Source organism: Panthera leo, chromosome D2, assembly GCF_018350215.1.
Source record: "Panthera leo isolate Ple1 chromosome D2, P.leo_Ple1_pat1.1, whole genome shotgun sequence".
Classification (NCBI taxonomy): Eukaryota; Metazoa; Chordata; class Mammalia; order Carnivora; family Felidae; genus Panthera; species Panthera leo.
In genome coordinates this window covers 72,898,856-73,187,213 of record NC_056689.1, presented here as the reverse complement: position 1 = coordinate 73,187,213, position 288,358 = coordinate 72,898,856, and the positions used below count along the sequence as shown (strand labels likewise).

At 43.3% G+C, this 288,358-nt stretch overlaps 3 protein-coding genes across 10 annotated transcripts in view; 2 read left to right on the top strand and 1 right to left on the bottom strand.

Moving 5' to 3' along the window:
- Positions 1–116, top strand: part of VAX1 (ventral anterior homeobox 1) — a 5,629-nt gene extending 5,513 nt beyond the window's left edge. Inside the window, exon 3 of the mRNA XM_042909287.1 lies at positions 76–116. Coding sequence (XP_042765221.1) covers positions 76–116 — 41 coding nt within the window. The remainder of the gene's footprint in view (positions 1–75) is intronic.
- A 92,144-nt stretch (positions 117–92,260) lies between these two features.
- Positions 92,261–192,486, top strand: SHTN1 (shootin 1). Of its 5 annotated transcripts, none has more exons than XM_042907630.1 (17): positions 92,261–92,529; positions 106,640–106,692; positions 117,660–117,720; positions 125,305–125,399; positions 131,253–131,421; positions 133,188–133,285; positions 135,253–135,334; positions 139,167–139,261; positions 145,649–145,795; positions 148,685–148,838; positions 150,542–150,641; positions 155,741–155,823; positions 162,049–162,158; positions 165,348–165,401; positions 171,173–171,293; positions 175,350–175,542; positions 190,710–192,486. In XM_042907630.1, the coding sequence occupies exons 1-17, from the start codon at positions 92,472–92,474 to the stop codon at positions 190,930–190,932; spliced, it is 1,896 nt and encodes a 631-aa protein (XP_042763564.1). In that variant the 5' UTR covers positions 92,261–92,471; the 3' UTR covers positions 190,933–192,486. The 5 variants fall into 5 exon arrangements, with proteins under 5 accessions (XP_042763564.1, XP_042763566.1, XP_042763565.1 ...); XM_042907632.1 differs by lacking the exon at positions 190,710–192,486 and adding an exon at positions 175,849–176,548; XM_042907631.1 differs by lacking the exon at positions 190,710–192,486 and adding an exon at positions 175,630–175,691.
- A 2,059-nt stretch (positions 192,487–194,545) lies between these two features.
- On the bottom strand, positions 194,546–223,180 carry ENO4 (enolase 4). Of its 4 annotated transcripts, none has more exons than XM_042907600.1 (14): positions 222,778–223,179; positions 215,945–216,073; positions 214,985–215,175; positions 212,938–213,071; positions 211,118–211,287; positions 210,897–211,028; positions 209,488–209,541; positions 208,210–208,266; positions 205,944–206,108; positions 202,992–203,117; positions 201,272–201,467; positions 198,931–198,998; positions 198,290–198,407; positions 194,546–195,805 (listed from the first exon to the last, which is right to left on the bottom strand). In XM_042907600.1, the coding sequence occupies exons 1-14, from the start codon at positions 222,940–222,942 to the stop codon at positions 195,675–195,677; spliced, it is 1,836 nt and encodes a 611-aa protein (XP_042763534.1). In that variant the 5' UTR covers positions 222,943–223,179; the 3' UTR covers positions 194,546–195,674. The 4 variants fall into 4 exon arrangements, with proteins under 4 accessions (XP_042763534.1, XP_042763533.1, XP_042763535.1 ...); XM_042907599.1 differs by having other exon boundaries at positions 205,944–206,111; positions 222,778–223,178; XM_042907601.1 differs by lacking the exon at positions 202,992–203,117 and having other exon boundaries at positions 205,944–206,111.
- Between the last annotated feature and the right edge of the window lie 65,178 nt (positions 223,181–288,358).

The window sequence follows — 288,358 nt, the reverse complement described above, 5'->3', positions numbered from 1 at the left end:
CATTTTTTAAAATAGTAATTTTATTGTAAATTATTTACGTCGGAAGCTCCCCCACCCCTCTTTTTTTTCTTTTAGGAACTAGTGAAGAAAATAATGAACGATTCAAACATGGGTAGGTGTCACTGAATCCTGGCTACTAACTTTGTTCTGAATGTTTTGGATATTTGGATGTTTTGTATTTATGTGGTGAGAGTGAAATATATATATCTAAGATGATAAATGAGGTGTATTTTTGTCTTGTGTTTGAAGGATAAAAAAAACAAATCAAAAAAGAAGAAGAAGAAGAAAAGGAAGAGAGACCCAGCAAATGATATGTCTCGGTGGCCTGGGGACTCCTGGGGCGGAGGGTGGCAGGCAGCCCCAGAGCTCCAGGCCCTGCAGCCGTACCTGCCATGAGCTCCTGGGAGGAGGTTTGGGGCGGACTTTGGTCCCTAGAGACACAGCCGCCTGGCTAAAATGTTGTTTCACTTCTTTGAGTGGGTCTCACTCTCTCTCTGTCCCAATGGGTTAGACCTTCAGGCCCTGCCCCCCACCCCCATTCTCCCCGCGTGGTGTTTCTGGGTTTATTTAGGAACTTGTGTCCTGACACCCTGAAGTTCCTGCCTCCTAACACTCCCAGTTTCTAGAGTTTTCCAGCCACATCTCCAGGCTGACCGGCAGTATTTTGGATTCATGCAGTCACAGGGCCCGGAACAGTTACGATTTTCCTTTCTTCTGATTTAGAGTCTCTCTGCCGCTAAGAGAAACTTGAAGGAGCAAGAGAATGGAAAAGATATTAATTCCTGCACAGACCTCTTCCTCCACCCCACCCCAGTATATACGCGGTGGTGAGCGGATGTAGACGGTGCAGAGAGAACGCAGGGGTTGAGGAGGATACATCTAGACACTTTCCTAAAGCATGAGGCCCCCGGGGGCGCAGGCGTACCGGTCCTAGCTCCCTCTTCCTGGTGCCCGAGCACCAGGGTGAGGCGGGGGCCCGCAGTTCCCTTGGGGCACCTGCACAGGCCGGTCCCCTCGAACCCTCACGAGGGTATTGTGCCCGCACCGCAAGTTTGAGGCACCCGAAATGAGGCGGCGGCACAGTGTGGTCCGCTGAGTTCATAAGCTGAGTGTAGATTGGAACTCTGCGTGGTTTAGGGCCTTTGCGGTGAGCTGGTTGTTTTCCTGAGAGCAGCCACCGCCCCCAGACAGTCTACTTTTGTTTCTGGAAGTCGCTGCACCCCCCTTGGCTTGCTACCTCTGGGCTCCTCCCCTCCCTGTCTTATTTTCTTTAGCTGGAACCTACTTTCTCCCTTCTGTCCCTCTAAGGGTCTCTCTCCCCTGCTGCTCTGGGTCTCCGTCCCCTTGTTTCTCCTTTCTTCCATTGCTTCTCCCCAGTCGCTCTCTGTCTCTCTGCTTCTCACTCACATTCATTCTCTCTCTCTGTCTCTCTCTCTCCCCAATTCCTGTGCCCTCTCCTGGTGGCCCCAGGACCAAGGCGTGGGTGGCTCTGATGCAGTTTTCTGGCTGGTGGTTTGGGGCCAGTGAAGGGGGAGAAGAGAGCGAGAAGGTGGCATACATTTATGGAACAAAAGAAAACACAAAATCCTAGCTCCAGGTTCCCCACCAAGCTTAGCCCCCTCTCCCAGGAGCATCAGCCTGGGGAGTCACCAAGCAGATCCCTTAGAAGCTTTCCCTCCTTTCTCTTTTCACTTCCTTATCCCTAAAAAGGGGAAAGAGCTGCCTACCCCGTTTCTCTGCTCTCACCTCCCTTCCCTCCCTGGCTTTGGGAAGAGCTGCTGAGCTCTTCTCCTGCCACTCAGGGAGTGCAATTGTTCTTAACAAGACTCTTCTGCATAGAACATGAATCACAATTTTAATTAAAAAACGTTTATAGACAATTCATTTAATTTTAGTGCCTGTCTTGTTCCCCCTCCTTCCCCAAGGGCCTCCAGCAAGCTGCCTGGATCCCTGGAGGGCTCTGGTGAGGCCTCTGTCCTCCCTCTAGTGACTCACAGGCCAGGGAGGAGGCAGGTGGCCTCTGTGACAACAGCTGGCCCTGCCTGGGAGAAGGTAGAAGGGGCTCCTAGAGGTCAAGGAGAACAGCTGGAGTTGGGGGAGCTGAAAGGAATCTCATGCTCAGGCCTGCACAAAGCAATGTCCAAGTTAGCTCAGAGCAAAAAAGAAAAAGAAAAAGAAAAAAAAACCTCTCACCAAGCTCCTGTGACTTTGGTGGTCAGGTGTGGGGAAGACGTGGGAAGTCACTTGGGGAGTTGAACTGGGACACAGGCTCAGATCCATACTTGCAGCTGGCCTGGCCCAGAGCAGAGTGTAGTCATAATAAATAGCATTTAGCAGCCCTTTATAGTTTACAAATAGCCTTTCACATATACCATATCGATTACTCCTTACTTGCAGAGTGCCAGCCTCATTTTAAAGAGCCACATGAGGCTTGGAGCAGTCAAATGACTCTTGCTGGAGGCTATGGCCCTTGTCAGAGCCACAAGACTATAAACTCCCCACACGGCCAGGACCCTCTTCTTCCTGCTTTTTTTTTTTCCTCCTTTTCTTCTGCCCCGCCTTCCTCCTTCCCTCCTTCCCTTCTTTTTTCTCTTCCCTTCTTTTATTCCTTCATACTTTCCTTCTGTGCCCAAAGTGTCTGGCTCATGGTACCTGAATTCTTTAGCCTGTTTACACCCACATCTGTGGACTTCCATTTCCAGCCCTCTTTTTTGCTTCACCAGCTGCTAAGGATTTACTTGGTGCCTTCATCAAGAGGTTTGAATTTTTCTCTTCTTCCTGTTTTCTTTCTTGCGGGTATCCAACTCCTGCCCCTACTCCTCTCCTGAGTGACATCTTTTTTTTTTTTAATTTTTTTTTAACGTTTATTTATTTTTGAGACAGAGAGAGACAGACCATGAACAGGGGATGAGCAGAGAGAGAGGGAGACACAGAATCTGAAACAGGCTCCAGGCTCTGAGCTGTCAGCACAGAGCCCGACGCGGGGCTCGAACTCACGGACCGTGAGATCATGACCTGAGCCGAAGTCGGACGCTTAACCGACCGAGCCACCCAGGCGCCCCCAGAGTGACATCTTTAAACACCTTACCATCTCTACCTCATACTTCTGTAAAAAAACAAACAAAATAAAACCAAAAAACTTCTTTACGATCTAATATTCATATGGTAAACATCTATACGGTAAAGTACACAAAGCTTAAGCATACAGTTGATGAATCTTTACACACGTGGGCGCACACACACACACACACACACACACACTTCTTGAATTGTTTCAGTGATATTCTTCCAACTTCTCCTCTTAGGCCACATGATGATACAATGTTTTTCTCCTGTTTGAAAAGAAATGGTGTCATCTTGGTGTCCTGCTAATTGCACAGAAAACCTTCCAGGAAGTCTCTCCAAGGCTTCTGGACAGAATTAGAAATCATGCATTTCTTCCAATCCCCTGTGGTGCTGAGTCTAAGTGACTTAAGTCAAACATCCGATCAGAACTTAAGGTCTACTAAGTCAGCGTTTCTCAAGAAACAACGGAAGACCACCTGCTTCTGAATCACCTGGAGACTGGTTAACATGCAGATTCTAGTACTTCAGCCCCCCACCCCCATATGAATCAGAAACTACGGGAGTGGGGCTCAGGAATGTGCATTATTAATAAGTTTCCCAAGTGATTTCCACACTAACATTTGAGAACTGTACTAAATGGCAAGTTCTCAAAACACTGCAACCTCCAGCATCTGGCCCAGGGCCTGCTGTTTGGTGGGAATACAAGGAATGTTTGTTAAACAAATTAATCCACATGTTCTGACACAATTTGGAGTTTCTTGGATCACATCATACCATTGTAACAACACTATGTCTACATTGGGAAATCTTTACATTTCAGAGTCTTTTTACTGGGATGGGTTTCATTTTGATGAAGCAGGAAAGGAAAGAGGGATAGAATTTGGTGATTCCTCAGGTCTCAGGGATGGTTTTTAATAAACCCAACTGGGGCCACCTCGCTGGACATGCTGCTCCCCTTCAGACCTGGGAGTTTGGGGAGGGTAGGAGGAGAGCCCTCCAGATTTGCTAAAAGCCCTCTACCTTTCTTGGCTGGAACTGAGGATTCTGCTGGAGAGATAGTAGAGAGCAATGGAAAGGAGCAAGCCCCCCAAGGGGGAGAGAAACTGGCATTAAAGGGACACAGAAGCTGAAAATTACTTCTGTATTCTCTGATTTATGCTTGAAGCCTATTTTCTATCTAGAAGCACATTTGCTTATCCTCTTACCCTGAAAACACAAAATAAATGTGGGCTTCACGTGGTAATGTTGGGTCCATTCTTAGAAATAACAGCAACACACACACAAACACACACACACTCCTATTCCTTGGTATCTCACAATGGCCACAATGATGGTTTGCTGCCTAAGAAAAAGTACTTCTTAGTGGTTACTAGTTATGGGCTCTAGAATCAGAGTGACTTAGGTTTGAATCCTAGAGCCACCACCTAATAGCTGGGTAGTCTCAGACAAGCTACTTGGCCAGCTGCCCTAAGCCTGTTTCCATATATGTCAAATGATGACAATAATGGTAGATGCCTTATAGAATTTTCATGAGTAGTTAATTGGATAAGGCTTATAAACTATCTGGTACAAACTAATACAAACATTCAAATATTAGCCATTTATTACAAGACTGTGTCATTGTGGTAACTGATGATCTGAGACTCGGGGCCTCAGTTTCCCCATCTGTAGAGTGTGGAGATTGGCATAAAGTCCTTTCATGAAGAAGGACCTGGAATTGTGGTTGAGCCAGTCATAATGGACTTTACTCTCTCTGCCTTTAGACTGGATACCATAGTCATCAGTAAGCACATTTTTACTCAAAATGATAAATTATTACTTTAGTGACATGGCAGACAGTCCTCAGCTGTCAGTGTCCTTTGGGAATTGCCTTAGCTGAGAGAGCCACCTTGCCCAAGGTCATGCCCCGCGTTTCCAATGACTGAGAGAGATATGGGGATAAGTCTGGTGCTCACACCCCAGCTTTGGGTAGCTTTGAAGGACCATTCCCTCTTCTCAACTCCCCGAATTGTTGGCCGCAGTTCTGTCAAGATTCCAATGCAGCTGGACTTCTCCTTCTGCCCGGTGCTGCTTCTTTCTTTTCTCTTCCACACTTGATGAACTTGGAGCATTCGCTAATATACCTCCTACATGCTAATCTCTCTGCTTCTTAGGGAACCCAGCTTGTATCAAATGTTGTGGGAAAGTGCATGGAAAGTGACAGAAACGCCGAGGAAGCACTGAGGACCTTCATTGTAGAATGACTGGAGGGCAAATCATGGGAGAAGAGGCAGGAATGCAGGCGGGACCTGGTATACTATATTTATAACATTTTCATTTTACCATCAGGGTGATGAGGAAAGGTTCTCCCAAGGAGATCATGAACTCAGTGTACATCTGTATTTTGAATTTTTTTTTTTTTTTTTTTTTTTTTTTGGCAGTAGGGGAGAATCCCAGGGGAGGTGGTGTGGAAAGAGAAGCACAAGGATTCTGAAGCGGAGAACAATTGGTGAGTTCACTCCAATAGGGACAGGAGAGGATGACGGTGGTGGTGGTGGTGTCATTCATTGGTGTAGTAGCAGCAGAAATGGAGGAGAGGGGATGGCCTCAAGACATCTTCCGCGATAAAATCAACAGATCTTAGTAACCAAGGGGAAGTGACTGGCGTTGACATGGATTTCAAGATGGGGCCCAAGTGGAACTTTGAAACCATTTCTCTTGAGCCAGAGAAGGACTCAGATGCTGAACCTGAACCCAAGAGGGGAGGGGGTGGGGCGAGGCAGCTCCAAGCCTGAGGAAGGAGAGGAGAGTTCTCGCAGACGCCTTGGACCTACAGGCAGGAGGGCCCACGGGTGGGAACATTCCCGGAGCATGCGCCCTCTGCGTGAGCCCGGCGCCTGCGCTCTGGGTCTCGTGTCAGTGGGCGGAGTCTGCGGCGAGGGCCCGAAGGCCTCGGAGGTTGCGTTCCTGGGGTCACTTGGCCTTGCCATCCCCGCGCCGGCACCCCGGGCCTCTCCAGGCCCACCCCACGCGGTGCTCCCTGGGGCCCCGGGCGGGGGTGCGTTCGCGTGAGGTGCCAGCCGCGACCACCACCAGGAAGGTGGACAGCTCGGCCTGGTGTGACGCTTTCGCCGCCTTCGCCTACGCTGAGCGCCGCCATGGCGCCCTCCTGCCCAGCAGGAGAAGGCGGCGCTGGAAAGTTCTTCCTCGCAGGCCTGGCTCTGAAGATGTCAGCGGTGACTCAGGTCTGTGGGGCAGCCCACCCCACCTCAGGAGGTGCGGCCACGGCCCCTGGAAGCCCCCTTCTCTACCCGTCCATGCTCGGCCGGGGTTCTCATCCCCGCTGCTCAGCTTGCGTAAAAGGCGAGAGGGGTCGGCCAGAGGCTCCTTCTCCATCCTCCAGACCAACGCTCGGGGCTCTGGAAAGCAACCCAGGCGGGGCCAGCTCTTGGAAGGAGAGAAGCAGAGATGAGGGATTTGTTAGGGATGCCCAATAGCGAGTACCCACGTTTTGTTTTGTTTCCCTGCTTTCTCATTTGTTAGATAAAATTGCCATCTGTTAGATAGGTGGTGGGTAAGTAAGTTCATCCTCATGCCCATTTTATTGAGGGTCAGGCTTCGTCCATTCCAGGGAAGAGCTAAATGCAAGTTTAATTTTCTGTCCCCGATGTCAGTTGATGCTATGGAGGGCAAGCACAGAGAGTTGAGAGGGTGTTGTTGGGTGGGATGGGCAGAGAGCCTGCAGGGAAGGACTGTAGGTTCTGAGACGATCAGGAAGGTATGTCCCATCTTGGCAAAAGCAGCCCAGGGAGGAGTGGGAGGGAAGAGGGAAAGAAAATGAAATGGAATGATGGGGGCACCCATTGAGGAGAGGTGAAAGAGAAGGCTGGAAAAGTACCCTGATCAAGAAAGGTCTTCAATACCAACCTAAAGATTGTTATTCTGTAGGTGAAGGGGAGGGTTTTGGTAGGCAGGGATGGGAGGAAAGCTGGGTTACTGGATCAGACAGGTGCAGGCAGGGGGAGAAAGAAAGGTTAGTGAACTTGAGGTTAGGTGTTAAGGTCTGAAATTAGGTTGTAGGTGAAGAGAATGGAAAGTAGGTACAGCGTGCATGCCTTTGACCTTGTCAGTCATGGAGGTTAGGGTGGCCTAACACACTGATGCCAACACTCCTTTTAAACATAAGCATCATTTCATTTTAACATTCTCTTCCTGAGCTTCCAGTGAACATCTCTATTCAGAGACGATTCACTTCCACGTAAATTGGATTGATTTGTGGTGGCTGCCTGGGGTACTAAGTTGTAGAGAATTCTGACGCCTCATCTAAGCTCTGTGGAGAAGTGTGCTGATCACTGGCGATGTCTGCCATAACCATAGGAGAGGTTTTTGCAATTCTGAGGGAAATATAAATGACTCTGCGGTTAGGTTGCTGCTCTAGGTTCTAAGTTAAGGAGCTGGGTCCAATTTTGGCTCAGTAGGTTGGCTTAGCCTGGAAAGGTTGGGGCAGATAGGAAAGCTGTGTCCACGCAACTAAGGGTAAGTTTCCTGCTGCAGGTAAATCCATCATCATGTAGATCCCCACACTAGGCCGTAGTGAGAAAATTGGGCTTTGAGTTCCATCTCTGCCTTTGATTAGCCATAGGGACATAGACAAACTACGCTTTTCAATCTGAACACTCTTCTGTTAAAATATTATCATAGTGATATGTAAAATATTACTTGATCGACCAAGATGTAATGTGCTTACTAGTGCCCAACTATGAATGTAACAAATGTTAGCCCCTTACTTTCCATTTTGAGCCCAACCTTATCTTTAAGGCCCTGAAGATCAATTTCTGACTAGGTTTTCACCTGGGCAAAATTATATTACAGCGATTTTTGTAAAAATGCGTTGAGACACTGGATGTGGAGTATATGACATAGAATAGGAAAAGAGGCCTCTTTGCAAGTTGGTAGAATGGAGGAGGCACACTTTCAACAGTGTGGTATCTCCAGGGCATTTTTTTTATTCATTTATACAAACACACACACTCAGTCATACATTTTGTTAACGTTCCCGTTTTCCCTTGACATAAATAGGTTTATATTATACATATTGTTTTACGACATCTTTTTCCTTTAACAGTATATCTTGGAGATCCTGTTATGTCACTGCACACACGTCTATTTTGTCAAACACTGTATATTTCATAGTTATTAATGCATCATAATTTGTTCAGCCATTCACTTACTGATGGAAAACTGTATTCTTTTTTTTTTTTGCCTTTATAAATATATTTCTAAGAACATTCTTTGCCCCTCTGCGCCTCTACTGATCTTCCTAAAAGTGGAATTCCTGAGTCAAACAATATGTATATTTACATCTTAATAGATACTGCCAAAGATTGAAGGGATTTATATTCGTACTCACAGTTTTTGAAAGTTAGGCTGGATTATTTAATGTTTGCCATTGGATATGATCCATCTGAGGCTCTTCTATATGCTAAGTTCTCAAATAATTGGTGTTGAAAATGCACACAACATAAACTCCCTGAAGCTACTGCAAAAACACAGTTTATTCATTCTCTTTCCTGGATTGATTATTAATCTTGTAGATAATTTGGGACCTCCTTTAAAATGAAACAGATTTATTTTCAAAGTGATGAAAAGTTAAAACCTCATGGCTTATTTCATAAAAGGGCAATCCTCTGCCCTGCTTCTCAAGTGGTAACCACCCTAAGTTCTTTGAAGGTTTTCCTTCACTTCTTTTTTTTTAATATTGCTTTTTAAAAAATTTACATCCAAGTTAGTTAGCGAGTGCAACAATGATTTTAGGAGTAGATTCTTTAATGCCCCTTACCCATTTAGCCCATCTGCCCTCCCATAACCCCTCCAGTAACCCTCTGTTTGTTCTCCATACTTAAGAGTCTCTTATGTTTTGTCCCCCTCCCTGTTTTTATATTATTTTTGCTTCCCTTCCCTTGTGTTCATCTGTTCTGGGTCTTAGAGTCCTCATATGAGTGAAGTCATATGATATTTGTCTTTCTCTGACTAATTTAGCTTAATATAATACCCTCTAATTCCGTCCATATAGTTGCAAATGGCAAGATTTCATTCTTTTTGATTGCCGAGTAATACTCCATTGTGTGTGTGTGTGTGTGTGTGTGTGTGTGTGTGCGCGTGCGCGCGCGCGCGCGCCACTTCTTTATCCATTCATCCATCGATGGACATTTGGCCTCTTTCCATACTTTGGCTATTGTTGATAGTGCTCCTGTAAACATTGGGGTGCATGTTCCCCTTTGAAACATTTTACCTGTATCCCTTGGATAAATACCTAGTAGTGAAATTGCTGGGTCGTAGGGTAGTTCTGTTTTTAATTTTTTGAGGAACCTGCATACTGTTTTCCAAAGTGGCTACATTAGCTTACATTCCCACCAACAATGCAAAAGAGATCCTCTTTCTCCGCATCCTTGCCAACATCTGTTGTTGCCTGAGTTGTTAATGTTAGCCATTCTGACAGGTGTAAGGTGGTATCTCATTGTGGTTTTGATTTGTATTTCCCTGATGATGAGTGATGAGCATTTTTTCATGTGTCGGTTGGCTATCTGGATGTCTTCTTTGGAGAAGTGTCTATTCATGTCTTTTTCCCATTTCTTCACTGGATTATTTGTTTTTTGGGTGTTGAGTTTGATAAGTTCTTTATAGATTTTGGATACTAACCCTTTATCTGACATGTCGTTTGCAAATATCTTCTCCCATTTTGTCAGTTGCCTTTTAGTTTTGCCGATTGTTTCCTTTGCTGTGTAGAAGCTTTTTATTTTGATGAAGTCCCAATATTCATTTTTGCTTTTGTTTCCTTTGCATATGGAGATGTGTTGAATAAGAAGTTGCTGCAGCCAAGATCAAAGCAGATTTTGCCTGCTTTCTCCTCAAGGATTTTGATGGCTTCCTATCTTATATTTAGGTCTTTCATCCATTTTGAGTTTTTGTGGTTCCTTTACTTCTTAATTCGTCTCATTCATTTCCTTTACCTCCCATAGTCCCTATCCTCCAGTATACACAGTTTAGTTTTAACATTTTGGGGAGGAGGTAGATCAACATTGAGCATTTACATTATTTTTTTAATGCTTATTTATTTTTGAGAGGGGGGAGGGGCAGGGAGAGAGGGAGACAGAGGATCAAAAGCAGGCTCCATTCTGAAGAGCTCTGCTCCTGTCAGAAGCAGGCTGCTTTCTGACAGCAGAAAGCCCGATGTGGGGCTTGAACTCATGAACAGTGAGTTCATGACCTGAGCTGAAGTCACACACTTAACTCACTAAGCCCCTGAGCATTTACATTGTTATGAGAATGCAACTCTGATTCACAGTTGAGCTGTGTACCATGTATGTTATGAATCCATTTATTTTCTTGGACAACTTTTGTTTTTCCTGGAGTTTATAGTTTTCTTATTTTTCTGTTTGGTTGGTACTCTGTGTAGTAACGATTAGTTCATTTCAAACTCTGCCATGAATGTGAATCTTTCGGGTAGTTCTTATACATGAGATATTCTCCAGGTTCCTTCTTTTGGAGACATCTGTTTTGGTATTGCTGTCCTGCTCTGATGGACTCTGCTGACTGTCTAGGCCTGTGACACACCTGTTTTTCTGAGATCTTTCTTCACTGTTATTCTTGGGAATCATCATCCTTTCCTGAGTTGGAAGCTCTGTTTCCTGGATTCTGTGTCTTTCTCTTTGATGATTTGCTCCCTGGTCTTTCTGGAACACTTCCGTCAGTGGCTCCTTGAGACATGGTGCATGAGGTTTGTTTGTTTGTTTGTTTGTTTGGAGAGTTTGGATGTCTGAAAGTGCCTCTGTGTACTCTTAAACTTACATGATTATTTATCTGAATATAAAATTACAGGTTAGAAATGCTTTTTCCTCAGAATTTTGAAGACATTCCTTTATTGTCTTCTAGCCCCCAGTATTGCTGTTAAATCCAATGCCCCTCTGATTTGTGATCCGTTATATGTGACTATTATTTCTCTCTGGAAGTTTTTGGGATCTTTTCTCTGTCCTGGTATTCTGAAGTTTCATAAAAATGTGCTTGGAGTAGGTCTTTTTATATCCATTGTGCTGGCACTCAGTGGGCCTTTTCATTCTGGAAACATATCTTTCATTGGCAAATTATCTTGAATTTTTCTTTGATAATTTCTTTTCCTCCTTTCCACTGCCCCCCCCCCTTTTTTTTGGAACTCTTATTATATGGATATTGGATCTCCTGGATTGATCTAATTTTCTTTTCTTTCCTATTTTCTATCACTTAATGTTTTGGATGAGGTAATATGTTATAAAGCACTTAGGACAGTGCCTGACCAACTTTATCTTCTAATATAACGATTGAAATTTTCATTTTGGGTATCATATTGTATTTTGTTTTTAAAAAATGTTTTTATCTATTATTTTGAGAGAGACAGAGATCATAAGTTGGGTGGGGGTGCAGAGAGAGAGAATCCCAAGCAGGCTCCACACTGTCCTGCAGAGCCCAACACAGGGCTCCATCTCTCAGGAACTGTGAGATCATGACCTGAGCCAAAGTCAAGAGCCAGAAACTCAACCACCTGAGCTGCCCAAGTGCCCTGCTGTCACATTTTAAATATCCAAGAGTTGTGTTTAATTTTCCAAATCTATGCTGTTTATATGGTAGTCACATGTGCTATTTGAATGAAAATGAAATATAATTAAAAGTCAGTTCTTAGTTGTATTAGCTACATCTCAACTGCTCTATGGCCAAATGTGACTAGTGGCTACCATATTAGATGGTGCAGATATAGAGCATTTCCATCATCACAGAAAGTTCTATTGGACAGTGTTGCTTAAAATTTGTTTTCTTTATAATAGCCTGTTATTGTTTCAAGAATGCATTATCTTCTCCTATCTCTGTGAGGATATTAATGAGAATTTGATGTTTCTTCTAAACTTCTAACTTTATTCTATTAGATCATTTGTACTTAATATTAGGACATAAAAAACCTGACTAGAAGCTTTCTGTGCTTGGTTGGGGGCTTACTGACTATTGAGATTTACCACATGGTGATCTGGTGGGGATTTTTTTTAGAGACCACTGAGTATCAGTATCGTTAGGTCCTTTCTTTTATATCAGGTTCTTCAGGGAAGAATTTTCCAGTCTCCTAACTAGAGAGTATAGATCTAGTTGCAGTTAAACATGAGAAGAGGGGTTGGAGTCTCACTGACCATATGTAGACTTTCACTTATTCTTTTTTGTCTTTAGCTGCATCTTGTGTCTTCCAGTTCAGAGTCTTTCTGGTTCACTATATTTAGAAGAAGAACAAAACAAAACAAAACAAAACAAAACGAAACCTCCAGTTTTATGGTCTACCTACTCAGGGTGGGTGATGGGATTGAACTGGGAGCCCAACTGTTTCTTTTGCATATTGATTTTGTAATCTGTAACCCCAGTGAACTCATTTATTAGTTCTGGTAGTTTTTTTGTGGGTTGGAAAGTCATTTCCTAGTTTTTCAAGATGAGTTGTGGCACCCAAAAACAGCATATTTGGACTTACTGAAGAATGAAATGAGCTTCCTCTCCTTCTCTGCAGTGTAGAGACACTTTTTTTTTTTGTAAAGTAGGATTCACACCCAGCACAGAGCCCAGTGTGGGGGGTGGGGTGGGGTGGAGGTTGAACTCATGACTCTGAAATCAAGACCTGAGCTGAGATCAAGAGTCAGATGCTTAACTGACTGAGCATCCAGGTGCCCCTGTAGAGACACTATTTTCAAATAGAGCGATAAGTACTACATTTTAATATGAAATGCTCCATTCTTCTGGTCATTTAGTGACAGCTGCTGACCTACCTTCTTTCCTAGCCCATGGGAACTTGGGCTAGAAACCGGTAGCCCCTAGCTCTGTGGTTACTGTATTGTGATTGTGGTCCAGGAGCCAGTCTCCCCCTGGATCAGGCAGCCAGCCCGTTCTCAGAAGGGACAGATGTTGGATGGCTAAAGGAAATTCTCCCTCCAGGAAGAGAAAAAGCAGAGAATTCAGTGAAAATAGGACAGTAATAGGTTTCACAATGTACCTTCTGAATCTCTTAGGAGAGGATAGTCACTTCCTATTCCCATTCTTTCCACTGTAGTCCAGGCCACCATCATCTCAGTGCTTCGATTATGGCAAAAGTCTCCTAATTTGTCTGTAGCTGCTTCCCCTATAACCTCTGCTCCATATTGTAGCCACAGTTGTATTTCTCAAATATGAATCTAATCTCAGTTGACTCCACTGTTTAAAATGGATTGCATGCAATTTCCTTAGCATTGCTTACAAGGCCACTCATGACCAGACCTTGTCTTTGCTCATGGTTTCTCTCCCTTTTACTTTATAGTTCCATCTATAAAATTTTTCGCATTATGCATAAACTGCTCCGTATGTCTACAGCATGTTTAACTATTAACTTATTCCTCCCTGACTCTCATCCATCCCATTCATCTATCTATATATATAAATAAATGAGGAGAAAGAGAAAATTCAATGAAGAAAGCAAAGTGAAGTCCATTTTAAAGATGTAGAACTTGAGGCCTGGAGAGTCTGTGTGTCAGTGAAAGAATTCTAAGTTAAACTTTGTTATTCTGAGTCCTGGAAGACCACTCTGAATATCAGGTTTAATCCTGGAGTTTTGTTTCATTGTCAAATGTGCTGCAGCCTCAAGTGCTTTCTCCCTGAGTTGGGGTCCTTTCTTTTCATTGCCTGAGGCCTAGTAACCACCAGGCTGGAGCCAGGACCATAACTCTGCTGCATCTGAAGCTTGGCGATTCTTTTTTTTTTCTTTTCTTTTTTCTTTTTTTTTTTTTTTTTTTAAATTTTAGAGAGAGTGAGCATGAGCGGGGGAGAGGGGCAGAGGGAGAGAGAAAGAATCTTAAGAAGGCTCCATGCTCAGCATGGAGCCCGACATGGGGCTCGATCTCATGATCCTGGAATCATGACCTGAGCTGAACTCAAAGAGTCAGATGCTCAACCGACCGAGCCACTCAGGCACCCCTTAGCGATTCTTTGATGTCCATATTCTGGTGGTGGGTACATTTGGAACAGCACACAGACATGAAGAATTGGGTAAGGAGAATTTGGAATGTAGGAAGGTTCTGGAGCCCTAAGTCCAGAGGTCATTTATGTCATTACTGGAGGTAACAAGTGCTAATCACTCACTACTCTTCCTTTCTTGTTCAAATCAACTGAAAATGAGATGCCAAATAGGGTTACAAATTTAAGTGGCAGCAAGGATTTCTCAAGGCTGTCTTCTCTCTCCCACCTGAAATTGAATTCATCCATCCACACGTGGACCAAGAAGGGGAGAAAAAGGTGGAGAGGGATAGTTTTCCTGCTTTGGAAGCACCCACACAGTGGCCCCATGAATATCAGTGCCTACCACTCAGGTTAACTTCACCCTTTTCCCTTGAGTTGTGAGTTAGAGGAACAACCACTTTTCCCAACCACTTCTCCCCACAAAGTGGGGAGAATTGCCCAGTTGGCCGAACTGCCTTTAAAAAATGTAATTAAGTGATTCATTTGTTATTGTTCTTAAATTTCACAATATGCCAGAAGGTTGAGAGTTCTTACTGTTCTCTTGAATTTGTTTTAAAGGTTTGCATTGCTGTTCCTAAGTCTGATACATAGTAGGTATGCACTTTAACATATGTTGATTGACTGGAATCACAAAATTAGTTCATGAAGGCCATGTATTTGAGTCCCTTTGATTTCATAAACTATCTCATGAAAAATCTACCTTAAAAAATTTTCTGACATGTTTTATTACTCTCACTTTTTCTGTATACTCCACTAGCCATAAGCCCTCCCCTGAGCCATTTGACACTGTGTTGCAGACATCATGACATTTCTTCCCCCAAATACTTTAGAATGTATTTCCTAAGGACATTCTGCTACACAACTACAACACCACTAGCATATCTAGGAAAACTGATAGTTTTGTAATATTACCTAGTATCCACTATGTATTAAAATTTCCCCACTTATTTGATTAATGTCTTATAGTTTTCTAATTTCTATTTATTTATTTATTTATTTATTTATTTATTTGAGAGAGAGAGAGAGAGAGAGAGCATGTGAGTGAGGAGGGGCAGAGAGAGAGAATCCCATGAGGTGCAGAGAGAGATGGAGGAGAGAGGGAGAGAGAGTGCAGAGCCTGGAGCAGGACTAGAGCTCACCTGATTCAGGGCTTGAACTTACAAACTGTAAGATCGTGACCTGAGCCAAAGTCAGAGGCTTAACTGGCTGAGTCACCCAGGTGCCCCAATGTCTTATAATTTTTTAAAATTCTATGTCAAATCTGGGTTATACGTTACGTTTGGTTATCATATCACGTTTGTTATCATATTACATTTGTTTCTTTGAATCTAGAACAGTTGTCTGATTTCATTTTCTCCCCCATGATACTGGCTTTGGGGAGGTCCAGGCCTGCTACCGTAGAATGAAATGCATTGTAGATTAGTCTGATTTTTTCCTTACGGTGTCGTTTAAATCGTTTCTCTGTCCCCCATATTTCCTGTCCACTGGAAATTACACGTATCTGGCTAGAATACTTCCTAGGCAATATTTTGTTGCCAATGCCTTTTCATGTGGTCCGAGGAGGAGAATGGGTCCATTTTGTAATCAGCACACATCTCCTGAGCTCCTAGTAGGTAGCATGTACTGTGTTAGATAAAATGGAAGACTATAAAGAAATAATGTTTAACGTAGTACCTGGCACATGATAGAGGCTCTATAAATATTTATTGGCTGCTGAAATATGTAAAAAAAAGATAATTGACATCGTAAGGCAATAAATGGTAAGAGCCAAATGAGTTGCTGAGTGGAACTGTATTTAGTTTAATTGATAAAGCTGCTTCTATATGGTCTGGAGCTAGGTTCTGTAGGCACTGCTAGGTACTGGTCGTAACATTGATGATCTAAATAGCCCCAGTCTCTGCCTTTAAGAAGTTGGAGGAAAAATTTAGGTGGGAAGGAAGAATTTGTTTAAGTGCCCAGCAATGTACGTTGGAATTCGATTCTGGAAGACTTTGAATGGAGGTCAGATCATTCAAACCAACATAGAAGATTGGTTTTCTTTTTTTCTTTTTTCTCCCCTCCCCTCCCCTCCCCTCCCCTCCCCTCCCCTCCCCTCCCCTCCCCTTCCCTTCCCTCCTTCCTTCCTTTTTGACATGGTTTTCTAATACACAGCATTTTGGAGGGCTTACATTTGGGCAGTGTTGCTTTATGACTTATGTGGGCCTGCCTTAGTTTCCTCATTTGTAAAATGAGAATAATAATAGCTCCTATAGTTCATATCTGTTTAACACTTGCCATGTGGCAGATACCGTTCTAAATTTCTTCACAAATTTAGAATTATATACACATATAATCTCCTTCGATCTTCATATCTCTGTAGGCTACTACCTAGAATTATGTCCATTCCACAGATGAGGAGACTGAGGGACACAGAGGTTAAATGATTTGTCCAAGATTGTATAGCTAGTAAATGGCGGAATCAGAGTTGAGCTCAAGCAAACTTTAGAGATTATACTCTTAGCTTTTCATACGCAAAATTGCCTATAGGGCTTTTGAGAGGATTAGAGGAAATAACATATTCACTTAATCAGTGCGTGGCATATAGAAGCGGTCCATAAAGTGAGCTGCCATTATTATTTTACTTGAAGAAATCCTTAGTGAAATGCTTCAAAACACAGTAGATCATTAGAAGTTTGTGAGCTGTTGAACTTGTCACAACTTGTGTCGATTTCTGGAAGATTAATGTGGCAGTGCTGAGTAGGACAGAATATAGAAGGAAAGTCCAACACAAAGAGATGTGTGGAGACTTGAATTAGTCCAGTTGAGCATGGGGGGAGATCCGCCATCATTAGAACAGCCTGACAGAGAAGGGAATTTTAAGATAACATTGAGAGCCAAGCAACAAGATTTATGGAATACCAGAAGTGCACATGTAACTGCTGGTTACTATGGGAAAGAAAGAAAACCAATGTTCTCTAAACACCCATGACAGGTGTCATCACCTTTTTTTTTTCTTTAGTTGCCATTTATTGAGCACTTTCTATAGGCAGACACTTGTCTGTATTTCTCATTCTCACAGCAATATTGCAAGATAGGTGTTACTGGTATCATTTTTCTAGATGAGGCTCAAAGATACGAGACTTGCTCATGGTGGTGGGGGGAGGGAGGGAGAGAGAGATAGGGAGAGAAAGGAAGGAAGGAAGAGGAAGGAAGGAAGGGAGGGAGGGAGGGAAGCTAGCTCTTTTGAGGGTTCAATCCCAGATCTGTCTGATTTCAAGGCCCATACTGGACTAAGAATATTAGTTTTAGCCATGAATTTTCTGAAATTGTAGGCACAGTTTTATGGGAGGTGGTCACTTAGAAAATTCTCAAAGGAATCTATGACCCGAAAAGCGAGAACAGTTGTCTTAGACTATCAGAATTGGAAGGAGCCTCAGAAATTATAGTCCCGCTGCCCTCTTTTCAAAGTTGAGCAAACTGGGGCGCCTGGGTGGCTCAGTCCGTTAAGCATCTGACCTTGGCTCAGGTCATGATCTCGTGGTTTGGGAGTTTGAGCCCTCCATAGGGCTCTGTGCTGACAGCTCAGAGCCTGGAGCCTGCTTCAGATTCTGTCCCCCCCCCCCCCCCCCCCCCCCCCCGTTTCCCCCGCCCCTCCCCTGCTCGCTCTCTGTCTCTCTCTCTCTCAAAAATAAACATTTAAAAAGAAAGTTGCGCAAACTGAGGCACAGAAAGGGGAGTGATTTGTTACAGAGGGACTCAAGTTTCAGAGTCAGCGCTAGAATCCAGTCCCCTTGTCCTTTGGGCCACTGCATCTCCTTTTTTGATAACTTCCACCAGGGCAGCAGAAGCCTTGGGCACTTGGAAGAACTGTGGTGTGCTGCACAGGTCCCCTTTTAGAGTGTCTTGCAAGGAGTCAGGCACCTGTGTAGGGAGGTGTGTTAACTCTTCAAGGACCAGGCTCTGAATTAGCACTGTTTGGTGAATTGCCACTTTATAGGGTACCATTAGTAAGAGACTGCTCGAAAGCAAGTTCTGGAGTGAAGGAGAGCGAACCCATCTATCAAGGGGCCTGCCTTTTGCCTTTGTATGGTTTTCTCCCCAGAGGAAACCCTGCCTGGTCTATGGCCCATCAGGCCTCCTTTGAGGAGGCTGTAGTAGCGGGGAGAAAGGCAGGGCAAGCTGCTCTCTGTGGCAGCAGAAACTTTTTCTGCACGCAGAAACAGCTTCAACACAAAGAAATGCAGCTGGTATTCATGTCCCCTCCTTGTTCTATCTTCCGTGAGGCCTTGCAGGCAGCCTTCAGCTCCTTCTGAGCCTGAAAGCACAGCCCCTTTCCCATTTCCTGACCACATTTTTAAGGGTCATTTAATTCTACCCATCACCTAGCTCAGTGCCTGGCACTAGGAAGGTTTTGAATGACTATTCATTGACTGCATAAATGAATGAGATCCTACTTGGGTTTGAATCTGGATTCTACCGTTTATAATCTGTTATAACAAGTAAGTTAAGCTCTGTGGGCAATAATGCCTGTGGTTACCAGGGAAGGTGTTAAACAGAAGAAATTCTCAATGATGGTCAAGACAGGTCCTCCTGGGACTGGCGACAAGGAATCGCAGGACCGTGATGCTCTCGGCGAGCCCAGAGGCAGCCTGGTAGTGGTGCTCCTGTCTGCTTCAGAGGCAGGTCAGAGTCCCTGAGCTCCAATCCCGAGTCAAAGCCTCAACTTTGCTTTTGTGAATATTAGGCTCATTCCTCACTCTTGGCCTGCCACAGTGACACTGAGGGAACTTTGAACACTTTCTACTCTTTGCACATAATGGTCCTTCAACTTTTCCCTCTCCAGGGCAAAACCAAATTTATGCCAGCGTTACTCAAGATGGATGGTATTTGGAGGGGATTCCTGCTCAGAGGGAGTTAGGAGTGGAAGGTTTGGGGTTTCTTGAAGAATAGCCCTTCCACCTCAGACAGGTTTCTGTTACTCAGTGGTGTCCAGAAAATGATTCTTGTTTCTAGATAAAGCCTCTGTGGTTTCAGACCTAATCGTGATAAATCTACCCAGAATTAATGCCTGTCTGACATTAGACCAATTGCCTAGAAATCATGACACTTATAAGAAATAGTCATCTCTTTATTTGAATGAAAACAAAGCATTCCAGGGAAGATTAAAAAATATATTATTTTAATTTTTAGAGGAAAAGAATTCTTTAAAGAGAATTGTCAACGATCAAAACTGGTTGATAAATCACACCTGTAACTATGTAATTAAACTTCTCCATTCTGTGAGCCCTGCAATTAGAGTTCTCTGTCTAGTTACCCATAATGATTCATTCTTGCTAATATGCTGAAAAAGAAGGGAGTCAGGAAGAGAAATTTGAACTTGAAATTTTCCCCTGATTTGGATCAGGAGGCAGTGAGTGGGAGTGCACCTAGGCTGGGAAGCAGGGGAGCTGGGTTCAAGTCCCAGTCTATTTCTCAATAACTGTGGGGCTTCAGCCAAATCGCTAAGCCTTATCTGAGCCTTTGTTTCCTCGGCTATAAAACAGGAAAATCATACTTTAGAGTATTGTTACGAAGCCTTTTTGAAACTATTGTTGTCCATGTGAAGGCAGTGTAAGGCCCCAACACATTTTAGTCTCGTGCTTTCCCTGTCTTGTCATAGCAGGCCGGGCCCTCTGTCGGTGGTGGGAGGAAAAGGCTTTAATGTACAATATCAGCCTTTGTGTAGTGTGAAAAGACAGACATTAATGAAGGGCTGGGCTGCTTTGTTGAATGTGGCTGTGATTGGTGGCCCTGCTTCTGATGATCAGGAATTTATTATTAAGAAAATTGCCAGGTGCCTGGGGAGCTGGGACTTGGTTTGTGCCTTCCCAACTGCCGGGGGTCACCACGAATGCCTCAGGTGCTGTTTCATCGACTGTACCGGATTCACATTTAAGGAGAAACCTCTCATTTAGAGTGCGTGGAGGTCGTGGGGGATTGTGACAAGGACATAGAGAATTTTCAGACTTCAGTTCTGAGTCTCAGTGTGGGGCCATCGGATAAGGACTGGGGTTTGAGTTCAAAGAGAATATCAGAGCTGGAAAGTACCCTGCAGATGATCTAATCCAGTGGTCCTCAAAGCGTGGGGGAGTTGTGGCTTCAGCATCACCAGGGAACTAGTTGGAAATGTTAATCCTTGGGTCCCATCCCAAACCCGCTGAAACAGAAACCGTGTGGCTGAGGTTTGGCAAGCCGTGTTAAACAAGCCCCTCCAGGTGGCTTTGATGCGCTCTGAAGTTTGAGAACCGCCGCTCTAAACTAAGCCCAGGTTGTAAATACTTGTGGAAATGCTGACCCTGGTGCCCGGCACATCGAAAGCGGTGCATATATGGTAGCTGTTGCTACATTGCTGTTCTTACCTTGCAGAGCTGGGATAGAACAAAAATCAGACTTCCTGGCTGTTGCTTTCTCCCTGATACCACATTTTGCAGTGGTCCGTAGGAATTCAGATGGCACTGCAGTGATGGCCTCATCAGTCACAGCAGCAACGCAGGGGTGTAGCGGGGATTGTTTTCGAATTGGGGGAGGGTTCACGTGGGTCAGTAGGGAAGTGGTACAGATGCAAGGTAGCTCTTCGGGAACAAGCGAACTGTGACAGTTTCAGCACTCAAGCCTTCAGCTCCCCATCTGCATCATACTTAGAGAAAAGACTTTTCTGAGGGAGTGTGAGAGATGTTCCAGAAAAGGGAAATTAGTTGTGATAATTGATATTAGCTGTTTTGACCTTAACTGTCATCAGAGTCTAGAATAAACTCAGGTAGGTTTCCCATCCATGAAATGAAAATAATGTGATTTTCCCATTGATTACTTGACAGAGAAAGGGTATAGTGTCAGTTTTATAAGAGCCTCAGAAGAAAGACTTTTTTTTTTTTTACTATTTTAGTTGCATTAATTTTGTGGTAATAAATGTAATACGTGTTAATGCCTTTGGAAAGTTTGGAAAAGTATTAAAAAAGTTTAAGAGTCACCTATAGTCCCATCATTCAGGGAAAACTGAATGTTTGTGTGTATTTCCTTCTGATCTGAAATTTTAACAAAAAGAATATGAAATCAAAAGATATTTTCTATGGGGGGAAACTTGCGCATACTGAGCGTTTGCTGTGTTCAAGGCATGTGCTAATTGCTGAAGGTATTTTAAATCAGTTAATCTTTATAACAACACTGTAAGGCAAAGGTTCCTCACCTTGACCACATATTAGAATCACCTGGAGCAGGTTGGGATGGTCGTTGGGAACCTGACCTCTGTACCACAGATTAATTATATCAAAAGCTCTGGGGAGTGGGGCCAAGGCATCAATACTTTTTTATGATTACACAACGCACATTCAAGACTAAAAAGTTGCTATAAGACGGACCTTTGGTTCTCAAATTTTAGTGTGCTTCAAGATCATCAGGAGAGCTCCTGTCAATAGATTGCTAGGCCTACCACCAGAGTATCGAGTTCTCATTTGATGGGTCTGCAGTGGGGCCTAAGAATTTGCATTTCTATCAAGTTCCCAGGTGATGTAGCTGCTGCTAGTCTGGGAGCCCCTCTGGAAATCTGAAGATTATGTATGCCCCGTTTTACAGGTGAGAAGAAAGATGCTCAGATTAAATAATTTGCCCAATGTGAAGGAGATTATGTACGCCCCGTTTTACAGGTGAGAAGAAAGATGCTCAGATTAAATAATTTGCCCAAGGTGTACAGAGAAAAATTGGTAGAGCCAGAGTATAAACCCACCTCTACACAAGGGCAAACTTTCCTTATGTCTCTGCTTCCCTCACCCTTTGTGAGTATCACTTAGCCAATGTCCATTAATTAAATAAATTTCATCCATGGTAATATATCATTTTTTTAACCTCCCAACTCACCCCCCCAAAATTGTAAGTAAGGGAGTAGTAGAAGGGAGGTTTGAAAGGTAGCTGGCAGCTTGATTTTTTTTTTTTTTTTTTTGGTTTTGAATGTCAGGCCAGGGAGTCCAAACTGTATCCTATAGTAGCTGTTTCTTCTGTTTCTACTTGCGGCTGTCTCTCTGGTCACTGGGAAGACTGCACCGAGATGGAGTCCTAGGGATGGCTGCGTTTCTCCTGTCCCTCAGTGTAGACCATCATTAGAACTGCTCTGTTATTCGGGGGCCTGGGTGGCTCAGGCAGTTAAGCAAATGACTCTGGATCTCGGCTCAGGTCATGATCTGGTGGTTCATAAGATCGAGCCCCATGTCGGGCTGCATGCTGGCAGAGGAGCTTGCTTGGGATTCCCTCTCTCTGTCCCTGCACCTCCCCCATTCACACTCACTCTCTCTCAAAATAAATGAATAAACTTGTTATTTGATCTGGAGTTTTTTAAAATCACATTTTTCAGTGATAAACTCAAGCCAAAAAGATTGAGAAACAATCCCATGTATTATTATTCTCAACCTGTTTAAAAATTATGGCATAATCGTGCTTAGTTTATCACTGGACTAAGTTGGACTAAGGTGCCGGGCTTATGAGAAACAGAACTAAAAGTCAAAAGACCAGGATTCTACAGAGAACAAACTAGTGGTTGCCTGGGTGGACGGGGGAAACAGGTGAATAGGATTAAGGGTACACTTACCGTGATGAGCACCAAGTAATGTGTAGAATTGAATCGCTGTGTTGTACACCTGAAACTAATATAACACTGTATGTTAATTATACTTGAATTTAAGAAAAGACCAGGTGTCGCCTGAGTGGCTCAGTCAGTTAAGGGAGCAACTCTTGATTTCAGCCTAGGTCATGATTGAGCCCTGCGGCGAGCTCTGTGCTGAGTGTGGATCCTGCTTGGGTTTCTCTCTCTCCTTCTCTCCCTGCCCCTCCCCTGCTCTCTCGCATTCACTCTCTTTCTCTCTCAAAAATCAACAAACTTAAAAAAAAAAAAAAAAGACCAGGATTCTAGCCCCAGTTCTGTCAAATGTTAGCCATGTGACTGTTGGCAGATCATTTGACCTTTCTGGACCGTGGTGACTTCATGTATTAATAAGAATAAGAATTCCTGATCTACTTACCTAATAGAATTTTTACCACATAAGTGTTACGGTTTTGGAGATCACCTTGGGTTCAGGTGGCCTTGGACAGCTTTCTGGGCAGGGACTCTGGATCCGGGCTGGGAGGGATGGGAGCATTGCTTGTGAGAGAGGACACACGTCTGAGGTAAGGAGAAGGGTGTGTGGTGATCAAGGGTGGTTGTGGTGGGGCTGGAACAGTGCGTGCTGAACGGAGGGGAGATTAGGCGGGCTGGTGTGGAATCCAGCTCGGATAATTCCCAGGGATAGTCAGGCCTATCAGACTTGTCCGATGGAGGCTATTAATGCCAAATAATTTGGAGGCTATTCAAAGCAAATAATTCTAATAGTAATAGTAACAAATTAATGGTTCATTAAGATTACCAGACTTAAGGCTGAGGCTTTCAGCAGATTCCATAATTGCCTCATTTTCTTTGCTCAACAGCCTTACAAAGTCAGTGTAATCATCCCCTCTTTATAGATAAGGCAACATGATGTGGTCACACAGCCAGTCAGAACCAGGAGGCCAACCTGGCTTTATCTGGCACGGAATCCACCTTCTTTACCGTTATTTTACGCCTCCTTGTTTTTCTTTGGAGTGTTTTCTGTATTCATCTCTGGTTGGTCCTAAGGTTGTATTTGTGGTTATTTCAGTTGGCCTTTAAGGTCCAATTCAAATGCCACCTCTTTTCTACATTCTTCCTTCATCCCCAGTATGGATTTTTTTTTCTTTCTCAGCATGTTTAGTTTGTCCTCACACCAGCAATATTCCACACTATCTGCTGTGTGTCTTAATTATTTGGGTACAAGCGTGTCTCCCCCATCAGGCTGTTATTCAGCAGTATATCGAGCGAAGAATTGTTTCTCAGGATAGGTTTGCCGCTAACTACATTCCAGGGCAGAACCAGGAACTCTTAAAACCACAACCCCTAAGGGAACTTTCTTGTAAAAAAACCCGTGTGGTGTATTAGGCTCTGTTTCCATCGGGTAAAATATGAAGAAGGGGAAAAAAATGAAATAAAGCCCTCAGTTTTCATAATCATTCTGCCTACATGGCTCAGAAGAGGCAGGTGACAGTAAATTGGTGGCCCGAAGTGTCACCTGGTTGTGGTGTGCAGAGCACGCGTCCCGTTGCCTTTTAACCAAATAATAGAAATGACTGAGAGAGTAAAGGTGCCAGGCCGATAGTTATGCTGAGTCCATTCTTCCCATTGATGCTTAAAGGATTTATGTAGGTAAGTCCCATTAATGTTAATGGAAGTTACATGTGTAATTCCCCTTTTTCATCACAGAGAGAATAGAGCTTTATACTCCTTGGGTAATTATGGTACCAGTGCTGTTAGTTTTTTCAGTTAACTTTTTCACCTCCCTTTCCTGCTTGGACTCTTAATAAAGGAACTGAATTCTTCTGTTCAAAAAAGAAAATTGCCAAAATATCTGAGAGGTGAAACAAATGTAACTAGATCCACTTGTTTGAGGGGGGAAGAAAAAAGGCAAGAAAACACGAGGACAGGAAGCTGGAGGGGAGCTCCTGCTAATTTTCAGATCCCAGGAAGCATGTCGTGGTTTGGATTTTCTAACAATGCAGGGCTTTTCACCGGCAGCCCATTTCCTCAGGTATTTGAGCTAAGAGGAAAATCACTCCCTGAACATTTTGACTGAATTAATTTTAGCGTGTTAAGATTTGAGTAGCGACACCTAAGTCCTCGTAGAGCCTAATAAAGAATTAATCTTGGTCTCTGCCTAACACTCAAAGAGGTATTTTAAATACCGTGGTCTCTGAGGTTTGGTCTACAGGAATCTAAAAGGACAGCTGTATTACCATCCTGTTAAATGTAAGCCCCCGGGTGTTTATCTGTCACACTAGGTGCTCTGATTAGTACGCACAGTAGGTCCTCCTATTCCTTAGATGATAGCTGTGCATGTTCCTTAGCTGGAGATGGGGAAGTCTGCATCCCAATCTTGCTACATAGATGGGCCACTTTTTGGAAAAGGTTTTCACAGTGTAAAAGGGGGGAAGTTTCAGCTTTCATTACTTCCATCATTTAAAAACAGTTGGGTTTATTTTTTGTAGTTGAGACTAGAAGAAAGGTCTACTTTGACACACGGACCCTTTCAAGTTTTGTGGCAGCCATCCAGTCTCATGCTGGAAGGGACTCTTATAGTTACCTAACTCAGCCAAGTGGTCCGAAAGCATTCAGTGAGCGGTAGGGACCTTAATCTTGTGCTTGATGTGGTGTCTGGAGTACAGCTGGCTAAGTAGTTGGAATCAACCTGTCAGAATCAGGCTGCTCTCTCTTTGGACGACTTTGTATAAGAAAGTCCTGCCTCACGGCCAGATAAAAATATGTCTCCCGCTAGTTTTCTTTTACCTTTCCATCCTGTTCCATTCTTTCACCCATTGGCTCCTGTCCTATCCCCTTGGGACCACAGAGAATAATGTAACTGTCTCTGCCTCTTGAAAATTCTTCACCTGTTTCTTAGAATTAAGAACTGAGGGGCATCTGGGTGGCTCCATCGGTTAAGCTTCTGACTTCGGCTCAGGTCATGATCTTGCAGTTCGTGACTTCAAGCCCCGCATTGGGCTCTGTGCTGACAGCTCGGAGCCTGGAGCCTGCTTCAGATTCTGTGTCTCTCTCTCACTCTCTTCCTCCCCCACTCACGCTCTGTCTCTGTCTCTCTCTCAAGAATAAATAAACATAAAAAAAAAAAGACTTGAGGTTTATTGACCTGCCTTTCTTGTCTTCGATACAATCATATTTTGGCTTCTCAAGCCCGGGTTCTGGCTATTCATTCTCTAGCTCAACTATATTTCTCCAATTTGGCACATTCCTTGACGCTTATGATAGACCTTTTGTCTGTCACCTTGTCCTTTAAACTGGTTCATAAACCAGATCCTGGTCCATGTGGCTGGCAGTCCCTGAAGCTCCTTTCAGATGAACTAATCAAATCTCGGAGAAGCCCCAGACGTGATGTTATGTGTATTGCTGTCTCCAGGACTGGCCCAGGATAGTGAAAAGAAAATTAACTGGGAATTAGGAGACTTGGATTTTAGCCTTTTCTCAGTCATGGACGCTCCCCATTTCAACTCCTTCCCATCTATGCATTTAATCATTAGGCAGCAAAGTGATCTTAAATTATAAATTGGACTCTGGCCTTAAAATCCTTCAATGGTTTCTCAGTCCACTTAGGTCTTAGCCTAAAATTCAGAATCTTCCCTGAGGCCTAAAAGGTCCACCATGGTGTGACTCCATCCTGACCACATCCCCAGACTCATCTGGACATTTCTTTACGTTATTTGTTATGCTTCAGCCACACTGGCCTTTTCATAAGATTTATCGAACCTCCGAATCCTTGCATAAGAGGCTTCCACTTCCTCAAATGCTTAGGCCCTCAGTTTTTGCCTAGCTGACTCTTAATCTCTAGATTGCAGCTCAGATAGCATTTCTCCAAGTAACTCTTCCAAAGCCTGGAAGAAATGCTCTAGCTAAATGAGTGGCAGCCAAATTGAATCCCACACTCTGGAGATAAGTATAGGCCAAGCCTTCAACCTGTGCTGTTGAGTCGTGCCCAGCTTTTCTTGGGGCTCTTTCCACTGACATGCATTGTATGTGGGTTCTATCATATGCAGGCTGGATAGGCAGGGATAGGTGGTGGCAGTATCGTACCAGGGTCTTAAACACATTTTTAAAAAATGTAGTTCCCTCAACTTGAGGTGACCATACTCAGTAAAGGAAAGAAAGGGAAAAGAAACATACGTTTATTGATGACCTACTTCGGGGTTGGACAAACCTTCACTGTAAAAGGCTGGATGGTAAATATTTTAGGCTCCATGGGGTGTGCGGTGTGCAGGGGAGTCGAGTCGGCTGTTACAGCCTGAAAGCAATCACAGACAGGCCATACCTGAATGAGCGTGGCAGTGTTCCAAAAAAAACTGTAGTTACAGAGACAGGTAGTATTGGACTGCTGGTCATTGGTTCCCAGGCCATGACCTAGTGTGTACCAGATGCTTTCCATGTATTTACTCTTTATGACAATGTGATAGGCAGTTGTTTTCCATTTTACAGGCACAGGTGAAATGAATTGTCTAGAGCCACCCGGCTTGGTACTGGGAGAGAACTAGGATTCTAACCTGGGCTTCAAATATAAGAGAAAGGAAATGGTCAATAAAGTTTAATTCAACATCCATTGGGTGCCCACCGTATGATTATGGCAGTGACAGACATTTGAAAACACCAGCCTCATCATACTTCTACCTGATTACACAGTAAGATTTAAAAATAATCTGGGGAAGGCATCACGATGTGATAAATATAAAGTCGGCTTTGGAATCGGACATGACTCAAATTTTAACTCTGTTGTTTAATGATACTGTGAACTTGGGTGAGTTATTTAAGTTCTGGGCTAAATATCCTGAGGCCAAAACAAATGAAGTGATAGCAGCAGATGATAGGCCACCATTAAATAATTTCTAAATGAGATTTTGTATTGGAAGGGACACTGCACTTTTTATTTGTACTATTTGAATTTTTATATCATAGGTACTGATAAGGCCTTCTTGATTCTAAGACTTTTATTTTTTTTAATTTTTAAAATATGTTTTATTTATTTTTGAGACAGGGAGAGACAGAGCATGAACAGGGGAGGGTCAGAGAGAGAGGGAGACACAGAGTCTGAAACAGGCCCCAGGCTCTGAGCTGTCAGCACAGAGCCCGACTTGGGGCTTGAACTCACGGACCGCGAGATCATGACCCGAGCCGAAGTCGGCTGCTTAACCGACTAAGCCACCCAGGCACCCCTCTAAGACATTTAACACTAGGGATGTAAAGGAGGCAGCCAGTCTTTACGTCTCCTTCAGGGCTGGTGTGGCTGGAAGAAGTTGGCTTCTGTGATGAAGCATGGCCTGTCTCCACAAGCAGCTTTTGGAGGAGATTCAGGGAACGTAGATACCGAGTTTGAAAGTGAGTAATTTTTCAAGTCCTGCATTCTTCTTTCTCCTCATTTGCTAAGTGACGCAGGAACGATCTGGGAGAGTGGCTTGGAAGGGCCACATTATGATCTCGTGTGATACTCACAGTGAGTGGACGGGGCACCGTCAGGGTACTTACAGTTGGCAAATATTTATTTTTTTTCCATGTTTTTTTCTTTCTTTTTCTTTAAAAAAAAATTTTTTTTAACATTCATTCATTTTTGAAAGGCAGAGAGAGACACAGAGCGCAAATGGGGGAGGGACAGAGAGAGAGGGAGACACAGAATCTGAAGCAGGCTCCAGGCTCTGAGCTGTCAGTACAGAGCCCGCCGCAGGGCTTGAACTCACGGACCACGAGATCATGACCTGAGCCTTAGCCGACTGAGCCACCCAGGCGCCCCACAGTTGGCAAATATTTAAAACAAAGATGTCGTGGGAGGAGTTAAGTGGCTTGTGGGGAAGGTGTTTATCCCCAAAATAGGGTGCTGCCGCTTTGAGGATGGTCTTTAGTATCTGACAGACAAACTCCATTTCGATGATGGGAATCTCTTATTCCACAAGTGAGATCATCTCAAATTTCACACCTTCAAAAGCACACCGGACTGCCTTCTTCTGTTCCTAGAATGACCATCCAGCACCAGAAAAACGTGCCGTTTTCTTTCTGTGCCTCTTCACTTGCTTTGAGGATCGTCTGCTCTATTTTACGTGATGCACCTTGCAGATGTTCTCATTCGAGGCAGCCCTCTGGCTCTCTTGCCCTTATCTGTGTTTGACGTGCTCATGGAGAAAAATCCAACCTTCAAAAATCAGTGTGGGAGATTAAAATACAAACGAGGCCATGGTTGAAAATCTGGCATTTGGTGCAATTTTAGTAATCCATAACCTTCATATCTTTCTGCTTTTATCAGATGAAAGGCACACTCCTTTGACCCATGAAGTTGATCTGTGAACTCTGTCAAAAAATTCAAAACCCCCACAGTTGTAGATCATGCATGCCATTAGCATAATTTGCCACCCAGGCTGTAAATGTATGTTCTCTAAATTGGTACATAGTACAGATAGTGTTTTACAGCGTGCTAAGAAAAGATCATTTGACATGTAGTGGAGTGAACTAGAAGTTTTCTGTAAGAATCAGTACTCTTTTTCTCTTCACTTTTTCTTCCAGGAACTGTGGGTTGTAATACAAATTTAAATGTAGCCATCGAGATAGATAACTACGCTTCAACCAAATAAAACCACATTCTAGCAGAGTCTTTGGGGGGATTGAACAGGGTGGGGATTTGGGGATTTGCTTTTCATCAATTTATCGGTGTGGGAGATTAGGATGGAAAAAATAAATGTCTCGACCCGTCCAACACAGTCTTTGAGTTTCGGAGCACCAGTGCAGAAGCTGAAGCAATAAAATGGAGAATTCGAGAATCTGAATTTCCCTTTGCCCCACTCTGGGGCTTCCTTCACTCCCTTTGTGTGTGTGTGTGTGTGTGTGTGTGTGTGTGTGTGTAGCTTGGGTGTTTGTAGGACTTACTTCACTGTTATTAAAGCTTTGTAAGATTTCTCGACGATCTCCATGATGATGTTCCCCTTTTCTAATTCCTGAAATTAAAATGTGTTGGAATGCTTGGCTGCCTTTCACTCCCTCCTCAATGGACCCTTTAGTTTTTCACACCAAGGTGTCCTTCTTCAGGGTGCCAGGTCAGGCTACCAAAACAGCTTCTAGGAGGGGATTAGGACCAATTAACATCTTTGTACACAAAAGCCACTGGCAGCTGAACAGGCAGCCTGGTGGCGGCTCTGGAGCTGCATTTTAAATAGGGGCCTTCTGTACTTGAGCTCAAGCAGGAAGAGGTGGAGAAAGTTTTTATTTATAATTGAAAATGCTGTTTTTGGATAAAGTCTAAATGAAAAGAAAAGTCGTGCTCACAAGTATCTAACAAATACCATTTGAATGTGGGTCTGTATTGTATGTGATCCTATCAAGGATGCTCTCTCCCTATAGCCTATTCCTTGGCACATATTGAGATGAAGTGATGTTTCTTCCCAGAACAATTTTGACCTTACGTATCTCTTGTTCTCTGTTTAAAAAAAGTTCAGCTGGATCCCTAGGCACAAAAAGGAGCTGCTCCAAAGGATATATGGTCTTAAAAGGCAGTAGCCTTTTCACCGGAAATCTATCGTATGGATACCTGTACCACAAAATCTTTGTTTAGGGCAAAATAAAGGGGAGAGAGCCATTGTACAAAGTTTTTTTTTTTTTTTTCCTTAACCCTTCGATTCGAGAGGGCTTGAGTAATTTTTGTTTTCATTTTAATCACGTTAATCAGATTCTTACACTTCTTTTTACCCTAAAAATGATACATATTCTATGAATCGATAGAGATATTGGAGTTAAAGACATTTTGTGACCCAGGTAATAAAAGAGGAGTCTTAAGTAGAGATCCCATTGGAATCTCTTAAGAATAATGTTGTTAAAGATGTGACGGAACCTGTTTCTACACTTGGATGCTGAGAGTTCTCAAACGCATTTCAAGGCTCCAGGGCAAAATAGGTATGTTTTCAATCCATTTAATATTGCACCTTTCCAGCTTCCTTATCTGCAAGGCAGCCTTCTCAGTGATTGAAAAATACTAGAAAATAAAATTCTGTGTTCAGAATTTACAGTAGGGACCTACGGGGGACCAACGGAAACCAGGAGAAGAAATTAATTAATGTGTGCCAGGTCAAAAGACTGATGGTGATCACCAATTTACTGAATCAGGGCGGAAAGTTAGAGGGGAAAAATGTGATAACCTGATACTCTATTTCCCGTCCTGTGATACATTTTTGTTTCGTGGAAGGAAACGATGAAGAAAATAGTATGCATTTCTCTTTCAATAGCTTGAATGGAAAATGTTTTTAAGAAGTCAGCCTCCTGGCCCCTAATCTAAATTATGGTCATTTTCAGTTTCCTGGGTTTTATGCATAACTCTAGATTCTTCTTAGTGTGATATTTTCGAAGCAAACCTTAATACAGTCTCAATGTGTGGCTTCCCCCCTGGGTTTTAGTTTCAGATACTGTATTGTGAGTCTTCAGACATGTTGAGTCCCCCTAATGTTAAATGGTAATTGCCAGAAGTATAGGTGGGGATGGAAACATTGTTATATTTTGTTCATTTTTCACACTTCAGCTGTTATCCCTTTTTCTCTCTTGCTGTATGCTTATTAGGGTATGAAATGCAGGTGTGTGGGAAATGGCTAGCGGACATTGACAGGTTATTTTGTTGGTCACTGCCTAATTAGTAGCATAGTGGATGCACCCTGCTAAGCTTTAGTGTGGGGCAGGAGAGCTGGTCTGTTCTAATTTCCTCGCGGCTTTGATATTCGCCAAAAGATTGACGGTTTACACAAAAAGCCAAGGCCCGAAGGAGGCCTGTGGAAACAATGAGCTTTCTTGCTTGTAGACACCACAGATGTGAGAGAAAGCTGGCTAAAAACAATTGGCTGACACTGTCTAATTGTCTCCGATGTCAGCGTCATTAATGTTTTCCCATGTAAAACGAGAAGGCCAAGGTTGTATCCTCCCTTTATTTTGAGTCACATGATTATGTAACTTATCGAGATTCAGATTAAGTGTTAATTGTATTTGTGCAATAAAGAAACAGAAGCTACCTTGGACTTAATGAGTATGTGCTTAATTAATTTGGACAGCTTTAATCTTTATTACCTCTGGAACAGTCCTGATCAGCATTAATAGCATTTTTCGGTAATTCAAATCACAACTCATTTAATAATAATAATATATATTTATATTTCTTTTTGAGTCCAAACCAGGGAAATGATTAGGGAAGTTTGCTTGCCTTTTGGGAAGCTTCGTGTGAGCATGTTAAGCAATAATTAGAATACTTTGGGGGTGTCTGCAGAGCCTTTCAAATTAGACAACTGACCCAAATACTCTAAGGAAACACATGGTAATAGGCAAGAAGCACAAAATTACAAGGTTACCCCTGTGAAACTCCAAACCTACTTTTATGGATGAAATGGTTTTAAAGATTTTTTTCTTGAGGAGGGGAAACCAGGGGAAGTTTTCACCCTAGGAAGAACTGACAGCTTGAGCTTTCTTTTTTTTTCTTTTTTTTTTTTTTTTGCAAGGTAAGACCCGTAGTTTCCCACTGTGCTGATGACACATCAGTCCAAACCCGACTAACTGTATTGTCACTACAATCAGCAAATGTTGTCATGCAGTTTGCACTGTGTGGCAGCATCTGTGACACCAACGTAAGTTAAGGCAGATTCTGTGGTTTCTGCTTTTAATATTTTCTGGATCTTTCCTGGGCAGTTCATTTTTTTTCTTTTTTCATCTGAACAATGTAATGCCTCCTAGTACCGGCAGTAGGATGGAGCTGTCCCCTGGAGAGAAGCTACTCTGTGACTTGTTTATTGTCTGTGAAGCTTTTAAATCAGGGAGACCCACGCATCTTGAGTTAACATGTATCTAATTTGATTCCCCAAAATAATCTCTTTAGAAAATCAGTCTCCCCAAAATAATTTTTCCAGAAAAGCCCCTCTGAACCTTTTATCATCTAGGTATGTTACTTGAGTACACAACTACCCTTGACAGGAAGCAGTAGTTTTTGAACTTGGAGTCATGCATAGAAAATTGTGTGCCTGAGGATCTGGCTTCCTGTATGTCTTCTTCACAAAAACACCCGCAACGTGTAATCCACACAGTGGATGCCCAGCATGTGGGGGCCCAATACAGCGCCCACAGTGGTCTCACAGGGGATGTGTCACAGCACAACTTATGACCCCAGGGCCTACTGTCACTGAAAAGTACATAGCCTTCAGGGTCAGGTAGATCTGAGTTTAAATCTGGCCTTTTATGAGCTGTGAGACTTTGGACGTGACCTTTCGGAGCCTCAATTTAAAAGGGGTAATAATGCCTTGCAGGGTTGGTGTGAGGTTTAAAGATAATTGTGAAGCGTTTAGCGCAGGATTTCCTGTTATTCTACGGTTGCACCTTCGTGTTCTAGGCTTTGTCTGCCTTGTGCTGTGCTCCCCTCTGTGTGCTCCCATGTGCTGTGTTTCCTAATTGTGTGGACCTGAGCTTGTCAGCTAACCTGTCCACACTTGGTCCCTCATAGGTAATGTGGGGATGATAATACTATGTGTTGTGGTGAGGAAGAAATGAGCCGATGAAGGTCATGTTCATAATCATAGACATAGTGACTATGACTGACTCTGAAGGGCGAGGACTCAGGTCCAGGCACGGTGCCGTGTGTGTGTGTGTGTGTGTGTGTGTGTGTGTAACACACTTTATCTCACTTAATACACATTGCACAGAGTGTGGAACACAGTAAACACTTCATCGATATTTGCTGCTATTGTGTTTATCGTGAAGCTCTGAGTTGTTGAGGGATTTCGAGTCTACTAGACTCTTCATGTTACCATTCTCGGGGGACCCTGGTGAAACAGTTCCTCACCCAGGCATTTCCCATCTGTGAGGTTAAGAAGGTATTACACGTGAACCCTTCCTCCTTTCGTTTACACCCTTTGGCCTCAGTTCCTTCCTTATCTACTCCCTCCCAACTTTTAGAAAAAGTTTTCTTCTCTAAAGACAGCAAGACAGTGTGAAGTAAGTCCAGTCTCCTCCATAAAATGCTATATGCTCATCTGGATTTATTCCAGAACATAAGCTGTTTGCATGCAGCCTTTCTCAATACCTATACCACCTGGGTCCTTTTGCCTCGCGGTCGACAGATCCTTATGCACTGGGTACAGCCAGATGGGCCTGGAAAATACCCTCTTCTTACCCTTTGTTTTTATTGGTTTAATTTGCCCCCCAGGGGGATAAAGTTTTACAGTTTCTAAATACTGTGCCTTCATTTGTGTGTTTGTTTATTTATTATTTAAGCCAATAGCTTCAAATCAGTTCAGCAAACATTTCTTAAACAGTTATTTGCAATCTATTGTATTGCATGTGTGGAATACAAACCTGAATATGGGAAGTACTGTGTGCCCCAGTGATTACACGTACAGGCTTTGGTATCACACTAGGTTAAACCTTTTATGTTTCCCTTGATAGGTTACAGAAGATGCCGGCTCTAAGACTTTTTCCTCGTTTGCAAAAAAAGGGGTTGAGAATATCAATGACATAGGATTGTTTTTAGGATTAAATGAAATGATATGTGTGAGGCAGTTGTCGCTCAATAAATGGTGGCCATTAACAAGACACAGTCTCTTCCCTAATGGGAGGAAACAGATAGAGAAAAAAGATAATTTCCATGGAATGTGGTTAGGCCTAGATTCATTCTGGCACGGTGGGAAGAAGGAGGCTTAGACAAGGTTGCCTGGAGACGATGGTAGTTGACTCTTAGTCTTGATGGCTAAGGCAGAGTCATTCAGGTAAAGTTGGGCAAGAGACTGTGTTTTCCCAGTGGAAGGGACAGCATGAGTAGATGCACAGTGAAGAAAACATGGTCTATTCCAGAAACTGCAAGAAATTCATTGCTATTAGCAACACAAAGTCCTTGGGTTGGACTTACCTGTAAGAGAGGCTGCTTGGGAGTGGGCTGGCCCTGTGTAGCCTTCCCTTTGTTTTCCTCCCCTCTGCCCACTTCGTAGATTCCAACTCCCTGTAGAAGGTGTTGGGGTCTAAAGAATGCCAGCTCTTATTTAATTTAACTTTTGTTCAAAAAGGAGAGGTCTTGTCTATCGTTTGAGGAAAAGTCAAACATGGATTTCCAGAGCTTTCCTTACCTTGTTCTATTATTTAGCCTGTGTCTCTGATTTGTCATCTACAAAATTAAGTTTGTATAATAATAGTATTTACCACCTCTTGGATATTTCAGGATTAAGTGATACAGCACATGTAAAGTGCTTAGAACAGTCCCTGAAACAAAGGAAGGGCTCAATAAATGTTAACATTAACATGTTAGCTAGTCCCAGAGAATTTCCATTCAGAAGAAGGCAGCATTTAACTGAGAGAAATGGTGAAATTTTCGGCATGATGTCAATTGCCATTTGGAAACAGAGGTCAGTGAGAGAAATTAAAAGGGGGATTCAGTTCTTTCAGTTTTATCTGTCAGAGGGGAATTCAGTGCTACTGCATCTACTATAGTTTGAAAGGGAAACACAGATCCGGAATAGTGGTTCCAAGCCACCCTGTGCTGTTCTCTCACAGAGTCATAGACTTTTAGAGCAAAAGTCCGGAGAACAAACTCGCCCTACTGGGCACAACCTTCCCTCCCACCCACCCCTTGCCTTACTGGCTCCTCTTTCTCTCTTCCTCCCTTCTGCCCCCTTCTTACTATAATTTCTCCCGACCTTCCTCCCTTCGCGCTCTCCTTCCCTAACCCTTTAACCTTCCTTCTTTAAAAATTAGGTTGCTTGGCTTGGAGAACAGTGTGGCCTCAATTTCAAACCCACAGCTAGGAGCCCTTGAGTGAAACAACTCATATCCCCATCTGAAATACATCTTCTCCCCCTCTGAATTCTTAACTACTATTTGAGCCACTCAACGGTGGTCGTTTTTATTTTATTTTTTATTGTAGTAAAATGCACAAAACATAAAATTTGCCATCTTAACTCTTTTTAAAAATATTTTACTATTATAATTTTAAAGTTTATTTTTGAAGGAGAGAGACAGAGCGTGAGAGGGGGAGGAGCAGAGATCGAGGGAGACACAGAGTCCAAAGCAGGCTCCAAGCTCTGAGCTGTCAGCACAGAGCCTGATGCAGGGCTCGAACTCACGCGCCATGAGATCATGACCTGAGCCCAAGTTGGATGCTTAACCAACTGAGCCACCCAGGTGCCCCAAGATTTCATTATTTTTAAGGAATCTGTACACCCAGTGTGAGTCTCTAGCCCACAACCCTGAGATTAAGAGTTGCACACTCCTCTGATCGAGCCAGCCAGGCACTCTGCATCTTAACTATTTTTAAGTGTACATGTCAGCGGTGTTAAGTGTATCCATATGGTTATACAGTTAATCTCCAGAACTTTTTCATCTTGCAAAACTGAAACTCTGTACCCATTAAATAACTCCTCATTGTCTCTTCCCCCAAGCCATGGCAACTATTATTCTGCTTTCTGTTTCAGTGAATTTGACTACTTCAGGTACTGCATGTGAGTGGAATCCTACAGTATTTGTCCTTTTGTGACTGGTATATTTCACTTAGCATCATGTCCTCAGGGTTCATCCATACTGTTGCATGTGTCAGAATTTCCTTTTTAAGACTGAATAATATTCCATTGTGTGTGTGTGTGTGTGGGGGGGACATTTTGTTTATTCATCCTTCAATAGATGTTTGGGTTGCTTCCACCTTTTGGTTATTGTGAATACCACTGCTATGAACATTGGTGTACAAATATCCCTTTGAGACCCTGCTTTCGATTCTTTTGGGTATCCACCCAGAATTAGAATTGCTGAATCATATAGTAATTCTACTTTTACCTTTTTGAGGAACTGTCATACTATTACCATTTGTAATGGAGAAATATCAGTTCAAGTCACTTAACCATCTTTGAATTGAGTTACTTTTTGTTTTGTTGTTGAGTTCTAGGTATTCTCTATATATTCTGTATGTGAATTCCTGATCACATACATGATTCACACATATTTCCTTCCATTCTGTGGGTTGTCTTTTTATACTCTTGATACTGTCCTTTGGTGCACAATTATTTTAAAATTTTCAGAAAGTCCAATTTGTCTGTTTTTATTTTGTTACCTGTGCCTTTGGTATCATATCCCAAAAGAATACTACCAAATCCAATGTCATGAAGCTTTTGTCGTATGTTTTCTTTCAAGAGTTTTATAGTTTCCGGTGTTACATTTAGGTCCTTGACCCATTTTGAGTTAATTTTTATATAGGATAGTAGGTAAGAGTTCAATTTCATTCTTTTGCTTGTAGATATGCAGGTTTCTGAACATCATTTGTTGGAAAGGTTATCCTTTCCACATTGAATTGAATTTTAGACCCTTGTCAAAAACCATTTGATCATATATGGAAGAATTTGTTTCTGGCCTTTCTATTCTATGCCATTGGTCTGCATGTCTGTATTTATGCCAGTACCACACTGGTTTGATTACTGTAGATTTGAGTAAATTTTGAAATCAGGAAGTGTGAATCCTGTAGTTTTATTGTTCTTGTTCAAGATTGTTTTGGCTATTCAGGTCACTTGAGATTCCATATGAATCTTATGATGGGATTTTTTGTATTTTTGCAAAAAAGTCATTGTGATTTTGATGGGATTGTATTGAACCTGTAAATTGTTCTGGGTAGTATTGACATTTTAACAATATTAAACCTTGCAATCCATAAAGATGGGATGTGTTTCCATTTATATATGTCTTATTTAATTTCTTTCAGCAATTTTTTTATAGTTTTCATTGTAAGCTGTATGGTTAAATTAACTTTTAGGTATTTTATTCTTTTGATACTATTATAAATGGAGTTGTTTTTGTAATTTCCTTCTCAGATTTTTCATTGTTAGTGTATAGACAGGCAATTGATGTTTGTGTGTTGACTTTGTATTTTGCTACTTTGCTGAATTCATTTATGAGTTCTAAACTTTTTTTGTGAAATCTTTAGGAGTTTTTACAAATAAGATCATATCATCTGCATACAGTGATAACTTTACTTCTTTTCTTGTTTGAAAGCCTTTTATTTCTTTTTCTTGCCTAATTGCTGTGGTTAGAACTTTCAGTACTGTGTTGACTAGAAGTGCTAAAAGCAGGCATCCTTGCATTGTTCCTGATATTAGAGGAAAAGCTGTCTTTTACCATTGGGTATAAAGTTTGCTGTGGATATTTCATATGTGACATTTATTTTGTTGAGGTAGTTTCCTTCTTTTCCTAGTTTTTAAATTGTTTTTATCATGAAAGCATATTGAATTTTACCAAATGCTTTTTCTACACCAATTGAGATGATCATATGGGTTTTTCCCCCTTAATTCTATTAATATGGCATTTTACATTCATTGATTTTTGTGTGTTGAACCATCCCTGCACTGGGAGAATAAATCCAACAGGGTCATTGTCCATGTGTTGAGAGGCAGGCTGTGTGCTAGCTGCTTCTGGGGCAGGGCTGCCTGCCATGTGGCTGGGTGGGGGATGGGTAGCTGCTATTGTGCTTAGAGCTGAAATTGACTGAAATTAACCTCCATTTACCACCAATCCTTCTGCTGAAATTTGCAAGCCTTTAAGAGACTCCAGAGAATCAGACAAATTCCACCCCTGTGATTATTGTCTTTACCTGGAGAAAGATTCCTGGTGCTTCCTAACTCTCCATCTTCCTAGAATCATTCTCATTTTCTTAATAGTCATTTGAAGAAGAATCACTTTCAATTTTAATGAAGTCCAATTTAACATTTTTTCTCTTTTGGTTTGTGCTCTTTGTGTTCTAACATTTTTGCCCATCCTAAGATCAGAAACATTTTGTGTTGTTTTCTTTTAGAAGTTTTATAGGTTCAGCTCTTAAGTTTAGGTCTGTTATCCATTTTGAGTGAATTTTGTTAAATGGTGTGAAGTAATCACTCCTCAGTGATTGTGATTATCCAGTTGTTCCAGCAACATTTCTTGAAAAGACTGTCTTTTACCCATTGAATTACCATCTTTGGTAATTCTTTCTTGAAAGTCTTTGTTGAAAATCAATTGACATATATATGGTATTTTTCTGAACTTTCTTCCATTCCGTTAGTCCTTGTATGTCTGTCCTTAAGCTAATACATGCTGGTTCCATAGCTGTAGCTCTGTACCAAGTCTTGATGTCAGGTAGCAAAAGTCTCTGCACTTTGTTATTTTTCAAAACTGTATTGGCTATTTTAGAGCCTTCGTATTTCTCTGTAAATTTTGGGACTATGAACTCTTTGGATACAGGAGTATGTCCAATCTTTAGTGTTATCCCATAGTGCCTAATGTGGTTCCTACTAAGGCACTTTTCCACGTTTGTAGACTGATCAGTTAGTGGGAACTGAGGGAATCAGTAGTTTCAACTAATTGAATCCTAGAATCTTAGAGCTGAAAGAAGACTTATAGGGACACTAAAATGAAGATGAGGCCTAACCATCTCATTAAAAAGATGGTGAAACTGAAGCCCAGAGAGATTGGGTGACGTGCTTAAGGTCACACAGTGAGTCAGAGATAGGATCAGAACTCAGGTCTTTGACCCGCGTACTCCTAAACAGGAGGTACTGGGCTTACCTGGGTGGGTGGTTGGTTCTGTGGAGCTCTATTTATGTGCAAGAGATAGGATTTTATTTTACTTTTACCACCAGGGTTTATCAATAATGTGTCAGGCCATCGGAGTACAGAGAGGAATAGGACATGGTACTTACGTGTGGTTTGTGGTCTATTGGGAGCTACTTTAGTATGTCTCACTGAAAGTGCCCCTAGACAAGGTCTTTGATTTGTGTGTGGTCTAGGAAATATGCCTAAAGGTAGACCTTAGGCATCTGCGTTTTAGTGACAGACTTAAGGCAAGTCAGTACCTGCATGAATTTGATCAAAGGGTCTTTGCAGAGGCACAAGCAGTAATGCCAAGGATAGAATCCTTGCAAAGCAAACAGCCTCCGCATTACAGGTGCTGCCATCTGCACACCTGTTTTGGAGGACTTGCTGAGCACAGACATTTTGACTTTTTAATGGATGACCATGAAATTGTCAAATTAGGGGGGAGGAAATTGCATCTCTGAAAGCTTCCAGTTCATCACTCTACTGGGAATGACTCAGCTCCTTCTTCCCTTCAAGCTGTAATTTCAGTTTCTTTCTCCAATGGACATATTGATATTTTGTTCTTATTTCTAACCTTCTGGCCTATGGAAAATTTCTTTAAAAGGAAATAGAGAAGTTAGAAAGTGTGATTTGAAAAGTAACTTTTATGTGAAGCAACTCTATCCGTATTAAGATTTAGTCATGTGTTATATTGGTACATTTCTAAACTTTAATCAGCTATGAATTAATGCTGCCATTTTGCCATGATAAAGGAAATTTTCATTCTTTTTAAGTACTTTTATTCATAATTATTAAACAGAGACAAATGCTAATTACATTGGAAAGCATTAAATTGTGCTATTTTCTTCATCAAAATGTTTTTCTAAAGTTTTATATTTAGACCTGAAGCAAACTAGATTGATAACATAATTAATGTCTTTGAAATATTTGGTGATTAAACAACACAGTTCTAAATAACATGTAAGTGAAAGAAGTCTCAAATGGTATTTTAAAATATTTTTAACAAAATGAAAATGAAAATACAAATTTATTAAAATTTGTGGGATACAATGCAAGCAGTGCTTAGAGGGAATATTATAGTAGTGAATGCATATATAAAAAAAGAAGAAAGATTTAAACTCAGTAATCTAATTTTTCACTTAGGAAAAGCAGAAAAAGAAGAGCAGATTAAATTTAATATAAGTGGAAAAAGGAAATAATAAAAATTAGAGCAGAAATCAATAACATTGAAAACAGAAAATCAGTAGAGAAAATACATGAAGCCAATAGCCGTTTTTTAAAAAAAATGATTATCATTAAAGTTGATAAATCTCTATCCAGGTTAACCAACAAAAAAAGAGAGCAGATACAAATTACTATGTCAGCAATGAAAGAGGGGCCCTCATTACTGATCCCATGAACATTAAAGGATACTTAAGTAGTGCATATTTGGAAGTTACCAAGAGAGTAAATCTTAAAAGTTCTCATCACACACAAAAAACTTTCTGGTAACTTTGTATGGTGCTGGGTGGGAACTAGACTGCTGTGATTTCACAGTATGTACAAATATTAAATCATATTGTACATCTGAAACTAATATAATGTTATATGTCAATTATATCTCAAAAAAAGCATACTTAAGGACTATTTTGAACAATTCCATGCCCACCAATTTAATAACTTGGATGAAATATACCACTTCCACGAAAGCTATAATCCATCAGAACTCACACAAGGAGAAATAGATATTGAACACACCTATATCTATTAAAGAAACATTCATTTATATTTAGCTGCATATTTTTACTCTTATGATTCTTTTCATTTCTTCCTGCGCTTTTTGGTTCCATCTGGGATCATTTTCCTTGTGCCTATCGAACTCTTACTAGAAGTACGTGTGCACATGTCCTGGAAACAATTCTAATAATTTTTACGTCAGCAAAGAACTTCAACCTTTTACGAGATAGCAAGCAAGCAAAACTCCATAGATACCAATAGTAGACAAGATTTAATGGATCACAGTGAGGCAGTTTATTACTTACAACACAGCAAACATTAGGAACATCAGTGTGGTACCACTTTTCCCCATATAATAGCAGATCTTGGTCTCCAATGTTATCACAGTTTGGCCAGAATCTGCTGTTCTCACAGGTATGGATTTCTATAGCTAGCATAAATGTCAAAGGCTTTTAGACACCGGTGGCAGCCACAGGCTTGTACTTGAGCCCTGATGTAGTCTATGTGCCAGGAACAGGCAGATACTCAGCTTTAGAAATTCAAGTCAAGTGCCGGCAGGTGCCATCATCTTTGTAGGCCATCTAGGCTTCATTGTCTTACAAATGGAGGCCTGTATATTGAGCCCATTGGGTTATTTTGGTAAGATTGCTGTGCCTAATCTCATGACAAATGCAAGAATGATGCTAGCCACCTGGGCTCTATTGTCCTGACTGGCCACATTATTTTATTTAGTTTTGTCTGGGTGTGGATTCTTATGGAGACCCATAGGTATCCAAGTGAATTCAGGTGGCAGTAATCCACTGTAAGCCTTTATCTCCTGTTAGACTTTTCGCTGGCCACACGGGGCTGTTGTGTTGAGGTACCGCATCTCTCAAAACTCCTGTTGCCTTTACATCCTTAATCAAGCCTTTGCTTTCTTTTTCCTTTTCTTGAAGTCTCTCTGTCTCTTTTTTTAGCATAGCATGGGAGGGAGCTGGAAGTGTGGTTGTTGGTCCTTTGAGCACTGGCTCCACTGTCACTCCTCGAGTGGCTCTCCCTGTTTGAGAAAACGCCCTTTGGACTTTATGAGAATTCACAGTGCAATCATGTAAAGTGTCACTACTAATGCTATGTTTAGCAGTGGGAGCAACAACATTGGTAGACAGCAGAGTTCTGACCAGCCTTACCTGGGTGCTTAAAGTTATTTCCCCTTGCCCATTTACTGTTTCCATATCTGGCCACTGGAATGCATGAACCTCACCCTTCAAGAGAGGCAGGTAATATAGTCATAAACAACCGTAAAAGTTCATATTGTCTCCCCCCATCCCATTGTTCTCTCATTGGAGCCCAAGACGTTCATTTCCCTCTAGGATGGAAAGATCTTGACCTCACCCATGTCTCCTCTGATCATTAGAGGCTATTGAATCCAAACATAGGGACGCAGGGGCAGGTTCAGATGTTTAAGGAGTAATTTGTTCAAACATAGCCTCCTAGTTTCTTAGTTCCTGCAGTAGAGAGAGATGGAGCTCCATGGAAGACACTAGTGCTAGAGGGGCACCTTTCAACCGGGACAGGTGTCAGCACGGGCCTCCCGTAGATTGAGATCTGGCTTGAATTTCTTCAGAGCTTACCCCATTAATCTCTTCTGTGGGAACTCTTGTTTTATCAGCTCTGTACATAGGTGAGGCCCTTTGGAGAGGTTTATTAGTCCTGTTCTTGGTTTTGTCTCAGACCGAAGAGACTCCAGCTGGATTAGGGGCTGTCTATCTTTATCCTGGGCATCTTTTGGTCCCAAATCATCACAGCCTCCTGTGTAAGCTTCAGGGTACTAACAACAAAGTTAGTGGACTCTTCCGCCCTGGGAGCCAGGTCCTAAAAATTTATCAGTCATCCTCTGGATAAGTGGTTTATCACTGAGCCCATAATTATGTCCCCCCTAGTCTGGAGAAGCTCCAGCCCTCACACTCTGACTAGCTTCTTCCATGAGAAGTCTCTCTGCATTGGCTTGATGTTAGTGGTTAATGTAGTCGTTGACAAAGGAATGCAAAAGGTCACATATGCAACAGCCCAGTTGTCTCACTCGCGTGTCACACAAATGCACCAGCCAATCTTTAACTGCTCCCTAGTGTGCTGATCAAAGTGGTCCCAGATTTCCCTCTCTTCCTTCTCACTGTGGTTCCGCTCTCTGTGCTCTGGACAGGGACATGTTAACCACCAAGAATGTCTTAACGTGGTTGCTAGAACAGGTTACAAGTGTGCTTCCCTCTGTGATGGGTGCCCCGGATACTCTTCTAGTTTCCTGTCCTGTAGGAGAGCAAGAAACAATCATGGCACCATTTGGGCAGCTCGTTTCAATCATATTTTCCACTGCTCAGCCTCTTCTGTTGACTCTGTTCATATATATTTACAGCGAGACACCCCTTTTTCATCTCTTTACCCACCACTTGGTTGAGAATATTTGCTTCTGGTTTCCAAAGAGGCTCCTCATATCCCTCAACCATGGGATTCTTGTTTTTTCTCTTCCCCAAAGTCATTGTCTATCTTGATACCCTACTGGCTACTCTCATTTTGTCAAGGAAGAGCTTCAAACCTGTCTCAACATTCTCATGCCAAAAATAGGTGACAAGATTCAGTGGATTCAAGAAAGATGGTTTATTTCTCATAGCAAAGTGAATGGCAGGATTATGAGCATGGCAGCTCTGCTTTCCCTTCCCTCAAGTCATCTGAGGCAACTCAGTGGATCCAGACGGTGGTTACACAGGCAGTGGGTGGTGCAGTTGAAGAACCACAGGCCAAAGGCTCAACATCTTTTGTGGTAAGCAAGCAGCAAGCCAGTCCCCATCTCCTAGGAAGTGATCAGTTACCTGGTAGACATGCTGTGGTCATGTGATCTACTTAATTGCTTATGTGCGTAGCTACAAAAATAGTGCGGGACCAGATGATGGTTAGATTTTGCAGTTTGGCATACAAAGCAAGGATGTGCTGAGATATGCAGGACCCACGGCAGAGTGCTTCTCCCAACATTTTGTTTGTCTGAAAATATCTGTATTTTAACTTTGGCTTTGAGGAGTATTTGTACTGGGTATAGAATTCCAAGATGGCACTGAACTTTCTTTCAGCACTTGAAAAATGTCATTTCATACTCTTCTGGCTTCCATTGTTTCAGTTAAGAATTTTTTTTAATGTTTATTTTTGAGAGAGAGCGAGTGGAGGAGGGGCAGAGGGTAGGGGGACAGAAGGTAAGGGGACAGAAGATCTGAAGTGCGCTCCGTGCTGACAGCAGAGATGCCGTATGAGTGGGGCTCAAACTCAGGAACCTTGAGATCATGACCTGAGCTGAAGTCGGACGCTTAACCGACTGAGCCACCCAGGCGCCCCTGGTTAAGAGTTTTTGAGACCTTCAGCAGTTGCTCTCTGCCCTGCAAATTCATAGCTTTTTGCCCTGTGCCCAGATACAGCAGGTGCCTCATAGGGGAAAAAAAAAAAAAGTCTGCAAAACATCAGTTGGCTTCTTCACAGTTCTCTCCTCTCTGGAATTTCAGTCCCTCAGTCCTTGCTTCTAATTTTTGCCCTTTTAGACCCTGGGATTGTAATGGCTTTTGACTGTTGCAAGTCCCAGGATGATTCCTTGTCCTTCATTGGTTTCCTAAACTCTGCCTAAATTTTGTAAATAGTCTTTCATTAAACTTTATTCAGTTACTCTTTTTACATGTGACATCTATTTCCTGCTGGGACATTTATAAAACAGGTTTCCTTAACGTGGAATTTCTGGCATCTTTAAAAAAAATTTTTTTTTTTTAATATTTTTTTAACGTTTATTTATTTTTGAGACAGAGAGAGGCAGAGCATGAACGGGGGAGGGTCAGAGAGAGAGGGAGACACAGAATCGGAAGCAGGCTCCAGGCTCTGGGCCATCATCAGCCCAGAGCCCGACACGGGGCTCGAACTTACGGACCGTGAGATCGTGACCTGAGCTGAAGTCGGACGCTTAACCGACTGAGCCACCCAGGCGCCCCAGAAAAAAAAAATTTTTTTTAAATGTTTATTTTTGAGAGAGAGCGAGAGCGAGAGCCAGTGCAGGGGAGGAGCAGAGTGAGAGGGAGACAGAGAATCCCAAGCAGGCTCCTCATGGGAAGCGCAGAGCCTGACATGGGGCTCAAACTCATGAACCGTGAGATCATGACCTGAGCCAAAATCAAGAGTTGGATGCTTAACCAACTGAGCCACCCATGCACCCCTCTGGTGTGTTTTAATATACCCATCTGTCTTATGAGTTTTCCAGAGGAGTCTTAGAGCACTGTGTTTCTGAGAATCTTATCTTTAGAAATAGTATTACATGAATGTGGACCTAAAGGGCCGGAAGGCTTCTTGGAGTCTGTAAACAAAGCTCAGTAAAAGGCTCCCAACCTGGTTAATGAGGGGCCTGATGCCTACCTTTTTACCTTTCTTGTCAGTTTTCCCTAGAGATGTGTTGCTTTAGTTAGAAGTCAAAGTATAGACTAGTGGTTAAGAACACAGACCTTGAGGGTGCCTGGGTGCCTCAGTCTGTTGAGCGTCCCACTTTGGCTCGGGTCCTGATCTCATGGTTCCTGGGTTTGAACCCTGCACCGGGCTCTGTGCTGACAGCTCAGAGTCTGGAGCCTGCATCAGATTCTGTGTCTCCCTCTCTCTCTGCCCCTTCCCCACTCGTGTTCTGTGTCTCTGTCTCTCAAAAATAAATAAATGTTAAAAATAAAAAAGAACACAGACTTTGGAAGCAGACTGAACTAAATTCGGGTCTTTGCTCTGGAATTACATAGTCTTTTTGAGCTTGTTTCCTCATCTGTAATATCGATATATACTTGCCTATATCATACGTATTTCAGAGAGTTTAGAGGAAATAATTCATTTCATTCATGGGACATAGTAGGTACTCAGTAAATCTCTCTCTTCTCTTTCTTCCTGCTTTGTTTCCTTCTAGTGCTGACCCAACTGAAGTCATGTAAGGAAGATGTACTTAATAAGTTCTTTTCTGCCTTCTCAAGTAGAACTCTAAAAGAAAAAATTGACGATAAAATTGTTGACCTTTGTATTTTAAAGCTCCATTTTATGTTTAGAAATTTACTCTTAAAATTCTGGCTTTTGGTTTATATTATAAACTATACTTCCACATACAACTTTTATACAACATGTACTTTTATTTAGTTAAAGGCAAACACCTATGGTGTCAATACTATTACAGCATAGTTAGTTTTTTTTTTTTTTTTTAAGTATTTTAAGTTTAGGGAGAAAATGATTTGGGCCTTAATTCTTTTGCAATTTGTTCTTTTCTCTTTTCGGGCATGTAGGAGATAGGGATCAAAATAAAACACACCTGATAGTTCCTCCAACGTGGAGCTTTGTCTATCTAAATCTGAATTTTCAAGATTTCCATGATTGCCCCAAGTATCTAGTTATCCTTTCTCCCGAGGGCAAACTTGCTAGAGAAAAGCCCATTTTCCTTAAGTACCAAGGTAGAGTTGTTCACGCACATGCACCACTGACAAAGTCAGAGCTTCCATAACATTCTAAGTGTTCCCATCTTGGCCCCACTGTCTTCTGTTCAAATGCAAACTCTTTAGAATCTAAGTTCCTTCAATATCTCTTTCTGATCAGTTATTGGGAAAATCTGATGTACAACCACACTTTCTGCTCCGGGAAAATCTTTATGAAACTCATGACTGACTTTGCCAATTAAGGAAAGTTATTCCTAGAGGCGAGGCGTTTTTATCTTTGTAACTGTACATTCCTTCTTCAATTATGAGGGCTTTTGTGCTGTAGGTGCTTAAAAATCTCATGAAAAAATAAAATGAGAGGCACTGAAGTGTGAATATACCAATGAAAGCACTTAGAACTTCCTTCCACTAAAACACACGCACTTTAGTCAGCATACTAAACACAACACCAATGAAATTTTATACATCTTAAGTGAATAATAATGGATACCGTGCAGTGCAGTTACTTTCCATTTACCACCTTTTTTTCCAGAACTTGTAAATCAATTTCACTCTAAAGCAGATAGCACGCAGTCACAAACTTCTATATGGTCTTGGACAAATTAGCAGGAGGCATTTTTTCCTCCTGATCTCTTTGCACAAGTGAAATGTTCTTCAGATTTTATACATCATAATTAATGCTGCCAACTTTGAGTCAGAGATTCAGAATTACTTTGGATGCTTGGAATGATAAAAGTCTTTTGGTGACTCTTCTTTATCCGCAGTAATTTGTCACCTTATATGAAATTCTGATATGCATATATTTATTTGTGCACATTGTTTTTGGGGGCAAGCTTGAGCATTTCTGTCCCAGTATATTGTAACTTGTGTTGTATTCTCAGTGGGTGGATTTGGGAATGAAACACAGAGAGAAGCAAATGATGGAGGAGGCATGGAGGGCTTTCCAGTGAATTCCTAGGAAAGGTGGAGAAAGTTGAAACAAAGAAAACTCGGGCCTTAGACCAGCCGTCTAACGGAAAGATCTGAGGACATAACTATATTGCAAATCACCTCCCTTCTTTATACCCCTGCTGTCACTAAATTAGACAGCCATAATTTCCCCTCAGACCTGGTTTCTCTTCCTTCTTCTTGGCTCATTCAATCTGTTTTCATGTAATGCCCAAAGTTATCTTTCTTTTTTTAATGTTTATTTTTGAGAGAGAGAGAAAGAGAGAGAGCAGGAAAGGGGCAGAGAGAGAGGGAGATACAGAATCTGAAGCGGGCTCCAGGCTCCAAGCTGTCAGCACAGAGCCTGACGTGGGGCTCAAACTCACAGACTGCAAAAATCATGACCTGACCAAAGTTATCTTTCTAAAATACAAATCATCCTGTCAGCCTCTTGATTCAGATCCTTCAGTCCTTCAACGTTTCTCCATTGGTCTCAGGAATAAGTCTTTTTGACATGACTTAACAGAGGCTTCTTGTTCTGGCCCCCTGCCTACCTTATCTCCAGCTACTCCCCTCACATGATTGTTCTGGTAGTACTAATGTTGTTTTGTCATATGTGCATTCAGTTCTTCCTTTGAGCCATTCTTTTCTGTTCTGATTAATTTTAATCCTTCCTTCAGGTCCCAGTTGAGCCATTACTACCTTGTGTTTTCCCCAACCATTCCCCACCAATTCCTTTCTAGATCCCCTTTTAATGTGACTTCCCTAGAACACTCCTATCACAGTGCACATCATAGTGTGTGATAATTGCCTCTAATGATTAGTGTGTGTCCCCCTTAGAATGGGAATCCCGCGAAGCCCCAGGCCATGCCTGTCTTGGTCACTGTCACATCTTCGATGCCCAGCAGAATGCCTGGCATGAAGAAGAGGCACAGAATTTATTTGGCTCGTTGAGTCTGAATCCTAGGGAGCCTCTAGGTGGCTGGAGAAACTGACTCAGGATACAGAGAATCTGCAACGAAGCAAAGCAGATTTCTAAATATTGTGTTGAAACTCTGAGGAAAGGAGATACTAGAACATTTCTACCGATCAGGGAAAAGGAAAGTGGAAAATAACACAACAGTTTCCATTTCTACTAATTTAAGATGTATGAAATCCAGTTAATCATGTCTTATATTGTTTTATTTTAGAAACTACAAATGGGTCTTTTCTTTCCATGAGACCTTAATTTTTTCAACCCCCAACTCCCCGGAGGTGTTGCGGAACTGAACCCCGGGGGGCTTCTGTATCTCTTAATTCCTCGGGTTGAGAGCTTTAGCTTTGGCCAGGATGACTCCGGGCTCTGGTAGCGTCGTCTGCCCATCCTCCCTGCAGACACGGGAGGGCAGTGCAAAAGCGGGTTTCTTTTCCCTGGACTCCTTCATCTCTCCCAAGGTGTCACAGAACCTCCCACTCCCGCCTCACCAGCTGTAACATTTCCTGTTCCTAGTGTCAGTTCCCTATTCTTTTAAGTATCCCCAGTAGAAATGGGATATGTTACGGAAACGAAATTGAAATCCTTCTAGTTCCCCAGAACACTACAGAAAAACATTTACACATACCAAAACTGTGCAAGGGGGGAACTATGATGTGTGGTGGTATCACTGAAATGCAGTGATTCTCAACCTTTGGGGAGTTACAGGTCCTTTGAGAATCTGATGAAAGTTAAGGATCCTTTCCCCAGAGAGATGTACATACGCCCTCACAATCTTGAATACAATTTCAGATCATTCAGGAACACGTTAAGGATCTCTCCTGGAATGTTTACTGAGGAACTCTACCAAGATTTGGGTACTGGGGAACGAGAAGTATGAGAGATGCTCCCACCTCTGAATTTGTTATTAAAAATGAAACAAGTTTCCAGAACGTGCACCCCATCACAGAGTTTGATTATATGCTTTGACATGTACTTTATTAATTTATGACACTAAGTCAGCACATAGGCTATTAGAGATTGCAAGATAGGATCATTCAGTATTTGCTGAGAGTGCTTTGAGGTCATTAGCTTTCTAATGAAAATATGTGGATGTACAGTTAGAAAAATGAGAAGTAGCTGAAGTTAGCTAAAAGGGGGCACACCATGGACTTTAAACCGATATTTCCAAAGTGCCATGACCATCTTTTTGAAATATAGCACTGCACCCCCCCACCCCCCAAATTTTGTGTGCAGCCTTCTCCCTTCCCCCCAACCCCCGAATTCTGATAGCATCTGCTGTGACTGGAGCGATCTTGGGCTGTGGGCAGCTGGAGTTCTATCTGTAGGAAGCTCAGGAGAGGGACAGGGCCTATGGGCTACCAGTGCTAATGACTGCCCCAGGGGCCATGACTCGGTAAAGAAGCCACACGTTAAACTGGCAGGGGCAGAGTGGATCTCCCGGTGTTCACCTGAAAGACACAGGATTGGGGGGCACACATTAGGGCCTGAGAGGATTTACTGAGTCATCTTCCAACCAGTGGCCTCCAGAGGCCACATTAGGCTCCTGGGGAAGGGAGCTAACATTTAAATGGAGCCGCGGCACTACTGAGACCTTGAACCTGCTGTTGGTAGGCTCTGCGTGTAAGGGTAACAATGAATGAGAGGCACCAGCGGGACTGCTTTCCTTCTCCTTACCTGCCATTTCTCTCCTCCCCTCTAGTCTGCGTGGCCAATTCTCTCCTCCCCTCTAATCCACGTGGCATCACAGAAATACACTTGAATGTGGTAGCCGAAAGGCTCAGGGCAAGTTAATCTAGCTGTTCAGCTTCTCGTCTATATGATGGAGACAATAATAATATATACGTCATAAGGTTATTGTAAAATTAAGTGAAATAATGCATGTAAGTAAGGGATTTACTACAGTGCTAATTGCCTGGGAAATATTATAAATGGTCACCATTTTTATAGTTATTTGGGCATTTATGTTTCCCTATCAGGCTGATGACAAACTTCCAAATGTCAGGATGCATCCTATTTTTTACCACAGAGCTTACATAAAATAGGCTTTTAGAAGTATTTTTGAATGAATAAATAAATAACTGCATTAGTGAATGAGGGAATGAGTGGAGATGGGTTGAAAAATCTATGTTTTGAATAAACTTGGATAGGTGTCCCAGGGCTTTTGTGTGTGTGTGTGTGTGTGTGTGTGTGTGTGTGTGTGCATACATATGTATATAAAATATGTACGTATATGTATGCTAGACTCTCTGAGTAGACTGTTGTTCCCTTTGACTTTGCCCGGCCACTGACTATTTCTTGCCTTTTAGCTATCACCTTAGCACAAGCTTTTAGAAAGACCTTCCATCTGGGGCACCTGGGTGGCTCAGTCATTTAAGCACCTGACTCTTGATTTCAGCTCAGGTCATGATCTCATGGCTCGTGGGATCGAGTCCCGAGCTGGGCTCTGCACTGATAGTGAAGAGCCTGCTTGGGATTCTCTCTCCCTCTCTCTCTGCCTCTCCCCTGCATTCTCTCTCTCTCTCTCTCTCTCTCTCTCTCAAAATAAATAAACATTTAAAAAAAAAAGGCCTTCTGTAATGACCCTTATCCAAATGAGCATCCTTGCCCCTGGCCCCACTTGTTATATTTTCTATCACTACCCTCTGTTTAGATCACTTATAATTATATGATTTATATATTATAAAGTTTGTAACTATATAGCTATTTGGTTTTGTAACCTTGTTTATTTCTCACTACATAATAAGCTCTGTTGCCACAGAGAACTGTTTTCTTCATGACTCCATGGAGAGGCAACACAGTCTAATGGGTAGAGCTAGGGATTTGAACCCATGCGGTCTGACTCCAGGGACTGCCTGCTTCCAAACCCTGGCTCCACCATTTATTAGCTGTGTGACCTAAGATGAGGTACTTAACTTCTCATCTTCGTTTTCTCATTTTCTAATAGGGTAAATAATAGTACCTTCCTCCCTGTTACTGCCCTTCCATCCCGGGCAACTGGGTTTTCTGCCCTGGGCCGTGTGTTTTAGAGGATGCTGCTCCAACACCACTGTGGCTAGATCCCACTCCTCATGCAAGCAGTCCCTAGGGCCAAGGGAACATGCCCGTACCTGCCTCTTTTAGACCACACTTCCGGTACCTGAGATCCCGGGACTCCCCTGCCCAGATGACTCCAAGCAAGCTTCCAGAGCCCTGTGGAGTCTTCCCCCCATGTCCCCAGTGTGCACACCCAGAAACCTTATGGTAACTGAAGATCTGCTATTTGCAGAATGGGAAGGTGGACACAGTTTAGATGTTTTGTCTGAGGTGTCCACACCCATTGATCCAAGGCTCGTTTTGTGGTACAAGATATGTTGCAGGTGGGAAAAGAAGGGAGGTAGGCTAGGGTCCTTTATTTTATTCTTGCTTTTAATCTGGCAGACGCTAGAGACAGGCCACTACCTCCTAGATTGTTGTGAGGATTAAATGAGATATTACATGTAAAGCCTTTAGAAAATGCTTGATATACTGTATAGTGCTCAATAAATATTAGCTATTTATTACATATCCAGTTAACTTAGCACAGGGTCTAGTGCATCGTAGGTGTTTAGTCATTTTTTGAATGAATGAATAGATGAATGATTGCTTGAACTTTTAGCTCATTAATTGGGGCCCATCTTGGTTCTGTTGCTAGGTAAAATCATCTGTGTATTTGAACGAAAGATTTCTTTCTTTGTTGTAGTCCTTGTTGGCTGAAAGTAAGAAATACTGGCTTGATATTCACAGTTAAGCATGAATAGCGAACTTCCTATCAGGAAAAAGGTCTTAGATGTTGATTTCACAGAATGACAGTGTTCAGAAAGGGTCTGTATCTTATTTAAGCGAATAAATTATTTTTCAAGAAATACCATAAGGGATTTGAATTTATATACTGTTAGATGCTCCCTGCTAGCCCAAATACATTTGCAGTGACATATACAATGGCAGGATTTACAACAGGCTTCTAAGCTTCAAGACAACTTTAATAGTTTTCTGGCAGCACAGAGGACCCTTATCATAAGCAGAGTAAGTGGGCTGCCTGTTAATATCATTGGAAGCCCCCAAAGCCCACTTCTGATGGCTGATCAGGGGCCATCAACCTCATGATTTAAATTCGTCTTTGGTTCATCAACAAATGTGAAAGGATCGTGGATATTAGTGACATACAGAGCAGTGGTCAGTCTCCCCTCTATTGCTTATCAGCTGTGTGATCTTAGGCCAATTTCTGAATTTCACTTTGCTCCAGTTTCCTCATCTGTATCAAGAGCTAACAGTAACACTGAGATGGGTTGTTGCACAATCCCATCAGAGAACCCGGCGGAGTGCCTGGCTGACAGTAGATCTCATTCCCTTCCCCACTAATTACCATGTATAGGGCCATGAAACAGAGAGTATATCCTGAGTTAAGCTTGTTTTGACAATATAGTTATACAGGAGGTACTACTGAACATACACTTACAAATCTGATGAATAACGTAGCTACCAATGCAAAGTATATGAGCAAACTTCATAATAACTGATAGCAGGAGAACATAGCAAATTACTCTTAAAAGATAATGCAAACATTCATTTTGCTTAAGTCTTCTAAAATGCCATTTGATTAAATCATATTTTTGTTCATATTAAGAACAAAATTGGTGTTTTATCATTAAAGAAGGTAGAAAAAAAATAAATGTTTTAAAAATAAAGCACAAGTCTATTTTAGTTCTAATTTCTCCAAAACATTCTTTTGGAAATGAAAAAAAAAATCACTAAGTCTATTTTGTATCCTTATTAAACCAACATCGGGGCTCCAGGGTGGTTCAGCCAGTTAAGCATCCAACTCTTGATTTCAGCTCACGGTTGTAGAATCTAGCCCCATGTCAGGCTCTGCACTGGGTGTGACGCCTGCTTGGGGTTCCCTCTCCCTCTCTTCTCTTCCCCACTTCTGCTCATGCACATGCTCTCTCTCTCTCTCTCTCTCTCTCTCTCAAAATAAATAAATAAACATTAAAAAATTTTTAAAAACCCAACATCTATGGAACTGCTTTAGAGCCCTTTTGCCACTGGTTGGTAAAGATTGTACACTCTTCTCTTCTGGGCTTACTGTCCCCTAAATAGCATTCCCCCTCACTTTATCTGCACTGAAGGCTGCTCTTGGGAAAAGGGAACTATCTGATACCCAATTTCCATAAGTCTGGAATAGTGAGCAGCCAAGATGGAAGTTCTACTCCCAGACTGATCTTTTGCATCTGCTCAGGGTGGTGCCCTGGGTGGGAGGTGACTTCAAGGACCTGAGCCTCTGATTTCTCCACAAAAGAGAATCTGGGTCTCATTTGCTTACCAGAATGTGGAGACTTCCTTTTTACCATGAGATAACTTGGAAATACAAATGCCTTTTTAGGGAACTAAAACTTGTGGTAAAAAATGAAATAACTGAACTTAGTTACATTCTTGACCGTAACTTGGTGGGGGAAAAGAGACTAGAGAGCATGATGTGAAAGGCCTATGGAGGAGGAGAAAAGCCTGGGGCAAGAGCCCGTCAGGAGCTCAACAGGAAATCTCCACTGGCTCTAGTTTTAGGTTTTTTTTTTTTCCCCCCAAGTTGATTGATTATTTATTTATTTATTTATTTATTTATTTTTAATTTATTTGTTTTTAAATTTATATCCTAGTTAGTTAGCATATAGTGCTGTAATGAAAACAGGAGTAGATTCCGGTGTTTCCTCCCCTATGTATAACACCTAGTGCTCATCCCAACAAGTTATCTTCCTTAATGTCTCTTACCCATTTAGCCCATCCTCTCTCCCACAACCCCTCCAGCAACCCTGTTTGTTCTCCGTAATTAAGGGTCTCTTATGTTTTGTGCCCCTCCTTGTTTTTATATTATTTTTGCTTCCCTTCCCTTCTGTTCATCTGTTTTGTATATTAAATTCCACATATGAGTGAAGTCATGTGGTATTTGTCTTTCTCTGACTAATTTCACTTAGCAGAATACCTTCCAGTTCCATCCACGTAGTTGCAAATGGCAAGATTTCATTCATTTTGATCGCTGAGTAACTGTTGATGGACATTTGGGCTTTTTGCATACTTTGGCTGTTGTTGATAGCACTGCTATAAACATTGGGGTGCATGTGCCCCTTTGAAACCACACACCTGTATCCCTTGGATAACTACCTGGTACAATTGCTGTGTCATAGGGTAATTCTATTTTTAATTTTTTGAGCAACCTCCATACAGTTTTCCATTCCACTGGCTGTAATTTTAAACTAGAATCTGAAATTTTGAAATTCTTTAGTGCTGGCAATGGGCTTTTCATTTAAACAAGAAAAAAAAAAAACCCACACACCAGAATAAACACACAAAATGGACCTTATATATCCACTTAGTGCTGGTTTGCAGCCATTTAATGAACATGCATGGTATTGACTTCAGGGTCCATTATGGACATCAACGCTGCCTGTATTTGTGTGTGTGTGTGGGGGGGGTTTGTGTGTGTGTGTGTGTGTGTGTGTGTGTGTGTGGTTTTTTTTTGACAGTCTGATTTTCAAGACTTTCTCATAGCTTTTAGTAGTATTTTTTGGACTTCTCTTCATTAAGGATTTTAAAAGCAAAGGTCTTTGCTTACATTGAAAGTGCTACTTTTCCTAGCATCAGAGTTCCTTGCTAATGGCTTTCTGAATACCATTTTCATTATTTAATTTTTATAGAACTCTACTTCCTTTATTATTACATTTGCCTTTGTAATATGCACAATCTGTTGGCTACATATTGCTAGGTTTTAAATATTTTTCCTGTTTACCATTAATAAAAAACAGTTGCTGATTCATCTGCCTTGCAGAATAAATCACTAACCTCATCCGTGCACAACAGAAAAATGGCAGGTATATCTTCTGATCATCCTCCCTAGCTATTTTGCTCTGATCTCTCTCTTTTCCTCTACACTAGTGAAGATACAATGTCCTCTGGTTATGGAGAGGAAATAAACATAAGGCTAAGGTTATTTGGATTTTATAAATGTAATAGTAATCAATAGTAATCCCAGGGCGCCTGGGTGGCTCAGTCGGTTGAGCATCCAACTTCAACTCAGGTCATGATCTCGAGGTTCGAAAGTTCGAACGCCATGTCTGGCTCTGTGCTGGCAGCTCAGAGGCTGGAGCCTGCTTCAGATTCTGTGTCTCCCTCTTCTCTCTCTCTCAAAAATAAATAAACATTAAAATTTTTTTTTAATGTAATAGTAATCCTTTGCCTAGTTAATAACAGGAGTGTATATAACACTTGACACTTTACCAAAGGACTTCACGTATGTTGTTTTATTGGACTCCTGAAGGGTTGTTCTAATTATTATCCCATTTGATAAATGTGACCTGCCCGAGTTCATGATTAATGAGTGACTGAGGCCACCCCTTCTTTCTTTTAATCAGGCTCATCTTAACGAAAATCTTAACCATCTTAACCAAAATCCCTTTTCCAGTCCCACAGGCTTTTGGCTACAAACCTTTTCTCTTGCCCTTCAGGGCTGTGGCCACTCGAGAGTGGGTTGTACCCTGTTGCCCATTTCCTCATGTTGAATTCATTCTTCAGTTCTCTGAAATCCAAGGTTGGTGTCCACCACCGTTCTGGACCGACTTACTAAGAGTAAGAGTCACAGTACCGTCTGGTTGTTACATGCCGTGAATATTTTTTTTTAATTTTTTTAAGTTTATTTATTTACATTGCCATGAGTCTTTAAAAATTTTTTTGTTTAAGTTTATTTATTTATTTATTTATTTATTTAGAGACAATGAGAGAGAGAGCATGAGTGAGTGAGAGGAAGAGAGAGAGAAAGAGAGAGAGAGAGAGAGAGAGAGAGAGAGAGAGAGAGAGAGAGAATCCCAAGCAGGCTCTACACGGGAAGCATGAAGCCCAATGTGGGGCTTGAACTCACAAACCACAAGATCATGACCTAAGCTGAAACCAAGAGTGGGACGCTCAACCGACTGAGCGACCCAAGGTCCACCCTGCCGTGAGTCCTGTTGCTTGTTTCTACTTCAGTTCTCCATACTCTCAACACCACTGGTCACGTCTGCCTTCTTACAGGCCCTCATTGGGTTTTTTCCTCCTCTTCAGGAGAGTCTGCAAGTCTCTTCAGTGACTCGTCTTCCTGCATTTTTCCTTAAATAATAAGACTTCTCACAGTGCTAGCCTCCACTCACCTCATTTTTCTTTTTCTTCCCATTTCTTCTCGTCCCAGAGAAATTTTATCCCCTTCTCACGGTTGCCTCTATAGGTAGATGACTTCATCAAAAAATATCACAGATGTTTTCAAACATAAACAGAAGTAGAAATAATAGTTTAATGCCTGTGGACCTCATCACTCAGCTGCAGTAGTTACTGACATTTTACAAATCTTGTCATTTCCCTTGTGAATACTTCAGTATGCACTTCATAAGGGCTTTCGAAAGTTATAGCCACCACGCCATATTTATTTTATTTATTTTAGCAGAATTAATAGTGTAATTACTTAATGTCATCTGACACTTTCTAAATTTCTATGATTTTCCTAAGGATACCTTTTTATAGTTGATTTGAATCCACATTTTAATGAATTGCTGTCTCTTTATTATTATTATTAATTTTATTTTTTTAATTAAAAAAATTCTTTTAATGTTTATTTATTTTTGATGAGAGAGAGAGACAGAGCGCAAGCAGGGGAGGGGCAAAGAGAGAGGGAGACACAGAATCCAAAGTAGGCTCCAGGCTCTGAGCTGTCAGCACAGAGCCTGACATGGGGCTCAAACCCACGGATCATAAGATCATGACCTGAGCCAAAGTTGGCTGTCCAACTGACTGAGCTACCCAGGTGCCCCTAAAGTTTATTTATTTGAGAGAGGTAGATAGAAACAGTGTGACTGGGGAAGGGGCAGAGGGAGAGGGAGAGAGAGAATCCCAAGCAGGCTCCGTGCTGCCTGCTGCAGAGCCTGATGTGGGGTGGGGCTCAAACTCACAAACCGTGAGATCATGACCTGAGCCCAAACCAAGAGCCGGTAGCTTAACCAACTGAGTCCCCCAGCCCCTGCTTTTTAAATGTTTATTTCTTTTGAGAGAGAGAAGGAGAGAGTGTGCACATGCACGAGAGTAGGGGAGGGGAAGAGAGAGAAGGAGACACAGAATCTGAAGCAGGCTCCGGGCTCCGAGCTGTCAGCACAGAGCCCACGTGGGGCTTGATGTCGTGAACCGTGAGATCATGACCTGAGCCACAATCAAGAGCTGGACGCCCAACTGACTGAGCCACCCGGGCATCCCTGATGTCTCTTAAGTGGATCTCCATTTCTAGTGCTGCCACACCAGGCCTTTCTCTCAGGCTCCAAACCCAAGAGCCCAGCCGACCCCTTTAGTTTCATTTGGAGGCCTCAAAGGTACTCCAGACTCTACATATTTCTATCTTAACTTCCTTTGTCCCTAAAAGCTTACTCTCATCTTGTGCTTCTTGTCTCAGGAAATGGCAGTACTGGTCCACCTGATTGTTCACGCCAAAAACCTGAGGCTCTTCTCTGATCCCCATCTCCACTCACTTCTCATATGTCACACGTTCCCAGGTACCGCTAATTCTAGCTCCTCCATATCTTTTCAGTCCATCTTTCCATCTTCCCTGCCATTATCTTCGTTCAGATCATCACTGTCCCCCTGGATTGCTGCAAATCCTAAATGGTCCCCTCCTTAAAGTTCTTCCACAGCTCCCGTTGTTTTCAGGATAAATTTTAACATCTGATAAGGCCTTAAAAACCCAGTGCATGCTGCCATCCCCAGCCCCATTCCCCTCTTCCTCTTCTGGTACTGTGCGCCATAGCTGGACGTGCCTCCGTTCCCTGCCCTTTCTCACCTCGGGCCTATGCTATGATGTTCCTTTCGCCCGGAATGCTCCTTTGTTTCCTCTCCCAACCCTTTCGTCACTGATTTCACTCCTTCTTGTCATTATATCTTTGCTGAACAACGCTTCAGGGAAGTCTTCCCTCACTCTCCAAACCTGAGTCAGGTCCTGCTGTCTGGGTGCTGAGGGGACCTGGAGGTACTCGGTTTCAACTCCTTTTGTAATATTAATTGCATGGATTTGTAACTGCTTATTTAGGTGTCTTCTGTCTTACTTGTGGTTGTAATCTGAGTAAGAATAGTGTCAGTTATTAGGCAAGCGCTCCATAAATATGAGTTGAATGGATGCAGTAATGATTCTTTTTTAAGATTTATTTATTTATTTGGAGAGAGAGCAAGTGGGGGAGGGGAGAGAGAGAGAGAGAGAGAGAGAGAGAGAGAGAGAGAGAGAAAAGAGAAAGAATCCCAAGCAGGCTCCACGCTGTCAGCCCAGAGCCCAATGCAGGGCTCGAACTCATGAACTGTGAGATCAAGACCTGAGCTGAAATCAAGAGTTGGATGCTCAACCGACTGAAGCCACCCAGGTGCCCTTTTAATTTAATTTTTTTTGAGAGAGAGAGAGAGTATGCATGAGTGTGAGAGAGGGGCAGAGAGAGAGAGAGAGAGAGAGAGGGAGGGAGAGAGTCTTAAGCAGGTTCCATGCTCAGCACAGAGCCTGATGTGGGCTTGATCCTACAACCGTGGGATCATGACCTGAGCCAAAACCAAGAGTTGGATGGTCGGTAGACTGAGCCACCCAGCATTTCTGAAGTAGTGATTCTCCTAAGTCCCAGGTTTCCAGTGTGTACCACTGTTGCTTAGCGTTGTAGGTACTGTGTGTGATAGGTATTGCTTGTAGCATCCAGGCCTTAGACAATTAAGTTGAATTTTCAGAGAATTGTTGAAACATGGCAATAAAGTAGTGTAGGGTAAATATCGTAAGCTTGTTCCTGTCTTAGGGCCTCTGTACTCGCTACTCACTCTCTTTGAAATATTTTCCCTCTGTCTTCACCCGTTTTGTTCCTTGTCCTTGAGACTTAGGTGTAAATGTCACTTGCTACTCTTTCTTTGTTGTTCTTTTCCCTCTCTCTCTCTCTCTCTCTCTCTCCCTCTCTCTCTCCCCCCCCCCCCCCCCCAAGGGAGACAAGGGGCTTCATCTTTCCTGTTCATTGCAGCATTGTAGGTATTCAACAAATATTTGTTGAATTAGTGGAAACACGAATGAATGAATGACTGCTACAGCAGTTGAGGTGATACACTTCCAGGAAAAATAAGGGGAAATGACAAGCTTATATGTTTTTCAAAAGTAAACAAACCCTCTGTAGGTCCTTTTATTAGGCATGTAATCTTGTGTGTAGCCTTTTTCTGTGCTATTCCTAATTGTCCCTTTCTTACAGGTTATGTGGGGAGCCGTTTGATGGACACTTTCCATTGGACCACCTTGCTTAAGTGAGGTGCGAAGCATGTGCTAACATTAGCAGAGAAGTGAGCTTTGCCAGAGGTGTAAATGAATAAGAAAAGTAACCAGGGGACCTACTGAAAGAGACCTTTTAACAAAAGAGGGAGGTACCAGTTTGTATATTTCAGCTTCAGAAAACCTGTTTCAGACAGAGGCTCATTGTAAGGCTAACTGATTTAGCCCAAAGAGCAACCAGGAGGGTTCAGTTTGGATCACTGGCAGTTGGGTGGGACTTTGGGCAATAGTGGGGGGAAGAGGAGAAAGGAGGTTTGGTTGGGAAGGCAGTGGGATGTGAAAGTGCGTTTCTAGTGAGCGGGCAGGAACTCTGCCCACAGAGATGTTCTAGTTTCATGGCTCCTTAATGCCCGTGTTCACTGAACTGGGTCTGGGAGCAGAACAGTGAGTTTAGTTCGAGACATTTGAGATTGAGGCATCAGTAATATTAATAAAAAGCTCAGGGATCTAGGTTGGATCTAAGAGATTTCGTAGATGCCAGCGGGAATACCAGCATCAAAAGGAGGAGAAGAGGGTATGGAACTCTTTGACAGAGACCTAACATTTCTTACTCAGAGGGGCTCAGGATCTTCTGAAGATCACATGCTATTGGTCATTCCTTTCTGAATTCTTGTAACACTTCCTATCTGTAACTTCTAGGCTTCTAAGCCTTTGGCAGAGTGTTGTGCAGTAGAAATACAATGGGAGCCACACATGTGAGCCACACATATAACTTAAAATTTTCTACCAGCAACATTTTAAAAAGTAAGACAAAAACCCTAGGTGAACATAATTGCTAAAATTTAGTTAATTTAACCCAATAAAATGAAAAATATTATTATTTCATCATGCAATCAATATAAAATTTAGTAATGAAATACTTTGTAATCTTTTTTTAAATACTAAGTCTTCAAAATCTATTGTGGATTTTACACTTAAAGCTCATCTAAATTCAGCCTAGCTACATTTCAGGTGCACATCACATGTGGCTAGTGACTACCATATTGGATAGTGCAGTATGTGTTGTACTTGTATTAATATGTATTCGGCAGGACAGTCATGTCCTGTCTTCCTGATGGATTTGTAAGGCCCCAATTCCTCTTTGGAGCCCCAGTGCTCCACGTAGGGCTCTGAGCAAAAATCAGCTCAAATGAGACCAATTTCCGGAAGCCTTCCTTGATCCTCCTCTTGTAAGGAACCATTTCTTCTTCTTTTGGGCTCCTATAACATGTGCCCTGTATGTCTGTGGTGCCGTTTCTCAGTTTTTACCTGGTATGACAGTTGTTGGTGTAAATGTCTTAGAATTGCTCTTTCTAGATGTGAGCCGAAGGAAGAATCTATCTTTGGAGTCCTCATGGGTGCCTAGCATATTAACTTTTTCTCAAAGGAAGAGTTCAGTAAATGTCTGTTGAATAACTATGTGCACATACTAAGCATTTATATCAGTTATTGAGTATTTTGGTAAGTGATAGGTAAGTCTGGACATTGAAGAGAAAGTGACAGGTTAGGTACAGTAAAGCGAATTGACTCAACATTTAAGACTATTTCTTGGTAGTCAGAAGAGACACAATAAAAAGGAAAAAAATAAAAGTTGGGATATTCATCCTTTGTCCTGGGGAGGACAAGCCACTCCTGTTGTTCACTTCTCTATTAATTTGGTCCTCCCTGCTCATTTATCTATTTTATGACTGTCTACTTTTACCTGCAATAAATTCAAGTTCCTATTTCATTTGCAGATCATCTTAAAGATACAGAGAAAAAAGAAAGCAAATGTCAGCCTGGGTAGGTAAATTTCTATAGCAGCGATACTCAAATTGTGGCCCATGGACTAGAGCTGTCTGTGAAGAGGTATGTTCAGAAATGAGATTAATCATTTTGGAACTTTGTAACACTACAGTAAATTTGTGCACTTGAATCAAATAAAAAAAGAATTAAGTTTGTATTTTATACTTGTTCTTATTTTTATTTTGTTTTTCCAATAAGTAACTTAGAAAACAATTTTACTGAGGCTATAATTGAGGTACAATGTGCTGCATATGTTAAAAGCGTATAATTTGATAAGTTTAGACACGTATATATCTGTGAGACCATCTCTACATCCAAGATAGTGAACATATTCTTCACCCCCCCAAATTTACTCATACTCCTATGTAATTGTCCATCTCACTTGGCCCTCTTCCCCCAAGTAACCATCAGTAGGCTTTCTGCACCATAGATTAGACTGCATTTTCTTTTTAAATTTTTTTTTTAATGTTTATTTGTTTCTGAGACAGAGAGAGACAGAGCATGAGCAGGGGAGGGGCAGAGAGAGAGAGGGAGACACAGAATCCGAAGCAGGCTCCAGGCTCTGAGCGGTCAGCACAGAGCCCGACGCGGGGCTTGAACTCACAAACCGTGAGACCATGACCTGAACTGAAGTCGGTCGCTCAACCGACTGAGCCGCCCAGGTGCCCCTAGACTGCATTTTCTATAGTTTTATACATAGAAGAATACAGTGTGTGCACTTTTTTTGTCTGCTTCTTTCACCCAGCATAATGATCTTGAGATTCATCCAAGTAGTTGTTCATATGAACAATTTGTTTCATTTTACTATTGAGTAGTAGTCCAATATATGGCTATATCACAATCTATTTATTATTGTTTGTCTGCTGGGGGACATTTGGGTTGTTTGATAATTTTTGGCTGTTACAAGCACAAATGTTGAGAACATTTGTGTACAAGACTTGGTATGGCTATATATTTCCTTGGGCAAATATCTAGGGGTAGAATGGTGGATAAAATGATCAAACCAAGTTAAGTCAGCTTGGGCTGCTATAACAAAATATCATAGATTGGGTGGCTTAAGCAATGGACATTTAGTTTCTCACAGTTCTGGAGGCTGGGAAGTCCAAGATCAACGTGCTGGTAGACTAGGTTCTTGGTGAGGTCATTCCTCCTGACTTGTCGACCGCTGCCTTCTCTTCATGAGCACTGTGTGCTCACATGGCCTTTCTTTGGTGCATGTGCATAGATACATCTGTCTCTCTTCATCTTCTTATAATGGGCACTAATCCCATTATAAGGAGCCCACCCTCATGACCTAATCTAAACCTAATTACCTTTCAAAGGCCTCATCTCCAAATACAATCACACTGGGGATTAGGGCTTCAACATACGAATTTTAGGGCGATACAAACATTCAGTCCGTACAAAATGGTAGGTGTTTAACTTCTCAAGAAACTGCATTTTATATCACCACCAGCAGTTCATGAGCATTTCACTTCCTCATATTTTTACAAACATCGGGTATCGTTTAGTCTTACTGATTTGAGTCATTCTGATAGGCGTGTAGTGCTGGCTCATTGTGGTTTTAATTTGCATTTCATCTACTGATGTTGAATACATTTTCATCTGCCTGGTTGACATCTGAGTATTTTCTTCGGTAAAGTGTCTTTCCAGATCTTTTGCCCATTAAAAAAAATTGGGTTGTTTTCTAGTTGAGTTTTGAGGGGCCTTTATACATTCTAGATACAAGTCCTTTATCAGGTAGGTGCTTGCAAGTATTTTCCCCCAGTCTGTGGCTTCTGTTTTCATCCTCTTAACGGTGTATTTTGAAGAGCGAAGGTTCTAAATTTTGATGAAGTCCAGTTTGTTTGTTTGTTTTAGTGGATTGTACTTTTGATGTCATATCTAAGAAATCTTTGCCTCACCCAAGGTCACAACGATTTTCTCTTATGTTTTCTCTAGGATTCTTATTGGTTTAGGTTTTATATTTAGGTCTATGATGCACTTTGAATTAATTTTTGTATATGGTGTGTACGGATCTAAGTTCTTTTATTTTTATTTTTATTTCTTTGGTGGTGCTGGGACATATGGATGGCCAATGTGCCAGTACCATTTATTGAAAAAGTGTATCCTTTGTTCTCTGCATTGCCTTTGTCAAACATCCATTGTCAGTATGTGTGTGGGTTTATTTCTGGACTCTATTCTGTTCCATTGGTTAATTTGTCTGTCTTTATGCCAATACCATGCTGTTTTAATTACTGTAGCTTTATAAGTATTGGGACAAAGTAGTGTTAGTCCTCCAACTTTGTTTTTCTTTTGATTATTCTAGACCTTTGCATTTCCATATGAATTTTAGAATCAGCTTGTCAATTTCTGCAACAAAAACATACTGAGATTTTGACTGAGATTATGTTGAACCTAAAGATCAACATACGGAGAAATGACATCTTAATGTTGAGTCACTTGACTTCTCTGTTTATTTAATTCTTTAATTTCTCTTGGCAATATTTAGCAGTTTTCAGTTTACAAGTCTTTTTCGTCTTTTGCCAGATGTATCCCTAAACCTTTTCATATTTTTTGATAACTATTGTAAATGGTATGTTTAAAATTTCAATTTCTGATGACTTAGTGCTAGTATGTAGAAATACATTTGATTTTTGTATATTGCCCTTGTATCTTGCGCCCTTGCTAAAAAATGAAGCAGTTGAAGCAATAATAATTAGATTCCCACTGTTCTGACTGGATCTTAGAAGGAAATGGGACAATGAAAGATAAGCCGATGGTTTTGATATAAGGATGCTGGGAGAGAAGAACCTGGAGAAGAGCTCCGTTTTAAAGATCCTTTCTGTTGTGAAAGGCTGGACACAGGGACTAAGTCCAGGGCTGTGTGGTTGTCATTCCAGGCATCCTGGCCCAGCAGTACCTCTGGGCTGGGTCCTCTTTCTGGCTTTTGCCAGAAAAGGCCATAGGAGGTGCTCAGCAGCTTGGCCATGGTGTAGGAAGGGTCATAGTCAATAACTGCACCATCCAGGGCGCCTGGTGGCCCAGTCAGTTAAGCTCCGACTCTTGATTTCAGCTCAGGTCATGATCTCACAGTTCGTCAGTTCGAGCCCCCATCGGGCTCTGTGCTGACAGTGTGGAGCCTGCCTGGGATTCTCTGTCTCCCTCTCTCTCTGTCCCTCCCCTGCTGGCTATCTCTCTGTTTCTGAAAAAAAGTAAATAAATATATAAAAAAATTGCACCATCCATCACCAGCTGCAAACTCATCCATTCGTGAGTTTTTCTCCTGGGACCTGAGGTAGAACAAAAGAGGAGTAGGCAACAGGCAGTTGCTACCACTTTTAGATTCTCAGCATTCACGAGCCTCCTTTCTTTTCTTCCTTCCTTGCTCACACTCGCTTTCTTCCTTCCCTCTTCTCTCCTCCCTACCCCTTCCCTCCCACCCACTCCTCTCCTCTCCCTTCCCCTCTCTTGTGTTCAAACTTGTACCAGAGGCCTCTATGTTGATTTCACTTGGGAATATACCACAGCCCTGTTTACCCCAATAGGGTCAGATTTAGGTCTTTGCAGGCTGAATGAGCTCCCAGTCGGCTTCTATCTTCTGGAAACTGGAGTTTATCCCTTTCTCGTAACTGCCTGATTTACTTCACAAAGCTTTTGTAAAGATCAAAGGAACAATGCCGTGAAAGTGTTTTGCTTACCACTTTCTAAGAGTAAGTAAAGGGTGTTTATTATTATTTGACAAATACTTATGGAGCATTTATTTTGTTTTATGCACACACTAAGGATAGAGCAGAGAACAGACCTGGTCTCTGTTCTTGTGTCCTGAAAAGTTGAGTAAGGCAAGACAAATATGGAGCACATAAGCACACAAGAGATTATATGAATACGATTGTGATGAGTGTTCTGAAGGAAAAGCATGAGTGCTGTGAGAATGTGAAATAGAACTTGATTTGGGGATCTCAAAAAAGACCTCTTTGAGAAAGTGACATTTAAGCCGAGACCTAATGGGTGAATAAAAATTGCCCAGGTGACTGGTGTAAGGAAGAAAATTTCAGGTAGAGGGGACCATGTATAAAGACAAGGAAGCAAGATGGAGATTGGAATATTGGAGGAAGTAAAAACACTTGGGAGAGTCAGGGACCGAGGGTCACTAGATGAGGCTTGGGAGGTAGGTAGGGATCAGATCATGCCGGATCTTGAAGCCACACTGAAGGTTTGGGACTTTTACAGATAGCTCTCTATATATTTCAACAGAGGGATTTAATATAGGAGATTGGTTACACACATACTAGGTGGCTGGGAAAGCAGTGGTGTCCGCTGAGATAACCTGATATTGGTAATTAGCAGTTTCCACTCTATGGAACTGGTGGTATTAATAGAATCCAGGAGTTTCCAGAAGGAGCCTGTTGCAGCTGGTGGGACCACAGAATAAGATGGAGTAGGGCCCTTGGTGTAGGAGTTAGGATTGCCAAAGGAAAGAGCCACTTGTAAAGTTGTCAGAATCAGGGAGAGACTGATAGCAAGAGAGAAACAGAGAGCTTTCCTCTCTCCTTCTGCTTCTGCTCTCTTGCCAATACCTCCTAGTAGTAGAAGCTAATAGAAACATGGAGTTTACAGCCGTCTAGCCACAACATTATAGAGCAGAGTAGAAAGGGTGGGTGTTGTACAGAATAGACAACAGTGGGTTAGAGACAACAATAGAGTATGAGTAAGTTTTATTTTTTTAATGTTTGTTTATTTTTGAGAGACAGAGACAGCATGAGTGGGGGAGGGGCAGAGAGAGAGGGAGACAGAATCCAAAGCAGGCTCCAGCTCCGAGCTGTAAGCGCAGAGCCTGACGCAGGGCTCGAACTCACAAGCTGTGAGATTATGACCTGAGCCAAAGTCGGACACTTGACCGACTGAGCCACTCAGGTGCTCTGAGTCAGTAAAAGTTTTAAATCCTTGAACTGCAGAAGAATTGATATCATGTTGGTGACAGCTTCCCTCCCGGTGTTCACCAAGTTATCTTTCTCTATGGGTGGTATTAGCTAGTGAATTCCCCAGGTGCTTAACTTAAAGTCTGTCAATCTTACATTCTTTTTCCCATAGATACTTACGAGTTACACAAGAGGATATAAGAATAGATATCATGTGTTCAATACCTGCTTGGTTATAGCATCTTACAATGTCTCATTTAATCCTTACAACAAACATCAATTGAGTGCTATTATTATCTCCATTTTATAAGAAGGTGATTGTGACTGGGGGGAGGGTAAGCTAATAAGTGACATTGCTGACATCTGAAGTAGGGCTTACTTTTATAAAACAATTTTTAATGTTTATTTATTTTGAGAGAGAGAGAGAGAGGAGCAGAGAGAGAGGGAGACACAGAATCTGAAGCAGGCTCCAGGCTCTGAGCTGCCAGCACAGAGTCTGACATGGGGCTTGAACTCATGAACCATGAGATCATGACCTGAGCTGAAGTCAGACACTTAACCGACTGAGCTGCCCAGGCTCCCCTGAAGTAGGGCTTTCTGACCCAAAGCCTGGCTCTGTCCTTGATAGCCCAGTACCTAGGCTAGAATTTGGGATGAAATCTCCGATACAAACCTCCAAATGTAAGTGATTTCTCTCATGTTCAATTTCTTCTGACTTGTGAGAGGATTCCCAGTGGGAATTCTGGGTCAGTTGAGCAGGGGACACAGCATTCAGGGTCTTTAGTGTGATGAGCTTTTTTTTTACTAATGACACTTAAAATTTATGGTCAAGAAAATTGTGGAGTTTGGTTTGCTTTTACTGTAGCATGAATGTTCTCACTTTTACCTGTAAATCATACAGTTTTATTCATAGCAGAAATGTCATATGGTTTATTTCCCCCCTCACTCTTTAGGTTTGTTCTGAGCATTAAATGAGATGCTGTGATGTGCTCTAACTTAGCTCTAATGAATTCTTTCTTCTTCTTCTTCTTCTTCTTCTTCTTCTTCTTCTTCTTCTTCTTCTTCTTCTTTTTCTTCCTCTCCTCCTTCTCCTTCTCCTTCTCCTTCTCCTTCTCCTTCTCCTTCTCCTTCTCCTTCTCCTTCTCCTTCTCCTTCTCCTTCTCCTTCTCCTTCTTCTTTTTTTAAAATTAAAAGCCAAGCTCTGAACCAGAATTATCCATGCAGAGATGTTCTGTTCAAAACATTGCACCACATTATGTTTTTGTTAGAGTTGCTACCATTTCTAAGGTTCCTTTTCTCTTACTTCTCATACCAGAGACCGTTTAAAATACCACAAGCTTTCCCTTACATGAATTACTGAAAGACCTGTTAGGCTAAGAAATTAACTTCAAGGCAGTATTGTTCTCATGAAAATAGTATTCTCTCGTGGAAATTTATTCTCTTTTGTATTCTTTGTTATCTACTCAAGGTGAGGTTCCTGTGTATAGTATATGCTTCTGGCATGGTGCCTTGGTTGACTTACTGCAGGCAGCTGCTCTATCGATAAACAAAGTTGGAAAGACTTTGCATGTCGCTTGCTCTCTGTATCTTAACTCTTCAAAGTCACTCAGGTTCCAAGTTAAATGCAGCCATTCATGCCTTGCCAGGAATGGGGAAGGAATTCTAAATCTGTTGGCCAAGGGCAGAAGAGCAGTTCTTACACTGTTCGATCCAAGGACCCCATTTTAAAAATTATTAAGGACCCCAAGCTTTTCTCTAAGTGTGTTATATTTATTAACATTTACTCTATTAGAAATTAAAACTGAGTGGCGCCTACGTGGTTCAGTCGGTTAAGCGTCTGACCCTTGATTTTGGCTCAGGTCATGATCTCATGGTTGGTGAGTTCAAGCCCCGAGTTGGGCTCTGCACTGACAGCACAGAGCCTGCTTGGGATTCTTTCTCTCCTCTCTCTGTGCCCCTCCCCTGCTCATGCTCTCTCTTTCTCTCTCAAATTAAATAAACATTTAAAAAAATTAAAACTGAAATTTAAACATTTTCTTCACTAAAAATAATACAAAACCCCTATATGTTAACGTGACTGACATTTTGTTTTTTAAATGTTTGTTTGTTTGTTTAGAGCACCCACGCAAGTGGAGGAGGGATAGAGAAAGAGAATGGCCAGCTGGCTCCGCACTGTCAGCACAGAGCCTGGATCCTGCTTCAGATTCTGTGTCTCCCTCTCTCTCTGCCCCACCCCTGCTTGCACTGTGTTTCCCTCTGTCTCTCAAAAATGAATAAACGTTAAAAAAAATTAAAAAGAAGAAACAGAAATTAAAAAAATAACTATATTTTTAATTATACTTTTTATTTAGTGATAAATGTAGACTCACGTGCAGTTGCAAAAAATTATACTGAGAGATCCCAGGTCTCCTTTACCCAGTTTCCCACAGTGGTACTGTCTTGCAAAACTATAGCATAATATCACAACCAGGATATTGCCATCCGTACAGTCAAGATGTAGGATGGTTCCCGCACAAGGACCTTTTCTGTTGCCCTTTCATAGCCACATCCCTCCTCCCCCCAACCACCAACCCCTTGCAACCATTAATCTATTCTCCATTTTTATAACTTTGTCATATGTATCCTTTTAGGATTTGCTTTTTTTTTTCACTTAGCATAATTCCCTGCAGATTCATCCAAGTTGGGTGTGTCAAGGGTTTGTTTCCGTTGCTGAACAGTGTTCCATGGTATGGATGTACCAACAGTGTATTTAATCATTCACTTGTCCAAGGATGTGTGGATGGTTTCCAGTTTGCAGCTGATATGAATATGGCTGCTGTGAACATTTGTATGCAGGTGTCTGTGGAAACATAAGGTTTCATTTCTCTGGGATAAAAATCCTCAAGAGGATGATTGTTGTGCTCTATGACAATTGCATGTTTAGTGTTATAAGAAACTGCCACACTGTTTTCCAGAGTCACTGTACCATTTTACATTTCCACCAGCAATGTATGGGTGATCTGGTTTTTCTGCATCCTTGCCAACAGTTAGCATTGTCATTATTATTTTTATTTGGGGGGCTGTTTGTTAATTCTGTAAAAATACACATAAAATGTATCATCTTAGTAATTTTTTTCCATCTTAATTTTCCAGGGTGCGGTTCAGTGGTATTAAAGACACTCATATTGTTGTGCAACCATCAGCACTATCCCCAGAACTCTTTTTATCTTATAAGATTGAAACTCTGTACCCATTAAACAACAACTCCCCACTGCTTCCTCCTCCAGTCCCTGGCAGGCACTATTCCACTTTCTGTCTCTATGAATTTGATCACCTAGGTACCTCAGACAAGTGGAACCATATGGTATTTATCTTTTTGTGACTGGCTTCTTTCAATTAGCATCATGTACCCCAGGTTCATCCATATTGTAGCTTTGTCAGGATTTTCTTCCTTTTTCAGGTTGAAGAATTCCATTGTATATGTATACCACATTTAGTTAATCCATGCATCAGTTGGTGGGTACTTGGTTTGCTTCTGCCTTTTAGTTATTGTGGATAATGCTGCTAAGAACAGCATTCTGAAATACAAATATTGCAGAAAGATGCTGCTTTCAATTCTTTTGGGTATACTCAGAAGTGGAATTGTTGGGTACTATGGTAATTCTCTCCCTGTCTCTCTTTTTTAGGGACCACCATACTGTTTTCCACAGCAGCTACACCATTTTACATGATCAGGAACAGTACACAAATTTCCAATTTATCCCCCACCTCACCAACACTTTTTTTTTTTAAGCAGCCATCCTTATGGGTGCGAGGTGATATTTTATTGTGGTTTTGATTTGCATTTCCCTAATAGTTAGTGATGTTGGGCTTCTTTTCTTGTACTTATCAGCTATTTGCTTATCTCCTTTGGCGAAATGCCTATTCAGATCCTTTCCCATTAGAAAAAAAAAGGTATTTATTTATTTTTTTATTTAATTTATTTATATTGAGCAAGTGAGCGAGCAGGGAAAGGGCAGAAAGAGAGAGGGAAAGAGAGAGAATTCCAAGGCTCCGCATTGTCAGTGTGGAGTTTGACATGGGGCTTGAACCCATGAACCGTGAGATCATGACCTGAACTGAAATCAAGAGTCAGATGCTCAACTGACTGAGCCACCCACATTCCCCAAATCCTTTCCCATTAAAATTAGGGTTTTTTTGTTGTTGTTGTCTTTGAGTTTTTAGAAGTTTTCTATATATTCTAGGTATTAATCCTTTATCAGACATATGATTTACACATATTTTCTCCCATTCTGCGGGTTGCCTTTTCACTTTATTGATAGTGTCTTTTGATGCACAAAAGTGTCTGATTTTCATAATTCTACTTTGTCTATTTTTACTTTTTTTGCCTGTTCCTTTGGTATCATATGCTAGAAATCATTGCCAAATCCAATGATATGAAGCTTGTGCCCTATGTTTTCTTCTAAGAGTTTTATAGTTGCAGGTCTTACATTTAGGTCTTTCATCCATTTTGAGATAATTTGTATATTATGTTAGATAAAGGTTCAACTTTGTTCTTGTGCAAGTAGATATCCTGTTGTCCTAGCACCATTTGTTGAAAAAGCTGTCCTTTTTCCATGGAATAATATTGGCTCCACTGTCAAAAATAATTTTTCCACATATGCAAGTGTTTATTTTTGGGTTCTCTAGTATATTCCATTGGTCTATATGTCTGTCTTTATACCAGTACCATATTTCTGATTACTGTAGCTCTGTGGTAAGTTTTGAAACCAAGAAGTGTGAGTCCTCTAGTTTTATTCCTCTTTTTCAAGGTGGTATTCATGGTCCCTTGAGATGCCAGGTAATTTTAGGATGGATTTTTTCTATTTCTGTAAAAAAATGGGATTTCAATAGACAGTAGTAATGAAATCTTAACAATAGTAAGTCTTCTAATCCATGAACATGGAATAGCTTTCAGTTGATTTATACCTTATTTAATTTCTTTCTGCTGTGTTTTGTAGTTTTTATTGTACAAGTCTTTCACCTCCTTGGTTAAGTTCATTCCTAAGTATCTTATCCTTTTTGATGCTATTGTAAATGGAATTATTTTCTTAATTTTCTTTAAAGATTGTTCATTATTAGTGCATAGACTTTTGATTGGACAGTTTTATCCACTTACACTTAAAATAATTATTGACTTCTCTCACTTTGCTATTTACTCTCCATATGCCTTATAGCTTTTTTGTCTCTCATTTCCTGTGTTAGTGTCTTCTTCTGTGTTTAGCTGAGTTTTTAATAGTAAAGTGTTTTCCTCTTTTCACTTTCTTTCATATACATTCCATAGCTATACTCTTTGTAGTTACCATGGGGCTTACATTTAACATCCTAAAGTTAACAATTTGAATTGATACCAGCTTAACTTCAATAACATATAAAAACTCGACTCCTATGTAGCTCATCCCCACTGCCTTTCAATGACTGATATCACAAAATTATATCTTTATACATTGTATGTCCAAAATCAAAATAATAATTTTTTAATGAATTAGTCTCTTCAATCATGTAGAAAACAGAACGCAGAGTTACAAACCAAAGTTACAATATTACCTTTTAGATTAATATATATGTATATATATAATTTTAGATTAATATATGTATGTATACATATAGATGTGTATATATATTTTAAAATATTTTTAAATAAATTTTAAAATGGATTAATTACATATATATTATATATAATATATTAAAATTGTCTTTTTTTGTCTGTTGTTTAGTTGTAAAAGTTGTATATAGTCTAGGTACTAGACCCTTATCTGACATATGATTTATAAAAATTCTTCCTCCATTTTGTGAGTTGTCTTTTCACTTTCTTGAAAGTGTCCTTCAAAGCACAAAATATTTTAATGTTGATGAAGTTCTGTTTATCTATTTTTTCTTTTGTTGTGTATGCTTTTGACATCATATCTAAGAAATCATTTCCAATGTTTTCTTTTTAAGAGTTTTAGCTCTATAACCTAGGTATTTGATCCATTTCGGTTAATTTTTGTATATAGTATGAGTTAAGGGTCCAACTTCATTCTTTTGCATGTGGCTATCCAATTTTCCCAGCACCATTTGTTGAAGAGAGTTTTCTTTCCTCACTGGGCGGTCTTGGCACCTTTTGAAAGTCAGTTGACTATAGTTGCGTGGTTTTATTTCTGGGCTCTTATTTTTATTTTATTGATCTGTATGTTTATCCTTATGCCAGTGCCATACTGATTACTGTCCTGATTACTGATTACTATATTACTTTAGCTTTATAGGAAGTTGGGAAGTGTGAGTTTTCTAAGTTTTCTTTTTCAAGATTGTTTTGGCTATTCAGGATCGCTTACAATTTAATATGAATTTTAGGATAGGCTTATCTATTTCTGCAAAAAAAAGGTATTTGAGATTTTGATAGGGGTTGAATAGAATATGTAGACATATTTGGGAAATATTACCATCTAACAATATTGATTCTTCTAATCCATGTACATGGGAGTTTTTCTATTTATTTGGGTCTTCTTTAAATTCTTTGAGCAATGTTTTGTCATTTTTAGTGTGTAAGTCTTATGTCTCCTTGGTTAAATTTATACCTAAATATTTCATTCTTTCTAATGCTATTATAAAAGGAATTGTTTTCTGTATTTCTTTTTCAACTGTTTATTGCTAGTGTATAGAAATACAACAGAACTGAATCTGTATTACAAAAGTTTGCTGAATTTATTGGCTCTAGTAGGTTTTTGTGGATCCCTAAGGGCTTTCTATATATATGACCATGTCAACTGGGAATAGATAATTTTATTTCTTCTTTTCTAATTTCTAATTTAGATGTCTTTTATTTATTTTTCTTGCTTAATTACTTTGGCTAGGACTTCCAGTGCAATATTGAATGGAAGTAGTGAGAGCTATCATCTTTGTTGTGTTTTTAAGGGAAGGATTTCAGTGTTTTACTATTGAGTATGATGTTAGTTGTGGTTTTTTCCATAAATGTCCTCTAACCTTTTAAGGAAGTTTTATTCTATTTCTAGTGTATTGAATGTTTTTATCATGAAACAATGTTGGATTTTGTCAGATGTCTTTTCTGTGCCTATTAAGATGATTAGGGTTGTTTTTCCCCCTTTATTCTATTAATATTGTGTCTTACATTGATGGGTTGTCATGTTGAGCCACACTTGCATTCCTGGGATAAATCTCATTACATCATGATGCATAATTCCTTTAATGTGCTGCTGAATTTGGTATCCTAGTAATTTGTTGAGAATTTTTGCTTCTGTATTCATGATGGATATTGGTTTATAGTTTTCCTGTGATGTCTTTGTAGGGCTTGGTATCAAGGTACTGTTGGCCTCATGGAATGGGTCAGGAGATAGTCATTATTCTCCTATTTAAGAGTTTGAGAAAAATGGATGTTAATTCACCTTTAAAAGTTTGATAGAATATACCAGTGAAGTTATATACTTCTGGGCATTTATTTATTGGATGATTTTTTAATTATTGATTGAGGTTTATTCAGATTTTCTATTTCTTCTTAAGTTAGTTTTGGTAGTTTGTGTTCTAAGAATTTGTCCATTTTATCCTGGTTACCTAATTTTTTGGCATACAATGTTCATTGTATAATCCTTTTTATTTCTGTAAGTTCAGTAATAATGTCTCCACTTTAGTTTCTGGTGTTAGTAATAGAGTCGTCTTTCCTTAGTTCTTCCAGCTAAACTTTGTCAATTTTGTTGATCTTTTCAAAGAATTAACTTTTTTTTGTTTCTTTCTATTTTTCTAATCATTTGTTTTTGTCTGCTATAATTTTTACTATTTCCTTCTATTTGCTAGTTCTGGGTTCCATTTGCTGTTCTTTTTGTAGTTCATTGAGATGTACAATAAGATTCTGATTTGAGATATTAAAAAAATTTTTTTAAGGTTTATTCATTTCTCAGAGACAGAGAGAGCATGAGTGGGGGAAGGGCAGAGACAGAGAGGGAGACACAGAATCTGAAACAGGCTCCAGGCTCTGAGCTGTCAGCACCGAGCCCAATGTGGGGGTGGAATTCATGGACCACGAGATCATGACCTGAGCCAAAGTTGGACGCTTAACTGACTGAGCCATCCAGGTGCCCCGAGATATTTTTTTATGAAGTAGCCTCCACATTGTGGAGCCCAAGAAGGGGCTTGAACTTACAACCCCGAGATCAAGACTTGAGCCAAGATCAATAGTCAGACACTTAACCAACAGAGCCACCCAGGTACCTCTGAGATCTTTTTCTAATGTAGGCATTGATAGCTGTAAATTTCACTCTGAGCACTGCTTTTGCTACTTCCCATATATTATCATATTGTATTTTCATTTCTATTTAATCAAAGTATTTGTAATTAACCTTTGACTTTTTCTTTATCCTATTGGTTGTTTAACTCCATATTATATACATTTTTAAAATTTTTTAACATTTATTTATTATTGAAAGACAGAGAGACTCAGAGAGTGAGCAGGGGAGGGGCAGAGGGAGAGGGAGACACAGAATCTGAAGCAGGCTCCAGGCTCTGAGCTGTCAGCACAGAGCCCGATGCAGGTCTCGAACTCATAAACCGTGAGATCATGACCTGAGCTGAAGTCAGATGCTTAACCGACTGAGCCACCCAGGCGCCCCAACTCCATATTATATTTTTAATGGCTGTAGTAATATCCTCTGTTTCATTCCTAATAATGGTGATTTATGTCTTCTCTCTTTTTATCTTTCTCAGTCGTGTTAGAAGGTTATCAATCTTACTGATTTTTTTAATGCAGCACCTTATTTTAATTGATATTCTCTATTGTTTTCCTGTTTTCAATTTCATTTATTTCTGCTTCTAATGTAATTATTTCCTTCCTTCAGCTTGCTTTGAATTTATCTTGCTCTTCTTTTTATGGTTTCTTGAGGTAGTTACTTAATTGATTTGAGATCTTTTTCCTAAGGTAAGCATTTAGCAGTATAAATGTCTTTCTTAGTACTACTTTAGCTGTGTCCCATATATTTTGACGTTATATTTTTATACTGAAAATATTTAAGATATATAATGTCATGAAATCTTTAGTACCTGCCTTAATGGTCCCTCATTTCCTTAACTGTAGACCCTCTCCTGTATCCCTATAAATCATGGCACCTAGAACACAGTATTCTGGACCTATCTGGCCATTGAAGAATAGAGCAGAAATGTCTGTTCATTCCTCTTCTGTTCATTCATTTGCTCATTTATTCATTCAACAAACATTTACTAAATTCCTATAGCATATTTTGTGCTCATGGGAATAGAGAGATGATTAAGACATATTCCCTCTTACCCTACTGTCTCCATCAGAGAAGAAAAATAATCAAAAAATTTCACGAGTGACCACTCTTTGCTATACTCTAGAAATTCTACTGCCATTAACACAAAGCTAGGTTAAAATGCCATTGGTTTCCTCCTCCCCAACAAATTGTCACTTTCTACCTTATTTTCATCTCTCTTTTTTTTCCCTATATTCATTTGTTTTGTTTCTTAAATTCCACATATGAGTGAAATCATATGGTATTTGTCTTTCTCTGATTTCTTTTGCTTAGCATAATAGTCTCTAGTCCCATCCACATCATTACAAATGGCAAGGTTTCATTCTTTTTTTTTATGGTTGAGTAATTTTCCATTACGCGCGCGCGTGCGCGCGCACACACACACACACACACACACACACACTCACACACACCCCATCTTCTTTATCCATTCATCAGTCAATGGACATTTGGGCTCTTTCCATAATTTGTCTATTGTTGATAATGCTGCTATAAACTTTGGGATGGATGTATCTCTCCACTCCAAATCAGTATTTTTATACCTTTTTTACACTATTTTCAAAATTCTCTGTTTGTCTTTAAGATAATCTAAAACTGGTCTGCATTCTACAGGTTATACCCATTGCTTAAAGCTGATTCCTTTCTGATTAATTCGGGCTGTGGCTAAATATTTTGAATATCATCCCTGGCCTGAATTATAACTGTATACATCTTTATCTGTCCCTTTCAATTGGCCATTCTTTCAGAATACAACCTGAGCCCATAATAGAGTAGCAACTTAGATATGATCAACTTTTTTAAAGAGCTCTCCTATTGGTTGAACCTTTTGGTCTTCACCGAAACCCAGGGCAGACATAAACTTCAACTGGCAGATGAGGAAATTGAGATTTAGAGAGGTTAAGTGACTTGCTAATTTGGGAAAATAAGAAACATATGTAAGTTTCTAGACTTCTACCTCAGCTTTTACTTTTGCCTCAAATTTATGCCCTCTTCACAGCTGACCACTAAATATGTCTTAAAGAGGGCAGAGTCCAATTGTATAATAGATCTGCCTGTCTGAAACATGATTATTAGTGGTAATGGCTGGGTATTAGCTGGCATGCATGCCTTGGGTTTACAGTAAAGAATAACTACTTTTTATTAACTGTCCTTTTAGATATATTAGCGACTGTCACACCTGAATTATAACAAAGAAGCACTAGAGAAAATTCAATGTGGGCGGCAAAATTCTTTGAAGAATAACTAGTTATAATTGGGGAGTCTGAACACATTTCAGAGTTGCACATTTAATATGCAGTATGGTTAATTGCACTGTAATTACAGTGTTTGAGAATGCCATGCTAAGTGTTTAATCCTTTTCAGGTTTGCCCTCCAATCAGTGGTCTGCCTTCATTTTCTAGATTGATGAAGTCTGTCTCAGAGAAGGGGGTAGGTAACAAGATGGTGCTGATGTGGCTAATCAACTAGGAAAGTTGTAAAATGAATCTTTCCTGTCTGGAATTTATATTTAATCATAGTTATGTACTCTTTATGAATGAGTGTTGATTAGTTAGTTGTCAGAATATGAAAACAATAAGAGCTTTTATTTACGCAGATAAGTTATTCTAGAGTCATTATTTGGGTTTGATTGAGTTGATGGGGATATTTACGTTACCTCAGCACATAGATCTACTTAGTCTTATTCATAATGTTAATTATATACTGCAAGAGTTACTGCCATGCCCTTATTTATGGTGTTTACTATTAGAGTTTGTGTGTACGTGTGGTGATTGTATGGTTCTCCTCTCTTTCACTGGACTGTGCCCCTTTTACAGTTCCATCATAGAAACCTGATCTTCAGTAGTTAGTTCACACTGATTGCATGTGCCTATTGGCCATTTTTTTCTTGACTTTTTTGATGTGATATTCCTAATTACAGACGCATTGGTATTTATTCTGTTTGGTAATCTGTCCTTATCCACAATTTAGTGTCTGTCATTAATTCTGGAAAATTCTCAGTCATGATTACTTCAAATATTTTTATATTGTGTTTTTCTCTTCTTGTATTTCAATTACATGTAAATGACACCTCTTGTAATTGTGGCCATATTTTTTGGATATAGTGTTCCTTTTTATTCTCTCAAACTTTCCCCTTTGCATTTCAGTTTAAGAAATTTCTATTGATGTATCTTCAAGCTCATTGATTCTTTCCTCATTCATACCCAGTTTGTTCATGAGCCCATTACAGGCATTCTTTATTTATTATGATATTTTTGATTTCTAGCACTTCTTTTTGATTTTTACAGTTTCTATTTTTCTTGCATGTTCTACTTTTTTCATTAGATCCCTTAGCATACTAACCATAGTTATTTTAAATTTCCATTCTGAAATTTCCAACATTCTGCTGTGTTTAAGTCTGGTTCTGATGCTTACTGTCTTTATGCTGTGCTTTTTGTCCTTTAGTTTGCTTAGTAATGTTTTATTTAAACCTAGTCAAGATCTATAGGGTAAAAAGAACTGAGGTAAATAGGCCTTTACTGTGAGGTTTTATGTTTATCTGGCCAGGAGTTAGGCTGTGTTTACCATTTCCTATAGGTGTGGATGTCAGAGGCTAAATTTTCCTCTGGCGTCCTTGTTTTTGTCTCCTCTATGTTTTTAGATTTCCCTAAAGACTTCTTCTTAAATAAAGAAGAAGAGATGTGAATAAAGATGTAGAGATGTGAAATTCTTTCCATTATACTTCTATTTTTATAGAAACCCTATAGATGTGGTGGTAAAGCCTAAAGGGGAAAGGAAGCATTCCCTAGTCCTGTGATTAGATTTCTGTCTTGTGGTCAGCCTGTACCCCTGGGGTGTGATCTTAAAATTACTTCTCAGCCCTGGGGTGCCTGGGTGGCTCAGTTGGTTAAGCATCTGACTCTTGATTTTGGCTCAGGTCATGATCTCGTGGTTTGTGAATTTGAGCCCCACGTTGGGCACTGTGCTGACACAGTAACTGTGCAGAGCCTGCCTAGAATTCTATCTCTCTCCCCATCTCTCTGGCCCTCCTGTGTGTGCACTCTAAACAAACAAACAAACAAACTTAAAAAATTACTTCTCAGTCCCTCTGGAGAGACGAGAAAGCTATAGGGAGCTGGGGTTGGGTATTTCCTTTACTACACATTGGAGGCTAGAAGGAGCTGGTGTTGGGTATTTTTCCTTTTGATTGTGGAAGACTGTAGAAGTCTACAGTTGGGTATTTGCATTCTCCTGGTCAGTTAGGCTCTGGTAAAATCTCATTAGTTTAGGCTTTTGTAGAATAGTTTCTCTTGAAGACAAGCCTAATTAAGGATAATAGAATTCTCTGGGCATATTTCAAAATGGCTACCATTGTGGTTGGAAAAGATACTTGATATGATTTCAATCTTAAATTTGTTAAGACTTGTTTTGTGGCTAACATATTACCTATCATGGAGAATGTTCCAGGTGCACTTGAGAAGAATTTGTATTCTGCTGCTGTTGGATGGAATGTTCTGTACATTGTGTCTACAATGTAGTTCAAGTCCAGTGTTTCCTAACTGATTTTCTGTTTTGTTTCAAGATTTCTTTGGTTATTCTAGGTCCTTTGCATTGCCATGTATTTTAGAATTGATTTTCATTTTCTAACAAAAAAAAACCTGCTGGAATTTTTATTCAGATTATATTGTCTATAGATGCATTTGGCATTTTAGTCATATTAAATCTTCCAGTTCCTGGGATGCCTGGGTGACTCAGTCAGTTAAGCATACAACTTCGGCTCAGGTCATGATCTCACGGTTCATGAGTTCATGCCCTGCATCCGGCTCTGGGCTGACAGTGTGGAGCCTGCTCGGGATTCTCTCTCCCCCCCTCTCTCTGCCCCTCCCCCATTTGCAAGCATGCTTTCTCTTAAAAAAAGAAAAAAAATCTTCCAGTTCCTAAGCAGAGTATGTCTATTTACTTATGTGTTTGATGTCTCAATTTTTTTTTTTTTTTTTACTTTTCAGTGCATAGATCTTGAACACTTTTGGGGGCGTGGTTAAAGCTATTAATAAATTGTTATTTTGAATGTTATTGTAAATGAAATCATTGAAACTTTCAGGTCCTAGTTGTTAGTTGCTATTAGATAGACATACAATTGATTTTATATATTGCTCCCTATCTTGTGACTTTGGTAAACCCATTGATTAGTTTTAATAGCTTTTATGACAATTCCTTCAGTTTTTCTATGTATATAATCATGTCATTTTTTTTTAAGTTTATTTATTTTGAGAGAGACAGAGACAGCGCGAGTGAGGGAGGGGCAGAGAGAGAAGGGGAGAGAGGGAATCCCAAGCAGGCTCTGCACTGTCAGCGCAGAGACCAACGCGGGGCTTGAACTCACAAAACTGTGAGATCATGACCTGAGATGAAACCAAGAGTTGGACACTTAACTGACTGAGCCACCCAGGAACCCCTATAATCATGTCATTTGTGAATAAAGACAGTTTAACTTCTTTTTTTTCTAGATTGTATGCATTTTATTTATTTTTTTCCTGATCGCACTGGCTAGGATGAGGTTTTCTTTTGTTTTTTTTTAATGTTTATTTATTTTTGAGAGAGAGGGAGAGGGAGAGGGAGAGGGAGGGAGGGGCATAGAGAAAGAGGGAGACACAGAATCCGAAGCAGACTCCAGGTGCTGAGCTGTCAGCACAGAGCCTGACGTGAGGCTCAAACTCATGAGCCATGAGATCATGACCTGAGCCGAAGTCGGTTGCTTACCCGACAGCCACCCAGGTGCCCCAAGGATGAGGTTTGATAAAAGTGGTGAGAGCAGACATGTAATCTTGAGGAGGAAAAATATTTTGCTCTTTGTCATTACATGTTAGATACAGGATTTCTGTACCTTTTATCAGACTGAGGAAAGTTCCCTTCTATTTCTGGTTGCTGAAGTTGCATCATGCCATTAGTATTGAATAGTCTTGAATGCTATTTTTCTGAATGTATTTGAGATGATCATGGAGGATTTTATTTTGAATATGTTAATAGGGTGAATGCCAACTGATTTTTAACTTCTTATTCTGGAACAACTGTAGATTTACAGAAAAGTTGTAAAGACAGTAGAGTATCCTGAGGGTTCTTATATATCCTTCCCATATATCCATAGCCTGCTGGGTACATCGCCACACTATATTTGTCAAAAATAACAGATTAACACTGACACAATACCCTTAATCAAACTACAGGCTTTATTTGGATTTTACCAGCTTTTCCACTAATGCTTTTTTTCTGTAACAGGATCCAGTCCAGGATACTGCATTATTTTATGGCTTAATCCTCTCTAATCTGTGACAGTCTGTCTTTCCATGGTTTCCATAATCTCAACAGGTATAAAAAGTGCTGAGCAGGTATTTTGTATGAACGAATGAATGAACGAAAAAATAAATTAAAAATAAAATAAAATGTTCCTCAATTTGTGTTTCTCATGTTTTCTTATTATTAGACTGGAATTGTATGGGTTTCCCAAAAAATACCACAGATGTGAAGTACCTTTCTCACTGCATCCTATCACTAGAAAAAGATATCAGCATGACTTATCACTGTTGATGTTAACCTTGATCATCCTTGAGTATTGGTTAAAGTGCTATCTACTAGGTTTTTCCACTGCAGTCACTATTTTTTTCCTTTTCTATCTTCTTTCCTTTAGATGAAACCCACTAAGTCCAGTGCACACTTAAGGTAGGAGAATTAAATTTCACCTCTTAGAGGGGGAAATTTACACATAATAATTCAAGTTCTAAACAGAAGCCTTTTTTCCTTCTTCCCCACTAATGTATTCAATCATTTATTTATGTCGGTATGGACTCATGGATATTTATTTATTCTTTGAGTTAGAATCCCATGCTATTGTTACTTGTCTGGTTGCTCAAACTGCTTCAGCTGTAGCCACTGAAGGCTCTTTCATGTTGATTCCAGAGTCCTTTTGACACACTCCCTTTCTTTTCTTCTTTCCTTCTCCTGGCACTATATGATGCCCGAGGCTCATATTGTATTCTTTCTTTTTCAGCCTTAGAACCTGCCATTTCCCCCAAGGAACTCTGATTGCTTTCCTTCCAGGTTGGTATTTAGAAACCAAGATCCGGGTGTTGGCTGTCATTGATAACTGGGATGTCATGTTAGGCCTTCTAAGGCCTTCTCGGTGGACAAAGCTAGGAAATACGTTATGTAGACTAACCCATCTATAGGTATAACCTATAGATGTATATACCTATATGTATATATACCTAATTACCTTATAGATGTTAAAACAGACATGAATTTATATTCGTATCTCTGATTGTATTCCAGCATCAACAAGCTCATTCTAAATTTTTTTAAGTTTATTTATTTATTTTGAGAGACAGAGACCGCGTGAGCAAAGGAGGGGCAGAGAGAAAGGGAGAGAGAGAGAGAAGCCCAAGCAGGCTCTACACTGTCAGTGCAGAGCCCGACATGGGGCTTGAACCCATGAAACCTTGAGATCATGACCTGAGCTGAAACGGAGAGTCCAACGCTGAACCGACTGAGCCAACCAGACCCTCAACAGGGTCATCCTAGTCTTCCTCTCTTGCTTATTGGTATAGTCAATTCTGATATAATGCTTGTCTTTCAAATAGGAAGAGTTTGAGCATGATGTGCATTTCACATTTTCCTTTGCAAGATTTTTATCCCCAAGGAAGAGTAGATGAAGAGAGAAAACTGCACCCAGCTGAATCAAGCCATGTTGGACTATGTAAAACACACACATACACCTCAAATATCTACAGCTACCTTAACTCATTGCATGTATTATCTGATCAGGTTGTTTTGCTACTCTTTTGAATTTGTAATTCATTCATTCATTCATTCATTCATTCAATCATGTATTTCACAAACACATCTAAGTGTTCTCATTCAAAAACACCAAGCAATGAATGGAAAAAGAAATCTTTAAGTATTGGGGAGAAGCTAGAAATACTGAAGTGTTTTAAAGGAAACGAGAACATGTGATGTCTCACAAGCAACAGGCATAAGGAATCCATATTGAGGATTATCTAAGGCAGTGTTCTTAAAATAGAAGAAACTTCCCTGATGGAACAACTTTAAGTACTGTGAAGTCAATAAGAACAAAGCCTAAAGAATTGGAAGAAATGGAAAGATTGTTGAGTGTATGAACTGAAGGCCAAACAGAAAAATTCAGGATGATCTACTCTCATAATCAGAGAGAAAGCATTATTTACAAAGATCTTAAGTGGAAATCACCAAATCCTTTAGACGTGGTTCCTTTTAAAAAGTGCTGGTAGTGGCTGGTTTCATGCTTTTAAACACCACTACAATTTTCAAAGCCATCAGCTGTCTGCAAAGAGTCCAGCTGAGAAAGACAAGTACAGGTGAGAAAGCAGCAAAAGAATTTCTAACAGTGATAGAGAAGTTAATTGAAGAAGAATGCTATGGAGCAAAATTCTAATTGTGACGAAACAGGTATCTATTGTAAATTCTTTCCTCTAAAGACCTACATCTCAGTGTCAGAAAAACATGCCAAGGATTTTAGACTGTGAAAGAGCTGTGATGTTCAGGGCCACTCACCAAATCAAGGACAGTGAGCTGCACCCATCCATATATAGTTTTAAACTTGTCCATTTAAAGGGGATTTCAGATAACTATTGTCGCACTCACAATAACTCATAAGCTGCATATACGTGTCTCTTGTTATTGTAGCTAATCATTTAACATTAGCTACAATAGTGTAAAACTATGCTATCATTTTTGTTAGGTTCCTATCTTTTAAAAAAATGTATTACTGACAGTTTTTGAATGTGCCCAACCTCATTTTTATGCCATAAGATGTATGGTTTTTATTGTGCAATTTTGTAGTGCAATGATTTTTAAGAACACATGTATCATGGTGTAAGCAGAATTGACTATAAGTTCTTTCTCTGACAGTGAGAAACCAATCTGCCATTATCTACAGTTTATTTACTTATTTATTTAACCCTAGTCTACATGTTGAGTAGTTTCAGAATTACTAACCCAGACCCCAGTGGGAGGCACATTTGTCAACTAGGTTAGTGTTTGTATACAGTTCATTTTATCTTTAGCCTTACAGTAGCCAGTAAAATTACTGTTATCCAAAGTACTTAGGTCAGTTCTTTTTCCCTCCATCCCCTTTAGTGAGATAATGTCATATATTAGTAATACAGTTAGCTCTTGTACTTTGGTATTTGATCCATTTTGAGTTAATTTTTATATATTGCAAAATAAGGACCTAACATCATTCTTTTGTATGTGGATCCAGTTTCCTTAGCACAATTTATTGACAAGACTATCCTTTCCCCATTGAGGGTTCTTGACATACCTGTTGAAATCAATTGACCATATATGTGAGGATTTATTTGGGGCTCTCTTTTCTAGTCCATTGGTTGATATGTTTGTCATTATTTATGTTTTATTTACTATATTACTATATTTACTTATTATTTATTATATATACTATATTTATTTACTATTATTTATTATATTTACTATTATTTACTTTATTTACTATAGCTTTGTAGTAAGTTTTGAAGTTGGAAGGTTTCAACCCTCTAATTTTATTTTTATTTTTCAAGACTGTTTGATCTATTAGGGGCTCCTTCCTAGTCATGTATGTATGAATTTGAGGGTCAGCGTATCCCTTGCTACAAAAAAGGATGCTGGAATTGTACTGAATCTGTAGATTGCTTTGGGAAATTACTGATGTCTTAACAATGTTAAGTCTTCCTATCCATGAACATGGGATATCTTTCCATTATTTAGGTTTTCTTTATTTTATTTTAGCAGTGTTTGTAGTTTTTCAGCATACAAATCTTCCACTTCTTTGGTTACAGTTATTAAGTATTTAATTTTTAAGATGCTATTATAAGTGGGAGGGGGCACCTAGCTGGCTCAGTTTGTAGACCTTGCGGCTCTTGATTTCAGGGTTGTAAGTTCAACCCCCACGTTGGGTGTAGAGATTACTTAAAAACAAAATCTTAAAAAAATTATCTTATAAATGGAATTGCTTTCTTAATTTTTCTTTCAGGTTGTTCATTGCTGGTATACAGAAACACAACTGTTGCACATTGATACTGTATTTTGCAAATTTGCTGAATGAATTTATTACTTCTATTAGCTTTCTTGTGTGTTTTTTTTATATTGTTGCTATTGTTGTATTTATGTGATGTATTACATTGATTTTTTTCTTATGTTGAACCATTTGGTCATGTTGTATAATCCCTGTAATGTGCTCTTGGATTAGGTTTGCTAGTATTTTGTTGTGGACTTTTGTATCCATATTCATAAGGGTTATTAATCTATAATTTTCTTTTCTTGTGATGTCTTTATCTGGCTTTGATATCAAGTAGTGCTGGCCCCATAGAATAAGTTAGAGAGTGTTCCCTCCTTTTCTATTTTTTGAAAGAGTTTGAGAAGGATTGGTGTTAATTGTTCTCAAAATGTTTGGCAGAATTCAGCAGTGAAAGCATCTGGTCCTGGAATTTTCTTTGTTGTAAGGTTTTTAAAAAAATTTTTAAAAATGTTTTTGTTTTTCAGAGAGAGAGAGAGAGAGCACACAAGCAAGGGAGAGGCAGAGAGAGAGGAAGACAGAGAACCTGAAGCAGGTTCCAGGCTCTGTGCTGACAACAGCAAGCCTGATGTGGGGCTCAAACTCACAAACTGTGAGATTATGACCTGAGCCAAAGTCAGCCGATTAACCTACTGAGCCACCTAGGCTCCCTTTGTTATAAGGTTTTAAATTACTGATTCAGTCTCTTGTTATGAGTTTGTTGAGTGTCTTATTTCTTCTTGAGTCAGTTTAGGTAATTTGTGTGTTTCTAGGAATTTGTCCATTTCATCTATGTTTTCTAACCTGGTGTATAATTGTTCATATTATTTTCTCATAATCCTTTTTATTGTTGTATTGTTGGTAGTAATGTCTCCATTTTTATTTTTGATTTCAGTTATTTGCATTGCCTCTCTATTTTGTTACTCCAGCTAAAGGTTTGTCAATGTTGTTATTTTCAAAGAAATAACTTTTCATTTTGTTGATTCTCCTATTGTTTTTCTCTTGTCTATTATTTTATTTATCTCTAATAATCATTATTTCCTTCCTTCTACTAACTTTGGGCTTATTTTGCTCTTACTTTTCTGTTTTCTCAAGGTGCAGTGTTAGCTATTTATAGCTATAAATTTCCCTCTGAGCACTACTTTCACTGGATCTCATAAGTTTTGGTGTGTTATATTTTTGTTTCTAATCCTCTCTAGGTATTTTCTGATTCCCCTTATGATTTCTTCTTTGAACTTTTGGTTGTTAAAGAGGGTGTTGTTTAATATCTATGGGAAGTTTCCTGATTTCCTTCTATTATTGATTTCTAATAACATTCCATTGTGGTTGAAGAAGATACTGTGTATGATTTTTATGATTTCAATCTTTTAAAATTTATGGAGACTAAATTTGTGGCTTAACATAATATCTATCCTGGAAAATGTTCTATGTGCACTTGAGAAGAATATGAATTATGCTTTTGTTGGCTAGAGTGTTCTATATATGTCTGTTATATCTATTTGGTTGATAGTTTAAGCCCTCTCTATCCTTATTAATCTTCTATCTAGATTTTACATTCATTATTGAAAATGAAGTATTGTAGCCTCCAACTATTATAGTTGAACTGTCAATTTCTCCCATTCTGTAAATGTTTGTTTCATATATTTTGGGAGTCTGTTGTTTGCTGCATATATGTTTACAGTTATTACATATTCTTGATGAACTGACCCTTTGTGAAGATACAATTTCCTCCTTTGTCTCTAGTAATAGTTTATGATTTAAAGTCTGTTTTGTCTGATATTCGTATAACCACCTCGGCTTTCTTTTGGTTACTATTTGCATGGAGTATATTTTTCCCATCATTTTACTTTCACCCTATGTGTGTCCTTGGATCTAAAGTGAGTCTCTTGTAGACAGCATATGGTTGGATTTTTTTTCTTGTATTTGTATTTTGCCAATCTCTGTCTTTTGATTCAACGATTGAATACATTTACATTTAAAGTAATTACTGATAAATGACTTCTTTCATTTTGCTAATTGTTATTTATATGCCTTATACCATTTTTGCCTCTCATTTCCTACATTACTGCCTTGTTTTGTGTTTAGGGTTTCTGTGTGTGTATGATCACCATTATGATTTCCTTTTGTATATATTCTATTGATATTTTCTTGGTGGTTACTATGGGGATTATATTTCACATCCTAAATTTATAATATTCTAATCTGAATGAATGCAACCTTAACTTCAATAGCTTAAAAAAAAACCTCTGCTCCTATATAGCTCTGTCCCTATTATGTTATTGTCAGAAATTACATCTTTATACAACATGTGATGACACAGCTTTATAATTATTTTTAATGCATATCTTTTAAACAATATAAAAAATAAAAAGTGAAGTTACAACCAAGAATACAATAATAATGGCTTTTGTATTTGCCCATATATTTACCTTTACCAGAGATGTTTATTTCTTCATATAGATTTGAATTACTGTCTAGTTCCTTTTCATTTAAACCTGAAGGACTCCCTTTAGCATTCCTTGTCAGACAGGTCTGGTGGTAATGATTTCCTTGAACTTTTCTTTCTTTGGGAATTAATTTCTCTCTCATTTTTAAAGGACAGTCTTGCTGAATATGGAATTCTTGATTGACAGTTTTATTACTTTTAGGGCCTTAAATATGCCATCCCATTGCCTTGGGTCTCCACAGTTTCTGATGGAACTTTGTTGTTAATCATTTTGGGTATTCCTATATGGAATTAACCACTGAACTTGAACCTGTAAATTGATCTTCCAGCAAATTTGGGATCTTTGTAGTCATTATTTTGTCACTTAAAAACATTTTTCATATACCATTATTTCATCTCCCTGTGGGCCATTAATTTCATGTGTGTTCAACTGCTTGATATTGTATTTCAGGTCTGTGATGCTTGTTTAATTTTTCAAAAAGATCTTTTTTTTCATTCTGTGTGTTTTATATTGGATTGTTTCCAATGCTCGTTTCAAGATCATTGATCTTTTTCTTCTGTATTATCTAATTTGCAGTAAATCCTATCTGATGTGCATAGAGCTTTTATGTATTTATCTTTTGTGGTTCCATTAGAATATTTTTTTTTATAATTCCTGTTTTCCTCCTCATCTTGTTTATGTTTCCCTTTACATCTTTGATATATCTTAAACATATTTATAAGACTTAAAATATGCTTATAAGGTCCTTGTCTGCTAATTCCGTCATCTCTGTTATTTATGAGACTGTTTCTGTTCACAGACGTCTTATGAATCATATTTTTCTGCTTCTTTGTGTACTGTAATTTTTAGATGCTGGATACTGTGAACTTTACATTGTTGGGTGTTGAATATTGTTGTAATCCTTTAATGATTATAACATTAAACAATAAGAAGTCTGTCATCACTTTTATTGTTGTTCTCCTGAATGTAATATGTACTTTTCTTTGGCTGCTTTTAAGACCTGAGTGTTATACTTACTTTTCAACAGTTTGACTATGATATGCCTTAGCATTGCCCTTGTATTCCTGCTGCACTATTTATAAAGAGACAAATTAGTAACAACTCAAATATCTAAAAACCTGAGAATGGTTCATTGTTCATTGACATAATGGAATGGCACTGAATAATGGTGTAGCTTATGTTGGTCCAAGATAAAATGTATATGAAATAATGTTCAGTAAAAACTGGAACAAACTATTATATGTAGTAAGCTTTAAAAAAATGAAAGATACTTATATAAGAAACTTATAAATTTACTAGTCATGTAAGTAGTGTATTGAAGTAAACCATTACTTCCTCTGACAATCTTTTTTTATAACAGCTTTTGAGATGTAATTCACATACCATGAAATTCTTCCATGCAAAGTATACACTTAAAGCATGCAATTCTAAGAATTTTGAATATATCCATAGAGTTGTGCAAACATTACAATTAACTTTAGAAAAATGTTATCATCCTAACAAGAAACTCCATACCTATTAAGCAGTCACTTCCCATTTTCCCCAATGCCACCCAGTCCTCAACAACCACTGATCAATTTCTCTCTCTATGGTTTTGCCTCTTCTGCACATTCTGTATAGATGGGATCATAGTACCTGGTGTTTTCTTATAGACTTTTTTCACTTAGCATAATGTTTTCAAAGCTTATTCATGTTATAGCATGTATTAACACTTTATTTCTTTTTGTCATGAAATAATATGCAATAGTATCACTTTTAATTTTTTTAATGTTTATTTATTTTTGAGAGAGAGAGAGAGACAGACAGAGCACGAGCAGGGGAGGGGCAGAGAGAGACAAAGACACAGAATCCAAAGCAGGTTTCAGGCTCTGAGCTGTCAGCACAGAGCCCCAATATGAGGCTCGAACTCACAAACCACGAGATCATGACCTGAGCTGAAGTCCAACCCTTAACCGACTGAGCACACCAATGTTATCAGTTTTAGATAATGATTAATATTATAATAAGTAGCTCTATACATTAAGACTTTTAACATAGATACCTAAAATGGAATTAGTACGTCAAAGAAAATGAGCCATTTTTCATGTTATATTTTTAATGTATTTATAGCTCTATATCTATATACTTACATATACTATATACAAATCTATATCTATATATTTCAAAAGGCTACAAAAATAATGTGAACTTACTTTAATTTCCTGAAAATGCAAATAAGCATTAAAAAGAAAATCCTTTTGACTACTGCTGTCTCACACTCCACTCCTCACCCCTGGGCTTGTTCCTCTATTTTCTACTCCTAGAGGCAGCCATTATCCTGAGTTTGGTACCTACCCTTCCAATTCATATTTAAAAAAAAATTTTTTTTAAGTTTATTTATTTTTGAGAGACAGAGAGAGACAGAGCATGAGTGGGGGAGGGGCAGAGAGAGAGAGAGAAAGACACAGAATCTGAAGAGGCTCCAGGCTCTGAGCTGTCGGCACAGAGCCCAATACAGGGCTCCAACTCACAAGTCATGAGATCATGACCTGAGTCAAAGTCGGATGCTCATTTTTAAAAGGCTTTTAATTATATGTTATATGGAGGTTAATAATTCCATTGTGATGCCTGCAACACAAATCCCTATGTGCATTATTAAACAGAACAAAAACTAATTATATCACTTCTATCCTTTCCATCAATATTCATATCATATAAATAAACCATAGTGTAATGGGAGATCTGAATCCCAATAATTGACTCTAATAGCCATCCTAATGATTCATTCCATGCCCTGAAGATAATACCATATTGTATTTCAGGAGGCTATTTTAATTCCAAGGAAGGTAAACAGGATTGATTTCAAGGGGCTTCAGATTCAGCTTGGGACCAAAGCACTCAATTTGATTATAGATTTGATAATTAATCAACTCATTCTTAAACTCCAAAAGTGATACCTAATTACTGTATAATTGGAGATTATTATATCATCCATTAAAATAATGGAACTTTGTGAACTAACTCAAATATTTAATAGGCACAATGCTGATATTTGGTTGAATGTTTTTGATTACTTAGTTTTGGAGGAGGCCTCTGGGCATTGTCCAGCACTCAGGGTGACTGATCAGGTTTACTGGGTTTCCTGGCTGCTTTACAAAAGCCAGGTGGCCATGATTTGTTGCTCAAATCTCTTGATTTTTTTTCTGGAAAGAAATGATTTCTCTATACAAAATACCTGGTGGCAGCACATATCATTCATATGCTCTTGTAGTTGAATCTGAATTGTCTCATGTTTCCTGGGACTTTCCAAAAAAAATTTTTTTTTAAGTTTATTTATTCTCCAGTGAGAGAGAGAGAGGTAGGGGGGAGGGAGGGAGGGAGATACAGAATCCAAAGCAGGCTCTAGGCTGTGAGGTGTCAGCACAGAGCCCGACAAGGGGCTGGAACTCACAAACCGTATTGATTGATATGACCTGAGCCAAAGTTGAACGCTTAACTGACTGAGCCACCCAGGGACCCCCTTGGGACTTTAAATTTTGAAGATTTAAGACATAACCTCAGGTAATCTCAGGGCAAAGGCCCTTTGGTTACTCTCTTGTGGATTTTCATGACAGTTGATCTGCAAGTGTTTTCAACTATCTCATGAAAACCTAGGGAAAGGATTGAATAATAAGACGCCATACCAAAATTATCTGTAAGTTTTCAAAGTTCCAATTCACTCTCATTTAAAAATACTGTGCTGCCCTCTTAGATCATTCCGCCACTAAATTACCCATCCTAAAATGTTATATCAGCTTTTTAGAAGAAGAGAAAGCAGAGCTATCATTTTTTTCAGAGTTTGAGTTAGACTTTAGTAGAAGTATCAGACAGATATCAGTTAACAGTAGCTCCCCTCCCCCTCCCCCACCTATCACAGAGAGATCCCTTGGTAAATTGAGTGGGACATTTGCAGGTGAGTATTGAGCAAAAGCACTGTGCTGATTTGAGCACAGTGAGTTGTGAGTTGGTGAGAAAAACCAGATGTGCAGTCTAATTCATTTTGGATTTATTCTGGATGCTTAATGATGAATGTAAAAGAACTGTGCCTCTTTTAGCTTAAAATTAACACCCCAACCCCTTTCTCCTGACCTGTAAACTTAATTTGAAAACAGAAAAAAAGAACACCTAGTGTAGGTCAAATTCTAGATTTGTTTTGTATTTTCTTGGAGAGTAGGTATTGGTATCATTCCCATTCTGCAGATGAGGTTCAAAGAGGTCAGAAGACTTTGACCAAAGACTAACCAGCAACTGGGGTTTGGGGAGGGCCATTCTGAAATGTGACAGGCCTGCCACACCCCTTCTGGCCAAGGTCTAAGCCAGAGCCGGGTTTAAACAGTGCAGAGGACAGTGACGTGGGACAAATGCCAGGCTTCACTCTGCCAGCTCTGTGTGGCCTCCGCCATTCTGACCGCAGTGTCAGCGTCCTTAAGCGCAAGGTCCTGCCACCGCAGAGCAGATGCTCCGCGAGGCCTCGCGATCCACGTGCTGCAGGGCCCACGTTCTGACCACTTCCCAAACCCCCGAGCAGCTGGAGGAAGCCGCTTGGGCCGTGGTCACCGTCAAGTGACTACTACGTCCTCTACTCCGGAGGCGTTCCCTTACCGGGCCGGTTTCAGTCCCTGACTGTTTTTCAAGGTGCAAAACGTGCACACTGAGCTTGCCCCTGCGGGCACCCGATTTCCCACACCGCCCCCAGACTCTACTGGATGAGAACGGAGTTGAAGCCTGGGTTGTTTTAGTGCCCACCACATCCCGCTCTCCCTCGGTGGCTCGCGGGGGACGGCCAGCGGTAGCGTTCAAAGTGCTGTCTCCAGGGACGCCGCAGCCCCAAGGCCGGTTTGTCCCCCTGCCGTGTCCGGGGGATTGGGGCTGGAGGAGGGGTGCAGGAGCGAGCCGCAGGGCACACCCGCGGGTCCCACGCCCCGCCGACTGCGCATCCTGCGGCGCCGACCTCCGCGGGGGGGAAGGCGAGGCGCAGCGGCCGCCGAAGGCTTGGCACCGGCTGGGGTTCCGGGCGGCCGCCGCTCCCTCCGCCGCCCCACCTCTTGCCCGGCCCTCCCCGCCCCGCCCCGCCCCACCGCCCGCCCGCAGGTGCAACCGCGGCGGCCGCCGAGTAGGTGCGTGGGGATGATCTCACTCGCGCGCTCGGCGCCAGGAGGAGGAGGAGCGGGAGCAGACCCAACTTCCGGGTAGTGCAGCCGCACGCCACCGGCATCTTGCTTTTCCTCCCCCTCCCCCCCGCTGCACCCCTCGCCTCTCCCTCCTTTCCTTTATTCTCGGCCCCACCTGCCAAAATGAACAGCTCGGACGAGGAGAAGCAGCTGCAGCTCATCACCAGCCTGAAGGAACAAGGTAGGCGGGCGCGCGGCCGCCAGGTGCGGGCAGCCGCGGCCCGTGGGCGGGGACGGCTCCCGGGCGCCGGGTCGCGGCTGCGGCAGGCCGGGTGGGCGGTGTCGCGGCTGCCGCGCTCACCCCGTAGCCCCATCACCCGTGCGGGAGTGTCCTCCGCGTCCCGCGCGCCTAAGGAGAGCCCGAGGCCGAGGGTCAAGAGCGCGTGTCGGGCCCGGCGGTGCGGGCAGCGCTCCCCGGCCCTCTGGGGTCGGGGGAAGGGGCCGAGATTTGGGGCGGACGCGGCACCACCTCCCTCACACGCGGGAGAAGCGGGTGGGCCGGACGTCTCGGGAGGAGGCGGTTTGGGCAGCTCCGCGGGCCCCGCTCCCCAGCCTCGGCCCCACCCTTGCACATTGGCGCTGGGAGGCCTGCCGCGCTGCCGCTACGCAGCCTTCCCTGCTTTTCAGCCCCCTTCGGGCTAGTTCCTCTTTCCTTCCCCAGCCACAATTCCAGGCCCCGATGCGTTTGACCACTTACCATTTTTAGCAGTTTATTAGTCAGTGAGCCAACACCCTGCCTGTGTTGGGCTTCCTGAATTCAGACTTGGCTCTGGTCAGGAGAGCCAGGCCCTGTGCATGCATTTCCACACTTCCCCTGGGGATTACCTCCTGGTAAAGAACTGTTCTAATCAATAATTTTCGCCTCTTACTGCACTTGGCCACAAAGCCAAATTAGCGATCAAGTGTGAGTTCAACACTCTTTACGTTTACAATTACTGTTATTATCCGGCTCGAAGGTGGCCCGAGAATGTGGGTCAAGAAAGCGAGGAACCGCACAGATTTAGGAAGTAAAAACGTGTAGGAACTTGTGCTTTTCTGAATCACTTGGTGACATGGCCACATAGTGGAAGGGGGCCAGCTCTGGGGCTAATCCTGCTGTTCACTCTCAACTCTTTCATTTCTGTTGGCTCAACTTGACAAGGCTCTTCCCTTCCATGGGTCTTGCGGTGATAATGCCTTACCTGACTAAAGGCATGGGCTAAACCAGATGATTTTATTGGGCTCTGCCCAGTTCTGTGCACCTGTTGCTCTTTGGAAACCACAGACATACCATTCTTAAGGGTGTGTGGACCCCTCTGGAATTCACACTCCTGGAAACAAATCTCAGCACGATTGTTTACCAATCCTGTGATCTTGGGGAAATTACTACCTCACTGAAATGGACAGAACCCATTTCCTTTGTTGTATCTAGCCTCTAGAAACCGTTGGATAAATGTTAATGGCCTTTCCCAGTACCTTCGACTCCCATCCTAAATTAGCCTTAGTTCATAAAGTCACAAGCTTTGGTGAATCCAGTGGGTGGGTGAAATGCCCTTATCTGACATTTCTCAAGTGGCTTAGTTGAGGGGCTGGATTCTGTTAGTATTTTATTTCTAATAGCGCTCTTCCCCCAGTAACATAGTACTTGGTATTCTAGACAGTTGGAGCTTTCATCATTGGTAATATCTGTCGGTTGGACATCAGAGCTCTTGATGGATGGTTGGTTTTCAAATAATGATGCAATAAAAAAACTTCACTCCTTTTTATTCTGAGTATAATTTCAAGGGTAGATTAACAATGTGGAAAATCCACAAGTTGTTTATATTTGATTTGGGAGTACATTCTCTATCTCTGTGTTGGATTTGAGAGCCGAGAAAAAGGGAGGATTCTGAAGTTTTTGGCTCTTTCTCAGATATTGGAAAACAAATCTATGGTTTGGTATTTTTAGAGGATGTGTTTCCTTGATGATGGGCGTATCAAAGGCAGAACAGTTAGGCTTTGGAATTTGTGTGTCTTAAAAGGTGCACTTTTTTTTTTTTTAGGATTGAGTCTGGTTACATGGGTGTTGGGATTTTTTTCAGCCCATCTCAACACCAGAGCATTTATTTGTCATAGGATCATAGACTGTGATAACAAAGGATTTATTTCAAGGGCATTTAACTGCTGTTTGACCCATGGAATTAATTGGGAAGATGGGAGTTTGAGGTAGATGAACAGGCAACTAGGTGTTTGGGCTCTTGCCCCTAAGATCATTAATCTTGTAAGCTGATGGTATGTGTGATTTATTTTTGAAAATAGACAATATATTTTTAATCCCTGTTGACGTGGTGAATAATTCCACTACTCCTATTTAATGCGGACAAGAAAAACCATTACTGATGAACATTCTAGTTTCCTTTTTCAACCCTGTGTAAACATATTCATGTATTCCTTTAACAAATACTTACCAAGTACCTACCATGAATGAGGCCCAAGTGGGAGGCCCTCGGGGTAGATAGTGAACCAAACAGACAGTCCTTGCTCTCCACCAGGTTTACTGTCTAGTAGACAGTTATGAATCAAATAACCACACAGATGTGTGCAATTACACATTGTTTTTATAGGATAGATTCTTAGAAATGGAATTGTTGGATCAGAGGGCAAGTAAAGTTTTTGTTTTTTAATGTTTATTTATTTTTGAGAGCGAGGGAGACAGATTGTGAGTGGGGGAGGGGCAAGAGAGAGAGGGACCCACAGAATGTGAAGCAGGCTCCAGGCCCTGAGCTGTCAGCACAGAGCCCGATGCGGGGCTCGAACCCACGAGCTGTGAGATCGTGACCTGAGCCAAAGTCGGATGCTCAACTAACTGAGCCACCCAGGGGCCCCGTGGTAGACATAGAGTTTTGCTGGGCGTCATCAAGGTGCCCCCAAAAACGGTTGTACCAGTTCACCTGGCCCCCCCGGCAGTGTCCATTTCCCCCCCCACACTTGTCACCGTTGACCAACCTCGGTCTTTACTAATTGTGACAGTCTGATGAGTTTCTTCATTTTCGCCAGTCTGATGAGTTTCTTCATTTTCGCCAGTCTGATGAACAAACATGGCACCGTTAGAAAAATTAAGTGAGGTTCTTAGTGAGGTTTGCAATCTTTTTACAAGGTTATTGGCTTCCTCATCTCATTTCTTCGTTAGTGAATTTTTAGTCAAAAATTTGAACCCGTTCCTCGGGAGTATGTTCAGAAAGAAGATTCCTATCTACTCTGAATGGCAGAACTGACCCAGCCTTCCCTAATGTGAAGCCTGCGGTGGTGTGGTGAATAAGGTTGCTTTTGACAAAAGTTGTGAAATGTAATGACGGAGTCTGTCATAATACGAACAATCTCTAATTTATACTTACCATTCCCTCGGCTCTATGTCTTATAAATCACACCCACTTCTGAATTACTTCAAAACATTGTATGTTCCCTTCTAGTGAATGGTATAATTAGCTATATTATGTCTTTCTAGAAAGTTATATTATGTCCCTTGAAAAAAATTAGCCAGTGTGTGATTGCTTATGTTCAAGCAGATGTTGAGGTAATGAGGTAATTCTCTTTTTGTCCTTTCTGGAGCTTTATTTTATTGGACTGATTGACATCTTTAATGCACTGACAAATGGCAACTTGGGATACTATTTCCGATGCATATTTCTTAGCTACTAAAGTGGACATTTCCCTTACAAAACATCGTACGATTTGCTCTCCCTCCAGAATTCTGCTGGGAAATGATCGACTTAGCTCAGCATTTGTTTAAGGTACATGATTTCCTCCGTAATTTATTCATCCCATGCGCATTGAATATTCATAGCCAGGCACTGTGCTAGGCATCAGAGTTGGAGAGATGAATAAAACCTTGTCCCTGCTGGTGAGGAGTTCCTAGCCTCGAGATGGTGGTAGGCATGTGAATTCCAGGAAGAGTGTCTAGTTGGCAGAGGTTGGGTCACGGGTTTAAGTCCTTTGGGCAGGTCAGGGCAGGGCACCTTGATTGGCAGCCCCCACAAAGGCCAGTGGATTGGAGTGGTTGTCGAAACAAGAATGGTGTACCACTACCAGAAAGGGGGGCGGGTTGCAAGTTGGGCAGACACAACAGACATCCACTACACTGGTCAGGGTAGTAATGCCATGTCATTTGGAACCTGGCGAGGAAGTTTTGAAGGGTGTGATCATACCCAACAGTTAATGATGTTACGATGTGAGACCACAACCACGCCAAGCAGACTGAAAACACTATCGGAAAGTAAGATAATGGGCTTTAAAGCAAGGTAACATTTCATCTTTAGAGTTAGCTATCATTTTCTCCAAGACTATAGTGATAGTGCTTAAGGTTCCGATGGGAATTTAGCCAGGCTTAGTCTTAGAGCTGAGTTAGTCATTAAAGAGGCTCCCAGCGTTGCCTTGACTTCTAGGCCACAAAGTAGCTAGAGCATTATTTCGACAAAAGGGGCCCAAAGGATTGCCTACTGCCGTGACTGTATCAGTCAGGAAAAGCTGAAGCATTGTCGGTCTTGGATACACACAAAGTCAGTCAGTAGAAAGCAGTTTGGGATTAAACGGTTGCCATGGTACCAAGTGCAAACTTGGCTTCACGTCACTATTTTTACAAGTGTGGTCCGGGGGGCCACCGGTCTCTGAATAATGGGGGTACGTATGCACTTTCTTACTTATTGATGAAAAGAGGCCTGGTAAATTTATTTTTCTTCATCTGGGTATGTTTTTTGTAAAATCGACACTTAGGATGTTTTGCTTTCACAACAAAATACAACCTAGATTGAGAAAAGTGCACGAAATAGGAATGAGCATCTCAATGAGTTATTGGAAAAAAAAAAAAAGTGCTTCTAACAACACTTAAATCAGAACATTTCCAGAAACCCCTTCATCACCTCCCAGTCCTTCTCACCTGCCTTTCCCCGATGCTATTTGTGTCTCCAAAGGTAAGTTCTGCCAGTCTCTGAAGATTAGCTAAATGGAATCATACAGGATGCATTATTTGCTGTGTCTTCTTTCGCTCATTACGTGTGGGATTTATCAGCATTGTGTATGGTTGTAGTTCATTTATTTGCATTGCTGAATAGTATTCCACTGTATGAATGCACCCAAAAAAAGTTTTTAAGCGAACATACTGTGGATCCGAGGTCAGCGGACTTCTTGTGTAAATGGCCAGATAGTAAGTATTTTAGACTTTGGGGGACATTCGGCGTTGGCTGTAAACCCTAAAAATGCAGTTTCCTCCTAAAGTTTGTGAACTACCATCTCAGGGGCACCAAATGGGCAACCCTCCATGAGATGGACGCTCATCACGGGCTGAACAATTACGTCTTGCAGTCAGAATTTCATCATTCACGTAAGATGTCTGCTGGGTCGTTCAATCTTACTTTTGCTTTAAATTGAATTAAAAATAAACATCTGCTTATTTAGGAAAAAATAAGCATATAGCATGAAAAGTGCAATGAACTCTTCCCTCTGATTCATTGTTTCTTAATCTTTATTTCATTCTACTCTCCTAAGGAGTCTTTTTAGACATTTTCCCCCCAACTGTTCTTCTCCCCATGAAATTTTAATACCGTGGATATACTGTACATCTTTTTTTAAATTTTTCTTAATCTTTATTTATTTTGGGGAGAGAGAGTGTGAGCAGGGGAGGAGCAGAGAGAGAGGGAGACACAGAATCCAAAGCAGACCCCAGGCTCCGAGCTGTCAGCACAGAGCCCGACGTGGGGCTTGAACTCACAGACTGCGAGATCATGACCTGAGCCGAAGTCAGACGCTCAACTGACTGAGCCACCCAGGCGCCCCATACTGTACATCATTTAATGTGCTGTGATCCTTTGGAGGCCGCAGACCACTGTGATACCTAACATTGTGTTCCTCTTTGAGGGCAGTGCCGTCCCATTGGTCACACACGCTCTCACCCCCTTCCCATTCCTCAGAGTTACTGTTAACTTTTTGTTGTGTTTCCTCTCAAAAACTGTGTGCGTGAACACACATATGTAGTTAATCACTTAATATGTATTATGGAATTCCTATCAGTACATATAGAATTGAATCTTTAAAAATTGATTTGGATAGTGTTGCACTCTCCAGATTTCCCCCTATAATGTCCTCTCGATGGACATCTCTGTGTTTCTGTGTCTTTGCTATTAAAAATAATGCTTTGGGCAATAGATACTAGACATCAGGATGGATTCATGTTTTGCTCAATCTAGATATAGATGATTACATATGGAAATATTTATAGATAAGTGTATAAAACTGTCACAGCCAAGAGGTGTCTAAGGAGACATGACAACTAAACGTAACAGGGTACCTGAATGGAATCCTGGAAGAAAAACAGAACATTAGGTAAAAACTAAGGAAATATAGTTGAAGTATGGACTTTCCTTCATAATGTGTCAGTATTGGTCCGTTGGCGGTAATCAATGTGCAATACTAATGTAAGATGTTAATAATAGGAGAAACTGGGTGTGGGGCATATGGGAGCTCTCTGTACTCTCTTTACGATTTTGTTGTAAATCTAAAGTTTACAAAATTAACGTTTATTAAAATAAAGATGCTGCTTACATCCTCGTACACCTGTATCTATAAGTACAGCTGTGGGAAAAATTTTCAAAAGTGGATCCCAAAAAGTAGGTATATTTTAAACTTTGTTGTCCTGTAGATTTTATTCTGTTATACAACAACGTTTGGCTTTAAAATCCAGGAGGAACATGGCTTTCATTCTTGTCTGCTTACCGTGCTGAATATTAAATATTTTAAGTATTAAAGCATGAGTTCTGGAATTTTTATATGGCACAACAAACATTAATATATTAGGATCCTTTCAGTTCTATCTCGAATCCTGTATGGCACAAATCAGAGTATGATTGTGATATATATATATATACACACACACACACATATATATATATACACATATATATAGGCGGTATGTATACACACACACGTATATATATTAGGTTTACAGAAAACCTTAGCAGAAAGTACAGAGAATTTCCACATAGCCCCCACCTTCCCTCACCCCCAGTTTTCTCTGTTACTATCATTTTGAGTTAGTGTGGTGCATTTCTTAGAATTGATGAGCTGTGTTGACCCGGTATTATTCACTGGAGTCCATAGTTTATATGGGGGTTAATTCTTTATGTTATATGTCCTATGGGTTTGGACAGATGTATGACATATACCCACCATCACGTTATCGTACAGAAGTATCACTCCTCCAAATATTTCCTCTGGTCTACTTGTTCATCACTCCCTCCTTACCCCTGAACTCTTGGCAGAGCTCCTGATCTTTTTACTGGCTTCATAGTTTTGCTTTCCTCAGAATGTCATAGAGCTGGAATCATATAGTCCATGGCCTTTTTATATTGACTTCTTTCACTGGGCAATATGCACGTATAGTGGTTCCCCTGTGTCTTTTTGTGACTTGATATTTCTTTTTATCACCAAATAATACTTGTATGGGTGTACCATAGTTTGTTTATCCATTCACCTGTGGGTAAACATGGTCGTTGCTTCCAGGGTTTGGCACTTAGGAACAACTCTGCTCTAAATATTCACGGGGTAGGGTACGGGGGAGGGGAAGCCTCCGATGGTCCTGTGATAAGGTCTCAGGGTCTCGGTGCGCCTGTCCCCTTGGGCTGCGACTTTCACTTGTGCTTCTCAGTTTTGTTTTTTTCTCCTTAGGTAAGACAGGCATGCCAGAGGGGGCTGGAGTTGGCTCTTATCTTCCTCCAAGCCTCTTAGGCTCTGATGAAATGATTTTTCCTAAGGGCAGGCCTTGCTAAGGCTCTGGGCACATTTCAACATGGCGCCTTCTCCCTTCCCCCGCCTAAAGTAGTAGGGAAATTTCCTCTGATGTTTACTGTGAGGACTTGGTAGCCCTCCTGGGTGTAAAACTCACAAAAGGTTGGGGCCCTCCTAAGAGTGGCCTACCCGCTGGAGTTTTTAGCTCTCAAACTTGTGAGAAGTGAGCCTTCAGCAATTTGCCAATGACTGCTTAGGTTTTCCTGTCTTGGCATTGTTTGGTGATGAGGTTCTGAACCTCAGCTTCTGCTCCCATAAGTTGTGATTGTCTGTATCTTGCCCATCTCTCTAATTTTTGGAATAGCAGTTTGCCCTGTGATCTCCGTTCTCTGATGGACCTAAGAAGAGTCGTTGACTTTTGGTGTGTTGAGGTTTTCTGTTGTTGGGAGGACAGGAGTATTGACATCAAAGCTCCGTGCCAGACTGGAGACCAGACTTATGCATGTATTTTAAACATACTCAGTTTCCTCTCTTTCTCTTGGTTAATTTGAAGTCATTACTATAGTTCGTTGAGAGTACTTCTTAAGCATCATTAATTCGTTAACACTGAACCGTGTGTTCTGCCAAGTAATGCATACATTTCAGGTTTGCCATGATTTCTTTTCAGATGTGAAATCTGTCATCTTTGTTTTTTGATCAGGTTTTCCAGCAGTGTTTTCTCCAACTGTTCTAATGCTTTAATTAACAAGGGAGGTATAAATGACTTCTCTTTCTACTCTGGCTCTAGGAGAGGACCCATTGGCATGTGTGCAGGAGGGAATAATGTCCTAATTGAACATTATCTCTTATGACTCATGTCCTCGTTCCCCATTAGTAAGAGGTGTTTCAAGGCTCCATGAGTCTCAGAGATGCAGACTTAATGGATGAGAATCTCCATTAAAAGATCTTATGAGGCAGTGTCTTTCTGGGTATATTTGATGGCTATTTAAAGCTTCACTTTTATTAAGTATCTTGTTGTAACATGTGATGTAAGAGACCCTTTTAATATGGGGAGGGTAGTGTGTGCTTTTTCACAAGTTGTTCATGTGAAGAACTAGATCCATTCTTCCTTCTTCCTTAATTTAACACACATTTATCAAGTGCCTGCTGTATGTCAGGCATTGTGCTGAATGTGGGCATCTGTATGCATAAGACACAGTCCTCACCCTAGAGGATTATTTCTGGTCTAGTGTTTTAACACATCGCACACAGTAATGCTCAGTAATGATTTTTACATGAACGACTTTGGAAATCAGTAGACTGGTCCTGCCGCCAATATTTCTTACTGCAGGATTTGACTTCTCTGTGCATTTGTATCTTCGTTTTTATTTGTTTTTATTTTTTTAAGTTTATTTATTGAGAGAGAGAGAGAGAGAGAGAGAGAGAGAGAGAGAGAGAGGATCGCAAGCAAGCTCCATGCTGGAACTCATGAACAGTGAGATCATGACCTGAGCCTAAATCAATTGTCAAATGTTTAACCAGCTGAGCCATCCAGGTGCCCAGTGTATCTTCATTTTTAAAATGGGGACGTTAGGGGCACCTGGATGGCTCAGTTGGTTAAGTGTCTGACTTTGGCTTGGGTCACGATCTTGCAGTTTCGTGACTTTGAGCCCCGCATTGGGCTCTCTGCTGTCAGCACAGAGCCTGCTTTGGATCTGCTGACTCCCTCTGTCTCTCTTTGCCCTTCCCCCGCTCACGTGCGTGCTCTCTCTCTCTCTCTCTCTCTCTCAAATAAGTAAACATTTAAAAAAGATGGGGATGTTGGTATTTGGCTTAATTGCTCCACATCCCAGACTTCTATGAACCAGCCTTTCAGTCAACATAGGTACCAACTCTGCTTCATATTCTGTTGGGTGTGAGGTCTATAGCAATGAATCGAATGGGAGAGAAGACAAGAAAACAGGCTTATGTTCAGATAATTTATAACGTTATACATAGATGCTCTAGTAGAGATACATGAACAGTGTGTTCTGGTAGTATATTATAAATACACATGTTGATTTTTTGTCTTAGGTATGTGGGGAGAGTTTCTTACAGGAAATGACAGTTGAATTGCATTGTCAAGGAGCACATAGGGAAGATAAGGAGGAGAAGACCTTGCAGGCAAAGGAAACCTGTTTATAAAGGCACCTGGGTATGAAAGGTCTTAGAGGGGTCAGGGAGGCATTGGGACTTGGGGTGTGATGGATTGAGTGGTGGTCTCTAAGACTGAATGGCACGAGTGGGAATTGATGTCCCAGGTTGTAAAGCTAATGTCATTGGGTGCTTTTAAACCCAAGAATGATGTAAACCAGGTTGCTCTGTTACTATGCTAACTATCTACTTTGTGAAGAATGAACTTGGGATAGAGGAAAGCTAGAGGGTTTTACCATTATTGAGGACTAGAATCAGGGGAGAGATACTTTAGAGGAAGGACAGATTGGAGAGACTTTTTAGGCGATGGGAGCATTTTGATGATCTGTTGGAAGGTGGAAGAATGAGAGGAATCAAGGATGATTCTGAGGTACCAGCTTGAAGACCAGGTACATGATCCCATCTAGGACATCATGCATACAGGAAGGAGGAAGTTTTGGTGAAAAGGGAGTTTGATGAGTTCACTTTCTAACATACAGAGTGTGAGGTGCTTATAGGGTATCTGGACAGAGATGCCCAGAATAATACTGTCTAGTAGAACTTCCTGCTGGGATGGAAATGTTCTGTGCCTCCTGTCCAGTGTGATAGCCACTGGCCACGTGTAACTGTTGAGCACTTGAAATACCGCTAGTGTAACTGAAGGACTGAACTTTAAGTTTTATTTGATTTTAATTAACTTACATGTAAGCAGCCACATATAGCTAGTGACTCCGTATTTGACACTACAGGCCTAGAAGGTATTGGTTGGAAGGACTATTCTGGTGCTTATACCTGAGATGGGGTGATTAATCTGCCTGGAACTGAGAGGTTTCCAGGGACACAGGGCTCTTCAGTCTAAAGTGGGAAAGTCCCAGGCAAACCATGATTGTTATCCATCCTAGCCAGAGGTGTTATTGGCCTGTAGTTATGAACTTTAAGTGTCATGCCTCTGAAACAGCTAAGTCTTTTCATCAGCTTTCTGGGCTGGCTATATCATGATTTGCAGCTTGGAGAGAAAACTCCCTTTCTTGGTATTAGGGAGTTGGGAAATAGAAAACCAGCATGATTCTTGAAACACGTGCTCTGCCTGAGATTCTCCTTGTTTTCTCCACATCCCCCTTTTTCTTCCATTCTGTACTCTTATGTAACGATTCCCCTCCCTGGCTGCACATTAGAATCACCTGGGGTGCTCACTTTCTAAAACAAATATGGTGCCCAAGGTCCACCCTAAACTAGTTAAATTAGAATCTTGGGTTGGGGTGGGCAGAGAGGGGGCTAGGCATCTGTATGATTTAAAAGCTCCACAGGTGATCCTAATGTGCAGCCAGGATTGAAAAGTGCAGCTCCCAGACGTGCTTCCGCCACTTTGCCAACTTCCCTTTTTTTTTTATAACTACAACACAGTACCATTGATTGTTATTTCCCTTTCTCCTCCTTTTATTTGGTGGAGGGTGGGGGTTGCAGGATTTGATATACTTTGCTGTATCCCTAAGAATAACCATGGCTAACATGTAATGAACACATAATATACCTAAGGTACTCTTACATCTTACGCTGACTCCTAATCACAACACTATAAGAAAGATGTATGATAATTGTTCTCATTCTTCAGATGAGGAATCTGAGATTCAGAGAGAGTCACCAAATAGACCAGTGTCCCTTGGCTGCACTTTTTAATTACTGTTATATGACCTAATAGTACAGTGAAAGAAACTGTACCTGTAAACCCAAGAGATGAAGTCTTCCTAAGCTGTGGATGTCTTTCAGATGGCAGAGCATTGGTCAAGTTAATATCTACTTTTGTACTGGGTTACTTCAAGCTTTGGAGGATCTGTATCATCAAATCACTTGAGCTGTGTGACTCACTTCAAAAATTCCCAGTGAGCCGGTTCTGAAACAAAGAGAAGGCTTTCTCTGTGACCCTTTAGCATTGCCAGAGACGAAGTAGCTGAATAATATAGGTCACTTCAATTTTTGCCAGTTTCGCTGAGGTTAGGGTTGGTTACATGTGTATTCGCTATGGGGTTTGTGTGTGTATGTATGTAAATCTTATTTAGGGCAGTGAGCTTGGTTTTTTATCTTCAAAGAAATAAAAATATAAGTAAATGTTTTTCTCTGCATCCCCTATCCCCCAGGAGCCCCCTTCCCGTTGCCAAGTGGTTGAATTCTTCCTATACTTTTCCTCTGCATTCCCTCTACCTGGCTTTATTTTTGTAAGTTGCCCATGGTCACAAGAAAGCATATTTTCTTTGGTTTCCATTAAGTCATGATAGATGAAGGGTAGTTGGGAGTCTGTGGTGTTTCATCTGGATTCTATTGGTCAGAAAATGGAAGAGTAGTATCGGTATTTTTTAAAAGCTTCAAAGCTGTTATCTAATGTTTGAAATAGAAAAAAAATTCTTAATGTCAATATGAGATCATGGTTTTATAAGCCTTTTATTGTTTGTACGTCTGTAAAGTAGGTCATCAAGAAAAGAGTGGTAAATCAGTTTTGATTTTTCTACTTCGTCTGCAGATACTTTTAAATGTCAAGTAAACGAAAATCTCTCAGTAAAATATATTTAGTTTTTGAAAGAATATTAGATACAGTAATAAGATTTGGGACCACAACCATAGACTACCCAATGCATAAGTGCATATTTTTAGACTCTCTTAGTTTTGTTGCTTTCTGTTAAAAAAGGAGGGGGTCATTTTGTTGATTTTTCATAACTGAGGACAAATTTAGTTTATACCCATTGGTTGGGTTTTGTGTGGTAGAGGCTGAGGAGGAGCTGGTGTGCATAGGACTTCATTCTGTGGTCACTCCAGTCTTTTCTGTTGAAAATGAAATTCTTTATAAAAGGTCTGTTATCTTTACATGTATCTATTCGGCTATTTTATGGGCTAATTCTCAAGAATTGTTCTCGGCTTCAATAAAATGGTCCGTTAATTCTTATTTAGAGCGTCACAGAGTGCCGCTAAAACTTCTGGGCATTGGTGGTGTAATCCCATAAATATTTGTTCATTTGGTTGGGTGTTAAAGTTGTGGTCCTGTGATTGTCTTAGCTATTCTAAACCCTTTGGATCACTGATGGAGGATATACTTCACCATGTGAATTGTATGTTTTTTGAGGTGTTCTCTGCTCCAGTGGTTAGAATCCTACACTCCTGGATTTAATGACCAAATTATCTGGGATGTTCTTGAAGCCACTGATGTCTGATTATTTTTTTCTATCTTTGGGTTATTCATGGAAATAGGAAACTCTGTCCTTTAAAAAACAAACAGACAAACAAACAAACAAACAACTGACCTTTTTGTAGACACATCCCGATGAAAATGTTTTTAAAGTAAAAGTACAAAAATGCAATCTGGGCATGCCCTGGCTCTGTGGCGCCAGTCGGGGCGCTGGTCTGGGAACAGGTACCGGCTCTGTTAGGCCCACCTTGTACATTTCATTCCATCCTTAATCGTGGGTCATGCTCTTTCCTCCCATCATAAGCTGTGAACCTCGTATTCTCAACCGTGAGGATATCTAAGAATGGTGCTTTGGCCAGAAGGTGGATGTGGGGGTTCAGGCTACTTTATTTTCCTGGCAGTAGAGGATTTTCAATAATAGGCTGCTGTTTTCTCACATAGTTGGAAATATTTCCCAACCGTTCACATATTTTTCCAACGTAGTGAAATGAATCTGGCTGATATCTGGTCATGTCTTGCTAATCAGTGACCTTTGCAGTGCCTGAAAATAGTTGTTCTTAGTTTTATACTCATGGCATAAATCTTGTGCTTTGTGAATAAAGCAGATGTGTGACATTGAACTGAATGTGTAAGCCTACTTTATTTTCTGGAGGCTGATTTTAAAAAGAAACCTCTGATCACAGCCCCACAGACTAACAGTGCTGGAAGGAACTTCACGGAGGACCCACCTGTCTCCTCTCACAGGCCCAAATGCTGAGCATCAAAGAGAAGTGATTTGTCCTAGGTCACTTATGGCTCCTAGGTCTTTCTGTGACCTAGGGAGAGCCGAAAGTTGGCCTGGTGGGCTCACAGCTGCTGTGGTGTCTCTCTCTCTCTTTTTTTTTTTAAATATGAAATTGATTGTCAGATTGGTTTCCATACGACACCCAGTGCTCATGCCCACAGGTGCCCTCCTCAATGCCCATCACCCACTTTCCCCTCCCTCCCACCCCCCACCAACCCTCAGTTTGTTCTCAGTTTTTAAGAGTCTCTTATGGTTTGCCTCCCTCCCTCTCTGTAACTTTTTTCCCCCCTTCCCCTCCCCCATGGTCTTCAGAGACTCTTCTGCGGCCTCTTCTCTGCCCCACCCCCAACCTAGTACACAGACCACAGAGGTTAATTGGATCCAGGGTTTTCCTACAGTAAACTTCTGATAGTGTTATAATGCTGCTTTCCTTTTTTCTCCTTTTAGCCATAGGCGAATATGAAGACCTCCGAGCCGAGAACCAGAAAACAAAGGAGAAGGTTTGTACTCTACCCTTTCCTTTCTTCATGTGTAAAAGCCTAGACGGCATGGCGCATTGTTCTGCCACCAATTTCAGTTAAATGCGAATGAGAGGTTTTTTTTTTTCTTTTTTCTTTTCTCCTGCATGTGTGGTTCAAGCTAATATCAACTCCAGGCTCCAGATGGTAAAGACTAGCAGCATGCCACAGTGGGCGCTGCTCTGGGCGATTAAGTACACGGCTAAATGTGCCGCAAGGCACCAGGCCAAGCATCCCGGGCCCCCAAGAACTGTACTTTTTCCTGACAACCAGATTTGGGATCTAGTGATGGAATTGAAAGGGAGGCATTTATCTCTGGGGCTCAGACGCGGTAGATTCTGGAGGGAACTCCTTGGCATTAGTCATTGGTCGTTTAGCCCATCTTTCATAAACCTTTTTGATGCTTGTTTCCTCTCAGAATGTGAATAATATACCGGAAGTTGAAAATCACTCGCTAAGAAGATGGTAGTACCTGATGAATATTTTCAGGGGCTCTGGAGTTTTATTTTGAAACTTAAATAATTGAGTTCTACTTACCTTTATAAACTACTTACCTATATGTCTCCGCACAGGTCCATTTAAGATTTATGAATATTTATTTATATATCTTTTTTTCTCACCCTGTAAATTTAAGGAGGGGACAAAAGAGAGGCCTGCGTTAAAAAAAAAAAAAAGGAGAGTGCTGAATTAAAATGAAAAGTAGGAGAGGGCAGAACTGTCCATTATTATTATTATTTTTATTTTTTATTAAAAAATTTTTAAGTGTTTATTTTTGGGAGAGAGAGAGAGAGAGACAGACAGACAGACAGACACCGGGCACAAGCGGGGGAGGGGCAGAGAAAGAGGGAAACACAGAATCTGAAGCAGGCTCCAGGCTCTGAGCTGTCAGCACAGAGCCCAACGCAGGGCTCGAACTCACGAACTGCAAGATGATGATCTGAGCTGAAGTCGGACGCTTAACCAACTGAGCCACCCAGGCACCCCTGTTGTTTTTAGATAGAAACAAAATTTATGCTTAGAAATTACTTTGTTTGACAGAACGAATATTTCAAAACATGTCTGTGGTGGAAAATTCATAAAACATGTTGTTTGTGGTTATTGAAGAAGATGGTCATCATGGCTGTAAATCATGAGACCTTGTCTTTAACATTTGAGAATAAGATAAGTAATGAAAATTGGCAAATGTTTGTAAACTTGTGGCCTATTTGAGGGTATTTATTGGGTTCTTAATCGTATTTAAAATTTTCACACATATTAATTTGCTACCTGTATGACTGGTGGTATTAATAGTATGAACTCTAGTTCATATAAAAGCAGATTTTTAGATCATTATTTTTCACCTACTTTTAAGGCTCCTTTGCTCATTTGTAAATAAATCCTTGATGTTCTGTGACATCTTGAGTTTCTTCTCTTCCGTCAGGTGATTTAGGGAATGGTAGATGGGGGTGATGAAAATCTCTGTGACAGAAAGTGGTTGGTGCATGAATCTCTCATGTGGTAAGAAAGTTCCAGAAAAACAGTTCGACAAGATTCCTAATTCCAACACAATAACCACCCACACTCGCAGATGTCCTGAGGATGCCAACCGGTGGGGAGCTTGTGCTTACATTCTGGTTCCCTGAAGCCCCGTGATTTGGGGGTGGAGCCAGTGGCTGCTGCTTAGGCCACGTGGCTTGAGCATCTTTCCCCAAGAGACCCAACCATCTTCCAGCTGCGGGAGAAAGAGCCAAGAAGTTATCAGTCGAGTCTGTTTTATCAGTTGAGCCTCTTCTGTTGGCATTCCTGGCCCAGGAGGGGAAGAACAAGACACATTGGAAGGGTTCATTCAGGAGAACTCTTTGACTTAACCTAGAAGATCTGAGGAGAGAAAGCAAACAAGTGTCTTCATGGGACAGAGAAGGAACAATATAGAAGGAAATGAATAACATAAGAGGCAGAAGAATAAGTTTTTTTTCTTCTCCTCCTTTAATTGTTGCTTACATGTAGACCTAGCATTGCCCCCAAAATAGTAGATGTTCTATAAACATCTGTTGGTGGTGGAGGTGATGGTTATTTCACAGAGAGCCACCTTCTGTGGTGAGGCATCAAGTGAACCATCTGTTGCACAAGTGGAATTATAGGTAATATGCATTTGGTAAAAGAAGGATTATAAATTACTTTTGCCCTTTAACTATTTCTTTGTTTTTATTAAACAATTTTTTTCAATGTTTATTTTTGAGAGAGGGAGAGACAGAGAGAGAGAGAGAGAGAGAGAGAGAGAGAGAGGCAGTGTGTGAGTGGGGGAGGGGCAGAGAGAGAGGGAGACACAGAATCCGAAGCAGGCTCCAGGCTCTGAGCTGTCAGCACAGAGCCCGACGCGGGGCTCGAACCCACGAACTATGAGATCATGATCTGAGCCGGAGTCAGACGCTTAACTGACCGAGCCACCCAGACGCCCCCACCCATTAACTATTTCCATGTTTCTCTACACGCAGTGTGGCCCGATACTTTTGTAACATCTGTATGTATTACTGACCTTCTTCCGTTCTAATACTTTAAAAATAACTATTAACAGAAACAGGAAGAAAAAAATGGAAGCAGTATGGAACGCTGTGGTGGTGGGTAAAACAACACAGAGTGGTTTTAAGTTCATCGCGTTCTGTTCATCTTCTGTTAAAAGGCTAACAGGTTTATTATTGAAATTTTTTTTTCCAAAAAAGGGGGGCTGTATTACAAAGGAGGGAAGCATATAATAAAAGCCTTTTATGCAGCACAGAATGAGTAAAAGCAGCGTTAGTTCTGGCGGTGGTAAATGGAGAACACCATTTTCTCTGGCAAAGCACTTTCTTGTGCCTGCCTGAGTGAGCTTTGTCCCATCCCTATCCGCAAATACACATGGCCGTCCTTACCTAGCAGACCCAGAGCAGAGTTTAAAATTAGTCAAGGAGAGGAAATTAAAGTAAAACTCCTTTTGCCATATTTAATTTGACCCGGGGGAATTTTGCACAAGTGGAAGGGACCAAAAGAAACATTGCAAGTTGTTTCTCCCTTCTTCGTGTCCACCTCCAGTCTGTCTTTGTTGCTAGGTCACGAACCTTATCAATGAGAAGAGACAATGGGTGTGATTTTTTTGGGGTAAGATATTTTTATGCTCTGTTTGGAGTCTCCTCCAAGAGACGTCATGTCTCTTCAGAGCTGGCAGTTGCTTAAGCGGCTGTGTTTGTTGAGAAGCTACTATGGGCCATGAACACTCACTTGTCTTCCTCGTCCAATACTCCAGACAGCTCTGTGTCAGCTCCAGTGCAGAGAACAGACCCCGAGAGCTTGACAGAGTCTAGATTCCTATGTGGGTCTTCTGACCACAAATGTTCTTTCTGAAGCAGGTAAACTTACGGGAGCTGATTGACTTTCTCCACCAAGGTCTTGGTTTTATTTGTAGTTCTTTGTTGTTAGCTCATGAATTTTCCACAGCCAGTTATCAGACTCCATACTTTTCTGGATCGTTTATCTCGACCATCGATAGGTCTGTGTTTTTAAGTACAGTTTCAGTTTCTAAAAACTGAAAGTTAAATAGCGAGCGAATCGTAACGTCAGAAGACTCACGTGTGTGAGTGTGTGTGCATGTAGATTCTGGCACAGGTGTGCCAAGGGTAAGAGGAGAGACCTGGAGGGGTGGGCCGGTCTTTCGATGATCTTTTCCTTCGCAGGTGTCCTTATTTAAGAAAAATGGAATGTTGCTCATTTTGTGGGTTTTCTCATTGTGAGGATGGAATCAAAATCTGTTTGAGAGGGAAGACTTTTTGTTGAATGCCTTCTGAGTCCTGGAGTATATAAAGAAAAATGCACGAAGGTCCCACTCTCGAGTGAAACAACTCGAACGAGGGACACAGGAAGTGGACAAATAACTTGGATAAATTGTGCTGTGAGTGCCTGGGGCCTGGGGGTGGGATGGGAAAAGGACGAAAAGATAAGGATCCTCCCCTCATCCGTGTGACAAAAACTCTTACCAGCTCTTAATGCTTGGCTCACGTGTCCCTTATTTTTTTCAAAGGCTTCTCCAACTTTCTCCCAAGCAGAATTGTTGACTTCTTTATAACAAAATATCTGTGTGTATTTCTTATGTACTGATCGCATTTTCTCAACCAAAACTATTATCAGAATATTCTAGAGCGTACAAGTAAGCTGTATGGGGTTGGGTTAAAGTGTAAAAAGGGTCCCCAACGTGCCTTTATGGAAAGGGTGCTACTTTCTCTAATTTTTTGGCCTAGTTGCTAAACGACATTGCCAACAGTATGTTAAAGAGCAAGAAAGCCTGTCACGTGGAAGCCCACGACCCTTCCAAATCTGTTTTTTTGAGGTATGGACAAATAGAAGATGATGTATTGTGGGATCAGTCAAATAAAATGTGGTCGTTTGCTCGGGAAGCAGGCACCACATTAGTCATGCTTCTAATGCTTCCACAGTCGAAGGGCATTCTCCTTATGACTCATTCAGGATCTTTGTCATAATTGTTTGGGGTTTTTTCCTATATGGGGGGGGCGAAGCCTCACTGAGCTTTTAATGGAATAGCTTTCACATTTCTCAGGGTGGCGGGGGTGTGTGTGTGTGTGTGTGTGTGTGTGTGTGTGTAAAAAGAAGGAAATCTGTATAATAGAAGAATGTCTGCCTTTAAACAGTAAGTATTTATATTTAATATTGTGTCTTGAGATTGAGTTTTGAAATGAATAAATGTTTAAGTGGCTGATTAGAAGCCGTTTGGATGAGCTACTGTCACAGTACATCAGGCGGCTCTGTCAGCTTGCCAGGAACAATGAATGAAAGGGAATGAGACAGACACTTTCCAAGACTTACGTTTCAAGAAGCCAGATATATGATACTGTTTGCATCTTGGCTCCCGTTTTCTATTGTTAGCATTTCTTTCTCTTGTGTAAATTTCAGAGGTGAAGGTCCCAAAGTATTTTATTAAAAAAAAATCAGTAAAGAAGCCACTTTAAAGAGCGAGATACGCATCCATTATGCTAACTGTTCATGCATAATACATCCACATACATGCAGTTTCTTTAGAACAGAGTGGCAAGTGGTTGTGCCAGAGAAAAAGTAATTACTTAGCAGTTTGAAAGTGAAAATGAGTCTCTTATTAACAGCAATCTATCCAGAAACAAAGAGCAAGGATCTCTGTTCTGAGGACATGTGTTTCCATCGAACACACAATACCTAGAATTTGGAGAATGCTGTACGACAGCTTCAGGGGGCAGCTACTGCTTTATTGCCTGTGAAAATTGGAGGGAAAGAACTTTGAATTGGAAGAAAGAACGCCACCAAAAGAGAAGGAGGGTGAGGGGAATCCCACGTGAGGGGGAATGAGTTCAGTTACTGTGTTCTTTAAGGAGAAGCCCAGGCACGTTCTAGCCCAGCTTCCCCAGGTGGAAGACTCTCCCCACCATTATCCAAGTTCATCGCCAGAGATCCCAAAACAGGTAAATAGGCACCATTCTGCTGCCGTGCATGCTTCAACTTTTAAGTGTTGTAACTGGGCGTAAAAGGAGTGAACTTTAAGAAAAAGAAGTAAAAACGGTGGAGGGCTGCCTCCTTCTCAGATCTGGTGTTATAGCCTCTGCTATGTGTTCCCCTTGTACAGCGTTTGTCCCATTCTAGCAAGTGTTTTTATGAATTGCTTCTTTCTGGGTAGGTTGCAGGTTTCGTGAGAGCGTGCTGTTACGTGCCCCCCGCCCCCCCCCCGTTCCGCCCCCGTGCTTAACACAGTGCCTGGCACGTGTGGGTGCTGTAGGGGTAATTTGTTCAGTGCTTGGAGGAAGGAAATGGAGGCATTCGGTGATTACAGGAGACACCTGCTTAGAAGTCTCATTCAGTCAACTAAGGTAGTTGTCTTGTGTGGATTGCCTACTTTGTTCATGTTGTGTGCGTGCAGTGTGTGTGCGCCCTTCTTGGGTCCCAGACGTGCCTTTCTGTCTAGGCTGGCAACCCTGCACTGAATTTGTGTACCGTGGAGATAAACATGAATGTTTATGTTAGTGGAAGTTAGACACAATTCAGAATATTGGGACTTTTCTTGCCTCAGATATACACACAGTGACACGTAAAGAAAGCTTAGTGTCTACCACAGTTCTCTGTATTTCTGCTGAGCCCCGTGAAGCAGATACTGTTGTATAAACAGTTGATGTGTGAGGGAGAAGGAAGGGAGGCGCCCGTTTTGGTGGGGGGAGGGAGGGATTGCCAGTTCACCCTGGAGAGACTTACCTCTGCACATCATTCTGCCAAGTGCTTTGAAATGCTGGTTTCGTTTCAGAAGCCAGGTATCTGCCTGGACGAGGCTCAAGGAACATTCGTGGAACAGAGCCAGGCCTTCGCACATTGAGGCCAGGGCCTCTAATATTCAGAACCAGCAAGGCCAACCTCTGGCTAATTCACCACTTCATAAAGAGCCAATATAGAGACTCTAGAATCGACCTCATGTCATCCAGCTAGCTTAACACAGTCAGCCCTCGTGCTGCTGGGTTCTACCCCAGCCGCCGGCTATACAGAGAGTCGTTGGGCATCATAATGAAGTGACGTGGGCCCAGGAACATCTGTTGCTATTGCAAAGTCTCCATGAGCAATTCTCACACAAAAAGAAACAGTTTCTACAAATGCTGCAGCTGTGTGGGCAGGGTAGAGGAAGGGGTAGGGTGGGTGAGGGGCTTCTGCAGGACATAAAGACGCAACATTCTCCCAAAAAGGCCCAGAATCCTTGCTAACTTCCGTCTGTGGGTAGAATGAGAGAAAGGTTACAAGGTATTTTTTGGGGTTCACCTAAAATGATAAGATAAGTGGATATTTGGGTTTCTGCTTAAGTAAAGGGGTACGTCCTTCATATTTTGTTCAGCTCTGGTTTGGAGTAAGTCAGCTGCATTTGCCGCATGTGTAGATTCCCCCTCCCCCCGCAACACACACCCCTTTCAGTATCCATAGCAGATGGTAAATTCTGTGGCTGCCAGTTCTATCATAATGCGGTTGCAGAAAATAGAAAGCAAAGCCACACGAAGACCCCTGCTAGAATACAGCTGGGTTTGGGAGACGCTTCTGAATCCTCTGGTGATGCCTGTAGGGGTCGTGTTAAAAACATATGGCCGGACGGTAGAAACCGGTTCCTGGCACGTTAGAGTAAGACTGGGATACTGAGACCTGTTATTAACCAAAGCCTGTCTACCTGGGCCTTATGAGTGGAGAGCATGGGCGTAAAGCTTTACTTCTGGGGAAGTGGTATAAGCCCACCTAAAATTGTCATGTGTGGTTCATGACCAGTAAATGGTACCTGCACGGGTGGTTTGTGTGTGATGTCTGTCGGTGGTCTTTTTCAAATCCCAGTAGGCAGAATGCTATCGTGTTTAATGTTCACATCTCAGTGAAAACCCTGGTTTTTGATTTTTTTTTAAAACGTTTATTTATTTTTGAGACAGAGAGAGACAGAGCATGAACGGGGGAGGGTCAGAGAGAGGGAGACACAGAATCCGAAACAGGCTCCAGGCTGTCGGCACAGAGCCCGACGCGGGGCTCGAACTCATGGACCGCGAGATCATGACCTGAGCCGAAGTCGGCTGCTTAACCGACGGAGCCACCCAGGCGCCCCAACCCTGGTTTTTGATTTAGGGAAGAATTAAATTCACCTTGATTCTTTCAGGTGGAGCTTGGAGAGGGATATAGAAGAATCCAAGTGGTATTAAGTCAGGGACAACATGCCCAAGTGCCAAATCTTAGATGAAGACGGTTTTTCACAGGGCATGTTACACCTTTCAGAAATGTCAGATTAAGAAACATGAAGTTAACTGGAAAGAAAGCATCAGATCTATTTCACTTGGCAATCATAACTCAGGCATGTAAGTCTAGTCAGAAATTATGTTTCGCTTATGCTCATTTAGACTAAACTGTGAGTTGTTGGAGGTGGGTGTGCCGACTGGCAGGGTGGCGGGGTGGTTCCACAGAAACAGAAGCCTCATTCTAGAAAACAAGAAGAACATTCCTGAAACAGCTGGCTAGCTAAGCATTCCGTCCCTTTGGGGGGAAAGATCTAACAAAGCTTATTTGAGAATCCAGAACTCTAGTGTTTAGAATTGTAAACACCAAAATGAATGAATGAATGAATGAATGCAGTTTATCTGTTAAGTTGTAACTTGAAACTCAATTAGACGGCATTACTTCCCCTCCCACAGAGGAGAAATTCCTGAAGAAGACCTTAATGAAAGAATATGCCTTCTCCTCAAGGAAATGGTCTGGGCTGATCCCTCTTCAGGAGGGTGTAAGTCAGGATTTAGTAAACAGCCTTGCTGATTTAGCACCAGTGCCTCTTTCGTGCACTCTTGCCAGAATGGATTTTCCCCAGATGAATGGACATAGGTTTTTTGGTTTTGGTTTTGTTTTTTTTTTTTTTTTTTTTTTAAGTTTCAGTTCCTGAGACATTTTTTTTTTTTAATTTTTTTTTAACGTTTATTTATTTTTGAGACAGAGAGAGACAGACCATGAACGGGGGAGGGTCAGAGAGAGAGAGGGAGACACAGAATCTGAAACAGTCTCCAGGCTCTGAGCCGTCAGCCCAGAGCCCGACATGGGGCTCGAACTCACATACCGCGAGATCGTGACCTGAGCCGAAGTCGAATGCTTAACCGACTGAGCCACCCAGGCGCCCCTCCTGAGACATTTTAAAGGGGAGGCTGAACTGTTTATGTCTTAATTTTTTTTAATTAAGAAAAATATTTTAAAAGCACAGAAAAGGGCAGAGATTGATGTAACAAATATGGCCCTCACAGAATTAAATGTTGTTGTTGTTGTTTTTTTAACTAAAAAAGAATGCTGCAAGTAAAATCGAAGGTTCCCCGTGTCGCTCTGCCCTGGGCCCCTTCCCCTCCTTGTTTTAAGAGCCAACTGCCATGATAAATTGTGTACGTGTCCTTTTATTATGTGTTTTTATATGTTTTATATATGCCATATGTATTGTGAAATGTACATTTATAGTATACTATAGCATAGTATGTAAAGTGATTTTATCCGCTTAAGGTATACTTTGGTATATGTGCATCAAGTCCCTTTTTTTTTTCTTTTGTGCACCGAGTCCTTTTATTTGCCATTATGGCTTTTGCAGTATATGTTGACACAGAGCTCACGTGCATTCGCTGTCACTGGTGTCTAGTGTGTTACGTGAAAACACCATGATTTACTGTTATTATAAATGTCGAACATGTATGTACAGATCGGCTTGTACTAGAGATTCCAGTAACAGAATCTAGAAGTGGAATTTCAGGGGCGCCTGGCTGGCTCAGTCAGAAGAGCATGCGACTCTTGACCTCGGGGCTGTGCGTTCGAGCCCCACGTTGGGCGGAGAGATTACTTGCAAATAAAGTCTTTAAAGAAAAAGTGGAATTGCCGAGTCACAGGGTACGTGCATTTTCAGTTTTGGTAGTTTGTTATGCCAGTTGACACTCCCACCAGCGGTGTGTGAGGGTTTTCTAACTCCTGAGAACAAACGTTTTCCGTTTTTGCCAGTCTGATGGATGAGACTATCTCACTGTCTTCATTTGGGCTTTCCAAATTATCAGTGGCATCATGACTTTTTAACCATTGTAAACGGAAATGGGAAATATCCAAAGGCATGAAATCCCAATATGTTTATCTGGCACGGTAGGATTCAAATATAATTGAAAGTTGTGCTTTATCCACATGACCCTCTGGTAATGGTATTAGAGTAGTCCCAGAAAACTCAGAAATTAATTCTCACTCTAATAGTTAAAAATAACTTTTTAAAGTTTTAGACACCTACGATGAAAATCTTTCTGAAATGTGTTATACTTAACCCGGTTTGTGAAACTCATGGGTAAGTCGCATCAGTCCTCATAATGAACGTGAGGCTTTTATAGCATTCATTAATACCTTCAGGGCTTGTAAAACTAAGGGATGCTTGTTTCTATACCAGACACACTGGAAGGTCCTCATGCTTTAAAAGTTATTTTTGCCTTTTAAGGTCTTACTCCTCCTAGTCTTTTCAGTGAGTCCTCCCACCTTTTAAAACTAAAAATTTCTTGGGGCACCTGAGTGGCACAGTTGGTTGAGCGTTAAGTCTCTTGATTTCGGCTCAGTTCACGATCCCAGGGTCGTGGGATCAAGCCCCACTCTCTCTCTCTCTCCCTCTCCCTCCCTCTGCCCCTCTCCCCAGCTTGTACTCGCTCTCTTTCTCTAAAAACCAAAACAAAAAAACCCCCACAAAAAAACCCTAAAAAATAGTTTGTCAATGACACATGCTTATTGTGGAATATTTTGTCTTCTCTTATTTTAATTTGCTACCTTCTCTGTAGAATTCTGAGGATGCAAGGATATCTTTTTCCCTGAGTGAAGGTTTCAAGGGACGCAGGGCAGCAGTTTGTGTTCGTGTCGTCACTTCCGGTTGTGCGCAGGTGTTCTGAATAGTTCTGGAGAGATCGTTCCTATCCAGTTTCAGGGAATCTGAGCTGCAGATGTGGGGGGTGTTCACTGTATTAGCCAAATACCCACTTAAAAAGAGGCACATATATTCTCTTAAAAGAGTGATTTGAACTCAAGGATGTTAAATGGGTCCGTTCCTGAGGAGATAACGAGCAGGAGGATGACTCATTATCTTAGAAGGTCCAAGGAAAGTGGCCAGATACAAATGGTACAAAGACCATGCGACTGAGTAGAATAAGTACCATGTGACCATGAGTGCTTCTTAAAGGTTTTAAATTTTCGTTTTCTTCTCATAAAATTGTTACTGTTTGTAAATTTGCTCTTTTTTGCCTTCCCAAGCTTATGATAAAAATTTAACGTTTCTGTGTTTTCTCATTTCAGTGTGACAAAATTAGGCAAGCTTATGGTAAAAATTTAACATTTCCGTGTTTTCTCATTTCAGTGCGACAAAATTAGGCAAGCTTGTGATAAAAATTTAACGTTTCCGTGTTTTCTCATTTCAGTGCGACAAAATTAGGCAAGAACGAGATGAAGCTGTTAAAAAACTGGAGGAATTTCAGAAAAGTATGTAAGCCTTTCATTGGAATTATTGTAAACACACCCCAACTGTGTTTTGGGATTATGTGGGTAGGCACGGCCCCTGTGTTTAGTTGCCGCTGCATTGAGTATCCAAGAAAGCAAGAATTGTCCTCCCATTTGCCACCCCCCCCACAATGTCCTGGCATTACTGTAATTTTCAAACAAATGCAATGAGCGTTATTGTTTTATGAGTATGTTATTATAAAAGACAGTTTGCCCTTGTTATGAAAAAATTTTACTATGTAGAAGAGTCGAAGGAGAACAAAAATTACTTGTTATCTTGCCTCTGAGAAAAGGCAGCGTTAGTGTTTTATAGTCTTTCTTTCTTGGTCTTTTGTCTGTAGGCAATATGTGTGTCCACAAAAAGCAAAGCCATGCTTTGCATTTAGTTTTGCAGCCTGCTCTTTTCAGGAAACGGTGTATTTTTTGCATGTCAGTAGAGATGTATATTTGTTTCAATTTGTTTTTATATTAATTTGTTTTAGTATTTGTTTTAATTGTTGTCCATCTTAGTCTATGATCGTACCATAATTTATTTAAACATTTTTTTTTTCAATGACAGATGATGGATTGTTTTGGAGTTTTAGATATCCTAAATAATGCCACGTCAAGTATTCTTACACATCTTTAGAGTGGTCTGATTTGTCTCTTACCTTAATTCATAGAAAAGGAATTCTAGTTCACAGAACTTACACATTTTTTTAAGAGTTTGCATGTTTGAAATGGCCCCGTCTCACCAGGGAAAGTCATATGCCCATAAAAGCTGTAATCATCTAAATTTCTGCTATGGTCTTATTTTTGTATGTGATCCAAATCTGTTATTTAAAAAAAATTTTTTTAACATTTATTTATTATTGAGAGACAGACACAGAGTGTGAGCAGGGGAGGGACAGAGTGAGGGGGAGACACAGAACCGGAAGCAGGAGCCAGGCTCTGAGCTGTCAGCGCAGAGCCCGACGCGGGGCTCAAACCCACAACCCTCGAGATCATGACCTGGGCTGAAGTCGGATGCTTAACCGGCTGAGCCACTCAGGCGCCCTTATCCAAATCTGTTATTACCTTATCCCCTAAGATAGAATATATCTGGTCGCACTCAGAAGGAGCAGAAGGAAATATGTCATGGGAAGAGGACCAGACCTTAGCAGGAAGAGTGACCCTCTCCCTTGGAAGCAAGATCTTTCCCATCTTTCTGCAGATGCGGCATTAGGCTGTTTGATTGTATCATAAAATGTTGACTGGGTAACTACACAACAAAACAGTTTATTCTTGCTGAAGGTGAAACAGCCATAAAAATGCAGCATTATCGTTAATTTCCATAGCCAGGTTATTTCAAGGGTCTGGCTGTAACCAAATCTCAGGGGAATATTGTTGATGTTACCTATCTTTGGAGGCCAGTACGCTATGACAGAAATATGTCTTATTTGTGAATGTGTGAATTGCAATGGGTGTAGGACTTTCTTCTTCCCTGATGCAGAGTTAATGGGATGTTCTAACACCAAGTCACACCGAAAGGGTTATGCCATGGGCATTGTTACCAATTCATGTTCTTGAGTTAACTCTTGATAGTGGATTGGCATGCTGTGTGTAGCGGGAATAATTCAAGTTCTTATGGTTGGACTTACCGTAAAATGCTTCGGTCGGGTAGGTAGTAGGCATTTTGCCTCTTGTGTTATGCACACGTGGAAGGGGCTTCCCCCCAAATCAGCCTACCTTTGGAGTAACACATAAACTGCTCTCATCTATTTCTTTTTCCCTCTTTGTCTCTTTTCTCTAAATGCCTTTGATAGTTTTAAAAATTCACACTTTTCCCTACGAGCAGCTCAAAGCCTGAAAGAATCAATTGAAAGGTTAGTACAACAATCTTTATTGCTGTCTTCATTTAATTTTGCACTTTTCTAAGTCAGCTCAACCTTAAAGCTTGGATGACAGGAAAACACAGTGCTGACTCTTGACTCGTCTCAAAAGAACAGGAAATGGGGAGGAAGAAAACTTTGAATATTTGTTAAAACATTACGACTGTGGTCGATGACCTTTGAACTGAGGGTGGAAGTTCAGGTTTGGAAGGGAATGCCTCAGTTACCACCCGTAAAAAGCGCCCTTTGGTGTCAATCCACCTAACCCTGAACGATTTCCGCATTCGTTAAGATTGGGATAAATGATCCTGCCTCACAGGCTGTTCAAGGAATAAATGAGATACTTCATGTAAAAAGTGCTGAATGCATTGCCTGGCGTTAGAGTTCAAGGACTCCGTAAATATTAGTTGCTGCTGCCAGCATCTCATTCACTGCCCCGGCCAGAGTGCCCTTCAGTGTTAAGAGGACAGGAGTTAGTTCACGATTTCATTTTCGGACAGGGAAAGTTTCTTTGGGTGCTAAGCGGAAATCTGCCTGCCTATAACGTTTACCTGCTAAACCTCGTTCTCCGAGTGCAGAGAAGAGAGCAGCTGAACCAGGTTTAGGAGGAGCTCTGTTCCACAGGAGGGCTCTACCGTCCCGGCTCAGCGTGCTCTTTCTAGCAGGTTTCGTCCAGATTTCCGTGCAGCTCTTCCTGAGCCTTCCTCCTGTCTTCCTGCACGAGGAGCATCACTGCCTAGCAAAGCCATGTTCCTATGAAGGCAGATTCCTGTGCGAGGAGAAGTAAGTAAAGGTCTTTGATGCCCTCCAGCCAGAACCTGAGAGCCTTTGCTCTGTGTTAGGGCACACCCGTTTTCCTGCACACCTGCCGGCTTTCGTCACTGTTTGCACACTATGTGAAGACCTTGCAGGTAACCTGATGTTGCAGGAGAACTTGTGGTACGTTCATCACATCTGCTTGGGAGACACCCTCCATCCGAGTATTGCTGACAGTTGGCTGGATGGAGAGGAGTTTTGCTCAGGGTGGCACCATTGGTGGCGTCCCCTTTGTTAATTTTTTTTTTTTAAGTTTATTTATTCTCCCATCCAAGTACTAACCAGGCCCGACCCTGCTTAGCTTCCGAGATCAGACGAGATCGGGCGCGTTCAGGGTGGTATGGCCGTAGACTTAAGTTTATTTATTCTCGAGTGAGAGAGTGACAAAGCCTGAGCAGGGGAGGGGCAGGGAGAGAGGAAGACACAGAATCCGAAGCAGGCTCCAGGCTCTGAGCTGTCAGCATAGAGCCCTATGTGGGGCTCAAATCCCTGAACTGTGAGATTGTAACCTAAGCCAAAGTCGGACGCTCAACCGACCGAGCCACCCAGGCACCCCCCCCCAAAATTTTTTTTAATTTTAATGTTTATTTTTGAGAGAAAGAGAGAGAGAGAGAGAGACACGTTGAGTGGGGCAGGGGCAGAGAGAGAGGAAGACACAGAATCCGAAGCAGGCTCCAGGCTGTGAGCTGTCAGCACAGAGCCCGACGGGGAGCTCCAACCCATGAACCGCGAGATCATGACCTGAGCCGAAGTTGGACACTTAACTGGACTGAGCCACCCAGGCGCCCCTGGTGGTATCACCTTTGAATACAACAAGTTAGAAAGAGAAATGGAGGAATGGGAGTTGCCTAGAAATTGGTTTGGCTGGGCCTGACCGGTTAGAACTCTGTAATTTGACATCTGTTACTTGACTTTTTGGGCTTCAGTGTTCTCAAATACAAAACTTGCAATAGTACATGCCTCCTAAGACTGTTGTGAGAATTCACGACAGAACACATGTAAAGGGTGTGGAACAGGCTGGACACGTAGTTGGCCCGATAAATGGTGATGGTGGTTGTGTCCTGAGCAGTTCTGTTCTAGTGAGAATGTTCTTGTAAAAGGGTGTTCACAGATGAAGGTAGGCCTGATCTGTTTTCTCAGTCGTTGAGACAAACACAAACCTGGTAACCTAGTTGATACCTAGCATCATGCTAGGTGCAAGGGAGTCCCACGTGAGCAAAGAAAAATTCCTGCTCTCATGCTCACGGTTAATAAAAGATGAAAGCAGGGGCACCTGGGTGGCTCAGTCTGTTGAGCATCCGGCTTCGGCTCAGGTCATGATCTTGCAGTTTGTGAGTTTGAGCCCCGCGTCGGGCTCTGTGCTGACAGCTCAGAGCCTGGAGCCTGTTTTGGATTCTGTGTCTCCCTCTCTCTCTGCTCCTCCCCCGCTTGTGCTCTGTCTGTCTGTCTGTCTCTCTCTCTCAAAAAATAAAAATAAACCTTAAAAAAAAAAAAGACAAAAGCAAGTGACAAAGAAAGAAAAGCCCAGTTGCCCTACGGTATGATGCATTCTATGATGGCGCGTATGTACATGTGCTTTGGGGTCACGAAGAGGAGAAACAAACTTGGCTAATTCAGCTCGACTGGTAGACGCAACAGTCAACGTACTTTTAGGTTATGCTTCTTACTTCTCAGAGTCATTAAAAACAAGTGTTACTATGGAAAGTATCAAGCTTATGCAAAAGTGAGAAAATACTATAACGAACCCCCATTTATGCAGTATACAGCTTCGACAGTTAACCAGCTGATGGCCAAGTTAATTTCATCTCTGCATCCATACCTCTGCTCTCACCAACCTCAGATTATGTTGAAACGAATTCTAGCCATCATCTCATTTTATTTGTAAATATTTCAGTATGTATTTCTAAAATACCTGGATTCGGCTTTCTTCTTTTTGAGAACTTTTTTAAAATTTCATGTCATCGAAAGTTTTTAAACTTTTTTAAACTTTCATGTCATCGAAATTATAGACACTTTTAGGGGTAGTGGTCATGGTCTGTGGATATTACGAGACAAGCCTGCGTTCAGCACCGTAAGGCAAATCACTGAATGAACACCTAAGGGTTTTTAAAACTTTTGTCCTTTGGAAGGTGCAAATGAAATGATGTATTACAGAAATATCTGTTTTGTGTCACGTAACCTGACTTTTGGTTTTAGAAATGAGGTCATGCTTTTCAAAGATATAATTGCCCTTTGAAGTATGTTCTCTTTTGAATCTGGAAAGTTGATAAGTACGTTTCTTTGCTACCTATTTAGCATAGGGATAATTTTTTAAACTAGAAATCAAAGCACAATTTCTGATTTCTACTGTTCCCTCTTAGAGGAAGAGATTAAAAAAAAAAGCACACCTACCTGATGGAGTCTACTGTATGAGAATTGGAGAAAATGGGGGCTAGCGCTACCTATGTAAGTTTATCAAGTTAAATTACAGGGCAGATTTTTACAAAATGTTCAGAAAATAAGTTTTTTTTTTTTTCTTTTTGCTAGGCTTAAACCTGGCTATGGTGGAATGATTTTTCTCACTCTTCCATGAGCAAGAATGTTGTTGAATAAAAAGTCAAATTCCTATGAAACATGCAGAGTGTTTATGTTTTTGTTATGACCATGGAAATACCAGATTGTGGGAGAAGAAGTCAAGTAGTTAAGGCTAAAAAATTCAAAGTAATATTTGATGTTGTAAAAATTGTGTAGGTTTCTTTTCTCTTTCCTTCACATTTTTGAAGAACCTACCTTGTAAACACAGTGATAAAATGCCAAGAATATTAGGATTTTAAGGAAATAATAGAGCCTATTATTTAAACTACAATATAAAAGGCAATTATATTGATGAAGAGCTACATGGGCTTTGTGTGTGTGAATAAACTTGGCCTGTGTTCAGCTTCTATTTGTTCTTCTGGCATAAACACATATTGTGTGTGATTCCAGTTTAATGGGGACCCGTTTGTATGCCAAGCAGCTGCATTTTAGGACCTATTGCGTGATTTCATAGCTCTCTGAAAATTGGTTCTATTCAGAACAAGAGATAGAATAGGAGGGGGGGGTGTGGAGGGGGGGGGGCGCAGAGCCTCAACACACAATCATTTCTTTTCAATTGGAGCCAGAAAGGTTGATGACAACATGACCATTGTGTTATAATGATAAGACCACTAAGGCATCTGTACCTCTCATCAAGGCTTTCACACAACAGCAGATACAATTTAATTCACTGCTCTGTCAGCAGTGCTGATACCATTATGCCGTCTGTCTCCACAGTTATAATCACTGTCCTCTGAGAAATGCAGTTGAAATGATCTTGAGCAGTCAAAGAAACTCTCAATTAAGGCTGCCACTTCCAATGTGTCAGATTGTGTCTTATGCACTTGGTACAATTTTCACTTCCAATCCTGTTTATTTACAATGTCTACCAGTAATTACGCTTAACGTGTCATTTAGTGAGGGGGGCCCCTGCCAAGCCGATTGTTGGGTGCTGCCGTACCATTGAGTGGGAGTTTCTCGAAGTCAATGCCATCAGCAGCTTTTAGGCCCTGATGGGATGCGGTAGTAATGTTGATAATGCAAGTATCGTGCTCATCAAGTCATAATTAGATGCCACTCAAATGTGCCACTTGTAATAACAGTGTTGATTCATGTTTTTCTCGGTGACTGCAACTACTAATTAGTTAAGTGGTTTTTGGTTGGCCTGCATTTGCTGCAGATTATTATTACCCCTGAAAAAATGTCAAGGTTAGAGATGTTTCTGGCCATTTAGTCCTGCTTTATGAATCTGAATATTAACATAATAAGAACTTTGGACAGACTTAGGAAGTAATACATTTTTGTATTTAATTTGGAGAGAAATTTTTCCCCCCCTGAGTTTAATCATAATTGCAGGTTAATTAAGCTTAAATGAAGCAAAAGTAATCTCTCTTTGTGTTATGTGAGCCCAGTGCTTTTTGCCTAACTTTGTTGGGTTTCACATTTGGGTAGACTTAATTTTTCTTTCTTAAGCCAAACAAATGTCAATGAGTATACACCTCTACAGTTAAGTTTAAGATTCTGAGCGTTTTCTTTTAGCTAGAAACATGGGCGAGAGGAATTGGCATGTCCCTTGGTCTTTCGAGTACGATTCAAGTTCTCAATTTTGTACCTGTAGATCTCCATTTATATAGAGCAGCCATTTAGAAAAAAAAAAAACCTCAAAATAACTATTTTTCAGGCATTGGTAAAGTATCGAATAAAATTCTGTTTTCTTCCGAATTTCCTAGCAGTCTGTGATGCAAGCAGCATCTGATTTCATCGTCCTATGGTGCATAAACCTTGTTGCTCTGCTTTTCTGCCTTGGAGTTTAGTAAAAGTAACCGCTTTGTCCCTGATAAAGACTGCTGTTACAGTACTGACCATCACTAAGCTGCCACATCCGTTACTCCAGTTAAAGAGATCAATTGGAGGTTTATTTTTAAAAAATGTCTCTTTTGCTAGCTTTCCTTATTAGATCCACGTGTTCTGTCCTGTTATGCAAAGGAAATCACGTGTGCCACTTTTTATTTAGGACAGACTCTGTCGTCCAAATTCGTGGACGTGTCTGGCTGCATGCACAGGTACATGGGAAGCAGACACTTCAAAAAACTTCCTAACTAGCTTTCCTAAAATGTGTGCACCGGCAATAAAAGCCTCTTCCTTGTGTTCTTTTTTTCCCTTCCACATTCATATATTAGCTAAGATTTAATCAGGACAGCCTCTTCAACACTTTTTTTTTCCATGAGAGCTGAAGGTCTGGCTAGCTAAAGAATTGAAGTATTCTGAGTCATGGGACGAAATGTGTGGGCTTCTGGAATCACTGACTAATCTCTGAATGCTGAGACTTTTTTCCCCTCATTCCTAGTTTCTCACATGGTTATAGAGGAAGTCAATTTTATGCAGAACCATCTTGAAATAGAGAAGACCTGTCGAGAAAGCGCCGAAGCTTTGGCAACAAAGGTGAGACTCTTTAAAGAAGGGAATTCTACTTGAGCTTTTTAATTTCAACGTGCTTTTCTGAAGAGTGGCCTCTGCCCTTTTCTGCCCCTCTGGTTTTCTAATCCGTTGTCTCCACTCTGACGATGAGGACAGTGTTATAAGTTCTCAGACTCCTGGAAGCGGCTTATGGAAATATCTTACTGCATAGGTTATTATGATTGCAACAGGGGGCATTTCTTTATATGTATTTCAGCATTTGTGCTTTTTTGCCTGTGAAAAATGGCCCCAGAGGAGTTCTTCCAGCCGGACTTCCTAGATGTCTGTGCACTGGGTGAAAATGTTAACCAAGTTTAAAACTAACCTGGTGGGACGTAAAGGATCAGTGAGTGTTTCGTGTTTGATTTAGATGAAAAAGTCAGCCTCCAGCCTTATATTTCAGGTGATTATTTGTGAAAGCAGAGTGAGGGCATATGCTAAAGGTGACCTCCAGTGCTCTGCTGATTGCTTCTCGCTGATGAATTTACCAAGAGTGTAATTTTCTATATTCTGTCTCATCAGAAGTACATTATTATTAAAGAATGTTTTTATCTCCGTCTTACGTATTTTGGGTTGAGTAAAATGCATCTGAACCACTTCATCAGGAAATGGATGACAGCAATTTTTAGCCAAATATCATTAGTAATTGCCGGTTGTGTGTCTTTCCCCTCTTCCCCATCAGGTGCCTCCAAAGTGTGTCTTTGGATGTGACTGAAATTCTGCAAATCAGTCCATCAGTCCGTCTGTATATCTCTCTATTTAATTTGTATGCATTAGCAGTGTGCTTGCTAGAGGTGTTTGCTTAATTGTTTGTGTGATGACACTACGTTGGGATTCACAAGATAATGCAGCCAGAGCCTCAGAATATAAATGATGTGCATGCAACTTCCCTTCTGTTATTTGTGTCTGAAGAATACGTAGCAGTGCGGGCCTTCACTTTCAAAACGATGATGATGTGAGCGCTCTCCCCCCGCTGCATCCGTGCTACACGTCACTAAGTGTTCACTGGTCCACAAAACTGCGAATTCTCTTCTCAAGTTCTGAGGGTCTTCTTTTGGAACAAGTAGAAAAATGTAGTCAGAGCGCACTAGCTGCTCCGAATTTGCAGTGGCTGAGGATGGTCTCTGTGTTTCCTCTCGCTATTCATAAGTGCCTAAGTATTCCTGTTGCCAATAGGACACGTGGAACGAAAAGGTTTGACTGACTCTCAGGATGGGCAGACTTCACGGAGAGCAGCAGTTTGGGAGGCGGTGTATACAGGTTTCATTCCCACTTATGTCGTTTTGGGCATATGTGACTGACTTTGGGCAGGTTAGTTCTGGTTCCTGGACTGCTGTAGTCTCCTCTTAAATGACAGGATAGACTAGAGTGAGGACTGAAGGGAGAATGGGGAGGACTTTTCTTTTTTTCGTGATGCACTTTACTCATGGGTCTGTACAGGCCCCTTTATTTTTTTTGTTTTTATTTTTTTAAGCTTATTTATTTATTTTGAGAGAGAGGAAGAGAGAACATGAGCAGGGGAGGGGCAGAGAGAGGGAGGGAGAGAGAAACCCAAGCAGGCTCCTCACTGTCGATGTGGAACCCGACGCAGGGCTCGCTCGAACCCACAAACCGCGAGATCGTGACCTGAGCCGAAATCAGGAGTTGGTCACTTAACCCCCTGAGCCACCCAGGTGCCCCTGTATAGGTCTCTTTAAAGAAAGATTTGATTCCTGCCTTTCTGTTTTTAACTAACAGGTGACTTTGAGCAAGAGAATGCACCTCTCTGAGCTATGGTTGTCTTAAGTGTCAGGGTAGACCAGTGTTGATTTCTTAAGAATACCCTACACCCACTGGTGGCCACGTGTGGGCTGAGAAAGCTGCCATGTGACTGTTATGGTCATCCGTGGTTATGAACCACTGTGTTGCTAATCTCAAAGGTCAGTTTTGTAATTTAGTCTTGACCATGGGACCCTTCCCTCTGCCATTTGTCCTCTGTTCTTTATGAAGTCTTTTGAAAATGGACATACGGTTTGTTTTTGAGGATACAATGTGACTTCATGGGACTTGGAATAAAAACACAAGTCAACAAAACCTATAGATGTGCTCATTGGATCTGGAAGATCCTACAGCTTTGAATGCAAAGTTTGGAAGCTTCTCTATATGTATGATCAATAAACCACACATCCTGATTTAGATATCCCAATTGTCATTTTTGAAGGTAGGCTCCATTTTTAAAGCAGCAAAGTTTCTGCAAATTTATTCTTATTTTCCTGAATCTTTGCTTTCAAATTAATGACAAATGGAATGTTTAGTTCTTAAGGTGCAATTTGCATAATGTTCTTAAAAGCAAGGGTGGGTACTTTGCTAAAATGTGTAGGTTAACCTGATAAATGTGGACCAGTTATTTAAACCATATGGTCCAAATCTGTTTAACTTGCTTATTTTGTATCTTTAAATATTCATTATGCTGCACCCAATATGAAAACTACCTAAATTTGAATGTAGTAGAGCATTCTGTTACTGTAGGGTTATAAAAGATTTAGTTTTGCTTTGTGACTTAGAATGGTTCCAAAAAACAGCACGCCGTTAACATATATAACTTGATGAATAATAACTTCGGTGAAATTGCATAGCCAAAATTTGTGAATTCAGAGTTTCCAAAAATACCCAGTTAGCATGGTCATGAGATCTTTATGTACATAAATCTTACGTTTCTTCTTCCGAAACATGAGAATGATGTTTCAGAGAAGACTTGAAATTTTCTAGGTGGCTTTTTTGTTTTTTTCTATTTTTTGTGACTAGGCTCCATGCCCAATGTGCTGTTTGAACTCATGACCCTGAGATCAAGAGTCCATGCTTTACCTACTGAGCCAGCCAGGCACCCAGTGTGCGGCTTTCTTCTTGAGTTAGTAACTTTGTTAAATAGAGTAGTATGGCCAGGAGGGCTGGTGGATTTTAGTGCCTGACTTGATAGAGAGAGGCATTAAACTCTTTTGAGGGTAGGACTGTTAACTATCAGGTTATTATTATTGTGATGGTGGCCCTGGAGCTGACGTATTAAGCACCAGATGGCAAAACTTAGCATTTTTGTGCTTTCGTGAGTATCCTGGAGGAAGAAAAAATTGCATGGATCATGGATGTATATCTTGGTTGAAGAAAACGAGCTGATAGACTATTTCCAAAGAAAAATCAGATGCACAAACTAAACTTCTTTTGTAAGAATGAGTAGCAAACACTGAATTTTTACTGCATGTCAGTCACTGTGTTAAATACTTTATATGTAATATCTCCTTCAATCTTCACATTATGGAGTAGAAGCTGTTTTTCTCCTTAGTTCGCTGATGAGGAAACTGTCACCCTGAAAGATGAGGTTATTCTAGAGGCAGAAACATTTGATTACAGAGCAGGATTCTTGACTCTGCTGATTTTATAGAAATGTATAATAACACATTGCCTTTCTCTGTATCAAAGATTCTTAGTATTGACGTACATTAGAGTCACCCGAGGACTCAGAGAAAGTACTGTGCTGGGTTCCACTCCCAGAGGTTTGGGTCTGTTGCAAGCCTGTGCAGTGAGAGTTTTTAAAAGCTCTCTAGAGATGTTAATGTGCAGAGCTGGAAACCATTAGTTTAAGTGGTAGGAGGCAGAATTACAAATGAAGGCTTGAGGGTTTTTTTCACCTTTTCCTTAAATTGTTATTTCCTCCTAACGTTCAGAAAAGATGGTGTTGTCCGGGAATTGACCATGATCCTTGAGCACAGCATAGGTCTACTCTGTAGCATTCATGGTTCAGAGAACCCACAGCAGTCTTCACTTGAATGTTTCATCTGAAGAGAGAGAGGCTGAGAGAGAGGACGGGCTCCCATCTAGTTCTTGATCCTGTAATGTACCTTGGGGAGCTAGAAGCCCGAACTGTGGGCTGGGGACAGGGAAGAAAAGGGCTGTGTCAGATTCCCTAAATAGAACTCACTGGGCTTCCCAGGGAGAATCTGCAGAAGAGTTCATAGCCATTTCTGACGGATTGATTCTTCCTGACTCCCCAGAGAGGTCAGGGAAACCTCTTGTGCTCCAGACCAGGCTACTTAAGATATATTTAGATTCAATGTTATTGGGGTGAGAATCAGATCTCCCAGTTTGAAATGGTCTGGGCTTTTCCCCAAGGAGTCCTAATTACCACAAATGAAGGGCCAAAGCCTGACAAGTAAGTAGGAGCACAGCTTACTCTGACATAAGGTGATTAGTGGAGAAGGGGAGTTAGCTTTCCATTGAACTAGGTCTCTGTATTAATTTCCAGTGTCAGTTATGAAATTCACAACTTGTCGTGTTGGTCATTGGCCCTTAGTGAAAGAAACATGGTTTCATCTCCAAATGTTCGTATGTTCAGAGAAGACCTTTTATTTTGCAGTCTTGAGAAGAGAAAACATGAGAAAACCGTATTTTCCTTCTGTGGACTTTGGACCCAAGTTTAGTCTTTTTTTTTTCTTTTTGATGTTTATTTTTGAGAGAGAGAGCGTGCTCGCACATGCAAGTGGGGGGGAGAGACAGAGAGGGAGACAGAGGATCCGACGTGCCCCATGCCGTGCTCAAACTCACGAATCCTGAGATCTGACTGGAGCCGAAGTAGGAGGCTTAACTGACTGAGCCACCCGGGCGCCTCCCCTCCTCCAAGTTTACTCTTTGTGTGTGCTTTGTACTAATATTCATATGGACATAAACATGAACCAAAGAAGGCAATGATAGGTGAGCAACTGAAACTAAAAAGCAATTAATTTCTGCAAAAGGAGTAACAAATACATTAATGAATTAGGATTTCTTTTCTTTGCTGTGAATTGGAAGTCTTTATAGAGATAGTAGAAACGTATCTTACGCTTTCTTCCATTGTGTATTATTAGAACTCTAGATGGAAACACATCTTGAACTGGCTTAAGAAAAGTAGGAATTTGTTAGTGAGGGATATTGGAGAATCCCATGGAATCTATGAGCTAGGAGAGTATTTCAGGAATGGACTGGAGCCCTGTGGGAAACCCATCTGCATTATTTTCCTCTGCCTGTCTCTACACATCAGCTCCATTTTTGGCTTTGCTATGGACTCCCTTCCTCTATTCCTCAATTCAGAGTTGGAATGTGGGTGCCAATAGTTTCTGTACATGCAGACGTGTGGAAGGAAACTCCTCTCCGTGTTCCAGCCTCCAGATTTCTGGAGAACGGATCCATCTGACCAAGCTTGGCCTCGTGTGCCTAATCTGTGGACTGATTAGCTGTGGCCAAAGGGATAGGGTGTGCTCTGGGGGAACATGGTTGTTCCCGTAGCAATCCTGCCGAACAATGAAGAAGAGTGTAGCAGTGTCCAGAGAAGAGAGAGGGCTGAGCTAACAAACATTTACAGGGCATGCATAGCAGCAAAGAAAACATTTTTTTGAAACAAAATGCCTTAATTAAATTGAAGTAAATTGAAATCTGATTTAATCTAGACCGGTATTTTATCTTAATTCTTCTTATATCATCTGTTATAACTAGCATTTTCTCATGCTGCTGGCTGTAATCCAGGCATCAGGTCTTACTTAACGTAACAAAGTCTATACTGATGTTTTATTTTAAGTTCTCTTATATTATCAGTTATAGCTAGGATTTTCCCAGGCTGCTGGCAGTCATCCAGGCATCAGGCCTTACTTTAATAAGTTTAATATTAAAAAAGTGTAAATAAAACCTTACTTAATGAATCTTCTAATTGTTAGTTCACGCTGTGAATGTTGATGAATATGGAAGACAGAAATACACTTAATCTGTCTATTGTTTAAAAATCCAAGACACTCATTTGACTGCTGTTAAAATAACTGTTTTTATATTTTGCCTCAGCTAAATAAAGAAAATAAAACATTGAAAAGAATCAGCATGTTGTACATGGCCAAGCTGGGACCAGATGTAATAACTGAAGAGATCAACATCGATGACGAAGATGCCAGCACAGATCCAGAGGGTGCCGCGGAGACTTGCGTCTCCATACAGTGTCAGAAGCAGATCAAAGGTGGTATTCTTGGCTCAGTCACCGAGCATATTTTTGATAATGTTTCTCAACCCTGGTTGTACATTGGAATCACTGGAGAACTTTAGAACTTGGGTTCTGCCTCAAAACATTTCTGATTTAAATGTTCCAGGGAGTAGCCTGGTTTGAGAATCACGACAGGACGTGACATTGGTGTGTTACGACTTTCTTGTTTGGGATTAGGCGCTTTTGAAAGTATTGTCTTGATAGAAACAGCTAGTCTGTAAAACTGCTTAAAAACATGGACTATAGTTAAGATGTTTTTGTTAAGTGAAAGAAAGAATGGGCCCACCTGGGTGGCTCAGTCACTTAAGCGTCCAATTCTTGACTTTGGCTCAAGTCACAATCCCAGGGTTGTGAGATCAAGCCCCACATCAGGCTCTGCACTGAGCCTGAGCGTAGAACCTGCTTAAGATTCTCTCTCCCCGTGTCCCTCTCCCGCACTCACGTACATTCTCTCTAAAATAAAATTCTAAAAATATGCCTTAATTTTATCCATGATTATATATACACATAATTATATGTACACGCTGTTTATGTTAATGATACAGGAAGGCAGTCTGGGGCTCAGTGGCTTCTGGGGCATTTTAGCCTTCGGCGCATGTCAAAAGCAATACTCGTTAGTTTCGTGGGCAGATAAAACTTCAGTTGCCAGTAGGAAGAAAAGAGTAAGAAGAAAGCCATCCTTACCTGACCCTCCACCCCCTTAATCTAAGACAGAATAATATTGATATGGTTGGAGAAGGAGAAGAAATGTCTAGGATTTTCTTTTGTTCCTAGTTTCCCCTTCTGTTAGGTCTTGGATGATCTGGTCTCTTGTTCTTCCTTCAGGATTAGCCACCCAGTGGAGACCGTGATTTTGAAATTAAGTGTCTGAGAACTCCTTCAAGCTGGGTTCATGTAAAAGTTTGATTCCCCATTTGTAAATAACCCCAGAGAAGGTTTTTTTTTTTATTGTTCTTGGAGAAGGGTAAGAAATTAAACGCAGTTAAAAACCAAATCACAAAACTGTAGGCCTGGGTATCAATTTAAGTACTTGGTGCTAAGCTGTGTATATATATTTTTTAACATTTGAGTGGTGGAAATAACTTTCATCTAATACCAAAAGCATTTGCACTTACAGTTGCTGATATTTCCATCTTGGTAATCCAGTCTTCGTTAAATCCCAATAATCAGAAATATGAAATAACTTAAGAAACCATGCACCAAAAACTCTGGAGAGAAAATTACTAGAATTAACCCTTTTTCAAAGAGGTTGTATTTTGAGTCACTTCAAATAGTATTTGAGGGCTGTCCACTGGCAGCAGGTCAGGATTTTTTTCTGCAAATGAAAATCTGCAAATTATCAGCTGCCCAGTTGTTTATTGTATTGTGACGAGAGCCCATGGCCATTTTAAAATAAAGAGGAAATTAGTACAGTGCCTTAATTTGTTTCCCTGAAATCTTAAAAAAATTTACTTCTCAAAGGCCAGGTAGTTTTCTAAAATATGTGTTTGATAGAATGTAAAGAAAACATGATCTAGTATATTTAAGGACATGGTGAGATCACGAGATATAAAATTATTAATAACTGTGGCTGTGTACGGGGGCACAGAATGAGATTTCCATTGTTCTCTGCTTCTTCATTTTTGTTTCCATAAGCTACACGTGCACTGGCATTTTCAATTCTTTTGACAGGATTGATTTCTTCTTTTAAGAAGAAGTTCATTGATATTGTTTCCCCTTTTATTTTTGCTTTGAAAACGCAGAACTTCGAGATCAAATTGTATCTGTTCAGGAGGAGAAGAAGATATTAGCCATCGAATTGGAAAATCTCAAGAGCAAACTTGTAGAAGTAATTGAAGAAGTACGTATCTTAGGCCCGAAAGGCAAGCCTTTTGGTGTTTTCAGGGCATTTGGAGACCGGCTAAGTTAAAAACTTGCCTTTGGGAGTTCATTTCGGACACGAGAACCATGTACTAATCTTAATCTTGTCTTCTGCCCCCTGTTTCAAACATACAAAACACCATAGACAAGAAGATCGTGAACATTCGTATCCTCACTACTTAGCTCAGTAAATAAAGCACCAAAATAGCAATGAAGCTCTCCCTTTGCCCCCCCCCGTCTTTCGCCATGTGAGACAGATTTGTAAGCATGGCACCTGCAGTTTAAGTCCTCCACTTTATTGCTGCTGGTGAAGAAGTGTGTTGCTTCTCCATCAGCTGGTTGGCCGAGTTGGGCTGTCCTTGTGTGCCTCCAACATAAGCACACGTGATAGGCGGTAGAATGGGTTCAAGTGGGTGTTTGGAGAATCTTCTTATTTTTCCGTGTGAATGGTCTTGAGGGGCAGGAGCACATAATTGCCTTTCTGTGCACGACACTTCGAGGAACTGCAGTCTTGATTTAGCTTGTGTCAGTGAGTGGCTCCCAGATTCTGCAGCCCAAGCTTCCAAACCCACACACTCCGGCACCTAGCTATCCCTCCGGTGGCTTACAGGTAATGCCAAGGCCTCGATCCCTGCAGTGGGCAGCCTCATCCAGTTACCTAAGTTTGCACAACGTATCTGACCGTTTTCTTAAGGGCCATCATGGGAGACATGTTGGGAAGCAGTGGCCACCAGTTTCAGCCTCGCTCCGGTTTCCTTACTGTGGCAAGACATCCTAACGAGAGAGACGAAGGGTGATGATATTTTAGAAGTGGGATTCCTGTTGGAGATCTTATACCGGTTACTAATTCAAACCAAAATAAAAAATCTAATCTATACTAAAAGCAACCAGTTCACAGGCTCTGGCATGCTGATTGATTCAGTCCTTTTCCAGGACCACGATCTTAGTTTGTTTCTTAACTGTAACCATAGGAGAGAGACACACACATTTTGATGTACTCTGTTCCTTAATTATGATTATTTACTGATAATCCTGCCCCCTCCCACTTAGAAGTGTTATCGGAAGCCCTTTCAGAAGTTATTTTTGTTATGACTATTTCAGACGTGTGGAAAGTATCAAAAACAAAATAACGAATATCCATATGCCTACTACCTGGCTTAATACGTAGTCTTGAAAATCCCAGTGGATTTCTTCCTGACTGCAATCCCTACCCTCCCTGCCCTGTTTCCCTAAACAGTCATTATTCTAAACTTGTTTTTTATCATTCCAGTGCATGTATTTACATCTTTTGCTATAATAAATAGTATTTCGAGGGTTTTTAAATGATGTAAATGTACCTGCTTTTTAAAATTCAATATAACGCATTTGAGATTTATCCTCTTTGATAGATGTAACTTCACATTCTTTTTTGTTTTAATTGGTCCTATATGATATTCTTTCCTATTGACCGATGTCAAAATTACCTCAGAAATGTGTTTTGGGGGAAGATTTTCATGTGTGTTTTACTCAAGCCCAAAGTCATCGAAGTTTAAGGTGTTTTTTTACTTAAAAAAATTAATGTACGTTTTACTTAAGCCAAATGTCATCAGAGTTTGAAATGAATACCAAAATTGAGTATTGGATCTCAGACCAAATGATTCCTCTATTTTCTGGGTGCTTTCTGATTGGATTTTTGCATTTTAAAATATGAGCCATTTACATTGTTAGGGACCAGTGCCATTTGGAATTTGTAAATAAGTTCTCTACCAAATGTATATCCTAACTTAAATAGCTACCTTTGAGGCCTTAAGAAGGACCTTAATAAAAGCCCAACACGGTAAAGCCAATGACTGCTTTAAATTGTAGCTTTGTGTTGAATGTTGGACAGCAGTTTGAGTGTTGCACATCGCCATATGTCGTGTTTTACAATGTTGGGTGTTTCCTTCCCCCGCAATCTCACAATTTTAGGTAAATAAAGTTAAACAAGAAAAAGATGTTTTGAATTCAGAAGTTCTCGAACAGAGAAGAGTCTTAGAAAAATGCAATAGAGGTACGTGTTTCCAGTCTTTTTTTCTCCGATACATATGTAATTTATTTGGTTTACATCCATTTTGTGTTGTTTTATACTTGTGCCTAAAGATTCTTGTAGCAAGAATATCTTGTAGCAAGAATAGTGTTTTTTTCCCGATTTCTAGCAATGAGTCTCTCTCTTTTCCGTTGTTTTATCACCCACCTTAGAGTCTTGGGACTTCTAGGAAGTGCTTTTGCTTGAGGAAATTACAACCCACTTTAAACCAAAATACTATTCTGTCTCTAGGTATCCTGGGACCATGGCCATATTGGCTCTCCCCTAGTATTTATGTATTTTGTAGGTTATTTTTAATCTGAAAGAGATGAGGATATCTACATAGATACATGCAACATGATATGATTTTATTTATTTATTAAAATTTGTTTAATGTTTGTTGATTTTTGAGAGAAAGAGAGACAGAGCAGGGGAGGGGCAGAGAAAGAGGGAGACACAGAATCCGAAGCAGGCTCCAGGCTCTGAGCTGTCAGCACAGGGCCCGACACGGGGCTCAAACCCACAAACTGCGAGATCGTGACCTGAGCTGAAGTTGGATGCTTAACTGACTGAGCCACTCAGGGGCCCCGATATGATGCAGTTTTAAATTGAGAGGATGTAGAAAATGGGGCAAAGTGAAAGTAAAATGAAATACTGGTACACAGATTACATGCTTGCTCTGAAGTCGTGCACATTCCTGCCTGTGTGCCTGAAATCTGGCTCTGAGCTGTCCGGCCGTCAGCATGATGAGAGGTTCATGATATGTATCTGAATCACATAAAAATGAACCTCTTGATCAGGAGAAGCAGACCTGGTCCCATGGTGGGAAGGAGATTTCTCCAAAGGCTACCTTTAAAGAAAACAGAATCCTTGCTAATGAAACACAGCGTCAAGTCTCACGGGGACAGTTTTTTAATGTCCCCTGGTTTAGGACAAGAGAGTGATGCCGAAGTGGAGTTCTGCAGACACAGTTCTGAGCTTTTTGTCCCCCCCCGCCCCCCCTTCACTCTCATTTCTAGTTCAGAAGCTACAACACTGAAAGGAAATCTTCCAGCCTTCCCTGTTATGATCGGTGGTGGTTCTCCACCTTTGTGTCACGAATTGAGGTTTTTGAATAAATGAAGGACCTCGTAGTTAAGTGTGGGAGATGTGATAGACTGTGACATTTGCTCGGCTGTCTCCACATTTAGGAAGATAGTAATGGTCTTGACGTACTGTGCTAGAAGCAGGGGGTTCTATGAAGGTTAATCACATGGGTCCTTGCCTTCAGAGAACCCTGTATCTAGGAAGAGAGAGAGATTATGTAAATAAACATGACTAGGACCAACCTAATTTCTTTCAGAATCCAAGTAAAGAGGGCCAGGACATGTGCAAATTCACTTTGTATTATGGTGCTCTGGACATAGAAAAGAGAGTCAATTATCTTGCCCGGGGCTTCCGATACTCACCGCCGTCTTTGTTTTCTTCCTGAAATTTCTTTTTTTAAATAGGTTTGAAAATTATTTAGCTCTCGGGGACCTATAATTCACATCACAAACCACCACTTTGGTTGCTTTACTTGGTAAGACTTTTAGTCTTTCCTCTGAGAAGGCAGTAGATTTACAGCGTACAGAGTTTGAAATTCTATGTCATTACACGGCAAACCCGTCCTTAGTCAGTTAGGACTGAAGTGTCCTGGCGGAACGTTGTGTGAAAGGAGCCATTAAGAGAGCCTTTTTAAAGATTTTATTGATATGACTCAGCTCGGGCTTGAAAGTACCTCTCCAGAGGCAGACTGAGAGACTAGTGTGATATCTACCTATGTTGTGCCTAATTTCTAACACCGCCATCACTCCCTCTGGCCTGTCTATATCATTATTTAACAACACAGGCCTCAAAATGTCAAAAAGTAGCAAAGCTTTCACGTTGCTCTTATTTGACAGGACCTTGCCTTTGAAGATGTCTGTCCTGCATTGATTCTTTAATTCAGAGCTCTGACTCTGGGCCTGAATGGATCTGAGGCCGTTTGTCTTTATAAACATGGAAGATACTGGGGCGCCTGGGTGGCTCAGTCGGTTAAGTGTCCGACTTCAGCTCAGGTCACGATCTCGCGGTCCGTGAGTTCGAGCCCCGCGTCGGGCTCTGGGCTGATGGCTCAGAGCCTGGAGCCTGCTTCCGATTCTGTGTCTCCCTCTCTCTCTGCCCCTCCCCCGTTCATGCTGTGTCTCTCTCTGTCTCAAAAATAAACAAACGTTAAAAAAAAATTAAAAAAAAAAAACATGGAAGATACTTAAAAACAACATATATGCACATGTATATGTGTGTGCATATATGTATACATATGTATACGTATACATATGTATACATATATACACACACGTGTGTGTATATATTTTTTTATGTTATATATATTTATATATATTATACACACATATATATATTTTTTCCTTTTCATTCAGGTAATATACTTTTTTGGTGGAAAGTATAGATTCATGTAGGAATAGGAAAAGGGAAAAAATTTCAAGGTTTACAGTTCAGAAATAAGCGCTATTAACATCGTGTATATTCTTCCAATGTAAAGAAAGCTCTCTCTGTTAAATCGTTTGCTAAATGTGTTTATAACATTTATGGAAGATGAAGAAAGTATCAGCAAAGAAATAATCTCTTTACCCACTGGTACTTTACAAGCACCCTGAACATCAGTCTCTATTTGTACCTCTTGGATTTTTATCATTTCTTTTCTTTATAATAAGTTCTACCAACTATGTAGATATCTCTAGACAGCACGTTGTTTAATTTTGCATATTTTTGAACTTTATATTAATGGTATCCCTTCACATGTGTGCTTCTGCAACTTTCTGGGTTTGTGGGGTCTATCCCTGCTGAAGGCCATTGGTGTGGTGTGTTGATTTTCACTGCTGCACAATATGCCATTCAATGTCTATACCAAAATTCATTGACCCAGTATCCTGTTGGTGGATGTTTGAGGTTTTTTTCCAGTTTTTTTGCTATTCCAAGTTAGACGGTCATGAAAATTCTCACAGGCATCTCCTGGCACACATATCCAAGCATTTCACTAAGATCCACGCCAAATACAAGTTTATCCTCTGTCCCACTGCGTGATGCCAGAGGACTTACTAAGTAGGTTTACATTCTGGTTAGCAGTGCGTTTGTTCCCCTGTTCTTCATCCTCTCCAGACTTGGTGTAACTCTCCTTAATTTTTGCCAGTTCCCCCTTGTGAGTATAAAAAGGTGCCTGTGGTTTTACTTTCCATTTCTCTGATTACTAATGAAGATGAGTATCTTTCCACGCGTTCACTGGCCTCTCACGTTTCGTCTTCTGCGAAAGGCCTCGTCGATCTGTAGCTTTTAAAAAAGGGAAGTACACTCATTTAAAAAAAAAATACCACGAATGTCTTTTGGTTCAAGAAATATGCTTCTACAATGTCATTTCGATGGCAGAATTATATTTCTTGTAAATTATATACTCTACTGGTCGTCCCCCATGAAACCATCTGGATGATTTCACTGTCGTCTGTGGTGATGCTGAGAGCATTCTCGCAGCTTAACCTCTGGACGTGTTCATGATTTGCTCTCTCGGGGGAATCAGTACCTTCCTAAACGTGCAACTGTCGAGTCGGAGAGCGTGAATAGTTTTGGATTTTTGATTCACATCGCCGAGTTGTCCTCCAAAAAGGTTTGATCAATTTATATTCCAAGCAGCGATGGATGAGGGTGCTTGCGTGCCGATGCAAAGAATCTCTTCAGCACTGCTTTGCACCCATCTTCCTGATAGTCTGTGTTGTGTCTTGTCCATTTCTTTTCCTCCTCTCCTCAGTGTCCATGCTGGCGGTAGAAGAGTATGAAGAGATGCAGGTTAACTTGCAACTGGAGAAGGACCTTCGAAAGAAGGCAGAGTCATTTGCACAAGAGGTAAGTATCCAGAGACCTAGTTTTTTCGTTTTTTAAAAAATTGTTTTAAGCATTTATTTATTTTTGAGAGAGAGAGAGAGAGAGACAGGGCATGGGCAGGGGAGGGGCAGAGAGAGAGGGAGACACAGAATCCAAAGCAGGCTCCGGGCTCCGAGCTGTCAGCACCGAGCCCGACATGGGGCACAGAGAACCCACAAACTGCGAGATCATGACCTGAGCCGAAGTCAGACCCTCAACCGACTCAGCCAACCAGGCACCCCTCCAGAGACCTAGTTTTAAATGTTTGTTTCTTAAAGAACTTTGGAGATGACGTATCAAAATAGGTTGGTTTTTTTTTTTAATTTTTTTTAACGTTTATTTATTTTTGAGACAGAGACAGAGCATGAACGGGGGAGGGGCAGATAGAGAGGGAGACACAGAATCGGAAGCAGGCTCCAGGCTCTGAGCCATCAGCCCAGAGCCCGACGCGGGGCTTGAACTCACAGACCCGAGATCGTGACCTGAGCCGAAGTCGGACGCTTAACTGACTGAGCCACCCAGGCGCCCCCAAAATAGGTTTTGAAATTGAATAAGAACTTACCACTTTGTTTCTAAAGATTTTTTAATATATTTTTTTAAGTAATCGGTACACACAACATGAGGGCTCAAACTCACAATCTAGAGATCAAGAGTTGCATGCTCTACCAACCGACCCAGCCAGGCACCCCAGAACTTATCACTTAAAATAAGGGAGGCGGCTATGAAATAGCATCAAGGTCCATGATTGTGGTGTCAGTAGATCTGGGTTCAAATTTTGGCCACGTCAGTCAGTCACTCGTCGCATGACTTAAGAGTATTAGCCTTCTTGGGGCTTCACTTTCACTGTCTGTAAAATGGGTGATGCTTGCTAGTGGCTCAGCCAAGTGATTTCAAAATCACATGGCAGGATTCTTCAATCCTGGTACAGGATTTTGTCCTGTAACATGCTGTACAAGGGAAAGAAATTCTATTTGGGGATGCCTGTAACTTACGATGAGAAGTCCAGCTTGAGTACGGGATTCCTGTATATTTCACAAAGCCCTAAGAATCCAGGGTCCATCTCCAATACCACCTCAAACAACAGTATCATGGTGTTAGTATTTCTCTTCACCTCCTAGATGGTGATCTCCTTACATAAGCTGATTCTTCCACTTGCTGTGGAACACTGCCACGCTGTATACCCATTATCTCGGCCTTTCGCCAGAATAATGGTTTTCCTCTCGTGTCAGAGATAAGCTTTGAGCTTCTCATGTTCCGACCACCCTTCGTTGACCTGTTGTCACTGGGTTTTTCGTGGCCCTGGGGCTGGTTTACAGGGAAACGATGAGGCACCAGTTGGCTGAACTATAACAGCTTGTGATACGGCGCTGGTCTGCCCGAGATTTCCATCTACCTAGAAGCAGTTTGAGTCTGCCTGTGCCCTGTAGGTCGTGCCAGAAAGTAGCTAAGGAAATGTAAAACATTCATAGGTAGAAGTAACCAAGGTGTAGAAGGAAGACAAAGCGTGGGGTTATGGGAATGACATTTGAAAATCAGATTATGGTTTTGTGCAGGAGTCTTTCTGCACTCGAATGTAGCTGTGCTAGCAATGAACTCTGTGAAAGGTTTCGTCCGAGACGTGAATTTGAAACATTATGATTCATTTTATTCAGAGAGTTTAATGAAAGGTGAGTAAAAATTGTTCTCTTGTTACTTGGAAGAAAGAGAAAAGAATTGAAGTGTGTCAGAGCCCTTCGGAAAAGCTACAGCGATGTAAATAATGGCACCAGATAAACAGCTGAGGGGGAGCGAGAGTAGGGATGATGTGAAGACGCCTCCACCGTAAAACTGAAAAGGTTGGCTTGTTTTCGACCCGAATGCCAGCGTCTGATTTTGAGAGACATTTTCACTTTTACATCTGTTGTTCGTGGAACAATATTAGAATACAAAGCAGCTCGAAGGAAACTTGAAGGCCACGCAGCAGCAGAGAAGATAGACGGGAGAAGCAGGATTCCGCTAAGAATATGAAAATGAGTGGTGGACCCTGCCCTTCACCTGGTAGTGATGGGCGGAAACGCGACGCTGACCTGTGACCCCGGCACGAGGAGACGGAGGTGGGAGGAGGGAGAGCAAGGGCACTTACTGGTGCCCTCAGTACTTGCAGTGGTGCTCGATGTTTTTTTATAGTATCTACATTCGACGTGCACAATAGCGAGAAGAAAACTGTTCGGTTTTGTTTTTTTTTTTTTTTTTCAAAATATGGTCAGACTGGAAGCCATATACCTTCCCCTTTGCACGGTTGACAGACTCTCAGCTTTTCCACGGAAAACTACTGCTCAACAGTGCATGACTTGATTTAACAAGAGAAGTAGCTCTTTTGCATTTTGGTTTTTAGTGCATTTAGCAAACATCTTCAGAAGCCAGTGTCTGTGCTCATGGAGGGGTGGGGGGACTATAATGGCGAAGGAAGCAGCTATGACCCCTGCCCTTCTGGAGCTTAAGGTCTGGAGCCTTAGAATTCAATAGTTAACTTACTTCATGTTTTTAACCACAAAAGGAATGCATATACCTTGTAAAAAATACAAACAGTTCTAAAATGTGTAGAGTAAAAAAATGGGGAGTTTTCTCCACACTCCTACTTCTACCTGTCCGTTAAAAAAAAGTGCATGTGGGGGTACCCGGGTGGCTCAGTGAATTAAGTGTCCGACTTCAGCTCAGGTCATGATCTCACAGTGCGTGGGTTTGAGGCCTGCGTTGAGCTCTGTGCTGACTGCTCAGAGTCTGGAGCCTGCTTTGGATTCTGTGTCTCTACCTCTCTCTGCCGCACCCCCCCCCTCTCAAAAATAAAATAAATAAGCATGCAAGTTAGTGGGTCACAACCAGAATTTCTTTTTTAAAAAATGCATATGCACGTACACACATGGGAATATTACTCAGCCATAAAGAAGAATGAGATCTTGCCATTTGTGACAGCATGGATGGATCTAGAGGGTATTAGGTTAAGTGAAGTAAGTCAGAGAAAGACAAATATGATTTCACCTGTGTGTGGAATCTAAACAAAACCAACACAAAAGCAGAAACAGACCCATAAATACAGAGAACAGACTGGTGGTTGCCAGAGGGGAGGGAGCATGAGGGGATGGAAAAAATGGGTGAAAAAAAAGGCAACATAGAAAAGCAAAACAAAAACAGGACCCTCCCTCAATAAGGAAGAAACAGCCAGTTGTCTTCCTGTGTTAAATTTTTGTGTTTTCTTCAATGTAATTTCATTTTTTAATAGAAACAGTATTTTTTCTTTTTTTTTTAAAGTTTATTTATTTACTTAGAGAGTACATGCGGGTGATCAGGGGAGGGGCAGAGAGAGAGGGAAGGAGAGAATCTCCAGCAGGCTCCATGTTATCAGCACAGAGCTTGATACGGGGCTTGATCTTACAAACTCTGAGATCATGACCTGAACTGAAATCAAGAGTCAGACACAACTGACTAAGCCACCCAAGTGTTCCGATGTAATTTTAGTTTTTAATGAAAGATTTTCCTGTACTTTTTGAATATAGTTTTTCTTGCTAGTCAGTGTAGTTTTCCTTATTGGAAAGCATGGGTGCCTCATTCAGAGTGTAGTCTGGATATACTAGGGGACTGTTGTGTAATCGGTTCTGTTCTTCTCCCAGACAACTCAGCTGATATTTAATATTCTCCCGGAAAGAATGAATTATATATTAATGACACAAGCTTTTCTTCTCTTTTTCATTCTTTGAAAAGATTTATGAAATTCCTCCAAAATTCTGGAACCTATGTTTGTGTGATAAGAGACTAACCTCTCTAACCCTAGCTGTCAAGTTCTTATCATAGTTAAAAGCCAAAGTCATAGGCGTTTGGTCACTGAATTTCCTTTAAACACATCGTTAGAAGGCGTAGTGTAGAATATTTCATGTTAGTGTCTTCAAGTCTAGAAAAAGTCAGACTAAGTCTTTTCACGTTACCATCGTTACCTAGGGGAATTTATTTTCTGTATGTTCTTTTCATTGTATGCTTTTACTATTTAGGGATTGTTACAGGGTTTTGAGAAAGAAATTCACATTATTAACATCCCCAAGACATAATCCTCACCTTTTCTTTTCAAAAGAACCAAGTTGAGATAATTTTTGATCGTGTAAATTTGAACAAGTTTTCCCAAGTGCTGTGTAGGGAAGGAGAGCTGTGTCTTTCCCCCAAGAGAGAACGGGAGCTCAGAGAAGCAGTGCAGTGAGAGGGACACAGCCGTGCCTTGACTGACGACGGTGGCCTGTGCCCAGCACTGTTTGTCTGCTGAATTCACCGGCTCTGTCCTTGTCGCCCACACCAACTGCTGCCTCTCTTTCTGCTCCTGGCCACCAAGCACTCTTGGGAAAAGCCCTCACTTGCCGGAAAGCCAGAGAACTCAGTGACTCTGGCTGCTATTTTCAGGCCTTCCTGTTTCCTCTCTAAGGTATTTGCTAAGACACCGGCAAGGGACCCCAATCAAGTTGAGTTTTAAGAGGGGAAAAATGGCTTAAAACATTACTGTAATAGTAATAGTAGCAATAATAATAATAATAATAATAATGTTTTAAGAGGGGAAGATGCCTTAAAACATTACTGTAATAATAGTAAAAAGTTTTAAGAGGGGAAAATGCCTTAAAACATTAATAATAATAATAATGTTTTAAGAGGGGGAAAATGCCTTAAAACATTACTGTAATTCTGTAACTCAGAATAGCTCATTTCGATTATACTGCTGGTTTCAGATGCCAAACCTGGATGGCTCTTCCCTAGCATGGCGATGCCTCTGACCTCACCGTCCTGGTGCGCAGCACCTATGCGTGTGCACACACGCCCGTTCCCTCACGCCTCCTCGGCACATTCCATTCTTACGCAGGAATGAGCTGTCTGGTGGAAGGCGAATGCCAGTTTTACTTTCAAATGCCTTTAAAAATCTCAAACTCTGGGGGCGCCTGGGTGGCTCAGTCGGTTAAGCGGCCGGCTTCGGCTCAGGTCATGATCTCGCGGTCCGTGAGTTCGAGCCCCGCGTCGGGCTCTGTGCTGACAGCTCGGAGCCTGGAGCCTGTTTCAGATTCTGTGTCTCCCTCTCTCTGCCCCTCCCCTGTTCATGCTCTGTCTCTCACTGTCTCAAAAGTAAATAAAACGTTCAAAAAAAATTAAAAAAAAAAGAATCTGAAACTCTGAATCTCTACTATAATAACATGGGCCTGATTTCAGAGTTTATGAAACATTTCATGTGTAGAATCACCTGGTGGCTAACGTGTGGAGGGATATTAAGGAAAAGAAGCAACAGGTTCATAGAGAATAATGTCGTATTCAAAAATGTAACCTTGTGAAGACTAGGTGAATAAGGTATGTAAGTTGCTTAGTAAAGCGGCCAGTAAACATTAATGTACCTTTTCCCATTTCTTCTTGACCCCCCTAACTTAACTACTTTTATCACTGGGGAAAAGCTAATTGGTTTAAAACAAAACATTAGGTTTAGTAAATATCAGAGGAAGGAGGTTAGCCAGGTGGTTGAGAGCTTAGGCCTCAAAATCAGACAGATCTTAGCTTAAATCCTGGTTTTGCCACTTTCATGTGTTCTTGGGAAAGTTGCTTAACCTCTCTGACTTCAGTTACCTTATTAGTAAAAATGAGATACTAATGGCATCTACTTGACAGTGTTGTTCTAGGGATTAGATGATGTGATACGTGTGAAATCAACACCGCATCTATCACAGTGTTAGTAAATTTTAGCTCTTCAAGGAAGAAGTATTTAACTCATAGGATTTATGTAAGGATTAAAATAACACGTATAAAGTATTTAGTAGAGTACTTGGTATAAGATAAGTTCTTAATAACTATTAGTCAGGACTATTAAGTATTAATGTATTTTAAAACAATAAAACAACGAAAAACTGAGGTATAAAATAAGACTCATTTATTGCCTATATGCCTAATTGGGGCAAGGGTGAAGGTCCTTGAAGACAGCATCAAAGTTATGGTTGAAATCATAGGGGTCATTACTTCTAGAACTATGATACTGTACCATTCAGCAATCGTCTTTAACTTTTTAAAAAATGTTTATTTATTTATTTTTGAGAAAGAGAGAGAGAGAGAGAGAAAACACAAGTGGCAGAGGGGCAGAGAGAGAAGGAGAGAGAACCCTAAGCAGTCTCCATCCTGTCAGTGCAGAGCCTGACGTGGGGCTCGATCTCGCAGACCACGGGATCATGACCTGAGCCAAAACTAAGAGTCAGATGCCACCCAGGTGTCCCGCCTTTAATTTTTTAACAGAAGCTCCACGTGCTTTCCTGTTGCTCTGGTTTCGGTTGGGGAGATACGCGAGATTGATTGGCACGTATATCTTTTTGTCCTTACCTCTTACAGATGTTCATCGAACAGAACAAGCTCAAGAGACAGAGCCATCTTCTGCTGCAGAGCTCTGCCCCCGACCAGCAGCTGTTGAAAGCTTTAGAAGAAAATGCAAAACTTGTCCAGCAACTTGAAGAAGAGAGAATTCAGCATCAGAAAAAGGTAACAGATTTTCTTCTGGAGTCTGGATACACACCAACCTGCAAGAGAGGGCTCAATGCGGTCACCTAGATAGAGTTCCCTCCTTGGCATTAGTGAGTCTTTCCAGTCTTCTCGTTTTTTAGAAAAATGTCACCAGCAAATGCAGTTAATTTAGTGCCCAATTGAAGATTTAGAGTGCACTATCCCAGACTTCATAATGATCTTTAAACCGTCCAAAGGACTGAAGAAACGAGGGAAAGAGAGAGCACTCGAAAAGAGCTTGGTTAAGGCCCAGAAAGCACGGTTGGGACATCTGCGAGTTGATTGTGTTTCTGTAGACCGCGTACACCGCGAGAAGTGTGTTTGTCTCGGAGAGCTCATTGGAAGGCATGGGTTTTGTTCAAAGAGGGAGGGAGCGTCCATGTTAGTAGTAATTGTTTGCTTAGAGAAAATTTCCGATTTTGTAAAACTCGCACAAATAATATATGTTTAAAGACTTCCCAAGTGGTTATTTCATTTTGTCCGAGTGGAGCGATTCCAGCTGACACGGCCCACCTTCCTGCGCCAGGCAGAAAACATCGTCATCCCGCTGGGTGAGAGAGAGGAGGCGGGAGGGGTGGGCAGGCGAAGAGGTGGAACAAAGACTGTGAAGTTAAAGAAACCACTTAAGAAAAATTACATCAATATTTATACTACTCACAGCGTACCTCGTTTGTCAAGAAAAGCTTGTTGGCTGCTGTTTTATCATCACCTGTCAAAGTCTCTCTCAGCGATAATATTGACGTTTAATCCTCGGAAGTTTCTGGAGTTTTCACAAAGTTGGTCATGAGGCAGAGTTGATTTTTTTTTCCCCCTCAGTAAGGAATGTTGGTGTATGCGTAGAACCTCCAGATGAGTGGAGAGTGGCAGCGGTTGCCCCTGGGGGGAGAGCTAGGGAATAGAGCGGGAGGAGAGAATTTTTTTCTTTTTTTCTTTTGGTCCCCACATGCAGGAATTACCATTTCAAATAAAGAGAGGGAGGATAAAAGAAGGGTTATGTTCATTCGGCTGGTGTTGGAGTTGTCTCAGTTTTGAAAAGTCTTACTAGCTGTAGTTAGCGCATTTAGTAAATAACATGGGCCTAGAGCCAACCGAATTGACGTGAGGTGTGGGATTCAGCCACTGTATATGTACCTTGTCGGGGTAGGAAGAGAGAATAGGTGATACTAAATTTGAGCACATCGTGAATGCAGTTGTAGCAATCAGGACTTGTAAGGCGGTTACGCTAGAATATATACTTCCTCTGGGTGGTCTTTCATGCGTGTGGTCTTAAATGGCTCTCCCCTGTCTGTGGGATCCCCTGCAGACTTCCCAGCAATCTTTTAAACGCTGTGTTGTTTTCACGATGATAAGAACAACACATACTTCATCTAATGAACAAACTTTTAAAATGCGGTACAAGTTAAAAAAGAAATGAAGATTACCCAAGAATTCCATATTTTGGTACCTATCCAAGCTTTATGCAAATAGAGAATTTTATGAAGATAGTTTAAATGGGATAATACCGTGCATACTGTTCTACAATCTGATTTTTTTTTTCCAGCTGGTAACGTATCATCCTGTGTCAGTGTGTAGTGAGCTGTGTGATTTTAAATGGTTGTATATAGGACCTCATTTAGTGAACATGCTATGATTCCTTAAATCGATAATATTGGTAGATATTTATTTTCAATTCTTCCCTGTTACTAAGAACACTGTAGTGAACATATTTGAATACGTATCTTACTATTTCTTTTTTTTTTTTAAGATTTTTGTAAAGTTTATTTATTTTGAGAGAGAGAGGAAAAGAGAGCCTGCATGAGCAAGTGGGTGAGGGGAAGAGAGAGAAGGAGAGAGAGAGAGAATCCCAGGTAGATTCTGTAATAGCAGCACAGATCCTGACGCAGGGCTCAATCTCACAAACTGCAAGATCATGACCTGGGCCGATCTCAAGAGTCAAACACTTAACGAATTGAGCCACCCAGGCACCCCGTCTTACTATTTCTTTAAGGCAAATTTTAAAAGTATTGCTGAATCAAATGGTCTTTCTTTCTTTTCTTTTCTTTCTTTCTTATTTTAGAGAGCGAGAGAGCGAGCATGCATGAATGGGAGGAGGGGCAGAGAGAAAAAATCTTAAATTTTTTTAAATATTTATTTATTTTTGAGAGAGACAGAGACAGAATGTGAGTGGGTTAGGGGCAGAGAGAGAGAGAGAGAGAGAGAGAGAGAGAGGGAGACACAGAACCCGAAGCAGACTCCAGGCTCTGAGCTGTCAGCAAAGCCCGATGCGGGGCTCGAACTCACAAGCTGTGAGATCATGACCTGAGCCGAAGTCAGATGCTCAACTGACTAAGCCACTCAGGCGCCCCCGGAGAGAAAGAATCTTAAGCAGGCTCCATGCTGAGCATGGAGCCTGACTTGGAACTCGATCCCACAGCCTGGGAATCATGACCTGAGCCAAATTCAAGAGTCGGTCGCTTAACCAACTGAACCACCCAGGCACCCCTCTTTCTTCTTTTTTTGTTTTTTAAAGGTTTGATACTTGTTACCTAATTGTCCCCCAAGGGCTCTTTTTCATGCTACTTTAATGTTCTCTTGAAAATGGGTATGAAAGTAATAATCTGTTTTAAATGAATTTCATAGGTATTATTTTACCTTTTTGACCCATGTTTAAACATTTAATTATCTGGGATATTAAGTCTCCAATAAATTTATATCGATTCACATAGCTGGTATTTTAAGTATTGACTGTACTCTAGGATTTGGGTGGTTTTTAGGATGGATTGGAGTCTCTTTGCCATGAATTGGAAAGTAAAGGGAAACAATGATGTTTTTCCCCTTTATTTTTGCTTGACAAAGGAAAGACTGTAAAGTTCTGTTTATAAATTCCAGGTGAAGGACTTAGAGGAGCAGCTAGAAAACGGAGCACTCCACAGAGAGATACGCAACCTTAAACAGCAGCTGGGGCTTCTGGAAGAAGATAAGAAGGAATTGGAATTGAAATACCAAAATTCTGAGGAGAAAGCCAGAGATTTAAAGCATTCCGGTAAAAGCATCAAGTGGGCTCCCGCGTCTTAGCAGTCTGTGAATTCCCCACGCCCAGCCCCAAGCCGGGCCGGTAGCCAGTCCAGAACCCTTGCCCAGTGCTTGAAAACGCAGTTGAATACTCAACTGCAGTTGAGTCGAATGGCCACTGTTCTCCAATGATCCGCGAGCCCTTAGGCCTCTGTTTTGGACTCCGTGTTCGTGAGCTTCACGTACAGAATTAAGAGACAAAGATACCGCTAATATGAGAAGACCAACATTTCAGCATTTCTCAGGGCTTCAGATAGGAGTGTTCGTGGAGTTCGTACGTTGTTCATTTTAGGGCGCGTTTCTAAGAAGAATTCAGCTATAAAGGTTCATACAGCCCTCGTGTTTGGTGTCTAATTATACCCATGAACTAATACTTCCAGTATCACAGCTAACAATAAAATGGGCAACAATATGTATATTAAGTGGAAAAACTTTTAAAACACCAGGGGATATTTAAATCAAAGGATTTATTCAGTCAGTTCTAAGAAGGCTTGACAGGAATGTGTGAATTGGATTATTCCACAGGGATAAGTAATAAGTTTCTGTCGGAAGGTAGGTGATTTAAGGAGGCAGGCCATTCCCTTTTATAACAGCTTCAATATTCACTTCAGCTTTTCGGTTAATTTTATACTAGAATTTCGAAATCTGTATGGAAGAACCATGTAGGCTTTTTTTTTCCCTTTGAAAAGGATTCAATGCTTTCTAACCCACAATGAAAATGAACCACAATTTATCTTTTTAATTTGATCTAAAATTAAGAAGTATTCCATTCTTTTTAAGTGAATACCCAGGCAGCCTGTGGCCAAAGCCAGCTTGGTTATATATGTAGAAACAAATAGGCAGACCACTGGGGGTGCAGTCATTCATGGAGAGAGGACTGGCTGGGGACAGAGAGAGCCATTCCTGAGTCCAAACAGTATTCAGTGCCTAGAGCCTATCAGAGCCCATGTTAGAGGTATTCGCATCTGTGGTACACATTGAACTCGAGCTTCTTGAACTCAGAGTCTGTGTCTTTGCACAGCACCAAGCATGGACCCTTTCACACTGTTGGTGCTTAAATACCTGTTTCGTTCATGACGTGAATGCATCGAATGGATAAATTGTATTTCCAGAATGCTCCTTCGCTTTTTGCAAACAGTTTCTGAAGTTAACAGACCTTTGAGAGTCTGAGTCTGGCTAAAATCAAGAACTCGAGGATTTGCAATTTTTGAAGGAAATTAAGTGGTGGGGGAAAGCGTGCTATTCAAATTCATACTGAATGCCATCTTTAAAATTAATGCCCGGTCTGTACATTTTAAAAGTCCAGTATTAACAATTTCTTAGTGTTTGAGTGGCGTTCCATTTTAACAAATATTTCTTCAGCCTACTCAGTCCTTACTCCCCGCCCGTCCAGCATTGTCCCGAGTTTATTTTTCTTTCCCATAGTTGTATGTGTAGCCACAAGACAGTCATGTTTTCTTGTAACCTGTGTAAGGCCTCTCTCGCATTAGCGGGGGCAGCCTGGAGCATAAACATGTTAAGACGTTCTGCAGTTTCCTACTGAGATTTCTAACTTTGCCCGAATAGAAGGAACTTGATTTTGAGAGAGGCTGTGTGTTTTCATCTCTGTGGGGAAAAGGTGTTGTGTTAAGTTGCCCGTTTCGGCTCTTTTCTGAACGCTTGCTCTCTGTGCAGTTGACGAGCTCCAGAAGCGGGTGAACCAGTCCGAGAATTCGGTACCTCCTCCGCCGCCGCCTCCACCGCCGCTTCCCCCTCCTCCTCCCAACCCCATCCGGTAAGCGCCTGCGGGAGGACCTCTTGGCATCAATGCCCTGCCTTGTCTGAGAACCTGAAGTTGATGTGAGCGGTAGCCCTTCTTTACAAACAAGCAAACTGCTGTCTTTGCCTCATTGGAGGAGTGGGTAGTAAAAACTCAGAAACGCTGAAACTTATCAGCTGGTACTTCTCTCAGCAGATTTTTGCAAAGGCCGATGTATCACTCCCGTCTTGTAATCTATATAGAAAGGGCAGAGACAGTCCTGTGGCCTCCCCTGTTCTCCTGCCCGGGATGTTCTGATTCCACGTGGATGTCCCAAACCCAGGAGCCAAGACATTTGTGTAAAAAGTCGGATGCTTCAGTTGTAAAATTTCACTCCACGATGCTGGGATTTCCGTTAAGTGGAAGACCAAGAAATTTTGAGCCTTTCTCGGGTGTTTTTCCCTTTTCGCATCCTGATCTGAATTTGAAAAGCTCCGGTTTATTCATTTACTTTAAAAATCAAAGTACTAAATGAAACAAAAATTTATCAGTAGTAATTGTCACAGACTAGTAATTAAGCTAAAAGTGCTCATTATGTTTTATCCCTGACCTCACATTTAAACCTTTAATAATGCCGAGAGAAGAACGTTCCATAAGAAGAAGAAATTACGTTTACGTTCTTGTGATAGAGAATCATCTGTGCAGACAAGAATTCACTTTTTCTGAAGCCTGAGGCTGACTTGATGGTCCCGAGTGGCTGAATTAAGCACAATAGACCCTAGAGTCAAATATCGCCTCCTGCGGTTGGTGCTTCATTCTGACGCCCCGCATTACGTCAGACAACCTGTTTGCCCTGGTGACAGCTTACCTCCTCATGTCATGATGCTGGCTGCTTCTGTATAATTTATTCTGGAACAAATGGAATTTAAAATTTTGCTAGCGTTTTTTTTTTTGTTTTGTTTTTTTTGTTTTTACCTTTCATTAACTCATGTGTTTTGTTTAATCCTTCCACCCGGAGAGGCCATTTATTCACACTTTGCACCTTTGCTGCTCCGTCTGAATAGAAAGTGTAGCATTTTCCTCCCACATGACTATGAAAATGGGACTTTGCCTTTTAAAAAGATTCTCATTAGTTTTCCTTACTGAGTAGGGGATGACATAATCTACTTTAAGCCATTGAAGTAGTCAAGGCAAAATAATTTTTACATGTGATCGGTCCGAGAGTCAATTGAAAGAATTTCAGGTATTTTCAATTCTTTTCTGTCCCGGGTAGCTAAATCTGTTGGAGATATTCTGAATTTGACATTTAAAATAGGAAATTCATCACTTTGATCTTTCTCTAAGGTGTAGAATTTTGAGCCGATAAGAAAGGTCACTTCTGTCTACGAGGAGGGAGAATTGTGAAGAAAGTGATTATAGTCTTGCCGTTGGCCTTTAATTTTTAGTCTAACAAATCTTGAAGCCCTTGGAATTAAAAGTAAAGTGTAACCTAAATAGAATATTTTCCCAAAGAGCACTTTATAGTTATACTGAGAAATGAATGTAGGACTCAGACTATGTATGTCTAAAGCGTGAGCTCTTTTTTATAAGGCCCTTTAAAGAAAATTTTCATTGAATAACATGAATGATTCTTATTATAAGATGAATTTAAGTAGCGTAAGATGTAATTTCTCAGTAGAAAGAAATTTTTTTTGGTAAGGAGTACTTTCTTGTCAAAGAAATATATTTGCATGTGTATTGAGTTTCATTGGACTTTGAATCCACAAATCAAGGTTTTCTAACTTTGTTCCTCAGCCATTTGTTTTACCCCGACATAGATCATGAATATAAATGAAAGCAGAAAAAAAAAAAAAAGACGAGGGCCTGCTCCTTTAAAGGACCCAGGGGACAAGTGGGAGAGAGGAAAGTGAGGAAGAAGGCATACGTTGGTCATGTTTTATAGGCAGTGGTGAATGCAGGAGAGGTCCTGGGCAGGCATGGCTCACGGGGAAGAGTTGGGTGTATTGGTGTATTAGTCGGCATTCTCCAGAGAAACAGAACCTGTAGGGGTGTGTGTATATACCTATGTACATGTATGTGTATACATCATATACATTCACATAAAAGATTTATTCCACGGAATTGGTTCACGTGATTATGGACTATGACAAGTCCCGGGGTGGGTTGGAAAGAGAGCCAACAAGGAGAGCCTAGGCTGTGGTTTCAGTCTGAAGGTCAGTCAGCCTCCAGACCTAGGAAGGGCAGTGTTTCAGTCTGAGTCTGGAAGCAGGAAAAAGCAGACATCCTAATTTCAAGGCCAGAGGGCAGAAGGAATTCTGTCTTACTTGGGCAGTGGTCACCCTTTTGTTCTATTGAGGCCTTCAACTGATGCCCACCCACATTACTGACAGCAGTTTGCTTTACTCAGGCTTCCAATCTAAATGTTAGTCTTATCCAAAAACCCTCACAGAAACACCCAGAATAATGTTTGACCCCATATCTGAATACCTCATGACCCAGTCAGACTGACTCAAAATTAACTATCACAGTGGGCATGAGAAACACTTATTAAAGAATTTCAAGGTCGATGCCTTCCACTGAACCATTCAGTGTTTGGGAGCTCTTGCTTGAAGCTTTTATCCATTCAGTTGAACTGGCTGTGAAATGGGGCAGTTTTAGCCAGAGGTTTGGATTATTGGTCCCAAATGCCTTGTCCTGGTGTTCTCATCTGGCCTGGGAGACCTACTTTATCTGTAACCTAAGCCCCGTCTTGACAGAGGGCTCTTTTTTTAATATTACGGATGATGCTTCTCTGGGTACCATATAAGTCTCCCAGCTGTACTTCAATTCAGAATAGTTAAAGTTAATGCTTTCTGTCATCTACTTAGGTGCTTTACTTCATTTATGTAAATATACACATATTTCGAACAGTACAAATAACTTCCTGCTTTGTAATCTTTACGTACGATAATTCAACACTGAAAATTTCAGAACCAGAAATGGGTTCATTACAGAGTGTTGTGAGAGAGTAAGGGGAGGCCCCCACCTGGGGACAACCCTCTCCAAGCCCCCCTCTGCCATGGAATGTTAACCCTTAGACATCGAATATCCCTTGCCCTCAGTCACAAAATGGGAAAAATTAGCAAAAAAAGTTTGCATTATTTCATTTCTCCCAACTTTTGGAATAAAATATGCTTGTTTTAAAGTTCTGTGTAAATAAGGATTTCTAACTCCTTGGGAACAAAATTTAATTCCATTTGGGGCCACCGTGAGTCCAAAGAAGACAAACTAAATGAAGTCAAAGGTCCACTGACTGATTTTTTCCAGTTGGTAAGTTCTAAAAGCCTCACAGGGTCAAGCAGAACGTAGTGCTTTCTTTTCAGTGTGCTTTGCGAGAGACTGTTCGGTGTGTTTGGGAGTTTTCATAAAAGGCAGTTTGAGGATTAATAATAAATCTAAAGGCAGAAGTAAGAAATAGAAACATCTGAAAAATTACGGTCATTAGGAAACACTGAGTTGTTCTGTCCTCAGCCAAGTATTGCTGTGTGTGCCCAGGCATCCGTTTTCCTAGAGGCAACACTGTGCCTTCCCAGCTTGGCCTCCTTAGGACGATTGTGTCCAATCCAGTTTATCACACAGAGGACATTGATAATGTAGTTGAAGGAATTCAAGAATTCTCGGTCCATTTGGTTTTTTTGGTGAACCATTTTGAGGGGGAATGATAACATATGTAGAAGTGTGCACCAACTTATGTACAGTTTAAAAGTAATATAAAGCGAATACCCATGTGTTCACCATCCAAATCAAGAAATAGAAAAATACTGGCCTAGAGTCTTATCCTTTTATCGCTTTTTGAAAGAAAAAAAATTTCTTGCCTACATATATATCCCTAAACTCCTATAAATATACATATGGGTTTTTTTCCTGACTATATGATTAGAATTTTTCTGTTTGCATTTGAGTCTCGTTCTTTTTACTCTACATTATTTTGCAAGATTCATCCGTGTTATCTTGTGTAGCTGAACTTCATCCATATTCATGGATACATAATCCATTTTATGAATGTCTCCGTGTGCTTATCCATTATGGTGCTTATAGACATTTGCGTTATTACCGGTTCAAGGAAATTATGGAAATTCTACATGAACGTTCTCGTACGTGCATCCTGGCGTACAAGAGCTTGCATTTCTGTAAGATCCACGGAAGTGGAATCGCTGGCTCCTAGGATGTGTGTACCTTCAGCTCCACAGGATGATGCCAGTTTTCCAAAGTGGTATTGTCAGTTGCTACACTGTCTTCAGTTTGAGAATTCCTGTTATTCCACAAACCTACCAATGCTTGATATTATCAGACTTAGCGTTTCTTGCCCATTTGATGACAGTGTAACTAAATCAGTGTGGGTTTCATTTGTGTTTTCCTAGTCACTAACGAAGTCAAGCACTTTTTCTGTATGTGTTTGGGAAGTTAGGACATCTTCATTTATGGAGTTTCAAGGCTTCTGTCGATTTTTTCTGTAGGATTGCCTGCTTTTTCTCATTGATCTGTAGAGTTTCTTTTTTATTCTTTATGGTGTCTTTTATTACATGGAGATCTTAAAATTTTAATGTGGTCAAATTTGTCATGATTTGCATTTTGTACAGATTTTAAAAACATGGGCCAGAGAGACTGTGGTCTAAATGTATTTTATCCCTTAAGTATCTGGTCTGTGTCATTCAGATTCAGAGATTTTTATGCCCATATTTCACAAATAGATATTTACTGAGAGCATCCCCTAATTCTTTCAGCCTTCCCTTTCCCTCAAATGTATTACATAGATGGCTGTTTCTGAACTTGGGGTATGGATATTGACACTGTTTTCTGTATTTGTTTTACTTTGCGTCATATTGGTAATTATAGTGGCCCCCTTCTTTGAGTAATTAATTTGCTTTGAATAATTAGATGGTTTCATGCAGAAAGGGATGAGACATCTTTCTCTTCCCTAAAGTGATGAAAAGTTTAATAACTTACTAAAAGTGGTAAATAGACTCCTAAATTCTGGCATTTACGTACCTTGAGAAGAATTGGATTTTTACTGATTATTTTGAATCAGTACATTTTATTTCTTGGATCATCAAGCACCCAGTAACCTCCTGTTATTCTTCTTCTTTCTCCCAAAGATCCCTCATGTCCATGATCCGGAAGCGATCCCATCCCAGCGGCAGTAGTGCTAAGAAAGAAAAAGCAGCTCAACCAGAAACAAGTAATTCTCACCCCGTTTGGTTTGCTTTCAGTGGTTTTAGCCCAGTTTTTCGGCAACATACGTCCTTTTTGAGTTCTTTGACCATGAGCGGTTTGGGGAGAAATGTGAACTTAACAGCTGATAAGAAGGAACAAGATGTCGCTGCCTTTAAGCAGCTCATTGTCTAGATCACGTCCCTGTAACGTGCATTCTGCTGGGATGTGTCTTTACAGGATGGGGCAGTTTACAGGCTGATGTGTTAAGGAAAGAGAGGGAGTGATTCCAGGTGAGGGGTTTGGGGAGGGGTTTTTAGAGTTGATAGCAAGTGAGCTGAACCTTGATCAGGCACCTGCTGTCTACTGGTGCCGTGCTGTGTACTGGAGACAGAAGACATAGAAGCTACATTGAGTGGGGGAGACAGGAAGTAAACAAGGGTGATCACTTGGAGGAAGAGCAGAGGTTTCTAAGAAAGGATGGAGGCGGGCTGCCGGTTTCAGGAAGCGATGCCTATGCTGGGCAGTTTGGATTTAGGAAGTCGGGGTGAGGGTATTTAGAATAAAAGTTCACGTAGAGGGGCAACAGATTCAAGGTCCAAAGAGGGGAGGGAGCTTGGCCTATCAGGAAACTGAACAAAGGTTGGTATTTCTGGAACATGGGGTGCGAGAGAGGAGCTGTGAGCCAGATTATGGAGGCTGTGGTCAAGGTTTCAAAATGTATCCTAAGGGCAGTAGGAGTTTTAAGTAGGGGTGTGACATGATGAGATGGGTCTTATTAAAGACATCCCGCTGTCGGCAGCAAGAGGAGAGAGAGCAGACCGCAGAGGAATGAGGGGATGAGGAGAGGCTGTCCGGCATTCAGATGCCGGCTGGCTCAGATGAGGGGAGGGTGGTTGCAGTAGAGACACAAAGAAGTGGCAAATCCAGGAGCGACTCTGGGAGGTGCGATTCCCAGGACTCTGGCTCACTGGAGAGGGAGAAGTGGAAGATCACATGAAGAGACGGGAGTGGAGGAAGAAGGGCTTGCCCATCGAGCAGAGGCACTGGGCGGCCAGGAGTAGAGTCATCGGCTCACAGGGCTGCGGGCAGGGGTGCGCAGCCACACGGAGAGCAACGGAGACCAGTAGAACCCACACGAAGCTCAGCACGTTTGCTCAGCAGCTGTTAGTTGCAAAGCGTGGTGGATTTGCCCGGTTCGAGCCCAGGCTGGTACAGACTTCTTGGCCCCCTTTTCCTACCCCCCAGGTTCATTGATCCAGGCCAGCCGCTTTCCTGCCACTGGCAGGGTGACATTCTCAGATCCGTTGTCCCACGTTCTGTGACAGTGCTACGCTTCTCACTGCATCAGAATAGAGTCCAGACCCTGTAGGCTGCTTATCGATGGTTCTCTGCTGTTACCTCAGCCTCATTTGTCTACATCTGCTCCTCCTTACGACTGGACCATTACCTCGAGGCCCCCTATGCGCTTGCTCTGTCTTTCCGCCTTCCGGCATTGCCTGCTACCTTTAGTCTATTCAGAGCTTTCTCTGGCAAGGGGTTCTAATTCTGCCTCTCCTGTGCAGGTTCCAGGCTCTTCCTCCACTCCCACTTATTTTTTTTTTTAATGTTTATTTAGTTCTGAGAGAGAGAGACAGAGCGTGAGTGGGGGAGGGGCAGAGAGAGCAGGAGACACAGAATCTGAAGCAGGCTCCAGGCTCTGAGCTGTCAGCACAGAGCCCTATGTGGGGCTCAAATCCCTGAACTGTGAGATTGTAACCTGAGCTGAAGTTGGACGCTTAACCGACTGAGCCACCCTTATTTATGAGTGTTGGCTCATTGCTCTGTGTTGCTATAGCTTTTTGCTTCGGATTTTGTAATGTCCCATCCCCCAGCCTCTGCTGTGGTGTTTGCGTTATTTCCACATCTCTCCTCCTGAAGAGATGGCAAGCTCTTTGAGGGCTTACTCCTGTCTGCAGGTCTCCCACAGCTTATATGCATCTTCAATGAATCCAGGTTTAGACCCGACCCTATCTTTCTTAGCCGGAACCTCGCAGCACCATTACAAATGAAAGCTGTGTTTCAATCTTGTTTTGGGACAGTTGGTAAGTCTTAGAGGGTTGGCAGGGCAGTCAGCATAAAATGATTTCCCTGTCTAAGTAAATTACATTATTAGCTTGTCAACCCCCACAGCACCCTTAAAGTTAAAACAAAACAAAAAAAAAGTTCTGAGCTTCTTAACCCCCAGTGTCAGAAACCATACAGTTTTCCTTGAAATGAAAGTGATATTTCATTTACAATTCATGAAATGGGGCAGTAGTTTCTCCCTCATTCTTGAGCTATTGGATTATTACCTGAGATATCACGTTACTGATCCAGAAGTCGCTCATGAGATTTTAAACTGAAGCCACCCTAAAACTATACTGCCTTAAGTGATATGGACCGCAGCCATACGTGGTTGGAGCTTCTCTCTGTCTGGCAAGGTATTTATTTATAGTGACTTGTTAGTAGTTCAAACTGAAAGCTAGTTGTTAAATGAATAAATCAACAGTGATTAAATGCATGATGAGTAAGTACAGAGCATCAGACATTGGGGTCGTCTGTAACACCTTGGAGTTTGCATTTATAAGTAGAGACCAGTCTTACTAACGGTATTATCTTTTGTTAGCATCTTATGGTGGCTTTCACTAGCCACTTGATATGCTTCTCAGAGCTGATGAATGAAGAAACTGTTATTACCAATGGCTCTTAAAAAGCTTGATTGTAGGGGCGCCTGGGTGGCTCAGTCGGTTAAGCAGCTGACTTCGGCTCAGGTCATGATCTCGCGGTCCGTGAGTTCGAGCCCCGCGTCAGGCTCTGTGCTGACAGCTCAGAGCCTGGAGCCTGTTGCAGATTCTGTGTCTCCCTCTCTCTGACCCTCCCCTATTCATGCTCTGTCTCTCTCTGTCTCAAAAATAAATAAACGTTAAAAAAAAGATTGTAGGGGAAGGTCTGTGGAATATTCTAGAAGTAGTTTTTAGGTCAAATATAAGAAATAACAAACTTTGAAGTTAATAACTCTAATTTTGATAAGAATGCATTTATTGAACAAGTTCTGAGATTTCAGAGGTATGCTTGCTGTTTTGTCATATATTTAGGTCATTAATATGTTGGTATTGTCTTACCTCAGTTTGCTAACCTGCTGAATGGAGAAAATCGTAGTTCCTATTTCATAGGGTGCTTGTGAGAATTAACGAGTCTCCTAACATGTAAACGGTTTAGAGTAGTACCGAGCATATAGAAGGTACTCAAAATATTAGCTTAAAAAAACAAACAAAAAAAAGGACAAGGTTCCAGCTACCCTTTGAGGGGTAGTAGTCCTCATTCGGGAGGCTCTTGTAATCACTGTAGTTAAGGGAATATCCTTAACTTTATGACCTTACGTCACATTCAAACTCATTCAACCATGATGCGTTGTTTAGAAATTTTGTCCATCGTGGTGGCATAAGATTCTTTTTAAATGCCTTTTAGAAAATGTTAGTGAAAGAGAAAAGTAATCCTGTGGAATTTAAAAAAAATCATTTTCCTTTCTTGTAGGTAATAACAAAAGGTTTTATTGAGCAACAAGGTGATGGTTTTGTCTGTGGGTCTTTTCTTTGAGGAACGAACTTATTTTTCAAGTGGGTCTTAAACTTTAAGCCTCAATTAATTACATGTAGCTTTCTGATCCAAGACTGACCTCGAAGCACTAACTCAAAGAACATTTGATTTGATTTTCCTGTGGCAGTTCGGTGACATTAGACCTGTTGTCTTCATTGGTCCCTTTTCTTTAATCTCCAGCATCCTGCATATTTCTATTGTCCTTCTGATTACATGCTTTTGTGAGACAATTACCAACTGCGGGATCGCAGAAAGAATTACAAAACATGCCATGAGCTCTCTGTAGGTGATTCTTGCAGATTTATTAGAACTGCTTAATAGTTGAGAAGTTCGTATAGATTGCTTTTTGCTAGTTCAAAAACAGGGTCGGTGAGAGAGAAAGCTTGTGTAGCTAACCTAGCGTTGCCCTTGTATTGTGCCCGCGTAGGGGATCTGATAAGAGTGATTTCTTTTTCTTAAGACCAATTAAGCCTTTACCTTTGAAAAAGACTAAGAAATTAAAGCCCGGTTTATAATCTGTACACAATCCAGATAGTGGTACTTCTCTGAATTATCACTATGATTCTGGCAAGCAAAAATAAGAAACTACTTTAAATTCCTGTTATGTTAGATGCTGCAGCAGATTTGAATGGTGTTGACCATAATTCTCCATCTGTCTGCCTTAATTAGTTTTTGTATGGTGCATTTAATTGGGTTTCAGTCATTCCTTACAGAGTGCTAATCTGTTTGTCGGCAGTGTTCCTGTTGCCATGCAGCTCTTCTTAAGGCTCACTCCAAATGGCAGGCTTTCTGAAAATCAAATGGTTTTTTTTAGGATTAAAAAAAAAAATTCCAAGGAATAACTTCCATACCCATACCAGGTGCTCGAATGGCAGACCTGGGTTTGTGTCTCCCCTGACTTTGAATAGGGTCAGCCAAGGCACCGCATGGTGCATAATGGGTATTCAGATACCGAACGAGTGAGTGAGTGAATGAATGAGTGAAGGAGTAAATCTCTATCCCGAGTAATATTCTTATCTGTCCCCTTGTTGATTGGGGAGCCGTCAGCAGAAGCTGCCCGAGAAAATGCTACTTAAAGGCATACAGTTGATCAACCCACAGTCTTGCCTTCTTTCATTTATTGGCTTTGTTGCCATGTTTCCCATGTTGCCTGGTGAAGGGTGCTTCCTTGCCATCTGGATCTGAAAAATGCTATTTGGGTATTGAGAACTTTTCATTCCCAGCATTTCAGTGGCCTGTGGAGATGACAGGACCCTATCTGAAGTCAGGACTGTACCAGAAGACCTAGGTTGTTTGATGAATAGAGCAGTGATCCTGTCACTGAGGTGCTGCTGAGGTGAGGATGGTAGAACCTTCTGGATTCATCTAGTTGCTCCCCTAGGCACGACGTACGAGGAGTAGCTACTCTGTGTTAGCGTGAAGGCCATGTGGCAGAAAAGGAAGCCATAACGTAGGCCTCATTAGTGCAAAGCCCAACACTCCTGTCCATTGGCTTGGGGTCATTGTTATGATGGCCTCCATTTACAAGTTGTCCTTTGGGATTTGGTTATTCCTGCTCAAATAGCAAAAATATTAATAGCCATGTAAAGCCAAAACTTGAATAAGTCATTCAGCAGGTAGAGACCTGCTGAGTGCCTACCATATGCCCCACACTGTGGAGTGTTCCAGAGAGCCCAAGTGGAAGGTCTTTATGAGGTTTTTAAACTTAAATATATCGGTTGCAGTGAATGAGGCGGGTGTAAACACAAGATCTACAATGGCGTTAATGGTGATAAATGTTCCAAACGTGATTCAGTGCCTTCTTTGGTCAAGCTGTTGTGCAAGAGACAGATTTCATGATTCTAATCAATAGCGTTAAGCCCACCTCAGCTATATTCATCTAATTGATGCGTATTTCAGCAGCTTCATTGTTTTTGTAGCAAAATCGTGCAAAGGTTAGACAATAGACAGTTGAAATTTTTAAAATCAAATTTAATTACTTAATTGCAATCATTTCTGGGTGTGTGTTTTCTTTTAACATTGACAGTTTTAAAAGACTTGAAAAAGGGTTGTGTGAATGTTTCCTTCCGTTGTGATTCCTAAATAAAAGATGGCAATTTAAAAATAGATTTCACCTATTTGCTATTCATCTTCTGACTGTGGCAAGTTAACAGATCTCTTTTATCTTTTATTTTCAAATGGGCTTTTTGATAGTTATTCCTTCTTTGGGCTGATTCCTTTGACATAGGATGTTATAAGTTCTAAAAACATCACGGAGGCAAAGATGAATGATTATTTGGGGTACAAAGCTGGAGAAATGCAAGTCTATCATTATGCTGACAAATGGAACCAAATTCTGTTCACTTATTTAACAGAGATGAGCCAATATTGACTTCCAGGCTACAAATTAGACCTCAGATTTTAGAACTGTATTTCTAAGAAACAGATGTTTTATTATAGGATTTTTTTTAATTAAAAAAAAAAGTGTGGCTACCTGGTAGCTGCTAACCTCTGTAAATTGTTACGTGATGTTTTGTGATTTGGTCTGAAAAAGCACTGTGGTTAATTACAACGTGCAGGTTTCCTAAGTCACCAAAAATAGCAAGTAGCTGTTTTCCTGTAACATAAGATGATTTACATGTGTGTTCTTTGATAGCCGAAGAAGTCACGGATCTGAAGAGGCAAGCCGTCGAAGAGATGATGGATAGAATTAAAAAGGGAGTTCATCTTAGGCCAGTGAATCAGACAGCTAGACCCAAGGCAAAGGTACGGAATGACTAATTCTTCCCCTCCCGTGATGTTTCCTTTCGCAAGTGTACAAGTTCCTAGTTTGATGAAAGCCGCATCAGGACTGACTGTGAAATCTTGGGATGAGACTGATGTGTCGTAAAAGCCTTTACTTTTCTACAAACACATTTCAGGAGAACTCTGAGCCACCGTTGACCTAAATCCCTGTAGACAGAAAGTGGGGGCATCTGGCTGGCTCAGTCGGTAGAGCAAGTGACTGTTGATCTCAGGGTTGTGAGTTCGAGCTCCACACTGGTTGTAGAGATTACTTAAGCAGGGTGCCCTCCTCTGCTTGATCTGAACGGTTATGCCAAACAAATAATTATTACACCCTTTCTTTTCTTTAATTCCTGGTTCTTTTGTGTAATTCAACAAGTATTTATTGAGTGTCTGCTCTGTGCCAGGTACTGTTCAGGCACTGGAGATAAAGCAGTAAACAAAGGAGACAAAAATCCTTGCCTTCCTGAGGCTTCCGTTTGAGTGTGAAGTGGAGGAGGGCTGGGTGGGCAGGTGGCATCACATGATGATGTCAGAACAGACCTAAGCCGACTTCTGAAAAACGGTGAGGTTCATAGGATTGTTTTTACTAATTTTACAAACCTGTTCCAGGACAGTGTGAGGAAAAAATTTTGTGTGTATCTATCACCAGCCGTCTTCCAAACTAGACCACAGTGAGCGCCAAGGTCTATGGAAGCACCTAGAATCTAGTTCAGTGCCTCTGTCTCTTTGTAGGTGTGTCCCATTTAAACAGACCCAAGAACAGAGTTTTTGGTGTTTGTCTTGAGAAATGTTTTTTCGTTTCCTTCCTGTAAAAAAGCATCATCAGGTTGGTCCTCTTTCTTCTTCTTCTTTTAAACCAAACTTTAAGGCTCTTTCTGACTCTCACGGATGCCCCCGTTCACCTGCTTCAGTGTCCCCAAGGAGCACGACTGTTGGGTGCAAATTCTGCTGGCCTTAGTAGTTGCCACTTGGTCACAGGCAGGCGAGGTAGCCGGGCAAGGCGGGGGTTGTCGTGCCCCGGGCTGTCCACAGAAAGGGGGATGGAAAGAGGGCAAAATACCCCACCGGGAGAGTAGATTCCCGTCCAGTGAAATGGAAGCTTTGGCCAGCCGCGTGGAGTGCCGGTCTGTGCTGTGCTCTGGGAGCCGTTCTCCAGGTAAGGGGTAGGGTGTAGACAGTCTGGCACGAGTGTTGAGCGCTGGTGTCTGGTGTGTGGAGCGTCCTGTTGCTGGAGGTGGGGCCTGGCCCTCTCCCTTGCTTCCCAGGCCCAACTCTCCCCGGAACGGGCGGAGCCCCGGCCCTCTCCGACCCACGGGACTGTTGTCGGGCTCACACGGACCGAAGCGTGGAACCACTTGAGAGTGGGGGCTCTAAGGGGAATCTTTGAAACGAAGTCATATTTGAGACTTTCAAGTCACAACTATTTTGAAAAGAATAAGCTAAACCAAACGGACTAGAGGAAAACACGGCATCCTAAAGAAACAAAATTAGTTTAGAGAGAAAAACGTCGAGAACGTGTTAAATCCCAAGCCGTCGCTGTTGCGGATGTCCCTTCGTTCTCAGAGTATCACTTTGTCCTTCTTCTTTCCTGCCCTGCCTCTTCCAACAGTTACACATTAGTTAATGTCAGTTCAAACTGGAGAACAACTGCTCAAGATCAGTGGACGACTGGGTTTTCCGCCGGTAATCCTTAAATCACGTAGATGTAGTGCTGAATGACCTGGTCAGTAACCCTGGAAACAAGCCACTGCATGCGCCTCCAGACACCCCCACCCCCACCCCCACCCCCAGGGCCTCGGTGCTTTCCTGCAAGGTCACGAGCTATGAGAGTGCTTGCCGGCCAGGCTCGCCCAGGCTCCTGCCTTCGCCCAGGGCGCCCGAGTGGCACGTAGCCCCGGGCGCTTGTTCAGCCGTCATCGCCCGAACAGTTTACCTGCAGAAGTCAAGCCTGCCTTAAGAATACTAATTTAACTGCATCTTTTCTAAATTCCTTGACATTTGTTGTTGATACCGTTGTGGTTATAATTAGTGTCTTAGAGCTTTTGACTGGCACTTAGGACTGGCGCTGGTGGCATGCGTATTTCCCAGAAAGCGCAGGCTGCGAAAGTTGAATGTCTTGGTCTAATCCGTACATGAGCAGCAAACCTCTCTCTCCCTCCCTTCCCCCCCCCCCCATCCTCCCCTTTCTACCTCTCCCTCCCCACTCCCTCTTTCCCTCTCACTGTCCACTTTTAAAAAATTGGAACAGGATCTTATTCTTTCAATAACTTTTGAGAGGAAAGGGTTATAGGTCGCTGTTAATCACTTCCCATTTCTTGATGCGAGAGAAATTAGCTTTGCCTCTTTTCCAGGAACCACAGGCCAGGGAGTCCCCCGCAGGCTTTCTCTTCATCTCCGTCCCCTGTGGAAGGAAGTGGGACAGGGGAGGAGATCACGGGTCTTTCTTTGAAAACCTCATGCTAGATTTTCCCTCCGGTGAATTAGTGGAGGGATCCACGGAGACTGTGAGGGAGTGAGGGGCGGGCAGACATTACCCAGAACTGCATTTCAAATCGCTGTGTTCACGGTGTGGCCAGAAGAGAAGCCCTCTGAGCTTTCTAACCGCTTCGGTAGCCGGTGATGCTAACGTTCTCCCCTGAAGCCCGGTTCTTGGCCGACCCCTGCCCCTGGCTCCGTCCTGAGATCCCCGCAGCAGGCCCCGCGGCCTCTGCCTGGAGCTGTCGGAGCTGAGAGAGGTTTCTGCCCTGTCGCTTGCTTCCTGCTCTGTGCTGCTGCCTTCCTGGTCGTCGCTCGCTGTTAGAGGCCCGGCGACGCGAGTGGAGAACAGTTCCGTGTAAAAAGTTCTGAATACTTTGAAATTGAATCTTTGGAATCGAAATCTTTTCTCTGTGTGGTGACGACAGGAAGTAACAAAATGGCATTTAGAAGATGCTAGCTCGAGTCCTTATGCCTTGACTGTTTCTCCTAATTGTCTGTTTAACTGCCACTTGGGAACACTAACATGTCTAATCTTTTTTCCTAACCGTAAGACATAGACCTCACTTTAAAAAAAAACAACAAAAAAAACCCCAGTAGTCCATATAAGTTGCCAACACTTTGCCCCGTAAAAATCTCGGTTTAGACTTTTAAAACTGAATTATTAATTGTGCTTTCTTTTTAAAATTGTAGCCAGAATCTTCAAAAGGCTCTGAGAGTGCAGTGAATGAGCTAAAAGGAATACTGGTAAGAATAGACCTTTGGTTTTATTATTTTTAGTTCATGGGACAATGAAAGGAGAATATTTTTGTAATCTATTTCTCTGAATAATTGGTTGTGATGCGTTTCATTTTCATTTGCCATAACCCTCAGTTCTTTTTGATAGCTCGCTTGATTGCTCTGTGGACGCCTCCCTCGGGCATGTTAATGTTTGTTATGTGTCACTACTCTGCTGTTTCTGTTCTAGAAGAATGGTTGCACTTGCACCGGAATCATTATTTCCTGTTCTTGCCCTCCAGTCCTTGCTTGACAGCTTCAAGATGAAGTGACCAGATCTAAGGACCAGGGCATGCCGGGTCATAATGGAAACACAGTAGAGACTCTTGCATGGATAGTGCTTGATTTGAGGGCCTGAATGTGGAACCTTTGGTGCCAAAATGTAAATCTGAGCTCCTACCCAAATATCCACATATGCTACGATCAGGGTCGCAGTCTGCTTTTCCTCACAGTTTAAAAAATTATCTGGTGATAAATTGGAGAATAGAATAAAAGTCCCTTTCTTTATGCTACCAACTTCATTTTCTACAAGCAACTCCCGTCCATTGGAGAACAGGCCTAATGCCCGTCTCCAGCCAGTTTTCTTCTTTCCAAAGCATATGAGCTCGCGCCAGCAGAACACAAGAGCGCTGCCCTGTCGGGCACTTGCTGTCAGAGAGGAACGCCTCACTCCGAAAATGTTGTCAGATACTAAGGGCTCTATTCTCAGATCCTGTTACAGTCTCAATCCCGGTTATTATGCACAGTGAGTCAACAAACGTGGGGGCGGGGATACAGAACTAATATTCCCGTGTGTGTTGTTACTGTGCTAATTACGCATTGCATGGAGACATCCACATAATTGTGGTAAACAGAATTATTTTCATCAAGCATGAAACAGCAGACTTAACTGAGAATGGCTTAATTAGTCTGCTTTACTTTTAGGTGAGTGGCGTTAGTACTGAAGAGAGGTATAGCCTCCCTCACAGTGGTGTTCCACCTACGGAGTGAAGTGTTAAACCCATTGAAAAAGTAGCGTGGTTATTATCCAACGGATTCTTTATTGAGAAAATCTTGTTATCCAGCGAGAACTCCCTACGCTAGGCCCTTTTGTTGTCTCTGCATTAGAATGCTAATTCCTGTTCATGAAGATGCCCTAGAATAGAGTTCTGATCATCAGTGAAAGAGTAAACTACACTGAGGTTGACTATTTAAAAATCAGGTTTATCTGAAAACATCAGACATCTGTCTAAGATACAGATGATATTTGATGAGCTAAGATATCCCACTCCTGATAATGCTAGATAGTAGCAAGTTTACTAAATTATAGCGTTGCTCTCAAAGATCATGTTCACTATACAGTCATATTCACTATAATTTGGTGCCACTTCAAGGAGAGAAATTTGCAGGATAGGTTTTTGGGAAATAATTTACAAATTATAAAAATTGTCAAAAACCTCTTTCTTTTCTGCAAATTACCCCCATCCTTCATGCTCTGGATGGATCATTAGATTTCTCTACTGGATCTGGCATTAATGTGCCACTAATAGCTGTTAATTCTGGCAGTGTTCTTTCTTTCTTTTTTTGTTTTTTTTAATGTTTATTTTTGAGAGAGAGAGAGACAGAGTATGAGTGGGGAGGGGCATAGAGAGAGAGAGAGAGAGGGAGACACAGAATCTGAAGCAGGCTCTAGGCTCTGAGCCATCAGCACAGAGCCCAATGCGGGCTCAAACTCACAGACCGTGAGATCACGACCCGAGCTGAAGTCTGGGGATGCTTAACTGACTGAGCCACCCAGGCGCCCCCTGGCAATGCTCTTTCTTTGCATTAATTGTTTTTAAAAAGTGGAACTCACTTTTCTCCCCTACTCTTCTTTGCCAAATGGCAACTCTCCAGTTACCCCCATGGAGGTTCCCTTTGACGGAGGATTTATAACCCCTTGTCACTTGGGGCCGAGAAAGCTTACAACTTCTTGTAAGAGAGAGAGAAAGCAAGCCCCCTTCAGGTAGGGCTTTATTGGTGCTTCTTGCTGGTGTGTAGGCTATTGGGCTTATCAGAGTTAGTACCCAGCAGCACAGACCCAGCAGCGCATATGACCCTGCCTCACGGTTGTAGCACGTGAGAAGCAAACGTGGAAAGAGCATGGAAAGCGTGCCCACTGGCACCGCGGTGAGAGCCAGTACCTGTTACGAGAGACCAAGAAACCAAGGAACGCCATGTTCAGTTCTGTAGAACAGAAACCAGGAATAAACTGGTGTTTTTGCTGAAATCAGATGTGACCTGAGTTGGAGGGACATCATAAGAGATGTCCTTAAATGTCCTTAAGAGATTTGGCCTTTTGCTGAAAGCACATGAGTAGGAAACACATGTCTGGTTTGGGATTTGGAAAATCTCACTCTGTTTGGAGGTGGACACTTCCCAAGTCAATTGCTACAGTCTCAGTGTGGACTGAACTTACTTCTCCAAGCCCGTTGACACTGAACTTTTAAAAGTTGTAGATTAAAAAGAAAAATCTATGGTTTACTTCTCCCAGTCACACAAGGTTATGTGGAGGTTTTGGAAACCTGTCAAGTCACCCCGGTCATGTGAACGTCACTCTCGGTGGACACAGCGATGTCTGAAGAATAAATCCATACAGATTGATCTAAAAGTCTCTTTCAAGTTCAGTTGTCTCTAAATCGAACAAAAACAACTTTTTTAATGTTTATTGATTTTTGAGAGAGAGAAAGCAAGCAGGGGAGGGGCAGAAAGAGAGGGAGACAGAGAATCCCAAGCAAGCTCCGCACTGCCAGCTCAGAGCCCGACGTGGGGCTTGAACTCACAAACTGTGAGATCATGACCTGAGCCAAAATCAAGAGTCGGACACTCAACCAGCTGAGCCACCCAGGTGCCCCTAAACAAGAACAACTTCTAAGAAATTCTCTTTCAGGTTTTTCCCAGGCACTTTTCAGTTTTTCAGAGTACCCAGGAATTATTGGATAGTTGATTTTGCCAACCAACACTTAGATAAGTCAGTGTCATGAACGTTTAACCAACATGGGGACTAGGATTGAAGGCTGGCTTCGGAATCAGAAGACCTGCGTTCAAGTCCAGCCCTATCACTGACTTACTGTGGGGCCTGGCCCAAACCCCAAGGCTCACTGAGTTTGAATTCTCTTTTCTGTAAAGTGGGAGGAATTCTGTGTACCATATGGTATCTAAGTTAATTTCTGATTCTCAGACTTTATGATAATAACATAAATAGATAATTTAGACAGTCTTGGTACTTTATTAGCTGAGCTCCTTGGTCATTCCAGTTGAGAATCATGTAGACATCTTTCTTTCCTCCCCAAGTGTCTGCATTTTTCAAATTCACTCCCATACTAGCTGAGTCAGTCACATCAGTCAGTGGATGGAGAAAAAAGTTTTGAGATTCAAAGATTAGAACTTGGAAAACAGAACCTTTCAGTATCAGGTGTGATGAGAGGGTAGCTCACCACAGAATTTGGGGGATTAATGCTGTTATCCAAATAAAAAAGAGAGAATATTGTGAGAGAGAAATTCTTCCTTAAAAGATATCCTTGCAAGGTGTATGTGTGCATATATGTACACAGTCACATATCTTTTTCTTTTTCTTTTTAAATTTTTTTAATGTTTTTATTTATTTTTGAGACAGAGCCAGCATGAGCAGGGGAGGGGCAGAGAGAGAGGGAGACACAGAATCTGAAGCAGGCTCTAGGCTCCAAGCTGTCAGCACAGAGCCTGATGTGGGGCTCGAACTCACGGACTGTGAGATCATGACCTGGGCTGAAGTCGGAGGCTTAACCAACTGAGCCACCCAGGCGCCCCGACACATATCTTTTTCTTGAATTAACTCCAGCCTCTGGGAAAATTAAAGACTGTTCTTGACATTCAAACGATGTAACAGTTTCATGAGTTATTTTAGTACTAATGGCCCTATATTTTTCAAATAATCTATTTACAAATGTACAGCTGGTAAGTTTTTAAAACTTGTAAATGCACGATTTGGGAATAGTTTTTCTAATATGTTTTTTTTTCAAATTTATCTTAGTTGCCTTTTGTTCTATTTTCTTTACCTTGTCGGTATTGATCCTATTGTACTATTTAACTCTTCCATGAGTAGGTGCGGTTCTGCATTGTTAACTGTGAAATAAACAAACTACATCATCTAATTTTTTAAATTATAAAATAAGCTATTACAGGGTTCCATGTAACATGATTTTCCTTTGAGTATATTTATAGGTGAATTTTTGCAATAAAGGAAAAGCAGAAAGAGATACTTCTTGGGGAGGGGGGAGGTATCATATGCTTGATTACAATATAAGCCTTATTTTACATGTGTATTTTACACATTACTCTTAGCTGGGCAGCTGATAGCGAAAGAGTAACATCTCCTCATCTTGTAAGTCACTCCCCCCCCCAGCCCCATCAGGCTGCTTTTCAATGGCTTTACCCAGTTAGGGGAGAAACCTTTCTAAACAAAACATAATAACCTATATATCATGTGAGATTTGTACCTACCTAATTTTACAAGCTACTTTTTTTGTTTTATAGGCCAAAGAAGAAACATGAGTTAACCGTTTTTAGCCAGTAGAATTCTTAGAATCCTTCAGGAAGTTGGAAGGGGGCAGGAGCAGAATGAAGGCTGAGGTGACAAAGGCCAGCCCCGTTGGTGGCCTTGGTGGGCAAAAGCTGCCACCGGCCCTGGCGAGCCATGCCAGACCTGAGGTTCTGATCTGTTCCGATGCAAAGATTGTGGATCCTCCTGGCTTTTTTTTCCCGCCAAGCACGTGGCCCAGCTAAGGAAGGGCATTTCTTATGAAAGGAAACAGGCCCCGGTAAGGGTGCGGTGCTGAATCCTTACACACGAGGTGTGAATTATGTCACCCAGTGCTCTGTGCAAACACGTGACTGGGAACGGGACATAGAAAGCCATAGTCCTCCCTCCGTAGCACGCTTCCCAGGAGCGTGGCTCCCAGAGGAGCCGGGGCAGGGAACCACCTCCTGGGTCTTTCTCTGCTGCCTTGGAAGTCAGAACCAATTTCAGCAGGCACACAGCTTCGCGGCATCTCTTGTCTCCTTCGGCGTCTTCTGGGCCCTGAGTGACATCTCCGCTGCCTCCTCTGTTAGGAATGTGGGATGGCGATGCCGGGCCCTTCCTTGCTTCCCTGTGTCATTGTAACCTCTCCTCTTTCACAATGAAGTCAAGGTGTCTCAGGGCAGTGCTTCTTTGGCTCTAGGCCACGGGAGAGCACCACGTGCCTCCTCTGGCGGCCACGACACCATTGCCACCACTTGTGGAGCCAGGGCCATTCTGAAGACTCAGCCACACTTTTTCAGGGCCGCAAGGATTCGGGTTCAGCAGCTCGTGGCTGCTGTATCAAGAAAACCTTCTCAGGTGAGTTCAATATGTGCTTCTCTCCACACGATGGATCAACACACACCCGCCTCTTACTCATCGATGTGCGGGCACCTCCCCCCGCCGAGTTTCCTAGTTAGCCCATCTCGTCCTGTTCTTTCGATGTGAAAGCTGACATCTTACATCCTCAGTAGCATCTTCTTAAACGATCCAACACTGTGTGTCGTTGAAGATACACACACGAGAAAAAGAATATACGTGAATACAACAAATTCATTCCGTTTCCTAATTCCGTTCAATTTCTGGTAATGTTTTGCTGGTTTGATTTTTGTATTCTTCTGTATATTGTTATGAAGCCATTAACCTTTTTGTTTTTGTTTTTGTTTTTGTTTTTTCACTTTAGGGGACACTTAACAAATCCACTAGTTCAAGAAGCTTAAAATCCCTTGCCACTGAAAACAGTGAGACTGAGTTAGAGAGGATTTTGCGTCGCAGAAAGGTGACAGCAGAAGCAGATAGCAGTAGTAAGCTGGTTTGAATTCTCCGCAGCTCTACCCTCCCTCTCGGAAACATTCTCCTTTAAGCCTCTTTGTAACACGAAGTGCTCTTTTTATAATTATTACATTGTTTTTAATGTGAGTGAGAAGTATCAGATGGGCAAAGGTGCTTACGGATATCCCATAAGAACTGGTGTGTTTTCGCTTTTTGGTGTGTGTGTACATTGTCTGTTTGTAGGTAATCAGGGTTTTAGAGATCGGGCTTGCTTCACGCAAGATACCCCGGTACGAAGATATTCAGGATGGGCTTTGGCAACAGCGTAGCGGGAAGGGGTCCTCGCTCTGCTGTTGGCGAGCGGCTGGCCGGTAAATTGCTCAACTTCTCTGTGCCTCGGTTTCCTCATCTGTGGAATGAGGGGAAGAAAAGCGCCACCCCATAGTGTTACTCTAAGCATCAAGTTCGTCAGTCAGTACACGAGGAGTGCCGAGTAGCTCGCGTGGCCCAGAGACAGCGCAGGAGAGTCAGTAATAAGGGTAGTCACGACGCATCAGTTACAAATGCACAAGCATCATTTTTAGCCTTCAGATCCGTTCTGTTTGCGGTCTCTGCCTGCGAAGCGGGTGGACGACGCATTTCGGCTCTGTCACCAACTAGAAACGACCATCTGAGCGAGCCTGGAGCTCACAGGCTGCGTTTGCGTCACGGTACGCACGTGTGAGACCTCAAGGCTAACTGTGTGTGTCTTCCGGTTTTTTCCATCAGCTTGGTCACGGGAATTAGCAGAAACCTGTATGAGGTTTTTCCCTTGTGGCCAGGAGGCTGGCTTTGAAAAACTACCCCAAAGTAGCATTAACCAGCCACCGTGGCTAATGGGCTGAACCTTTTAGACTCCATTCAGTCAACTCTGTTTGGTCCATTGTGACAGTTTAAATCTGCACTGAGTCATGTTCACCAAGTTTAAGTTGCTAGAACAGGAAGGATTGGGGTTTTTGATAATCAAGGTCTAGTTTCCACGTAGGGATTTTACTCAAACAATTTAGTAAATTTGTTCCTTGAACTGGAAGCAGCATAAAATACCAGCCAAACCTTTCTTATAAAAAGATTAGATCTGTTTTCCTCTTAAAAAAAAAATTCAGCCATTCAGTTTTTAGTTTGGTCTGGAAATTCTGCTGTTAATATCCTGCAAGAATTCTCTCCCCGCTCCCCCCCTCCCCCCGCCCCCCGAACAACCCCCTCTCAGGGAAATTAAAGGATGCTGTAGGAGATTTTTTTTTTCTTAGAATTGCTTTATAAGCATTTACCAGCCTCCACCATGAATCGTTATTCATTTTGTGACAATCACTTCTTCTGACATTTCATCCTTGAAGTATTCCAAATAGCCATCATGATTTTTTAGGACTTTGTGGATCCAATTTTTGTTTTCAGTCATTTACATTTTGTATTTTGTCCCCATGGAAGCATTCCTACTTCACTCACGAACTTAGTCAAATGTGCAGCACTATTTCAAAGTTAGTTTTCAATGAGAGAGACAAACATTTTCATTTTAGTCACTATGGGAATTTGAATATTTCAAAGACTGGACAAAGAAAGGTAGGAACACATTGTATAGGCATGTGAGAATCTTTCATTTTACTTATTTTATTCCACAAATATATAAATATTCAATGTATCACTTGAGGAATGTTGTAATAAGGCATATAGTCAATGGAATCATCAGTATTTGGATAGAAAAACAAGAACTCTGTAATTGGCAGAGTGGAGAGGAATCCTATTGAGGAGAGAGACTTGTAAATGAGCAGAAATTTTCTTTTGAGCTCCCTAGTAGCCAAAGCAAAAACAAAAGCGCCAGTGGGAAGAGGAAACAAACCTCCAAACTCTATCATCTAGAAAAGAACTCATCCTTTTTCTTTTTTAAATGGTGCTGATGTTTTTCTAGCATCAAATTGGAAGAGGTATTTACCAAATACATCTCTGTATAAGGGTCGTGGAATGACAAAGTGAAAATCCAGGAGGGGATTGTAGAGAGGGAACGAGAAGCTAAACTTAGCACAGCTGCTTGCTGCGTGCTGCACGGTGGGAGCACATTACAGAGATGAATTTGATAGGTTTATGGCTTCAGGTACGTGTGAATCTTTTGAGAAGCTTTCCTTCTGTACACAAAGGCTTACGGGAAAGCTAATGTGAGGTCCCAGAGTGGAGAGAGGAAGCATGGGAGCGGCAGGGGCGGCCAGAGCTTTGCAGACCTCGGATCCCAGGATAGTTGGTCTCTCCCTCAGGGACCAGTGACGCACCTTTTTCTTTAGAGTTTCTTTTATCAGACCGAACTGATACTTTCAAGACTCGTGGCCTGCCAAGCTGACATTTCAAAGGGCAGCGAGTGCCTCTTGGAAAACATTGGGCAGCTTAAACAGGATGCCGTAATAATAATGTTAAACATTAGGTATTTTTCTTTATTTCTTTTCCATATGTAAGAAAGAACAGGAGCTGTGGCCCAGCTCACCCACGCTCCATCGTTTGTAGCTGGCTTCACTTGCAGAAGCAGCAGCAGGCATCGGGGTATTCAGAAGCAGATCTTGCTTTCCTATGAGGACGGATCGTTTAAAGCTGTCTAGCGTTGTAGTCAGCAACTACCCAAGGGCAGAACAGAGTGGCTCAGAAGCCAATCTCAAATTCACTTTCGTATTTTTATTTTGGGGCTCTTTCTTGATCTTGCCACTCTTCTGTCTTCACTTGCACATCCCCATGCACCCGGAGGCTTGTCACAGCTTGAATCAGGATATTCAGTAACGTCACAAGCTTGTCTGCCCAGATGGTATAGTGGAAATAAATGAGGAAGACAGACACCCAGTGCTTTGGGAACGGAGGCTTTCCCTGAGACCAGAGGGGGTCTGTGTCTCCCACAAGGAGCGAGGCCATCAGAGGTACAGCAACGGGATGGCGGAACAGTCTCGCAGCCACTCTTTAGGGGGTTTTTTCAAATCAGAACTTCATTTTTGGAGTTGATAGGTTATACTGTTGGAATACCTGAGACTCAATTCGTATGTAAATGTGAGAATAAAATTCCGGAGCCTAATATTAATGACCAGAAACCAGCTAGCGTTTTGGATGGTCCCTGCTAGCACTCACCCTTTTAGGAGACGATCTGACGTGGCTTCGGGAAGATGAGACCCCTCCCAAGTTTTGCCCTCTTTTCAGTGACACCTTGCAGGTTGTCCTCTAGCTTAATTTTTAGAAGTTCTAATTTTATCTGTACATTTGTGACTTATTACATAAATCTTCTTGTCTTAACAAAGATTTCTTTTGAGGTTTCAAGAAAGACATATTAGAATCTTGCTTTGAAAAAAGCTGGCTAGGATAGTATCTTTCTAACTGAGAGTAGAAAACAGATAATGAGAGAACTTTGCTCCGGTGCCCGGGAGTTTTGGATTGGTACGCCAGTAATTTCAGGAGCAAGCACTGTTGTAGTCATTTAATCCTGTCCCAAAGAGCAGAAGAATCCGAGAGGTAAACAGCCAACGTCTTTGCCACCTAATTTTTAGAATCCTGTGTCTGTATTTTAACAGGAAATAAATCCACTTACTTCTCAATCACATTAAAATGAAAAATGTTCATAAAAGCCGTTTAATGCTTAAGAAGCCTCCATGAGCCTTTTAAAAAGAGCCTTTGACATTGTTCCATTTGCTGTTTGAAACGCAGAGCTGAGTTTGGGGAAGAATTAACTCTTGAGAGGCCAAATGGTTCAAGTAGGGCTGTCAGAAAGCCATGCTCTGAGAAGAAAAGAGTTTTCACAATTCCGGTATTAATAAGGACTCTGGTCAGTGAGGGAACCCTGGCCTGGGGTTTTGTGCTTTCTTAAAGGCCTGGACATAATTTCTCAGCGTGGTCCTGGTGCCCTGAAAAGCAGTAGTACCACGAAAGCAGAGCAAACTCCTAATAGGAACGTTTTGCTGCATGCCCTCGAAATTTTAAACAAAACTTGGCCTCTCGCTTCCTGAGGGATTTTCGGCTAATCTGTTTTTCAGTACCATATTAACAAGCATTGCACAGAATTATTAAACTTGAGGTATGTGTTTGGTTTTAAGGTCCAACCGGGATATTAGCCACCTCAGAGTCCAAATCCATGCCAGTGTTGGGTTCTGTATCCAGTGTAACAAAAACAGCCTTGAACAAGAAAACTCTGGAGGCAGAATTCAACAGTCCGTCCCCCCCAACACCTGAGCCAGGTGAAGGCTCGTGTAAATTGGAAGGATGTACAAGTTCCAAGGTCACATTTCAGTAAGTAATGATGCTCTTTACTAAGTAAGTGTGTAGAAGAATCTGTGATGACTTAACTGTGTGTTACTTTGCTTTATTCCCCTTCAGAGAGATTTGGGTTGAGTTAGCCAGTAACCACTCTCCTTCCTCCGTTTGATGAGCCAACTTGTGATTCTAGGCTCCTAGCTCAGAGGTCTTATTCTGATCCAGAGCAGATACGTGTCGAGAGAATCCCTTCCCCTCAACTGGTTTGGCAACCCGGTTCTTCTTCTGCACAGAGAGTTGACGAATTACTCGGTGTCACAAGGAGCTTAATCATTCTTCCAGGATGAAGTGCTTGGATCATCCCTCTTAATGATTTCTGAGCCGTCGAGGAAGATGCTAGATCTTCCAGGAGGTGGTAGATATCCTCTTCACGTGTACTTTGAAGGGGACATTTTTAGAACCTTATTTTCTGGTCCTCAGTCAACGGTGTGCCTTAAATATGGTTCCCTCTCGAGAGTGAAGAGATCCTGTGTAAAGAGTGATCTCTGCAGACTTGCTCTGAAAGCGGCCAAAGAGTAAATCTTGCCGTTCAGTGTGCCGCGGACGGATCCGGTGGAGGGGCGGTGTGTCTCACAGCAAAGGCAAGCTCTTCTCGGAATTCCTCTAGTTTTGCTGTGGTTCTCTTGCCAGACGGTCAGCTGGTTTGCCACTTGAAGAAAAGGAAGAGGGGAGACAGATCAGGTCAGCCGAATATTGTAATCGTGGTTAATTGAAACCTCGGATTTCCTGTCCCATCAGGAGAGAAAGAACCCTTTTCTGTAGCTGTACCTGTCCTGGTGTAAAAGGCGAAGCCTGGACAAACGAAGTGGAAATTCAATTTAGGTCTATTTTTGCCAACTGGTATTTTCTTCCACTCTTGTGTTGCTCTCGCCGGGCACGATTAACTTTTCTCCCCCCCTTTTTTGGAATGAATGGACTTCTTTGCCGATTTACAGTTTTATCTCATTTCATTGTGTTTAATTAAAAGCACACTTTCTCCTGCGGTCATGTGTTTCCTTTCTTTTGACTCGGGTCATTTGAACTCTTCCAACAAAAGGATGATCTATATTCATTCTTCATCTTTCCTATTAAATTTGTTCAACACCTAATTTGACATCAACAGTCTGGCTGCATTTGAACCAATATCCAGACACAAAAGCAATTTGGCCGAGACAGGTTAGTTGCTGAGATGTGCTTCAGCGTGCGCGTATAGATTTTTTTTTTCCCTTTACCATTTTATACAGATAATCTCAATCAGAAAATACTGCAACTCCTTCCTCCTTTTGTCTGTCTTTTATTCTCCAAAAGTAAGTGGAAATTACATTTCCAAGAAAGGAAATGAAATAATTGCAGGCCCAAGGTCTGCAAAATGTGTGTTGAATCGACAGTGAAAAGGATCCGTGTGTTGGCAGACAGTTGTTAGATGCCATAAAGGCCTAAGTGAAGCTCAATTTATTTCTCATCTTGCTTGTTCAATGACTGCTTAAGAGACACATTTCAATTTAATTTAGCTACTTAAAGCACTAATACAAATACTCTGTGCGGCTGTATTAACTTTTAAACTTTGTAACCTAATGCTTGATTATTCAGTTCTTGACATTCTTTAGCTGAAATAACTAATGCCATGTATTTTCATATTGACAGTCATTTAGCAAGGAAGAGCGCCTTTCTGAAAAATCTGTGTCTTAAGTATAATTAGGCTATCCAGATGAATCTGACGATTTTGCGCATGTACATGGTAATTATTCACTTCGCAGACAGGCACACTTCATTTATGTTTAAACCTAGGTCTGTTTGTGTTTTTTTTTAAATGAGCGAAAGAAGTTTAACTTAATGTAGTTGCGTGTAAGCTTTAAAAGCAAAAGCTCATGTGATTTATCAGGATTCCCGGAAACTGGTCTGGCTGCCAGGAATGAGAAGGGTTATTTTCTGTCTGGCTTCGACTAATAAGTTTGCTCTGTTATCCCAACCATAAGGTAGAGGCAACCACATTGTCTCATCTCATAGTCCCACATTGTCAAAGCACCTGAAAATCGGATCAGCAATCCAAAAGTGAAATCCAAAACTGTCTCTACTCTAATAATTGCATTTTTATTTTGATCTGTGGCCAAACTACCGTGGTGTTTCAGCCTAATGGCTTTTTCTATTCTTGACGGGGAATCAAGGTCAAGGGAGGAAAAACAATCACACTATCCTCTAATACATACGTTTTCTCTTTCTCTCGCTCTCACCCCTACACACACACCCGGTCCCTACCACCCTGACCCCCCCCCCCCGCCCTCCCTCTCCTTTGACCTCTCTGGCCTGGTATCTCTCCCCCCTAGCCCTTTGCTTTTGCTGTCCCCTCTGCCTTACATGTCCTGCCCCCATGGCTACCTGCCATGCTGTCTCATCTCCATCATTTCTTTACCCTAATGTCATCTTTTCAATAAGGCCTACCCTGACCGCCCCGTTCAAAACTGTACCTCCTGTTCCTCTAAACTCTGATTCCCCTCACCATACTCCATTCTTCCCCTGCTAGAATGTCAGCTCCGTGAGGGTAGGAGTTTTTTGGTTTTGTTTTTTTGGTTTTTGTTTGTTTGTTTGTTTGTTTGGTCTGTCCACTGGTATATCTCAAACACCTGGGAGAATTCTGGAAATTCTGTATATACTTGTTGGACAAATGAACAAATGAGTCCATTTTTAGTATTACTAGAGCAGCAGAATATCAATTAATTAGGATACTCCCTTAACCAGCAACCCCCTCTTACTCAGCAGCCCCACAAACACACAGGCTAAATATGAGAGATTTTTGTTTCTCTATGGTTGACTTCTTGTCTTTTTTAACATTTTTTTTAAATGCTCAGGGGTCATTTCCAGTCAGCTCAATTTTGTATAACTTCTGCATCTTTGTACCTACATAAGATCAAGTTAGCAGAGACAAGAGCATGCCCAGTTATAAAAGAAAGATTCAGCTGTGCTCACTTCTGTGGCCTAAGGTGGACAGGAAGGATTGAAAACCTACTAAGAAGGGTTTTAGAAGAATAGAAACAAAGGTGTTTTCTGTGTAAGATCCTCACTTGATCAGAAAATTGTAACACCAAGCTATTCCTGGAAAGTTTTTTTTTTTTCTTTCAATAAATTCCTAAAAGCAACGTATATGTGTATTCCAAATAATTGAGTAACTCCAGTCCAGTAAATTATAGTGCCAGAAATATATGTATTTATTTCCTAGGGCCTTATGGGATGGCAAGGGATAGCTTTAATACTTAATTGCAAGGATTAATTAAAATTAACATTCTTGTCACCAGCCTAAGCAAAGCAAGGGTTTTTTATTATTTTTAAGAAAAAAGAAGAAAAAGAAAGGAAAAGATAATCAAGACTTAGAGAAGCCTGATTATTTCTATTTTAATAATAGCTTTAGAAATATTTGTGTCCTGTTAATTATTTCTAATAAGTATATACTATCTGGTAATAATATCTTGAATCTAATAGCAAATTTGAATTTCATTAATTCTGATTCTTTAAAAAAAATTTGTTTAATGTTTATTTTTGAGAGAGAGAGAGAGTGCAAGTGGGGAAGGAGCAGAGAGAGAGGGGGACACAGAATCTGAAACAGGCTCCAGGTTCTGAGCTGTCAGCACAGAGCCCAAAGCGGGGCTTGAACCCACGAACGGTGAGATCATGACCTGAGCTGAAGTCGGACGCTTAACCGACTGAGCCACCCAGGCACCCCAATTCTGATTACTTCTAATTCAGGCAGGAATAATAATAATAATAATCTCCCTTTATGCTATGAGGGGTAAAGAGGGGCCAAGCAAAATAAATAAATAAGGAACACATACGTACATAAATACGCAACCAGCCAACAAACATGATTTTTGCTTTCATGCTCTTTTCTTTTGACAGAGTAATCTGACCATGTTAAAAGTATAGTAAGACTCATTGATTCAAGCTGATCTATGGGTGGGATGGTCAATATAAGATAGGGAAAATTCCAAATTATAGATTTTTTTCAAAGATAACTGTTTTATTACTTTCAGGCAGCTACAATACGCGGGAAGAGGCTGAGTGTTTCACAGGGTCAGAGAGATGAGGATGGTTTGTATTTTCGCCTGGAGAAGCCTCGAGACTGGGGAGGGTGTAGCAGGGAAACGCGGTGCGATCGGTTTTCTAAGCCTGTGCCTTTCCACGTGTGCGCTGGGTGGCAAGGAGCGCCAGTTCATTGCCGGAACTGGAGCTCGACTGGGTTTGCCATTTGTGGTCTTTAGGACCTTAGACAAGATATTGAGCCCGTGATCCTGTTTCCGCATGTGTAGAGTGAGGTAACAACACCCACCTTGTAGGGTTGTCATGTGACTTGCATGATATATGAAAAATATCTCAGTGAATTCTTTTCTTACGTTAAAATTGTAATGTTGGACCATTGCTGCAGAATCACGGGCCAGAGTTGAGTTCAGAGCTTAGACACTGGACCACCTGCATTATTGACTGGGCCAGGTTTCCTCGGGAAGGTCATGCAGCCTGTTTTGTTTTCTTTTTGTTGTGTGTTTTCTCATCTAAGATTGAGACAAGTAGATTAGGCCCTCTCCAGAGCTCCCCAAAAGCTCTAGCTTTCCTAAGTCCTCACAAATGTGGTTGCTTAGCAAAGATGTTCACAGTTAAGATAAGGAACAAGAGGGAAGCATGTATTTTCTGCCTGCAACGTGTCCCTCAGTATAGATTTATGGTAAAACCTACAAACCCAGGATTGTAAGATAATTTTTAAACTACCTTACCAGAATTTACAAATCCAAATCTAAATGATAGTTATCCTTCAGAGAAGTGCTCTTGGGGATCGGCATACTCACTTGAACCCTACGGCTGTTGTTCCAGATGCTTTCAGACCTGCCTGGGTTAGAGATACATGATCACACAGGAGATAAATTGGATAGCTGGTCCTAAAAGAGAATTAGTGCTAGTGCTAGCATTTCACGTGGGCAAGGACTGTTTTAATCTCCATTGTACGGTCAGTGTCTGTTTCGAAATGACTCTGGCTTTTGAAGCTGGATTCATTTTTTGAAATAGTCATCAGTTTGCCACAATTGCAGATGTATATATACGTATATATATTTTTAATTTTTTTAAATGTTTATTCATTTTTGAGAGACAGAGAGAGAGCGTGAGCGGGGGAGGAGCAGAGAGAGAGGGAGACACAGAATCTGAAACAGGCTCCAGGCTCCAAGCTGTCAGCACAGAGCCCGACGCGGGGCTCGAACTCAGACTGTGAGATCATGACCCGAGCCAAAGTCAGACCTGAGCTTAACCGACTGAGCCCTCCCCAGGCACCCTGCACAGGTATACATTTTTAATGTGACACAGCGTACCTGGATATGGGTGAAGTCGTCTTCCATTTTAATCCTGTGTGAAGGCCCTGAAACACGTTAGCTCCATTATCAAAGAAAGCAGGAGTCTAATGCTCTTGATGCGGGTGAGGTAAGTTGGGAAAACATTTTGGGGGTAAAAGCCTACAACATTCCACTGTATATTTTTTTCTCTTTTTTTTAGTTAATATTTGTTATTCTTCATAACATGTATTATATGTTAATACATATATTCACATTATAATAATATCTGTCCAAGAGGAGAAGTACTTTCATTGCTACAGGCAGGATATATATGTTGATTACAGATGAGGCGATGGGTCATGGCCCCCGGTTCCGCTTTGGAGGTTCTGGACTTTGGAATTTTGCTTCCGTGAGGTTTTGCTGTGATTACTGTATTTCACTGACTATTAAGCCATATACTTCCATGTGTTTTTTTAATTCTTCCAAATGTACAGATTGGACCTATCTCCATTTTACAGATGACAAAACTGAGGCTCGGTGAGGCAAACACTTAGCCCCAAATTCTGTTCCTAATCGAGAGTCGGGTCAGATTTCATTTGAACCTGTTTCGTATCCGACTCCAGAGCCCGTGCTTTTGAACTATAGCTACTGTGTTGAGTGTATGACGAGCTTGAAGAATGGAGGGAAGAAAATGACTATAAGATTGTGTTCTATCGGAAGCAGTGATTCTGCAGTTAAATCACCCCACTGACCCGGTGACACTCACATCCTGCCACTTTGACCCTACACACTCCTAGGTAGTTCGTCTCTTTCCCGACCCCTTCCTAAGGCTAACCTAATCAATTACAGTACCTCTTCCCAGGGGAAGAAAGTGTTAGCCAGTAAAATAATTCTGAAAAAGGGAGCCAAGCCGAATAAGCACAGAGACTTAAAGAGTAGTTAAAAAGAAAGCCTTTTAATGTTTTTTGTGTCAAATGTCCAGTAAAGAGGCAAGCTTCACAAATTTTGCAAAGTACCATATCACAAAACCAGCCCAAGCTGCTTTAGTTTTTGGCATCAGTTTCATTTATACTTTTTTTAAAATTATTTTTTGATATTTTCAGACATTTTGAGGAATAGTTTATTCCCAGGGAGTCAAAAATCTTGAAAGTAATCTGACTCTAATCATTGGTTTAGAAAGGTGTTTTACTAAATGATAATATGGTAATACAAAGATGAATCACTATGAATCCAGTTGTTTCAAAAACATACATTCTATAGCCCAAAATAAATTTAATTCAGTTTATGCTGTACCTTTTTGAGACACCTCCGTCTTTGGTCAATAACTGGTTAGCTCCTTTGAGTTTGTGCTGAAGTGTCCATTGGACATCGTGTTTTTAGGACATCTCTCTTGTAAAGAGAGGCAGGACAAGTGGGCCTTCAGTAGGGACAAAGAGCTGGGCAGAGCTTAGAAAAGAGTTTTGCATCACAGCCAGGCAGAGGCCCAACACGAGATCTTGTGTTCTTGCCATCTTGTTTCTCTCTGTCTCTGGAGAGTCTCGTCTACTGGTGGTCCTGCTCATCTGTACTAAGCTTTTATTCATCCGTGTTCATTTTTCCTAGTAATCACTTTCAGGAAGGTGAATGTCCTGACAGTTCCAACCAAACAAGGCGGTCAACCTCAAAGATGCGTTCTCATCTCATGTAGTTACTTCTACAAAACCTCGTTTCAAAGGGGAGAACCCATGTGAAAGTGAACTCAGGTTCCATTGTGATTGGTGTGCTTCGCAGCGATTTCGTAGCTGGGTCTTCATCTCTCGGCCCTCATTCTCAAAGATCCTGTGAAAACCACAATCGCCAGAGACTCTTCCAGTTAAAGCTTCTCTCACTCATCATGCTTCTTTTCAAACCCCAATCTCCCCCAAAGGTCCAAGCTTTATCAAGCTCTTCTACTTTCCAACCACCAGACAAGGCCGCTAGCTTGCCTTTTTTGTTTGGGAGGTCAAAACAGGCCACGCTGTGCCCTACACGAATTTCAAAAACAAAAACCCGTGAGGCGGTGACCGGAGTTCAATTTCAGCAGAAAAATGTCCGTTGCCAATGAAACCATTTTTATTGTAATTTGCATTTAATTTCTAGATCTGCAGTGTCTCTAAATACATGTGTCTTTTGTCCCCACACAGATTTATTTTTGTAAGAGTTCATCTTGTTTGAGCCATTAACTAAATAGCAAAGGGTAGATGATAAAAGATAAAATTTTAGATGTCTCTTGGTTAGTGCGATCAGTCAAACATTTCCATGAAAGAAAAAAAATCTAATTGCCTTTCAGGTTTTACATTAAAAGTAAAATTGATTTTATCATCATTTGACCTCTAGCTGGTCTCTTCAGTTTTATGTCATTATTTCCAGTGTAAAACTAATGTAGAAAAATGAAGTTGAAAGACGCTGCCCTTTTTGGATTGGAGCTGGAAAATCTGAGCTTCTGAAATCTGTTACCAAATAGAAATTGAGATTCTTCCTTTTAGGGAACCTTGCATAAAGCTCTTGTCTCAAATATTGATCTCAGCTGGAAATTCATTCGGCAGGTCACATAACTATTCCTTGAGAGAGGCTTGGGTCAACATTTTGTTCAAATGGAAAATAGAGAAGTTCTTCCAGACCCTGTGGCGGGAAAGGGTGGGTTTTCTTCCTGTCCCTTCACCCTTCGCCATCATTGCCTCCTCTCCTTCTTTCCCTTCTTTTGTGTACGTGTGCGTGTGCGTACGTGCGTATGTGTGTGCGCGCCGTGGGGTGGGGTGGGGAGAAGAATGGGGGCCCCTTCTCCGTACTTAGCAAACATTCGCTTCTGAGCAGACACCACCGGCCGGCAGAATGAACTGCCTGGAAGTTACTGCTTCATCCGATGCGCTTACACAATGAAAGGATTTGCTGTGCCCTCAACTGTAATCTTAGTGCCGTCGAATTGTGTACTCACGCCGCAGGAAGGGGCTCTGCTCGGCAAGGCACGACTACAAAGGTCCTCCTTGTGTGCCCGTACATGGATAATTAAGTCTCAACAACAAAATTAGCAGAACAACTGGATGTTCTGGAAGTTGGAGATCCCCTCACTTGGCGTTCTTGTCTTCTTTTCCTCCCCACCCCCCGCCCCAAGGAGTTGCGCTGTGCACCGGCCCAGAGGGCCGCCTGTCAGCATTGTCTTACAAGTGCTCTGACTTGCCGTACAGACAACAGCTTCTTCCAGGTTAATCGTTCAGGCTGTAATACATCTAGCCTTAAAATTCTGTCCAGTAAAATCTCAGCATGACTCTTAAAATGCCCCTGAGCCCTTCTCAGTTCTCCCAGAGAATTAATTGCCTCCTAACATTTGCCTCCAGTTGCAAACACCTGTGATTTTAAGAGACTTTGCATAAAATGTATCATTTCTGCATAGAGAACCAAATTGCCTTTGGTGCTTTGCAGGTTTTAAGTATCTTTCAGTAGTCTCTGCAGCCTTTGTGTTTCCTTTTATTTATGGATGGCAGTGGAGGAGGGGTGGTATTTGATTTCTTCAAATAGAAGTAGCCAGCTAAAAGTTAAATGCAATTTCAGACCTAAGAATACATTGACTTAACTTCTAAAACCTGATAAACACATTTCCTTTGAAATATACCTTGTCACAGAACTATGAAAAGTAGCACTGTGACTTCCCATCTTAAAAGAGAGTTCAACGTATATAACTTGGTAAATTTAAGGAAAAGTATTTGAAAAATTAAAAATATTGTTCTGCACCCCTAGAAAAATGCAAGCATTTTATGCAGCTGGCTTTTTTGAGGAGCCAGTGGTAGATATGGTGAATTTTATCGAAGACTTTATGTTCCTTAAATAAGATACTTGTTTTAAATAACATTCCCTGTTAATAGCTGGGATCAAAAATGGATTGTTCATGGTGACTTAGAGTTGTGGAAAATTACGAAAAGCTCAAAAAGTAGCCCAAAAGAGTAGCACACGCATTTCAGGATCTTTGCCTGAGCTGAAATCAATGTTGGGTTCATGCTTTCTCAGTATTGATTTTGCTGGTGAGAATGGCCCAGTTTCCTGAGCCTCCCTGGGCCCAGGGCATTTCGGGATCTGTGAATGTCCACGGTCCAGCCCACGTTAGGATTAAAAGAAGCGGGCCAGGACTTCGTAGCGCGCCCCACGGTCTGGGATGGAACCCGAGCCCCCGTGTGCCTGTGCTGCCTTTACTCCACTGAAGAAAATACGGCTCCGTGTGGACAAGGACGTCTTTGCCCAGCCAGCCATTGTTACTTCTGCTGTAAGAAGGAATTCTGGTTGATGGTTAGGGCAAATCAGCAATCCAGAAGCTGATGTCAAGCTTTTCAAACCCAAGGTGCTGTTTCGTTGTTTATCAATTTTGTTTTCAGAATTTAAAATTATATCTACTTTTGCATCAGGTAGCAGGCGACCCAAATCGAAAAACTATTCTTTGAGCCTAAATGGAGTTTCGAAAAGTACACAAAGCTGAAAGAATTCAGCTTTGTTCTACCTTCATTACAGTTGAAAGTGTTCAAACTGGTACTAATGACAGACAGCCTCACCTTCTGTTTGAAACCGTTTGGGGAGATTTGGGACAAGCGTGTTAAAATCCCCCAACAAATAGGGTATCTGAGAGAAACACTAAAAACCACCTCTCCTGTAAAGCCGCTCCCGCTCACTGTTGTAGTAACTGTATAAAGGGCTCCGGAAACAAAGTGAGACTTCTTATTTTTACACACGGGAAAATAGAAAGCAGACTTCCTCTTTGGAGTTTTCCCAGGAAACTACTTTATAAAGACAAATTTAAATCTTTCCGTCGTCTGTCCTTGGAGGTGGTAAATACGATTGCAGCTTTATTCATTTTCATTGTAAACGCAGCAGCGTTCAGACCGTCCGGCTGTGCGTCATTTTTTGGACGGCTGCCACGGACTAATGCAGACGTCCCACCGGGAGACCAGAGAAGAACTAGACTTTGATTCACCAGATTGTGTTAAATAGTCCAGCTGTTGCGATTTGAAAGATAGTTACCTCCGAAGTGAAATAGAAATGAACTTGGCATTTATGCCTCCAACCATTTTTATACTGTTTGGCAATCAGCTTTTCAGAGGTAGCATTTTATAAAATAACTCTCACCGCTTAAAAGTTTCATTCACTGTAATGTTCAAAATGTCCCACCTTTATATTATCAGTAAAATTAAGCTTGAGTGATATGCAGAATTTGCATGAAATAAGCATTTCCCCCTTCATTTCGCGAGCTTTGATTGTATTCAATTGAGCTCAGAACCACATCTATTAGGGCTCTTTGGGGCATTAGTTAATTTGAATTGCAGCCGAAATGTTAGCTAGAATGTTGTTGAATATAATTGGAACGTGGAAAGTTGATTTTTGAAAGGAATTTCATTGAATGCAAACAATGATGTGCTTTTTGAAAATTAGAATGCTGTTCCTTTGTCTCTTGTAACACAGTCTGAGAAATCACCGAGTCCCTTTATGAAAGTTCAGTTTTGGCAACGCTGTTTACAGTCGTTCAGGTTTTTGTGGTACCAGTGTGGTTTGGAGTCAGGTCTTTTCCTCTGACTAGCAAGTGGCCCCCGCACGCCCGGGCCCCACATTCTGGCTCTCTTGTAGCTGGGGAACAGTAGCTGCTTTCTAAAAGGGCACCCGAGCTGTGTGCTGTGTGCACTCCGGCATCGGCTCCGTGGAGCGGCACAGATTGCTACATTGTCTCTGAGCTTTTATTTTGCTTTTCAGTTTTTCTTTTTGTCTTGAAATAGCTCTTGAGCAAACCATCTAAAATGACCCGTGAAAATATTTTGAATGGATCATAAATGACTACCAGTATGTCACGGTAAGAAAAAGAATACTGGCCAGGAAATCCAGATTCTAGGATTTTAATCCTGTGTCTGCTAGTAACAAGTTACGCGCCCTTGAACAAATCATTTAACGCACTATTCTTTGGTGTCCTCGATGAACAAATGAAAAGGTTGGACTAGTTCACGTCAGCGATGCCTTTCTGCCTGAACGCCACAGGATTTTAGTCCTACTTTATAGCACCCAGAAAATGTAAGTTTTACATTTGGCGATTTTGTAGCACACAGGAGAAAGGCTGCCATACTTTTCATGAGTACTTAGTTTTAATTCCTTTTTTGCGGTCCTTGCCCTTGGATGAAGAATTAAAGCAGACAAAGTGAGCAGAATAATAGTATACTGCAATTCCTATCGGATTGTTGCCTTTGAGCCCTTGAGCCTTTCCCTTCGGGGAGAAGCTTTGCTTTTTTTTAACGTTTATTATTTTGAGAGAGCGCGCGAGTGTGTGTGCATGTGCCTGTGAGAGGGACAGAGAGAGACAGAGAGAGAACCCCAAGCAGGTTCCACGCCCAACACGGAGCTCCACGTGGAGCTTGAGCTCATGACCGTGAGATCATGACCTGAACCCAAATCCAGAGTCAGAGGCTTAACTGACTGAGCCACCCAGATGCCCCTATCTTAGGGGAGGAGCTTTGACTTGCTAGAACTTGCCATTGTGGCCGCCTAGAGCAAGAGCCTGGTTTCTTGGCACGGTCACTGATGACACTCTGGCCCTTCCCATGATGGGGATGGAGCCACAATGAGGCTGCAGCAGAAGGTCCCTCGTTCCAGAAGGGGTCCTGGGAAGCGCCCCTTGGGAACCTGGAATAGACCTAATGTGTCAAACCCGGAGGAGGTACCGGTCACAAAGGGAAAGGAGGCAAAGGATAGTTTGAAGGGATGGGCTCGGAAAGAGGCATCTGAAAACAGGGATTCAGAGAGAAAGAGATCAGTAAACGTGCCAAAATTAGCCTGTGGCCTTACTGTCCAGTTTCTGAGAGAAGACACCTTTGGTAAGCGGCATGGCACCGTGGAGGAAGCGGGAAAGGAGAGAGAGCTCCTGGTTCTTGCACTGCCTCTGCCGTTGATGAACCATTGATTGTAGGCCAGGTTCTCTCCTCCACCACTCATTGTTCTCATCTGTTAAAGGACCAGTTGGACTCGATGATTGCCTGCCGTAGCCCCTTTTGGCCTCAACCCATTGGGATTCCAAGTCAGTGGTCATTATCCGTGAGAAATCAGTTACTCTGACTCTCAGTGCGTACATTCAGAGAAACTGCCCACGCTGATAACCAACGGAGTTCTCACGTTGTAGCCTACGGGTGACTTAATAATGAATCAATCTGTAGTTGAGGCACTAAGACAATTCCGGGCCAGTTTCATCCCGACCACACAAGGTTTCTGAGTTTTCGATTCAGTCGACATCCCCTTGTTGCTCTTGTGGAAGCCTGAGAGCATTTCCTGGAAGTTTTCACCTCCAGCCGATGCGAGAAGCTTTCTTTAGGGTGTGTTCATCACCCCTTCACCTGCAGACACACACGGGCGTGAAAACATCCACGGTAGTTCTCCGAAAGTGCCGAAGGTCAGTACGGGTTGGCGGAAGCTGCTCACTTAGGAGGAGGCGAAGCTTCACGCCTCGAGCAGACCGGCTGGCTCGCGTAGCAGTGGGCTCAGACCCAAGATGGCAGAGCCAGACCGGTGACCGGCCTGCGGACTGTTGTGGCTTTTGGGCCATAGCAGCCGAGCCAGGCTGGAGCTTCATTTCCTAGGATTCCCGTGCCCGTTTGTTTCCAGGTTAGCGTGGGCCACAAGACAAATTCGCGTGAGCTTTAGAAGGCAGAAGTGACACCGGTGTCATTTCTGTTCTGTTTTGAAGGCTCTGAAGGTCCGCGGAGGGCGGACGCCGTCACGGTCCATGCGCAGTGTCCCCTAGTTAGCACGTGGTGGCAGCTGGCCCACGGTTTTCCCCGCGGCCCCCAGCTCCTCCTCCAGCTTTTCCAACTTTTGGACCAGGTCCGTGTGTGGTTCCTGCAGGTCGTCTACGTCGTGGGGTTTGGAGACTGCGAAAGAGACAGAGCTGCGGTTTGTCCTCAGTCTCTTGTCAATTTTCACCCATGTTCCTTTTCAGCTGCCAGAACCGCTGACCTCAGGTCCAGCGTCGGACGCAGAGGCCACAGACTTACCCAGACAGCCTCGCTCTCTCCCTTGCCTGAAGCCTCATTCCAGTCGTGAATCTCGTAGGTCTCGCGCAGTGGTCCGCTCCCGTGACCGTGCCTAGTGCACACAGTCTTTCAGGCGTTGTCTGGGTCAGAGAAGGTCAAACCGGGTACCGCTGGGGGGACTGTATCCCCTGTTGATTCCCGAAGCACAGCAGCAGATGTCCTAAGAGGCGGATCTGTGGTCCAGGTTGATGGAAGGTGTCCTGGCGTTTTCTAATGACAAGGGTGTTGTCAAACTGAGGCCAAAACGAAGGGATCCGTCCTCACCGCGGCGCGGCTTTCCTCTGTCTCCCGGTCATCTCTGTGCGCTCGCCACTGCCACAGAAGACCGAGTCGTGTGTTAGTCACTGTCGATGGTGGCCAAGTCATGCAGTGTAACCGAAAGGCCAGACGGAGCGGTTTTCAAGCATCAGGACAGATTTCACAGTACTGGGCAGAAGGCGGGCAGACCGCGGTCGTCGGGTTTCAGGTCGTGGTGCCTGTGGCCGGAGCAGACAGGCTGCCTTTTCTCAGTAGTCAGGCGTTTGTTCTGATGCTTTTTTGCGTGAGAGAGACCTCCAGACCTGGCCACGCCAGAGCGTGGGCTTCTGAGCCTCTCACACCTCGTTAGTATTCACTCGTTTATTCGTGCCGCCCGTGGGCCCCCGCTAGGTGCTGGGTGGAGGTGAGCAAAGCTGAGGGTCCCTGTTTCGTGCACGCCTCCCTCTTACTTGAAGAGACAGACGCGTTACACAGCACTCATTGCATCGTGACTGTGGTGAGTCCCACCGGCGAGGAGTCGTAGGGGGTAAGGGAGTGTCTGGATGGCTCCGGGGCTCAGGGAGTCCTAGTGGCACCAACTCCCGTGAAGGGCTGGTCGAGCAGTGGACTCACCAGAGGCGGGACAGGGGTGTGCTGGTTCGAGCTTCACATCGTAGCCTTTGCCACGAAGGCCAGTGAAGTCTGAAGAGCCCCCGTCCCGCCTTCCTGACATGTGGCAGGAAAAGACACAGAGGACGTCCCTGTTTTCACAAGGAGATTGTCACTCACGCAGCTTGAGAAGCAGTAGCTTCGTGCCTTAGAGTAGAAGGGAAGAGAGGAAGCTTCTGTGGGGAAAGAAGCGACCTCTGAAATTCATTAAGAAATTTTGCCAGAAACAGGATTCTCCTTTAGGGAAAAAGTTGATGGTCACTTAGCATTTTAGCTTATTCTCTGGATTCTTCCACCGGCCCTCGTTCCTCCCTCGCCCCTCCCCAGGTCTCGCCAGATTTCTTCTGGTCACTAATGGCAGCGGCAGGCACGTCTCTCAGCTGCCCATCCGGGATGGGGTTGGCTTCCTTCGCTCAGCGGGGTGGTCTCCTCAGAGCTGATCTGCAGCTAGTTGTTCCCAGGGACAGGATGGGTGGGGTGGGGGGTGTCACTGGCTCCTTCTGGCTAAGAGAAGGTGGGACAGGAGTCTAGGCGCAGTGGGACGGCCTGCGCCAGGCACCCAAGAGCTTTGCACTTCTTGAGAAGAGTGTGTAATTAAGCAGGTAGGTGAATTTGGCTTTTTAACACTTCCGTAGTTAATTGCTCTGACTTTTTCCGCCTTCTTTCTCCTGGCCTCCTGCTCCTAATATGTCATCTAATAGCTCCTTTTTATTTTAATGGCTGGCACCTCAAAGACCACTTTGTGCATGCTAATTAGACTTAGAGCATTTGGGTTTTTTTTTTTTTTTTTTTTTTTGGTTGGTCTGAATCCAGGAATATGGAAGCCAAATATTTTCTCTCTCTCTGCTTTTTTGTTTTGTTTTGTTTTGTGTAAATGTTCTTCCTCTAGGCCTCCCAGTAACGCCGGATGCAGGAGCCAGTGCTTTGGCAAAGAGCAACAAGCTGGACCTGTTGTAGTTTTAGATCCTGTTTCCACACACGAACCCCAAACCAAAGACCAGCTCCCCGAAAAAGATTCAACTCCACGCAAGGATGACGAAGGCAAAATGAAACCAGAATACAAAGAAGACAGCATGGAAAAAATGAGAGACACAGACAGCTCTCACTGCTGATGCGAAAGCCGACTCGTGTACCAGCCCTTTTCGCCGAGTAGTGATCAGTTCCGGCGTATTGGCAAGGGGGCTGCCGATATTCTGTTCTTGTCACTGGACTCACGGTACAGGTTCTATTCTGGTGTCACTTTTGTAAGTAATTTACCTATAAACATAAGTAAGTTGTTTAGCAAAATACACATCCTATGTAGGTTTTATTTTTCTGTATAGGGATAAGCTGTTTTGTTTTTGTTTTTCCAATTAGTGTATTAAGTGTGACTTCTTCTAGAAGGTTACAAAAAATTCAGACGTTTGTCTTTTTAGCTAACGTGCAAACCATCGAACAAACGTAATACTGAAAGTTCGCGGCTCTATGGATAAATGGAGAAACAGAACTGACCAACCGAAGAGGATTTAAAAAGTCCCCAAAGAAGCTTCTGTTTGGGGTCTGATCTTCTTTTGATAGAGAAACTGCAGTAGCATGGAATTGTTAGGCACGTGGCATACAGATCACTTTCTAGCCTATCCCGAGGTAAAGCATAAAATTCAGGAGCTGCAGGTGCCAAGCCAGTACTCCCATAGTCTGTGCCCCTTGCACACACTGTCAGCTATGGAACAGAAAATCCGTGTGTATTTTCACCGTGTTCAGAGCCTCCCAAGGACGTCGGTGGGAATGCTCTGGTGGCCTGAATGAAGAATGGAGGGGAAAGTCCCAGCCTTGGATTTAATAGAGTATTATCTTGGTAAACAGTGTGCTCCGTGCTAGGAGTTAACTGTTTTCTCACGTACGAACGTGGCACCAGTGCCGTGGTTTATCGCGATTCTTATGTACAGTCAAGATAAGTGACAAGCACACTATTTTCCTCCTTCACTGCTGTTCCACATTATGCAGGTTTGTTGTATGTGTGTGTGTGTTTTTTTTAAGAAATTAAGTGGTAGTTAGTCTCTAAAAATACAATGTTTCAGTCTACCACGGTGAATAAATAGAAATGTAATCAGGGATTTTAAAAAAAAAAAAACTTATACAGCTTTTCAAAGTCGATTGTTTCAAAATTGGTGTTTATTTAAAATAAGTGGTAAGGTACTTGAATGCATTTTTTATGACAATGATTCAGTAATGGTAATTTTACTATTAAAGAACGTGAAAGGTTTAGTTTTGTTAGCGCGGCTCAGCATGTAGCTGTCAGGTGTTTCTCACCTAAGGGCAGAAGAAAATGATAGTAATAATTGCAGTAGTTGTATTTTATTTTTGCACGTGTGCTAAGCATAGGCTTGAAGAGGTGGGTAGGCAGGTAAATAAATGTACTTCCTGAATTTGGAGATAATTCTCCTTCTGTAGGTTTGTTATGCTTGACTGTTTCCATGTTCTTCCAGTGATGATTTTCCAGTTACTTATTGGTTTACTCACGGGGAATTCAAATGTAATGTTTTTCGGCTATAATGTTCCTAACTGAATACTATTCTGTATGATCCACTGACTACAAACTGCGTTAACACTTACACAAGTTCTGTTATGCTGTGATTTGAAGTCTCCTCATCACACTTATTAAAAAGCACTGACAGTTTCCCATTAAAGGTCAGTTGTGGTTATTGAGATTTTGGGGTTAGGTCCCCAAACTTCTCATTCTTGAGCAAGAAAATTGCAGACGCGTTGGATGACTTCAGCGATTTTTAATCGTCCGCAAAATGGTTTCTTTGAGGAATTTTGCTCCGTGCTTCTTCGTGCTCTCCTTCCTGTACCTGTCATGAGGCTGCCGGCATGTGTTTCACACCCATTTAGGAACATAAAGACACGTACGCTTGTCATTCCCTAGTCATCGCACACATCAAGGGGGTGACGCACTTACGCAACCCCCCTCATTTCCAGGGTAGGAAGGTAACCTGTTTGGTGAGATGTGCTCCCCGGGCCAGACACGATTAGCAACCGGGCTCTGCAAGTGTTCTTGTCTTGTCCGAGCCACTTTCTTTCCTTCATCGCGATCACAAAGCATTGAAAATTAATTTGATCTCGAGGAGTTTGATGTAGGATTTAACTCCTCTTGTTCTGCCTCCAGGATTGCCCCTTTCGCATCAGTTGTGAGGAGGTTCGTCCCTGCTGGGGTGCCGTTGTCAACAAGCTGTTAGTCCAGGACAGGAGGACACAGGAAGACTGGGGTTTGTGTCTTCAAGGTCATTCTTAGCCATTTGCACACACCCGCAAATTAATAGATGATCTTCGTACAATTTTAAAGTTGGAAGGGACTGCCAACTTTAAAGTTTTGTTTTCTCTAAAAAATGATTTCTTCTTCTGTTTTGGAACAGGAACTATGTCTCACCTGCTACAGTTTTGGACTAGTACTGGTGCGTTTTTATTGCCCGCGTGAGGCAAAGGGATAGACATACTTTGTGCTCTTGCTATTAAAGAAAGTGTCTCCCTTCTTTCCCCAAAGAAGAAGAATGTAGTTAAAATTCTAACACCCTCTTGTGCCTGGGCTGGTCTCAAAGTCCTCGGCACCGTGGTCTCAGCAGCCGGGCGGTCCCGTGGAAACACTGACTGGCAGGACCCTGCAGGGCTGTACCCGGCCAGCCTTGTTTTGCCCGAGCGAGAAGGACGGGTGACGTGGCTCGGGCTACTCACCAGGAATTCCTCTTTCCTCGGCCTCTTTGTTAACACACAATAACATGTTTGTTGGAAAAATGGAGGACAGGTAAACACGATCATCCATTCTCTTTCTAGACCATCTTTAGATTGTACATCAGGTAAATGATGGTCTGTGTCACAGAACCCTGGATGATTTTCCCACGTGTGTTTAATGACTTCTATCCTGGAACAACTTCAGCGTATGTGGCAGTAAGTTGTGGAGATGGGACACTGTCCATCACCATCCGGGAGCTGAGAACGATTCTCAAGCAGCCTTCGTTGAAAGGATTGGATCGGTTTGGAAGTTTCTTCCTGGCACTAACATTCCCCAACCCCATTCATTCACAATGGACGCAGGACTAGTCTCTTTGACCTCTTTTATAAATAATAACTTCTATAGCGTGCATAGTGTGTGTTTTATGTCTACGATATAGTGACGTGTATGTGGGGAGAGAGAGAGAAAATGTAAGTAGAAGCAGTGGTCATTACATGAAGAAATTCGAATGCTCCTCCCCATTGGCGGCCCTCGGCTTCAAGTTAGGAAAAGGACAGGCTGTGTGCCTGTATGCAAATGAAAGCACTAACCCGGTTGAGGTAATAAATGACCTCTTTGGTTCATTTGATTTAGTTACTGACTTAGTTTACATATTTTTGCTCTGGTTCCATTCATTTAATTATAACTTGTGTTATGGTCCAGGGCAGACTGTCCGGTGATCCCTCATATTTCAGGTGCGTGTCGCTATGTGCGAAGGCTGTGTCGAACGCCAGTCATGGGCTGCCTGCCTTTAAAATGAATTTTCCTGGGGCGCCTGGGTGGCTCAGTCGGTTAAGCTGCCGACTTCGGCTCAGGTCATGATCTCGCGGTCCGTGAGTTCGAGCCCCGCGTCGGGCTCTGTGCCGACAGCTCAGAGCCTGGAGCCTGTTTCAGATTCTGTGTCTCCCTCTCTCTGACCCTCCCCTGTTCATGCTCTGTCTCTCTCTGTCTCAAAAATAAATAAAAACGTTAAAAAAAAAAATTTAAAAAAAATAAATAAATAAAATGAATTTTCCTGCCAGGTTATTATACCCCATCACGTGTTGCTGAGCACCGGGACAGGCAGGAGCAATCACAGATCGCGACATGGTTCTCCCACCGCCGCCCCGTGCTCTGAGCGAGCCCGCCACTGAGCCAATTTTCAGTCGTTGCTTTGAGCGTAAGCCCTTGGCTTTACCATAAGGCCCTTAAGTTTCCCCGTGGGTACTCTTCAAAAGGGAAGCTTCTCAGCGTGCTCAGTAAAAACATACAGAATACATCGGAAATCTAAACTTCACCAACTCTCCCGCAGGCCGGTGCATAACAATTTTCATAGCTTTAGAGGAAAGCAAATGGTAACTTTTAACAGAAGCTAAATTATATATAAAGCAGTAGGACACTATTAGATCTATAGGTATGTGTTTGAATAAATTTGTTTCTGGTACTTTTCCGCTATAGCCCCGACGCTGGCTTATACGAAGGGCACTTCAGTCAGCCTGTATATCATTTTTAGTCCCCTGTTTGTTAGATGCCGTAGTATAAATAATTGGGCAGTTAGGAACCTTAAGGTTATTTATTCATTTAATGTGTTTTGTCCATTTATACTGATTTCTTTTTCCAAAGAGGATCTAAGGACACGCACAAGCATATGAGTAATATAATAAAGACGAAACTTCGGGGGAGGGAATCAGGGAAAAGGGAATTAACGGTAAGGAGGGAAGAGGGAGCTGGGTCACACAGACTGTGGCCTCATACTTGTGCGTGAGGCTGTGGCTACTGCAAAAACGCATCTGTGCTTTCTGGCACGCAATTAGAATCTGCACTCAGTGAGGAGTCAACAGCAAAAGCGTTGGGCTCTTTTACTGGGTCGTGGCCCCCCACATGGACAGGAGGGCTGGTACACAAACAGAATCCCCACGGAAATGGGTGGCTGGAAGACGCAGTTTACAGGTATGATTTCAGGCCGAAGGGCTACGTACCGATTTTACCAAAGAGTGAAATCCGAAGAGTCAAACGGAGCACGCGAGTTAGGGACGTTTTTGAGCAAACCCAACACAGAGACACACCTCAGCTGTACGGGTCTCAAGTGGCCATGAGTCGGGGTTGTCCGTGGCCCCATCCAGAAGACGCTCATGCTTTGGCCAATCCCTCCATCACTTCTGTGGGGAAGATGGGCTCCAGGAGCTCAGGTGGCCCCCCAGCCACGGTGGCCTTTTCAGCTTCCTCATGCAAGGAAAAAAATGTGTGTTCCTCGTTGAAACCTATTAAACAACAAGAGCAATAAAGGTTACAGTTAACCCAGTGGTGCCAAGTTGGCTGTTATTTGTTACGTGACGTAAAGGAGGTCATCTTCAGAACCGCCCAGAGGGGTCACGTCACCGTGAGAAAACATCCTGGGACCATTTAAAACCGGGCCCGACTTGGGTTGTATGTTAGCTGTGCGGTATGCTCGTTCAGTTTGTGTGGTACCCTTCCGGAACATTTGGCGTATGGTGGACTTTGGGCAGAAGCTTGGCAGAAAAGGACCAGAGGAAGAAGATGAACTAGAGGAAAGACCAGTCCTCTACATGAATACAAACCATTGTCAGCTAACTGTTCAACATAGACAGTTGCAGACTTCAGTCCAGTCCAGTCCATGCAGGCGGTGACCGTGTTAGGGGTTGAGCTTCTACAGGACTTCCTACTTATTCTCTTAGTGGGGACATTTGTTTTTCCAGTTTTTGGTCATTTATTGACTACTTATCATTTACTGACTACTGTCAATGTGCTGTACTGGCCACAGGCCAATGACAAGAATTCTCATCACAGGCACACCTCAGAGATCCTGCCTGTGTGGTCCTGGACCACCACAAAAAAGCAAGTCGAGTGAGTTTTTTGGTTTTCCAGTGCATATAAAAGTTATGTTTATAACATAGTTGGTTAAGAGTGCAGTAGCATTATGTTTAAAAAAAAATAATGTACGGGGCGCCTGGGGTGGCTCAGTCGGTTGGGTGTCTGACTTCAGCTTAGGTTATGATCTCACGGCTTGTGAGTTCGAGCCCCGCATCGGGCTCACTGCTGTCAGCGCAGAAGCCCGCTTCGGATCCTCTGTCGCCCTCTCTCTCTGCACCCCTGACTCAATTCCTTCTCTCAAAAATAAATACACATTAAAAATATGTACATACCTTAATTAAAAATACTATATTGCTAAAAAATGCTCACCATCATCTGAGCTCTCAAAGTCAATCACCGGATCACAGATCATCATAAGAAGTATAATAATGAAAAAGTTTGAAATTTTGCCAGAATTACTAAAACCTGACAGATGTGAAGTGAGCAAATGCTGTTGGAAAAATGGTGCGGACAGACTTGCTTGAGGCAGGGTTGCCTCAAACCTTCATTCTGTAAAAAACCGCAGTATCTGAGAAGTGCAGTAAAGCCAAATGCAATAAAATGAGGCATGTCTGTAATCTGCTAATCTGTTCCAGAATGTTTGGTTGGCACTGTCCCTGAGGGAGGAGGGGCTGGGCCGGGCCTCTGGTCACTAGGATCCTTTCTGATGCCCTGAAGCAGCTGTTTCTCTTGTGGGGAGGTCTGGCTGGAAATGTGGTGGGTCATTTTGGAACCTGAGGCTTCTAAGAGGCAGGATGACATAAAATAACCAGGTAGGAATAATCATATATAGGAGCAGTATGATTTTGCCTATCTGGAAAAACCAACCCGATATTACACATCCAACAACACACACTAATGTCTGATTGCCCTTACACTCCTCAGAGTCTCTCCATTATGTTTTTAAAAAAATTTTTTTAATGTTTTATTTATTTTTGAGAGAGAGAGAGACAGAGCATGAGCAGGGGAGGGTCAGAGAGAGAGGGAGACACAGAATCCGAAGCAGGCTCCAGGCTCTGAGCTGTCAGCACACAGCCCGACGCGGGGCTCGAACTCACGGACCGTGAGAGCATGACCTGAGCCAAAGTTGGACGCTTAATCGACTGAGCCACCCAGGCGCCCCATGTTTTTATTTTCTATGAAGCTTAGGGTGTGTTTCAAGGTCATTACGTATGTTAAACACAGCAAATTTATCATTATGGTTTCCATCGCTGTCTCTGTTGTTTGAATTACAAAGACGATAACGTGGTCTCTAAATACGTCTGTATGCTATGTGCCTACTTCTGGCCATCCCAGTAACATGAAGGGTAAAAATGGTATCTGGGGTGTTTTCTCTCCAAGTAGCCAGTACTTACAAGGTGCTCCTATCCAAGCAAATCTGCAGAGGTGTTTACCTCATAAAAAAGAAATAATTTACCTCATAAATTCCCTCGGTTCTCTTGAGACCGTAGCCTTTCCAACGTATGACAAACTTAACATGCTGTCTACTCGTCTGAAGTAAAAGGAGTTGTTTCTGAGACTCATCAGGAAAACATCTGCCTTTAACTTTCAGGGGCTGTGCAGCCAGACCTTAACCATAATTTGGAGCATAACAAAAGGTAGGCTTGGAGATTCCAATCAATTAATTCTATTGAAAAGCACCATGCAGCTTATTCATGGAGAGGAAGGGCGAGAGTTTTAAACATTCAGGTAAATAGATAATCCATTAAGAAAACAATGCACATTGTGGTAAATGCCACCCCAGTGTTGTCAGCACTTAGTTATAGTCTTTGGATTCCCCTGCCCTCCTGCTGAGGGCCTCCCATTCCCCCTCTTCCAATCTTTGTTCTCTTATTCATGGCGAAGTGAAAACAAAGCAAGAAAGCAGCACGTACCCAGTGCTCCCTTCTGGACAAGTTCTTCCTCTATAGTAAAAAGGCGGTTGTACTTAGTCACCCGTTCGCCTCGAGAAAGACCTCCCAACTTGATAAACCGGACACCGAGTCCAATGGCCTGAGGGGGTGGGGGACAAAATTTATTTTAAACGAGAAGTCACGTGTTGCTAAAATACGAACCGTTCTTTAGGGAGAAAGGGAGCGGACACCGCGTGCTGTTCTGGTTTTCCTCACAACTCAGTATTTTATCTTCATGTAGGTAACACGGCCTGCTTACAAAGGGACAGCGGCAAAAGGTAAAGAGCGTGACTAAACATCAGATGCTTTACTAGTCATGTGAGCGTGCTGATTTTATCTAAGAACATTCTGGCCTTTCCCACTTCATTTTAGGCGGTAAGATTGCAAGGGCACACCCCAGCCATTTTAGTGGGCTCATCATTTTCCCAGGACTTCAATTTTTCTTCTCTTTAAAAGTTCAAAGATTAGCTCTTTACAAAAGGCAGCTGTCTGGGAGGAAGCAAGTCTCTTTCATAAAAGGTTACATGACTTTCTCCGCCAAATACTGCATTTCTCTGAAATACCAATTCGAGATAAAAGCAGTGTTTTGGCAATTCTGCAATTGACCAGCTTTTAGCACTTACCAAATCGACAAGGCTGTCATCAGAAGACTCTCCTTCTGTACTTCCAAAGACAGCGATGTGCTTCTTACCTGTAAGGAGAGGAATTCTTTTCAGGTTTAGATGGTATAGGAACAGTAAGTCTGTGTATATATATACATACATATATACATATACATATATGTATATATGTATGTGTGTGTATATGTGTATGTGTGTATATATATATATATATATATATACATATATATATATATATATATATATATATATATATATATACACATACATACATGCCTCTGGAACCAAAATTTAAAATTTGCTAGAGATTTGGGGCACCTGGGTGGCTCAGTCGGTTAAGCGTCCGACTTCGGCTCAGGTCATGATCTCGGGGTTAGTGAGTTCAAGCCCCACATCAGGCTCTGTGCTGACAGCTCAGAGTCTGGAGCCTGTTTCGGATGCTTTGTCTCCCTTTCTCTCTGTTCCTCCCTCTCTCTCACTCAAAAATAAAGATTTTTTAAAAAATTGCTAGAGATTTCAACCTTTCCTGTGAAGAGTCAATGATTTGACCAGCAGAGAATTCTGATCTAAGCATTGTATTTTTATTACCCTGGTTGTTTTTTGTTTTTTGTTTTTTTGAGAAAGAGAATGCACATGTAGGGGGGAGGGGCAAAGGGAGAAGAGGGAGGGACAGAAGGAGCCCAATGTTGGGCTTGATCTCAGGTGAAATCATGACCTGAGCTGAAATCCAGAGTGACACGCTTATGACTGAGCCACCCAGGTGCCACTTGTTACCCTAGTTTTATCTGTTTATGCCTTTCTGGTATCTTAGATGTTAAATACTACATGAATGCCACCTGTCAACAAATCTAAGCTACCATAAGTTGTAGGACCTTTATGACCGCTAAAGGGGAGAAATGCTCAAATTAGGTTGACACGTTTCTAAGACCACAACTGTAGGACACGATTCCATCTTGTCCACGTTCAGTGTAGAAAAGTGTGCATCTCTGAGACAAAATCTACAGGAAGTAAAAGGGCATCATTTGGGGAGATGATATGCCTCGTTGGATTCCACAGTTTATCATGTAGAATATTATTCAAAGGAACCTGTCGTTCTGAATGTTTACTTATGAGACGAACAGTGTCGCTGGTGCTTAATCAGTCATTTGAGGATCTCAGAACCCCTCGAAATTTGCCAGTCTACAAAGAGCCAGGATTCTTCCTCCAGAGACAGTGTTTGTGCTTTAGAGGCAGGAGCTAGAGTGGCAATCTGAAGTGATTGCCTGCTGAGAGGGAGGCCCTGGAGGAAAGGCCAGGGCTGGGGCCTCCCATCCACCTGCTACAGGACAGCCCTGCCTGGGCCCTCGACTGGGCCCTCTGCAGGACAGGGACTACGCACATTCCATTCCCTCCTCTGGCACCAGCCCAGGACCCTGGCTGCCAGTCTGGCCCTGAGGCCTGCTCCAGCCTTCTGCCTAGTTCCTGAGACCCACTCATGTTTCAGGCACTGTGTGTAAGTGAACGAGGCTCCTGTGAACTCACGGGAGTTTACAGTCTAATGGAGGCTACTAGACATTAAATAACTGAACAAGTAACTGTGGCCAGTAGGATATAGAGAAAGCATAGGAGGCTATGAGAAAGGTTCAGAGCAACCAGGTAGGGGCGAGGAAGCCCGGAAAGGTACATACATCTGAAAAGGTTTCCTTTAAGGAAAGGAGACCTAAAGGATCAGGAGTTGTTAGCTCAGTAAATGATACAGGGCAAAGCATTCTAACCTGAAGGAACAGCATGTTCAAAGCCCTCAAGTTGGTAAAGAGTTTGAAACTTGTGAGGAATTGAAAACATCAGTGTGGGGGCACCTGGGTGGCTTAGTCAGTAAGCATCCAGCTCTTGATTTTGGCTCAGGTCATGATCTCACAGTTGTGAGATCGAGCCCTGCTTTGGGGTCCTTGCTGGGCACGAAGCCTGCTTAAGATTCTCTCTCCCTCTTCCTCGCCCTTGCTCGCACACAAGCACCCACTCTCTCTCTCTCTCTCAAAAATAAAAAAATCAGCATGGACAAGTGGGATGACTGTAGTGCGGTATGAAGCTGATAAGGCATTGTCCTTAGCCACCCCTGTGTGGTAGCCCTCGATAAAGGGGTCAACCTTCTGGACTGGGGCTGTTGTCGGAACACTGAAGTGACTCAGTAAGCTAGCTGCATTTCGTCTTCCAGCATCAAAGCTCTCGCAGATGGTTGGAAATTTGTTTTCCTTCCCAGATGAATGCCATGCTTTTTATTAACTGATAAACTGTGTTATTTTTGGCTCCTTTTACAACCAAGTTCAGTTCATTATGAGCCTGTTAGATCTATATTTTTACTCACTGTCAAGAAGATTGGTTATTTGCACCAAGTCAGACATCGTAGTTTGATTGGTGTGTTTGATGATCAGCCCACTGGATTTGGGGATGCTGATGTTACCATTCTCTAGAAGTTTAGAAATGCTTTTGGATGTAGTTCCTGCAATTATGTAACATCTGGAACCAAGAGCATTATAGATGCTGTCCCACTGTTCAGAGTCCTAGGTAAATATTTAAGAATTGATAGTTATACTGCATTAAGCATAGTCACAAAACAACAGGAATCTTATGGCACATATTCAAAGTTATCGATCTTTCTGAGAGCCACAAAACAGTTTTCTGTTGTACCAGCAGTGGCTGAATGATACCTGAATCACAGCCACACAAATTAACAAGCTTCATGGAACAAAACTTCAAGTGATTAATTAAATTTGAGCTTATAGATCTAGCAAATAAAATGTTTAGCACATGAAATGCTCCACAATGAAGTCCTTCAAACGCAAGCTACTCCTACCCCCCGTCTTATCCACGACACCAGTAATGACTGCTTGGCCAGATCTCACTGTTCTATCTGGTGAACCGACAACTGAAGGAAATGCCCCTGCAAGAGCCCTAGGTTCTCATTGTCAACACCCTTATTTTTTATTGGTGCGACCATCACATGAAATGAAGTGCTTATTATTTTTTAAAGGATGATATACAAATTCCTCTAAGCCGCGGTACCAGATTCCAGCCTGTCCCACGAGAACACACGACACAGGGGCAGTTTGTCGCATTAAAACCGGCTGAGGTCAGAGCCCCGGGACAAGCTGTGGAAGTCGGGGCTCTGCCAGTGCCGGGATGAGGCACAGGCGGTGACAGGAGTGATGGCTGACAGAGGCACTGGGCCACCAAGTGAGAGGCAGCAACCATCCTCACTCCCCAAATTTAAATCATGCATTATCTCAGAGAGGGTATCTGTTCAGCATATCTAATGGTTCTGCAGTTCGTACCATGAAGTCTTGGAGTTTTGGAGCGTTAGGGAGAGCGATGGCCTTCTGTGCTACATGGACCACCCTTGTCAGGTGCAATTGCTGGCACGGATCCCCAAACCCCACTATCTGAAACCTTACGAAAAATACGGCTTCGTGGGGCGCCTGGGTGGCTCAGTCGGTTGAGCATCCGACTCGATTTCGGCTCAGGTCATGATCTCACGGTTCGTGAGATCGAGCCCCGTGTCAAGCTCTATGCTGACAGCGTGGAGCCTGCTTGGGATTCTGTCTCTCCCTCTCTCTCTGGCCCTCTGCCGCTCACGCTGGCTCGCTCGCTCACTCGCTCGGGCTCTCTCTCTCTCAAATATTTAAAAAGAAAAAAAAAGTACAGCTTTGTGACTTTCGTGCATTGTGTGGCGACTGGATCTCGGTTACGAGCGTTTGACCTAGCCCGCATCCTGTTGCCGGGAGCACTTCACAAGGGCGTGTGATGAACTTGCTGAAGCAGCGGCTAGCACAGCGGCTCGCCCGGCCTGGCTTAGGTTGCTCGTAAATACACGGTACCCTGAAGTGCTCGGGGCTAGCTTGTTCCCCGCTGCAGAGAGGAACACTCCTATGTAACTGTGTTTCTGCTATGCGTTTGCTCGGTGCCTGCCTTTCCTCCTATATGCTGAAACAACTCAGCCCCAGCCCAGACTGCAGTATTTCGAATGACCAATCCAAAAGAATGAGTTTGCTCTGTGTGGGTATAACATTCGAGGCGGATCCCGTTACCTCCTTCCTGAAAGGATCGATCAAGGCGATAATTGAAGGGAACCGGCTGATCAGATCCCCGTACAGGTCCGCCATCTCGGCTGCGTTTTTGTACGTTCCCGTCATCACTTCGTACTTCCCTCTGCTCTGAGAAGTGTTCGGACGATAACAAAGCACAGGATAAATGGTGAATTCCTCCAGCGTGAAAGGTGGGATTCCCATTCGCATTTACTCATCGCACATAAAAGGTTGTGAACGTTCTTTTCAGGCTGTACGCCCATTAGAAACCTATGCACCTTAAATGTCTGTTAAATATTAGCCTGGGGAAATCGAGTCACTGTTCCCCTTCGTGCCCTGCGGGGGTCTAACCACTGACTTCAGATGAAGCCTGGCGCGCAAAAGACCAAGTACACAGAAGGAGAGGAATCATTTCTTGCTTAGGTTTGTGACGTGGTGCTCGCTCGCTGCCTGGCTGCTTGCACAGATGGGCGAGGACACAAATTTGTAAAACGGGACAGCACTGCACAGGGGCCCCACTCGCCAGAACCCGCCGTCTTTCCACTCACAGTAAACGACTAGCTTGTTTCCTCTACTGTGGATATCCTAACATTTGAAAGCAGAGAGATTCTGAGACACTAACAGCCACTATGAAAAGTCAAGTGACCCGTGTGAAGGCATCTCCTTTTCAGGTAGCAGCAAGTTCCGGCAGGAACCCTACGGTCTTGAAAGTAGAGTTCCAGTTCAACCCCACTCATTTGAAGTCCGGAAAGCCCCTGAGTCATCGAGGAAACAGGGCTTAAGGCTCTAGTGTAATCTCTCTGCAAAACATCGCACTGACTTCCAGGTCTGTGTGGAGGGACGGCACCTGGGGCGTATCTAGGTACTGGGGAGGAGGCAGAATGGAACAGAATGGCATTTTGGTTTGCTAACGCCCTCTTGTTACTGCTGCTAATGGCAGGGATTCCACTGGAATTAGAAGTCCCTAACTGCCAGGATTTTATTCTTTTTTTCAGATTAAAAAGCAGCAAGAACTTTTAGTTCTTTACTGCAAAGCGTTAAAAAAAATCCTATCTTGTCAGTAAAGAAAAGTTAAGGACTTTTTAAAAAGTTTATTTTCATTTATTTTGAAAGAGAGAAGTACAAGAGCATGCATGCACACGCATGTGAGTTGGGGAGGGGCAGGGAGAGAGGGAGAGAGAGAAAATCCCAAGCAGGCTCCACACTGTCAGCACAGAGCCCAACAAGGGGCTTGAACCCATGAACCATGAGACAAAACCAAGAGTCGGACACTCAACTGACTGGGCCACCCAGAAGCCCCAGAAAAGCTAATGACTTTGAACTAACATTGTAAGAATTATCTGCTATCAAGCTAATACATTTTACTGAATATAAGCAAAAAAATCCCCATTCTAGCTAGCACTAGTCAGTATATTCATAGTTCTTGGTATACATTGCTGATGAAAACATGCAATTATTTTTCGTAATAGTATGCCTAGGAACCAATCATTATGTGGAGAATAGGAAATTATATTAAACATTCCTTCATGCACTTAGCATCTTTAGAAAACTAAAAAGGACTTAGAAGTCAGCTGAAACTTAGGGTTCTCATACACTGCTCAAATTTTCCTTTGAAGTTTCAAGAATTGCAAGTTCAAGCAGAATTCTCTCTGGTCATTTCCCCTGAATTTGACATTAATTACCAAATCACCACACGTGTATGTGAACATGCTGGGCGTTTTGTAAAACACAGACTCAGCATTTGTGTATTTGAAGAACAGAAGTATGTGTACGTCTATCAGATTGGCAACTTTTAACAGCATTCCTAACATGTTAGTTTCTCAAGTTTTAATATTAACTGCAGGCGTGTTAACCCCGAGAAAGCGAGGACTGCAGCTTTTTAAAAGTGAACCTGTTTTCTGTTCTTTTTAAAATAACTGCCTGCACGTGGTGTGGTCTCTGGGTGAAACTTCGTCACTAAAGCTCTGTCCTAACCCAGGCTGTGGGTAGCACTGTGATGGGCTTAATTGGATAAAAATACATTCTCCATAAATGTCAATAACTTGCAAATATTTTTATATTTAAAAAGTGAGTCACAGGGGCACCTGGGTGGCTCAGTCACTTAAGTGTCCAACTCTTGGTTTTGGCTCAGGTTCATGATCTCACGGTTCATGAGTTCAAGCCCCATATCGGGCTCTGCACTGACAGTGTGGAGTCGGCTTGGGATTCTCTCTCTCTCCTTCTCTCTCGTCCCCCCTTCCACTCTTGCTCTCTTTCAAAATAAACAAAATAAAGTGAGTCACAGCAGAAATTCTGAGAACCACTTGTCCAGAAGGGCTTACCAAGTCACAGTTAAACAATGGGTTCACTTTTCATGCTTGACAAATTCAGCACTTACCAATGAAATGAGTGAACTCAGCAGGACATGCCAGCTTGTTAAATTATTTTTCAACAGCTCTCATAATTGCAATGTAAGCAACCATGTTAGTAATTTTTGTTACAGGATTTCTATATGTAATTATTTTGCCATTTTCTGTTAATTTTTAAAGATCATAGGGGCGCCTAGGTGGCTCGGTCAGTTTTGGCTCAGGTCATGATCTCATGGTTCATGAGTTCAAGCCCCGCGTCAGGCTCTGTGCTGACAGCTCAGAGCCTGGAGCCTGCTTCTCATTCTGTGTGTGTGTGTGTGTGTGTGTGTGTGTGTGTGTGTGTGTCTGCCCCTCCCCCACTCTCTCTCTGTCTCTCTCTCAAAAATAAATAAACATTAAAAAATGTTTTTAATCATATGGTTATGGTATTCTCTGGTCATTAGCTAACTTGGCTTTCTCAGGTGGGCATTTATGTTTGTCCCCTCACACGATATTAATAAAAACAACAGAATCTGTTTGGAAAATGTTCAGAAACACTCGTTTTGAGTTCTAATTTAAAAATACTAGGACCCAACAAAAAGTTAAGTGTTCTGGAGCAGAAACTTACATAATCTATCAGCTCGTGTGCAGCACAGTTGATGGCTAGATGCAGATTGGTCCCCAGGTCCAGCCCCAGGTTTGCACAGATGCCTTCGATGAGGAGCAGCGGCTGCTCTATGGTGTCGTAATTAATGGTTAAACAGCCAAGATGGGACATCTTGCCGGTGATGGGCTGCTGTAACCAAACCAAATGATGCGTGTAAACTGAGCGCAGTAAGATTCTTGGAGCTTCCTGGTTATAAACTAGGCATTGTTTATAACCAGGTACAGCCCCCTAGATATGTCTCTGTGTCTCCACTAACGGCACATCCAGGTTCCTCTCATCTCTGCATGACCTTCCAGCGTACGACTGCCCAAAGTATCTGGAATCATTTCCTTAGCCCAAGGTTTCAAGTCGGACCCAGGAATACACTTGTCTCTTTGGTCTGCCTGTGTCATCTCTTATATCAGCTCTTTCACTGTACGTGGGCTGACCTGAGCTGCAACCACCAAGGTAGTGAATTTCCACCTGGTCTCTGTAAACGTCTGTCCAGCCTGTCCCTAACTCTGTCCTTCTCCATCTACTTCCAAACGCGCTCTTTCCTGTGTTCTGTCTTCCTTTGGAAGAATATAAGTATTAAAGCTGGAACCCTCCTTCAGGAAACGTTTTATGAGAAAAAGGAGTGAAGAACTCTGCTAAAATGCGTTGCTGAGGATGGAAGAATGTTTGGGACCTGAAGCAGCCCAGGGAAAGCCATGAGTTTCTATTGCAAGGTCAGCCCTGATATGCCTCATCATAAATTGCCACTATCCAATTATAACATAGTTGAAGCAGAATCAGTAATTCTGAAGGGTGTGTGTGTGTGTGTGTGTGTGTGCACATGCATGCCAAACTCAAGAGCAAACCCAAGTGTGTGCACGAACCTAGGTGTAACTATCCCATTTCTCTGATGATAACACTAGTCAATTATAAGAACCATCCAACGTTTTTAATGTCAGCGAGAGGAGCCTTTTATTTGGCAAAGGAATAGTTGGGGAAATTTCTGTATATCAACTGAGGAGTTTTGTTGGAGTCTTCTAAACTACAAAAGTATGACTTATTTAGAGTTTATCACTTATTAAATGCCAGCTACCATTCTAAATGCTTTACATAAATACATTTACTCCTTACGTTAACCTATGAAGCAAGTACTATTATTATCCCATTTTATAGAGAGCTAAGTAACTTGGAACAGATTTTAATCCGGGAAGTTTAGCTCCAGAGTTCATGCCTCCACGGGTATGGCTGCCTCTCTAGAATCGAGCAATTAAGCTTTTTCTAACAGAAATAGAAAGTAGCAAAGCTGATCACAGGAGAACCGATCTTGGTCTGAGCTTCTCGGAACACAGAGGACAACCTGCTGGCATGAGGGAAACAGCGTCGATACCGGGTGGCTTGTTCATCATCGCCTAAGCACTCTTACAAGGTCCAACTTTAGAGTGTTGTGTTCATCCCGACAGATGCAACTGTCAAGTACTTTACTTTCTGGTGTATTTTTCCATACATTTCTCTTCTCTCTCCCAATTTTGAAGAGGGATTTAATTTTCCATCTTTACTAGGCCGGGTGAGCAACTAGGACCATTTGCATTATCTCCGGGGTTCTTATTGGTTATTCTAACTATATGGTCGAAAGGTTAGGCATGGAGCAGATGTGTCTGTCAGAGCACCCACAATCACCAGAGTCATTGACTGATCAAGGTCAGATGGTTTCCCGAGGCTCTTGCAGCCATCCTGGCCAATCTTGACAAGAACTGTTTGTCTGACGCCGTCGACAAAATCTGAGCCCCCGTCATGGTTCTGGATATGGTGCTTTGGTGACTTTGCGGGACGCGATGAAAGAGATGGCTCTCTTTTTGTGCCTTTTGTTTCTCTCTCACTTGATAGGGGTAAGATGAAGATCGAAGACCTTTCCCATGTGCTTTTTGGCTACTTAGCAGAAATTCCCCTTCCCCAGCATTTCACCTATCAGGTTCCAAATACAATCCTGTTACTTATAAATGATTCTCCATGCCCTCTGAGATGTCGGCTGGACAGACAACTGCTGGCCCACAGCCTGTGGCCAGAGAGGGAGGATGGAAAGATCTCCCAGCCCTGGGCTCTGCCAGTTTCTCGCTCTTGGAGGAGGAGCACTGTGTTGTTTCGATTTGTGTCAGCCCTGGTCTTGGAGCTCAGTGACTGGGAGAGGAACACGGGCAGAGAGGATATAAACGAATTGTGTCATACTGAAGTGTGGTAAGGAAATACATAAACTTACTTGACTTCTTTTGTTTCCATTATGCCCTTTTTTGGTCTCTGTTTTTGGAGGAGGCGGCTGTGGGACAGAAGATGAAGATAAGTCACTTGCAATTATTAGGTCTTGTGGCCCGTCCACTGTTCTGGGCCCTGTCGCACTGTGAATCACACATGTGTGCGCTCACACACACACACACACACACACACACACACACACACAGAGGGACCTTACCAGCCCCTCCCTATTTTGATAATCTCCAAACCGTTTTTTTGAATTCAAGTGCATGTTCCCTTTTGTTCGTCTTTACGTTGTACCTCCAATCATTATAGATGGGGTATGTGGATAACATATCCGTGTATTTCTACTCAGGTAAATAAGTTATTATTCTCTCATACGAAGTCCCCTCCTTGCCCTTAAGGAGAAACACCACTGTGGGATTTGCTTTTAGATTGGTTTGAATGTTGTTAAGGTACAAACCCTTTGTCCTGCAGGGTGGACTTGTCTTTTGGAAACAGCCAAAGGTCATTAAATCTGATGAATCTGGTATGTGTAATGTCATTAGAGATTAAAAGATACTTTCCAAAGATAATTGGTGACTTTCAATACCCACAATGTAGGGTGTTGACAGTGTTCTAGATCCAGGATTCAGCCTTTAAAGGATGCTTTTTAATACGCAGCATTCACAGGCTCTGTAAATTGGGGTATGTTTGTCAAGAATCAGTATGGTTCACACCCAAGTATATGCAAATACAGATATCCTACTTCTTTTCTTCACGATGGAGTCAGCTGAACTTTCTATCCCCTTGTAAAAATACCACACTCAGGAAGCAAAGTGATGTGCGTGGCAGGGACATACACTGGTGAACAAGACAAACACAGGCACGACCAGTGGCTCATATATATGGTTGCCTGTCATCGTCTGGCTTCTGTGGCTTCCCTCTCAAGGGCTGCCTGGCCAAAGGCTCCTGTTTGCCCAACACCAGGATCCCAAGCAGACACAAGAGTCTGTGCCTTAACCATTACACTAAACTGCCTCGCACATCCTAGGGGCCAAATCCTTTCTTTGCAAATGCTAAGGGGTGATCTTAGCATAAAGCCAGCTGATGAGACTGTTGAAGGCCATTAGAAACTGGATCCGCAGCCAGTGAGGGAGTGTAGAAGTTTGCCTCCTATGGGAAACCCAAGGCAAATTAATACGTTTTACACATCAATAACAACAATACTGAGTTAATGAACTGTAATGAACTATAATTTGTATATATTGTCAGCAATTCCATACCATAGATCCTCTTTACATACCATTTCAATTGTTTTGTTAATATGTTTCTGAATTTCCAGAAGCATCTCCACACCCTGTAAATAGAATAATCATGATCTTCCACAACTGCAGTCTAGAAATTTTAAATATAAAAACTTACACCACACGCTGGCTCTTTCTAACTGAATATTTGTAGGGTCCCTGACAATGTATCCTGGTTAGTAGATTGGATATGGTCTATCAAATCAGAAGATTAAATGTGAATCTTCGGCCCTCAATTTTTATTTGGTTGAAAATGAGCGAGACTCTTCTCACAATCCTTTCTCCATTGTTCAGAATTGACAGGTTCAGTTGGTTGGATCAAATGGACCTCATTCTCTTTCAGTCTCTTGACCAACCTTTTTGCAGTACATGTCACAGGTCACCCAGGGATTCTGCATGATAGTGTTTGAATTAGTATAAAGCCACTGTCACTTAAAAAGTCGACACAGTCTAATGACTGTGGGATCTGCATACGAAGACAAATACAGAATGGCATGCCAACTGCTCTGGTACCCAATAGCACAACAGATATTAACTGCAGGGAAGATTCTGGTGCCAGCATCTGAACACGATCTGATGGATGGTGAGCCAGCGATGGATTCCTAGTGTTCCACAATCAATACATTGGGAGATAATGGTTATTCTCATAAAAAAGAATTCTTTATCATGAAGAAATTATCTTGAGATTTTTTTTTAATGATTTTCACTAGCTTGGATAAAAAAATATCACTCAATGTATTACCAGAGAGGATGAAACATCCTGCATGTTTTTTCTGAAAACATCTGCTATAGAACACGAACATTTGTTCCTCCCAGTGCCTAACTGGTAGAATATTTCACGAAGATTTAAAGAGGCGTATTGGCTCATTCAGACCATGGAAGAACAAGACAGACGCTAGCACACGACTAAGTAGAAAGATGCAACTTAGGATTCGTTCATTCTGTAAACATGCACCAAACCTCTCTTTTGTGCCAAGCAGTCTGCTCGGCCCCGGAGCTCTTACTGAACAGAATTGGCTGCTAGGAAAATGCCAGCTTCCTCTCGCTGCTGCCACAGTGCATCGGCCAGTAAATAAAGATGCCTCAACTCCCCCAAATAACAACCTTCCAGCACTATCAAGGCCTGCCAGGTTACTCACCCGGGGCTTCTTGGGGAGTCACTGGCACATGTCAGTGCTGAAAGGAACCAGAAATTGAAGGTGGCCTAAATGTGCCACCCCCCCCTTTTTTTTTTTTTTGACATCTTGCTTTCTTCCCAAGTCCCTGATTTCCTAAAGTATTTTTTTTTCTCATTTTATAATTAATTCTCTCTCCTTCAGTGTCATAAACCTTAGGGACCCTCACTAAAGACTCATCGATGGTGGAGTATATTTTTTGAGAAAAAGCAGTATGATATACTATAAGGTACTTGTTTAGCTGTTAATCCAGGATGGGGTATACAAATCACTTCTTTCATTAAATTCAACTTCCCGGGCGATGACTTCCCACAGCTGACCAGAGATACCATTAGCAAAGGTATAGTTAGCTTTGTCGGCTGCTCCTGAAATAGGAAAGAACAAGGAGAAACAAGAAACATGGTTCATTGCTATGGAGATACTCGTGGGTCCTTGGCACATAATAGATACTAACCTGAGGGTGCTTCAGTAATGCAATATTTAAGTAGAGGGGGTTATTGTCCAGCATGGCACTGGTTTTGGCCACAGCTAGTGACACTGCCCCAATGGCCATGCTGCCACTGAGGACAGGTTCAACAGGTTCTGGAGGCAAGATAGGCTTCTCTGTAAGAGTATCTGTCCTCCCTAGAAGGAAAAAGAGTGATAAAAGATTCCTTTGTAGGAAGTTTGACTATGATAAAACTATCTATTTTTAATGCTTTACTTATAGATGTGAAGGCCCAGTATAAAGAAAGGGGGAAAACCGAGGCTAGACAGAAAATGCTCTCCACCCCAACCCCCAAGAAGTTTTTGTGTGATGTTCAAGTAATCCTTAGCCCTGGATCTTGCCACTCTTAAGAAATGTTAAGACATTCAATATTAACTCCTTCAACAATTTTATGGGGTAGATACTGTTAGCCCACATTCACATATAAGTAAACTAGGGCTTAGGTTAAAAGATTGGCCCAATATCTAATAGAACGTGAATAAAGAGGATCTGGACAGTCTTTGGATTCCAAGTCCTTTGTTTTCTACACCTGCCATAGCTCCTTGGTACCCAGCTTTTTGTTGAATGTCTCTCCATGCACATGTATCTAACTGGTTACCTTTCTGGCCAATCCCAAACAGACACCTCATTATTTAGAAGTGGCATCCAAACCCAGCCACTGACCCTCACCCTCACCCATCTTTTACTCTCATTTGTTCCCAGTGAGCCAGCCTGATGAGGTGCTACGCCGTCCGTTGTAAATCGCTAGGGCCCTTTCTGCCCTTCCCCCAGCTGCTGGTCTGGCTCGGGTAGGTAAGATAAGTGGAAAAAGCTATGTAAGCGCAGAGTACATAGTAAATCTTTAGCAAATTCCTGTCTCCTCCTACTTCTCTTACGTTCCATGTTCTGTCAGTCAACAGCAACTGCCAAATAAACACCCAATGCTGATCTCTACCTATAATTCAGCAGTGGCTATCTCCCTGTCCCAAGAGATTGGTTTCATAGGATTCTTTTGCCTTGGGCGACTCTCCTTCCCTCTCTGGGCCTCAGCATCTGAATCTAGGAAATAAGAAACCATGTCTCCATGTTCTCTTTGATCCCCTCCTGGTTCTGGTGCTTTCTTCTTCAAGGAAACCCACATTTATTGGGTGTTTGTGCGTTTGCCTCACGCTAGGCGCTGGTGGTGCTCAGTTGAATGAGACATGATTCATGTCCTCAAGGAGCATGTTGGAAAGACATAAAACTCTGTTTACAATACCAGCAGCACTGGAGGGGCTGAAGTTCACAATATGTTGGAAAGCACGGAACAAAGGGCCATGATAAGTTTGATTATTTGCCTTAAAATAGCAAAGTTTACCCCCCTCCCCCAATTTTTCTTTATATGTTATTAACAGGACCGAGAAAATGTTGGTTATCCGTATCAAAGGATATTGCTAATCTTTAAAATATGGAGTGGCTTTTTTGATGAGCTAATGGATATTTTGCGGGGCAGTTGAAGGTCCCCCATACCACTTTTCTCTTCCCCATCCGGCATCGCCACACTCCGGTACGCTTCCTTTGGTAAGTGCTCACCTCTGGGGAAGGAGTATTTTTTCCTTACAAAGAAAACAGAGGGTGGGGTGGGGTAAAACCGCCTAAGATCCTCGACATCATAGCTTCAAGCAAGGAAGTCACATGCAGGATGGATGGTACCTGGTGGGGAGCCCGGCCTAGGTCTGCAGCAGATTCTGATCGGAAAGGCAGTCCAAACATCAGCCTTTCTTCCTCACATAGTGGTTATGGAAGGTTCTGTAACAGGAGTCACCGACCTTGCCTTTGTCCTTTTTTTCTTGCTGGGGGTGGAGGAGGTGGAGGTGAAGGGATGGATATTGTTTGGTCTTCCAGGCCCTTTTCCAGCTGTCTTCTCTCCTTCTCTTCTTGTACTTTACTTTCAAAGAATGTCCTTAATGGCAAGAAAACATGGCTTTACAACGAAGACCACTCGTAATTTGGGCCGTGTTTTGGTGCTGACCTGACCTCCATTCAATGCGTGTCAATAATTAGCTCTGCTTTTTAGCCACTTAAAAGCAGATCACAGCTTCACTTTGCAAGGCCCCCAAACGATGGTGTTGTAACAAAACTGTGTGGAGGAGCTGAGATTACTTTTGGAAGGAAATGCATAAATGTTTGGAAATAAATGTTTGCAGGTTGTATGTGTTCGTCTTAAAAATTATTTGAGGGGTGCCTGGGTGGCTCAGTCGGTTGAGAGTCCAGCTTCGGCTCGGGTCACCATCTCACCGTTGGTGAGTTCGAGCCCCGCATCGGGCTCTGTGCTGACAGCTCGGAGCCTGGAGCCTGCTTCCGATTCTGCGTCTGCCTCTCTGACTCTGCCCCTCCCCCACTCGCACTCTCTCTCTCACTCTCTCAAAAAGTAAATAAACATTAAACAAATTATATGAGCCCAGTCGTTTGTATATTTAAGGTAAAAATTGAAGATCTAATTTGATTAAGGGCCACTGGATTTTCTTTTTGAGTAAATGACCATCAAAAGAAAATTGAGTCAAGAATAGACAGTGAAATATATAGCATAATGGGCAGGACTTCATTTTCTTTTTCTGGTGGGGAGGAGAACTTAAGGTGAACAGTTCAAAAAAAAAAAAAAACTTGGGGAAGGCCCCTTTAGGTTCACCTCTATAAAAGTTCAGCTTCCCCAGAATAAGAAGAGGCTCAAAGCTTCCATAGGAAAAGAAAAAAGCCAACAAAGAACAAAGACATGGGAATTAGAATTACATTCCACTTATTAATGATCCAGGTGTTGGTGGGACAGAGCCTTCAAAGTGCTGAGAGAAATTGCTTTTAAATGGGATCTATACTCAGGTAAACTGTCAGCCATCAGGGCAAAGTGCTGGCATTTCCGCACACGTACGAACTCCAAAACTTTCCATCCCACAAGTCGAGAAAGAAGAAGATACAGGATTGAGAAAGTAGGGGGAAAATAAAGGGATGTCCTATGGCATCTCTGTTAGCAGATAGAGAGGAACCAGTCCAGATGGGAGGTTTGGGGGGAGAAAAATTCCAGGAGAAAAGAAACGGAATAGAATAGAAGGCATGAGAAAAACTACACTGGGAAAGAAAATGAGGAATAGGATCTCAGCAGATGAGGGAAAAAAAAAACAAACAGAAAACCAAAAAACCATTAAAAAAAATTTTTTTTACAAAGGTTATGATCCAACTCTGAAGCAAACTAAAACGTGATATTATGTAGAAGTAAGCAAGCGGTGAAGTATATATAGAGAGAGACAGAATCCGGTTGACCTTTGTTGGGCCAAGAGGCTTGTGGCACCGGACCTCCCCAAAAGGAAGAGTGACGCTAACCCTTCCTCAGTTGGGTGTTGGACAATACTTACACAGCCCCAGCAGACCCTTCCTTGGTTTTCGCATGTTAGAGTCCACCTATGGACAAGCATGGAGGACTTGTCTGTGGCTGAGGGGCAGACTCTAAGCATCACCCACTGTGACTACGTGAAAGGGTAGGAGACACTCAAAGATGGCGTATGAGATAGGGGGACGGACAGGACATCATCTGGATTCTTCGTGCTTTTCCTGAGAAACGTTCTACTGAAACTTATCCTGAATCCTTTGCATGGAAAGAGACTGAAAGGCCTTACGTGGCCTCCCACAGGAAAACTTTAAAAACAAGGTTTTCAGAAGAAAAATGGTATTTTATGCTGCATTTCGCTGCTTTAGCATATGCCTTTTAATCAACTTGCTGACTGTACCCTCTAGATACAACAGACCCATATCATTGGCGGGTGAAAGAAAAAGAAAAGAGATACATTTGTACTGGATGCTTCCACTTGCAAGTGGAAGATTTACCTGAGCACCTGGTCCACCTCGGCCTGGCTGGAGGGGGCTATGCCCCGAAGCTCCTCCGTGATGGTTTTGTTGACCCACTGCACAGCAGTGCTGACGGCCTCAGACCTTTCCACTTCCTCCGCCTCAGCCTGCTCGGGTAAAGCGTTCTCACGGACTTCAAAGTGCGTTGAGATCACCACTGAACATATGTTCTGAAAATAACATAAGTGTGTTCTACGTTTTCCCTACCTTTTGCAGAAAGGAAGAAATTGAACGTATCCAGCTTTTAATGTGCATGATACTTTATCACCAGTTTCAAAGGGAAAACGAGAATATATAATTTTCTTTGAGATATTTTTGTAACTGTTGAAACAGTGTGGAACCCAACTCCAAGGAGCATTTGAAATTATTACCTGGTTGATGTACACTGATAAAAACCTTACACTGAACTTCATTTTTATCACTACCTGTCCAGGAAATAACTAAAAGGATACAGATTTTAATCATAACTATTTTCCTCCCAGAGACTGTAGTAAAATTATTTCTAACAAATATGTAGCAATTCAAATGAATTATTAAAATTACTAAAAGGAATTTGTCTTTATGTAGTTCGGCCTACATATCTATGAATCTATGTAAATCCATATAAAAACATTATGAATAAACATCCCTGGAGATTTACAGAACTTACCACCTTAATAATGTCAGAGTTTTAAACCCATTTTTGCCCCACGTCTCCATCTTGGATCATCTTCAGGCTAGCAGGTCATGTCTGTACCAATATGACACTTAAACGTAATAAAGCCATCATGTTTGACTGCATGGTTCATGCTTTATGTACATAACTACCTACAAATTGTGTGTGTATATTTCACAAACGCTGAACTTCAAAACATTAATTTTCTACAATTTAGACAATAAATGCTAATAAATGCAGTGGCGTCAGGACACAGTGAAGAATACATTTAAGCTGCTTCGTACCTTGGGGAAGTTTTGAATGGTGCAGAATATTTCCACTTGTAGGGTTGGAAGCCCCAGTCCATCCAATACGTTTCTCCCCACTACTTTGCATATGGTGGGAGGCTTTGCGAGTTTAGAGAAACAGTTTGCCTTCGACACACACACAAAAAAAACAAAGATGACAACACCATAACTAATTTGTCTTTAAAAGGTCATTCGCATTTACTCTAGTTTCTACTAAACTTCTCCCTCAGTGTCCTCCTCCTGCGGGGATCAGGCTAGCGGCTCTGTGGGAACTGCCCCGGCCTCATGAGCTGAAATCTGGATTAGCCTGATGCCCAGTCTTTGGTACATGGAGTGATTTGTTCTCTTTTAAAAATATTTACTTACCTATTTATTTATTTTTAAATTTACATCCAAAGTTGATATGTAGTGTAATAATGATTTCAGGAATAGAATTTAGTGATTTATCACTTACATACAACACCCAGTGATGATACCAACAAGTGTCTTCCTTAATGCCCCTTGCCCATTTAGCCCATCCCCCACCCACAACCCCTACAGCAACCCTCAGTGTGTTCTCTGTATTTAAGTGTCTCTTGTGGTTCGTCTCCCTCTCTGTTTTTACATTATTTTTGCTTCCCTTCCCCTAAGTTCATCTGTTTTGTATCTTGAATTCCACATAGGAGTGAAGTCATATATCTGTCTATCTCTGACTGACTGACTTCCCTTAGCACAATACCCTCTAGTTCCATCCATGTTGTTGTAAATGGCAAGATTTCATTCTTTTGATTGCTGAGTAATATTCTATTGTGTACCACAACTTCTTTATCCATTCATTAGTCGATAGACATCTGGGCTCTTTCCGTACTTTGGCTATTGTCAATAATGCTGCTATAAACATTAGGGTGCATGTACCCCTTCAAAACAGCACGCCTGTATCCTTTGGATATATACCTAGTACTGCAATTGCTGGGTCATAGGTAATTCTATTTTTAATTTTTTGAGGAAACTCCATACTGTTTTCCAGAGTAGCTGCACCGGTTTGCATTCCCACTAGCAGTGCAAAAGGGTTCCTCTTTCTCTGCATCCTTGCCAGTATCTGTTGTTGCCTGAGTTGTTAATTTTAGCTATTCTGACAGGGGTGAGGTAGTATCTCATTGTGGTTTTGATCTGTATTTCCCTGATGATCAGTGGCGTTGAGAATTTTTTCATGTGTTTGTTAGCCATCTGGATGTCTTCTTTGGAAAAGTGTCTATTCATGTCTTTTGCCCATTTCTTCACTGGATTGTTTTTTTTTGGGGGTGTGTGTTTTTGATAAGTTCTTTATAGATTTTGAATACAAATCCTTTATCTGTCATTTGCAAATATCTTCTCCCATTCTGTCAGTTGCCTTTTAGTTTTGCTGCTTGTTTCCTTCCCTGAGCAGAAGCTTTTTATCTTGATGAGGTCTCAAGAGTTCATTTTTGTTTTTGTTTCCCTTGGCTCTAGAGACATGTCAAGTAAGAAGTTGCTGTGACGAAGGTCAAAGAGGTTGTTGCCTGTTTTCTCCTCTAGGATTCTGATGGCTTCCTGTTTTGTTTAGGTCTTTCATCCATTTTGAGTTTATTGTTGTGTATGGTATAAGAAAGTGGTCCAGGTTCATTCTTCTGCATGTCACTGTCCAGTTTTCCCAACACCATTTGCTGAAGAGACTATCTTTATTTCATTGGATATTCTTTCCTGCTTTGTCAAAGATTAGTCGGCCATATGTTTGTGGGTCCATTTCTGGGTTTTCTATTCTGTTCCATTGATCTATGTGTCTGTTTTTGTGCCAGTACCATACTGTCTTGATGATTACAGCTTTGTAATACATCCTGAAGTCCGGAATTGTGATGCCTCCAGCTTTGGCTTTCTTTTTCAGGAGTCCGTTGGCTATTTGGGGTCTTTTCTGGTTCCATACAAATTTCGGGATTATTTATTCTAGCTCTGTGAAGAACGTTGGTGTTATTTTGATAGGGATTGCTGTTCTCTTTTGAACTCTCAGCAGAAACTCACATACATTTATTTCTTCTTCTTTTTTTAATAAAGCATGAATTTATTTGCAATCAAAATGAAACATCATTTTAACTTTTAAAAAAGGAAAACAAGTCTTTTATTCTTATATTTAAAAGTCAGTTTTAAATGACATAAACCCACAATATAATTCTAGAAATCAAAAAACTTCCCCATTTCAAAGAACAGTATCTAACAAAATGTAAAACTTTTAAAAGCATTTCCAACATATATTTATAGGTTTGGTTGTTTTTTAAAAAAAGAATATATCATTGCTTTGGCCACTGTTTTAACTGCTTTACCCAAATTATTTGTGCCTAATAACAACCCTATGGGATCAGTACTATTTTTGCTATCTCCACTCTATACATGAGGAAACTGAGTAGGAAGAGATTAAATGTTTTCCCCACGAGTTCAAAATAACTGTCTGAGCTGAGATTCACATCTAGGCAGGCTGATTCCAGAATCCACATCAACTGCTATCAAGTGATGGGGGAAAGGGAGAAGGGCACAAAGTCTACTTTGAAATGCATAGCATTTTGGGAAAAAAAACTAAGCCCGAGTAATGTGGTGATACACTCCCTATTTTTATGTCAGGAATATGAGGCCCCCGCTAACTTTGGCCATTCCAGACGCGGATAATCTTCTGTCTGCCATGTTGGCTTCCATTTCTCGTTTGGTGATGGTGCCTCAGAGTGAAATATGTACATACATATGAATTTAAGGGAGGAGAAAAATAAACAAACAAAAACTAACTCAGGATTGGAGTCTTAGCCAAATTAATTCACACTGAAATAAAGAGATTTGTTTTAATTAGATGATTCCAGCTATGCAACGGAGGAGAATAGTTGTTTGAAAATTATTAGTTTCTCCAAAGAGACTCCTTTTGGGAAGCAGACTGTTAGTCAAACATGACACACTTTGGAATTTTTTCACATACGTTTCTTAAAGACCCCATGTCACTCTTTAGCAGGCCCTCACCTATCCTTCTGTCCAAGATACCAAAGTCAATTGGTCTCTAGAATGCTGTGATGCAAACAGGAAAACTTCTGTGGGCCAGTTTTTATTCCTCTCAGCAAGGCATCTGATATTTTAGTGGTGAAGACTTCTGCAGAGGCTGTATTTCACCACCAGTTCACGTGTTCAAAGAGGGTTGTCAGAACCCTAGTAATAGCAGTTTCATTGATGTGGAAAAGCAGAAGCCATTTGGAAGTGATCCAAGAAAGAGGCGGAAGAGAATGAAGCTGAGGCCGAAAGCCACTCAAAACGCCTGAGTAAAAAGATACAAGATGGTGTTTCTACACAGAGGAATAGGAGCTGGGAGAGAAGGAAGAAGGAAAGTGAAGGTACACTCTCCTCAACCTCTTTATCATCAGATTGTACTGGGTTCTTTATCTGCATTCACCGCAGACCAGGCCTCTCATCTTTCGGTTTGAAATCTAATGACCTCAACCTACATGACAGGTCATCTAATACCCATCAGCGACGTGCCAGCTCGCAGGTGGGGCCCCAGCACTGCTAAAGCGAAAGTCAGTTTTCAAGCCATCCGTATATTTTAAGGACTGTGGTTTGGATGTTACAAAGTAGGTGCCTAAATGAATTGAGACAGAATCAGGAGACAAAAATATTATTTAGCTTATCCATTGTGTACTGTAGTGAATTTGATGCAACTAGCAAGGAGCATCCACGACGTATAATGTTATGTCAGGAGGGAAAAGGAACTAACATTCTTAAGTGTTTAATATGTGCCTTGAGGGAGTGATTGTGCCTTATCACTGTGTCACACCACAGTGCCTGGCAGATTTAGGATTCCACAAATTAAATCTTGTATAAACAAATACATGTCAGATACACCCCTGGAAACTTTGTATACATTATGTCATTAAATTCTCAAAACAACTCTGTAAGGGAAATCCTATCATCTCCATTCCACAGATGAGCAAACTGAATTCCAGAGAAATAAATTACACCGGGTAAAACGACCAATGTTTTAATTATTTACTGCTAAGTAACAGACTGCTCCAAAACTTAGTGGCTAAAGCCATTTATTCACCCATGAGTCTCCAAATCTGGCCTGGGCTCAATTGGGTAATTCTTTTGGCTGCTCTTGCCTGGAGTCTCCTATTCAGACTCAGTCATCTGGAAGCTTGACTGGGTCCAGAGCATCCAAGATGATTCAACTCATGTGTCTAGGGTCTCAACCAGGATGCTTAGAACATCCTAGGGGCTGGCCGGGCATGTCTTTCTTACAGGATATCCTGGAGGTGTTACATCTGTGAGCCCATCTACCTGATCTCTCTCTCCAGCAGGGTAATTGGGCTTCCTGGATAACTACTCCAAGAGGGAGTGTTCCAGTAGTGCAGCCTCAAAATGGCAGCACTTACCCTGTCTTTGTCTGCATCATGCTTGGTGAGGTGCTATTAACCAAAGCAAGTCACATGGCCAAGTCCCAAGTCAGTGTGGGAGAGATTTACATAAGACCAGTCACACTGGTGGTATGGTTCATTGGGGAACATCAATATGATAGTTCTACTAAGTGGCGGGGCTAAGAATTAAATCAGATCTGCAATCAGATCAGATGAATCACAAACTCTTTCAATCATGAGTTCTATGGTGAGGGACTAAATAGTATCGTACTGCTATTGCCCATAAGCATCTTCCTCATTGCTTCAATTCCTCTAGTATATAACAGAAGCAGAGAAGAAATGGCACTGGAGCTGAACATTGGGGAATATGTAGTATTTCCACTGGCAGACGAGAAGAAGTCAAGGGAAGACACTTCAGGTAGAGGGAACAGGAGAAGCCAAGGGGAGGGAAGTGAGGAACTTTAGGCTTCAGGGAATAGTAAGGAGCCACAGGGGGTTTCTGAGCAAGAGACTGTTGGTCAGATTTAAGATTAGGAACGCTGCTCTGGGGGCACCTGGCTGGCTCAGTTGGTGAAGTGTGCGACTCTTGATCTTGGGGTTGTGAGTTTGAGCCCCACGTTGGGTGTAGAGATTACTTAAAAATTAAAAAAAAAAAAAATTTTTTTTTTTTTTTTTAAAGGACCATTGCTTTGGCAGCACGATTAGGGTTGAACTCAATAGAGGGAGAGACTAGATGAAAATAAGGATGGCCAAAACCAGGCAGCAGCAAAAAAAAAAAAAAAAAAACCATTATCTTTTTGCCAGTCCAATTCTTGAACTTGCTTCAAAGTCCAAGCCCAAATTTTCCCAGATGCTACAGCCTACAGGGACCTTCCCTAACCCTGAATTCCTTTGATAGGCATGCAGTGATGTGTCGCTCAGTCTAGCACACAATCATGTATCACCTTATCTAGTGTGATTATGTATCAGTGGCTTTTATCCATAACCAAGGTATAAGCTCCCAGAGAGCCATACAAACTGAAGTCCTGGCTGCCTAGTAGACTGGGAAGAACATTAACACCGAGGAACCAGAGTCCAAATCTCCAGTCTTAACTTTTGCACCAAGTAGCTGTGAGACAAGAGCTTGGTGTCTTTGTGAAATGAAGAAGTTAGACTAGTTAACTTCCAAGAATTCCTCTAGCAAGAGACAGTGGGAAGAGAATGGAATTCAGAGTCGCATTCGTTCATTTGTGTCACGTTAGTGCTTGAGTGTCCACTATTTCCATGGAATCGCGAGGTACTAGGGACACAAACCTGGTCTGATTCGTCACTGTCATTCACTGTGTCCGTTGGGAAAATCATCTAAATTCACTGGGCCACAGTTTCCTTATTTGTAAAACGAAATCACAATTTTTACCTCCTAGTGGTCCTAAAGATTAAGCAACAAATCACATAGCACAAAGAGCTCAGCACTGCCCTCCCCCAACATACAGCTTTCACTTGTAGGCCACGATTGAGTAATATAAACATTCATGGAACATCCTCCATACCAACTGCCTCGACAAGATGTTGTTTTGAACCCTGTAAACACACTGTGATTCTTTATTGCATTTACATACTCTGCTGTCATATTGCCTCACCTTAGTGCAAACTCCTATCAGTTCCAACCACACTGCCTTCCAGAAGGTAGTTGGCTAGTACTTAACGGATCTAGAAGTGAGAAAACGCTTGTTTCAACTGCTCATTGCTTAAGCCTAAGGTACATGCCTGATCTTGTGCTGGGCATAGGGACTAGGGAGGTGGTAGGAAAAGGCCCCTGCTTTCCACGGAGCTCAAAAGCCTATGGAGGGTCTCATTACGGACAGGAAATGATTTAGGAACACTCAAGGACAATCAGTCCAGGTGAAGCGGGCAAGACTGATGTGAATTCGGAGTTTGGGTAGGAGCCGGTCAGATGGGGTCGGGCATCCAGGAAGAGGGCACCCTTCAAGGTACATACGCTTGAAATCAGAGTGCGACTGGGCAGTAATGAGGAGGGGGGGCTGGGCATGAGGCCACGGGGTAGGCTGAGGCCAAGCTGTGGCAAACGCCAGGGAGCTCACCCGTGGTCAAACGGAGGCCGCTGCAGGCTGCAAGCTGAGCTATGCGGTGTTAAGGTCTGTGTTTAAAGAGAACTGGCACCCGCCCAGGGCGGCTCAGAAGCCTGCCGAGCCCGAGCTGTCGCCTTAGCCACGAATGCGCCTACACCGCACTTTCCTCTAACTGCTTCCTGTCCACCACTTTCTCGAGATTCCTCCTGCCCAGGTTTCCGCACCGCTTCTTCCTTCGGGGTCGCCTCCCCGCACGACCACGGTCCTCAAGCCCGTGGCGGCGGCGCGCGTGCGCGACTCTGCGGCGCAGGCGCACGGCGTTGCCGCAGCGCGGGGCGGGGGGAGAGGGGCTGGAGGGAAGAGGGTGTTAGTCCCAGGTCCCTACCAGGTGCCCGTAGACGTCGGCAGGCTGGAGGTAGAAGGTGGAGTTGAGCAGCTCTTCCAGCCTGCGCGGGACGTCGTTCTCCCGGTAGTACTCCATCGCCTGCTGCTTCAGCTTCTGCAGCTCCCTAGTGGTCCCACAGCTGCGGCCGCCGCCTTCTTCCCCCATGGTAGGAGATTTGAGGCTACAGCTGGGGTTAGCCTGGGGGCCCGCGAGCGTCCTGTCCGTCGCTAGGCAACGCAATGAGATTTCCCGACCCCAGATCTCGCGTGGCTTCTCGCCCGGGTTCTTGCCGCGGTCTTAGGTGCGCATGGCTCCTCCTGTGCTCCTCCCTCCTCTTCCTGAGGGATTGGGCCTGGGGCTAGGGCTCCTCCACTCCTGACGCTCGCGCAGTGGCGGCGTCGTTTCCCACCACTTTCCCTGACACTTTTCCTGATGGGGAAAGAGTTCACGATTTCTGCGGAGGCGTGGGAGCGTTAGTCCCGGCCTCCAGCGGGGGACCGGAGCCTCGGATGGCGCGCTCTGGGCACCGGGCCTTCTTGCTTACCCTCCCTCCCCCCCGCGCACACTCGCTCGTCCTTCGCGGTGGGTGAGCTCCTCCGGGTGGCGCGGGCACACCTTGCCAGCCCACTCCTGGGGACGGATATATCCTCGCTGGCCCGTGGAGGTGCCAGGAATTCATTCATTCGCCCGTATTTAGCCGCCGGTCCCGAGGCCAGCAGCGTGCTGGCCGGGCACACTGGTGCGCAGGAGAGAACCGGATACGCGATCCCACCCCCTGCCCCCCTGCCCCTCCGCTGGGAAATGAGTGGGGTGAAATCACTGGAAGGGAAAAGGGAAAACCAGTGTGGGCCGAAAAAAATCGGGGTGAACCCCGAATGGTTATGGCTTGGACAGGCCTAGGGGTGGGGAACGATACAGGCAAAACGTGAGAAGGAAAAGTGGGACTGTAACACTGCCACTGGGTCATATACCTTCTCCAGTACCTTCAGAGGCTGCCTCAGTCCTGCCCTTTTAAATCCAACTGCCTGCTTGGCTTCCTTACACCTGCCGGGTGTCAGTGCAATTATAGAACTTCTTGTGCTTCTGCTCTAGGTACTTAGGCGGGAGTGGGCCGACACGGGCAGGTGTTCTTGTTCTGCTCTTACCTGTAAGTGTTCCTGACTTAAGTAGATCACTTAAAACATCTCTGTTGTGTTTGGCTTTTCTGGAAAACAATCCGGTCTACTCTGCCTGCTTCACAAGTCCCTTAGGATAAAATGAGAAAGCGAGTGAGAAAATACTTTCAAATAAGATATTTTTCAATAGAGGCAGGTAGATGTATAAAAATATGTGACTCTATAAAACTGATACAGAAACCCAGACATGTACCTCCTTCTGAGCTCCCTCAGTGTTGTCTCCAAATCTCTGATGGAACATCTCACTTTCTGGGATGTGACATCATCATGGGCCTGCCTTATCCTCCTTGCTAGATGGAAATCCCTTCATGGTAGGAGCCCGGTCTGAGTACTCTTCACATGCCCCTCAGAGCCCGGGCCTGCAGGGACAGAGCGTGTGCTCTGCTGAATAGGTGTTGAATGAACCTTTATACGAAATAAGCCCGTGCTCTTGCTGCTGGTGTTTCCATCCCACCCGTGCGCCTCTCCTCCTATCCTCATGGATGGAAGGCACCCCTTTCTCTGGGACGCCCATCCTTCAATGCCCGGCTGACTCCCACATCTGCAGAGACGTGGTGCTCCACATCAGCTCTCCTCGCTCAGCCCTCCCTTCTGAACTCCTTTCCCACTTGAAGTCTGGGCCACAAAGCTCAGCCTTCAGGGATGTCTTGACTCATTTGACACTTAAATGGAAGGTTGGAAGTGCCCTGGGCTGGGACCGCCATCTTTTGGAGTCCCCTCTGTAACCCACCAGCCTCTAGATTCCATGAGGACAGAGACTTGGTCTGTCTTGTTCACCATGGTGTCCCCAGTACCTTACTTTACAGATCTTTGCTCAGTAAATAGGTGTTGAGTGAATGAGTGGATTTTACATATAATAAATGCCTAATAAATACTTAAAATGTTTTGGACTTGAGTGAATAATGAATACACTAGGCTGGCTAGAGCAAAGGATTGTTTTCAGTAATAAAGAGACATCAGGATAGAAAAGCATGGGCAGGATGGAAATGGTGTTTTAGGAAGTTAGCTGGCAGCAATGGGTAAGCTTGGAGGGTGTTGTACAGAAAGCAGGAGACACAGGTAGAAAATGATGCAGATGTGAGGGCCTAAAGCCCACTGATAGCACTGGCAAGAGGTGGATGACAGAGTTCATAGAAGGATGGGAATCATGGTGAGTGACTGGATGTGGGATTGGGGGACCAAAGATTATGCCTTTGAGGATGGCTCCTAGAGTTCTGTTACAGTTGATAGACATGGGGTAGATGAGTGAGTGATGTGGTTTTGATGGAAGGAATAGGATGTATCTGGTTTTAGACGTGTGGGGCTTGTGGAACATTGGTATCAGAGAGAAGGGAAGACTGACAATATGAAGATCACCCATCCACATGGCACTTAAAGTTGAAATAAGGATAGGTGAATCTTCTGGAGGGAAAAGGGGAAAAATCCTATAGAAGCAAGGACCTAAATATTGGGGAAGAAATATATTTAGGACATAGGAGGAGGATAAGGTGCTCTAAGAGGCAGTGAGCCAAAAAAGAAAAAAAAAAAAGCTTAGGGAAGAAAGAAAATCTAAATCATGGAGTTTAAGACAGAGAGTTTTTGGAATGTGCCAGATGTGCATGTGTACATATGCATAAGAATAAATTCTGAAAGAATATACATTGGCATATTAAGTGTATTGTCTTTGGGTAATGGGATCATCGGGAATGTTAATTTTCTTTATTAGTAGTATCTGATTTTTCTAAAATGAATGTACTACTTGTATACCTTTGAAAAATTACATTAAGATATTTGAAGGACTAATATTAAGTCAAATTAAAGACTGAAATTAAAGGAGAATGAAAGACTGAAAAGATATTAGGGAGTCAGTTGTTCCTTTATAGAATCTTGCCATCCTCTTAAAAATAAAACTACATGTAGGCTAAATAAATAGCTAAAACTACCACCCCTGTTAACTTCTGTCATTCACTCAATCAATAAATATTTATTGAACGCCTACCATGTGGCAGAGACTAGACACTAGGAAAACAGCAGTGAACAAAATAGGTAACGTTTCTTCCCTTCACGGCACTTAAGTTCTCGTGGGCCTTGATCCTAGCACTTACATCCTGCTGAGCCATCAGGACAATAAACTGCATTAAGAGCCGTGAAAGCATTTTGAAAAGTTGGTATGCTAGGCGTTTATTAACATTCTATTAGTGTTGACAGATCCAGAGTAAATAAAATGACTATTCATGAATATTCCAATTTTCTGATTTTTTATAGATGTTAGAAGTACTGGGGTTTTAGCTGTAAACTACATTCATGTGTATGCGTATTGTATACATACTTATCACATTCCTTGTTTTAGTACCTTGGTAACTATATTTCCATTTCATATTGAGACTAAATGTCCAAGGGCACTCAGAGAACATCAGAGCTTGAAAGGCATTGAGTGCAGCTAACTCTAAGGGTAAAAACAGGGGAGTTGAAAGGAGGAAAAGAAGGGAAGGAAAGGGAAAGGAAAGACTCAGGAGATAAGGAAAATTCTGGAAAATATCCAGGGACAGAGGGTAGGATTATACCCTCTTCCTTTAGAGAGAGGACACCGCCATGACTATTGACATCCCACAGATGGGGTGCCCGCAGTGGATGGATGTGGTAGGGGACAAGGGACATTTGGGAATTAGAAGACAGATTGGAGTCCCAGCTGTCCCCAAGATCTAGACCTCATCAATAAAATGAGTGGCTGGTCTAGATCAGTGTTGCCTAAACTTTTTGCGTATGAAGACTCCTTTTTAACAACCGAAAAAATGGAAGAAACTAACCCCCCCCCCTTTTAACAGTGGTTATATACAGTGACTATGAATTCAATAGTATGTCTGGAGCATATATGTTTCATTCACATAACCTCCATACATGTGACAAAGAATACATTTATAGGCAAGCTGCTCTCCAGGTCGGGCATGTGTCTGGTGCATATTCGGAATTGTGAGCTCTTTGCCTATAGTATGGGGGCTTCTCGGGGACCTTGACTGAGAGCCATTGAATCAGGTCTCTTCATCTTAGACGTCTCCTATTTTGTAGCTTTGATTCAAGATAAAATATCAGGGCATACCAGTCTAGTCCTATCTGCTAAATGAAGACCCTTCATGGAGGAGATTAATCATGCTTCAGTCTGCATTTGAAAAAGAATTTCTAAGCTATGTCAGACATTTCCTAAATGAATGAGGATAAAGAAAAACATATTTGTTCATTTCCCCCTAATCCTTTCTAACACCTTTCTATAAATTGGAACTTGTTTGCCATGACTTTCATGTTCAGAAGTGATTATTTAGGTGTTATTTTGGGGTTGCTATCAAGTGCCTGTTAATTCTTGCCTGCATTTGCCATCTGTGTTGAATATCATTTTTCATAGGGAACTAATGAACATGATTGCAGGTGTCTTTAATCTTTAGAATCCTAGAAACTGGAGAGAGAATAGATGGAAATGTTGCCTTTTCCCCATCTAAAGATGGGAGTGATAATGTTACCCCTCCTGGCCCAGTTGTCAGGAATGAGGGTTGCCAAGCTAACTGCAATATAAATAGCTGTAAATTAAATGCGAAGGAATAAAAGTAGGAATGATTAGACTAATAATAAAATGTTTTTGTAATTTGATTTTTTTCACTACCAATGTCTCCTGGCAATAGTCATTACCTCTGGGCTAGTAATAGCAACAAAAACCCGGGCAGCAACTACCGTTGATGGAGAACTTTTACATGCCTGAGGTTTTCCTCACATCATCCCATTGAATTCTGCAACACAACCACAAGAGGTAAGGGGTTGGCCCAAGGTGATACAGTAAGCAAATAGTGGAGATGGAATTTGAACCAGCTGACCCCAGTGCCCATGCATTTCCCGCTGCGCTCTGCTGCCTCTCAAATCTAGAACTCTCGGTCGTTAGATTCCACGGTCTCATGTCAGCGATTGTTATGCTCTTGGCCATCCTTTCTGGATAAGCCAGTTGAGCTGCTCACATTGAGGGCGTGGAGAAAGGAGTCTGGGAAAATGGTGTTAATCTCTTGATCACTGGCTCTCAATCTGAGCTGCATATTAGAATCATGTGGGGATTCTACCAAATTCAGGTAACATCTGAACACTGTTAGAATCTAAGCCCCTTGAGGAAGAGGGGTATCTATTCCCTACTGTAGTATTAAAAAACACTGAGGCCTAGGCCCTACCCCAGACTTATTAAATTAGAATCTCCAGGAGTGGGGCCCACACAGAGGAATTTTTTTATATGGGATATTAATGTGCAGCTGAGGTTGAGAACCTCTGCCCTAAAATATTTCTTCAGGGATCACGTTAGAAAGAGAATGGGTAAAGCTTCACCCAGGGAAAATTGGATAGTGGATACAGCCAAGAAGGCTTAGAAGTGTTGGGCCTTGGAACCAGACCACATGGGTCAGAGTCCGGTTCTTCCAGTTCCCAGCTGTGTGTCCTTGTACAAGATACTTAACCTCTCTGAGCCCATTTCCTCATCAACTAATATTTTCAATTTCATAGGATTGCTATGAGATTAAATTGGAAAATCCGTGGAGCCTTCTTCCCACCATGCCCAATACATAGTAAATGATGTCATTATTGCCCAAGAAATCAAGGAGAAGGAAAATAACATTTTTAGCAGTTTTACTATATTTGTCTGAAAACCTTTATTTGACTTTGTACAGGAGTTCAGGTGGAATTGCATTAAATGATAAGGGGAACCCCCCTCTTAAAACAATATTAATGACATTTTGAGATACTCAGACCTCCTGGTAATCTATCGCTTTTGTTTTAACCTTTACCATTTGTGCAAAATTATAGAGTTGATGTGTTATTTCTCTCTTGTTTCCCAAATAAAGCAGAAAGCTGGAGCCACGGTTGCAATGTGAGTGTTCAAAGCTGGCATCCTGTCAAAGACTGTATTAGATTCAGCCTTCCGGTCATTTGTTCAGAGGGCTTTGACACTGAAGACCAAAAGATACTGTTGGAGATGTTATTGCTGGCAGTTTAATTGGTATTTTTCAGGATATAGACACACAATTTCTATATAGGAAGAATTAAATTGGAAGTAGGGCAATTATCCAGTGAATTTAGACAGTAAAAAGAAAGAGAAAAAATGAGGCAAAAGAAACTCTTCAAGTAAGCTGTTTTGCCATTTTAAGGTAGATACTTTTTTAACTTTGTAGAAATAGATACAACTTCAGAGTATTTCTGTGACACAATTAAGGGGCTAATAAAGCAAAATGAATACATATAAAATATTCTGCAAAGGCCAGGTTTTCTAATTTGTACTTCTTCTCTTAATATAAAAGTAGCAACATAAATATAGTAATTGCATTTACTTTGAATGAAGAAAATGTTAAGCATCTTTCCCACATAGGGGGCAGCAAAGAAGAAAGAGAGGAGAAATCCCAGTTAAGAGGACCAGTTAGATGTTTTCTCTAGTTATGTCTGAAAATGTTTTCTCTGTAACGGCTGCAGACATTGATCTGGTCTGTTTCCTAGCCTCTCAGAGTCGTGTGTCCACCTACTTTGTTACTGTGCTTGAGTGAGAGCCAGTAAATTGTTTGACTTTTGTAATTAAACTTAAGAACTTGATTGAAGGGGATTTTAGCTTCCCTGAAAATGTACTTTAAGTTAATCTGCTTAAGAGGAATTATCTATTTCTTATTAGCAAAATCAAAACACTCTATGCCTTTATAACTGATGATTTCTACTGGCCTGGTCATGAATCTCATGGTAACGTTAAGTTGTCAAATATTATTTGGGGGATTTAAAAAATTCAGTTGTCAAAAGTTTAGGACTTGATTCTTGCCATTTTTTTATTGGCAAAATGAAGGGTCATTGGTGGTGTTTGCTCTTTTTCTAACTTGATTTACCTTTAGTTGTTTGTTTCATTTAAGACATTTGAAACTTTGTGTTCCTTGACTATTTTTAAAAATTGGAGTCATAGATGCAATGAGAATGTTTTCTTTCGGGGGAGTAAATTTGGAGAGGAAGTTCCCAGGCGTTTTTAGCACATAAAATCATCTTAGGCAAATTTCTCAGTACTGATTTGATTTAATTGCATCTTTTTTACATATGACAATCATTTATAAGTATCATTGGAGCCCTACACAGTTCCAGAATTATTTAAGGTGACATTTGTGAATGAATCTCTAATGCCAATCTAATGTGTTAGATTAAATTTCTGTACAATTAAAAAATACACAGAATTGTATGTTAGCAAGGAATAATGGGTCCTGTTTTTAACTAAATACCATTATTATATTTTGTGTTTGGGCATCCAAAATCTTAGGTAGATATTGTAGAAATAAGAGCAGTAATGGTCAGAATTCGCTTCTCAGAAGAATAACGTTTCCATTAATACTTAAGGAGAGATCTGGTCAGGATGAAAGACTAAAATGTTATTTCTGAAATGGAAATACTTTTAATATGTTGTTAATGATGCCTGCCTTCTGCTTGGGCTACAGTCAGCATAACCACATTTAAATGCTGTAGTTTGGAGAGAGGAAGGGAAAGGAAAGTCGGAGAGAATTTAAGACAGTCGTGTTCAGACAGGAATAAAGAATGATCGGTATTAAGATGGTTTTGTGTGCCAGCACTTTCACTAGAAATAAATAGTTGAGGCAAACTGAGGTGGGAAGAGAAGCATCTGGGGGCCTGCCCTGGTCTCCACTTCTTTTTGTGTGCACAGAGATACAGCCAAGCGAAGCCACAGGGGTAACTGAAGGTCCGCCCTCTGCCACTGCCCTTTCGGGAACTGGCCAGACTCCTTAAAGGAGCTGAGCGGCCCTTGTTCAACAGCTGCTGTTAGACTCTTGTGAAAATTGGAGTTGGTTTGTGAACAACCAGGTGATTTAAAATATCCCCGAGCCATCCTAGGTAACCTTCTTCCCCAAAGTTCATGGCCAGATATTTGCACTCATAATAATTACACAAATATCGCCTTGGAATCTTTATGGGAATTTGAAAAGAGAGGAGACCATGTAACAAACTCATGAGGCGGAGCATTTTATAGCAAAGAGTGTCTCAGTTAACCTCAGGTTTCTGTGCCTTCTAAAGAATTTTTCTCCTTCTGCAGTATTAAAAGTAGAGTTCCTGTAAAATTATTCTATGCCCACACTTGTTGGAATGTTTATTAACGTGCGTATCTGACCTCAACTTTGGTTTCCTAATCATTAAATGCTTTCTTTTTTCTTGCTAGCCAAGCTGACAGTATATAAGGGGAAAGTAAGGCCTGTGTGCTGATTTTAAGAATACAAAATCAAAGACTGTCTTTTACAGGGCAAGAATCAAAGACTGTGTCTTGTAGAGTAAGAACAAAAACAACTCTAAAGTATGATATTTGAAATAACTAAAATGTGTGTTTATCAATTTAAATGCTTTAGAATAGATGTTGTCCTATGTATGGTTATTTATTACTTTATTGAAAATCTAGGCATTGTGAATTCTTAACTAAGACCACTGGAAAAAAAAATCTGTTCAGTTAATATATTTTTTTGTATATTTCTTATAAACCTATTGTTGGAAAACAGTTGTCTTTTCTTGAGATAAGTATAAATCTGCAAAAGCAGGAAATGTAATCAAAATGAAGAATTCAAAATTTCAAGATCTTTTTAATTTGTATTTGCAATAGACTTTATTTCCAAGTATTATTTGTTATATGAGAATAGAAGGAATCACCAACTATTTTTTTTTTAACTAAAAATAATCATTTTTACCTTCCCTTGTATGTATTATCTACATTTGATTTGAACTCACTAGGGGCATGCCTTGAACCTTTCCTATTCTTTCCAAGCCCTAGTGCTAAGAAACACACACACACACACACACACACACACACACACACACACACACCCTTGTATCCTCTAGGGTGAGGGCTTAACTGCCACATCAGGTCCAGCTCCTGTGATTATGGCATTTATGAGCAACTCACCTTGCTCTCCAAATTTGGACTTCAGGAGATACACCTCATGCCAGCCTAGCTCCTCTATTTTTCACAAGATATGCAGGTAAAAATGTAGGGTTTTTAATGGTCGGCATCTCCCAACTAGTCCTTTGGGCCAGGCATACTTGTTGACTACTCAAGTGCATCTTGCCCAGTTGGATATTTTAAAATAAGCTGAACTCTGGAAGGGGGCTGTGATCCCGTGTCACACAAACTGGAGAGAGAAACAGGATGGTAACACTTCTCTGGCTACTGAGTGCTTTCTGACTTTCGAAAGAAAGGAAACTTTGCAGTATGCAATTCTAAGAAAATTGTAAGAAACAAAGTAGAACCAAGCTCCTCGCGGGGGAGGGGAGTGAAGCCTGTGCTTGCCTTAGCTTCCGTGTTGTCTGACTCCGTCACAAATGCTGCAGCTGCAATGTTGATTGAGAAGGAGCCCATGCATTCTGCCGAGGGATGAAATACTAAAATCTTTTTCTTCCCTTAGTGAGTGGTTCTATCTTAATTCAGAAGCTATAAAGCAAATTTTAAATTGGTATTATTTTCTAACTGGGAAGTAAGTACAACTTATATCTGGAGTACAAACATTGCAACAGGTACTATTGCCCATGAGCTTGATGTTAACTTTTTGCGTGAGTATAAACGATCTTAACAGCTCTCTGCGTTAAGTGGGTATATGTCAGTAGCAAACGTAAACGCGAAATAAAGGGCTCAGGTTGAAATGTCTGTGGCAATGTACAACTCTGATTATGAAGAATGTCAACGATTACCCTAGAGAACAATCACAGTTTAGCCCGGGGTATAATTCTCATCGCTCTGTGTACATTTCATTACTTAGTTGTGCACAGGCATAGGAAATGATGCATTTTAAAATGCATTCTTTTATTTTTAAACACCTGCCCAACATCTTGACAAATCCTTTTTAGTCTGAGGCTCAAACGCATGTAACCCAAGGTTAATTTCTACCTTGTGAAGTCAGGTGGTTTCAAATGTGCTGCAAAGATCCACATGAGCAATAAAATGTGAATCCCCGTTTCGTTATCTCTGAACTTTGGAATTCTATTCAGACCTCTTGCATCATGTGCAAATATATGAGAGGGGAGGATACAAAAGTGAAACCAGTCCTGTGGCTGTTGTCAGATTTGACATTCGTCTCACGGAGGATGGATGTGCTTGCTTGACTTGCTTTTCTCTTCTTCACGTGTTCTTTTCCCCCCTCCAGAAATGTGGAGAATACTCTGGGGGTTCATGTGGAGGACACCGGCCACCACCTTCCCATACCCCCCACCACGAGGGCCACCTTCCCTGCATTCCTGCTTCCTGAGCCATCTTTTGCAAGGGGGTTTGGGACTCTAGCCCCACAGTCCAGGCTCTCCTAGTCGTGGCTGCAGGGACTTCACTCACCCTGCCCTTACTCTGTCTTGACCGCCTGTCCCATAGGCAAAGCTGTTAGAAATAACCATGTGGTCATATTTGCTGCTTATTTGTTTCCATTACAGGAATCATCATAATAGATAAGAAAATCATAGAGCCAGCAAAACTTTTGGGCCATTTAGTTCCATGCCTTCATTTTACACACACACACACACACACACACACACAGAAAAAAACTAGTTGTTGGTAAAAGGCAGTCAACATAATTCTTCTATTCAGGAATCAGTTTATTTAATGGGTAATTTTTTTTATTCGCTTCATTATGGATAAAGGAAAGATAGAGTAAAAGATAAAAGCTGCTTCTATTATGTGCAGTATGTTTTGGTATCATATGTGTAATTGCCCCAACTGAATATCAGACATATTCTGACAATATTAAAAGATGTAAAAATCTAAAATCCCAAATTCCTAAATTCCAAGAAGAAAGTGTTTCACTATTTACAGTAATGGAACTTGTAGCCTGATCTTTGAGGGGGTTAGCTGTAAAAATTCTGCAGCTTTCTTCAGATGTATAATTTTAAATGTCCTTTTTTTTTTTTTTGTAGCTGCCTTCTCTGTACTCGAGTTTGTCAAGTAAGCAGGCAGATGTTTTTGCCTTTTTATAAAGTACAGTAATAAGCATGTCTACTGCCCTTACTTCATCAGCTTCAAAACCTATTCACGGCTCATCTGGTTGGAAGATGATTCACCTGAAGCTTTGTTCCCGAATTAGTAATGCGGCAGCATCTCATTTAGCAAGTGGTGCTTCCCACCACTTAGGGCGAAGAAAGTTTCTCTCTCTCATTCAGATACAGACTCAGGCTTTCACCTGTCAGAGAAAATGAAACCGTCACTAACCACTGTTTATTTTGCTGGCAGGTTCATGCCTACGACAAAGCGATTTTTCTCCAGGTGAATTACTCCCCACATTGGCGTGGCAGTGACTAATAAAGTATTTATCAAAACTCAGGCGTGTGGTCCCCGTTCCCACAGTGTGTCACTGCTGCCGCCAAGTGACAGGTCTGAAAAAAAATCAGCAAATCTTAGACAATTAGAGCATCGATCCCACTTAGCAAAACCAAGGCCCCCAGTCCCTCCTCGACAAAGATACCTTCTTCTTAGGTGATGGGAATGAAGATGCTCTCCTAAATCACACTTGACCCACGTAGCCTTGCCTCCGATTCGGGGCTCTGAGAAAAGAATGGCACAGGGATTAAGAAAACAGTGGCTGTCCCTGAACGTACTCTAATTCTAGGGTCCAGGGAGTTTTTAGTTCAGCTTGGTCAGTTGTCCCCAGTCGCACACTAAATCATACTGTGATAAAGGAAGGAGAAGTCTCCGTCTTAAAAATCAATTAGACACACCAAGAACTCGCAACTCTCGCAACCCAAGAGTGCTTGGTGACATATGCAAAGACCCTTCTCTTGAGCAACCTCATTCTTGAACTGGGCTAAGAGCTTTTCAATTGCTGTGACATTTTCAGCCAAGGAAAGAGTAGTTGCTGCGGAGCAATGTTTTACAGGCAATTACTTTATATTATCAACGGAGCAATTCCCTGTCCAGAAAGGAACCAAAGCGATCAAGTTAAATCATTAAAGAGAGAAAGAGCAAGTGGGGAGAAAGGATTCATCTCATTAGCAGGTGCCGGTGCCGCAGGCTCCAAGGCGCACAATGTCACTGGCCCTTTAAGACAATGGCTGCGCTCCCTCCGCCACCCCCTCCCCTGGAGCTGTTGACAGGTCTAAACCTTCCTAGCAGCCCATTGTGGCCACAGTAGGAGGCACCTGCAGAAAATGTGCCAAAACCAGGCAGGGAGCAAGAGCTTTTCAATAAGCTCCCCAGCTGGAGAGGAGAAGCAACACTAAACAAGCGGGCGCAGACCAGGCATGTGATGGGAAAAGGGGTCAAAACCAGACACCTCCTATCGGCTTTCTGAGCTTTCTGAGCACCGTTCCCTTCAATTTGCTGACATCTTCTAGCTGGCTTTTCTCTATTTGCTTAATATGCTGAGGTATTTAGCTTAAAAGCACTAAATACTCCATCACGATGAGCTGTTCTCTCCCTTTCCCATTTACTGTTATTAAGGACGTTTTCCAGTATTTTCTCTCTCTTTCTGCCCCAAACTCAGATTGTTTGCTTTTGCTTCTCTCTCTCATGGCGACTTACAGGCATTCTCCACCACATGCTGCCCGCTTGATTTTACTCATTTTTAATTCAGGGGCAAGCAAAACTCCCCCAAATCCAGGAGCTGGGCTGCCTCCGTAAAGCACACCTTCCAACTGCTATAAGCACGTGTCTGGAAGCTGCACTGCATTTCGACACAGTAAACATTTATTGTGCATCTACTGTATACCTGTCACTGTCCTCAGGGCTTCTGGAAATCCAGAGGTAGACAAATGAGCTTCCCCTTTCGTACTGCCTAGGATCCAGCAGAGAAGCTAAAGAGCTAATATGACCACGGGTTTTAAGAATTTGCTTTGCACCCATGCACTTTTCTTTGTAATTCTTAAAGCTCTTTGGAGAAGAAGCAGGAGTGGAGGTGGGGAGACAGGAGGGGTGGGGGGCGTACAGAGAGGGACCTGGGATGTGCCAGTGGTGTAGTGGCTTTGTCCAGCCTGCCTTGAGAAGCAAGAGGACAGATTCTCAGTTTCATCTCTCCAAGCTGAGAACCTGGCATAGTGCCTCAGTTTGGGCCGTCTAATTAATCTGGCACTCCGTATCTTTATTTACACGGTGCTTCCCAGTTCTCATGGTATTTCCATCTCTTGTTTTTCTCATCTGAAGTAGGAAAGCATTATCTCTGTCTTACAGATAAAAACATCTGAGACTCGGGCAAAGCACCTTACCAGGGCCACCCAAAGAGTAGGTGGTAAGTGCAAAGGCCCTGGAGGAACCTGGCCCCTCCGCTGCCCACCTGTGCCTTGGCCTCCCTTCTGCTCTGGGCAGCCTCTTCCAGCTGTCAGCCGGCACAAACACACGCTTCGAGAGCAGCGCGGAAATGGATAAGGTGACATTTTCACAGTGAAGTTTTCCCCCCTCCTGCAGATGGAGAATGTTGGCGTGTACAGATTCTGTGGGTGTGCAGCAAAGAGCAAAGTCAAGTGTGATTCAAGGTGGGAAATACCAGCTTCAGGTAGGAAACGAACTCATCTGTGTAAGTACCAAACTGGCGTCGGAAGTAGTTACCCCTGGAATTTCGTTTGTCTAGAGACGGACTGGGTACATTTAAAGCTGGTACAGCTAGATTGAAGCACGCGTAAGATACTTGCTAAACCGCTGCAGAGCGGCTGCTTGTTCAGAGTGCCGACGAGTGGTAAGAGGTACGAGAAAAAGTATTTCAGAAGCACCCTCGACTCAGGAAATGAAATTGCTTTCGCACGGGATGGGCCACAGCCGACATCCACACTCACAAGCCGAGCTCACTGAGCAGGACCTGGCTGGGCACACACCTGTCCCCTGTCCCCTCCCTGCCCTGCCCTGCCAGCTCTGGGGCCTTGTGTGTGTTCAGGCCTCTACCGAGGCAGGAAGAGATGTCTCTGGATCCTTCGGGCTTGTTTATGCTTTAATGTCTCTCCTCACAGAGGACTGGTCCTCTTCTTCCATTTTCCCTGGTGCTTCCCTCCAATTCTGGAGGAAACAAGTGGGCTATTCATGTAAAAAGAGAAAGAGTGAGCTGGGGGGGCGGGGGGAGATGCCACCGACAAACTCCATTGAAAACCAGTGGCTGTTCATTTACATTCACACTTTTAAAAAATGTTAACTAATGATGTTAAATGGTTTGCCAAAGGTCCTGGCAGGTCAGTTGTAGAAGTGTCATTTCTGCCTAATTAGGGCTCTTGTGGCTGCCCGGGGCCTCCCAGTGCAACTGGTGACAAGCCGAGAGCTGACAGCTTCAATTGGTGCCAATAGGAAGGTTGGACCGGTCATGTTTTCCAACTCAGCCAGGTGTTTGCTGAATGGGGGAGGGGGCCCGGGGAGATCTGAGCCCTTCCACGATCTGTCTGCTTTCACTGCTGCCTGGCAAGTCCTCTCCCTTTGCCTGTCTTGTCTTGTGTCAAGGTCAAGAATGGGCTTTGCTAAATCAGCAATTTGGGTTATCTCTGGGAGGTCATTAGCAGTCCTCGGCCCAGACATTTCAAGTGGTCTCAGGACCCAGATGCTAGATTTTTTTCTCCCTAAAATCAGAGAGTAAGAAGAGGAAAGTTTTAGGTAAAAAAAAAAAAAAAAAAAAAAAAAAAAAAAATAGTAGGAAGAAAACAAAACAGACCAAAAAAGACTCAGAAAACTCTGCTTAGCTAACAGTGTTAAGCTTCTGAAGACATTTCATAATAATAAAACTGCTTGAAGACAAAACAGCTAAAGCATCCTGATCAATGCTTTAAATATTTCAAAGAAGGGAAGACAGTAACGAAAAAGAAATCCTGTAATGTGCAATTGGATATAGAGTCCCTGTCGCATAGTAGGTGTTCAATAAATAACTTATTGCTCATTTGATTTTTCAGGGGAGAAATTTTTGTCTGAGAAACAAAGCAATTGATGGAGATCTTGCTGTTTTTCACACTTTGTAAAAAAAATTTAACTTTTTTATTTATTTTTGAGAGAAAGAGAGAATGAGAGCCTGAGTAGGCGAGGGACAGGGAGAGAGGGAGACAGAGTCTGAAGCAGACTCCAGGCTCTGAGCTGTCAGCACGCAGCCCGACGCGGGGCTCAAACCCACAAACTAGCAGATCATGACCTGAGCTGCAGTCGGACGCTTAACCGACTGAGCCACCCTGGTACCCCTTTCACACTTACTTTAATTGTTCCTGCAGTGCTCTTTGAGTTTCTTAGTTGACCCAAAATACATGCTAAGTTGGAGTGCCACATGAGAGGTTGATAGGATTATTATATATATGTATATTTTTTTTTACCTTTTTTTTTTTTTTTTAACAACTTAAGCAAGCAACCCCTGGTGCTCAGGAGCTCCAGGCTGCAGCAACCACAGCCCAAAGAGGCACTCAGATAGGGCATCGGAGTCCAGAATTTGGACTTGACCCACTGGCAGGTCCTGTGGGGATGACGGCACTCCCTGTTTGTGCCTGAATTGGATATACCTGCACTCGAGCACACGATGCACCGAGCATGTTTACTGGTCTGAAGGGAACGGCAGGATTACTGCATTTGGGGGGGGGGGGGGGCGGTCAATGCTTGTGAAATCAAAGGGAAAAAGTGTATTGCAAGAAGCAATGTGTGTTTTCGGAAAATCTTAAGACCAGACCCCTTGATGTCAGTTTGGGGGGTGGGGGCGGTGGCGTCTAAAGCGATGGAGGTAGCTGCCGACTGGCAGTTTTCAGCTCTCTGTCCCGCCTGCTGCCTCTGTTTGCTCTAATAGGGAGCAATGGAAAATGGGGCCAGAAAGAAGACTGTCCCTGGCTGCTGATTTTATCAATGGCGTCGCATGAAGATTAAACGAGACGGCATATGTAAGCCACACATAGGACAATACCTGGCACGTATCAGGTGCCCACTCACACCTGAGCAGAAGGAATTGTCTTTCTCCTGTGCTGAGTCCTTCATGGTCGGAAACCACGCGCTGTTCTGCAGTGTCACGTTATTTTCTCTGTACCCAGAACATGTTTGAACAGAGAGAATTCGGAGAATCGACTAATAGGCTGATCTCATGAATGATACGTGAGCAAATGAATCGAGACACATTTAAACAGTTTAGTTGCCTGTCTCCAAATTTTCCGTCCAGGACCTCCTTTGTCACTAAATGCCCTTAAGAGGTCCACTTTGCATTTTCGTCCACCCCTTTTGTGTCACGGCACGTGTCCTTCTTCTTCTTCTTCTGTGACCTTCTTGGTTCACTCCTGCTTTTTTCCCCCGGGATGTGATTTTCCTTGTAGTTCCAGTACTGACCCCGATCATGGCTCTGCCTCCCACATCTGCCTCCGTCTCTCAGATCTGATTCGCTGCATGTGATCGCTGTCTGTGTACTTGGAGGGTGAATGATTTACTGTCTGGCTCTTAACGGATGCTAAGAAGGGTCCACTGAACACCCTCCTTGTGGTTAGGAAGATGAGTATGTAAAAATCATTCTGTAAGGGGCGCCTGGGTGGCTCAGTCCATTAAGCATTTGACTTTGGCTCAGGTCATGATCTTGCGGTCCGTGGGTTCAAGTCCCATGTTGGGCTCTGTGCTGCCAGCTCAGAGCCTGGAGCCTGCTTCGGATCCTGTGTCTCCCTCTCTCTCTGCCCCTCCCCTGCTTGTACTCCGTCTCTCTCTCTCTCTCATTCTGAAAAATAAGTAAACATTAACAAAACAAAAATGAAAATCGTTCTGTAAGACATTAGTGGTAAAGAAAACCTTCTGCCGCAATGAAACCAGCATGTAAAAGTAAGCCAATTATTTCCTAAAACTGAAACAAAACAACAAGAAGCTTTTGAAGACTCGTGAACAGAGGAAAGAACATGTGAATGACAAGACGTCTTCTGTTTTGTGGCATTAATATACTCTGGTGGTATTTGTGATAACTGGTCCTCACAACGGTGACCTGAGGAAGGTGAAATCATGTTCAGTTGGATAGTACCTAAACCTTTCTGAAAGCAAGTCTGATCTTGTCATCCCATTGTCTGAAGCTCTCTGGTGGCCTTTTAGATCTGACTGTGGCTTCTCTTTGACCTTGAACCCTTACTCTGCTGTGCTGATCTGCTGGCAGTTCTCAGGATATGCCAGGATGTTTTCATGCCTCAGGGCCTTTGAACAAACTCTTTCATATCCCCGGAATGCCTTCTGTCCCTGTTGTTCTCTTGACAAACACCTGTTCCTTATGCCACCTCTTCCCCAAAGCTCCTCCTGACACCCCCAAGTTACACAGACCTTTCTTTCTTTTGTGCCCCTCGACACAAAAGCACCCTTTTCTCAATAAGAATAATAATTGTAACAGTAGAAGTTCCCTTTTATCGAATGCCTTCTGTGTGCCAATGTAAGCGCTTTCACTGGCTATATCGTTAATTTCTCACTGCTCCATGAAGAAGGTGCTGGTGTCGATGTTCATGTTATTGATGAGGACCCTGGGGCTCAGACTGCCTGTTGAAGGTCACAGAGCTTGACAGTGGTAGAGCGGGACCCTCGCCCAGCCAGCATGATGCATGCACACATATGAACCACCCTTGATCTAAAACCACGAAGCCACACTGCCTCCCATTCTAAGTGGCCACCATGCCGGTGTGTGGGTTCAGTTTATCCTCCCTCTAGATGGCGAGCTCCTGGCGGTCGGTTTCACTCTTCTGTGACTCGGTGTCTAGTGTCTTGTGTCGACCAGCGGATGGCAAAGACTCTAAATGTGGGTTGAATTTAATGAAATTGAATGGAATTGAATTGCACTATGTATTTGTGTGTGTGTGTGTGTGTGTGTGTGTGTGTGTGTGTGTGTGTTTACACACATATTCTCTCTCCCTGCCTCTCTTATTCTCTTTATATGTGTCTTTTATATATGTATATACATGTACACTATACATATTCCATATGCATACATATATAGTTATATACACAAGATACACATATGTCTATGTAGGTATGTATACATAAATGAACAGACATATATATGTATGTAAAGAGATTAAGAGGCAGGGAGAGAGAGAACCAGTCACAGTTGGAAGGAATACACATGCATTATAGTCTCTCTGACTTTGGATAGTGAGTTTATAGCCTGTGTTAACCCACTTTGTAGCATGGGTGAGACAGCACGTACCTTGACGAGGATACTCCTAAAGACGGACCTTGAAGCTCTCCAGGTTCTGCCCCCGGTGTCATATTACGTTTAAGCCAGATGGTTATCAGAGGAGGAGATGTCTAGGTAGAAGAACATTTTTGAGTTTTTTCACTATGCATTGTCCCAGGTGTAGAGACAAGTCCTACTTTGTCCAAACACTTTTCTTCATCATTCAGTCTTCTTGAGTCTGGCAAGCATGGGTCTCATTCTCTGCACAGGTGACCACTGTGCCTCCTGTAAGGTGCTCTGTGTTATGCAGAGGGACAAGAATGACTAATGACCCAGCACAGAGAATAGCCTTAGCACAAAACCAAAAACTCTATTAGATCTAAGAGGCACCTGTGGGATCTGGAAAGTTGGGTGAAGGTTCAGGAATAGCCAGTTCAAGGGCAAAAACCTCTCTCCTGGATTCTGTGCTCATGCTATGGCTTGCTTCTAGAGGGGAAAAAGTAAGTGTGTTGTTTGTATACAAGGTGCCCATTTCTCACATTTATTTTTACCCCACATGAGCATGAAATCCCAGTTTTAAAATCAGATTCTAAAACGTTATAAGCTGTCAGGTTCTTATTGATTTCTAAAGCAATCCACTGGCCCTGGGTGATCCCTCCCTGCTGTCCTCTGACCCTCCTTCTGCCACTGACCAGTCATGCCCTTTGCTTCTCTCTCTGTTCCTTTGCTCTGTTTCTGGAACCCTTCCTCTTGGCCTTGCCAGACCCTACCCATCCTCTGAGAACCACTTAGGTCCATGAGGATGAGACCCTTTCCTGCTTTGCTGTGGCATTAATGGTCTGTGACCTTTCTGACTGAGAAGCATGGAGTGATGGCATTAAAACCTTAATATGAACTTATCTGGGCCGGCTGAGAGTCTGGGTGCTGCTCTTTAAGGAAGGAGTTCTGGGCTGAAGACCACGGAGGGTCAGGAAGGGTGGTGGCCCGTGGATGCTGACCTTGGCCAGGATCAGCGGTGCCCAGCAGCGTTCTTAACGCCTATCTACAAAAAGCAGGGAGGGAGCAGTCATTCTGTAATTCATATTCAGAAGGCTTCCTGAGAGGGGCACCTGGGGGGCTCAGTTGGTTGCGCAACTGGCTCATGACTGTGGCTCAGGTCGTGACCTCAGGGTTCCTTGGTTCGAGCCCCACATTGCGGAGCCTGCTTGGGATTCTCTCTCTCCCTCTCTCTCTACCCCTCTCCCGCTCCCTCAAAATACATAAATAAACATTAAAAAAAAAAAAAAAGCTTCCTGAGAGAGCCCTGTTTTCCACTTAGAGCTCCCAGGTCATTTGGCCAAGATTTTCTGCCCCTTGGAAGTCTCCAGAAAAAATCCCCAAAGTTGGAAATGGGCTTTCCTTTTCAAAATGCGTATCCATAAATTCGTATCGCAGCTCTTCATTTGATCTCCTTTTACTTCTCTAACTTCCTGCCTTATTCCAAGACGGACTCTGAGATCTACGCACGATCAGGTAACACGAGTGGTATCTTTGAGAAACAGGACTGGACGGAAGACGGGGCAGACTCGCAGGTGAGTTCGCAGATGTGTTCCGTGAGGTCTGCGGCATTTTCGGAGAGAGGCCACGCGCGTCTCTCGGCCTCCGCAGTGTGGGACGAAGGCGCCGGCTCCACGGGCCGGGGCGGGGGGCGGTGGGCAGAGGCGGCTCCCCCCTGCGGCTGCGCGGCGCCCCGGGTTTGGAGCCGGCTGGGGAACGTGGGCCGGGCTTTCCGGGGCCCTGTTTGCTTGAGCCAAGAAGTCCTCTCCCAGGAGAGCCCAAGACAGTCCCTGGTGAAGCTTCGTTTGGAGGCGAGGGAACTGTCCGTCCCTCGTTTGCCCGGGGCTGCAGGGGGAGGGGGGGGTGGGCTTGAGCAAATGGGGACAGAAAGCTCCCAGCCCCCACCCTTGCCCCGCCCCCACAGTGCTGGCGGTAGTTTCAGTTTCGGTGCCGCGAGGGCAGCGGCTGCGGTGGCAGCAGTGTCCCACCCCCGAGGTGCTGATTGGGCCGCAGTTCCAGTGATGCGTGGCGGCAGCGGCAGCAGAGGCGGTGAGCCCGGCGCTGGCAGTGTCGGTGGCACTTGCACGGTGGCAGTGGCACCAGCACTGGCGGTGGCGGTGGCACCAGCACCGGCAGCGCCTGTACCAGCGGGACGCGGCACCGCGTCTTCGAAGTGGACACGTGGACACAGCCGCATCGCAGCAGCCCCGGGGCCCCGCCAGCTTCCGCATGTCCCCGGGGGACAGGTGGCCGGAAGTGGCCAGGGTGGGCTCTGCCCAAGGTGGCTCTGTGGGAGACGGAAGCCTGGGCCACCAGAGACTGTGGGGAGGCTCAGCCGAGAAGGTCCTGGAGGTTCCCCTAGAGGCAGGGTGTCCAGTGGCCGGTGGGAGTCGGACTCCGTTTTTAGCCTTGAGACAGAGTGAGCCAAGAAGACATGAGCGACCTCACATTTAGAGCTTTGTAAGATAAGAACCAACCGGCTGGTAAAGAGAAGCTTAATTCTTCCTGGTGTGGGCAGTTGAGCACGCAGCCATTCATTCATTCCCTCATTCGTTCAGTTATTCATTGAGCAAACATCAGTGGGACCTTCACTAGAGTCTGAAGTCAGATTAGTGGCGTCTGAATCTGGCTCTGCATTTGCTAGCCTGTGATCATGACAGAATTGGGTGATTTCTCTAAACCCCAGTTTCCCTGTCTCTAATATGAAATGTAAATAATATTAAGTATCTACCTCATTGGGTTTTAGGAGAATCCGATGCATATGGAATGTTTAGCACAGTGCCTGGCGCTAATTTAATAGCCAATAAGTATGAGCCATGAGCTATGATTAAACAACGTGGAATGTACAAAGATTCACATAATCCCGTAGTAATTAAAACAGTGTGTGTCCATATAATGAAACACTACACGGCCAGTGTCCAGAAGGATATACAGTTGATCCTGGAACCACCTGGGTTTGAACTGTGCAGGCCCACTGATATGCAGATTTCTTTTTGATATGTATAGTACAGTACTGTAAATGTATTTTCCCTTCCTTGTGATTTTCTTAATGACATTTTCTGTAGCTTATTTTATTGTAAGAATATAGTCGATAATACATACAGCATGCAAAACGTGTGTTAATTAGCTGTTTATATTATTGCTAAGGCTCCCCAGTCAGTAGTAGCCTTTTAGTAGTTAAGTTCTGGGGGAGTCAAAATTTGTACGGGGATTTTCCAGTGTGCAGGGCATCAGCACCTCTAACTCCTGTGTTGCTCAAGGGTCAACTGTACTGCGTTAACCGTGGCCATCACTTGGTAGGGAGATTACGGGTGACTTGATTTACTTACTTTTCTTATCTGCCTTTTAGAATTTTTCCAGAGTATATGAACTATTCATGAGATTTTAAAGTAGAAGGGAGAGAAATCTCGTCTGACCATCTCTTTGGTGCTTACACCTGCTCCGTGACACTTTTGTCCACCATATGCTTGAACGGTTCCAAGAGGAGCAAGGTGCAAGGGCACTCAGGGCAGCTCATTGCGTCTGTTGGCAGCTCTGATTCCAGAAATTTCCTCCTTACGCTGTCTGCTTGTATTTTCTAACAGTTGGGGCTCATTCATCTATTCATTCAACCAGTACTTATTTTTTTTAAATTTTATTTATTTAAAAAAAATTTTTTTTAACGTTTATTTATTTTTGAGACAGAGAGAGACAGAGCATGAATGGGGGAGGGTCAGAGAGAGGGAGACACAGAATCTGAAACAGGCTCCAGGCTCTGAGCTGTCGGCACAGAGCCCGACGCAGGGCTCGAACTCACGGACCGCGAGATCATGACCTGAGCCAAAGTCGGCCGCTTAACCGACTGAGCCACCCAGGCGCCCCCAACCGGTACTTATTAACTACCTCCTATATGCCAGGTACTGTGGCAAGTTCCAGGGAGACAATAGTGCATGGAAGCCAACAGAGTCCCTTCATGGAGCTAGTAATTTAGTGAGGTCCTCAGACTATATAGCCCAATGACTAAATAAATATGTCATTACAAATGAAGAATCTTTGAAATGCTCTGAATCTAGGAGAGCACACGGCAGAGATCGGGGAGGGAGTCCTGGAGGGCATCCCTGGGGCTAACATGTAAGCGGGACCATGAACGGTGTGTGGGAGTTATGGGGGTATGGGCAGGGGGTGAACAGTCCAGAAGGAGGAGCAGAATCCGTTTCCGGGCCACATGGTCATTTCATTGCCTTTTCATGTGTGAGCCTTTCAAATATTTGAAAATGGCTTCTTCCCCAGAGTCTTTCTGTTTTACTTCTACTCTCTTCAGCTTTTCCTCCTAGGATGTGACTTTACAGCCTATTGTCATTCTGAGACCCAGTTTTTGGTGCCCCCTCTTCTTATAACTGTTTTTGAGCTCTAATTCACATACCATGCCTTTCACTCATATAAAGTGTGTAATCCTGTGACTCAGTGTATCACAGAGTTGTGAACTCACAAACTGTGAGATCATAACCTGCGCTGAAATCAAAAGTTGGATGCTTAACTGAGCCACCCAGGAGCCCCTGATTCTAGCCCAATGTTGCTAAGGTTTGTCCATGTCGTCGCCTGTGTTAGTACTCACTTCTTTTCATTGCTGAATAATATTCTAGGGTGTGGACATATCGCATTTTGTTTATTCGTTAGTCCACTGATGGACATTGGGGTTGTTTTCACTCACTGGCTGTGATGAATAATACTTACAAGTTGTGCAGATGCATGTTTTCACTTCTCTGAAGTATATACTTAGGAACTACTGGGTCATTTGGTAACTCTGTGTTTCACTTTTTGAGGACCTGCCAGACTGTTTTCCAAAGCCATTGCCCCATTTTGTGTTCCCACCAGCAGCATATGAGGGTTCAGATTTCTCCACATCCTCACCAACACTTGTTATTATGTGTGTTTTTAAATTTTTTTTTTAACGTTTTATTTATTTTTGAGACAGGGAGAGACAGAGCATGAACAGGGGAGGGTCAGAGAGAGGGAGACACAGAATCTGAAACAGGCTCCAGGCTCTGAGCTGTCAGCACAGAACCTGACCCGGGGCTAGAACTCACGGACCGCAAGATCATGACCTGAGCCGAAGTCGGCCGCTTAACCGACTGAGCCACCCAGGCGCCCCTATTATGTGTGTTTTTAAAGTTTTTATTCAAATTCTAGTTCACATACAGTGTAATGTTAGTTTCAGGTGTGCAAGGTAGTGACTCGGCACTCCATACCACACCTGGTGCTCATCACAAGTCCCCTCCTTAATCCCTATCCTCTAGTTCACCCGTCCCCCCACCCACCTCACCCACCTCCCCTCTGGTAACAGCCAGTTTGTTCTCTATTGTTAAGAGTCTGTTTCTTGGTTTCTCTGTCTCTCTCTCTCTCTCTCTCTCTTTTCTCCCCCTTCGCTCATTTGTTTTGTTCCTTAAATTCCACACGAGTGAAGTCACATGGTATTTGTCTTTCCCTGAGTGACTTATTTCACTTAGCATACTACGCTCTAGCTTCATCCATGTTGTTGCAAATGGCAAAACTTCACTCTTTTTACGGCTAATATTCCATTACATCTGCTCTGTCCATTCATCAGTTGATGGACATTTGGGCTTTTTCCATAGTTTGGCTATTGTAGATAATGTTGCCATAAACATTGGGGTGCATGTATCCCTTCGAATCAGTATTTTTGTATTCTTTGGTTAATAGTGCAATTGCCGGATTGTGGGACATTATCTGTCTTTTTCATTATAGTCATCCTTGTGGGTGTGAAGTGACATGTATCATTGTGCTTTGATTTGCCTTTCACTGATGCCTGTAGATGTTGATATCTTCTCCTGTGCCTCTTGGTCATTTCTGTATCTCCTATGGAGAAATGTCCATTCAGATCCTTTGCCCATTTTTAAATTGTTTGTATCTTTTTATAATTTGCTTATAAGTGTTCTTTATGTATTACAGATACATATACTCCCTTATCAGATACATGATTTTCAAATATTTTCTCCCATGCTATTGGTTGTCTTTTCACTTTCTTGCTAGTGTCTTTTGAAAGCACAAGAGCTTTAAATTTAGATTAAGTCCAATGTATCTATTTTTGTCTACTTTTTGCTTGTTCTTTTAGTATCCTATCTAAGAAACCATTGCCTAATCTAAAGTCTCAGAGATTTATGTCTATTTCTTCTTCTTTTGTTTCTTCTAATAAGAGTTTTATAGTTTTACCTGTCACATTTAGGTCGTTTGTCTGTTTTGAGGCTGGTTTTGTCTGTGCTGTGATATAGAGGTCAGCTCACGGTTTCGTCTGATACTCAGTTGTCCCAGCACCATTTATTAAATATGCTCTTCTGCCTCCCACTAAATTGTCTTAGCGTCCTTGTCAAAAGTTCCCTGCTTATAAATGTGAGGGTTTATTTATGACCTCTCAAGTTTGTCCCATTGATCTGGCTGCCCTTAAGCAGTACCGTGCTGTCTTAATTATTGAAGCTCTGTAGTAAACTGTGGAATTGCAAAGTATGAGTCTTCCAACTTTGCTCTCATTTTTCTAGATTGTTTTGCTACTCTGGATCCCTTGCATTTACATGTGAATTTAGGATTGGCTTGTCAGTTCCTACAAAGAAGCCAGCTGGGATTGTTAACAGAGATTGTGCTCAAACTGTAGATCAGTTTGGGGAGTATCGCCATGCCAACAATGTTAAGGCTTCCAATCCATGTACATAGGATGTCTTTCCATTCACTTAGGTCTTCTTTAATTTCTTTCAACAGTGTTTTAGTTTCCGGAGTGTAAGTTTTACACTTCTGTCGAGTTTATTCCTAAATATTGGATGTTTTTTTTATACTACTATAGATATAATGGTCTTAATTTCATTTTTGAATTGTCCGCTTCACATCCCTTTTTAAATGTAGTCCTTAAAACCACTGGGCTGTGTACAGTGGGATTCACCTTACGCTTATGGACACAATTCCATGAAAATAACCCAAGACAAAGTTAGCTTTTGATGGGAGGGGATGAAGTGGCGTGGGGCGGTCTACACAGCAACCTCACACCTTTGACTCATGTTAACAGAAAACCATCATACCTTTTCAAGTCTTCTGGTGCTTGTGCCTTGCTTCCCACACTGGACACGTAGCCCTGGGGAGCCAAAGGTAGTACGTTGGCCTTTCCCTTTCATATTTCTAGATTCAGCCCATTGTTCATAGATGCTGAGATTGTTCTGGATGCTGATTCTGACCCTGGTCATGATATCTTTGTCCTCAAGCCTATCCACAAATGTAGCAAACACACCCTCTTTAAAGTTTTCATTCAAGCCAGTGATAAAACTAATCAACAGGACTTTGCCAAAGAGAGAGGCTTGAGGTCCTGAGCTCAGCACCTCTCTCTGAGATCATTGAATTTCAGCCTCTGAATAACAGTATCCAACCAGGCCCCAAGCTACCCACTGGTCCTTGTACCCAGTTCAGTATTCCTTGTGTCCAATCCATATGGCAACCCCACTGAATTTCTCAAACTCCCTACTGAGTTCATAAATCCTTGATCTACTTCATTTCTACCAGTCTGGTAATCCTATCAAGAAAGATATAAGATTTATCTGACAGAGCTTTTTCTCTGTGAACCTGCACAGGTGCTCATGACTGTTGCTTTCTATATGCTCATAAACTGTAAATCTCCTTTAATAAGCCATTTCTGAATCTTGCGTCCCAAACTCACAAGCCAGTTCTTCTCTTATTATAAGAGAATTAACCTCAGATGAGGAAACAGGATTACATGGGTTAAAGTCATGCACAAGGCTGGTAAGTGTGGAGGGAAGACAAGAACCCAAGGCTCATGATGACTTATTCTGCGCCCCCTCCACTCATGATGGAGGAAGTTCCTATGTGGACAATGATGGGAGCAAGTGTGAATGTGGGAAGATACTAGAAACTCCACGTTCTCAGGTGAACGTAGGTGTTCAGTTTACTGTGCCCAAAGTGGAATAGCACACCAGAGGATAAGCAGAGCATGAAAAGGGTTCTTTTAAACCACACCCATGGCATCATATTACCTCATTTAATTCAGGCTCCTCTTTGGCCTGAATTTTCTGTATTTCAATAGGTGAACAAGCATCTATCTACTCATATTTTTTCTAGGCCCCATCGTAGGCTCTGAGGCCCCTGAGATGTAAGGGGCACGGAGGTGGTTTACAGGTGAGTCCAGCTCTGGGCTGCCCACAGTGGGCACTGTGGTAGGACTACCTTGTCATCCCAACCTCCTGAGGCCCAGGGTTTCCTCTCAAGCAGTCAAGATGGCAAGTGACTCAGGTGAATCAACACGGAACCACAAACCAGTCAATGATTATTAATTTATCATCTGTTATGTGCCAAGCGCTGATCTAGACATTAGAAGACAGCCGTGAATAAAACATAAAAATTCTTGTCCTTACGGAGCTTACGTTCATGTGTCCGCGTGCGTGTAAATCTTAACAACCATGTCAGATGATATAGAAGAAAACCTAAAGCTGAATATGGATAGGGAATGACGGGGTGGACACGGGGCTAGAGTTTAAAATAAGAAGTCCGGGAAGGCCTCACTGAGGAGCTGACATTTGAGCAGCAACCTGAGGAGGGTATGTGATCAAGTCATGTGGATATCTGAGGGAAGAGCACCTTGGGCAGAGGAACAGCTCGCGCAAAGTTCCTGAGGTAGGAGTTGCCTGCGTGTTGGAGCTCCAGCAATGAAGCCACGTAGCTGGGGGATGAGGCCCGGTGGTGCCTTGTAGGAGGCCAGCTTCTCCTCTGAGATGGGAGGCCAAGGAGTGGCATGATCCAACTTACGTGTTTGAAGTGCTTACGCTGTGAGTACAGTTTGGTGGGCAGTGGGGTTGGCAGAGGAGAGGCAGGGAGGCCTGTGAGGATGCTTTCGCGAGATACAGAGACAGTGCTGATTCCGCTTAGGGTGACGGGGTGGCCGTGATGAGATGCAGACAAAAGCTAGAGGGGAGGCCCCGGGATTTGGGGCAACTGGACGTGGAGTGTGGCAAAGGGAAGGCGAGAGCCAGGCCGGCATGTTGGGGCCGAGCAGATGGAAAGATCGAGTCGGCAGTTACGGAGGTGCAGACGGCTGGGGAAAGGCAGGCTCTGGGAGGAGGGGGCTGGGTCACTGGTTCGGGGCCTGTTTACTAGAGTTGCCACCCGTTAGACATGTAGCTGGAGGTGGCAGAGCCCAGACTAGAATTGTCAGCGTGGGGTCATCGCCCACACAGGCGGCATTTAAGGCCATGAAGCCGGAAGAGACCCCCCCCCCCCCCCAGGGAGAGAGTGTTGATAGAAAGAGACGTCTGTGGACTAGTGCCTAAGCCCTCCCACATTTGAAGCTCCCAGAAGTGAGAAACAGCCGGTGAAGAAGTCTGGGGTGCTGTGCCATTGATGGAAGAGGGAAATCAGGTGTTATTTTTTTTTAATGTTTGTTTACTTATCGTGAGAGAGGGAGAGGCAGAGAGGGAGAGAGAGAATCCCGAGCAGGCTCCACGCTTAGCTCAGAGCCTGATGCGGGGCTCGATCCCATGACCCTGAGATCATGACCTGAGCCGAAATCAAGAGTTGGATGCTTGACTGACTGAGCCCCCCAGGCGCCCCCCAGGTGTCCTGAAAGTCAAACCAAGCAGGTATTTCTAGGAAGACGGGGCGGTCTGCCATGTTGAGTGGTGCTGATTGGTCATGAGGGCTGACGTATTCACGACCTTTGTGGCCACACCAGTGGCAGAAACAACGGGCAGGCGCCACTCCTGAGTCCTTGCACAGGCCGCGTACATCCTGCATCCCACCACCCCACCCCCCGTGCCCCCGGTGACCACAGTGACTGTCCTCTGCACAAACCCCCAACTCTACCTCCCACCTCTATGGTGGCCCCTAAAATGGCAAGACGAGTCTCTTCCTCTCTGACGGTCTTGCGTCAACAAGTGTCTTGCTGACCAAGATGTTTGGCAAAATGCAGAAAATGTATTGTCTTTCCTTGGTTTTCTGTGTTTTGCTGGTGAAGACATATTTGCCTCATTCTAACGCAGCTGATTCAGTACAAACCTATCGCTACCAGTTAAAAACATATGCATTATTCCTGAGCACATACGGTCACATTCAGATCTCCTCACAAGGTACATTTCCAATACACACGTTATTTAACATAATGACACCCCCATATTGTTACCGTTATTGTTGCTCTACGTTAATGCTCTGACATTAACATAATGTCACCCCCATATTGTTACCGTGCTCTACGTAGCTCCTACCCACCCTAGGTAATGAATAATGGGCATCGCTTTTTCCCTCTTTGTTGGGGGTAGGGGATGGGTGGATCCGGGAAATCTAAGTGGAGCCATATAGATAAGAGGGGTGTGGGGGTGTGCAGAGTAGATGATGGGCACTGGGGGCAGAAAGGATGGCAAAAGCAGAATTTTGGAGCTGGGAAAATGTGAATCTGGAACCAGTAAATAACCACTGTGGGTGGGGTGTAGACTCAGGGAACACCGGGCCTGAGCAAGCTGTCCGTGAGGAAGAGGAAAAGTCAGGGGTCCCCAGGTCGTGGGGGTAGGGCCGTCTGTAGGTCTTTCCCAGAGAGAATGGAGCCAAAGTAACCGGTCAGCTGTGAGCACCAGAGAGGCCCAAAGACAGGCAGCGAGGGCTGGTGAGGGGTTAACAGGCCAGGGGAAGGGGCTCCCCAGGCGGGGTTGCCAGCAGGGGTGACTCCCGCGCCAGGAGGCACACGGGGGTCTGATGGAGGTAGGTCCTCCACCATCTGGCATCTGCTGTTTCCCTTTGCTTTTAATTTCTATCCTCTCAAGATAAGTTTTGCTTTTCATACTCACTGATTGTACAGAACCACGATTTATGGATCACATACTGCCACGTTCCTTGTTCTAACATTTCTCATCTCTGACAGGTACATTTTCCCTCGGGGACATCGGGTCTGTGTGTTGTGGGGACACGCTGTGGCCCTCGCTTTGGTGGGGGCAGTGTGTAGATATGTACCTGTGTCCCCCTTCCCAACACCACTGTGGTTATGCCTGGCATCACCCAGCTGAGCAGAATGGAGAAAAGAATGAGTGGGTGACGGGGGCTTCCCCTGAAGGGTGCGGCTCCCTGGACTGAGGCAGAATCTTCCGGGGGCCAAGAGGGACAGTAAGGCTCATAGGTGCTCAGGGGGATGGAGCTCTAATAGGTGCTCAGGGGGATGGTGGCTCAGGGAGCACCATCCAAGCTCTCGGGGAGAGGACCCATGTGATCAGGTTTGTTCCTACTTGGAGAAACCCAGTGGCGGTGTGCGACACGGGCGAGATGGGTAGGGGGTGGGCATGGGGACGAGATGGGGCTAATGCAGCAGCCCAGGCAGGAGGTGATGCGGACCTCACCCTGCAGAGACACTGGAGAGGACAAGGGAGCTGGAGACGAGCGTCATCGTGGAGGTCGGGTCAGCGAGCGTCGGCGTCTAATTGGCTGCGATGTGAAATCCAGGAGGACTGCCAGGTGTCTGACCCAGGCAGCCAAATCCATGCTGCTGCTTTCACCTCTCACATGGAATGCAGCGAGGTGATCTTAACGCCATCTCCGTATTCCGCAGATTATCTTGAATGACCCAGGCTTTGGAGGCAGAGGCGTTGGGGGGTGGGGCGTAGGTGAAGAAGAGGGGCCTGAAACATTCAAACAATGGTCTCAATTCTCCCCTTCTCTTCATTCTGCTGGCAGCCTGGCATGTCGCCAGCACAGGGAAATCTGAAACAGAATCATTAAGTATAGATATAGGGTGCCATAGCCGGCACTGGATTTCCTGTGCCAGAGCCATGGAAGGAGTGAATAGCACAGCATCCTGTCCCTGAACTTGACAGCATCAGATGGCTGTGTTGGGGGGTTAGTGCTCAGCACACTAAGCCACCCCCTTCGTTCCTATTGTCTCTGTAACTCCATTGTTTTAAGCAAGCCGGCTTTGTAGTCAGGGTTCATTCACTACCGACAAAGCCTCTGTTAGGAAAAAATAGACCTCTGAAGCTTCTAGAGAGCTGGGGAAAAAATCACAAGCCACCAGCGATGCACGTTTCAATTCCAGATCGCTAGGCAAAAAAGGCAGATGGCGTTTCTCCATTTGTTAATTGTCTAAAAAAATAAATAAAAAGCCAATCTGGACGGAGGACGGGGGAAGGAATAGGCTCCAGTAATTATTGACTCCTGCCTGACTCCAGAATACGGTTTAGAGTTAGCAATCCGGATAATTCTGGCCAGCTACGGACTTCACTTTCAACATTCAACAGTATAGTTGATAAAACGGCGGAAAGATGCGAGACATCCATGTCACGACCTGAGTTGCCGAAATACTATTTTGGTTCTGTCTTCTTCGGGTGACTGGATTTTCTCCCCCTCACCAACCAATTTGGGAATTATTTTGAAACTGCCCGAGGATTGCTTTTCCCACCCGAAAAATAAACTCAGCTGCAATGAAACAGCCGACCACATGGGCAGTTGGAAGCATTTTGTAACTTTGAGCATCCAAAGGGGTCCTTTAAGCCATGGTCCAGAAAACTCTGTTGAGGCTTCGAGGCAACCTTAAGCTTGGCATTTCTTACTAGAAAGACTTCTGTTGCCCTGAAAAGATGGAAAACGTCCATTTAAAAAACATTCCTGCAGTGAGCGACAGATGTTCCTGGAGCCCGCGGCCACACAGGCTGTTTGGATTAGACTTCAGATTCTGTCTCATGCCAGCGAGATGGCATCTCGTAGGCCTCCAGTCACTTCACGTCACATCAGCCGGGTGCTGCTAAGTCAGGAGCCTCAAACATAAAGCACCTTATCCACTGGCTCCTTCAGTGAAGTGATTCGGGCACTGGGAAGTCGGGGTTGGTCCTGAGAACTGGCAGCGGTGTGTGGACGCCTGGGGTGAGCAGCGCCAGGGGAAGCGGCGGAGTCCTCACCCTTGCCCGCGTTACCTCGGACAGTCCGCTGGCCTGAGACGGGGCTCGTCTCCCAGTCCCCTCCCTGGGTTTTCGGTTGGCGTGCTTTTTTGTTTTATTTTTGCATTTTGGGTCTGCGGCAGAGGAAGTTCACGGGTGACCCAGATTGGGAGAGGACGGCTGATTCATGGGCTGCGGGGTTCACGGCGATCTCGAAAGTCTACAAAGAGTTGAAACTGCTAACAAAACATAACAGGGTAGGGGCGCCTGGGTGGCTCAGTCGGTTAAGCAGCTGACTCGCGGTTTCGGCTCAGGTCATGACCTCACAGTGTCGTGAGTTGGAGCCCTGCGTGGGCTCTGTGCTGACAGCGCGGAGCCTGCTTGGGATTCTCCCTGTTTCTCTGCCCCTCCCTCGCTCACGCTCTGTCTCTCTCAAAACAAATACATAAATAAAAATAGGATAGGGATGCATTTAGATTCCTGTACTTTGGTTCAAAAGCAGAGGGTTTGCATGTGACCTCAGCTCCCGTGCTGCTGTCCGTGGGAGAGACGGTCTGTCGCCAGCTATTACCCCCTCGTGCGCAGAAGCAGAAGCTCGCCCTTCTATTCTTGATGCGTCAGCTTTCCTGACAGTGTGACGATCATGTTCTCTCACTGAGGCTGAGGGCAGAGACACAAAGCGTGCTTAAATCACAGGCATGGGACCTAAGGACAAAAGGCCACTTTTCCCATGACTATAGCGACCAGCCTTCTCTCTCTCATTCCCACTCAGACTCTGCTTTCATTCCAGAAGGCAAATGGCAGATTGGAAGGGAATAGGCCCAGTACATTCTGGCCTGGCCACAGAGGGTGACCACTCATCGATGGTGCCGTCTAGGTGTTCCAGGGAATGGAAAGCAGGCCCCGTGAGGAGCTATGAGAGTGGCTAGCCTACAGGGAACACCTCCTGAATCCCTTTATGTGCTTTATGTCATGTAAACATCATAACCAACCTACACGGGAAGGGTCGTTACTTTATGCCTAGTTTACATATGAGGAAACTGAGGCCCAGAGGTCATGCTTTAGTGGCAGAGACAGACTTACATGCAGAGATTTGATCCCAGACCTGCCACATGGACTCATGATGGACGTGAACACGTACACTCTGAGGAAACTGAGGCCCAGAGGTCATGCTTTAGTGGCAGAGACAGACTTACATGCAGAGATTTGATCCCAGACCTGCCACATGGACTCATGATGGACGTGAACACGTACAGTCTGGATGAAGAGGCTTATGAAGGTTGATGAGGGCAAGCTGACCACTTCCTTAAATACCTGAAGGAAAGACGAATCAGAATTGGACTCCATATAAAGACAGACCGGTTAGAAGTTTCCAGAGCTGGACAAGCTACCCTGCTTCAGGTTCGAGAGAGGGTGAGAGCTTCTTAGTCCTGGAGGATCCAAGCAGAGGCTAGGCGAGGTGATGCAGGCATGAGGCCCCTCTGGCAGGCGGCGGGGTCGTGTGGAGCCCTGCGGGGGTGGCCTGAGGGCCAGGAGCCCTCACCTGAGTCTTATGAGACCTGGGTGTGGGCCCCCCGAGGCCTGCGTAGCCTCAACCTACCTGTCTGTCTTGTCTCTCTCTCTCACTGTTCTGTCTCTCTGTCTCTCATTCTCTCTCTATCTGCTTCAGCCACTCTCCTCACTCAGCAACCTGTAGCCACACCAGCGTTTCTGTTTCTAGAAGAGGCCAAGTGCTGTCTCGCTCCACAGCATTTTTGCATAAGCTGTGGCCTGTGCCTTCTCTTGTTCACATGGCCAGCTCCAGCTCCCCGTTTAGATCCAACTCAAATGTCACCTCCTCCAGGAAGGCCTCCCTGACCACTTATCCCAAGTAGCTCTTCCCCAGTTAAGTTCATTCCTGTCCTCATGTTTGTTTCCCTCATGGCACGAACTTCAATCTGTGGTTATCTTTTTCATTTTCTCCGTAGAAAGTAAGTTCCAGGGAGTCAGGGCCTCACATTTGTCTTTTCATTAATATATTCCTGATCCCCTAGCACAGTGTCCATACTTGTGCAATGAATGAGTGAATGACCTTGACCAAATTACTGTGGGTCTCAGTTTTCTAATCTGTTAGATGGGGAGCAGCTGTAGAGGAAATCTGATTAGCACAGGGGTTCTCAACCTTGACCATGCACCACAACCATCCGGAAGGCCTATAAAAACAGATTGCTGGCCTCACCCCCAGAGCCTCAGGTCTGTCGTGGGGCCAGAACTCTGGCATTTCTATGAGTTCCCAGGTAATGTTGATGCCGCAGGCCACAGAGGCACACACTTTGGGACTACTGGATTGGACGATCTGCGGGTCCCCTGAGACGCTCATTTTTTAATTTTTCCAAATCAAATAATGAATATGAAAGTGCTCTGCGTATAGAAACAGTATATATACCCGCAAGAGCTCCTTTGAAACATAACTTTACCTTCAAACGTGGAAGGGGAGGGAGGTGGTGGAAGGAGAGGGGAAAAATCCCGTTCCAATCATGAGGGATTAGCACCTACCGATGGGGTTGATAATGTCTATAATGGCGAAAGGTCAGTTAAATGAAGCCCGGGCGGCCGGGCGAAGGGTCGAGCGGGTCTCTGGGAACAAGGCTTGCAAATGCAAGGCTGCTACAGCCCGCGGGTTTCGAGAGCGCTTCCCGCCAGCTCAGCATTTAATCTCCACCTCGGAGGGTAAAGCTGGAGAATCACAATTAATAAGGGAAGTGAGGGTCGAAAGCAGGGGGCAGCAAAACAAAAGAAGTAACCCCTTGTGACGCCCAGGACGCACCTGATGGCCTGGAGATTTGCCTTCACCTGGCTAGAGGTTTTGTTTGTTAAGTGCGGCTCAGAGTTCACACTCTGCTGAGGTTCCCCAGTGCTCTTGGGTTGCTTTCTTCTCTCGTCTACACAGCTGTCCACCAACCACCTGCATCCCTGCCCAGGGGCCCTCTGCAGTTGGACCCTAAGGGCTTAAGGGGCTGTCTGCCGTCTCTCTGAATTCCACATTCTCCCAGTGCGTTTACACCCAAGCGAAGCCTCAGTCTGGGAGGGTGTCTGCTCCCTGTGAAACCACCTTTATCGGGAGGGGTCTTCGGGAGCAGACGCAGTAGCAGGGGGCAGCCTGGAGAGGCGCCAGAGAGCAAAGAGCAGTTCCAGCCAGGGTGCAGCTAGTCCGTGCGTGAATCAGGACTCCTGAATCCCAGAAGTGACACATTCCTTCCACGGGCAGTCCCCTGCATGGCTGAAGTGTGCCGCTAGAAACATCCTCCTCATTCTCATCGTGGCTACTTACTGTAGGCCAGGCAATGGGCTGTTCACTTTACTGGACCCTTCCATTTAGTCCTCCTCTTACCCTGAGAGCACAAGTACTAATTTTGTCCCAATTGTCACAAATGAGGAAACTGAACCTTAGAGAAATTTAGAAAGTTGATCAAACTCAAGCTAGAAAGACGCAGGTCTGGCTTTGAATCCAGGGGTGCCTGACTCCAGAGCTTTCCCTTAATGAACGGGACAAGGTCCCTCTCTCTGTGTGGAGGGGTGAAATGGAACCCCATTAGCAGAGAGCTACAATTATGAATAGTCCCAGTGGTGGTTTGTCTTGGATTCTTCTCCCGCACATTAACTGTCCGTCTTGACCTGCCTCACCTCTCCACCCTCCTCTGGGGGAACCCCACTTAACTGTTGTCTGGTGGGTGGTGCCACCGTGCCCTAAACCTTTGCTGCTACAGGGGAAGTCTGAGCATGACATGGGAAGGTGGGAGAGGGGATCCATAAATAAATGCGGCACAGGAGAGTGACTTTTATACATACAAAAGTCGAGGACCACCTGGACTTAAAAGGCCATCTGTCCTCCAAAGGAGGCACTTTTAGAATCTTTTTTTTCTTTTTCAGTTTATTTCTCTTGAGAGAGACAGACAGCATGAATGGGACAAGGGCAGAGAGAGAGGGAGAGAGAGGATCCCAAGCAGGCTCTGCCCTGCCAGCACAGAGCCCCACGCAGGGCTTGGACTCACAAAACTGTGAGATAATGACCCGAGCCCAAACCAAGAGTTGGATGCTCAACCAACTGAGCCACCCAGGTGCCCCGGGACTTGCTGGTGCTTCTGATGTGCTCATGAGGTCATGACAGTGCTCAACTTGGAAATCAGCCTGCTACAATATTACATTCCAAAGCACATACACCAGACCTTAAAAGGATTGCGGTTATGTGGGTTTTTACTGAAGGTGTCTACGGGTGATCAACAGAGGAGGAAATTACGCGGCCCAGCTTGCCTCTAAACTTCCCCCAAATCCTCTTTAATTTCCCAGCTGCTCCCCTCCTTCCCAGCCCCCCCAAGGCCAGAGGTATACCTATTAGGCGGTAGCAGGAAGGGCACACTTAATCCACGAATTCTGACGGGTTGTATGGCCTCCCAGAATGCCGTGCTGGGAAAGACCGCAGGACAAGGGCTGGTGTCAGTCTGAAAGAGGGTCATGATCGATTAGTGATGCCTGCCACGGCAGTGATGGAGGAGGCATTGGCAGCCTGAGGATCACAGGTCCGCTTCAAGCTTGTGTAACGTGGACAATTCAGTTCACCTCTGCGAGCCTCACTTCCCTCGTGGGCAAAGTGGCACAGTCACGTGCATGTCATAGGGACATTGTGACAGGGCACTGACCTGCTAGGAGAAATGTGCCGTCCCAGGACGTGGGAGTATCACTACTTCAACAGATCGTGTCGCTTGGGGTCTTGGCAGCTTCCATATGGCATGCTCAGCTTGATTGACTGGAAGATGCTTTATATATATATATTTTTTAAGTTTATTTATTTACCTGGAAGGGGGGAGGGGCAGAGAGGGAGAAAGAGAGAGAATCCCATGCAAGTTCCACACTTTCAGGGTGGAGCCCGATGCGAGGCTCGAACTCAGGATCCATGAGACCATGGCCTGAGTGGAAATCCAGAGCTGGCTGCTTGACTGACCGAGCCACCCAGGCGCCCCCACCTGAAGATGTTTTGATAAAGGGACTGATCGCAGAGTTGTGGGTAGGACTGAGGTTAGTACAGCACGGCTGATTCAGCCCTACATCCGCCGGGGTGAGAAGTGGGAGCCAGTACGTGGACCCGAGAGCAGATTATCCCTCGGGGGGCCCCACTGAGAGGAGCTGTGACCATTGGGTGGAGGGGCCACAGCCAGCTCACGGTGACCCCGTGGAGGGGAGTCACACATTTCCTATCTCACCTCTCTTGTCCCCGCCTCCCTCCCTCCCTCCAGGCTGTGCACTGGCTGAGCCAGCCACAAATCAAAGGATCCCTGTGGTGCGTTAGGTCTGGTCAGCCTCTGTCTTAGCTTGGACTCTAACAAATTTATGAACTCAGTGGTTTACCAACAACGGAAACCTATTTCTTAACAGTGCTGGAGGCTGGAGTTCAGAGACCAGCAGTCTGGCCAGGTTCTGGTGGGAGCCTGCTTTCGAGTTGCAGATGGCTGACTTCTCACCGTGTCCTCACGTGGCGGAAAGAGAGAGCTCTGCTCTCTTCATCCTCTTATAGGAGAACCAGTTCCACCGTGGGGGCTCCACCCTCTTGACCTCATCCAAACCTAACTACCTCCCCAAAGCCCCGCCTCCAAATACCATCGCATTGGGGATGAGGGATTTTTCGAGGACACAGACATTCAGTTTGTGACAGCCTCCCTGGGCAGAGAGCTGAGCAGCCAATGCATCTGACTAGCTGTATTCATTTTCTGCACCTATGTAACAAATTACCAGGTACTGGGGGGCTTAAAGCAGCAGAAATTTGTTCTCTCACAATCCTGCGGCCAGAAATTCAGAATACAGCCTCCAGGGAAGAATCCTTCCTTGCCTCTTCTGGATTCCTGTGGCTCCAGGTGTCTCTTGGCCCACACCTGTGTCACTCCAATCTCTCCCTCCATCTTTCCATCATCTCTGTGTGCCTTCTACATGTGCCTCTTATGAGGACACTCGTCGTTGGGTTTTTGGGCCCCACCTGGATAATCCAGGGCGATCTTACCTCAAGATCCTTAATCACATCCACGAAGACCCTTTTCCCCCAAATATAACCCTCACGGGTTTCAGGGATTTGACGGACACGTCTTTTCGGAGGCTTCCATTCAACCCACTACCCCGGCCTTCCACATCTGACTTTTGTTGCCGAGTTGTAAGAAGCAACTGAACCTCTCTCCTGAAGGCCACCCTTAGCCCCATGACTTGTGTTCGCCGCTTGTCTGCTCTAACTAGATAATGATCCTTAGGTTGGGACAGGAAAGGGAGGGTCCTCATTTCACAAAGTGCTTACACATTATGGTCTTTGTCAAATCACGTATCCCCTGTGAGCCCCTGTTCTACATCTCTTAAAATGAAGCGGTGAGATTAGGCGATGTCTAAAATGGTCTCTACCTCTAGGATCCCGTATGCCGTAACTAATGTCGGGGGTGAGGTGGATGTCTCCCTGGTAACCTTGTGCCCACCACTCCTGGCCCGTGACCTGCTTGCTGGCACTGGGGTCACGCTCAGAGCCACAAACATCTTCGACCTTTCCGGGCCACCGGGGGTTTTCATCTGTAGCCCTCTGTCAATCACAAAGAAATGGCCCAGGGACGACGGCCTGCGTCTCTCACACAGGAGCCAAGGCCCACAGGTGCCCTCCCTGGTAGCCTGACGAGGCTTTTAAGCTCAGGCACGTTGGTTTAGCTCAGGTTTCCAGCCAAGCGATTCTTGAATCTCTTCGTGCAGCCAAGTGTGACGGTGACACCATGACACCTTTTCTAATTGTGTTTTAATTGACAAGACTTGATTTGATTATAGAAGCCTACACTGCAGTTGAAGGGCTTGTTAAAACATGTATTAAATCCAAAAGATTGCAATGTTTCGCTGTGTAATTATGTAAACAGTCACGTAAATGGAGCAGTTTACAGTCAGCAGGAATGCGTTTTCAATAGCTCGGTAGCAAACTGGCGTCACTGATCAGGGGCAGGTGAATTTATTTTCTTAAGCATAAACGCAAGGTGGTATCCCTCCCGACCTCAGCCAAGCAAGCTTTTTTAATTTTCTCCTTTTGTGTACATTTCCCCCCTGAAATCTGTTGTGATGGTAAGCAGTGTTTCTGTGTCCTCGGGGGCACGTGAGTTCCCCATAATGGGTAAGGAAAATAAAATGTGCCACGTCTCTGAAATGTTGAGATTTCTCAGCGACAAAAATGATCCAGGCATTAAAAAAAAAAAAAATAAAATAAAATCCCCGACTCAGGTTTTAAAATAGGAATAGAACTACCTTAAAATTCCCCATAGTTTTAATGAAAGTGTCCATTGAATTTACTGAGGATAAAAGAGTGATTTACCTCAAAACCTACTATCTCTGCCTCCCCAAAGGACTTACGAGGCTTGCCCATCGTTTTTGAACTTCAGAATAAATGAAACATTGATCAGAGATGTCATTGACACATTACTTCTTCTTGTCCATCACTTGTGCAACACTGGCCTCTTAGAGGGAAACAGGCCCCACAATCATGTTTCCTCCCGACTCTAAGAAAATAGAAGCTGCAAATGGGCTGGTGAATTATGTGCCTTCCAGTGATTTGAAGGGAAGCATTTACTGAGGGAGAAAATTGTTTTAATCTTATAACAACCAAGGAGGAGAGTTTGTAAAAACACAGCACACCTACACATACACTTGATTTTGTTGCATAGAAACACATGGGAACATTTTCTCCCCCCACCAACTCGCCTGATGCCTCAGCTGAGGGATCTTGCTTTGGTCTGGGCAGGGGCGGGTGGGCCTGGGGATGTGGGGGGGTGGGGGGGATGGGAAGCATGCGGGTAGATGTGGGGGGTAGTGAAACCACAGTAAAGTCGGCTGGGAATCCCAGGGACTCAGGACAGATCCAGTGCAGGATCAAGGCCCTCCAGTCCCTTCTGGAAACACAGGACCTGCAGGATACCCAGGGTTCTGCTTCCGCAAGACCCAACTCCTCAAATCACAGGATTGAGGAGGCTGGTGCCACCTTTTCCCAAGCCGACTTGAATAACTTCCTGGCAAACCCACCCCGGTCCTCCTTACCATTGGTATCCCTCCCAGAACTCAACACATGGGGTGTTTTATGAGTTTAGTGTCCACAGTAGCCAAAGACAACAAACAGACAAGCAAATAAATTCAAATCTCAGGATGTCAGTTCTAGAAATGACTAGAGGGGAAAAATAAGAATGGTAAGTGGTCTAAAAAAAAAAATTCATGCTTCCCATTTCTGGAGGGAAGAGGAAAGAAAGGAAGGAGGATGGAGGGAAGGAAACAAAGGCTCCGTATGCATGCATATATAGCCCTCTCGGTGTAGACAAATGCACCACAAGGCAGTTCCAAGAGCATGTGTGAGCTGCTGGGGAGAGGGCGGAGGAGTGTGTAAAGGAGGACTTTCACATTTTGCTTGATGTATTTTTTACCAAGGGACCTAATAATGGCGTACTTGTGTCGTTTTCAAAAAGGGGTGGGGGGGGGAAGATTTTAAACAGAAACGTCCAGATTTGGAGGAGAAAATTACAAGTGGCTTGTTTGTATGAAGCACATTATGAATGAACCATGGTAACACAGCAAATGAAGAAGTGAAGGGAACTTGGTATTTATACCCTTCGTCCAGTTCACGTCCCTTTGTCTCCTTTAAGAGAATGCATTTCGCACAAAGATGTGCCTTGGTCAAGAGAGAAAGAGGTAGTTTCTGGAAATACAGTTCATGCTCCGATCATTTCTAAGAGACCCAGAATATATCGTCTGAGAATGGTTCTTCCACACTATGGAGAGTCCATATCCTAGTAACAAAAAGTTCGGAACCTCTAGGCGCTGGGTATTTTCTTGGCACCTTTGGTTTAAAGGGAAGGGTGACTAAACTGTTAGTGATTGTTTTTGCGTTTTATTAGAATGCCTGGTTCACCTCCATTAGTGCCTGTGCGCCTTAGACCCTGACACAGAAAGGTGTACATGAGGCTCAGCCTGTATGGTCTTCCCCTTTCCCTGATCAACTCCCTGTCCTCTGTGCCAGGCTTTTCACACGACACTGCACTGCTCTTTGAGCTCCAAGCAAGCGTATGTGTGTGTCTGTGTGTATGAGTGTCCTCTTCCCAAGCAGGTGACATTGTAGGGGAAGAAAACAATTTTTTTTTTTCCTTCTACCCTTGTAGGTTCTCACACTGGGGCTCTGTTAAATTAGACCAACAAAAGAGTTTCACAAGAGAAAACATCCATTTGTTATGTGTGTGGCACCTTACACGGGAGAAAACTCAGGAAGAGTAACTCAGAGGGATGTTATACGGTGCCAGTGGGCTTCCATATCATCTTAGCAAAGAATGATAAATTAGTAACAAAATGACCAGACAAAGGAAAACGTTCTTAGATTTCCAAGGACAGCAAACTATGGGAAGGCAAATAAAAGGGGAAACTGATAGCAGGGATTCATGGCCGTCCTGTTCTCCAGAGGTTTCTGTACTTAGGTAAGGGAAACTCCGAGAAGGTGTTGTTCTGCATCTGTTTTTTTTCTCATTTGCCTCCAGCTCAAAATAATTCTTATGGCAAAGTGGCATATTTGGGGGTGGCATGTTCTGATCCCCTACAGTGTGCATGCTTCTCACATGCTCTGTGCTCACCCTTTAGCCCCTCAACTTAACTATAGGTGCTTCACATAGTATACCTTTAATAAATACTTTTTTGGGGGGGGTGGAGGTGCTCTTTGCTCGTGTATTGTCTTTCACGAGGTAAGGCTGTGTAACAAATATCCCCACCCCTCAGTGGCTTGCTGCACTATGGTTTCTCCCGCCTGTTACCTGACGGTGGCCAGTTGTCTGTGGCTCTGCACCATGTGTCTTCTTCATTCTGGGACCCAGACTGAGGGAGCAGCCACTGGCAGGAAGACGCAAAGAGAAAAGAGCAACGGAACTGGGGGAACCACGCAATGGCTCTTAAAACCTCTGCTCAAACTTTGCACGTCACATCTGCTCACGTTTCGGTGCCGAAGCAAGTCGCATGTTCAAGTCCAACAATGGGACAGAGGATATTCCTCCATGGGAAGGCTCTGCAGTTCCCGTAGCTACAGATGGGATGTCCTGGGATGTTCGATTCTGTCACAGGGAGGGCCAGGACTGGTGATAGAGGCAGCGTGCCTCCAGTGCCTGGGGCCACTTGGGCTAAGCTGCCTTCTTGTCAGCCCATCCCAAGTTGGGTCTCTGCCCTTTTTCTTTTTTGTATCCATTTTCTCTTTTTCTTTTACATTTCTATTGTTGTTTTTCTAATTCTAAAAGCACCACCTTCTCACTGTGGTGTATTTCAGACAAAGTGAAAGCATACCTTTTATCACCCTCACTAAAGAACTTTCCATCCCAGAAGCAATCACCAGGAACCATTTGGGGTGTATTGTTGCAGATGGGTCCCATGCTTATACAACCACATAAAGCGTATACACATAAATACGATTTTAGGTGAGTAACCTCTTCCTACCCATCTCCAGATTATTTTGTGACCACACTTTGTAGTTCGCATTATGTCTTTTTATTGAGCTGCCTTATTCTTTTTATGACTATACAGTATTCCATGCTACAGGCGTTCCACATCGACTTATTATTTCCCTGCTCATGGAGATTTATTTTGTTTCCATTTTGTTCTACTACAAAAACGCTGCAAAGAACATCCTACATGCACATGTGCAGGTAGTTTTGCAAACTGGATCCCTGGAAGTGGATTTGCTGGGTTAGCGCATTTTGCATTTTGACGGATACTGCCAGGTTTTTCTCCTGAAAGACCGTGCTAGTTCATACCCTCCCCAATGTGGCTAACGTGCCTGTTTTCACTCTACCCAGCCCTCACGTTTCTTTTAACATTTCACTTTGATAGACACAGATTCACGTAGAAATTGCGAATGTCGTACAGACATTAGCTGTACACAAAATTGGTATAACCAGTAAACTCCTCACCCAGCTGCCCCCGAAGATAGCCCCTTACGTAACCACAGTGTCGTTACCAAAGCCAGGAAATGGACATTGGTGCCAAAGTAGGTGCTACTTGGATTTCACCTGTGTTTGCACGCACCCTTCTTTTTTTCTTTTGGTAAGTAGGCCTGCAAGATTTCATCACGTGTATAGTTTTGCCGGGAACCTTTTTTTTATAAATTTCATTTATGCCTTTGGAGAGGGGGTTGCAGAGAGAGAGGGAGAGAGAGGACCCCAAGGCAGCCTGATGGGAGGCTCCGGTGCACAAAGTGTGAGATCATGGCCGGAGACAAAACCAAGAGACAGACCCTTAGCCGACTGAGCCCCCCGAGTTCCCCTCGCCAGGAACCTTGTGAACTTAATACATAGTAGTTTTGTTTGCAAGAAATGAACCTTTATCCTCTGTGCAATTTATTTCTGGGGTGTGGCATCCTTCCGAGTTGCTATGACGGTAGGAATGTTTGAGTCTAGATCCAGTGCAAGCAGGCTGTCAGTTTTCAGCGTGAGGTGATCCACCGCTAGGAATTTTCCAGCTTTCCCTCCAGCACCCCCCCCCCCCGAGACTGGGGCTCTAACACCCAGGACAACCTCCTGACCTCAGCAGGCATCAGCTTTCTGTTGCTAATTAAACTGAAAACCTGAGTGGGGTGCAGCTTAATTATTCAGACTCGCAAACCTCGGATGAATGTGCATGAAAACTTTCTGGGAAATTAATCTTTGAGAAGTAAAACATGCCATCTCATTTTACTTAAAAAAAGGAAGAAAATTAATGTGAGCGCTGGTGCTTCCTGTGTGTTTATACTGAGTCCTTTCACTTAGAATCGAGCCATTATGAGCGCGTTTGTTCTTGATGAAAGGAACCCAGCATTAGACCGGAAATAGGATGTGTTGAAATCAATTTAGTGTCAACCACATCAAGCCTTTCTAAAATTGTAGGTTTTACACAACTTTAAAACATGACTTGTTTATTTGGTAGAATTTAACTGTGATTCCTATTTCTCCGAAACAGACAGAAAGACAGAGAGTCAGAGCAAATTGCAGGTGGGCAGTGTCCCGGGGCAAGGAAATGCGATTTTCGAAGGCCTCCGCTGTGTCACACCCCCCCCTGCCCCTGCCATTGCGGGTCTGGTGCATTAGGAGTGACACGAGGATTTTTCAAGGCTGCCTGCTTTGATGGCACTCTTGCTTTGTGCATTCACGTGGGGTCTTCGTGAGGGTTTCCATTTGAATGGAGAGGGTGAAGGTGCAGATGTTAGGTGTTAGGTGATGGGCATCACTTAACCCAGGATGGCCCGGACCATGGGGCGAGGTGCGTGTGCTGCGTAAATTACCCCTGTGAATTACCCTGTCCTTGCCAGCTAAGAAATCAATCCCGGAGGTGGAGTACAAGCCATTTTTTTAGTTTCTTGGTATTGGCAGGCATTCACATGAGAAAAAGACAGACAAGAAATGCTCTGGGGGACCCAGATATGCAGGAGGGGGTGTTGCAAGGCTGGCCAGTGCCGGGAAGTCCCTCTCCCCTAAAAGCTGGTCTCAGCTCCCATGACTGAGCACCAGGGTTTCATGCTGGGCCAGGACCCCTGCTCTGGGCACACAGCAGGATCTTAGGGGCTGGAGAGGACCGTAGGACTCACCCAGTTTACTCCTTTTATGATGGTGGCCTATAACTGAGTGACACCCCCCTTCAGTCTCTGCAAGCCACCCATGGATGGAGCAGGCTGGGGCTGGGGGTCGTCAGCTCACAGAGCTGGGGGTGACAGAATGGGAGGGCTGGAGCCTCCACGTAGAGCTTTGGTTCCCTTCAAAGCCAACTTGGTTAGTACTGAGCCAGTGCCATCCATAGCATTACCCTGGAACCTTCTATTAGCATAAATCCGGTCGCCCACGGGTATCAGCTTCCTTGCTTTCATTTTCCAGGAGAAGTGGGTTTCTATTTCATCCTCTTCCATTGTGGGGATTAGGAAGGAAAGATGGAATTAGCGTAGGAGGAAGCGGGTTTCCAAATGGATACCCTGGGGAAGAAAAAAACCAAACCAAATAAAACCACAGTAACAAAACAACATCCACCCACCCACTTATCCGTTTGCCCATGAGATATATATGTGCTATGTAGGGAAAGATTTTTAAAAATTTTTTATTCTTAAGCACTCTATACACCCAGTGTGGGGCTCGAACTCACAACCCTGAGATCAGGAGTTGCACACTTCACTGACTGAGCCAACCAGGTGCCCCAACAAAACACTGTAGAAACGATTTTTGTCTGTTCTGTTCACTGCTATATTCTGCCACCTGGAACCGTGCCCAGACCATAATAAGTTCTCAGTAAATCTTTCTGAATGAGAAGAAATACATCATTCATTAAACACACACTTGGAGGCAGAGGGAACAGATCCATCCTTGGGGGCAGGCAGTTTGCAGTCTAGAGGACAGATAGGCGAATGGATCATCATCATGGTTATGTACACCATTCTGAGGTACATCTCTGAGAGCTAAGAGGCTTAATAAGTCCTCTGAAGCCTCCTCTGTTCCCCTTGCCATTCAGTTGGGCCTTGGAAGAAGAGGAAAGACCGTGCGTGTTGTGTGTGCGTGTGTGTATGTGTGTGTGTCTTGTGTACCTATGTGGTGTGTGTGTGTGTGTGTGTGTGCGTGTGTGTATGTGTGTGTGTCTCGTGTACCTATGTGGTGTGTGTGTGTGTGTGCGTGTGTGTATGTGTGTGTGTCTCGTGTACCTATGTGGTGTGTGTGTGTGTGTGTGTGTGTGTGTGTGCATATGTGTTTGCTCAGGTCATCCAGCACTATGTGGGAAACTAGAATCTGAACTCACATCTCCTGCTTCCAAGTGCCGTGTCCCATTCACAAACTGGGTCCCAAAGGTGCTGTCTAGTAGAGGAAGGGGCAGAAGCCCCTGCCTTCAGGGGATAGCCCAAAGCAGGTTGGAAAGGTGACCAGAGGAAGTCACAGCTTTTGCTGAGAGCTGTGCTTGAGACTCTGGGAGCAGGAATGATGACCAGTCAAGGATCAGAGATGGCCAGTGAGCTGGAGTTGAGGATCGGGGCAAACCCTGTCAAGTCCGAGGCCAGGAGGGGCAAATGCCTTCAAACCTGGGATAAGATTTTGTTTGAAGATGGTGCTCACATATTAAAAGTCATTTAAAAGTCACTGATCTGAGCACCTGGGCGGCTCAGTCGATTAAGTGTCTGACTCTTGATTTTGGCTCAGGTTGTGATCTCATGGCTTGTGAGCTCGAGCCCCACGTCAGGCTCTGCACTAACAGCACAGAGCCTGCTTGGGATTCTCACTCTCACTCTCTCTCGCTCTCTCTCAAAATAAATAAATAAACATTTTTTAAAAAGTCGCTGATCTGGACTGTGATCACAGGTGAGAAAAGTCAGGTCATGAGAGGTTAACGGAGAGACACAGGGGGTTAGTGGCTAGTGGCCGTGCGGGTGGCCACCTGTCTCAGTGTGCCTGGGACCTCCCTTGTTTTAAAATGGAAAGTCTGGAGTCCTGGGAACCCCCTCGGTCCCGGGAAAACTGGGGCAATTGGTCACACCGGTGGCCATGCGATCTTAGCTGAACCTTCCAGGGCATTGCAGTCGCCTCCTGCCGGGGCTTCCTGCCTCTTTCCTGGCCTGCCTGCCCCAGCCCTCCACCCTGCAGAGGAACGGCCCGCTCACGTCATTTCCCCACCGAGAGCCCACGAAGATCCACCACGAGGGTGTGCGAGCCACACTCTCCAGCCTGGCTCGCAAGGCTGTGCGTGATCCGGCCCCTACCTCTGCCGTCCCTTCCTCCAGGAGCATTGAAACTACTCCGACCTTCCACCTCTAGGTCTTTGCCCAATCTGTGCCCTCTGCTGGGTGTGCCCTTCGATCAGCATTCCTGGCTAAAGCCAGCTGTCCCCTCTGGGCCTCTGGGAAGTGTCCCCCAGCATCCAGTCCCTAGAGGGAGCCGATGCATTTTTCCTGCATGGCGTGGTGCGGTGTATGGGTTCCTATTACGCGTGCGCTTCCACAAAGCACAAGTGATTCGCTCGCGGCACACGTTCAAGAAACGATCCTGTGGAGCCCAAGCTTCTGACTCCTGGCCCGTGGATCCTTCTACCACCCTGCCCAGACTGTAAGCTCCCAGGGGTCAAGGCCTGTGTGACCCACAGCCTACGGGCCCAAACGAAGAAGCAGCCCTCAGCGAGGTGCTGTCAGCCCTGTGCAGCAACCAAGAAGTAGAACGGATTTACACAGACATGTCCCAGGTGTGTTTATTAGCGTCTTGAAAGCTGTTGTTCAAATGACAAGGAATAAATACCTAGCCGCCGGGGTCTGGGCTCCAAAGAGAAAGCTGGAGCTCCCCCTGGTGGCTGCAGAAAGTTAGCGCTGCCAGCCTGCTCCTGTGTGTGGGAAATGAGGGACCCCGCGCCACCCTGGTGGATTTCATTCCTGTGGGGTTTCCCTCCAGTTCTTCAAGACTAGGCCCCAAGGAGCAAGAACAACCAGGGAAAATAAAATCATTGCAGTGGAGAATCCAAGCCCCCAAGTAGCTCTGCTACATCTTCGTCTTTGAAGAGGGAGGGAAATGATACAGTTAGAATTTGACAATGACCAAGTCGAAGTTTTCCTGGTGTAAAAAGCCTTCAAAGCTATCTATCACTCCTGTCAAATCATACAAGCCAGTTGCCCTCAGCTCGGGGACTGTGCTCTCTACCCCAACCAGAGAGTTGGCTGGGCAGAGACTGTCCCCTGGAGGAGATGTCTCAAGACTCTGTGGCTTGCCCCCAGATCTGTGTCCTGTGTCTCCACTAGGATGTTGCAAGGCCACAGCTGGAGGCTTCTCTCTCTGTGTTAAAAGCCCTCACCCTTTTATTTTTATTAGGCTTATTTATTTATTTTGAGAGAGAGAGAGAGAGAGAGAACAAGTGGGTGAAGAACGGAGAGGGAGGGAGAGAGAGAGAATCCCAAGCAGGCTTCATGCTGTTAGCATAGAGCCAATGTGGGGCTCGAACTCATGAAGCCTGAGATCATGACCTGAACCGAAATCAGGAGTCGGATAGTTAACCAACTAAGCCACCCAGGTGCTCTGGGCCTTCACCCTTTCAAACAAAGCTTTTGTGGAAGGGGTAATAGTCTAAGTCCCATCAACCCTGTGCTGGTCTCTGTGGTATGAATGTCATCACTTGGGGCTGACTTGGTTGTGATGGGGATGGTGACGAAGGAACAGGCCCAAATCCTGGGGCAGGACCGGCGTGGGGCCCAGGGGCCCAGAGCAGCAAGCCCTATAGGGGAGAAGGGGGACAGAAGGAGGGCAGAGAGCACTGCAAAGACCAGCCTTCTCTACCTGTACTGTTGTCCTGAAAGCTTTGTCATTGGTCTAAAGTTTATTTTTGGAGTCTTAAGCTGGCTTACTGTTTCTCAAGTTTTAATCACTCGAGTAATAATAATAGTTATTATCGTGGTAACTACCATTTACTGCGTTCTTATTAAATACCAAGGACTGTTCAGATGCTTTGCAGGTGTTATCTTAATTTATGAAGTACGATTTTGTATTGTGTGTAATTTATTTAATCCTCATTACGCTGCTATAATGCTGGAACTATTATTATTCCCATCTTAGAAATGAGATTTTTTTTTTTGCCAAATAATACTGTGTTATGATTGTAAAAATATTTTCCTGTGAATTTCATCCTCTTACTAAATAAGTCCATTTTTAAGGAAACCTGATTTTCCTACTATAAATGGAAAACTACATTACCTGTCTTAAGTAGGAGCAAACTATTTTTAAAATCTATTGAAATAATATTTGCCCAGGTGTCACCCCAAATCATCTTCTATACCACCAGCAGACAGCCAGGTATGTCTGGGGAAATACTACCTTAGAAGTAGAAGGGACCCCTCCAGCAAGGGGAATGGAAGGGAGCCCTCCAGGGTGGAAGAAAGTCACTGTGCATGTTTGGATTTGAGAGTGAACTGTGCTCCGTAGGGACTTGCTTTAAGAATGTTTGGATTTAATTGCTTTTCTTTACCCAGCTTCTAAGACGGATGCTTAGCTCATTAATCTTCAGCCTTTCTTCTTTTTTATTTAAAAGAAGAATATAAACAATTAAGGCTATAAACTTCTCTGTACTGTGCCAGCTGTATCCCATGCGTTTTGATTAGAGTATTTTCTTTATTGTTCACTTCTAATTATTTTCTTAATTATGATTATCATTTCTTTTTTGACCAAAGGGTTATTTAAAGCAGGAAAGACCTTGGGTCTTTGGGTCATTCCAAACATGTGGATTTAAAAAATAATTATCTTTTTACTATTGATTTCCAGTTTACAAATTATGATCAAAGAGCAGGACTTGTATGTTTTCAGTCCTTTGACATTCATTAGGACACGCTTTATGGTCCAATACATAGTCAAATAGTTGGATTAAAAAATATTATCTGAAAATCTTTATCTTTTACCAAGAGCATTTGGTCCTTTTACATTTATTGTAATCATTGATAAATTAGGATTAGTGCCTATCATCTCATCTCATGCTTTCTATTTTTTCCCTTTCATTTTCTTGCTGCCTTTTGTCTTTTTTTTTTAAGAGAGAGTGACAGAGAGAGAGAGAGAGAGAGAGCGCATGCACATGCATGTGTGCATAGAGGCACAGGAAAAGGGAGAGAGAGTCTTAAACAAGCTCCATGCCCAGCACAGAGCCCGATGAGGGGCTTGATCCCATGATCCTGGAATCACGACCTGAGCCGAAATCAAGAGTCAGACACTCAGCCAGCCCATACACCCCTCTTGCTGCCTCTTGAATTTTTTTTTTTTTTCTTACTGCATCTTTACCTTCTATTAGTCTGGGACTCACATACTTTGTTTCCATCAGTTTAGTGGTTACTCTAGAAATTACAATATGCCCACTCAATTTTATCAGAATCTAAAAGATAATGAATACCTCTACCTTCCCTCCACATAACATAGGGGTCTCAGAACACTTTAATTTTATTCTCCCTTTCCTGGTTTGCATGCTATTCCTGTGATATCTTTTAGTTTTATTTGTTTTTAAGTGCACAAGGCATTATCATTGTTGGTTTTTTTTAAGTTTATTTTATTTGTTTTGAGAGAGAGAGAGAGAGAAAGAGAGAGAGAGAGGGAGAATCCCAAGCAGGCTCCATGCTGTCAGCACAGAACCTGATGGGGGGCCCAATCCCAAGAACCGTGAGATCATGACCCTAGCCGCAATCAAGAGTCAGACAAAGCCAACAATGCCCCAACCATTGTTGTTTTATAGAGGCAATGCTTGTTTTATACAGGCAATTCTTGTTTAAATTTCAGTGCATTTCATTCCTCCTTACATCTTAGATCTTCAAACTGGAATCGCTTTCCTACTGTCTGAGATTCATCCTGTAGAGTTTCCTTTACTGAGTTTTGCTGGTGGCAAATTCTAGGTTTTTTTTAATATTGTTTTAATGTTTATTTTTGAGAGAGAGAGACAGAATGTGAGTGGGGGAGGGGCAGAGAGCAAGAGAGACACAGAATCTGAAGCAGGCTCTGGGCTGTGAGCTGTCAGCACAGAACCTGACATGGGGCTCAAACTCACTAACCGTGAAATCATGACCTGAGCCAAAGTCGGATGCTTAACCAACTGAGCCACCCAGGCACCCTTCTAGTTTTTTTGTTGGTTTGAAAATGTCTATATTTCACCTTGCTCTTGAAATATATTGTCAGTGGGCACAGAATTCTAGGTAGACAGTTATTTTTCTCTTAGCACATTGAAGGCACCATTCCATTCTTAACTATTTTTTAGGTTTATTTATTTATTGTGTGTGCGAGAGAGAGAAAGCAAGTGAGTGTGAGTGGGGGAGGGAGAGAGTATCCCGAGCAGGCTCCATGCTCAGTGCGGAGTCCAATGCGGGGCTTAATCTCAGGACCCTAGGGTCATGACCTGAGCCAAAATTTAAGCATCCGTCGCTCACCCGACTGAACACCCCAGTGCCCATGTTTTCAGTCCATTCTTCCAGCTCCCATTCTTGCTATTATGACTCAATTGTTGGGGCGCCTGGGTGGCTCAGCCGGTTGAGCGTCGGACTTCGGCTCAGGTCATGATCTCGCGGTCTGTGAGTTCGAGCCCCGCGTCGGGCTCTGTGCTGATGGCTCAGAGCCTGGAGCCTGCTTCTGATTCTGTGTCTCCCTCTCTCTCTGCCCCTCCCCTGCTCATGCTCTGTCTCTCTCTGCCTCAAAAATAAAATAAACATTAAAAAAAAAAAAAGAGTCCATTGTCAGTCTATTGTACTGAAAGCCTCCTCTTCTTTCTGACTGCATTTAAAAATCTTCCCTTTGTCTTTGGTACGCAGCAATTTTACCATGATGTGTCAAGGCATGTATTTCTTTTCATTTTTCTTGCTTTGGGTTTTTTGGGCTTTTTGAATCCAGGGGCTTGTAGCTTTCATCAGTTCTGGAAGGTTCTCAGCCCTTGTCTCTTCTTATATTGCCTTTCTTTTCCTTATAGAGCTTCTCACTCTATGCTCTCGGTCTCTTAACTTCCTTTTATATTTCCCAATTGTTGTCCCTCAAAGGATAATTTTCTGGGACCTGTATTCTGGATGGATAGCTTTTTCTGATCTAATTACTGATTCTCTTATCCAGGAGGTATCAGCTTTAATTATGAAAATTTTCAGTTCTAGACATTCTCTTTGGTTCTTTTTCAAATATACATAGATATACATATATATACGTATATATATGTATATGTATATACGTATATATATGCATATATATGTGTGTGTGTGTGTGTATATATATATATATATATATATATATATATATATATATATATAATTGTTTGTTTCTTTCACAGATTCCCAAGCTTGTCTTTTAGTAAACCTAATTGGTTTATTGTCTATGACTGTTAATTCCAGAATATGAGGGACCACTCCTCCACTCATTTGATCAGAAGCATCTTTACCCCATCGAGGAAGATAACACAGGCATCTACATCACATGCCTCATCATGCTGATCTCCTTCTGGGAACAACCCTGAAAACGGAGTCATTACCTAGGGCAGACTTTCGGCCATCGGGCAAGTCCAAGTTAGGGCTGGGATTCTGGCTTGTTTTGTATCTTGTATCTGCCCTATTCTCCCCCATGTCTTTCTGACATGGAGACAGGAGGGGCGTGGTTTTAGTCCCAAGTAGAGAGTCCAAGGGAGAGGGGTGCTCTGAAGATTTTCCAGGTACCCAGGAGCCTCTGGAGATAGGACAGTGAGGAGAGTCGTGGCTTCAAACAATCCATGTGACAGAAGAAAAAACATCCCCGTGGGCTTTTCATGCCGCGTAGTTGCGGACCTGGGTTGGGTTGCTCCGTTCATTTGCTTGGATGACTGATGTCCGTGGATGTACGTGGCTTCACATCACGCATGTAAAATTCATCAGCCTGGTGCCTGAGACATAAAAATGTTCAAAAAGTGTTCACAGCCCTCATGATTATTGTGGTTGCCATTATCATTACGTTCCCAGGAAATACTGGTCTGTTGAGTCAACACGTCCAATGTCACCAAGTCGTGGGTCTTTTCAAAAGGACCAGGTCACCTGAGCAGGCGGAACTTGCATTTTCTGCCCAAGTAGTAAGCTTAGAGCGGTGCCTGGGATGTGGGAGATGTGGAGGGGCGCCGTGGTAGCAGTGGAGCCTGTTTGCCGAGACGGGAGATGGGCAGGCAGGGGAGAGGGGAGGTGCACGCCCAGGGAAGGGAAGGTGAGCCAAGGGAATGTCCGTGGGGGTGGAGGCGGGTAGGAGGAGGGTGGTGAATAGGAGGTGCCAACATTTTCTCCACGATTTTGTTACATCTTGGGGAAAACGGGGGCTGAGGAGGGCCCTATGATGACAGCCTGAATTGGGTAAAATTTAAGGATAGGGAATTACTAATTAGTAATAAGGTGGAATACTTAAGTGTATGAAATGAATAATATGTAGCTAAAAAATAATGATACAGCATTAGGCATTTGAGACATGTGGACGCCAAGCAATTAACCTCTATTCTTCCCCTGAATCGCGGTTGTGCTAATTGGCTCCTTTCCTCTGACGGGGCGATATTAACCTTTCTATTTTTCTCTAAAGGAGCAGGTACGTGGGGTAGATGTGCTGCTCCGGTTTGGAAGAGAGGTATTTTTTTTCCTGAATAATAACCCGTTTGCAATTTTTCTCCCAAATTGTTGCGTTACAAAGGTTCTGTCAGGTTTTCCTGATAAGGCTCCCCAGAGATGGAAAAGGTGGTTTGAACACATATCCGTGTCTTACCAGCTTCTTGCTCAAGCAACACGACCTTTTGGAAGACTGCACACGTGAAGCCCTGTCCTGGGTGCTGGGGACACAGCACAAGCCAGACAGCCTCCTACGCTCATGGAGCTCGTGACTCAGTGAGGGAGGAACCCCAAAGGCAAATGACCACGTGGGTGTCTGATACAGTCTTGGAGCTAGGAAGTAAAAGAAAATTGGCGAAAGAGAATGTCAGGAAGGGAGGAAGTGCCTTGTAAGGCAGGGTGGTTGGGAGGGCTTCTCTGAGGAGGCAGTATTTGAGCTGAGACAGGATGGAAGGGAGGTAAAGAGGCTTGTAGCTATTTGGAGGATCAGTATTCTAGGCAGAGGTAATAGCAAGTGCAAAGGCCCTGGGGCTGGCGTGTACTTAGAGTGTGAGAATCAGCAAGCTGGCCAATGTGGCCTGGGCAGAGTGAGAACAGGGAGAGGAGGAAGACATTAGGTTGGAAAGCTCAGGAGGGCCACATTATGCAGGGCCTCGAGGGCCATGGTAAGGACCTTGTGTTGATTTCCAGAGTCCTGTGAAGCCACTGGCAGCGTGTGAGCAGAGTCTGAGGAGAAAGGCTCTCCCTGGCTGCTGTGGGGAGAAGAGGCTGAGAGGAACAAGGGCCACAGGCATGGAGGTGTAGTGACAAACGGAATCAAGATGGACACGTGGGCATAAAAGATCCGGTGACCCTGACCCGTAGTCTGGTGAAATAGAGCCTCCCAAGATACAAAGCATGGACAGAGACCGTGCCCTGCCCACCTAGAAACAAATATTAGGCATTTGAAAAACCCAGTCGGGTGGAGAGCAGTCACATCAAATTCACTCTGTGATGTGTTAATAGTCAATATCATGGATAGCACACATTTAAAAAGGGACCTGGCAATTCCACACCCAGGACTTTACCCAGAGAGACAAATGCACGGTAGCACAGTACGTAATTCATGTGCAAGGTGCTTCCTAGTAGAAAAACTGTGGCCAAGCCTAACGTTCATCAGTAGAGGAGTATTTAAGCTGTGGTACATTCAGGCTTTCAAATAGTGTCTTCAAGCTGATAGTTTTTGTTTTTGTTTTTGTTTTTGTTTTTTTGTTTTACAAATCATACCCTACAGAAGAGAAAAAATGAAAGGTAAAATCCCATTCATCTTTTGCTTTCCCAGTCATATTTCCCAAAAGGGTTTGTTGAGTATCCTTCAAGGAACACTTTCTTCTGGGTGCCTGGGTGGCTCAGTCGGTTAAGCGTCTGACTTCAACTCAGGTCATGATCTTGCACTCCGTGAGTTCGAGCCCCACATCGGGCTCCGTGCTGACAGCTCAGAGCCTGGAGCCTGCATCAGATTCTGTGTCTCCCTCTCTCTCTCTGGCCCTCCCCCGCTCAGGCTCTGTCTGTCTGTCTCTTGAAAATAAATAAACATTAAAAAAATTAAAAAAAAGAAACATTTCCTCAGAAACAGGCATATCCGTTTATATTCTTTACATACATAAATGCGTAAAGATTCTTTTTAGGTAAAAATAGGACAGTTCTATAAACATTATTTTGCAATGTGATTTCATCTCACTCTATGATAGATCTTTGACATTTAGCCACATCAGTACATTAGATTAATAGCTGCCTAGTATCGATATACCAAACTTCACTTAGTCAGTCTGCTATTAATGGATATTTTCTTACATATATGTCACATTTGTGTTACTCAAGGGTATATTTTCACAAGTATACTTTTTACAATTTAAAACATTAAGAATGAGGATGTGGTATGTATTTCTTGTGCAGATACCCACAATGTATTGTGGAGAGAAAAACAGGCTGCAAAATAGTACGCGTTGCATGGTCCTATTGATGTAAATTTGTGTATGTCTCTGTGTGTATATATTTATAGAATCTGGAGGGATGCTTGCTAAAATGCTAATAGGAGTTATTGACCACAGCCTAGTGATTGTAGGTGTTTTTTCTCTTTAGTGCTTTTCATGCTTATTGTTATTATTTAGAATTGGAATATGGATTTTGGGGGGGGAAAGCAAGCTACTTTATATTTGGAGCAAAATTCATTGGGAGCTTAAAATACTTGCGTTTGGATCTGTACTTTTCTTATTGGGTTCACTCGAGAGTTAAACTGTCCCTTTTTTCCTTCTCCAGTTGCCAACACCCAAGCAGCGCGAATTGTGGACCTGAGCGCAGTTCACGGGCTGCACCACAAGAGGGCAGTGTTTGCAGGACATTTTGCGCCTGGCCGCCTCCCGCGGCTCGCCAGGGACTAGAATTTTGCAGGATGTCCTCTCTGCGCGGCCAGAGCAGAGCCGAGATGCATGTCCTGTGGCTTCCAGTTTGAGCCGTGACACATGTTCTTCCGTCAACGGGGGTGCGTGCGTGCGGGTGGCACTAGGGAGGCATCTGTCTGCGGCCCCGCCCTCTCCAAGCCGCCCCCACAGCCTTCCCACCGGACCTGGCCTCGGGTCAGGTCACGGAACCCACCCACCCAGTCTGGGCCCAGCCGGCTTCTGCCCCCAGGGCTGACCTGAGCCAGAGGGAACGGGATATCCCCTCACCCCCTTCAACAGCCGCCCCCTGCGATGCTGATTTGGAGCTCCGGCAGCGCCCCACCCGCCCAGCCACATTCTGACCAGGTCCCTCGGGTCTTAATTCCCCATACGAGGTAGCTGCCTGGTCTTCTCTCCCCTCCTCCTCTCTTTCACCTTCTTAAAAAATTTTTTTGTTTTGAAAAAGCAATGCATATTCATGACAAAAATTCAAATAACCCAAAAGGAGGAGCTGATGAAAAGCAGGTCTCCCCTCCCTTCCGCGCTTCCCAGTTTTCTCCCCTCAGGCCATAAAGGCTAAGAGGTTTTAGCCACAGTCTCTTCCCAGAGGTTCTGGGTGCCTATGCAGGTACAGATGAGCAAGCAGGTGTTCAAAACCACCTTGGCTCCTGGTTCCCTTTTACTTAGGCACGGGAAACCCTTCTGCCATCGGTTCATGAGCAGCTGCCCGGGTACTTTCTTCACTGGCCTCGGAGCATTCTATTGTGTGGATGCACCATGCTTGCTTTAACCATCCCTCCTGGGGGACGCGTGGGCCCTTTCCAGTCTCTTGTTCTCGGGAGCGGAGGGCAGGGACTATGTCGCAGGCCCAGCTTTAAGCACAGGTGTAAAATGCACGTGCACTGACTTCTCAGAAGTGGAGTGGCCGGGCGGAGGGTGCAGATGGGCTGAGCTTTCATAGTCGTTGCCACATCGCCCTTCAAAGACGTTTTGAACCAACTCTACGTGGATCTAATCCCAGCGTGAGTGCCCTTTGTCAGGTTGACGGGTTACGGGTTCTCAGTCTTGACCGAGGTCAGAATTACCTGGGGAAGCTTTCTAAAAATGCCAGTTCCTAGGCCGTATCCATATCCCAGCCTGATGAAATCAGAATGAGACAGTTTTGTGTGTGTGTGTGTGTGTGTGTGTGTGTGTGTGTGTGTGTTGGGGGCTGCTGGTTAAGGGGAAGGGGACTGGCGTTGGCACTTAAAACATTTCCCCCCCAAGATTCTACTGGGCAGGCAGGGGTGAAAGACGCTATGATTCATGGAAAACACCTCGTGGATTTAAGCGTATATTCCTTTAATTATGAAAGGAAGACGAACATTTTTCTTTGAGAACAGTGATTTAGACTTTTCTTGAATCGCAGACCCTTTTGAGGTTCCGAACAAAATCACTGGATCTTCTATCCGGAAAAAAAAGAAAGTGCATGCGTGTTGGTCTCAATTTAAGTGATCCTAGACCCTTTGGAGCTCCTCCTCGGGCCTCCTGGGACCCTGAGCCTCAGGTTAAGGACAGGCCCAGAAAATTGTTCCTCCCAGACTCTTTCACGGCGCTCCAGGCCTCGTGTGCTCTCCCTGAAGCCCCACCCGAACCTAACCCCCGTGCCCCTCCTGCTGAGATCTGGCAGGAGCCTCTGCTCCAAAACCGTGTCTGTGTACCCGCAGAATAGCCCAGGTCCTCCTGGTGGGGCTTCCCTGATGCCCACCTCTGAGAGGAGCTGCAGGGAGCTCACAGGGACCCACAGCATGAGGTGCCTGTGCTCAGAGAGCTCACAGTTGGCAGAGGATCGATTCTGCTGTGTGGCAGGGGCTGTGGGGATGGGGCCGACGTGGTGCTGTGGAGCACAGTCGACTCAGGTGGGAGCACAGACTGAGGAGAAGGGTGGCCGGGGCCTCCCTGGGGGCCGGTCCTGGGCCGGAGCTGGCAGGGACGGGATGGGAAGGTGCCACGGGTGTGAGGGAGCTCGTCACCTGCCGAGGAGCTAAGCGCCAGGAAGGTGTAGACACACAGGGAGTTGCCAGTTGTTTGGGGGTGGGATGTAAGGGAGAAGCGAGTCAGGGGAGATAGGAAAGGGCGCGTGGCAGGGCAGACGGATTTCAGGGCAGGGATGTGCCGTTAGCCCACTCGCTCTGTGGGAGTCCAGGCAGGCAGATGGCAAGGAAAGGGCTGATTCTGGGGTGTTAGGGCAGCAGGGCTCAGCAGGGGAGCAGGGGGGGTGGGTCACAGGTACCTGGCTTAGGCTGGAGGGTGGTGAGGACCACGGCCAGGGAGGGACGACAGTGCTCAGTGGGCAGGTGTGTGTGTGCACGCAGGGGCGAGGAGAGGGCGGGAGAGCAGGACATGGGTGGACAGCAGAGCGCCGTGCATCCCCAGGCTGGGGGGGTGAGCAGTGTTGGGGGTGGACACCTGCTGACAGGTGCACTGAGGGGCAGTCTTAGAGAGAGTGTCTGGGAGGTGGGCAGCGCTCAGGGGGAGGGGCAGTAGTCCTGGAGCAGAGGGCAGAGTGAGGCAGGGCCACTTCTTTGGCCACCAGGACTGCCCCAGTTCCCACAACTGCTCCGTGTGCCCGTGCCCGCCTCCTCTGCAGGCAGGTCTGGGCAGGGGCCGCCCTGGTTCCTCCCACTCGGGACACCCTGACAGGGCGTCAGTCACTGCCCTTGTTCCAGGAGTCATCCACACGCCTTCCCCAGGATTTGAACATTGCATTGGTCAGGGGGGGAAGGAGTCGGCTAGCTCACCCAGGGAAATCCAGCCCCAGAGCCAGCTCAGAGACCACACCGTGAGGGTTTTCGGTTCAGTTCCTCTGGAACTCTTCTAGTCGCCAGTGCTCCTGAGTATGAGTTACAGAAAGTCATCTCCAGTCCACACAAGCAAAGGAGGCCTTGTACTTAGGGCCCAGGGGCTCCGTGACACCCACAGGGTCACTGCGGCAGAGCCCAGGGCCGGCAGGACTGGGGGCTCCCGGGGCTCCCCTCTCTGGCCTCCCCTCACCCTTTGCAGGCTTGTGCTCAGCATCTCGGGGCCCTACTGACTGGCCCACGTTAGTGTGATAGCTTCGGTCCCACCCAGAGACAGTCTACCTGTATTGATGTCTGCTTATCTCATCTCAACTCAGAGATCTCTGGGAAGGAGCTCCTGGGCCCAGCTCCGTCAGGGACTCACTCCTCAGCCAATCAGCTGGGACATTAGGCACCAGGCCTCACTTTCAGGACATGGTAACGCCCAGGGCAACTATGCTGGGCAGACAGTCCCCCAGGTGTCAAACCCGACTTCCCAAACATAACCGTTAGATGTTCATTCATTCACTCACTCACTCATTCATCTTACGAGCCTTTCTTGAGCAGCTACGGAGTCTAGGCCCCTCTCTAAGTTCTGTGCACACAGAAGTGAACAACACAGACAAAGTTATTGCTGCAACGAAGCCCATACTCTAGTAGAAAGAAGAAGGCCATAAATCAACAACTCAACGAGAAAGATATCAGGGTATGATGTTCTGCAGAACAAGGACGTTGGGCGATGTACCATAGAAACCGGAGACTCTCCACTGCCTCTGGATGACAAGGGATCAACCGGGTAAAGACCCGGTGACAAGCACCAGAGGCAGTGGGAACAGGGGACAGGGACCTGAATGAGTCTGGGGAAAAGTCAGGAGTGTTTAAGACCAGCAGGAAGGTCGCCGGGGACCTGGTATGGAGCCACTGGAAGGTTCTGTCCTTTCAACCAAAGTTTTTGAATATAGAATGCGTACAAATGTTACAAAACTTAAAACACATAAAAGGGTAGACAGTGAAGGCACTGAGTCCTACCCCTTGCACTGCTCAGGGCAGCCCCTATTAGCTACCATAATAAGCGCTCCCAACTCTCAGTGACGTGGCATTCGACAGGCATTCCTCATGACGTAGCCAGGGGCTCCCCAGCTGGCACCCTGCCTCCCCAGGGCCCCATTCTCAGCAGTGATCAGAGATCCGTGTCCTTTCACTATACGGTTCCACCATTCCCAGAGGGCATTTCCAGCCTTATGGGAGGGCTGGGAACAGAGGGGCCTGGCTTAACGGAGACGGGCATCACTCGTAGTCTCGTGGCTCCCGAGTTACCACAAGGGAAGCTGGGAAGTGGGCCTTCCCTGTGGGCCCGGGGAGAGGAAATGGATTGGTGAGCACGTGGCCAGTCTCCGCCCCATTCAGCCACCTGGTTCCCCAAGAGGCCACCACTGTAGCCAAGTCGTTCTGTGTCCTCCCTGGGGGATCTTGTGGACGCATAAGCGAAGACACATCTACATGTACTGTCACTTTAAAGCCCACAAATGCTGGTGTGCCAAGCACATCACACCTTGCTTTATTTCACTTGAGGTTATATTGTGGACGCTGGAGGTTTCAATCTGGGGGACGATGTGCTCCAGTTTCTATTGTACGAAGTGCACCCTGGCCGGTGGGAGAACACAGATTGGGGAGGGGGGAGTGGGAGCTGGAGGCTGGTCGGGAGGCTGTCCCAGGAGGCACGGCTGACCGTGCAACATCACTGAGGCCCACGGTGCTTCTGGTGCAGGCCTCAGGGACACTACCCCTTCCTGCCACCGTGCAGCCACCAGCCTGAATGCTACATGATTTCGTCCCTTGTTTGTTTAACAGTCGATGGGATGTGTGTGAGCCTTACTGGAATATGTTGTCTTGCTTGTTTCTTCTTGGCTTGATTTTGCTTTCCTGTAGTTTGTTCCTTTGCGTTGCTATGTGATCTTCCGTTGGGTGACTATACCACAATTCATTTATCATTGTCCAGGGAAAGGGCATCTTGGTTTTCTTTCTGAATTTGAGCTGTCATGAACAGTGCTGCTATCAACCTTCCCATATCTCCAGCTTTTTAGAGACCGCTCGCTCCAAAGTGGTTGAACCAGTTACTACCCTCTTTGCAAGTCGTGCACAAAGGTGCCTAGCGCTCACCGTTATCTTCACCAACCCTTGGGATCGTCACATTTCTAAATTGTTTGCCAATCGGCAGTTACATCTTTTCATGGCCTCAGCGTGCCTTTTCCTGGTCCCAGCACAGAGCCCGAGCATCTCCATAAACGCCTAGTTTGCCCTTTGTGTGGCCTCCTCTGTGAAGTGCCTGGTCACTGTTTTTCTCCATTAAAAAAAAAAAAATGTTTATTTATTTTTGAGAGAGAGAGAGATGGAGGGCAAGCAGGGGAGGGGCAGAGAGAGAAAGAGGAAAACAGAATCCCAAGCAGGCTCCACGCTGCCAGCGCAGAACCCCATGCGGGGGTCGAACTCACAAATTGTGAGATCATGACCTGAGCTGAAACCAAGAGCTGGAAGCTTAACCCACTGAGCCGCCCAGGTGCCCCTCTATTTTTTTTTTTTTTTTTTTTTAATAAACTGTCTCTTTAAAATTGATATGTGGGCATTTTATTCGTCATGGATACCAGTCCTTTGCCAGTTACAGATGTAATGATCATCATCTCCTGATCTGAGGCTTTCCTTTTTCCAATTTGTGATGTGTCCTTTGATGACTGCTATGTTCTGATTTTAACATAGGAGGGTATTAACACTCTTTTACGCTTTGCACGTTTTGAGTCTTGTTTTAAGAAATCCTTACTGTATTGAGTTGGATTTCATGACTGGACTCAAGGACCCCAGGTCCACAGGCAGGCGCAGCTCAGGTGGCCAAGGGGCTCCTGGAGAGGCAGAGCCCGGCGCAGCCCCTGGGGCCCCCGGGGCTGGCTGACAGCTGAGAGGTTGATTTAGAATGAGGACGTGAAACAGAAAGATGGGAGGGAGGCTGAGTGCTTTGAATGTGATCCTTTTAGCACCAATTAAGCAATCACCACGGTGGGCAGAGGAAGGGACTTTCTGGGAGCAAGGCCCGGGGAAAGCCTGTCTGCCTGGCCTCACCTTGGCCTCACGGTCCCCTGGTTCCTGCTGCCACCTCCGCCTGTCTTTCTGGAGACATGTCACAGCGACGAGCACCTTCTCGCTGGGAAGGAGAACATCCGTACGCGTGCGCGTCAAATCGCTCAGGGCTGACTTGGCGGCGTTTACGATAATAATAATTGACGGGGCCACCGCGGCACGGATTGGGTGGCAAGAGAGTGAGCCACAGGGTGGCCCAGAGCAGGAGTTCTTAATGGGGCTCGGAGTCACGGGGTCAGAAAAAATTCATGGCCCTTATTTTCGCTGCCTCTAGATGAAATTTAGCATTTCCCCCATCGTGAATGTAGGCCGCGCCCCTGACGGTGCAAGCTGTGGCTTGTCCCTCATAGACACCGCAGAGAGTCTTACGTTACCTCCCTTTTCTGGAGAGATCTTGAAACCTCTCCTTCAAGATTACAGGTGTTGTCAGCTTCTACTAGGTCATTATACCGAATGCGCTCAAAGAAAGCACATACATGAGTACCTCACATTTTTTAGAATCTTTTGGGTCAGGTTGAGTGTGTGGCTTCGGCTCGGGTCAGGATCTCACGATTTGTGAGTTTGGGCCCCGCGTCGGGGCTCTCTGCTCTCGGCCTGTCAGCGCAAAGCCCGCTTCTGATCCTGCGTCCCCGTCTCTCTGCCCCTCCCCCGCTTGCGCTCTTCCCCCAAATCGAGAAATATTAAATAAAAAAAGTATTTTGATCATTATGTTGGTAAATAACGAGGTTCCTTTGTAACCCGGCGTGATTTGTTTCATGAGTTTAAAAACACGATTCTGAGGAGGGATCCGTAGGTCTCCCCAGGGGACCAAAGGGTCCCTGAGACGCGGGAGGTTGAGAATGGGACCCTGGAGTGAGGACCCTTCTTCCCAGGGGAAGACGCTAGGCCTTGTGTTCTCAGTCAGGCGCAGTGAGCGGAGGCTGGAGGGGGTGGAGGAGGTGGAGGAGGTGATGGTGCTTTGCAGGTGGGCCCGGAAGGCCTGTTCTTCTCAGCTGCCCGTACCGGGCAGGCCCTGGGCAGATACCCGGGTCCCTACCCTTTGTGTGAGATTGAGCTGGCGCTGACGCGGCTTGTGCCGGTCACCGGCCTTCTCCCACGAACGCGTGCCTCCTCTCAGTAACTCGAAGCTCCTCCAGGGCCGGCTGGCACCGTCCGTGTCCTCTGGCCGTTGCAGTCACCTAAGTGGGTGCGTGCGGATGGGGGAGGGGAGCTGTGACAACACAAGGCTCGAAGCCCTTGTGCGTCCGTCCCCGGCCCCCTCTGTCCTTGCTGTCTCCTCTTCACGCACACACCACCCTACTCGCCATCCACATCGGGCTCTGTGCCCTTCCCCACACGTACCCTGCACCGTCCAGCTTCCGGAACGTGGCTCGCACTCCTAGCTGCCCACGTGTCCATCAGGATAGATTAAGTAAAGCTTGGGGAGCAGACATGTCTCCGGTTCCATCGTGGGCTAGATGCGACTCTGCTCCAGATTGTCTTTGTTTGGAGACAGAGGCTGACAGAGCAGCTGCCACCTAGAACCTTCCCGGTCTCCTGGCAAGGCAGGCAAGAACATGGCATCTTGGCACCGGGTGTCCCTTCCCCCTCAGAACTCATCGGGCAGACGGTCACATGCCCACAGCTGAGTTCAGTGTCTGAGGGAGGGGGCCATGGCCCTGAGGCCACCCACCCCCCGTCCCTTCCATGTCAGGGATGTTCTGTCCCTCTCTCTTAATGGGGCTCTTCTTGCCTGGGCTCCTCTGAGGGAGTTGGTCTCTCCCGCTTTCATGTTCTTTTTTAAAAGTTAAAAAAATTGTTTTAAGTTTATTTATTCTTTAGTTTTGAGAAAGAGAGAGAGAGCGCGCACAAGCGAGGGAGGGGGCAGAGAGAGAGACGGAGAGAGAGAATCCTCAGCAGGCTCCGAGGTGTCAGCACAGAGCCCAATGCCGGGCTTGAACTCACGAACCGAGAGATCATGACCTGAGCTGAAATCAAGAGTCAGATGCTTAACTGACTGAGCCACCCAGGCGCCCCTCATATTCTTGTTTGTCTTGGGCACCCAGACGTGCTTCCGATCTAAACTGCGCTGGACCTTGGCGCTGGGAGATCACTACTGCCGCTGTGTGTAAACTCCCCAGACATTCATCCACGACTTGGGGATTTGCCACGTTGCAAAAAAAAGCCACAGTTGCTCCAGGCCTTGGGATGGCTTTGAAACCGTGTGCCGGGAGTGATGGTCAGTGGCTTGAGAATTTTAAGAAGGATGTTTTGTTGCTTGTCTTGTAAGGAGCGAACTGACCTATGTTAGCATTCAGCGACTTTGTGACCGGAGGGCAGAGGGACACTTCCACCCTGGAGGGATGAAGCCAGGCTTGGGTCACAGGGATTATGGGCCAGACAGGAGGATCTCTTGTCCCTGGGTCGACAGGACAACCAAAGGCTTCAGTCAGAGGGCAGCTCCTTTTGACTGGTCTCTCAAGGGCTTTGGGTCTCCTCGGAAGAATTCTCTGCACCGTCTAAGCTCTGCTGTTAGGGCGCCACCTTGAGGTTTCACTGTGACTAGTCGATGCCCAGTTGCCCTTTTGGGAATTAAGTGCATTGCACAAGATTAGGGGGTTTATGGGAGGGAAAAAAAAAATCCCAACAGTGAATCAGCAAACTCAGGTGCATATTTAAAGGCTATCTTGTTTGGAAGCGTCAGGTAACCATCTCGTGTCGAGTGCTGAAGCATGTCCTTCCCCTTTCCAACCTGTGGCCCATCGGGACACGTGGGGGGATACGGTAGAGCCGGCCGGTGGCAGATCCCGAGAGCCGAACGTTAAATTTTCAGGAATTTTGTGAGTCAGTTGTCAGACACAGGCATCTTGTTGAAAATTAAGATAGAATATAACAATGGAATAAATTATATTAAAGCTAAAAGTAGTGACAAAACCCGTCCTTTCTAATCGTTTTACTGTGATCACCGTGCTGGAGGTTATTTACGTTTCCTGTATCTATACAGCGGAAATGGGACACAACAGTGAACATCTCTTCCCCACTCCACATTGGGTGACATCACGCGGGTAGGGCTAAAAATCAGCCACGTGGGCGTGTTTACACCGCGGGAATCTTTACATGTTGTTAAACACGTGCCAGCACACTTCTGAGCGTGCATCCTCCCGCTGCAAGTACAATGGGTGTGAGGGTGGAGGGATTCGATGGGGAAGGGAGAAGCAGGAAGCTGCAGGTGGCCGCACTGTGTCTCTGTCCACCTGAGGGGTCCCCACTCATGTCCTCGAAATGGAGGGTTTGGAAAAGAAAGACAAGAATTATTCTAAAACCCATGGTTTTAAATTATTGCCTTTATTACTCTCGGGTCACTCACCAGGATGGCTTACCATCCCTGAGCTGCCCGTGGAACATTCCGGGGCAGAGACCGCATGCAGGCCCAGTTATGGGGGGAGCAGAGAGCGCCCGTTGCCACACAGCAAATGTTTAACCCGCAGGTGGTGGTGAAGCAGACGTACAGGGAGTGCGTCCGGGAGACTGGCTGGCGCCTCCTACCACTTGGGTGTCAGAGTATAGTTCACAGGGACGCACGCAGCCACGGTCCCCCCGGAGGCTTTCTGGACTCCTGTTTACCCTTTGCATTGTCTCTTTGGTGCTTCGGGAGTAAATCAAATTAAAAGCAAACTTGAACTGAGTCCAAGTTGTCCATATCTCCCATTTTTGAACCCGGTCCAGGTACCTATTGCAGTCATTAAGCAATTTGTATGAGACACTGCGGCCTCCCATTTGTCCTACTCATATCACGCTTTTAAAGGTCTCTGTTAAAAAAAAAAAAAAAATATATATATATATATATATATATAATGTTTATAATTCTAACTAATAAGATTACATTAAGTTCCATGTTGTACCAGTTTGTAGTTTTAAGCATCCTATGGAAATAACAGTCTAAAAAAAGTAAAACTGATGTCTTTTTAATTGCCTTTAAACCCCGATGCTTGGTGGCATCCATTGATCAATGGCTTTAAGTGGTTCAGAGAATGGATGCATTTCTGCTAGCGTAATAAATTCATTGCTCAGCTATGACAGTCGAAGTTGAGTTTTTATTTTGTGTTGCCTCCTTGGCAAAACGGTGGTCTTGAAAGCCGGGCTTTGTTAAAAGATAAAAAGGTTTTCTAAATTCCAAAGCTTCGCTCTAAGTAGGAAACGTCAGTGCCACCGGCTTTGATCACAGAGCTTTGCTATAAGCCTAAGTGGAAAGAATTTAGCATGCGTGGAAGCGAAGCTGCCTGCAGCCGGGAAGGCGGGGGTGGGGCGGGAAGCACTCCGCCCTGCCTGGGACAGATTTGAAGGTGACCAGACGGCAGCACGGCAGCACGAGGATGTGGCCAAGAGCTGGGGAAGCTGTCAGGGGAGCCCAGACGCTGGGGAGAGGGGTGGGGCCCTCCGGGGAGGGAGGAGTCCCAGTAGATGAGCCTGAGGTGGTGCTCCCAGGTGTGGACGTGCGCCTACAGAAGCCGCAGGGGTTCATGGTGTCTCCTGAGGGGCACAGAGTTGCTGACAGATGACGGGGGGAGGGGGGCGACGGGCAAAGACTGCGGGGTGAAATGGACTGTGGACGGGCACCTGGGCACCCGGAGCAAAGGCCTGGCTTAGCCACAGAGGGTGCAGGGGAGCATGCCAAGGCCAGATGGGACAGTCAGTTCAGCAAAGCAGAGGTGAGTGGGATGGGACACTTAGGTGGAGGCCAGAGAGGGGCCCAAGGACAGCAGGTGCCCCTGAAGCCCTTTCCCCCCACCACCCCAGGGCCACGTTCCTTTCTTTATGGCATCAGCTGCCCCAGTCCAGTCCCGGGTGGAGTCAGCTCACAAGAGGCCATGTCGCAGCGCCTGGCTTTGTTCTGGGCCTGGTGAAGGGCCCACGGTACAGGGTATAGCTGCACGCCCAGGAGCCCTCACAGACTAGGGGAGGGCTCAGCCACTGTGAGGAGCTAATGCCACGTG

What these genes read in the sequence shown, in the direction of transcription:
- ENO4 (XM_042907599.1), bottom strand. Translation starts at nt 222,942, where the DNA reads ATGGGGGAAGAAGGCGGCGGCCGCAGCTGTGGGACCACTAGGGAGCTG. An exon ending in AAAAAAAGGACAAAGGCAAG is followed by an intron (nt 211,288 to 212,937) that starts GTCGGTGACTCC and finishes TTTTCCTTCTAG; the next exon opens with GGAGGACAGATACTCTTACA. An exon ending in ATGACAGCCTTGTCGATTTG is followed by an intron (nt 198,408 to 198,930) that starts GTAAGTGCTAAA and finishes CCACCCCCTCAG; the next exon opens with GCCATTGGACTCGGTGTCCG.
- SHTN1 (XM_042907630.1), top strand. Translation starts at nt 92,472, where the DNA reads ATGAACAGCTCGGACGAGGAGAAGCAGCTGCAGCTCATCACCAGCCTG. An exon ending in CCGAAGCTTTGGCAACAAAG is followed by an intron (nt 125,400 to 131,252) that starts GTGAGACTCTTT and finishes ATTTTGCCTCAG; the next exon opens with CTAAATAAAGAAAATAAAAC. An exon ending in GAATTCAGCATCAGAAAAAG is followed by an intron (nt 145,796 to 148,684) that starts GTAACAGATTTT and finishes TATAAATTCCAG; the next exon opens with GTGAAGGACTTAGAGGAGCA.